The 288358-nt window shown below is 44.9% G+C and overlaps 1 protein-coding gene across 3 annotated transcripts; it reads right to left on the reverse strand.

Moving 5' to 3' along the window:
• Positions 1-24900: 24900 nt before the first annotated feature.
• SIL1 (SIL1 nucleotide exchange factor) lies at positions 24901-241321 on the reverse strand. Of its 3 annotated transcripts, XM_074960713.1 has the most exons (11): positions 241182-241294; positions 238456-238595; positions 185469-185583; positions 173405-173540; positions 111524-111644; positions 110137-110245; positions 98092-98283; positions 88743-88864; positions 35906-36002; positions 29873-30037; positions 24902-25990 (listed from the first exon to the last, which is right to left on the reverse strand). In XM_074960713.1, exons 3-11 carry the CDS (start codon positions 185571-185573, stop codon positions 25625-25627), a joined length of 1413 nt encoding a protein of 470 aa, XP_074816814.1. In that variant the 5' UTR covers positions 185574-185583; positions 238456-238595; positions 241182-241294; the 3' UTR covers positions 24902-25624. The 3 variants fall into 3 exon arrangements, with proteins under 3 accessions (XP_074816812.1, XP_074816814.1, XP_074816815.1); XM_074960711.1 differs by lacking the exon at positions 238456-238595 and having other exon boundaries at positions 24901-25990; positions 241182-241321; XM_074960714.1 differs by lacking the exons at positions 238456-238595; positions 241182-241294 and adding an exon at positions 228516-228534.
• Positions 241322-288358: the final 47037 nt, after the last annotated feature.

Here is a 288358-nt window from a genome sequence, read left to right on the forward strand (position 1 = left end):
GGCTGCTAGTTGCAGCACCCTAACCCTAACCCAGAGCTATGCTGCAACGGCAGAGTGCTGAGCAGCCTGGAGGCTGCTGTAATCTGTGACCTGGGGGGGCCCTTTGAGAATAGCCAGGGTGCAGTGGTGCTTTGGGGCACCAGAGGAGCTCTGTGAGCTGAGGGCTCTCTCACACCTGGGCAATTTTCAGCTGGTGAGATCTGGCCAGCTTCCCGCCCCTTGGTGCTGCTGGAGTGACTCACAGGGGCCGGAGGATCTGACTTGGAGGGGGGGATTTGGCCAGTGTTGTTACATGGCCTAGAACAGTGTTTTCTACATCTCAAAGTACTGTCCCTTCCTTCTCACCCACCCCCATCTCTCTCTCTCTCATTTGTGTGCATCTCTTCAGCCTTTCTCATCGCCTGGGAAAGATGTAAACAAAACTACTTCTAGACCTTTTGCAGACTGCCTCGTGCATAATTTAGAGAGACTTTTTATACTATTGGATTCCTTGGAAAATCAGAACTCTCCCTCCACCACCTTCATTTTCAGTAAACGTCTCCACGGCAGCTGAATCATAACCTCCTTGGTGGGTCAGTGGGACCAGAATCCAGAGGCACTGGAACCTGCTGTCAGTTACATTTCTCCTCACACCCAAGGTACCCCAATTTTGGGATGCACAGGCCACTTGCTAGGCACCTGAGGCATCCATGGGATGGGTATAAAATGGAACAAATGACAAAGGCTTTCCTTTCTAAGGCTGGGTCCCCAGAGACTACTGCTCTCAAGGTACATTGTTCCAGCCCCTTGCCTCATGAAGGCTGCTGGAGTGTTGCATGCTGGGAACTGTCTGTAGTCTCTGCAGGCTGTACCTCTGTAATAAGGGCAAAGAGGGGGCTGCAGCCTGCTTGTAACAACTCCGTGGGTTGCCTCCCTTTGCCCCCGTCAGCCTCGTTTCAAGGAGGCAGTGTTTGGCTGGAGCACTAGTATGGCTAGGTGGAACAGAGACTGCCGGCAAGCTCCTGTGATGGGGGGACAGTCTTGCTTTGCCCCAAGCAGGAGTCACCAGATGCTACCTTGGCTGCGTGGGTTGACCCTGAGCAGCTGCTTTGATACATCAGGGCAAAGCAGAAGTATTATGGGCCAGAGGGATTTTGCTTCTGGGCACCTTGGTAGTGGGCAAAGTTCAGAGAGGAGCATTAAAACCCCTCAGAGGCAGGAGGGACAGGCTCACAAGGAGAGCTGAGAAGAGCTAAATGTCATGTGGTTAAACAGTGACTTATAGGGCTACAGCTGCAGTCTGCAGATACCATGCAAACGCCAAAGAGAGAGGGGGGTCATTTCGAGGAGTGCATGGGGACAGGAGTCCTGGGAGGACGTTAAGGAAGGTAAGATGTAGGGCCTGGTCACAGGAGCCACTGGGGGTGTTTCTATTTAACTCAATGGGCTTGGATCGGACCCCAAATGAGGAAAGCCCAGCTGTGAGTGGTGCTAGGTGCTGGTATAGTTCCCCAGCAGAAGTGGGGGAAGGTCCTTGGCTTGGGGAATGCTGGGTAAGGAACAGCCCTGTACTGGGGAGAGAGGGACTAGATGGGACTCACCAGCCATCTGGAACTCTAGGTGCTGATTCTAGGTGCTCTACAAGTCCAGGTGTTGGGGTTACTGGGGTTGTTCGGGGCATGCCCAGCTCTCTGTCTGCTTGTGCAATGCCATTGATGTGGACGCGTGGATTATTTTAAAGTATGCCTCCCCATATTGGTTCTGGTTTCATTGGCATTCTGAGCTATTAGCCTGCGTGGCCTGCCCAATAAAATCAGGGAGGTGGCTGTGCTGTGGTGACAGGAAAGGGCAGGCTAAAATCAGAAGCAGGGTTTAGGTGATTGGGCCACAGTTCTTTGTGCTCCTGTGGCAGGTGATGAGTTAAGGGCAGAGACAAGAATTGTCTGCTGAGGGAAGAGACCGTTTGACACAGTCAGTGATCCTAACCAGGAGTGAGTACCCAGCCAATGCAACTAGCAGCGTGTGAGGCATGAAGAAAGAAGCCTTATGTTTTAAGGGAGAGTAGCTGGAGGCCAGAGATGGTGCTAGGGTGGCATGTTAGTGCTCTGACTGTTTGCAAGGCAAATGGTGATGCTGAACTGCAAGTCAACTTGCAAACAGTGTTAAGCCTGGGTTTTCTGTGCTCCTTTCTTCCCACTCCCAGCATGGCTGGAGCCTTTGCTTCGGCACAGAGGGAAGACATTGCTCACCATTTCCTCACTTCCCATTCTGTGCTTCGCTGGCTGTAACAACAATGCGTGGTCCTGTGACAACACAAGCCCTGTGTGTGTTTGTGGTGTCTTCTTCTGGGACCTCACAGGGACCCAGGAAGAACCAAGAGCCTGTGCCAGAGAGGGGAAGGAGGGGCTAAGGTGCTGCGTCTCCAGGTTTGGGGAACTCCTCAGATCAAGGCACCAAGACTCAGTAGTTCTGTTCCATTCCATTATAGGTACTTATACCACACTCCTCACCGGAGTCTCTGAGCACCTTCAAGCAGGGCATTAAGTGACAAGTCTAACATCTGTCCTCTGTGTGTTCTCTCATTCTCTCCCCAGAAGAGGAGTGTATGCCGGGGAATGTTGTCTTGTGGATTATATATACCATATATAAATAATATACACACACGCAGAGAGATTGATCTGTATTTGTGTCAGAGAAGGGCTTGCACTTGAAGTGATAGGTGGGGAGGTTTGGGGTGCTCCATAGGTCCTGGAGGAATTAATTCCACAGCCTTGGACCAGCCCCAGAGAAAATTCTGTTTCTCACATAGACAAGTTTTGCTCTTATTGTTGTGAGTTTTGTTGTGACAGAGGAGCAGACCTGTCAATCATGTTCTTTGGCTTGGAGCATTAGATGGCCTTTTAGATACTTTGTGCCCAGGCCATGGAGTGCCTTGAAGATAAAACTGGGACTTCGAGCTTGTAGACAGTGGAGGACAGGTCTGATGTGCTCTCAGTAGCCTTCTTGCTGAGGAGATGCGCTGTGGCGTTCTGTACTAGCTGGGGTTTCCTAAGCAGTGAAGGTAGGTCATGCCCAGGTATATCAAACTGCTGTAGTGCAACTGAGAGGTGACGAAGGCATGTATAACTGAGGCTAGGATGAGACCGAGTCTCCTAGCCAACCGGAGATGATAAAAAGCATTAATTGCAGATGCTGCTACATGAGAACTCTTTGGCAGTGAGGAATCCATGAGTGCTCCTCAACCAGGGGCACCGGAATGGGGGGAGGGCAGGGGGCCATGGCCCATCCACGTTTTGTCAGGGGGCCCGTCTCTCTCCTGCCCCCTCACCAGCCAGGCCAGCAGCTGGAGCCCAAACAGTTGTGGGGCGCCATGTCGTGGACCCTTCACCTGCCTCGGGTGTGGGGGTTGAGAGCAGCACCTGTCCCTTGGCCCTCCCCCCGCCCAGAGCAGGAGGGTCTGCGGTGCCCCACAGCTGCCTGTGCCTGACTCTTACCTGGACCCAGGTCCAGCTTGGGGGCCACAGCCCAGCCAGGGTTAGAGCCGCGCAGGCAGCTGTGGGGAGCTGCGCTTTGGACCCTCCACCTGCCCTGGGCAGGAGTCCAGGGGGCAGGGATACGGGCCGAGGGCTGCTCTCGACCCCTCTCACCCCAGGAAGGTGGAGGGTCTGTGGCTCCCAGCCTGCTCCGGCTTGGCTGGGGGTGGGGCCTCAGGCAGAAGAGGAGGGGCGGGGGCCGTGGTCACTGACCTCCCCACTTTTGGGCAGGCTCCGTCACCCTTGTCCTAAACTACAGCTTGCATTGACCAGCTGTGGATGTGACCCTTCAACCAAAGGAGACTTCACCATGGCTGCAAACACTTCACAATACTTTCCTCGGCCCAGTACCATTCCCTCTCTCTTGCTCAGCTTCAGCCAGCTGTTCTTCAGTCCTGAGCTGATCTCGTCCAAGCACTGGCTGTCTTGGAGTGGTTGACTGTACAGAGAAGTACAGCTGTGTGTCCATCTGCATATTGCTGGCACCTGACTCCATGACATCTGACCAGTTCCCATAGTAAATGTTGAATAGGATCAGAGAGAGGATTCATCCTTGTGGGACTCCACAAGAGGGGACCAAGGGTGCTGGAACAATTTGTACAGTGGGGGTACTGAGAGCCATTGAACCAAACGGTAAACCTCGTATACAATAGAAACCACTTCAAGCCAGGGGGTGCGGCAGCCTCCCCCAGCACTCTAGTTCCAGCACCTCTGGAAGGGAGTAGTGGTGGAGGTGTGGTTTCCCACTACTACTCAGCGGTAGAGTCACCATTTTGGTGCATTCCTCTGGACCCTGACCACCACTCTTTCACAAGGCAGCAGTATCACACAAATGACCATGTCAAATGCTGCAGGAGAGGTCCAGGTGGATGAGAATGGATGTCTGCCCTCTCTTCATTGACAGCCGGAGATCATGATGACGGATATGACTGGCTTATCTCCCTGTATCCTGTCCCATCCTGCCCTGGGCTCCATTTAAAACACGGGATAGAGACCCTGGGTGCTGTTTCAAATCCAAGGGAACAAGGTCAAGCTTGTTTCTCAGCTGAATGACTCCATGATTGGTTAGTGAGGGCTAGACCTGTCCGGATTGTCCAGTCAACACTTTTTTAAATGAAAAACAGTCTTCTTTCAAAATGGGACATTTGTGCCTCTTTGAAATGTTCTGGTTTTGCAATGAGGCAAACGTTTGTCATAAAAAAACTGGATTTCTGCAAAACATTTTTTTAAAATTTTGTTGCTCAAAGTTTTTTGCAGCAAACCCACCATTTCCCCGCCAGCACTTGTGGGGACCCTGTGCGCTGTGCTAAGCCCCATACTTTCAGCTGCATGGCACTTTGCCTTTTATCAAAGTAAATTACTGGAGGGGAAAACTAGGGCACCTTGTGGGAGGAGAAAGAAGGGCACTAAAGCCTGCTCCCAGCTCCAGGGCAGGGATCCAGCTCCCAAGCTCACTGGAGTGTGGGTCTGATGCTGTGATTCGGGCCCATCTCTGATACCAACCCTGTAGCATCGAGACATGTCATCTGAATACTCATGTGGAAAGCCCCAGAGGGAGATGACTATCTGGAGCCCCAAGGGACATGCTGAATGCTGTGGCTCTGCCTGGCCCACTGGAAAAGGCATCAGAGGTGGGCAAATGGATTGAGAGCGAGGGTGACCATATGTCCTGTTTTGGCTGAGTGAGTCCCTTTTTAAAGCCCTGTCCTGGCCATTTCTGGCAAAAGCAGCATTTCTCCCATTGGATCAGTTGCAAGAGCAAGTGGGGCAAATGCCCATTTTTGTAAAAAAGAAGCGGGGTGCAGAGGAGCATGCCGGGGGATGTGTGCACAGGGGGAGACAGGGCTCAGGTGAGCAGTGCCACCAGCCCCAGCCTCACATGGTGGGGCAGGCTGGACTCAAGTGAGCAATGACACCAGCCCTGCGAGGGGGGCAGGGGAGGGAAGCGTGCCCTGGGTGAGTGGCTCGGGCCAGCCCCACATGGGAGAGGTGGTGGCATGGGTGAGCTCGGGCCAGCCCCCTGCAGTGTCCCATTTTCCCTTTGGGAAATATGGTCACCCTATTCAGAGACAATAAGCGGGAGTCTCACTCCTCCCCCTCCCCCCCAACACCATGTGAATCCGACTTGGCCGTGAGTGTCAAAATGCATCCAGCAGCATCCTTATCCCATAGTGTAAGCATTCACCCAGCACTCGGATTTGGCCAGTATAGATGGTACCTCTGACCTGGACCAGGAAGCACTGAGGTCAGTGTCATTTTGGTCAATGGTAGATGGCAGAAGACAGCAGGTATGTGGGTGGTGGTGGTGGGGAAACAGGTGTGTCATGGGTGGCACGGAGCAGGCAGGTATATCCCAGTGTGTGGAGGTCAGAATGGGACCTGCTGATGCAGAGCCAGGGCTCCGTGGCAGGCTGAGCTTGTCTTTCAGGAATCCTCACTCGCAGCTATCTGGTAAAGATGCCGCTGTCAGCCACCCCGTCACTATGCAGCCTCAGGGGCTTTGGCTACAGGTCTTGCAGTGGACGTGGTTAGCTGTTGTGTGTGGGAACTGGGTGAGTGGCGGACGGGATTTCTAGTGGGCCATTGCGCTGCACTCTGTGCAGGGATGCAGCTGTTGAAATGCCTGGTGCGTGTCTTGCATGGGGTACACTGCACCTGTGCTATTTGGTCCTGCCCCCCTGGAATCAAAGGCAGCTTTGTCCTTGGTGTCTGAAGACTGGGGAGAATGGCAGTGTTTATGTTGACATTGCATTGGCTCAGATTTATTTCATGCTGTGTGCTGGGATATTGATTATTCCTGCATCTGGAGTTTTATGGACCGTGCGTAAGATAAATAAAAAAAAAAATACCCTCATGGAAATATGGAAAAAGCCATGTGTTTGGGGAAGTGGATTGTAAGTACAGTGAGATGATGGGGAGCCGGCTGGGCCATACAGAATGTGGGAGCTGATGGAGGCTGCAGAAGCTATTGTACTTAATTCTCTTGAACATTATGCTTTGCGTGAATCCAGCTCATTTTCTCCTCCATGTTAAGCAGTTTGCCTCAGTAAACCAGTTTGAAATGACTCCCCAAATACCTCGTGTGATTGGAATTTGCCTGTTAAATGAGGGTACAAGACTAGCCTAGTTCAATTAGTTAATATTTGTGAAGCACTTAGAATATGTAAAGGGATGTATAACTGTAAAGGGATAATCGTGTTTGCAGCATTGTTGCTTTGTTGGTCCCAGGATATCAGAGAGACAAGGTGGGGGAAGTAATATCTTTTACTGGAGCAGCTTCTGCTGGAGAGAGAGACAAGCTTCTTCAGGTCTGGGAGCTGGTCTTCACTATGGGGAGATCGATGCTGCTGCAGTCGATACAGCAGGGGTCGATTTAGGGGATCTAGTGAAAAATCGATGGCAGAGTGCTCTCTGGTCCACTCCCGTACTCCAGTTCCTTGAGAAGAGTAAGATTAGTTGACCGGACAGCATCTCTCGTCGACGCAGTGCAGTGAAGACATCGGGGTAAGTCGACCTAAGCTACATTGACTCCAGCTACATTATTCACGTAGCTGGAGTATCGTAATTTAGGTCAATTTACCCCAGTAGTGAAGACAAGCCCTGGGAAAGGTACGCCTGTAAGCTAAATACAAGGTGGGACAGATTGTTTAGCATAAGTACTTAACACACATTATGAAAGGCCATTCAGAGTGAAGTGGCTCGTTAATACCTCTGCAGTCATAAGACAAAAAAGGGAGGTTGATGGGTTACAGATTGTTGCAATAAACCATAAATCCAGCATCTTTATTAAGACAATGATTTTTAGTGTCTAGCAAAGTTAGTAATTTAAACTCCAAGGCTCATCTTTTGAATGTGTTGTGCAGGTTTCCTTTGAAGAGGAGTACTCAGAGATGAGATACGGAGTGATTATTTTGTGACAATTGTTTGCCCACAAGTTTGTCTAATCATTTTTCTGTGTGAGCTCATTAGAGACCATAGTGATTGTCTGGTTTCACCCACCTAGTTGTTATTGGGGCATTTAGGGCACTGGTACAGCACATGTTGTGATCGGCATGTGTAGGACCAACAGGTCTTGAAAGGTGTGTTGTGGGGGTGCTGACCATTGCAGCAGTGGAGATATGTCTGCAGGTTTTGTGTCTGTTATTCTGGGAGGGGCTGGTGCTGCTTTGAGTTGGTGTGTGCTGGTTTGTGGGGAGCTTGCTTCTGATGACGAGCTTCGTGAGGTTTGGGGGTTGTTTGAAGCTAGAAGAGAGGGTTCAGGAAAGATTTATTTCAGGATGTGGTCCCAATTGAATCTGGGTTGTAATTGTTTAATGATACCCCATACGGGTTCCAGTGTGGGGTGCAAGGTGACAACTTGGGGTGTGCAGTCGAAGGTTTTTTTCTTCCTGTATGAAGCAGGTCCTCTTAGGGTATTTGAGTGACCAGTTCCATGAGGTGATCTACTTCTCTGGTAGAGCATCCTTGTTTGGTAAAGGTGGTTTTAAGTGTGTGAAGGTGTATATCCTAGACTTTCTCCTCAGAACATATTCTGTGGTATCTGAGTGCCGGGATGTTGAAAACAGATTTCTTGCTGTGTTGGGGTGGTTACTGGATCTGGGAAGGTAGGTGTGGTGATCTATGGGTTTCTTGTATATAGTTGTCTGTCGGGTTCCATTGCTGAAGCTGATCCTAGTGTCCAAGAAGTTAATGCTGGTGCGGGAGTAGTCTAGAGAGAGTTTGATAGATGGGTGGTGGTTGTTGAAGTTGTGGTAGAAATTTATGAGGGAGTTTAGGTCATCTGTCCAGAGGATAAAAATATCATCAATGTATCTCAGGTATAGCATTGGTTTCCTCTCCCAAAAGCAGAGCCTCCCTGTAAATCATTTCAGTCAGAAATATCACCCATCATGTTACCCCACAGTCAAGGCTTAAAAATGTCAGCATGTCTTTTTTCAGAAAGAAAGTTAGCTGTAGCTCTAAATACCCCAGGATCAGAGGACCTCAACAGGGCCTTAGTATCCAGAAATTCTTCCTCAGTGTGGCCCATGAAGAAGTTGGCATATTGGGAAGCCATCATAGTACCCATGGCTGTTTTCATGGTTTGAACAAAGTATTTGTTCTTGAATGTAAAATGGTTATGGGTGAGGATGAAATGGATGAGTGTGGCAATGTCTTTGGGTTGGATATATGAGGGTTGTCCATTGTCTTGTAGATATTTGAGGCAGGCAGCAGTGCCGTCACTGTGAGGAATGCAGGTGTATAAAGAGGTGATATCCATGGTGGCCAGGATGGTGTTCTGAGGGAGGTTGTTAATGTGGTGGAGTTTGTGGAGGAATTCAGTTGTGTGCTGGAGGAAGTTGGCCCTTTCTGTGGTGAGTGGTTTGAGGATGTTTTCTATGAGTTCCAATATTCCTTCAGTAGGTGTCCCATGGCCAGATAGGATGGGTCTGCTTGGTTTCCCTTGTTTGTGTATCTTGGGAAGCATGCAGAAGGTCCCTGGGTGGGTTCATGGTGAATGAGTTTGTAGAGTTTTTCTTAGAGTTGTTTGGAGAGGGAATTGATGATATCCTTAAATCCTGGGTAAATTGTGGGGTGGGGTCTTCTTTGAGTGCTTTATAGTAGGTGGTGCAGGAGAGCTGTCAGTTGGCCTCATTGACATAGTCATCATGCTTGAGAATTACCGTGGCACCCCCTTTGTCTGCTGGTTTGATCACTGTCTAGCGCAGGGGTTGACAACCTTTCAGAAGTAGTGTGCTGAGTCTTCATAATTTAAGGTTTCGCATGCCGGTAATACATTTTAACGTTTTTAGAAGGTCTCTCTCTCTCTAAGTCTATATTATATAACTAAACTATTGTTGTATGTAAAGTAAACAAGGTTTTTAAAATGTTTAAGAAGCTTCATTTAAAATTAAATTAAAATGCAGATCTTATCAGTTTAGTGCAGCGGCTCTTAACCTGGGGTGCATGATGCTCTTTCTGACGACATGCGAGATTTTTTTAGAAGGTAAATCATTGAAAACACAAATTAAGCACAGGCACATAAGTACAACTGCTTTGTTTCATCAAACTTATGTATTAATTAACATTATACATTTTTTAATGATTACTGTAATATACAAAGTTTTTAAGTTTTCAAGTTTTTAAGCTAATTGTAGTGTAATTTTTGATAAGGGCTGCAGAGCGCTGGGCCCAGGCCAGGAGCAGAGCCCTAGGCTGGCTGCTGGTACCCCAAGCTGGCAGGAGGGCTGGACCCTGGTTGGCAGGGGGCCGGGCGGCTGGAACCCCGGACCAGCAGCGAGGTGAGCGGGGCCAGCGCTGGTATCCCAGGCCGGCAGCAGGCTGAGCGGGGCCAATGGCTGGGACCCCGGCTGGCAAGGGGCCAGCGGCTGGAACCCCAGACCGTCAGCGGGCTGAACTGGGTGGTGGACAGAACCCCAGACTGGCAGTGGCGCACCCCGCTGCTGGTCTGGGGTTCCACCAGCTCCTGCCAGCCAGGGTCCTGGCCGCCAGCCCCACTCAGCCGCTGCTGGCCTGGGGTTCCATTCACTCAGGCCGGCAGCGGGCTGAGCGGGGCTGGCGGCAGGGACCCCAGCTGGCAGCAGCGTGCCAGTAAAAATCAGCACACATGCCGCAGGTTGCCAACCCCTGGTCTAGCGATTGGATATCAGGAACTGTATGGCTGTCCTCTTGGCGGTGGAGAGATTGTGGTGGGTGTGATGTTTACTACAGATTTCAGTCAATTTTTTTTCCTGAAGGCAACAATCAATGTAATGATCAACTGTGTGGTTTCATCCACTGTGGTTTGTTCAATCAGATGATTCTTTTTTCTGACGACTGTCGGTGGGGACGTGGCAGTTGTGGGCGTTGTCGACGTGAGAGAATTCTTGCAGGCGGAATCGGAAGAATTCTTCTAGCTCTCCCATGTTAGTACGGTAGCAGGGTCTGTGGTGGGACAGGAGTTCAGTCCTTTGGAGAGTAACGGGCACCGGAGCCTTTCCAAAAGTGGAGGGCCGGGAATCCCACCCTCTGAGGCTTCTCCCCTGCCCTTCCTCTCCCCCCGGAGGCCCCATGCCCGGCCAAGCTGGAAGCCAAAGTGCCCCTCTGCCCGGGGTGGGGTGAGCCGGGCCAAAATCAGCCCCCTGCCCATGTCCCCGAGCCTCCTGCCCAGGGCAGGTGGAAGGTCCATGGCTCCCCACATCTGCCCACAGCGTGGCTCTTACCATGGCTGGGCTGCAGCTCCGAGGCCCCCCCAGCCAGATCCTGGTTGTGGAGAGCTGGCACGGACCCTCCATGTCCACCTGCCCTGGGCCAGCTGGGGAGCCGGGGGGCAGGGACAAGGGCCTGGAGCTGCTTTCAGTGCCCACCCGCCCCTCCTCCAGAGAAGGTGGAGGGTCCGCCACAGCTCCCACAACTGCCCAGGCTCCCCTCCCCAGCCAGGCTCCACACTGGCCTGGCCGGGGGCTGAGGCTTCAGGGTGAAGAGGAGGAGAAGGGGGCAGCAAAAAGTGGTTGGGCCATGGCCCTCTGGCCCCTCCTGTTCTGGCACCACTGAATCCTATCAGTTTGTTTTGGAGTGACCTGTCAATCTGTTAAAGAATTTCTTTAGTAGAGAGGTTTCAGAGCAGCAGCCATGTTAGTCTATATCCACAAAAAGAACAAGGAGTACTTGTGGCACTGTAGAGACTAACAAAATTTATTTGATGCATAGAATGGAACATTTCTCTCTCTCTCTCACTCACTCACTCACTCACTCACTCACACACACACACACACACACACACACACACACACACACACACACACACACACACACACACACACACACACACACACACACACACACACACACGTTGGAAGTTACCATACAAAGTGTGAGAGGCTAATTAGTTAAGATGAGCTATTATCAGCAGGAGAAAAAAACTTTTGTAGTGATAATCAAGATGGCCCATTTAGACAGTTGACAAGAAGGTGTGAGGATACTTAACTTAAGGAAATAGATTCAATATGTGTAATGACCCAGCCACTCCCGGTCTCTGTTCAAACCCAAGTTAATGGTATCTAGTTTGCATATTAATTTAAGCTTAGCAGTTTCTCGTGGGAGTCTGTTTTTGAAGCTTTTCTGTTGCAAAATTGCCACCCTTAAATCTTTTACTGAGTGGCCAGAGAGGTTGAAGTGTTCTCCTACCGGTTTTTGAATTTTATGATTCCCGATGTCAGATTTTTGTCCATTTATTCTTTTGCGTAGCGACTGTCCGGTTTGGCCAATGTACATGGCAGAGGGGCATTGCTGGCACACAATGGCATATATCACATTGGTAGATGTTCAGGTGAACGAGCCCATGATGGTGTGACTAATGTGATTAGGTCCTATGATGGTGTCACTTGAATAAATATGTGGACAGAGTTGGCATCGGGCTTTGTTGCAAGGATAGGTTCCTGGGTTAGTGTTTTTGTCGTATGGTGTGTGGTAGCTGGTGAGTATTTGCTTCAGGTTGGGGGGCTGTCTGTAAGCGAGGACTGGTCTGTCTCCCAAGATCTGTGAGAGTGAGGGATCATTTTTCAGGATAGGTTGTAAATCTTTGATGATGCGCTGGAGAGGTTTTAGTTGGGGGCTGAAGGTGATGGCTAGTGGCGTTCTGTTATTTTCTTTGTTGGGCCTGTCCTGTAGTAGATTTCTGGGTACTCTTCTGGCTCTGTCAATCTCTCTTTTCACTTCAGCAGGTGGGTATTGTAGTTTTAATAATGCTTGATAGAGATCTTGTAGGTGTTTGTCTCTGTCTGAGGGGTTGGAGCAAATGCGGCTGTATCGTAGAGCTTGACTGTAGACAATGGATCATGTGGCATGTCCTGGATGAAAGCTGGAGGCATGTAGGTAAGTATAGCGGTCAATAGGTTTCCGGTATAGGGTGGTGTTTATATGACCATTGCTTATTAGCACAGTAGTGTCCAGGAAATGGACCGGTTGCGTGGATTGGTCTAGGCTGAGGTGGATGGTGGGATGGAAATTGTTGAAATCATGGTGGAATTCCTCAAGGGCTTCTTTTCCATGGGTCCAGATGATGATGATGTCATCAATATAGCGCAAGTAGAGTAGGGGCATTAGAGGATGAGAGCTAAGGAAGCGTTGTTCTAAGTCAGCCATAAAAATGTTGGCATACTGTGGGGCCATGCAGGTACCCATAGCAGTGCCGCTGACTTGAAGGTATATATTGTCCCCAAATGTGAAATAGTTGTGGGTGAGGACAAAGTAGAGAGGTGCTGTCATGTCAAAAGCTACAAACTTTAAAAACACCAGCCCCGCCTTGGGGTGCTCACACCTCAGACTTTAAAAAAGCAGGAATTTTAACCATGGGACTTGCTTTACTCATTGATCTCTGTACCGTTTGTTACATTCTTTCCTTTGTCTTCCCTTTGATTTGAAACCAAGGTGGAAACTGACTAGCCCAAGTCATCCTGAGTATCTCCCACACTAGAACATGCTTCAGTATCTGGGTTGCAAAGGCTGTGGGAAAATGATTTGTCCATGAAATCTGTTTCCAGAGCAATTAAAAATAAAACCATCTCAGATGGACACATGTGAAAGAGAGATTGGGGTTTTGTTAAAATCTGACCCCAAAATGTTAGCTTTATGTAATAAACCAAACTGAAAAAGACACAGGGCCTTGAGTTCCCTTCTTTATTGTGTGGGGGAGGGGAGTTAAGGAGCAGGAGCTGAGACACCTAGGGCTGGATGTGCCAAAGAGCTCAGCACATTGGAAGCATGTTGAGTGAGATTTTTTGAAAATCTGGCTGTATGTGTCAGTATGGGGGATGAGCATGTCTGCACACTTGGCCCCAAGGGCCCTTCCAGAACACTGGTCAGACTCTGAGCTCTCTGACTCCAGAGTTCCTCCAATCCACCTTAACGCCACTTACCTCCATTTACACATGGTTTAACTGAGGTCAGGATCTTGCCCCACAGTCTCTGTGAGCAGCCCCCCTCCCAACCATAACAGACATGGAAAGAGCCTTAAAGACACATTCCAGCCCTCAGTGGATCCAGACAGGGCAGGAACTGACCTGAAAATACACTGAACTCACAAATGACAACAGACAACGACAACTCGCAAATCCCAAGTGAAGATCATGTCGTCTGCTCCAACCAGGCCATCCTCAGATAGTGACATTGCTCCAGCCTGGCAGTGCCCATTGGGACCCTAGTGCAGAGCACGGGTCTCTGTGCAAGAGCACATGCCCTGTTATCCCCCAGATACACATTTGCCCCCATGTTCTGGGGATGACCCTCTCCTCTGGAGACTGGGGCTTGGGGACTGCTGCTCCCAGGGCTCTGAGGGGCTACTTTCACTTTTCTTGGGGGATTGACATGAGGAAGTTAGTCATAACAAGGAAGTGTTGTCTAATGGTTAAAGCAGGCATTGGCAACCAGCAATGTCTGGGTTCCGTTCCCAGCGATGTAAGCCCTGTGAACTGCTCCGTGCCTCAGTTTCCGCATCTGACATGCTGATAATGACTCCCCCCTGTAGAGTGGAGGTGTTAACACTCACCTGATGCCTGTAAAATGCCTTGAGATTTGTATGCAAAGCGCTCTAGAAGGGCAAAGTAAGGAGTGGAAGGGACAGCAAGGACGGACGTCAGCTGCGCTGAATCCTAGGGAGGTGTGGACTCTCCGTCACCTGAGGTCTGTACATCAAGACTGGCTATCTTTCTAAAAGAGAGACTACCGCTCAGCCAACAGGACTGGGCTAGGTGCAGGACTCACAGGGTGAGCTTCTCAGGCCTGTGCTGTGCAGGAGGTCAGACATGATCAGAATGATTCCTTCTGGCCTTGGACTCTGTGAATGAGTGATTGTTACTAGAACTGGTGGGAGACAACAAAGGGTGCAATATTGCAGCTCAGCAGTGATTTTAACTCCCACCCCCAATAGTTAGAAAAGCAGGAAGAAGGGTAGGTGGTGATGCAACATCTCAGCCTGCTGTGGCCGAGGGGAGGCAGAGGAGGGTGAGAGCTTGCTGTTGGGGCGGATGGAACTGGAGCAGTGAGGTGCAATTCTGGACAGGATACCGTAGCACTGGGAATGCTCATTCCCATCGCCACCAGGGAGTGACCAGTGTACCATGGAGTCTGGGGAGCTGCTGGCTGGTTCAGGTGCCAGCGGCAGAGAGAGGCAAGCAGGGTTCTGATTTGAAATAGGCCTGTGAGATCTACTCCTGTTGAATGATTCAGAGTGACCTGCTAATGAGAAGGGCCAGGCTGCATTTAGATAATTGATGGTGTTTGTATCGCCATGGCATCTGGCCCATCATGCATGAAAACAAGCAACAGGAACTTGGGAGCACCAAGAGCAAAGGCAGCGCTGTAGATTGGGCAAAGTGTGGCGCTCTGAAGGCGACCAAGCTGCAGGTCTGATGGGCTTCCAGGTGGGCATTGATTTTCCCCCCACACACGGGCAGACTCTCGCCACAAGCACCAGATCCTCTTAGCTACTGTGAAAGGGGAGAGGCCCTCTCAGGAACCAGGACCTAGCCAGCAAACCCAGCACACGTGCTCACCCCCTACCACTGACCCCCTACCACTAAGCAGTTGGCTTCAGCATGGCTTTCCAGGAGGAGCTCATGGTAGCCAGCCGCGGGAGGGGTTGGGTCCTAGGTCCTCGGTCCTCAAACTCTCTAAATACCTTGGAAGAGTTGGATGAAGGGACTTCAGATATACCCAGGGGCTTGAGACTCTCCTTGGCAAGCACTCTGCCTGTGGATGGCGTGTTCAGTTTATCTAGGGCAATGTTTCTCAGTGGGTCACAACCCCCATCAAGGTCATGGCAGACAATCCTGGAGGGTCCTGAGGCACTGAAGCTGCTATTCCGATTCTAAAGCAAAGCAAACAACATTTGCAGAGTGGCTCAGGGGCAACCAAAAGCTTCAGAGATTGTGAGGCCAAATTTAGTAGTTGTAGCTCTGCTCCTTTCACGTCCATCCGAGCGCCCCTCTCCCACCACCTTGCTCCCCGTTGCCCGCCCACCCTAACCCTTCAAGGTCAGGTATTCCCCATTCCAGAAACACACAGGAGTTCTATCAGCATATCACTGCTAGCACTGGCATACGTGATACTCTGGCTTCTGTAAGGGGGTTGCAAACATTTTTGGCTTTGAATAAGGGGTTGCCAGCATGGAAAGATGGAGAAATGCTGAGCCAGTGGCTTCGTCCCACCAGCCCCAGCACCCCATCTCAGCCAGACTGAGCATTAGCTATCTTGTTCTTGTAGCAGGATGGAGCCTGCAACATCTAGGCCTGAGGGAAAGGAGACTTAGAGCTGAGCATCACACCTGTGCCAACAGCACCGCGGCCCACTCTGTCTCACAGCCTTCCCTTGCAGCCTCCAGCAGGGCACAGGAGGGGCAAGAAAATGGACCCTCTGATGGACCCTGTATGAGGGGAAGAGAACCCCGCTCAAAAAGGGAGGACTTGAGCCACTGAAGAACAACCCCTGCCAGGTCCTGAAGGAGAATTGGGGACGACTTGTCTGCCAACAGAGCTAACACCCTCAGCACCGACACCTGCTCTTACCTCCCTGGCAAAAGGAAAGAAAGTCTCTGGTGCACAAGCAGGCCTGAAAACAGGCTGATAGGGATCCGGAGGAGTTACCTTGAAGTCTCAGCACCCCTTAGCCCTGCTGGCTGGTTATAGCTTGACCTTGTTTTGCAAAAGAACCCCGGCATGGATGAGGGGGTGTATCTTTGTGTCACCAGGAAGACCCTGTGACAGGAGAACCCATCTGGTGGCGGAGTGCCAGCAGCCTCTATAACGGTTTGTCAGTCGTCCAAATGGGCCCCTCCATCTGCTAGGCCTCCTGGGCTCAGGCTTTTGGCCAAGATGTAAATTGAGATTCGACAGGCCTGGACGCGTGGTATTTAACAACGGAAGTTTTAGCAAACAAGGAAGCTGAAAATTCCAGGCTTGCAAAAATGGAGCAACAGGGAAAGACAAAGTGAAAATAGAGGCCTACGCAGGATGTTCCTCAGAAATGACTGTAGTGACCCAGTTTTAGTCAGAACACTCAGAACACTGAGCTGCTAAAGAGAGGATGTTATAAACATAACCTTCTCTACTCACAGGACTGCTTGCATAATCAGTAAGTCCCTGCTTCCTTGATACTCATGATTCCATCACTGGGATTTAAAAATAAACCTAGCACGGACCATAAATATCAACCTGTCTAAAAATATATGGCAATGTAGATGTGATGAAGCTATGTAATGTTGCTGGGGAAAAAGGCTTGCCTCTCAGCCCTCTCGCTCTTTTATAAACTATTAGCAACTATCCACTCTCCTGCTTAGAGTTACCTATGGAACTGGGCGGGTGAGGCAGCAAAGAATGAGTTAAAAACACTGACCACTCTTGCTGTGGAGGGAAGAGCCTGGAAGCATTATGGAGGCAGTACCTTGAATCCCATCTTGCTTTCAGCTGCTTGATCTGCGATGTAAATCCTACCCTTCCAGTCCAGAAAGACGATGGGTCAATCTGCCTTGGAGCTTTAGGAAGGAAGGCAAGACGAGATCCTAGTAAAATGCCCCTCCCCCCCCCCCCCCCCAAAAAAAAAAATCTCCAGTCCAAAGTACCCTTTCAATGTTTACTTCTTCATTTCCTTCCCATCCCCTCATAGCTGCTAGCAGAGGATTTTTTCCTGGAAGCATTTCTCGCACCTTAGACATGATAATACTTTAATCATCCTCTGATCAGCAATCTCCTGCATCATCAGATTTCTGCACATGTCCTCCTCTGCCGGCCCTGACTCTCTGGGCTGTTAGTTACTTTGTAGATGTTCTTCCCTACTTGAGATGTTTGCATCATGATGATGGGCCCTTGAAGGGGCAGCAAGGCGGATTTGCTTCTATCCTCTTGTGTCTACATAGAGTGTGCTTCTGATAGGACCTACCGCTGCTTTTGAGAGATTTGGCTGGAAACCTTTTGCCCCATGACTACGTACTCTGACTGACTGCTCCAGTAACACAGTTTATTCAAAATCCTTTTCAAAGAAGTAGGATTAGCAGCAGATTATAGAATCTCTAGTCTTTAGGTTATTGGTTTAAATCCAGCCCTTTCTTCAGGAGTGGCCAAAAACTGTTGACTGCTCTTGGCTGGGGTGGATGGGCATCCAGACTAACTCCTCTGCTGGCAGAAGTCAGATGGATTGGTCCAGGGAGACTGAGCTACGGTGGTGCCTCAAGGTCCCTACTGGGTGACTGGTGGGGGAAGTTTGCACTGCTACTGTCTGCACTCTTCTTTTTGTAGGGATAAAGAGAGACCTTCATTCTCCAGATCGGTCAGCCCAGCACCTGAATGAGCTCCATTAAAATGTTAGAAGTTCCTCTGGTTCCATACTGTTAAGAGCCATGACTCTGGAGTTTAGAGCCCGGGTTAATAACGAGCCGAGGAATGAGGCAGGAAGACAACGTTTGCCTAAGTGCAGAGTAAGAGGTTAATTTAGCTGAGTGAAACTCAAACTACAGGAGCCCGCAAACGAATTCTGGTTTTGTCTGGCTCTATAGAAACTCTGCCCCAACGGTGCTCAAGTTTTAAACGTTATATCACTAGGCAAACGTGGCTAGTTGGCTCTACCCTGGGGGCATCTGGCAACTCTGGTGAGTGACCCATTCACTACTGTCACAATCTATCTAGATGTGGAAAGCAAAGACCTTTAAACTCTTTTTGAAGGAAAAAAAATGGTAAAAAGCTCTAATTTTGGGGGAGGCACAAAAATTTAAAATTCAGCTGCATCGTGCGTGAGCCGTCAGCCATTCAAACACAGCTTTAGATCGAAGAGTATCTTCATCAGGGTTTCTAAGTGTTTTCTTTTATAAGAAATTCCAGGAATTTTTTTCTCCTTTCCTTTTAAGATTATGCTCTTTCTGTATAGTGTGTTACTCTGAAAGTCTAAGGGAAAAGGCCTGGGAGTGTAATTATCCATCCGATGTTCTGATTTGGTTTCCTGCTGGTTTTCTCTAGCGGTTTTCTGCTACAGTACAAATAACTGGTAGGATTCATTTGCATTTGAACCGTGTGTGTAGCTGGAGTACAATGGGTTGGTATGCACAATCTGAATGGATAAGGCCTTTGCAACAAATTTATATATATATAAAAGTAGACAAATGCAAGGAACAACTTTAGAGTCAATTCTTCTCTCAGACCCACAGAGTGCATCCTGGCTCTGATATTCTGATACATGGAAAGGCAGGTTCTCAAATAGCCAAGCCGAGATCTTGCCATGAGGATGTAAGAGGGGGAATTTTGCCTTTAGTCTTCTCACTTACGAGAGGTGCCAAGTCTGTAACCTGACCAGGCTACTCTATGATGTTCCTTCATTTTTTATTCTCGACAAAGCCATCCAGGGTAGGCAACTCAGGCCGTTGAGCCACAGACCCATCTGCTGCTTGCAGAGCTTGGGGCAGCACTACAGTGTCCTGCAATGCTACTTGCGTTTCTTTGGCTATCATGGACTTTTAAAGCATGCAACAAGTGTCTGAGTCCAGGGAGTCGTCTCCTCTAACTCTAATTTCACATCACAGTTAGCCTTCCACAGAGTTTTGCTTTCCTGCAGTGCTTCCCGACCGCTGACTGCCCAGCCCACCCCAGAACCCTGCAAGACAGGGACAGTCCAGCGTAACAGACAGTGACGTCCTGAGCAACATTTGCAAAGGGGCCTCTGAGTTTGGGCACCTCCATCTTCAGGCCTGATTCTCAGAGGGGCGGAGCTCTAACAACTTCAGCTGACGTCCGTGGGAGACTGGGTATGCAGCAGCTCTGAAAGCCAGGCTCAGGGGATCTCAGGTTGGGGCCCCAGTATTAATGGCTACTTCTGAAAACTTCATACTTGATTTGCCCCAAGTCTCACAATGATTCAGCCATAGATGGAATTGGAACATAAGGCATCCTAGCTCCTGGCCCTGGGCTCTGTCTACTGCCACTCTTCTTTGATCTCCCTGCTGTTACTCGTAACTGTGGAAGGTATCCTTGGTGAGAGAGAGTTGGTATGGTGGGTACAGACAGAGCTGTCTGGCATTGGCACAGGTTGAGGAGGGGAAAACCAAACGGCTCGCACCAGCCTGACTTAAACTGAACACAGCCTTTGGGAAGCTGGCTTGATTTTCATTGCCCTGCTGATTTGCCATGCTCCTGTTTACATCCCTGCCTGTTCCGACAGTAACACCAGCTCGTGAGCTGACGCAGCAGAAAGCGGTAGAAGGGAGTCTTCTGGGTGCGCGGCTCCCGGCTTGACATTTCTTGCTGTGTTTCTGCCGCTTCGAGGAGGGAAAGGGAATGAGCAGATGGCATTTGCTCGCTCGCACTCAGTGCACAAATCACCCTTTCATTTAGCTTGGTACTATACCAGTGGTGTCATGCCATTGGTTTTGCTGGAGGTGCTCCCGCTGTATGCTAGCGCAAGTGGAATCAGGCTGTGTGTGTCCGTGTCCAGCCAATGCAGGTGCACTTGCCAATTGTAGTGATACATGCCAAAGCTTCTGTAGGTGCATAATTAACCTGGGTAGCTGTGCAGGCCAGGTGGCAATTTCCCTCTTGAGCCGTGGGAGCAGGCAGGTCGGTGTTGTCCCACCTTTCAGGGTGGAGCCCTAAAGGGCACTGCTGGGCCAGCCATGGCTATGGCATTGTAACAATGTGGATTGCGCTACGCTGTCTTTTGGAGTGTGCAGGGCAAAGTAATCCTTCCCGATCAAGGACCTGGCAGGCCCCTAAAGTACCCAAACTTGTAGCTCCTTTCTCCCAGGAAAAGGTGAGAGGGGACCCTGGTTCTGTTACATGTTGCCCCTTCACACAGACTGCTAGCCTGGTGATCACTGTCAGATGGTGCTCGTGTACATCCATCCACAGGCCCCAAAGGTTTAATCTGAAGTGGGGAAGCCTGAGCTCTCACCAGGTCTGTCTCTGGTAGAGAGTCGAGGGGCAAAGAGTGCCCCAGTTCAGTATCTATTCATCAAGCTCCATGCTGACTGCCGCTGACTTCACACCACCAGCCGGCGCCTAGGAAAGGCAGCTGAGTAGTGGCTCTGTGGGCGTCCTTTGAAAGTTGGACTAGACTGTTCCATTTAGGAGCATCAGCTTGGACTGAGCAATGAGAATGGACAGGACCCTCCGCTGGTACATCCCCTCCTTCCCCTGTTACCCACCATAGACACAGCTTTGCCTTAACTCTCCTCTGTCCCTATGCTTTGCGGAGCCATGACTCGCACTAAGAGCCTGCTCCTTCGTCCCTCTGGCAGGAGCCCTGCAGCACCTGCCCATGGCTCCTTAGTTGCCCTGGCAGCCTTTTTAGCTTTGCGGAGAAGCAGAGTCCCAGTTCATTATTTTAACTGTAATATTTTGGTTTGATCACTTTTGGCTGCAAAAAGCACCAGCGCCCAGAACAGCACATTCTGCCTCTGCTGAGCCTTTCTGCTCGGTCACAGAGAGGCAGCAGCAGAGAATCAAGGGGCATGGAGCCCGCAGGTACCTATTAGCCTTTCCATTACAGTTTGGGCTTGACACTAAAGCTCCATGCTTAGGGTGGGTCCTGTTTTAAATGCCTCATGCACCAGTGCTTGCGTCACCATTCATGGGCACCTTTTCCATACCCCCAAGAGATCTCATTATCAGGCTATTTCCCCCGCCAGGCTGTCTAAATGTCTCTATGCTTCAGTTCATGGAAATATCTCAACTTTCATTTTAAAAAAACCAAAACACTCTTTTTTTTAGCCCTCTGCAGCATGGAAAAGCTTGAAAAATACAACACCCCACCCATGAACGAGAAGCCAAATAAAAGAACTCGAGATTTATATTTGTACTGAGAATCTTATGCGTTTTTCTAGGCCTGAGTTTTGAATGTTCAGGGCTGCCCACCTTGGGTTTCTGTTCTCCTTATTTTCAGTGTTTTGTAGTTGCAGCACAGGCATTGTTGTAAGACACAAAGAAGGTCACACGAAGACATCTACTAGCTTATCAAACTGCACTGTAAGTAAAATCTGAAAACCCAAGCAGAGCCAAATAAATCTGTGCCCAAGCCCTAGCACCAGTCACTGAGCCATTGCTCAACAGGGATCAGGCACGTGGGCCATTGTTAACTTAATTACCATTGCTTTTAATAAAATTAATTTGGAGCTGCCTTCTGAGCAATGCATAGAAGGCCTGTAAGGGATGGCCCATCTGTGCCTAAGGCTAACACTCCCTTCGATGGGGAGAGCTGCGGGGAACTGGCCAGAGGCGTCTACTGTAGGTTTAAGGAGGCTGGTACATTGTACAATCGAGAAGGATGGCATAGATGTTTCCTACAGCTGGGCCCCAAGGTTGCGCCCACCTACCTCCTGAATGCCAGCCCAGAGGTGCGAGTGGTGCCTTGGTGCTGCGGGGCAGGGGCTTAGGCTGTTTCAACTCACACTTCCTTTTGTAAGATAACACTTCAAACAATCCAACCAAAGCTGTTAACCCTGTAGTTGTGTCACTGGTTGGAGGAGGGATGGTTTGTCCATGTGCCAGAACAGGTGAGCCAGGTCTGCAGAGGGCAATGCTGAGCAATGCGGAATGCTCCTCTCCACTTCTCTGGCTGGAAATCAAATGTCCCTGGGTAAGGGGCTGTGAATTGGATTCAGACTGGCTCAACTGGCAGCAGTCACCTTTGCTTTTGAGGTTTTTTTGCACATCAAAATTGTACACGATACTGGCTGCCCTGTTCTAGATTTACTGCTGTCACGGCTCAGGGCTGGTTTGCTGAGTTTCAGACGGTTAGGATTGCTCATTTCCCTTGCTGAGAAGGGAAGTGTGGAACAGCTGGGGCCTGCTGCTCCAACTTGGGCTGTGCAGAGCACAGCCCCCCTAGAACACAAAGGCTTATTTTACATCACCCAGTGAGCAGTTCCTACCTAAAATAAAAGTTGCTAACTTAAAAACAAACCCAAACCATGATTCCTTCACTGATGTGCCCAGGAGGCAGGTGCGTTCTGGCGCTATCTTATGGATTTCTGTAACTGCATTTAAATATTTTTTCATCCAAACAAAGGTAAATCAATATGCATAAGTACCTGTTATTGAATAGTGACACTTGACAGGATGTAAAAGATAGAAATATTTTAGCATCAAGAAGGAAGGTCTAATGGCTTTGAAACAGCCCAATCAATACAAAGCTCAGTAGGCTTGTGTCACGCATAGAGGGAGATTGTCCATTTTGTGCATGAGAGGTATAAATTGTTTGTCCCTTCTTGACAATACTTTGGGCTTTGCCGCCTATACACATAGGTGAGTGCCAGCCAGCCTGTGATTCCACAGCGTGAACAGCAAGTCAGTTATGGCTTGGTGGAACGGCCCTAGACAGGCACGTCACGTAGCACAGTATTTGTTATGCTGACCTTATAAATACAAGGAGCATAAATTGAAGATGGCTAAGCAGGTCCAAATTTCCAGGTAGTGACTGTAGGTGCTGCAGACTTTTTTGCTATTGTCTCGCTCTTCCAGTGGTAGCGTTCTCCTTGTTGATGCCCAAAGCTGGAGTAACAATTATTGACGTACCTGTGAGTGCTAGACAGCAATTTTGGAACTGATTCCAGAAATGATAAAGAATGGGGCCTGGCTAGCGCTGTGAAACAAGGCTGCTTTAGGTGATGGGCATTTGGGGCCCAATACCCCATTACAGAGACAATCAGCCATCTCATGCCCCAGTTTGCTAAATCCCTTGCTGGCTGCCGGTCTTCGTTTACATGGATCGCCACAAACACAGCTCTCAGGGTTACAATTGCTGGTTTAGTGCCAGAGAGTGACTTTCCCTGGTACAGCAATTCCACAGTAGGCCTCTTCACCAGCAAGCCTGGCTATCTGACACTTGCTCTCTAGGCTGGATGCTGATCGCTGCCTTACCGCTCTTGCCAAGTGCACTGGTATCATTATGAGGGGGCAGGGCTGAAGTAACCTAGCAGCTGTCTGTTAGCAGGTAGAGAGAATATATTGGAGGGTTTAGCTTTGAGTTAGGATCTGGTGAACTCTATGGTTCCACACCTTAGCTGGGGCAGAAACATATATAGAGCAACTCCTGTATGGCATGCATGTGGAAGTGGCTTAAAGCCATATTTGCACATCTCTGAGCCTGGGCAGCTGCCCCCCCCAGCTAACAACCCCTAAGGGCTCTCTGGCATGACAAAGGGAAGTCTTGTTTGGGCGCTTAGCCCCCTATGCCAGTGGCAGGGAAGGTGATGGCATATGGCTAGTTAACCTGAAGGCTCACAGCCTATAATGTAAGCCTGTGTACCATTTCCCCCTTGTGAGGGACTCCTGGGTTGCAGGACTCTGCAGGGGCAAACTAGATCCAGCCTCTAGTTTTTTTGCAGCAACTCTGTGCTGGAGCAAGGGCCTGTCCAGCTGCACAGATTTTTGCCATCTTTAGAAAGGGCTGGAGGACATCTTGTGTTTGGTGCCTCATTTCATTGTAAGCATACAGTTTTGTGTAGTGCCTACAAAGCACGGGCAGATGGCTGCCATATAAATACAACTATTTATGATATCATCAGTAGGGACTTCCGCTGGGGAAACCCTGCAGGAGGCACACGGATTACAAGAGCAGCCCGCCATCCCAAACGGGGGGATCCGCTCAGCTGAGTGCCTAATCCAGACATTAAAGATAACAGGACTCTAAAAGGGCATGGTTAGCCCAAGTCTGCATGGCCCAGGGACCAAACCATCTCTCCCTCCTCCCACCGCTGTATTAGAGAAACTGCCTTTGGGATGACACGGCTTTAGATCAGACACACTTATGTGACTGTACAGAGGTCTCTGTGGCAGGAATGCTGCCGGAAATCCAAGTGTTATTAAAGGGCTTTCTGTGGATACAAATTCTAAACAGAAAATGGAGTGATGGAGGGGGCAGGTGGTACCCTGGGTTAATGTACTGGGCTGTCTCCTGTGTCAGGGTCTGGATGCAGGTCACAGGGGAAATGGAAGTGGTGGCCTCAATCCAGCCTTTAATGGACATTTATCTGAAAAGTAAAAGCATCAGAGAGTACAACTGGCAGCACTGGCTCAGCTGAGTCGAGCCCTGTGCTTGACTAGCCCCTGCTGCCAGTCAGGGAGGATGATATATGGAAGCTACCAGGCCTGATTGCCATGGGCTGGGAACTTCATTGATTGACAGACTGGTGCCATTTTGTTTCTTTGGATGTATAAAGAAAGCCTGAAAGATTTCTCTGCCAATAGCTCCCTTTCAACCCCTCCCCCTCATTGGAAATTCAAGTCTTGGCCAGCCTTCTTTTCTAAGGAGGCTCTATCAAAAACTGGAGGACAAATATGTTTATGACATCACAGTTACCAAGCAAGAGAAACCTGATTAATTGGCAGGAGAAATGATTTCCAATGATTTCTTTTTTGTTTAGAATGCCGGAGTTTTTATTTGGGAGTTGTTAACATCTATTTAACTCAAAACCCTAACAAATAGCTGGAAGAAAGGCTCTTTTTTGTTGAATATTCAACATCTTTCAACAAAGGTCTGAGAAGGCTCCTAATCTGAATCTATGAGTCCTCTATGCAGACCTCCAGCAAACCCAGGGAAGACAAGCGTTGATATTCGTGGTGTTTCTGAGGGAAGACACAAGCAGAAAGCACACTTAAAAATAAAAACCTAACAGCAGCTTTCGATCCTTCTGTATAAATTGTAAAGCAGCAAAAGAAAGGGTCACCATTAAAAAAAGAACAAAGACCGATCACAGTTGTGTGGGAAAGTCTTTTTCCTTTACAAAGCATAGATGTATAGTTGCCTGAATTAGCAAGTACGTGATCAAAAATGCATCCGTTCTTTGGAACCTGAAGAATCTACATTTTACTAAACAGATTTAAACATTCTGTCACTTACATTAAACATATTAGAGGTTGAGGACAAGATGCAATATTCCTTAAACACATATATCCCATTATCTGTATGGACCAAGATGTGAAATGAAAATACTCCCCAAAACGTTTGTATCTTTCTTTAATAATGGAGTTGTTGGCTCACTTGCCTTGTGGAGGGATTTTGCTTAGACCAGCAATTTACTCAATAGTTTGTTTATGCATGTCCGTCAAAATTCACCAGATTGTCATGAATTTTTTTTTTTTTTTTAAAGCTCAGTCAGATTACAGATATCCTGATCTTAACTCCTGAATAATGGTATTTATAGAGCTAAGGAGTTCCTTAAAATAGCCATCTTTGTCCCCTTCCCTTTGTTCTTCTGCTGCCAGTTCTTCGTACTCGGTGCGGAGCATGCTCAGTGTGGTGCTGAGGGCATAGTCCCCTTGGTATCCGTCCCTGCAGGCGGCCATCAGAATGTGCACTGTTTTTAGAACTTTTTCTCGAGTGTCATGCTCTGGCAATGCCAGGAGGTTGGAAATAATCACACACCAGCCCTGTTCCACCACAGCTGGCACCAGGTTCACTTGTTTGTACTGCTGAACTTTCTCTTCCATTTGGTCTTCCTTGTTCTCTGAATCCTCAAGCAGCATCTGCAAGAAACCATGTTAAATTGATTATCTGTATCCAAGAACACCACCTACCCTTAGTACTGTTTCCAGCAGGTTATACAGTATATCAGTGCCCATGGGTGAAGCCAGACATCCCACAACTCCTGGCTTTTGACAGCATCGTACCCTATTTTATTTCTTTATATGGTGCATGAAGTTAGATTTGTTTTGCTTGGTTTTTTTGCATTAGAAATTCAGGTCTTATATACTCTGGAAAGCTCTAGTTGATTGGAGAACGAGTAGAATTATGATATTGCAAGACACTGAAAATCTGATTGAAAGGAGAAGGGAGTGAGGTGAGACTGTTTAAAACATGTTTTTTTATTTATTTTCATGATCACCTATATAACTCTGGCATGCACTAAACAAACACTCAACATCCCCATCCTTAATTTAAGAGTGCTCCCAATTCCCACTGGAGATGCCTCCAGCAAAGCTAGGGAAGACAGTGTTGCCATTCTTGATATTTCTATGATTAAAAAAAAGCAGAGAGAAAACAAGTTTTTTTTTTGAGTTGGGAGAGGGAGATGGGAAACAAAGGGCATAAGCTCAATTTTATAAAATATCCTTTGTGGGGCAACTTTATACCAGAACAGAGCAAGCAAAGCCTCAGGTGAATCCAGTGAGATACCAAAGGGAAGCCAGCACAGCCCTATTGAACTGCATGGTAAATCCTCCTACATACAATATACGGTAGAGCTCCTAGAATCCAGAGCAGGACAGCGAGGTGCGCCGGACACTGGTGGAGCCCTTGTGCTGTTCCACATGAGACCCCCCCCCCCATTTAATAAAGGAGAAAAGGGCAGAAAAAGTCCCTGTCAAGTCAATTCCTTAAACTGTTCTTATTTGAAGCCGTTGCCTGAAGGCTTCACTGCGCCCGTGGCCTCGGTGCTGCTGTCTGCAGCAAATGGCAGAGAGTTGACTTTTTAGCCTGTTGGCATTTCAGGCCTCATTTTTGCTTTCCATTGCCTTTTCTAGGAGGTGGGGGGTCTATCCAGGATCCTCCCCCCACATCTTTCACACTGTGGTTCGCCAGCGGCACCGTGCTCAAGCTCTACATCATCACAATTCTCTCTCTCTAGCTGAACTTAGCTCATTGGTGCTGCTCTGACAACAGCCAGAAGGGGATGCTTGGGCCAAGCCCCAGTGCTCTGTTCCCCACATCCAGAGACCAGGCACGTGGCTTCCACAGTGGTCCCAGCTCCTGCTGGCCCAGGAAGCGAGGGTATAAGCTAGGATCTTGATTGTGCCATGGCCCAACCCAATGCTCACCTTATGCCAGCCCTAAATAAAAGGTGCATCCATTCTGTTCAGTGCAGTTATATGGACATTCAACAGCCTTGCCATGAGTGAGCTGAGACGTGGATTCCCACCCCACAGTCTCAGTTACGACTGGTACATTTAGGGCTTTGCAGCGGGGACTGAGCTGGCTTAGCATACTCCGAGTAAAGATGCTCACAGGGCAGGTGTCACACTGAAGAACCTGCGCATCCTTTTACAGCTGGCTTCAATACTAAACGCTGATGTTAAAGATTTGGCCCCAGCAGAGCTGGTAGGTGAATGTGAGAAGCAGTCGTTGACATATAAAGGAATCCCATGCATGTTTCACGAGCTGGAATGTGACCCTAGATGCATCTCACAGTCTGTGTGCCAGAAGGAGCTGATCATGCCACCATTTCCCAAAGAAGAGCAATATGGGGTCTGTTTCCCTTTAAGAGCTATTCCGCTGGCTTGGCTGGTGGCCTCCTGTGATAATTACTATGTATGCGCTTCATTAATTAGATCTGAAAAGCGCAAGTCTGCTTGCTACCATATCATCATTAAGAGAAGATTAGGGCTTTTACAGGTCTGATAAGAACAAATCCAAATGTGCAGAAGAAAAAGGCTGGAAATCAGCAGAGATACAGTGAAACTAGCCCAAAGGATGAGCCTTGCTAATAAGCAACCCCCTGTCTGGCGGGACCACTCGAGACTGGTTTACAAGGTTTCCTGTAACATTTTATCTGACCTTTAATTAAGGGCCCTCTGCTATCTAACTGACTTTTGTTGATCCCATGGGTGGTGGTTCCTGGCATGTTTCACAGCATTGTATTTATACTTTGATATACCATATGTGGGGAGAAAAGGAACAAAAACTCAGGTGAGATTTCCCTTCCCACAATCCTGCAGGAAAGCCATTTCCACCACCTGGAAAACTTTATTTCCAGTGCACACAGACTGTCCATCCATTCAGGGTTAAACAGAGACAATGAAGCAGAAAAAGCAGTTCAGAACCATCTTCTCTTCTGCTTCATTTCACTGAGCTGCCACCGGCATGGGCTGGAATTAGTTTTGCTTCATTTAGAAAAAAAATAAAAAATAGCAGCCTATTCTTTTCAGTCAATCACCCGGAAGCTAGCACTTTACAGCATGTTGTGACATCACCACTTATTCAGATTGATCCAGCACCTTTCCAGGTGCTGTTTTTTCCCATTTTGTCTGCAGACGTAACAAGAGAGCAGCCTGTGATGTACATCCTAGAAAGTAGTTTTCACACCAAAAGGGCTATAATGTAATTGTTTTTGTATAAAACTTAGAATTTGTAGGGTGTGCAGATTATCTCAAGATAGACTGAATCTGTGAACAGATGGAGTTGCTGAAGGTACAGTATTAAAACATAGAATGTTATTAAAGGGACAATGCTAAGACAAGTCATAGATACAAATTCCTTATTTGTGCCATTGAAGGGACAGGGTTAACTTATATTGGACCCAATATTTATATTTTATAAAACTTCAGAGTAGCAAAAATATTTCCATCTCTTATAAAAAGTCAATTGAAAACAAATTTTAAAGCATATAATTATTTTTCTTCAAGGTCTGAAACCCAAACACTACAGCAATAAAAATCTGCAGGTGAAACTGACTATAAACAGAAGTGAAACTTGACCTAATTGATTTTCATTCTCCAATGTAATAGAAATGCAGAATATAAACAACAAATCAAACAGTGGCTAATAAACAGGATTTTAAACTGACATTTACAGTAATAATCAAAGGTGGTGTTAAGTAAAATAGGTATAGATGTTTGCTTAGTTACAACTTAAGATTTACAAATGTACAGTTCCCCCCAAAAAACTAAAAGAATTACAAAAATCTAGCTAGTTTGCACAGCGATACCCTGGTAACTCTCTTTGCATTTCATTCACTTTGGACAATGAAACCAGAACGATCAGTTTCATTTCCTGGCTCTCCTGCACCCTAGCACACGTTCTTGGTTTTAACACTTCAGGGTAAAAAACCCACCACCAACAGAACAAACACTGATTTTATTGTTAAAAAGATGCCTAAATGACTACACAATATTTTCAAGCTTCAGACACAAGATCAACCCAGGGAGTCCAAACTGCCTATGCAATATGGAACCCAGCTCCACAGGGGCTTCTCTTGTAGTGCTGCAGGGAGGCGTATTGGAGCAGAGCGGGCCCCCCATCCCCTGGAGATAGAGGCGATGCAGGGCGGGGGGAGGGCGAGGGACATGCAGGGTCACATGCCCTTCCAGATTTACTACTTGGCTTGTACTGATCATGCTCAGTAATACTGCTGAAGCCGCTGAACCCAAATCTCCACACCCCAACACACCCCAACCCCAACCCACTATCGGCAGGCACAGGTTGTCTTTGCCTGGGGAGTTCCTTGGTACGATGCCTCTTTGTTTGGCCTTGATAGAACTGCCCTTTAATGAAGATCTTAAGTACTGTCTTGCATTGCTATAACTGTTCCCGATTCACATGCATTTCCTCACTCCCAAGAGTATATATAGCTCACATCTTCACTGCTATCCAGTGAACATGGGCTCCAGCAAACTGCCCCACAGCGCTCTTACCTTTTCCAAAATCAGGTCGTAGAGCAGCGTCACAACGCGTATGTAGAGACTCTCCATGCCTTTTTCTTTGAAGAGATTTCTAAGTACTTGAAGGCCACCAAGCTTGAGGAATTGCAGCTGGGCATAGGGGAAGTGTCTCAGCATCGAAGACAAAGCAAAGAGAGCCTGGCAAGCACAACAGTTAATCAGTCTCCTAGTCCAGCGACAGCTGCCATTTCTGAATGAACTCTTGCTCAGCGATCTGTATTCTGAAGAGTCCTAGCATTCTGGCTTCATTTTCCTTTACGGATTGCCACAAAAGGCAGCTGATTAATGCTACATAATATGGGTGTGATTTAAAAGCCTATTAACAATCTCACTTAATGACTTCTGATCAGGGGAGAAAAACACAACTGTGTTCACTCATGACTTGCTGTTCTGCAAACACTTGCCCTCATTAATTTAAATCTCTCATCACCAGCGAGGTGGTATCTCTGCATGAAACCTGAGTGTAGTGTCTGATCCCCCAGCTATCTTCTTTTCCAGGAACTCGAAGATCATGGGTACGTCCACATTGCGGTCAGAGGTGGGACTGCAGCTTGTGCAGACATACCCACACTAGCTTTAATCTCGCTAGCTCAGGTACCAGAGCAGTGAAGCTGCAGCACCATGTGCTTCGGATGGGGCTGTACAAGCCTGCCCGTAACCCTAGATGTTACTCCTGATGAAGCCTGTGCTACTGCAGTTTCACTGCTCGAGCTCTCTCAGTTAAAGCTAGTGTAGACATACCCCCTGCTTCATCCTGCAACCTCTTCTGACTTCAGGGAGTACTGCAGGTGCTCAACAGCCCTCAGGATCAAGCCCTTTGACTTTTCTCCAGGTTAGATGCTGTCAACACATCAATGCAGCTCTCATAGACTGAGACTGCCCACATCAACTTTATATACTCTTAGACCTTAAGGCCAGAAGGGACCATCATGATCATCTAGTCCAGGGGTTCTCAAACTTCATTGCACCGTGACTCCTTTCTGACAACAAAATTACTACACAACCCCGAGAAGGGGGGCCAAAGCCTGAGGACTTCAGCCCCAGATAGGGAGCGGGGATGGGGGTCTGTAACCTGAGCCCCGCTGCTCAGGGCTGAACACTTCTGGCTTCGGCTTTAGCCCTGGGCCCCAGCATATCTAACACCAGTTCTAGTGACCCCATTAAAATGGGGTCGCGACCCACTCTGGGGTCCTGACCCACAGTTTGAGAATCACTGATCTAGTCTGACCTCTGGGACATCGCAGACCACAGAACCTCACCCAACCACTCCTGTAATAGACCCACAGCCTCTGGCTGAGTTACTGAAGTCCTCAAATCATGATTTAAAGACTTTAAGTTACAGAGAATCCACCATTTCCTCTAGTTCAAACCTGCAAGTGACCCATGCCCCACGCTGCAGAGGAAGGCAAAAAAACCCCCAGGATCTCTGCCAACCTGACCCATGGGAAAATTCCTTCCAAACCCAAAATATGGCTATCGGTTGGACCCTGAGCATTTGGGCAAGACCCACCAGCCAGACACCTTGAGAAGAATTCCCTATAATAACTCACAGCCCTCCCCAGCCATCGGGGACACTTGCTGCTAGCAGTTGCAGATCAGCTACTGTAGGCAGTCTTATCATACCACTCCCTCCATACACTTATCAAGCTCAGTCTTGAAGCCAGTTAGGTTCCCCCCCCGCCATTGCTCTCCTTGGAAGGCTGTTCCAGAACTTCACTCCTCTGATGGTTAGAAACCTTCATCTAATTTCAAGCCTAAACTTGCTGATGGCCAGTTTATATCCATTTGTTCTTGTGTCCACACTGGCACTTAAATAATTCCTCTCCCTCCCTGGCACTTATAACAAGCAATCATATCTCCCCTCAGGCTTCATTTGGTTTGGATAAATACGCCAAGCTCTTTGGAGTCTCCTTTCATAAGGTAGGTTTCCATTCCTCTGATCACCCTAGCAGCCCTTCTCTGAACCTGTTCCAGTCTGAATTCATCTTAAACATGGGAGACCAGAAGTGCACACAGTATTCCAGATGAGGTCTTACCAGTGCCTTGTATAATGGCAATAACACTTCCCTGTCTCCACTGAAAATACCTCCCCGATGCATCCTAGGACTGCATTAGCCTTTTTCACAGCCACATTAAATTGGCGGCTCATAGTCTTCCTGTGATTAACCAATACAACCAGGGATTTCTCCTCCTCTCTCACTCCCAACTGATACATCCCCAGCTTATAGCAAAAATTCTTGTTGTTAGTCCCTAAGTGCATGACTTTGCACTTTTCACTATTAAATTTCATCCCATTTCTAGTTTTCAAGATCATCCAGATCTTCTTGTATGGTATTCTGGTCCTCCTCCATATTGGCAATACCTCCCCCAACTTTGCATCATCCACAAATTTTATTAGCACACTCCCACTTTTTGTGTCAATGTCATGAATGAAAAGCTTAACTTTATTATCTCAGCTGTACAGGATCTTCCAAGAGAAGTTACTTTGGAGCAATTACTTTAAATGGTGTCAGATACAGTATACAGTTCATGGCACTGCCTCCCTATTAAGGCAGGTTCCAAACAGTTTTGTCTAGTGGTTCAATTGTAGGACTGGGAGTCAGGATTTCTGGGTTGTGTTCCTGGCTTTGCTATTGATTCACTGTGTGACACATAGCACATCACTTTACCTTTCTGTGTCCCAGGTTCCCTGTCTGTGAAATGAGGAGATCATCACTGGCCTACCCTACAGGTGTACCGTGAGGCCTAACTGATGTTCAGGAAGAGCCTGAGATCCCTGGGTAAAAGGGTCTAGAAGCACAAAGAATTTATATTCTTTATCTCCCAGGACAATTGACTGAGGCTGCTGCTTACACAAGGGTTACATCTGTCTGTATCTGACGCAAGCAGTCTGCTGTTGCTACAGTTCCCCAAGGAGCGTGATAAACAAATGCAGCGCTAGAGTGTGGAGTTGCACAAGAGGCTCTTTCTAAATATCAGAGCTGAGATAGGGAAATACTCTGTGCTTAAAGCTTGTTGTAGCCAATGCACCTTGCATTCCTCCTGCTATAGTGGGGATAAGCCTGAATATGCAGGAAGGAGCAGGTGACCAGTCCAAATGACTGTGGAAACTAATGGCTAAGACATTGTTCTGAATCTTTCTTGTATTAGATACAAGGTTTGGGATAGGTGTAGGGCCAATGAGATTTTTACTTTGATTTGGTTTAGCTGCCGATATTAATTCAGTCTATGGTATTTATATAGCCTTAATCACCACAATACTGAAGCACTGAAACAGAGTAACATGAGAGAGGCAGGTTGCAGATCAAGATGGGTTCTGCTCTCACTGAGCTTTGTTAACTTGTATTTCAGGCAGTAGGTCTGTTAAACTGGACCTATGTCCATCACTTGAACTGAACCCAAGCCAAAGATTGTCTCCTTCTGGGGTTTTGCAGTCTGGATTCTGGATTCTGCAGTCTGGATTCAGCCCAAATACCCTGACAAAGCCTATGCTCAAATCTCCAGCCCAACCAGCAGAAGTAGTACCAGGATTCTGGTGGATGTCACTTTGGCAGACAACCATCCAGCCCCATCAAAGCTCAGATAGCTTGGATAAATACTGAACTTCTGAGTGTTTCTCTAATCCTTCAGAACTCACTGATGTACACCAGCCACACTCACCTCCCTGTTCACTGCTCTCACTGAGTGCATCTTGTCTTAAACTGGATTATGAACTCTGATTCTGTGTGAGTACAGACCCAATTCTTCTTGGGCTCTTTGGGCGCCACCGCAGCACAGATAACTCATCCTAATATAAAGCATTACTTTGGCTAGGGATGGAGACGTTTAGGTGCTCTCTCCCTTTCAGAGCTGTTACAGACCTGAGGTTAAGGCTGAGGAAGGAGGCAATCTGTGGCTAAATTACTGATTTTTACACCTCTCTGATATTCACAAAAATGGTTACTTGAGGCGATATGTTAAGTGTTAAGAAAGGCACCCAGACTGCCATTCTGCCCCTCAGGAAAGGCTGCTGCTGAAACAAGAACTATTACGGAGATCATCCATCTCAGAGCCTGCCAACAATGGGAATTGACTCCTTAGTGCACAATGGTGGGACACGGTTCCTGCACCCACTGTGGGCAGATCAGAACAGACAGCTATTTTTCCCAGTCCAATATATTTCTATTTTATAATCTCTTAGTTGCCTGCAGTAGTTTAGTGGATGCTTCTGTCTCTTCCTCACCACCAGTCCATAGTAACAGTGTGCTGGCATGTTGCCTCCTCCTCCACCCAAGCATGGCTGGATGGGAAATATGACTCTCCTGCACTCACCATGTTTTCATTCTGATGGGAGTAAAAATCTCTCCCTGTCACGCATGAATGTTACATGCATTGCAGCTGATGCTGAAACCAGAGCCATCCCCTTTGTTCAGAAAAAGGCCTTAAAGATTGTCATACTGGATGGTGGGGTCCTAGATTTGAAGAGAGACTGTCACAACTAGGAGTATTTTGCCTGGAAAGGGGATGGGTTCAGAAGACTAGACAGAAGCATCCAAATTATGACAAGGACAGTGAAAACCTTACCCTACCATAACACAAGAAGAACGGTCACTCAATTAAACTCCATGCCATGCTGAAAGGGCTCTCTGGAGTCCTTTGTTACACCTCAGTCAGTAAATTAAATTAAAGAAAATATTGGGGTGATTTCTCTGCCTCTGGTGAGGTCACCCCGTCTCTGAATGCTGCCAGAGGTCTTTGAAAAAAGAAAAAGTTTTGCTGTTGAAATGAAGCAGACTGCACTTCAGGGCCATGGTTTTCAAACCCTTCCCTAGATACCTCCTCACCGTCCCTGTGAGGTAATCACACGCCCTGCATCACACATGCTGGGCTAGGCCAGCAGGATGCTCAGTGTCGTTTTCAGGAAGATGGTGTAAACATTTCTAGCAAGCGCAACTTTACACAAGCCTGCCTGCCCAGCTTTGACAAGGAGGGAATCTTTTCATGCAAGTGAAATACATGCCTCAGTCTCTCCATACCTCTCTGTGGCCCACACATTCCTTGAGACTCAGGAGTTTATCACAGGCTAGAGGGGAACACTTTCATGGGATCCTCTTTTAAAATACTGACAGCACATCACTGATATTAATAGCAGGTGCATTAAGGTTGAGTAACAGGAGCTACTTTTTCCGCTCCGCCTGTGGAATTCACTGTGCCAGAAGGTCACTGAGTCAAACGCCGGGCCTGGATTTGAAAAGGAGCTAGATAATTTTATGGCCAACAACAACCATTTGTAGCTTTGCATGTTAAGATAAGGGTAATCAGATCTCATGCTTGAGCGAATAAACTGATCGCTGAAGAGGAGAGTGAAGAATCCCGTACCCCAACGTACAGCACTGCACATTTAGCTAGGGGCATTAGGAGAGCTTTTCGCCTTCCTCTGAAGCATCAGATATTGGCTCCTGCTTGAGGCAGGATGCCGAAGTGGATGCAGCAATTATCTTCTCCAGAACGTCGACTCCAATTCATTAACCTGTGATCTTTATGTCGGGATCTGCTCCCTCCCTCCCAGACTATCTAACACACAGCACTGCCTGTCCAACAGTATGAACTCACTGTGTAATCTGAGTTTTCCTTTTAAAGTAGGGCAAGGCCTATCGCTACCATGAGGTGACAACTGTGGGCTGGCTAATGGCTCTGTACACCAGAGAGGCAAGTTTTCCCTGTCAATACACAACTGCAGCTTGTTAACTATAATATGGGTCACCTTGAGTACACTGAAAGAAGAACAGAACCCCATCAGCCTGGATGGAATGGGGCAGGGAAATGCCCATGGACATCAGAGCTGAATCTGACCCTCTGAACATAGCCTGACACCACTTCTGTGAATGTGCCTCATCATAAAGCACCACATATCCATGAACAGGTGACACAGATCACATCACTATGTAATAATGCCAATGCAAGACTATACACCTGAGTGTCATATATAGGAAATGTTAATACACACACACACTTTGGCCAACTTACCTTTTTCTTCACAGCCAATGGTTGTTCCGTAGCCAAAATAACCAGCAGTTTTTGTAGAGCACCACCCTCAATTGCTTCCACCTGAACTTTGGGATTGCTGAGGGAAAAAGCAAAACAAACGTCAGGAACAGACACTAGATCACAGGGAAACTAAACAGGTTAACACACACTTTGCTGCACGCTTGTTTCTAGCTAAGGCGTTTTGGTTTTTTTAATAGTGGGGATGAGTTACTTACAAGATGTACTGCAAGGCGCTAATGAATATAAAGCATCTATTTCAAATTGGATTGTTTAACAACATCTGCCTGAATTCCTCCCTATATGAGGGACTGTCTATGAAGGTGACACCTGCTGGTGAAATTTGTCACTGCATAGCTGATCTAGGAACTGTTTTTGTCATTAGGGCAAGCACGTGTTTTTGTGTACGTAAAACCTCAAGCTAAACAGAAACACTTACTCTTAAAAGCCAACCAGATGTTGACAATTGCCATGTACTTTATTTACTCCAAAGAGAACTATTAGCACAGGCAGGGTCATCTAAATGTGAGTGATTTGGGAGATCCTAGTATCACATTGCAAAACATTTTGCTTCTTTCTCCTGATCAGAATGAATACATCCCTGATAGGAGACTGTTAGGGTGCCTCTGGCATCAGCGCCACCACCACATGACTCTGGGTGTGAGCTTCTGAGGCTACCTGGAGGATGAGAGGGAGGGCCAGTGAGGGAAGCAATATAGTAGCCATTTTTATGCACTCTGAACATGGAGAACAAAGCACCTGGTCTGAAATCAGTGACATGTCCAAAGTCAAACTATGTATGGCAGAATCAACAATGAAACCATCTGAGATCCCAATTTGAAAATTCAATATATGGAAAATTGCAACCACATTTTTACATAAACTGCCATTTATTTTCATTTAGGCGTCATGGCTTCTGTTAATTGCTTTCATTAATAACTAATTAAAGTTGTGTTACTTAATTAGCCAACTAGCACACATTTGAGCAAGGGACAGAATAATAGATATCTTCTCTCTGTAGTTTCTGTTACTTCTTCTTGCAGCCTGCATGGCAAAAGATTGCAGCAGAGAAGGTGCGGTTACTAGACCAGGACAGTTCACAAATGTAGATCTGTGATTTTGGTGAGTCACCTCCTTCATTTACCTGCCCTGGGCTAATGGAAGCTAAGCTGCCACAGGCCTGGCACCACCCAGCTGGGCCGCCATGCTGATCTGAAGAGCGCCTATTTGCATCGCCACCAAACCCTCCCAGTCTGACTCTCAATACCCTCGTCTTGCTGAGGTTGCCAATGCTGGTTGGTGGGGACTACTCCAACAGCTGGATATCAGCAGGTTGCCCAGAAACATCACAGCTTCCTTTGTGTTGATTGGGTGATTCCTGCCGGTGGATCCGTTTACAGAAGCTTCTCTCCTCTTTTGCGTAGGTATGTATTTATTTATTGCAGGATCGTGCTTGTCAAAAGTTAGCCCGCATTTTTAAGTCCAGGACAGATACTCTGGATCTCTTTTCCTTCATACAACCCTTAGGAGGCATGTATGGTACAATACCGTATGTAACATGGGTTAAAGGCCATCATACTCCTTGGTTGGCTGTAAAGTGAAGTCAGTGTCCCAATCAATTTCAAACCGACTGGCCTGGTTGAGGGAGGCATCTAAAATATACCTGCTGAGGGAAATGTGGCTTTGCAAGTTACCTAACCATGCTGGCTACCAAAGTCTGGTCTACACTACTGACCTATATCGGTGTAACTATGTCGCTCAGGGGCTCAAACTCTAGCCTCATCTGGAGGCATAAGAAACGTTTCAGTTTTGGTGCCATGTAACTGACAGACTGGAGCCGAAAAGATCAATATAATCAGTAAAGCAACAGAAAGTGAAATGTGACTGACATAACCTGAAAGTGATGGCAGCACAACACATAAGGGGCATGCTAGGCATTCTGTGCTGTTCCTTCTGGGTGTACTAGATTCTCATTAGTAAATATCTTTTTGTTACCACAGGTGTTAACCTAGCAATGATCTCTCCCATCACCATTTCTCGCCTTTTGTTCACACCAACTGCACCATTAATCCCTTTCACTTTATATTCCAACTGTCCCTTAATGGCCTTTTATTCCAGTTCTCACTTTCCACCGCTCTCTTGTTCCTCAGTTTCTATTAACACGCTGATTTATTTAAACACTTCTCTGTCACTGCCCAGCCTGTACTGTAGGATGCGTCTTTCACCACACCTGCAGAAGGGACATTTGTCCCCATAGCTTGTGAATTATAAATTATGACTAGGGTCTAACTAACACACACACACACACACAATGCAGTTTTCCTTATGGATTATAAATGGCTACAACCTCCGTCCACTGTACAGATGGGCTGGAGCTGTATAATTCCAGTTCTGGACCTGAACTGCCCCATAGTTTGTGGGTCTTGGGTCCAGCTAACACCTTGGCTTCAGGAGTTCTCATACTTCGTGGTGCATGTGCGCATTTCTGGTAAGGCTACTGACACAAGAGAGTATCAAGGAAGGCAACACATTCCTTATGGCCTCTTCCCAGATAACACTGCACAGGAGTGTGGGGGTTTGAATAAAGTGTGCCCATCACACATGGGGTATATGAACCATCCAATGCAGGGCAGACTAGGTCTGGCTAGGCCAGGGAAGATGTGATGTTGGGCACATTTTACTGCCTCTCTGAAACCCTTTGTGGGAATGTGTGTGGCAGCCAGCCAGCTGGGGGCCTGACCAAACAAGCTCGCTGCTTTCCAGGCAATATTTTAGGCACACACTTCATGTGCTCTGATTTGCAGATCAAAATTTACATACAGTAATAACAATATAAAGGCAGGGAGGCTCCAGGGTTAATACAGGAGGCTGGAAATCACTATTTCTGGGCTGTATTCACTATTCTGTCACCAACTAACTGTGCCATCTTGGGAAAGTCACATGGAACCCGCTCCTGCCAGCCTTATTATGGGCTGTTCCCAGGGTATGGTACTGCTCAGCTCGAGTGGCCAAATCCAGCCCTTAACCAGTAGGTGGCTCATTTTACCCAATGGGGTTAGTACCATTAACACAGGGGTGCTGGGAGGGTGATCTCTTTAATGTCTGTGAAGTGCTTGGCCAGCCTGGATGGACAGGGACTTTCAGCGTCCGAGATAAGTTCAGAGTATTGTTGTTAATAAAAAACCCTGGACACCAAAGAGGCCGACATGCATAGAGCGGGTTGCGGAGTCCTGTTTATACCACAGCACATGAAGACATGTTATCTCTCTCTTTTATTGTGAGCAATTCTCTTCAGACTGTACTGAGAGTGCTGAGCTCTCATTGGCTGGGGTGGGGAGAGAGATAAGGGGGTGGTCTCAGCCTTTTTCAATCTGCAAATACTTTACAGAGGTTTAAAGTTAGTGCTGCAGCGTGCTTCTTTGGGGGTGAGCGTGGAAGTGTCTAGATGCTGAAGGGTTCCTCCTTGGTGGGGTTGGCGGTGAGAAATGAATATGCACATTTGGACCAAAATGCGTAGCTGTCTTTGTGCCTGATCCCAAGCGGTGCTCAGCACTCAGTACCCCCAGGCGCTTGCTTTCTGAGGAAAGAATACGTGCATCAGCCTTTCTTGACTTTGAAGCAGCACTTGTGCTGCAGTTAGACTAAGGTCACATGTCTCTGCTACAGCAGAACATTTAGAGTTGTTACGATTACCAGAAAGCTGCTGGAGCAGTCAGTGCCAAGAAACATACAAGAGATAAAGACAGAGACAGGCAAAGGAGGTCATAAAAACAGAAAGATAAATGGGTTGGGGCAGGGAGAATCATCAAATTGAACCAATGGCTTAATATTAGCTCATAAAAATGAAGCAAACATAAAGCTTTCCTGTGTCAATCAGGGTGCGAGGCAATCTATCAGAAACCATTTCTGCAGGGAGATTAGAAGCAGGATCAGTTTGGGTTTTGCTTTTCTTATCATTATAATGACTCCATGTTTCGGAGGCGGCAGATCTGATGTGCGGATTCCAGATTCTAATTACCAGGTTGACCTCAATATAGAAAAAAACAAAGATTGTGAAAGCCACCTACTAATGGCTTCCTTTGATTTTTTTTCCTCACTCAATAGCTGAGATACTGAGAGACTCTATTAATAACAAGCCATATTTTGTGGACTGAACAGCAGAAGCACAATAAAGCAGCAGCCAGTACTATAAAAGGTGTCAAGGAGAGAAAATCCAGCTGCTTCTCTTTCCAGCCTAGCTCTCCACTTGCAAAGCTTTTGAGGAAATAAAGCCTCCATTTGGAGGATTTTGGGGGTGGAGGAGTTGAAGACAGCAAATTTTTCAAAACAAGGAGAGTTCCATCCGCATTCAGGGGGTTGTGGAAAATGAATGGCCAACCAGGATTGAATAATGGCTGAGATGTGGTAATGAAGACTGAAGCTACAGTGTCAAAGCAGAGAAGAGGCAAAGAATAAGTAACCCTGAGGGAATGGTAGTGGAAGATATAACAAATCCCTCCATTCCAAAGATACCACAGCACATTATAAACATCAGTTAAGCCGTTTCATGTGAGGCAAGAGGCCTTACACAATGTATAATTCACCTGTGGGACTCACTGCCTTAAGATATCATTGAGGCAAAAGGCTTAGTAGGATTCAAGAAAGGGATGGGACACTGATGTGGATAATAGGATAAAAATATAAGGAATAAAGGCACATGTTTCAGGGCATAGACCAAGCACTACCTTATAGTGAGTAGGAGGAACCTCCCCCTATGGCAGTGGTTCTCCAACTTTTGTACTGGTGACCCCTTTCATACAATAAGCCACTGAGTACAACCCCCCATATAAATTAAAAACACTTTTTTTTAATGTTTAAAACTATTATAAATGCTGGAGGTGAATCAGGGTTTGGGGTGGAGGCTGATAGCGCGTGACCACCCTGTGTAATAACCTCACAACCCTCTGAAGGGTCACGACCCCCAGTTTGAGAACCCTTGCCCTATGAGAAGACTATTCTTTAATTGTCTATTGTGGCATGCTTTGCACCTTCCTCTGCAGCATATGGTACTGGTCACTCAGAGACATGACACTGGACTTGCTGGACCCTTGATCTAACCTAGTTTAGCAATTGCCATAGTCCCAGGGCTTTGCCAACCACCCCAATGCCAGTTCACACAACAGTCCACAAACTTTCCCACTGGTCCAGCTGGTGCACAAATTACAAGCCATAATGTTTGTGTTCCTGCATTTATAGATGCACAAGTGCTGACTTCCATATCTCTGGTCTGTAAATGCGAAGCACTGCCTGTAAGGTCATGTGAGTTTGTAAAGTTCCTACGCTATGGCTCAAGTCTCACTGAATCTGGCCTCTGCACTACATACAGGTAATCGCCGGCATAAAGATGAGCAGTCCAATGTTTGATTGAGAGATAAGTTCAAGCACCAGAACTAGAACATGGCTTTGCCAACCACAGAAAAAAATGTTTTAGGTATCCTTTGATTTGTGTATCAACAGGCCGTTCAGCAGGGTGTATTTCCTGGGGGCCAGGGCAAACACTTGATGCATACACCAACAGATACATTCAGTTCTTTTATGCAAGCCCCCTCTGTCACCGTTTCAAGAGGCATGCTGAAGTCTCCTGAAAAGTAAACTTCTCACAGGGCCCTGTAGCACATTGGGCTGCTGCAGATGGTTGCAGAGAGGTGTGTCTCAGAATCTCAGAGACACAACTTTTCATCAGTCACAGATTTTCTATGTCCAGCTTCTCCACATGTGTTTCAGACACCACTGTGAATTCAACACAGCAGAGAAGCCTGAGTTCCTTGCCTCTCCTTCACTCTTTAACCTTGGCATCTAAATTAATGAGAACAAGTTCTGCAAAGCTGCCCTACCAAAACAGGGCAGCTACTCTCTGGAATCAATATCTAACAGTGATCGGTCTAAAAGGGCACGTGAGCTGAACTCCATGCAGCTGCTTGACAAATTTTCTCCATCTCAACATACTGGGAAATGCTCTATGGCGTTGCCCCTAGAATTCAGCAGAATGAACCCTGATGCCTTTTGGGAATGGCACAATCCTCCTGCAGGTGACAGCTCACTTAGAGACCTGGTAGGCTATTTGCCCTTGCTTAGCATTTGAAGTTTTTCCACCTATGCGACAAAGTGTAGTGGAGCTTGGGAACGGCAGCTGGGCCACCGAGGGAGTAGCTTAGAGTTCTCTCATCCAGTTTGTGCAGCAAAAACTCATCCTCAGCTGAATGGGGTCCAAGAAAGAACAATGAAAACTTTGTGGGGAAACAGGTCAGTTCTCCTTATGGAGCACCCAGAAGGGAGTCTGTAGCTCACTTACCCTATACAGAGAGGTGATGGACAGAGGAAAAGTCACCTTGAGTGACAAATGTGCAAAGAACAGGCCTTGGAAAGCTCAGAAGGATGATCAATGACATTTTTAGACTCTGGATCAAGATCCAGAATGGTTATCTGGTCAGAGGATATTTGTGCATTAGAGAGGTCTGGCAATAAAGAGATAAGAAAAGAGACTTATTCTGGAATACCATCTGAATGCTGAGATGGCCACCAACCAAAGACTCATTTGGGCCAGAGAGGTAAGTACACTTTGACACAGCCATCCTTCATGGACCAAAGTCTAGCAAGTGACACTCTGCTGCACAAACTGCTCAGAAAAAGAAAATTCAGCTAAGTACTAGATGTGTGGTGAAATCCAGTTCCTGGAGCAAGCCAAAAATAGGCTGTGAATAAGGCAGGGGACTGCAGAGTGCTAATTATATTTTTAAAAGCTTGAGAAAAGCCAGGGGCTGATTTATTTGGTACCCAGTGAAATCCAGTCAGTGCTGTGACCTGGGATTGAGATCTTTAAATGGCTGGATATTTTGTGTGTGGGTTCATCTAACCATCTTCATTTGTTTTCTGTTTTGTGCCTGGAAGGAAACTGTATTTGCTGTTGATCCTGTAAATAAAGTTGACTCACATCTCAAACTGTTCTGGAATCTTAGGGATTGTCTCCATTTGAAATCTGTTGTGGGTTAACTTGAGTTACTTTGCATTAAAATGCCTTCCGTCGACAAACAAAATATTTGCAGTGAATCATCTGGCATTTTAATTTGTGTTTTTCAACCCATTGTGGATCCAGGCTTATGGAGATGCGGGATGAGTTTACCTGGAGCAAAGTAGGTATGGCCACATCCCCCTCCTGAAACAACTGTTGTGCATCTGCCAAGCCGTCCTACTTGTATCCTGCACCACTTTGCTGGCTACTTGGGTCGTCCTCCCTGTCTACCTGCATACCCTCTATGACTCCAGGATCATCCTGACCAGAAGTCACCGTTCCATTTAAATAGTTCCATGCAACCAGGTGCTGTCTTTGGGATTCCATCTCATGTGGAGTTTGTATAATCCTGATAACTGATCAGCCATGCCTTGTGCTTTGCCATGGTCCCATACTGAGATTGTGGACTTTATTGCTCTCTGGGGAGAGGAGCATGATCAGGCTCATCGGAAGAGCAGCCCCTTAGCACAGAACTACAGGTGGCTATCGCCACAAATGCAGGATAGGGCACAACTAGGACACCCTCCAGTGCCACAGTAAGGCAAAGGAGCTTTGGCTGAAGTACAAAACTGCTGAGTACAATAGGATCTGTGGGAGAGCAAGCAGAGTCTGCTGGTACCATAAGAAGCTGGACCGTCTATTTACCAGAGATTACACCACTCAACTCCAGCATTTTGTGGGCTCTGACTGAACCTCAAAACCAGGATCTTGTCAACGCAGTAAACCCAAGGCAGACAGTCTCAGAATCCAGGACCACCACCCAACACAGGCAGAGGATCAACCCGAACCAGAGGCGGAGGCCCAAACTGTAAAGGACCAATTCCAATATGTCTGGAATGATACATTAAAATAGGACTGTATGGGAGATGGAATGGTAGGGAGACACGTGTGTTAACCAGGAGACTCTCTGAAGGAATAGCACTTACTGTAGCAGTGCACACAGAAAAGAAAAAGCAAAAAAGTAGTATTTCTGACTCACAATTTTTCTAATGCCCAGAGCTTTGAGCCAACATGAGCTATTATGAGGTAAATTGCTCAAATCATGCTACGCTTACATTTCAAAAAAGGAAGAGATTTTAAGGCAATTTAAGGACAGCATCATTGTCACAACATCTAAAAAGGTACTGAAATAGAAGCACTGTTTACAAACTACACAAAGTGCACTGAAACGCTACATAAAAGGTGATAACATGCCCACATCAAATATGATTACTTCCTTACACCAGTACATATACACCAGAGACATATTCAGTAATCCTGATAAATGCCTTATACAAAAGCACATACATTTGTCATAAGTGGCCCTTAGACTCAAAGCATGAGCACAATGCATTCCTCACTCGGTGCCAAAGTAGTTGTATCACTTCACCAAGGCCTCCAATCTAATCTGTCTGTTCAAAACAATCACCAAGTCTGCCCACTTCCTGCTCCCATCCATTTGCACAGGCTCTGTCCTGTGCTCGTCTCCCTTGCTCCCACAAAGGTTGTGAAAACCACAGCAAGCAGCTATCACTAGAATACAATTTTTCTCATCAGCCTCATCATCAGGATCCTCCATGCTTTCAATCTTCCAAATAAACATGCCACAGTCATTCTGCAACTACTCCAGGTATAGTTAAACATAACCATTCTATCCAAAAGGGTTCATAAACCAAGTAAGCAGTTAACTGGATTTCCCAGAATGGGTGGTGGAATGGAAACAATATCAATGTCCACAGAAATCATGGGAGCAGAATTTCCATTTGCCACTGCAGAAAACAGTCCATACTTTCTCACAATCTTAGCATTAAGGACCTTTCTAGACCACCCCCACATAAATATTTGTGATTCCATGGTGATCGACCAGGCCTTGCAGTACCATGGAGAAATACCCTTTTCTAAATGATAAGCTCGGAGGCCTGGTGGAGGGGACAAAGAACTGGCACATGGGTTGCATTAATGGCTCCAATACAATTCAGGAACTCCAACAAAGCAAACACATTAAATAACCATCTGTGCATTGACTAGTCTTATGATCCAAGGGGAGAGCACCTTCTTGATATCAGTGCACACCTCTGTGACAACAGGCCCAACAGTTGCTCTACCAACATTAAACTGGTCAGGAATTGACTGGAAGCAATTGGGGATAGTGAGCTGCCAGACAGTGATGGCCATGTGCTTCTCCACGCTGAGGAGAGCTCTCATGTGGGTGTTGCACCGCTGCAGCTCCAGGATGAACTCTGCACAGAGTTCTAGGAAAGTAGCATTTGACATCCTGAAATCCTATCACTGCCGCTGGTCATCTGCAACACTCCCACCTATTAGTGTTAGTTGGCCAAGCCCAAAAGTGGCACTCCACCAAGTGTAGAAGAAGCGTTTGCTTGATTTCAACCTCCTCCTCAGGTGGCTTTATTGCCTTAGTCCTGAAGTCACTGCATAACTTTAAATATGCTAGCAGCAGGCTGTTCATATTCATCACTGTGAAGACTGCAGCAATTGCAAATGTTTCCTCCATGCTGCCTGAGAGTGCTGGCTCACAAAAAAGAGATGGACGATGGGATGAGACAGGAAGAAATGTGGGAATTACTAAATTTGACCCCAAACCTCAGAATTCTGGTGGCTTATGGCAGGTACTACACAATGTGCAGCACAAAAAAAAATCCCAGAACATCTACAGCACTGCAACAGAGAAATGCATCGTGGGATGTCTGACCAGAATACTGAATGCTTACTTCAAGACACTGCTTTGCTGTGTGGCTTCAATGCTATGAGGCAGAAGTACTTTAATTGTGGGATAATACCACCGTGAGAAGGGCATACTCATACAACACTTGTCAAGTGTAGACATGTCATTAGTTGCCTGCTCTAACCCAGAGGGTCAGCCCTGGGACAGAATCAAATCCCTCGGGTTTTCCTGACTAAAGAGGGTATAAAAGGACAGTATTTCATGGTCAAAAGATATCACAAAATCTTGCTCATAGAACATGGCAATGATAGGCTCATCAGTACACAAAGCCTGTCCATTTTCCGTTGTCCAGTCTCAAAGCTTCTCATAGGTAGACCTGGTATAAGTGACCTCGTAGAACTGTAAGGCACAATGCCATGCAACTCAAGATTCTGGAGGATCCAGGGTTTAGATGAAGAATCTTTAAGACATACCCCACTGGATTTAAAGGTAACAGTGTGGGCCCTGCCAGCCAAAGAGCCAGGTACTAGAGGTATCTGCTCATGCAAAACTTCATGCCCTGCATCTCCTCTCTTATTAAGTATTTACAAACCGGATCTAGATATTTAGGATTAGCATGTTTGGACGTATTGGTGAGTCCAGAGACAGTTACAAAGTGAAGAAATATTTTGGAAGGTTTTCTTCTAATAAAATGGTGGGAAGTAATAAAAAAATCCATGGCGTATATTAACCGTGACGTGAAAAATATAAGTGCCCACTCACCAATGGTGTAGTCGGAAACTTTCATAGTGACTGAGGGAGTGCAGGGACCTGTGCTAATGCCACTGTTACTGCTAATATAGCAACAGCATGAAATATACAAGACAAGACACTGGCCAGTGTAAATACTGCCTTCGGACCCACATCATGCTGCTGAAGAATGCTTCTAACAGTTGTAGCAGAGGCACAGACTAAGGGTATGTCTGCACTATGAAATTAGGTCGATTTTATAGAAGTCGATCTTTAGAAATCGATTTTATACAGTCGATTGTGTATGTCCCCACTAAGCTCATTAAGTCGGTGGAGTGTGTCCTCAATGCCGTGGCTAGCATCGACTCACGGAGCGGTGCACTGTGGGTAGCTATCCCACAGTTCCCGCAGTCTCTGCTGCCCATTGGAATTCTGGGTTAAGCTCCCAATACCTGATGGTGCAAAAACATTGTTGCAGGTGGTTTTGGGTACGTCATCAGTCCCGTCCCCCCCATGAAAGCAACAGCAGACAATCGTTTTGCGCCTTTTTTCCTGGGTTACCCATGCAGACGCCATAGCATGGCAAGCATGGAGCCCGCTCAGCTCACCGCGGCTGTTGTGAGCATTGTAAACACCTTGCGCATTATCCTGAAGTATGTGCAGAACCTGGCTAAGAGACGCCAGCACGAGGACAATTGTGAGGAGGACACGGACACAGATGTTCCTGAAAGCATGGGCTGTGGCAACTGGGACATCATGGAGGCAGTGGGGCTGGTTGATGCAATGGAACGCCGATTCTGCGCCTGGCAAACAAGCACAGACTGGTGGGACCACATAGTGTTGCGGGTATGGGATGATTCACAGTGGCTGTGAAACTTTCGCATGCGTAACGCCACTTTCCTTGAACTTTGTGAGTTGCTTTCCCCTGCCCTGAAGCGCAGGAATACCAAGATGAGAGCTGCCCTGACAGTTGAGAAGTGAGTGGCGATAGCCCTGTGGAAGCTTGCAATGCCTGACTGCTACCGGTCAGTCGGGAATCAATTTGGAGTGGGAAAATCTACTGTGGGGACTGCTGTGATCCAAGTAGCCAATGCAATCACTGACCTTCTGTTAACAAGGGTAGTGACTCTGGGAAATGTGCAGGTCATAGTGGATGGCTTTGCTGCAATGGGGTTCCCTAACTGTGGTGGGGCAATAGAACGCATATCCCTATCTTGGCACTGGACCACCTTGCAAACCAGTATGTAAACCACAAGGGGTACTTCCCAATGGTGCTGCAAGCACTGGTGGATCACAAGGGACGTTTCACCGACATCAATGTAGGATGGCCAGGAAAGGTGCATGACACTCGCATCTTTAGGAACTCCGGGCTGTTCGAGCAGTTGCAAGAAGGGACTTACTTCCCAGACCAGAAAATTACCATTGGGATGTTGAAATGCCAATAGTTATCCTTGGGGACCTAGCCTACCCCTTGCTCCCATGGCTCATGAAGCCGTACACAGGCAGCCTGGACAGTAGTAAGGAGCAGTTCAACTACAGGCTGAGCAAGTGCAGAATGGTGGTAGAATGTGCCTTCGGACGTTTAAAAGCTCGCTGGTGCCGCTTGCTGACTAGGTTAGACCGCAGCGCAACCAACATTCCCACTGTTATTGCTGCTTGCTATGTGCTCCATAGTATCTGTGAGAGTAAGGGGGAGACGTTTATGGCAGGGTGGGAGGTTGAGGCGAATTGCCTGGTGGCCGATTTTGAGCAGCCAGACACCAGGATGATTAGAAGAGCACAACTAGGTGTGCTGCGCATCTGAGAGGCTTTGAAAAGCAGTTTCATGACTGACCAGGCTACGGTGTGACAGCTGTGTGCGTTTCTCCTTGCTGCTAACCCGCCCCCTTTGTTGATTTTAATTCCCTGTAAGCCAACCATCCTCCCCCCTGCAATCACAGCTGGCAAAGGAAATAAAGTAACTATTGTTTTGAAACCATGCATTCTTTCTTTATTAATTAAAAAAAAAGTGAGATAACTGACAAGGTGGCCCGGGTGGGTTGGGGGAGGAGGGAAGGACAAGGCCACATTGGTTATTATAGCCACACTACAAATCAAAACTGTTTGAATTACAGCCTTCTGTTGCTTGGGCCATCCTCTGGAGTGGAGTGGCTGGGTGCCCAGAGCCTCCCCCGCCATATTCTTAGGCATCTGGGTGAGGAGGATATGGAACTTGGGGAGGCGGTGCTCCTGTTGGCTTTCTTGCAGCTCCACCAGACGCCTCATCATGTCCATTTGCTCCCTCATTAGCCTCAGCATCGCCTCCTGCCTCTGCTCTTCGCGCTTACTTAATGCTTTCCTGGCCTCTAACACTGAATGTCTCCATGCATTCAGCTGTGCCCTATCAGTGAGGGAGTACTGCATAAGCTCGGAAAACATGTCATCACGAGTGCGTTTTTTTGGCCTTCTAATCTGCGATAACCTCAGGGACGGAGATGATAGGGGACCATAGAAACATTTGCACATGCGGGGGGATAAAAAGGGAGAGTAAAATTTAAGATGACACATTTCTGAGAACAAAAAGGAGACTTTCACAGTGAATCAAGCAATTCACAGCAGACAGCACATGTGCTTTTGGTACAAGGTCACATTTTGCCTTTTATATTGAGCGCCTGCCGGTATGGTGACACATCACACACGGCTGGGCAACAGAATTCGTTTCCCAAGCAGCCATGGTAAGCCAAAGGGTACGTGGAGTTGGCTTCTTACGCCTTCATAACATGTGGGAATGGTTTCAAACTGCAGCATCCTCCTTTCCCATAGCAAGCGCTGCCGGTTGGGTTTCACATGTAAAAGGAGGGGCTGTGGTTTTCAGGTGGATGTGCAGTACACACCTCCCCACACCCCAACACATGGCTATTCTCTGGGATGATCCCTTCACCCCTCCCCCCGCCACGTGACTATTCTCCGGGATGAACCCTTTTAGCCAAGCACAAACAGTCCAGCATGAACGGGGTCCTTTTACTGTTCCCTGACAAAAACTCCCGTATTTCAACCAGGTGACCATGAATAATATCAGTCTCCTGAGGCTAACACAGAAAGATATAGACCGAATGTTGCTGGAATGTGACCAAAACCCAGGACCATTCACTGCCATGCTTTGTGCTGCAATGATTCCAGACTACTTGCTACTGGCTTGGCATGGTAAAGTGTCCTACCATGGAGGACGAAATAAGGCAGCTCTCCCCAGAAACCTTCTGCAAAAGCTTTCAGAGTACCTCCAGGACAGCTTCATGGAGATGTCCCTGGAGGATTCCCGCTCCATCCCCAGACACGTTAACAGACTTTTCCAGTAGCTGTACTGCCCGCAAATGCATTCCAATTCTTCAGGGCAAATCAAACATTAAACACTATTTGTCAAATATAAAGGGAAGGTAGTTAAGGACATTGAAGTCAATGGTAAATGGGACAAAATACAACATGGTTTTACAAAAGGTACATCGTGCCAAACCAACCTGATCTCTTTCTTTGAGAAAGTAACATATTTTTTAGACAAAGGAAACGCAGTGGATCTAATTTACCTAGATTTCAGTAAAGCGTTTGATACCGTGCCACATGGGGAATTATTAGTTAAACTGGAAAAGATGGGGATCAATATGAAGATTGAAAGGTGGATAAGGAATTGGTTAAAGGGGAGACTACGACAGGTCCTACTGAAAGGTGAACTGTCAGACTGGAGGGAGGTTACCAGTGGATACTAGACTAACAGCAAGCTCTCTAGTTATCCACACAACAGTTATTGCACAGGTTCAACCTGTACTGCCCATCAGTGTGCCTTAATCCTGATGAGGCTAACCTCTATGGTGGGGAAGATAATCTGGTTTCTACAGATCACAACTGAGATTGCCAATAAGGCAGTCATGATGATGGTGGTTTTCTGGCAGGGACATCTGTCTATTATGCACTTGCAGACCCGCCAGCTCATTTCACATATGCCACCACGCAGCCTTTGTGTGAACTTTTGGTTCACTTCTGGCCTGGGTCAAATTCAAATTAGTGACTCAGCCACATTTGCTTTTCCTTTGCTATTTTCACTGGCAAAATTGTTTCATGGAAATCAGTAACAATAATCATGAGTCACCTCTTTCCACAATCAGTGCCACTAAGAGAAGGAGTGGTGCTAGTTGTAAATCTAAGGTTATATGTATCCTTGTTTTTTTGAAAGGGAAAAATGGATTTTGACAGCATCGTTAACTTTTATGGCTGTATTCCTAGAATGATCCAAAGTTTAAAATTCAAAATTTAGGATACATTTAGGTAAAGAAACATCAGAACCACACATATTCAATGGAAAGGGGAAGTATGGAAAAGAGTAACACAGAGATCCCTGAGGCAAGAGTTGATCATAAATTAGATATGAGCTTGCAAAGCAATATGGCAGTAAAAAAAAATCAAATTAAATTGAAAAAAGCTACAGTAGTATGATGGGATTTGGGGATGCATACTCAGAGATATGACAAAGAGCAGAGAGGCACTTGCCCTTGTCTATATATACAGCTCTGCTGAGAGCGTACCAAGAATGTTGTGTTCCGTTCTGGGTACCTCAGTACCAGAAAGACAAACTGGAGAGTACTGAGACAAAAGCAAGGGAAAGGAGTAGAGTTGGAGGGACAGCCCTAAGAGGAAAGATTGAAGGCAATAGGTATGTGCATATTAGCTAATGGTGCTGGAGACCATGCGAACTTGGGAAGGGAGAGGAAATGTTTACGGTAGTAGGAGGTAGTTTTATTAGGAGTAATGGGACAGAATTAAAAAAAGAGAAGTTTAGGCTAAGTATCAAGAAAACACCCTGACACTGAGGTCTACTGTAGCAAATTCTGCCCTCAGACCTACTGATCCGAATGGGAGTTATCTGTGAGTGCCTGGGGCTGAGTTTGGCCTTCAGACTGTGGAATAATCTTTCAAAGAAAATGGCAGAAGCTCCATCATTTGAGACTTGTGAAACTAAACTGGAGAGCAGGGCAGACTGCAAAGAGCCATGCTGCGCTGCACTGACGCCCACGGAGTGGAGGAGGTCAGGCTCTCTCAGACTGGGGCCTGAAACTCTTCTCTGTCTTGTTTTATTTACAATGGAAAAATAAAAAAGTGCCAGCAGCTGCCTGGGATGCTGCGAAAGATTCCCTGGGTGCTTGGCTCAGCTCCAAGTACCCCCTCTCTCCCACACCCAGCAGGGCTGCAGGGTTCCCCAGCAGTGACCTCTGATGGCTTCTAGGGGCTGCCTCTCTTCCTGTGCTCTCAATACCTCCTGAAGGGGTCCAGCCAGGGCAGAGCCCCCCGGGGAAGAAGAAGAAGTGGTGTGGGCCTCACTGGCAGGGAGATGAAAACTGGAGAACAGAATGGTGAACTTCCATCTCCTTGACTTGTTGTTCTCTTCTGTCCCCCCAGGCGTATCCCTTTTGAACCCCTATGCCTCCATTGTCTTCCCCTGGAACTCCTACCCTCCATTTGACCCCTTCAACCAGTTACCCCATTCTGATCCCCTGGCAAAATTCACAATCACTCTTTCCCTCTCTGGATAAGCTCTGGGCACAGAAACAAGCTCCTACCTCTCATTCAAATTCATTAGGTAAAGGACTATTATCACTGTATGTACGTTAGTATCCTCATATTTCATTAACAGTTGATCTATATGAATCTTCTGTCTAGTATATGGGAAGGTGGGGCCTAAGCTCATTTGCTTTGATGAAAGCAGGAGCTGCTGGTAAAAAGGCTGATAACTGCTAGACTAGATAGGACTTAATAGGTCTCTTCTATCTTCAGGAGAGATACAATATGTGAAATCAAAAATGTGATCAAATTCTGTGAATCCATGAAACATACTAAAAAAATTAGTACAGGCTATTTAGCTTTTGCTGTAATCTATGTATAAGGAATGGTTATGACTGAGGCACATCTTAAAACAGCAAGAAAAATGTGATGGTAGTGAGAAGATCTATGACTGAAAATGACAACATACAGATGCTCTGCTCTCAGAAATGGAAAGTGGTTTATGCTTTAAGTTTGTCTGGCTGTGCAATATATGAGTCCCTAAAACATATTTACAATTTATTGAGAGTTTAAGTGGTGTGCAGAATCACATATCTGCATAACAGGAATTTGAAAAGATCCTTGCAAGAGGACATTTTTAGAATACTCAAGAGGTTGGAAGCAACACACCAATGAAACTGACAAGAATTTTTGAACAGAGGCTTCCATATTTGGTGAATTTCTGATAGGCCATATAAATGTACTAATGCTATAATTATTCTCACCAATAATAAAGATACAATGATAAAACAGATCATTAAAATGACATTTGAAAGGGATTCAGTCATTCCATTCTTAAACAGCTGTAAATCTATGTGCTTTGAATAGGGCTGGAAACAAGAAGCTGGATGATTGAGCGCTTGTTAATACTTGTGTCACTGAATTTTAGATTGCAGATTTAAGAAAAGCATTAAAATAGTTCAACTGAGAAGTGATATATGCACAGAGTATGCTTTTCTGTGGCATGCAAACAAAGCACAGATACAGCATGAAATATTACTAACATGAATGATTGCTTAGCAGTGCCGTGAGCCCTAGCATAAAAACTAGGCTCCATATTTAGACAGACACTACAAATCTCGAACATGGAACCCAAGTAAAGGTTACATCCATCAAATTGAAGAGGGTGCAAGTAAACACTCAGAGGTCAATTCCATATACAACCATAATAACTTTCCTTCTTGCCTTTTGAATGTGAAAAGTTTCCATTCTTCCAAGTAATCAGGAAATACCCACAACTAATTCAGAGTCAGTGGCTTTCAAGGTGAACTGCACAGGAAATGTGAAAATTATATCTACCTCAGCAGTATGTTCTCAGTGTCCCACTGAATAGACTAAGCAGGACAAGTCAACACAACTAAAAACTGACCATTCCTCCTTGCATTTAGGTCTTGCAAAAACTATCCCCCATCAGACTCCATCTCTGTGTGCGATCCCAGAATGTATCTTCCTGTGATGTGACAATGACCACAGAAGCCTAGGTAAAACAAGGAGTTAGCAAATCCCCTTTAAAAAATATGCCACGTGGCTTTGAAATTACTTTAAGATAAGGTATTAAAAAGAAAAACAGGTGGCTCATACACACAATAAAAAAAGCACTTGGTAAATATAATAGAGCTATTGCTTAAAATAAATAAATAAAAACAAACGTGGCCAACTCCTGCGAATCAGATCTGAAACGGAGAGACGTGAGGGGCACACACCAAGGGCCCACCACAAGGTCAGCATTGCGGCACTGGCCTACAAAAGACTATTCTCTGATCACCTTGCAGAAACCAAGTTTATCACAGACAAAGGTCTTGTGAGCTACAACTAAGAAGATTAAAAACCACCCAATAAAAATGGAGCCCTACGAAGCTGTGCTGATCAAAATACAATAAGGAAGAAATTGGAAAAACCTGACAAAAGGAAAACTAGGTTTCGATGAGCAACAAAATACAACAATTTCATATGAAAGATGTGAAGCATAAAAGAGATGTTAGATGTTCAAAAGGACAGAATGTAGGAGAGACATAAAAAACCCTAGAAGAAAGATAAAATCTCCACATCAATGCAATACTTCCTTCCTGCTTTCCATCAAGCTATGCAACTGATAGCACTAGCAGGGGAGCAGCAGTGCTCCTATGAGAGAAGAAGCACGTCTCAATGTGAAATAATGGATTACATAGATGTAAGTCTGGTTTAAAATGAGCAATTAAGTTATTGAGTATTTGCCGCTAGGAGAAAAGAATTGGGGAGAATAAGTTTGAGCAGAGGAAATGACTGTGCTTTTGATGGGCTAATGTTATACAGAAGGCAATTTAACCATGGAAACACAGTTCACACCATAAATGGACAAATGGCATGAGGATAGACTGGCAAAAAGTAGAGGAACCTTGGATTGATATCAGTTGTACATCTATGTTAGAGAAACCAATGAGGGACAACTCAGCTTGTTACAAGTAGTCCTGAAACATGCCCAACTCAAATCAAGATGGTCCTTGGGGCAGCTGTACACAGCATATATATATCCCCAGTATTCTGGGCTGCTCAAAACCACAAAAATATACTGACATTGACATCTGTGGGGACAAATCCTACCCTCAGATATATATCCCCACCTCCCACTGACTTGACTGGGAATTACCAAGGGCATCATTTGGCCCTTTGACAGTGGTACAGTCTTCTAAAGCAGTGACTGTCAGCCAGGGATACGTGTATCCCTGAGGGTACACAGAGGTCTTCTGGGGGGGGACATCAACTCATGTAGATATTTGCCTATTTTTATAACAGGCTACATAAAAAGCACTTGTTAAGTTGGTACAAACTAAAATTTTATATAGTGAATTGTCTATACTGCTCTATATACTATATACTGACATGAAAGTACAATATTCATTTTCCAATTGATTTATTTTATAATTATATGGTAAAAATGAAAACGTCAGCTATTTTTCAGTAACAGTCTGCTGTGACACTTTTGTATTTTTATGTCTGATTTTGTAAGCAAGTAGTTTTTAAGTAAAGTGAAACTTGAGGGTTACGCAAGACAAAGACTCCTGAAAGGGGAATGGTTACCTGGAAAGGTTTAGAGCCACTGTTCTAAAGCAAGTAGGAGAATCTCCATCACTTGAGACATTTATAACTAAACTGGTAAAAGCACTAGAAAGTACAGGGAGAGGGGAAACTATAGGGTAGAATGCTGCATTGTCTGAGGGGTGGGGGGAAGAGGGGACACATGCTATCACAATGGTGCCAGGACCTTGGATTAAATGCAACCAGAACCCTTTTCCACCTTCAGAGCCTGGTATGCAAGAAGCTGACCTATCCAACAGAAAGGCCAGCTTGCTGTAGAGACAGTATCCCTAATATAGTTCACTGCAGAGGAACTCACTCCTGTGTGATAGGACAAACCTTTCCTAAGTTCAGTGTTCATATCTGGAGTTTGGGTCATGCCACTCCCTAATTTTTAATAGCAAAATATCCAAATACAGTAACCAAACACGGGCAGAGTGACATTTCCTCCACCAGATGCTAGTAGGGCAGCATCCCTCTTACATCTGGTAATCACTAAGGGGCTCTAGAACTATGAGTAATTCCATGACTGCAAAGCAGAGCCACCTTCCCTGGTTCTTCTGTTTGACAGCTTCCAGCTCTTCAAGAGAAAAGTGCAGTTAGTGTATATTCAAGAGGACAAAGTCAAGCTGGCTAGTATTACAGGATGAGAAAGAATGACACAAATTGCAGTGCCATAATGTAGTATAACAGATGGATAATTAGATTTATACTAAGAGCTGTAAAATAAGTAATTAAATAAAAATATGGAACAATGAATCTGTCATAGAAAGACACCTGCCAGAAGCCCCAGGAAGATCCTGCAGCTGGCATCCAACATCTGACTAACAAATGAGTGGACAATAGAGGCAACACAGCACTAATTTAGGTCTGATATAAAGAGGCAAACAATGCCTGTGGCAAGAAAGAGTTGTAGCTAAACAGCAAAAGGGGTTCCCTCCCACCCCACCCCACCGCCGATTAAAATGTTAACACCAGGTCTGGGCAATAAAATCTTAGGTGGTGGAATAAAACCAGCCATGGCAGATTGTCCTGCTAACTGCATGCGAATAGCAAACTGTCAGACTGCATTTATGTCTGCAGATCAAAAAAAATTATTATTATAGTGGACAAAAAATATGGTGGTGACATAAACCAAACAAAGACAGGCAATCCAACCTCTTGGCAAACACTCCAACTTCCGGTAACGTACCTGAGAGTCTTCCCTATTTTGTCTCTAGGTTTTGCATGTTTAGTGAGTTGTGTGTGTGTCCTGTGTGCTAATCAAATGCTAACGCTTAGGAAGAGCCTATATATTCATATACCAGATGGACTGATTTTCAAAGATGTGAGCACTTGCAGCTTCCATTAACTTCAGTGGGAATGGGTGGGCGCTGCCCAGCACCTTTGAAAATGAGGCCTCTAATGTATATCTGCATTTTTAGTTTGTTGTTCCTTGCTGTGATGATTAAAAACTAAGATTCTTTAGATTCTCAGGACCTATAGGCATTGTACTGCCAGGTGAATACAGAGAAAGGGGCAGCATGCAGAAGGAATAAGAAATACTACTGTAAATGTTAGACCAACTTATCTGTCCCCGACAGTGAGAGATTGTTCCCTACAGTCTTTTCTGGAGTGTTTTGCCAACCTGCTATGATTTAAGAGAATGGACTAGATGACTCACGTCCCATCTACAATGATCACAGAAACTGTGTTAGCTCTTTTCTAGCACAACAGTGATTAAATGCAGTTCTTGCTAGAAAGATATGAACAAACACTCCCTGGTCCGTGCAGAAGGACGAACTCCCTTCACAAACAAATCACCAAAAACGGTGCTTTATGTAAAGCTGTAAATCAACCTTAAGACTGTATGTGCCATGCTTATCAAACGTTCAATGTGCATTTCAAAAAGGTGGTTATTCTGCCATAGATCAAATTTATCTCCCTACCTAAAGATGATGTTTGCTTCATCCGATATATGTATTATGAAAATACAAGCCTATCTGTACATTGTACAAAGGCAGAATTAATTTGTTCAGGTGAGGTTTGAGCAAAAGCCCTAATCATTTTGTTGGCCTCTCTCCAAAATGGTGACCCCAACAACCGTAATAATAATACTTAGACTCTGTTGCCCCTTTATGGCACAGTGTCATGATGGGTCCAGTGCAGAGCCCATCAGCACACAGAGGGTGCATTCCTCTAGCCACTCCCCTGTGGCACCTGGCCACCTCCTCCCCACGTCTTTTGGGGTGTCTTATATCCCATAGGGTGCAAGGAGGGAACTATCCCTGCTATAAATAACTAATCCTCACAACACACCTGTGAGGTAAGTAGGCAAATAAGTATTACTCCCATTTCACAGAAGGAGAAACTGAAAGCAGATATTATGCATCTTGCCCCTCACCAGGAAAGAGTCAGTTTCAGAACCAGGACTGGAAGTCAGGAATTCTTGGTTCCCCACCTGTACTCAGACCAATCACTCACGCATAGGAGGGCCTCACTGATCATCTATGGGTATGTCTACACTGCAATAAAAGACCTGTGACTGGCCTGGGTCAACTGACTTAGGCTTGAGCGGTGGGGCTACGAAATTCCAGTGTAGACATTCGGGCTCAGATCTCGCAAGAGGGGTGGGTCGCAGAGCCCAGGCTCCAGCCCGAGCCCAAATGTCTACACTACAATTTTTAGCCCCACAGCCCAAGCCCCCATGGGCTGGAGTCAGCTGACCAGGCCAATCGCAGCTGTGCCGCGGGTCTTATTGCAGTGTAGATGCAACCTAAATGTTTCCCCCTGTACTCATATTCTTACTCTCTTGCTGGACAGCTCATTCTTAATAAATACGCAGTTTGTTCAGCATGCCAGCAACAGGAACCTCTATAGGGTCATGCCAGGCTTCATCACAGCCTGCGGCTAATCTTTTTGCATGGAGAATTTGCAAACACTGAGCACAAGTGTTCAAAGACAGCTTTCTTCTGGCACTGTCCTGATTCTGGTGCTTCTCTGTGCATGCCCACATCCCCCCTGCAGTGTGCTAAAGCAGCCTGAAGATTTCTCTAATTTAGGGCTCGTCCATGCTGGCAATGCTAAAGTGCTGCTGCTGCAGCGCTTTAACGTGGCTCGTGTGGTTGCCTCGCAGCTCTCCCTGCGCTCTAAAAACCCATCCCCAGGAGAGGCGGAGCTCCCAGCGCTGGGGCATGCTCTACACTGGTGCTTTACACGCTGAAACTTGCCGCACTCAGGGGGGTGTTTTTTCACACCCCTGAGCAAGAAAGTTGCAGTGCTGTAAATTGCCAGTGTAGACAAGCCCTTAAACTGGCCTGTAATGGCAACACGGGCCTGAACACATAGGTTAGGATCATCATGAGGCAGGGGTGTCAGGGGTGTCTTTTCTCTAATCACATTCCCTTTTCCCAACTACAAGGTGTGTGTGTGGCATATAAGCCACTTCACTGGCTCTGTGCCACTGCAGAATCCCTCTTGTACTGCCTCTCTGAGGTAGTTAAGCAGGTTTTGCAGCCAACAGCGGTATAAAGTAGCACCACGCCACCCAAGGATACGCGCATTCTGGTTTGGATATATTTATAGACTTTCAAAATTAGTCACCATAATACCTAAAGCACTGTAAAAAGATGGCTATTTGAATATACTGCAAGAGGAATTGAGCTTTAGTGTAGAGTGCTTGAATTCTAGTACTTTGCCTAATACTCTTCAGTGATATTGAATGACTACATAAAGGGTTAAGGCATCACTAATACTCTTGAGAGATGTTAAAAGGTAGCCTAGGGTTGAGACCTTTTTACTTGTCATTCTATCCACTTGTTTGCTTGCTTGTTTGACTTTGTCTTTTTAATACAAGTGCTAATAAAATGAAATCTCTGCTTGAGTCTCTCTGTTTGGAAAGCTAAAAAGAATTCACAGAGACTGTTTGGCTGTTTTGTGACAAACACAACATGGCATGAGAATACGCGTGCCGCTTTTCACTTTTCCAGTGGTGTCTTCAAAATGCAATGTCCTATTTTAACCCTGCCATCTGTTTCTCAACTCTCTCTGCAATCCACTTGTAACTGAGAAAGCTGTTACACTGCATAAAACAAACTGTTCTATCATTTACTACTGATTTTTACGGATGTGCCATATAGCAACTACACATTTTAGAGGAAGGCTGTCTCATAAGCAAATATTCTGTTGACCATGCAGAGCACACAAGTTTCAAATAGTTAAGCATTTGCTTCAATCAATGGCAATTATTTTAAAACTACCCATAGACACTAGTGCTCAAAGAGAACTACATTCAGTGAAAGCTTTGAGTTTGAAACTTTGGCTGTTTCTGCTCTCCCTGTATTTAAAAGAACACGGTGAAAATCTTTTTCAACTGGAAAAGTGTATTTGTTTTCTTTCCTCATAACTAAAAAATTGTATTTTGCTCGATTACAAAAGCAAATAAATATCCTAGAGAGACCAAGCATGGACAATTTCAGTCCCAATAGAGAATATTGCAGAAAGTTATCAGCTAGCAGAAATGGAGCTATAACAAAAACCATTTGCAATACCCACAAAACTGTTTTTAAAACAAGTGCATAGTATGACTATTTTCACCCCAATTTTTGGACAAACAGACAGAAGTACTTCCGGGCCAACAATAATCCTATCCTGTAGTCTGGCTAGGAGAGAGTTGCAGAAGCATTTTTTTTTCCCCAGGTGGAGGGAAGCAGGACTGGGATGTTTGATCCTGCCCGTCATGGGACAATAGGTCTGAATACTTGATGTTTGGCGTACTGACATCTAAAGAGGGCTGGGATAGCCAAATTACCTGAGCCATCTGTAAGCAATTAATATGACCCGGCCCCATCTTCCTTGAACTTCCTGAGAACCTGAGGTAAGAGAGGGACTGGTGGGAAGGAGTAACTTAGGTGCCCCAACCAAGGAACTAGAAATCCATCCCCAATGGAGTCCTAACCAAGGCGCCCTCCCCACCACCACCACCCGGAGCAGCAGACCATCCATTTTTGTCGTCTTCTTGCAAACAGATCCCAAGTCAGAGACCCCCATTGATGAAATATGTTCTCTACCCCAGAATTGTGTAATTCCCATTCGTGGTCCTGGCGGAAGACTCTGCTGAAGTGGTTTGCCAATGTGTGATGCACTGCCAACATGGTAACTTGGTGTCCAATACACCAGTTCCACAGATTGACTGCCTCTACACAGACTGCCTCTACACACTTGCTCCCCCTTATTTTATGATGTAGAAACCTGTTGTCATATTTTCTGACATCACTTGAGCATGCAGGGACCGAAAAGAGTTTGAAGAATCAGCTGCAGGCTTCTCAGACAGCTGCAGTTCTAAGAGGTTTATTTGCATCCTGGACTCCAGGAGAGTCCACATCCCCTGCACTGTATATTCACACAGATGGGCAACCCACTCTAACAAGGAGGCATCTGTGATCAAAGTCTTCTCTGGTGAAGGAGAAGTAAACTGCCACTACTGAAAAAAAAATCATCATCAAGGGAAAACTGCCACTACTGAATCTTTCAATTGTGTAATGAGTTGTCTGTTTTCTTGCTAAACAGGTTGTTCCCTTCGAAAGGAAAATCCTCCACTGTAGATTGGATTTCCCTGGGGAATCGAGAGGAGCAACGCCATGATGCTCAATGCATGACAATAGCTGACACCATCAATTGGAAGGCCATGTCCACTGCCTCGACTGAGGGTTGGAGGGATGACCTGGCAATCAATTTATCCTTCTCAATAAGAGCCTGGAATTGAGCTCTATCCTCCCATGGAACAATATCTGAATTTTGTAAATTTGGGACCGTTAATAAAATCGTATTTGGAGATTGGGACATACGGGGGTACAAGCCAGACCAGTGAATAGCTGTGTCACCCTGCCCTCTACCCTGGAGTGCCCTTTACAATGCCTTGCTGCTGTAGCCACCATCCTGGACTGCTCACAAACAGCCTCCAGCATGTAAGTCACTCACTCTCAGCTACATCTGTGTGTGCTGCAGCCAGCTAGCCACACTTTGGCTCTTACCAGCCTGAGTTATACTGCAGAGTGACCCCAACACACTCTCAGATCTTCCCCCAGAAACGTATGTCCTGTACTGCCCAGCCCTCTCCTGGACAGTACAAGTATATTAAGTCCATTAATTCTTTTAAGAGAATAATATGCCAGTTTATTATTTTAAACAGAGTACCCAGACACTCCAACTCAAGCATACTGGATTAGATAAAAGTTTATTAAATACAAAGAGAGATTTTAAGTGAGTATAAATAATGAGGCATGGTTACAAGAAAAATAAAGATAAAACGTTTACTAGTGCCTAACTTAAACTGCATTAGATACAATTAAAGTTTCTCACCACATACTCCAGCAGATTACTGCCCAAACTCTCAGGTCAGGATCCCCCACCTCTGAATCTAACAGCTGTTTTCCTTTGTCTTTTTAGATACAGAGACATAAAGGGAAAGAGAACAGGGTTATATTTTGTCACAAAGATTAACACTAGGCAGTTAGCTATGTGGAACTGCTAAACAAGTACAAACGTTTAGCAACTCTGTCAGATGGAGTAGATCTTGGTTGATGTTTCCTATGCCTTTCAGCATTTGCTTACATGACCAGCGAGTTCAGGGAAGGAGTTGTAAATAAGAACTCTCCTCCCTTGGCTGCAACATAGAATTTTTTTCTGTCCCTTTTGGAGTGGAGGCACATGTTGATGGTGATGCCAGACAACCTTAGCAGGCCCCAAAACAGCCCCGTGAAGGGGAAGCTCCTCCTTGCTGGGCCCTGTGCTCTACAGAATACCTAAAAGTTTGGGAGGTGTCACTTGTGCCGACTAATGGTAGCGTGTTGGTTACACTCCTTAACAGATCCTGAAATAGCCTGTAATTATCAGGCACAGTAGGCAAGGTGGGTGCAACTGCCTCATGGGGGATGGCAATGACACTCTCACTGGAGCCAACAATTCTCGCAGTTCCAGTTGCTCTTCCTCCTCTGTGAATATACAGATTCTGAGTAGCGCATGCATGGATCCCATGGGTCCCCAGTACAGCCAGTGAGAGGAGTTGAATGATGGTTGGGGCATCCCCCATGGAATAGGGTACCATCAGTCCCAAGGATATCCTGATTTATGAGACTATAAGGGTGGCCAAGAGATGCTGGACCCTCTGTCTGGACTAACCTCTTGTCTTGGTGGGGTTGAAGACTCCCTCACCTTAACATCTGATTTGCCAGAGAAGCAGAAGGTAGCCTCCAACTCTAAGGGTGGTGCCAATGGTACCATGAATCTTGAGATGCCCTGGCTAGCGTAAGATATAGGAGAATGGCTCTCTTACATACCATCCCTGTACCAATGGTGTCAAGATCTCTTTTGTAAAGACTGCTCCAACAAGATAAGAGATCCCAGATTCAGGTGGATAGTGATGTACTCATGGGTAGCATATCTGTTTGCAGAATGAGGAGGGTCTTGTCCATCCATACCGGCAGAGTCAGTCTAGTATGACATTTATCCACTGACTTTTCTTTACTTTAATGCAATTGTCTGTGCAAGAGGCACTTTGTGTTTATTCTTTGTCAGTACTGAGAATGGTGCCAATCTAGAGGCACCCTCGGTCTTCGGAACATGAAGGTCAGTACCACACCCCTTGTGAGATCCTAAGTTTCCTGTACTGAGTTGCAGAATCTCATCCAACTTGGATGGTGCTGGGAAAGAAGCCTTCTTCTTGGAGGATCTAGAGGGGGATCTCTCTTTTTGTTTATGAGAGTGTTTCTCATTCTCCTGTCTTTGTGAGGAGTAGTACTCCCAGACTCTACTTGTCATCCCCTGGATCAGAGATGACCATGCTAGGAGGCACACTTCTTGGTGCCTTTGACCATTTCACAGGGGGGATCTGCACAGCCCACATCTGACTGATGCCTCATAGCATGATCCATAAGAAATTTTTTTTAATATGCACGTGTTTAGTGGGTTCAGCTGGGGAAGGATTGGCAAATACTGCACCTTGAAGGGATATGAACTGACCAAGGCAATAGAGGTACCTTGATGGTTGTCATTAATGGGGAAGGCTTGGGGGCAGGAAGCACAGTTCTTAAATCACAGGATCCTGGGCATAATAGTCACCCTGTATGGAGGGGAGGGGACCCAGAGATCTAACTTACTCTAGCTAACTAGAACTAAGAACAATCTAAAACTAAAAAACTATTTACAATATTTACAGAAAGAATCCTGAAGAAAGCAAACTCAGTGGCCCCTGAAGAGGTTCCATCTCAGATAATGCGGTGGCAGAAAGGAACTGGAGAGGCAACTGGTTCACACCTCCCCTTAGACCTTCAGTTCAGAGCAGGAGAAGGGAGCAGGAGCACATGCACAGAGGCTGCTACCAAAAATCTTCCTTTCTTAGGCGCATGCAGCACATGCACTGGAACACACAGAGACCAGCACTCAAACAAGAAGTGGGTATAACATGCAAGATCAAAGCAGTAAATGGCCACATTAAGATAGTATGTTTTAGCAATACAGTGAATCTGTGTGCAGGTACAAAATATGTAGATTGTCTCTAAGTACCTAAACTCTAGCGATAACCAGACAGTCAATTACTTGTAGGCCTCACAGCAGAGGTGGATATTCAGAAAGAATTTGAATGAGAGAGTAGAACTCTTGTGGATAACTTCAAGAAGGACAAATTGTGCAGAAGAGTGGTGTGGAAGAAGACACAGAAACACAAGAGAAGCTTACATCATTGGCAGGGTGGAGGAAAAGGGATGGAATGAGGGAAAAAGAGACAAGGGCAGTTAAGTAATGTAGGGCCTTGAAGGCCAGGACCACTTCCCACTGAGTTAGTACTGAGTGTCAGCAGACAAGATGGTAGCTGTAGGATGTGACATAAAACCAAGGCCCAAGATACTTTTGATGATTTAAGATACTGTGGCATTCTTATTAAGAGCAGGGTGCTAACCCCAGAGTCTTAGAATATAATTAGGCAAATTCTAACTTTGATATCTACCTAAATCACTTCTGCAGCTTCAATTGCAAAAGATACTCTTCACTTTCTGTGCTGAATTGCTGATAGCATTACTCTGCACTCAAAAATAGAAGCTACATTTCACCCCAACATGGCTTGAGTGTCAGCAATGAACATAGTGATTGCTCTGTATATAGTTTGCACATGAACCCGTTAGGTTTGTGAAGAGCTTTAGGATTTTTAGGATGAAAGGTGCTATAAAATCATTATCCTTTTGGTACACACATTTCTTATCAATGGCACCACACCAACCCCTATAATATAATTATATGGTACATTGCTAAAAAACTGCACCATCTTCCTAGCTGGCAAACACGCCCCTGGCAGCAGAAGTCTGCCAATGTGTGATTCTCAGAGGCCCAGGAGACAACACTGTGCTGGGAGATAATCACTTAGTTCATGAACTGTTTTAAAAATTAGCAGCGGATAAACCATTAACAAATTTTTGAACCTATTTAGCAGCTATCACAAAGCAGGTCTGCAGCCAGGAGTGACTAAGGGCCCCGCAGCAGGAAATAGGTTACTAATCCACTCTTGCCCAGCAAATAGGCAGCAGACAAGAGCTGGTCACTGCATCATCAGTGCAATGTTTGCCCCATCACATTGTTTACTGTTAAGCCTATGTTCTAGTCACGGGTATTTTTAGTAAAAGTAATGGACAATTCATGGGCAGTAAACAAAAATTCACAGCCCATGACCTGTCCATGACTTCGGCTATATATCCCTGACTAAATCTTGGGGGAGGGAGGGATGCCCAGTGGCACTGCGGGTGCTGGGTGGGGGTGGCCTGGGGGTGCCACGGATGCTGGGGGGGGGGGCAGCAGCACGCAGCCCTGCCAGGACCCCCCACTAGTGCTGAGGGTACGGGTGGGCAGGTGGCAACCCTGCTGGTGCCGGGGGTGGGCTGTTGGCGGGGCCAGCAGGCTCCCTACTTGGCTACATGCCTCCCCAGAATTGGAGATGTGGCCAGGCAGCTCTGCGTGCTGGCTCCACCCAGAGCTCTGGCTTCACAGCTCCCATTGGCCAGCAACCACAGCCAATCGGAGCTGTGGGGGTGGTGCCTGCAGGAGGAGGCAGCGCGCAGAGTTGCCTGGCCACACCTCCGCCAAGGAGCTGAGCAAGGGGGATGTTGCCGCTGCCCCACCCCATCCCATGCCCCAACCCTCTGCCCCCTCCCACACCCAAACTCCTGCTGCTGCTGGGGAGGAGGGGCGCAGTGGCCCGAGACTGCCCCACCAGCGGCCAGTGCGACTGGTGCAGGGGCTGCCTAAGCTGCCCCCAGGCCAGGTGTACCAGCCACTGCAGAAGTCACAGAATCCATGACTTCCATGACAAACTTGCAGTCTTATTTATTGTCACTGAAAAGTAGTGCACTGAATCAGCTCACTGGAGAACAAAAGGATCCTACTGCAGACACCATGTCTCTTTGTGGAAGAGGTGTTTGTCTAATTTCAGACTTCTGGCTAGCATCTGGAATGCCTGGGACTGGACAAAAAGGATCCTTCAGAATTTTGTTAGATCTGTGCATATCCCTTTTTGATAATCTCCAGAACCCATTTATCAGAAATGGATTTCACCCACACTAGCATGAATTTGGAGAGAGTGCCACATGTCTGGAAGGTAAGGGTCACTGCTGTTTTGGGAGACTTGTGGCATGCTTTGGACCTCCAGAGTTGGGTGGTGTGGGGTCTCAACTGAACTTTCTGACCACAAATCCTCTATTGCTGTATTTCCCTCCAGCCAGGGCTAGATCTTTTTAAATTCAATCTGGAGGACAGATAAGAAAGGAAGAGGCTCTGGTTCCTACTGTAGAGCTTGTATTCTCTTCTTGGGGTCCTGAAGGAAGAAGGCAGAGACATTCTTCACCTAGCCTGTCTGAGGATCTTCCAAAGGAAACAGCACTCATTGTAACTCCAAAGACAGCTCTTGGACAGATCTCCATATCAGGAAAATTCCTAAGGTGATCTTTTATTCTTACAACAGCGATTTTCAACCTTTTTTCATTTGTAGACCTCAAAAATATTTCAAATGGTGGCGTGGATCCTTTTGAAAATCTTAGACATAGTCTGCGAACCCTCGGGGGTCCTCAGACCACAGATTGAAAACCACTGTCTTACAATTAACAAGGTGACACAGTCTTCACAATACTGGTACATACAGTATTACTATGACAACTGGAATGGGATGCTAGTTACTAGTCTCATCCTGAGAGCTAATGACCAGTTCACAGTTCCCAGTGAAGTCAGAAATCAATGAGAGTTGCTGATACTGCAGCACCTCTCCAGATCAGGCCCTCTATTTGGTGAGTTTTTGAAAAGAAAGAGACATTGTTATGACACAAGCACCATAAACTCAACTTTTGAAGACAGGCACAGACTCCTGTAGAGCATGGATGAATATTCATGAAGGAGCTCAGTTTGGGAGAGGAAATGAATCAAGTATGACAAATGGTGCCAATTAGAAAAAGAGGGTGGTGTCTATTTTTAGAGAGGTTAAAACCAACAAAAAAGCTAGTTCTTTATTAACCCTCCCTCTCCCCCTCCTGCCTCCGAACTATACAGCTTTTGGCTCTGGCTCTTGATGGCTACGGTGCTACCCAAGCTGGCTTCCTCTTGCCTGAAGAGAAGTTTTTGGATTTAACCCTTGTTTGTTTTATAAAAATAAAAGTTTTAGTCCGTAGCTGCAGCAGCAGAAGTGGCGATTTCTACTAGGAGATTTTTCCTCCAGCATCACAAGACTTGAAAGAATCTTTGAAACAGGAAGAAAATGCATTCAAAATCTGCTAAAAAGAGCACTCACATGGAGCAGTAATCACTTCAGATGCACAGAATTATCAGGAGAAGAAAACTCATCTCACTTAAAATCAAGACCCAATTTGAGTCAAAAAGGAAGAGGGGCTGATTTGCAAAGGTTCCAAGCACTCATAACTTCAACTGAAGTCAAAGGAAGATACAAATGAAAATCATGTCCAGAATCTTTAGACACTACAGCAGGCTTGATCAGTATATTGATTGTTTCAAATGGGGTAACATAATTTTATGCTGTTTTAGAGATACTTAAACTGTGCATTATTAGTTAGCAGAGGTGCAGTATTTACAGCCTCTTTCTTGTAAATCAATAAGATTTTTGCTGTTTGGTCCATTGGGATGTTTTTTTCTGGTTAACCATTAAGGGGGTTTTGCTCTTTTTTTAGGAATATGAAATGTGCTAATTAATAACACCTACTAAAAAGAATATTAAGAGCCAAACAATTAAATGACTGACACACAGTCAATTAAAGGACTGAAATCTGCAACCTCAAAAAAGAAATTTAAGACATTCCCTATCTGAAGCCAACACCTGTATAAACAGATAGGCCTCAGATTGTTACCCTATACAATAGGATTCCAATGGACCAGGGGAGGGAGCTGTTCCAGTGATTTGGGCATTCTCAAAGAATGCCCTCCCACCAGCCCCCTTCCAGTATAAATCTCGGTTATGCTAGCTCAACCACTCCTACTATCCTTATGCTGCAGGATCCAACATAGAGAGAAGCAGCTTTTGAGGCAGGTAGGGCGTAAACCTTTAAGGGTTTTCAGATCAAAAGTAGCATCTCTTCCCTTTTTGACTCCTACACCGGCCTTTTGTGCCAATTTTGAATCGTATATTTTTGCTAAGTTTTAATCAGTCTAAAAGGTCTAAAATTAACCAAGCCTGGAATCAGATGGCCGAATATTTATTAATTATTTTTTTACTACAGTAATACCTACAGGCTTCAAACAAGATCAGGGCCCCATTGTCCTAGGCACTGAGTGAATACATAGTAAGACTATTCTTTGCTACATAGGTTCTTATACAGCACTCATCACCAGAGTATCTGAGCACCTTCCAGTCGTACATTAAGCAACATTACTAACATCTGTCAGGTATTTGTTCTCTCAGTCTCTGTTCAGGGGAAGATTTGTTTGGAGGGGACTGATTTGTTCTGGACACTCTCCCCCTCCTTGCTTATCATAGAGAAGGTAAGGTCAAAGAAATGCACCTTGCACTTAGAGTAGAAGGTGGTGAGGTTTCTGCTGACCCTTAGATCCTTTGGGAGTTCATTTCACGGCCTTGGGCTGGTCTGTCCCTACTTCAGACAGCTTACAGTCTAAATCAGGGGTCGGCAATCTATGGCACGTGTGCCAAAGACGGCACACGAGCCAATTTTTAATGGCACGCTGCTGCCTTCCGGGTCCCAGCCGCTGCCGAACCCAGGCCGGCAGCAGGCTGAGCAGGGCCAGGGCCAAGACCCCAGCAGGCAGCAGCGTGCCATTAAAAATCCTGCCCGCCCTAGTCCACTCTTCTCTGCCCCCCCCATGGGGGCAGAGTGAAGAAGCTTGGTCCGCGGCTGCTGCTGCAGGGCAGACAAGGTCCCCTCTCCCCCGCCTCTTCCCCCAGCATGCTGGGTTCCTGCCCCTCCTCCTCCTCTCTGTCCCTGCAGCCGATCAGCTGATGGCCCTTGTGACGGAGGGGAAGAAGCGAAGCCGCAGCACGCTCGCTGCTCTGGGAGCACCCCCATGACCCTAGCCCACACCCCCAGCCCTTTTCCCTGACCCCTACACCCCCACACACATTCCCAGCCCCCTGCCCTGACCCCTGCACCTCGCTCACACACACCCAGCCCTCTGCCCTGACCCCTGCACCCCCCCCGACCCCAGCCCTGACTCCAGCACCCCCCACACATACCCAGCCCCCTCACACCCCATGCCCTGACTCCTGCACCCCCCTCACATGCCCCCAGCCCTCTGCCCTGACTCCTGTACCCCCCACACATACCCAGCCCCCGCACACCCCATGCCCTGACTATTGTACCCCCCACATTCCCACCCCCACACTGAACACCAAATGGGAGCTCCTGCACACCCACATTCCCACCTGCACCCCTTGCACCAAACAGGAGCTGCCCAGGTAAGCACTCCACACCCAAACCTCCTGCCCCAACCCTGAGCCCCCTCCCTCATTCTATCTCTTGGCCAGGCCCTAAACCCCAACCCCCAGCCTGCCCCTTCACCCCCAGCCCTGTGCTCAGTGCACTCCCACCCTCAGCTCAGTGCAGAGAGAGAGAGAGAGGAAGAGAATGGGCTAGAACCAGGGAGAAGGTAGGTACCGACTATGTGGGCAGGGCCGGGATCCCAGACCAGCAGCGGGCTGAGCCGCTCAGCCCACTGCCAGTCTGGGGCTCTGGCTGCTGGCCCCTTGCCAGCTGGGGTCCCAGCCGCAGGCCCCGCTCAGTCTGCTGCCGGCCTAGGTGAACGGTACCCCAGGCTGGCAGCGGGCTGAGCGGGCCGGCAGCATAAGATCAGCATTTTAATTTAATTTTAAATGAAGCTTCTTAAACATTTTGAAAACCTTGTTTACTTTACATACGACAATAGTTTAGTTATATAATATATAGACTTATAGAGAGACCTTCTAAAAAACATTAAAATGTATCACTGGCACGCGAAATCTTAAATTAAAGTGAATAAATGAAGACTTGGCTCACCACTTCTGAAAGGTTGCCGATCCCTGGTCTAAATAGTTTAAAAAAAAAAAAATGGTGGCTAGAACTTATCAGCTCACCAGTTCAGAGTTATTTAAATTTCTGATCTAATCTCTCTCCTATCCTTAAAAATCATGTATGTTCTCTGTGAAAGAAGAAGGGGTAACATTTTCGAAATTACCTAACCTACTTAGAAGTCCCACTGAAAGTCAATGGGACTGACTCACCCTGCTAAGTGCCTTAGGGTATGGATAAACTGCAGTTAGACAACCATGGCTGACCTGAGCCAGCTGACTCGGGCTCAAGCTAAGGGGCTGTTTATTTGCAGTGTAGATGTTTGGGCTCAGGCTGCATCCTGAGTTCTGGGACCCTCTTGCCTTGCATGGAATTAATGAATGGACCCAATCGACAGCCCAGGCCTATGGCAAGAGGGGACGTGGAGTAAATTCAGAACTTTCTCCTTGTACTCTGTCATACGGGGTGTCTGCATTCAGATATGACCTGTGTTTTTGGGATCCCATCATTATATCTGGGGTGGGCAAGGTGGTGATGTACTTTTCCTGTACATCCATCTCACCTTAAAATAAGAAAGGAGAAGCTATTTTTGTGGCCACCATATTTTTATTCTCTCATTAAAAACTTTAAACAGGGTGTTTTCTAACACCACCATTTTTATTGAACAGTTCTGCACACCAAGAATTCTATAAATAAAATCATCGTAATTGAATTTGGCACAATTTTGCAATGGAATCAGGAAGCCTGGCTGGTTGACTGGCTCATCTCAGCATGGACTATCTCCTTGGCATGTTACAATATCATTTGCTAGTAAAGTTGAGTCCATTGTTCTCTATAAAGCACAGCTCTGTCCTTTCCTGTGACCTGCATTCAGTAACTGTTGCCATGGTTATTACATTTCAATGCTTTTCAGCAAGGGGATGATGCGAATGCCGGATTGTCTCTAGCAGCAGTGATTTATGTGGCTGCAGTTAGGAATAATGGGTTCAAATTGCTTATTGAAGCCAACAATTGCTATTATTTTTAGTTTGATCCAATCTCCTTTCCGGTCTATGCCAGGTTCAAGAGTATAGTGGAGGTTAGGAAATATGCACAGAAGAATAAATGTTTCCTAAAGAGAACAAAACATTTCTCACATTAGAGTAGATTAGAGGTCTCTTATACAAAGCCTCCACTTTTCAATCAACCACAGACTGTTATAACGAGGCATGGCAATAAACTAATGAATATGTCCTGCAGTGTAGGATTCAGGTGTAGAAATAGCATGATGAGGCTGTGGAATACATCCTAACGGTCACGACATTATAGGCCAAAAAAAATGCACGACATAAATAATTGGATGTAACTAGTATAATGGTGCACTATACTACAGTCTCTGGGTTGCTTCACACATGTTCTCCTTTGTGATACAAGTGCTGGTGTGAGAGGGCTGTTCCTATCCCTTTGCATGAGCTCTGCTGGAAGGACAGGTATTAGCACTGTTGCTCTGGGTGGGACAGCAGTGATTTATATAGAAAGGAGTAAGGTTTGAGCCACATTTCAGAAAAATTTTCAAGCTTAAAAAATGATCTTAAAGTGAAACTTGTTTTGTTTAGTTCCAATGTAAATTGCAATTCCACTCTGAAAAGTGACTGTGTAAAAATAAGAACATAAGAATGGCCATACTGGGTCAGACCAAAGGTCCATCTAGCCCAGGATCCTGTCTTCCGTCCGTGGCCAATGCCAGGTGCCCCAGATGGAATGAACGGAACAGGTATCAAGTGATCCATCCCCTGCCCATCCTGGCTAATAGCCACTGATGGACCTATCCTTCATGAATTTATCTAGTTCTTTTTTGAACCCGGTTATAGTCTTGGCCTTCACAACATCCTCTGGCAAAGAGTTCCACGGGTTGACTGTGCGTTGGGTAAAGAAATACTTCCTTTTGTTTGTTTTAAACCTGCTGCCTATTAATGTCGTTTGGTGACCCTAGTTCTTGTGTTATGAGGAGTAAATAACACTTACTTATTTACTTTCTCCACACCCATCATGATTTTATAGACCTCTACCTGTCCCTTAGTCATCTCTTCTTGAAGCTGAAAAGTCCCAGGCTTATTACTTTCTCCTCACATGCAAGATGTTCCATACCCCTAATAATTTTTGTTGCCCTTTTCTGAACCTTTTCCAACTCCAACATATCTTTTTGAGATGGGGCAACTACATCTACACGCGGTATTCAAGATGTGGGTGAACCATTGATATAGAGAGGCAATATGATATTTTCTGTCTTATACCCCTTTCCTAATGATTCCTAACATTCGGTTAGCTTTTTTGACTGCCACTGCACAGTCAAACTGTCCACAATAACTCCAAGATCTCTTTCTTGAGTGGTAACAGCTAATTTAGACCCTATCATATTGTATGTATAGTTAGGAATATATTTTGTGCATTACTTTGCATTTATCAACATTGAATTTCATCTGCCATTTTGTTGCCCAGTCACCCAGTTTCATGAAATCCTTTGTAACTCTTTGCAGTCTGCTTTGGACTTAACTATTTTTAGTAGTTTTGGATCATCTGCAAATTTTGCCACCTCATGGTTTACCCCTTGTTCCAGATCATTTATGAATACTGAAAAGTACTGGTCCCAGTATAGACCCCTCGGGGACACCACTATTCACCTCTCCCCATTCTGAAAACTGGCCATTTATTCCTACCCTTTGTTTACTATCTTTTAATTAGTTACTGATCCATGAGAAAACCTTTCCTCTTATCCCATGACAGATTACTTTGCTTAAGAGTCTTTGGTGAGGGACCCTGTCAAAGGCTTTCTGATAATCTGAGTACACTATATCCATTGGATCTCCCTTGTCCACATGCGTGTTGACCCCCTCAAAGAATGCTAGTAGATTGGTGAGGCATGATTTCCCTTTACAAAAACCATGTTGATCAATGTTCCCTTTACAAAAACCATGTTGATCAATGTTCCCTCCAATTTTCTATTTACATGTGCGGAATGAATTTTGTTATGTGCACCAATATGGAGGTGATGTGTGGCGGGGCTGGGACCCAGGGGTTCATAGTTTAGGAGGAGGCTCAGGGCTGGGGCACAGCGTTTGGGTACAGGGGGGTGAGGGCTCTGGATTGGGCTGGGATGAGGGGTTTGGAGTGTGGGAGGGGGCTCAGGGCTGGGGCAGAGGGTTGGGGCCGGGGATGAGGGGTTCAGGGTGTGGGAGGGGGCTCGGTGCTAGGGCAGAGCATTGGGGTGTGGGGGGGTGAGGGCTCCAGGTGGGGGTGCGGGCTCCAGGGTGGGGCAGGGATGAGGAGTTTGGGGTGGGGCTGCCCTGGGGCTGGAGCCAGACGACTCCCCCCAGCCCTCTCCCCGCCAGCAGCAGCTCCGGGGGAGAGGCGCCACTCCCTGCTGGCAGCAGCTCCAGGGCCGGGGAGGAGGCTCACAGCAGCCCTGCACACTCCAACTTGCTCGTCTCACCACCCACGCCCTACCTCTCTCCTCTCAAGGCTCCTGTGGCTACGCGCCTGTTTGGCCACGTGGCCGTGCAGTTTAGAGGGAACTTAGATAGTGACTGCTCCCCAACAAATTATGTTCGTCTATGTGTCTGATAAATTCTGCTCTTTACTATAGCTTTAACCAGTTTGCCTGGTACTAAAGTGAGGCCCACGAGCCTGTAATTGCCCGTATCACCTCTGGAGCCCTTTTTAAAAATTTGCATCACATTGGCTATCCTCCAGTCGTCTGGTACAGAAGCTGACTTAAATGCTAGGTTACAAACCACAGTTCGTAGTTCTGCAATTTAACATTTGAGTTCCCTCAGAACTCTTGGGTAAATACCATCTGGTCCTGGTGACTTATTACTGTTTAATTTATCAATGTGTTCCACAACCTCCTCTAATGATACTTCAATCTGGGACAGTTCCTCAAATTTGTCACCTAAAAAGAATGGCTCGGGTCTGGGAATCTCCCTCACATCCTCAGCCGTGAAGATCGATGCAAAGAATTCATTTAGTTTCTCCACAATGGCCTTATCGTCCTTGAGTGCTCCTTTAGCATCTCGATCATCCAGTGGCCCCACTGGTTGTTTAGCAGCCTTCTGGCTTCTGATGTACTTACAGATTTTTTTGCTATTACTTTTTGAGGTTTTGGCTAGCTGTTTTTCAAATTCTTTTTTTGCCTTCCTAATTATATTTTTACATTTCACCTGCCACAGTTTATGCTCCTTTCTATTTTCCTCACAAGGATTTAACTTCCACTTTTTAAAGGATGCCTTTTTGCCTCTCACTGCTTCTTTTACTTTCTTGTTTAACCAAGGTGGCACTTTTTTGGTTCTCTTATGTTTTTTAATTTGGGTTTTATGTTTAAGTTGAGCCTCTATTATGGTGTCTTTCATTTTTGGCCACTTTTACAGCAGATCTGCTCCCAAAGTGTATTTAGTCAGATATTTAGTATCATAAATAAGCTTTTCTGCTTTTTATTATTATTAACCCTGCTGAGCCAACCCAGCTCAGAGAGAGGGAACTGGAGTCTGTGGATATGTTTACATTATGGAGACCTAAAACTTAGACTGATCTAACTATTCTGCTCAAGAGTATGAAAAATTCACATCCCAAGAGACACGGTTAAGATGACCTAAAACCTGGTGTAGATACCACTAAGTCAATGGCAGAATTCTTTTGTTGACCTAACCACCACCTCTTGAGAGCGTGGATTTACTGCAGTGACTGAAAAACCCTTTCCGTCTCTGTAGCAAGCGTCTACACTACAGCTTATAGCGTAGACTATACCACCATAACTATACCTGCATAGCCCCAAAGTACGGATGTGAATCATCCCAAAATTGTTCACTAAATTCCCATCTGTTACAGCTCAGCAAACTCACTAATGGTCACCAGGCTGCACAAGAGCCACTGAGGCACTAGCTGGCCTACAGTATAGTGCCTTCATTGTTGGTGCTGATGCATAAAATGGAATAAGCCCAGTTTGACTCTCAGAGCCCTACTAGAATTTTTTCAGGGCTGCCAACAATTAAAAAAAAAAAAAGTGTTTTATTTTTAAGCTAAACTCATTTGATCTGGAGGCAGACAAACTTGCAGTGCAACAGTAGCGCTTTTAGAGTCACTCTGCAGAGCAGGACTGCACTTTAAGTTGCCCTAAAAGCATTAAAAATATTTAAAAATTTAAATGGATAAAAATCCTACCTCCATCTATAGAGTATGACAGTAATTACCCAGACTCCAGGCTTGGTAAAATGCCAATTTCTCTGTCCTTCACTCTCCCTGTTCACCCACTGCTGTCTCTCGCTCCCCTGCCAATTATACCAGTTCACCACTAGTAGCATGCTGTGTTTCGTAAGCAAATGCATTGTGCTATCTTCACAGCACAGCCCAATGCTACTTCTGTGATCAGAATGAGTGTGGTGCATACTAACCAACCCTAAGAGAATGTACATGGCCAAGATAATTACACCATATTTTCATGACAGCAATACATTAAATTCTGAACAATTTTATAATAAATAAACCCAAAGAAATCTAGATTCAGCCCTTTCAGAGTTACCAAAATATAGACAAAAAAAGATTTAACTGGTTCTAGTTAAACTACTTAGATCAGCAGTTCTCCAAACTGTGGGTTGGGACCCCAAAGTGGGTCATGACCACATTTTAATGGGGTTGTCAGGGATTTGCTGGGGCCAAAGCCCAAGCCCAAGCCCCACCACCCGGGCCCAGGACGGCTTCAGCCCTGCGTGGTGGGGCTCAGGCTTTGCTCCCGCGCTGGCAGGGCTTGGGCTTTGTCCCCCCGACCTGGGGCAGCAGGGCTCAGGTGGGCTCAGGATTCAGTCCCCCCTCCTGGTGTCGAGTAGTAATTTTTGTTGTCAGAAGGGGGTTGCGGTGCAATGGAGTTTGAAAACCGCTGACCTAGTTTTTTTTTTTTTTTTTTAAAGTGTTAGTTCATTAGTCTATTAAAAATGAATAGAACCTCACTAACTCCTGCTTTGCTAATCCGCAGTCTACTAATCCACAAACCTGATAATTCCCAGAGGGGAAAAAAGAAAACCCACAGTAACCTCATATCATTTCTCAGCAAAAATTTCATGGCAGAATCCTGCAGAGTGCGCTCACATTATGAAGACTTCCTTACTTTTACAATATTCACTACGGCACATTTGCTGCTACGCTAAGGGGTATTATGAATAATGGAAACCAAATTGCATTTGTCAGAAGAAATGAACAATGTGCATTTTGCAAGGCACTAGCCTTGATGTTCAGCATGTTTGTTTGACTACTTGCTAATTTGCAAAAACTGACCATTCACGGCGGCTCTCCTTGTCACTTGTGCAAGTGAGCAAGCTTCTAACCAAGTTCTTAAATTCAGAAAGCTGCTACTGCATTGCCACTGTGACCACATTTCAGAGCATATTGCTATATGGGAAAATCTCATTCCAGCTTCCTCTGCCCCTACTCAGAGAGCAGCAGTGGATCCTCAGCAGATGTATCGGGGATTCCCTATGGCAGCTTCACCCCACCATCTCTGTGCAGGGTGGGTTGGCTGGTCTATCAGCCATATGCCTCCTCTGGGTGGAGGGAACCACCTTTACAGCTCTGTTCTTATTGCCTGGGGATACAGACCTGACCCCAGCCCATGCCGCAGTATCACATTTAACATCTTGCATTGCATATACTTCATTTTAATAAACCAAGGAAAAACCTATGATGGGAGATTATTAAAGGTGTGTCATTATGGACTCAAAAAAAAAATAATCAGGAAATGCCCAAGACAAGAATAACACACTCAATAAATACTACTACTTTGCATGTCACTACTGCCTTCCACCAGAGGATCTCAAAGCACTTGGCAAGCATTTCTGAATGTAGTCACCCTCTATGCAGTACGGAAGGATAATAATCCTCATTCTACAGATGGTAAATTAAAGCACAGAGAAATGAAGAGACTTTTCCAAGATCACATGTAATGTGTGGCTGAGTCAGGAACAAAACCCAGATTGGCTGACTCCCAGTCCCATGCCTTAGCCACACATTCATCTCTCCCTCCTCTGTTTTGGGTTCTGGGTTCTCATAAATGTCCCCTCAAAAGCCACTTATTCTCCACGCTCTGCTCTAAACCTTTGTATTAATTTTAGGTCTGCAAATCTATACACCTGATGAGCTTCAAATTAAAATCAAGCAGCTCATTAACAAAGCCTACCTTTATGTGCAATGGACACAGATATGCCTCCTGATTTTCTTCACATCAACCTGCATCTGCACACTGTACTACTATCCTTATTTACTGCTTTGTGTAACACCTTTCACATGTATGCCCTCAAGGTTCTGTGCTAAATAATATGAAACAACACTTCATGTTACTTTGTTTCTTCCAATTCCATTTTAAAAGCTGGAAGATGATGACACAGTAAGTTGGACCAATTCTATTAAACGACATCTGTATTTTTTGCATTTATGTTTTCAACTTCTACCTTGCGGCAATTCAGGTTACAATAATCTCTTTCACGACACTGATTGAATGGGATCAAGCTTTGAGTCGGTTTGACTCTTGAAGGATTCAATTAATCATAAAACCAATTCTATTTTGGGCTCCATCTGTCTTTATTCCTTTGGGGATTAATAATTGCTCACTGTGTTTTTACACACTAGTTGAACTGAAATTAAGACTGATTTCAGTATGAAGCACTCAAGAAGAAAATGCATTTCTTGAAAGAAAAATTTCAGAGCCATTATAGTTTCCAGTCTGGATAAAGGTAGTATTAAATAAACAGAGCAGCACCATATTAATTCAACATTCTCAAGACTATGAAACAGGCACACAAATGAATTTCTGCTTGCTACAGCTCACACTCACAAACACTCTAAAACCATATTGATGATAATGCAATCTTTTTCTGAAGCCAGGTGAGAAACACAACAAAGGGAGGTTAGAAATCTTAGACTTGTACATAAGCTGACAATACAGGTTCCTGCTTGTTCAGACACCCTGTTTACACTGGGCCTGGACTAGAATTTGGAAATAGTGTTTAAAATATGCTCTGTTACACTAGTCACTATCTGCTTGGGGAAGAAATTTACCCCATTGGCATTTTACTGTATAATTTACCATTACAGGGGTTCTTATACCTTCTTCTGCAGCATCTAGTCAGACAAGATATTGGACTAGCTGGGACCGCTTGCATTATTTGATAAGGCAATTCCTATGTTGATGTGATGGCTCTTTAGTGGCCTAGGTAAAATGAGTTCATGATCCCAGTGAGCATACCAAAACAAAACCACCACTACAACTGCCTCTCAAATGCAAATTTTTTGGTCTCAGCAGGGGAGGCCAAGACCTGGATGGGCCAGGGAGAGTCACTCCCGGAGGAAGTCACTCCAGAACAGGGCTCAGGGCCACAGACATGTTGACAAGCATGGAGGGCGGCAAGCCGGTGTTGTAGCTGTTCTGCAAGTAGTCTCCAGGGCCGACCCACCCACACTTTAAACAATACTGAAGGACCATTTCAGATCGATTGAAGTCAGGACATTCAGAATTCGGGTTAAATTTCACCTCTAACTGAAATGTACCAGAAGGACTATATGTAGAGGCAGAAACAACTGTAAAGAATAGTGAAAAAAAAATATAAGCATTGGTGAATAGGATTTTTTTCAAGCCACATATTCCTATGGCCCAGCCAACACTATCTGACTGCTGTTGGAGTCCCATATCCATCCCTGCCCCTTTATTTTCAGGACACTCAGTAAAGGAGACTCTGGAAAGGACGGCTGCAAAAGATTATACAAATGTACTCAATGTTAAATTCATTAGATACTAAAACAGAGAGAATCTGTGAGAAATTAAATGCACCGGAGGGACAGCTAGACACTTTTGATCGAAGGCTGAGGGCTTAGATGTGAAGACAGAATCCTTTGATGGCTGCTTATGAAACGGACTGCAGTACCCAGGAAACTTCTTTTCTGCTGTATTTAATAAGAATGACATATGGCATGGAGAACCTAGTGAACCAAATTAGTTTTAAAATGTATTCAGATCTCATGTAGTCAGGTGTCAAGGGGCTGAGACACTTATGGGAAGTGGATATGATAAGATTTCCCAGAAATGAGGAGATTACTGTGATCTAATGTGTGTGAGAGAGAATTAGTTACTTATAGATGTTCTCTAGAGATGTGCATCTTAGCACTTCACTTCCCTGGGCCTGTACTCCTAGTGTATGGCCAGCACGGACTCCGGTAGCTCAAAATTCTGAGTCACTGGTCTTGCTGTCAGTAAAGCAAGCTGCCCCCTTCAAAAAATGCAAGGCAGTTCCTAGTGTCTCTGATAATCACTTTCTTTTTAGCGAAAGCAGTATATAGCATAAAAAGTGATCACAATTTGTATCCCAAGAATGGCATAGGCTCTGAACTCCTTAGGGATGGGCTAATGGGGAATGGCTGTGAGAACAACAATTTCAGGTAAGTAATTCTCTCTTCTCTGGCAAGACCCATCACAACAGATCCCACTCGCAGAATACAAAACGCTCAGGAGGTCTCAATGACCCCGTGGCTGCTTAAGCACACTCTTTCCCACAGCTCCACTCTTGTGGGCACTCAGTTTTACTGTTTACCTCCCCAGGTACATAACACACACACACACTTTGTAAATGGTTCCAAAACCAATCACTCATTACTTTAGACAGCCCAAGAAATATACAGATCTAGACAAAACAATAAAACACCCACCCCTCCCTCAGTGCCCCCACCACTCTTGGGCATTCTTTGGGATTTGGTCAGAGTCCACTAGGCTGTCCAGGGTCCCCACGTGAAGATGACTTCTCCTCTGAATCAGAGTCTCCCTCTGTCCTGCAGCTACCTTCCTTCTGAGCTCTCTCCCCCCACAATGGTCAGTAAAATACCCTTTTTTTTAAATAACCACTAGTCCCTTTTGTTAGGTAACATCCCCCACATACACACCATCAGCCTTGTCAGGTGATCACAGTCCCCCACCAGCTGACCCACTGCTTAGTTACCCACCCACCTGGGCAGACTGGTTCTTTTGGATGGTAGCCAACCCTTTGTCCACGGCTGCTTCCATCTGAATAGAGGACCATCACATTTTAACAACCCTGTTGTACTGCTACCCCTTGGAATTTCAGCCCAAGATGGAGGTAAAGAGACAAAATTCATAAGCTGTACACAGATAGAGCCCCCAAATCATCACAATCCCCAATTCAAAATCATATCGATAGAGGGCAAGTGAATTAGGGCACTGCTAGCCTCTGGAAGTGGACTCTGATCGCTGCGCTTGACATTTCTTATCTCTTCCTTTCTTCTCATCAATATAGGCAGGAACCAGCCTTAGACACAACCAAAACAAGCAGCTGTTTAGGATCATGATTTTTTGGGGAACCCTCATCCCAGGCTAGCTCTGCATCTAATAGGCCAGCCCTATCTCCCACTGCAGCAGAGCAACAAGAGGGGAGGAGACAATTCTCTGTCAGAGCCCCACCCCTTAACTCCTGGCAGCAGGATGGACAGGCAACTCATGACCAAATCCTCAGCTCTAAAAACTTGGAACCCCACATATAGCAAGGTCAGAGCTAAATACCTCACTGACAAAATCTGATTGTGGCATTCAAGTTTATACTGAAAAAGCTGGATCAATATAACTTCCAAAACTCACTGCACATAGTTTGTCCAACCATTAAATTCATAAAAGCAGAAATTGGAGGTTGGAAGGGGAACATACACAGAGGGAACTGTCATCTGGATCCTGTACACGTTGAGGTAACTGACTGCAATCTTCTCTAGACCAGCTTTGTCCATGACAAACTCTAATAAGAACTGGTGCATAATTTAGGAAATGTCATGCATTCTGTGTTTTCATTGTTCCGCCTCTTTCCCCCACTATGATCTTCTTTGTCTGTTTAGTTAACTTTTTAAACCTAATCACTAAAATATAATAATGATAGCCCCTCCAGCATTCCATGCAACATGTTTAAAGGGTAGCCCGCTTGCCTCTTATCTGTGGAACATTTTGTACCTACTAGTTTGAAAAATACAGAGAACAAGTGAAACTAAAGAGTCACAGCAGGTTAGGAAAATAATGTAGGTGTTATGGAGAAAAGTCTTTGAAGCCCTCAGCTGAGTGTAGAGGCTGTAGTAAAAAAAGAAAAAACAATATATGAGCGAGAAATAAACACAGGGAGAGAAGACAATGGAATCCACGTTGTTGTTATACTAAACACTGTTTACACCTTTGCTAGACTATGATTCAGGCTCTTACTCTTCATGAAAGATAATTATAACTTAAAGTAACCAGACTGAATACATATTTTAAAGGGAAACAGCAGTAATTAGAATACCTTAGAGCACTGCACACACTACACATATACTAAAGAAAAGAGGGAATAAATAATGAGTTTTCCATACACCACAGCGGTACTTCAGCGGCTGGGTCTCATGGCTCTCCCACTAAATCCTGCATTTTTTGGTGATCCATGGTAGGACTGTATCATACAGGTTTTATCACAGGAAGGGGAGAAAGGTATAGGAAACACTACTGCACAGTTCCCAGAGGAGTGCCTTCCTCAAGGATTGGCGGGTTATGAATGCAATGGGTACAACCTACAAGCCCTGTAGATCTGGACACAAAGGAGGTTTTGAGCCTAGAGAGAGGCGGTCTTCTTCCTCTGACTGTGTGTTCCGTGTTACCTCCCCCTCTATGAAAGCACAGCCTCCTAAGGAGCTACGATCCCATTAGCCACACCTCACCCACACAGAGGGAATGGCACAGAACATATTCTTTCTCAGGATTTGCTGGTGGTAATTCTGCTGGTTGTAGGGGAGCATGCTTGGAAGGAGTGGGTGAGCTGGATGCAAAGACTCTATCCCCCCCAACCTTCTGTCTTCTATAAAAATTTCAGATGACTTCTGCTCACTCTGCTAGAGAATGTCGAGGGGAATATCCAGCCAATTCACTATTTTCCCCAGTGGGATATTCAGACTCATTAAGATTGAGAGAATTCAGGTCCTATTAAAAGCCACAGGAAATCAACAAAGCTGAATATCCTATAAGGTAAATTAGATCTATTTTAAATTTGGTTGTGGAAACATGATCCAAGGGTGAAAGCACACGGTGGAGGGACAGGAGGTCTGGGTTCCATCCCATCAGTTAATGGCCTTGGGCAAGTCACTTAATCTGGGCTCATTTTTCCAGCTACAAAATAGCATCCCCAGTCCCCACTCCCTACAAGTTACATTCATTGGTAGTGGCAAAGTACTTTGAGATCCTTAGTTAAAAGATAGTACAGGAGTGCCAAGTATCATCTTCATTAAAAAGTAATTGGCTCACCTAGTTTTAAATTAATAAAAATTAATAAAAGGCATTTATGAAATACAGAAATTACCTTTAAAACACAGTCAAAAAGTCAAAACTTTGATTTCTAGACATTTCTAATATTCTGAATTTTCTCTGTCCTACTGATTAAACCAGGTCTTATACTGCACTGCAGTTTTTCCTTTAAGGTTATTTGTTATGGGGAAAGGCTAAGCAGACTGAGTTCATTTTCATTACAGAAAACTTTAAGGTGACCCAATAAAATTAATTTGAAATTAAAGTGCAGTGAGGCTGATAATTCCACACTAGTAAGGAGTTTAAACAAAAACAAGAAACACAATCTAAAAACCAAGAAAGTATGAGCAAACGGGGAATCCAGCTAGAATTAATTCATCTGAAAGGTGGTACACATAGAAATAAATTGTCAAACAAGACCACTGAAGCAAATACTGAAAATTAATAAAGAGATAGCGAACAGTTGCAATACATAGAGTGAAGCTGGAGGAAGCAGGGACAAACATGAATATGGATTTGAAATAAATGTATAGTGACACGGCTTGCTAGGTTGAGTAGATTTATTTTCCTGTCCAGAAATTCTTATGTCCTTATGAGTTAAGAATGCACTGGTTTTAATTTTACTGGGTCTTACTGCTTTATGCCAGACCCTTAATGTTATTTAATAGAAGCAACTGTCAACTGGTTTCAGTGCAAAATTTGACTTTATTTCAAATGATTGAAATCTAGTAGAAACTTTTCCCCCTTGACAAGTGAACTTTTCAGATGCAAGCGCTGACTATTCACTTCTTTACCCCAACAAAGACTGAGATTGGATATAATAGGAAAATCATACAATGGAGAACTGACATCACTGAATGACTGATGGACAGTGGTAACAGACCCACCTTTTGCGAGAAAGGAAGGCATAAAGATCTAGGGTCTAGAGATAAGGTGCTCAGATATCATGGTGATGGGCACTGAGCACAGAATAAATATCTACACACAGCAGACAGATTCATTAGACCTTGAGAAAAAGGATTTTATTCTTCTGCGTTGTATTTTTTAGGAAAGTAAATATGCATGTCACTCCCCCCCCCACCACAGTAGCACTGAAGGATCTAAAACCTTCTGTGATGAAAGTGATGTCAGGCTGCTCTGTAATTTATGAATACTGGATGTTGATTTGGTTAGTGGGACATTTACTGTATGATGTTCATTTAGTTTAATAGGGGCGTTGTAAGAAAAACAAACAGGAAGCAAAACAATTGCGTGAGACAAACCATCTTTGTTAAACCCCTGCTATTCCCCTGGCTGCCTTCATTGCTTCTCCTGATGATTCCTCAGCTATTTCTCAATGCAGGAAGAAACAGGAGAAAGCAGCCTAATTAACTGATACCCCATACACCTCCTAGTTCTCATTGTGATAGATGCAGCTTCAGCTACCTTCAGGAGAAGATGCAAGGAAGGAACGAAGGCACACAGAGAAGAGGAAGGAGGAAAACATCCCAGAAAAATACTGGAATGAGGAATACCTCAGGAGAGGGAGAGATTCTCACAAAGCTGGCAGAGAGGAATAAGGCAAAAAAAAAATGTTGGATGTGGGGAGAAGGCCTACTGGGCAAAACACACCGAGAACACTTCATGCCTCCAGCTTCCATCCTGGACACACCACATGATCCACTGTCTACAGCCAAGCGCTGAGGTACAACCGCATTTTCTCCAACCCCTCAGACAGAGACCAACAAGATCTTCACCAAGCATTCTCAAAACTACAATACCCCCAGGAGGAAATAAGGAAACAGATCAACAGAGCCAGACGTGTACCCAGAAGCCTCCTGCTGCAAGACAAGCCCAAGAAAGAAACCAACAGAACTCCACTGGCCATCACATACAGTCCTCAGCTAAAACCTCTCCAACGCATCATCAGTGATCTACAACCCACCCTGGACGACAATCCCTCACTTTCACAGGTCTTGGGAGACAGGCCAGTCCTCGCCCACAGACAACCTGCCAACCTGAAGCATATTCTCACCAGCAACTACACCAGCAACACCATCACAGGACCTAACCAGATCAGCCACACCATCACCGGTTCATTCACCTGCATGTCCACCAAGGTAATATATGCTATCATGTGCCAGCAATGCCCCTCTGCTATGTACATCGGCCAAACTGGACAGTCCCTATGTAAAAGGATAAATGGACACAAATCAGATATTAGGAATGGCAATATACAAAAACCTGTAGGAGAATACTTCAACCTCACTGGACACACAATAGCAGATTTAAAGGTAGCCATCCTGCAGCAAAAAAACTTCAGAACCAGACTTCAAAGAGAAACTGCTGAGCTTCAGTTCATTTGCAAATTTGACACTATCAGCTCAGGATTAAACAAAGACTGTGAATGGCTAGCCAACTACAAAAGCAGTTCTCCTCCCTTGGTGTTCACACCTCAACTGCTGGAAGAGGGCCTCATCCTCCTGGATTGAACTAACCTCGTTATCCCTAGCCTGATTCTTGCTTGCATATTTATACCTGCCTCTGGAAATTTCCACTACATGCATCCGACAAAGTGGGTATTCACCCACGAAAGCTTATGCTCCAATACGTCTGTTAGTCTATAAGGTGCCACAGGACTCTCTGCCGCTTTTACAGATTCAGACTAACATGGCTACCCCTCTGATGCAAGAACACTTTGTGCTTTCCCAAACATAAATGGGTGCATTTGTTTCTAGGTATTTTGGATATGGAGTCAGTGTGTCCCAGAGAACAGAACTGGGAGTCAAGAAATGCGGGTTCTACTCCTGGCTCTCTCAATGCCTTGCTGTGCGGCCTTGGGCCAGTCACTTCTTTGTGTCAGTTTGCTTGTCTGTTAAATGGAGACAAGGACACTTACTTTGAGACTTATGGTGGAAAAGCATTATATAAATATGCTTGGTATTATCACTCCTCTCCTAAACTACTGTGTCAAACTGCTATGCATTGTTAAACATCTGCTGTACTTCATCCCATATGTGGCTGCATTTCAGCAGTGGATCAGCTTGTTAAGTTTGTAAAGCACTTTGGGATCCCTTGGGATGAAATATGCACTGTAAATTGAAAATAGTTTATTTTCCCCTTGTACATGGTTTATGAAAATCCCTTTATTACAAATATTTAATTTTAAAAATTACCAAACGTGAAAAAAATGTTTTCTGATGTAAATCTTTTAAAGACTGAGAGAGTACACAAAAATATTATTGTTGTACTTATATCTGATATCGTGAAACACATACATGCAATTTGCCCATGGGCTTCCCTGTATTTGATTTACACAACGAGGAATTTTACAGGCTGTAAATAGTCTCAGGACATCAGAAGACTCTTCCCTCATTAGAAATATTCTCAGCTTACTATAGCTCCTCTTTGCATAAAACATTAACATTTTTGTGATGTTTAGGACCCAGTGGTGTGAATCTTGATTACCTTCGGGTTTTAACACTCTGTCACTCAGATGGTACTCCAGTGTACAATCAAAAGTATGCAGAAGCTTTTTCCATACAGTAGTTTTACTTGCTTCCAGAATGCTAAATCTTAATATTTTATACTTATATATATTTAAATTTTAGCAATACTGGATAAATGTTAACATGCTTTTATGCTAATGCAATCACTGACAATCCAGATAATGTTGTATATTGGCATATACTGTTAGTGAATTATGGATACCTAAATGTACGATAGCACAAGCCTAACAATTATTTTTGTTAGTGTATTTAACTTTTATTTGCAATCACAACACTTGAGAATTGTTTAAATTAACTTTACTTCTGCAAACTCCTGAACGGAAAACATTTTGTTGAGGTTTTAAAACAGCAAGTTGCAGTAGTTACAATAATGGTACTATTTAAATGGATCTGACCATACTGAACAACACTTGATGTGATCACGGACTAGGTGGCTAAGCCCAGTTTTCCAGAACCTCAAAACTAACGCCTTAATTGAAAAAACAATAGATGAACTCTTGCATTCCTCCACAACACTCTCTCCTCTCAACCACACAACTTGATTAGTACATCAGTAGGATTAGACTTGTAAAAAAAAACAAAACCTTGTCCATATACATAAAAACAACATGAGTGGCAAGAGGAATAGAACCCCCTCTACTTCAGAAACACAAGCCTGTAGCACAAAGCTACTGTAACCCAGACACTAGAGGGCACTCTCTCTCACACACACACACTTTTGACAATACAAAAGTAACAGTCTCCAGTAAAAGATAATAGTAAGCTGAGCGAGAGATCTTCGAGAACTCACTGACAGCAAAATATCACTGGCTCAAAGATATGGAAGTTTGTGGTTTTGCTGCACCTCAGGGGGGAGTGGCGACATCATTCTGAATAAATCTGAATACGTTTGGAAAAAACATACTTTTCTGTGGCCAGAGTTAAAGGCAAACGAAGTTTGAAGAAAATCAGTTGATTCATTTTAAAGCTGAAAGGTCTTCAGTTTGAGATTTGTGCAGAGTCTGAGACAATTTAGTGTTCTAAACCACAATTGGTTTCAATTAATCTAAAATGGAACAAAACTATTTCAACTGGCTACCTTCAAACAAAAGTAAATGAGTTGACAAAAGTCACATAGGAAGTCTGTGGCACAGCCAGAAGTAGAACCTAGAACTTTTGTTTCCTATTATCTCAGGCTTCCTTTTGTTCCCCTCTACCAGTCTGTCTGTACCTACTTATTGTCTCTTGTATTATACTAAGGCCTTGTCTACACACAAAAGTTTTATCATTTACACCACACACACACACACACACACACACACACTACAAGCAGTACAATACACTTAAGTGTGTGCACAGTTACTCCAGGCACTACTGCAATACAAATAAACAAAGAAGAAGATTCTAGGATTGCCACTCTCTCTGTGTGTCACTCAGAAGCCTAGAATGTCCGTTGAGTCAGTGTGAAGTGATGGACAGCTACAAGCATGGTTGAGAGCTCTTTTCATTTAGAATATCACCAGGTTCAATCATCACTGGGATTCAGGGTCTGTTACCACCTAATTTTTAAGTTCTCAGCCATTCTGACTTCATGAATTATAAGAGTCCTAGACCACGGTGATATCAGAGGTAACTCACCCAATCACCACCCTTATTCTACTGCTAATGTGCACACAACAAATTCATTGGTTGTATGAAGGAGACTGCACAGAACGTGGATTATCTTCACCTAACTGCCACACCCATGCAACAACACAGGCTTAATAAACAATAATAGTAATTAATAATCTTGATTTAGAAAAAAACAATGCAAAAAAATGTGCTGAGGAAAGTTTAAAAAGGAAAAAAAAAGTTTAAAAAGAAACACAAAATAAGCACTTAGCAAATAAATTAACCAGATATCACAAACTAAACATGTCAGCATGTAAATGTCTATTTAATAAGAAAGCTTAAGCACAGCCAGGTAAAAAGAATAAAAAGCTCCTCAAATATGGGAACGAAGGAATGAGACAGTACATCATCTGAACCACTGAAGGTTACCATCTGTCAGAAAGCTCTTTTAAAAAAAATTAAATGTTTGCAAGAACAGTACTTTAGTACCATATCTGAAAAAGATATACTTCTTCCCCACAACAGGCATTTGTAATTTAGTGAGAAAAAATATACATGCATTAGTAGCCAATTATATACATTCAGATCACAATATCATTAATTTATTGTGTCATGACTGTGTTGCTTTAGCTCTCTCAGGGAAGATGTGGTTTAAAATTTTCCCCTTTGTATTTCAGATTGACCTTAAATGTTTCCAAATTCCCTGCACTGCATCTATGACAGATGTAAAACTTACAATTAAAGTTCTACGCTTTAGCAGAAAGTCCAATAAAGTCACTAAAGTTGTAGTTTTAAATGGTACTCTAAATTATCAGAATATAGAGAAGGGATTGCATTTCTGTTCTGAGAGAATGTCTGACAAAGAAACCAGTCTATCACATGAATTCGTTTTGAATTTTGAAATTTTTTTTAGCTTACTTGGTAGAGCTCACTGAGACCAAAAATTCAAGCTCAGTCTGAAAACTGTGAGCCAGATTGTGAGCTGGTGTAAATCAGTGTAACTTCACTGAAGTCAGTGGAGTATGCCAATTCACACCAGTTTAGGATCTGTCTCACTGTACATAAGCCTCTAAAAGAAATGCTAGCTTTTATATAATAAAAAATGACAAATAATTCACAATGATGTAAAAAGTGACCATATTTCAAGGCATAAGAACAAACAGGGGTTTTGTTGTTGTTTTTTTTTGGGGGGGGGGGTTAAAAAGGTTTTTGGCTTTCAGCCTTCTTGACTTCTCTGTATTATTCATATTCACCCCTTCCCCACCACACACTTTAAAAGCTTTTTAAAAAAAAACAACATTCAAACCCAAGCTGCCAACATTCCTACAATTTGAAGAACATTAGAACACAGTGTAGCATGAGGAAAAATGGATTCCTTTCTGTGGTAGCCATCTTTCAGTGTGTTATAAACACCTTTCAGATCAGCCTGTCATCTGTTCAGTTTCTTGACACCAATTCCAATGCAAGTTTAGCTTTAATATGGGAATTACACATGTGCATTTCAATGGCAAAATTAGGCCCCTGGATTCATAACCTTGACTTGTGTTCTCCCAGAAGACTAAAGTATATCTGATGTCACAGTCTCACTATTCAAAAATGAACTATTCCCTGGAGAAGTGAAGAAAAGACAAAGGGAAGGAGAAGAGAAGGGAAATTTCTCTGGTGTCACATTTCCACTAGCCTGGGAATTTTTCATGTGTACCAGATAGGATAAAATACCCATCTGTTCAGAAAGGTGAAGAAAAGTATCTCGACTGTCTGATCTCTTAAAAAGCTATTCTTTCCCATTCATCCTCCCCCACCCCCGTTCCCAGTGAGCACACACACACTGCTCACCTAGATAGTGCAGCTCCCAGGACAAAGGCAGCATGTTCCTTTAGCACAGGCTCGGTGCTGTTTACTCCATTAATCACAAGCTGAAGTCCACCCAAGGAAAGAAAGTCTTTTGCATTGTCCACCTATGAATGAATAGATTCCACACTAATGTAAAACTTAACATGCATCACTTGGGTTCCCATCAAGTTTTCAAGCAGAGTACTTTAGAACATCACATAACATCTAAATCAATTTTATCTTTTCCAAATCTATCTGGAATTTTGTTTTGAAAGCTTCTTAAAATTAAAGAAAAAAATCATGGCTCATAAATCATACACTGCTCCCTGTGAGCATCACATTCCACACTTCCAGAAACAATATATGCAGACAGGTGGCTATTACCAAATATATAACACATCACTGAAAATTCAAATAATTTGATTAGCTATCAAAACTTTCCCCTGACACGTGTTGTTAACTCAGGGAACCTGACACTGTCAAAACAAAATAAATTCTCACTTATTCTCACACTAGAAGGCCATTATTGGGAACATAGGGAATTGTGTGCTATACATATATACAAAGTGAGCTGTAATTGGCAGGCTTGAAGTGTTAGAAATAATTGTCAAGCAGCCTGTCAGCAGCAGCAATAATGCACTAACTTCACATTCTAAGCTTCTGGTTAAAGCAAGAGATGGACAAACTATTCCTGACATTCTACATTAATATAGTCCAAGGTACTGTGTTAACTTGAACGGTAGAAGCCAACCTCGAATTAATAGAGGCTAGCAAGAAACTTTCCTTGGATGCAGGTTTCAGACTAACAGCCGTGTTAGTCTGTATTCGCAAAAAGAAAAGGAGTACTTGTGGCACCTTAGACACTAACCAATTTATCTGAGCATGAGCTTTCGTGAGCTACAGCTCACAAGTGAGCTGTAGCTCACGAAAGCTCATGCTCAGATAAATTGGTTAGTCTCTTGGATGCAGGTTATCCCATAAGTGCCTGCTACAGGGTTTCTTGTGTCTTCCTCTGAAGCAGCCAGTACTGGGCTGACCACTCAGACAGGATTCCAGAGTAGATGAACCAGTGGTCTGATCATCTATGGCAATTCCTATGTTCTAATATTCTTACATTCATCTGCTGCACTTTGACTTGAAACAGATTTTGGGCTACCACAGGGGAAAAGGAGGGAAAAATAAATCTGAAACAACACTAGAAAAGTGCCTGCAAGTAGTTTGCAATTGTTACCTAAAGGGAGAGTCTCAAGCAGTTCAGGCTTATTTAGTGCAAAGTTTACTGCTGCTAAATTTAAAAGAAGGATTTTTTCAAAAATCTACTAGAGAGCAGTCTTCAAGGAATTTTCAAAATTGTTTTGTATATTCATGGAACTTTTTGTTTTTAGATTTCCCACCATTCCTGTTTGGTGATGGAGACAGAAACGATGAAAAATAACCAAAAAATGACTGTTGGGTCGACAAGGTAAAACTGACCGGTCCAGGTTCCCTGACTAAACTGACTGAAGTTCTAATAGTAACAAAATACTCCAAATAGAGTACAACAGAGTTAGCAGATTAGTTTCAAATTTAATAATCTAAATTTTTATTAGTAAAATATTTTTATCTTGACAGTGTTCCTTTAACAAAATTGATTATGGGTCAAATACTTCAAGCAAGATCCCAAATCATACAAACACTGATCCATGTGCTTAATATAACTTCATTGACTTCACTGCCATTGACTTCACTGCCTAAATCCTACTGAATCAGGGCTTAGGTTTACATGCATTATCTATAATTCATTATGAGGTGGTTCCCAACATTTCATTTGGCAATTTATTGCTCCTCAGCAAGAATCAATGGTACCTTGGAGTCCAGTTGTGAGATCATTTATCGTTTGCATCAACCATTTTTTCCTCAGTCCTTTTGGATCACATTCTTCTAATTTTTCTATAAACCTGACCTCATGTATCTCCTTTCCTTTCTCTGAGTCAACCCTCCTCTAGAGTGATCTTAACTGCAATATAAATCTAATCTAACCTCCTTGATCATGCTCAATCACCGTAATATTTAAGAATATTTAAAACTAGAAATATCAAGTCTCTCTCAGTCTGTAGGAACAATAAATTGGTTAGTTTACACTTTGCAGATATGTCTATATAAAAAGAGCTTAATGAGGGAAAGCCAAATAAAAAAACATGAGTTTTGCATTTAGTACTGATCACAGTGAGGTCAGTCGTCATTCTACTCTCACCTGGGAGCGAGTCCCATAGTCTACCTCCAGTTCCAGTGAAAGGTGTCCAAGTCACAAGACTGGAGTATAAATTGTAAAAACAATATACAAACTTTTTAAAAAAATGTTTTAACCTTATTTTGTTCCCTGGCATCTGCTGTGAAAACTGCTACTCCTCACATTGTTTTTTCTTTTCTTTCTTTTTTTTTTTTTAAAGCACATAGCATTAACGTACCTGCAGAGCTGGGAATGCATTGCTGAGCAATGTATGCAGTGTTGTTATAGCTAATGCTTAGCCCACTGAAAACAGCAGAGAAGAAAGCCCAAGTTCATAAAAGCACTCCAATAAAGCAAGCATGCGGTGGAGATGGGGGTATGGGAGACAAGTAAATATGACAGTACTCACAGTGGGAGCAACTTTAAATTGGGAGAGATTGAGAGAGAGAGAAAATGGAGATAGAGGAGATATTAGAAACAAGAGAAAAGAAGACTGTCAATAAGACAGAGAGGAGAGGAAATTAACACCGTAAAATGGTGTTGCAGTTCTGAAGTGGGAAGGAAGAAAGACAAGGAAAGAAGAGAAAATAATCTGAGAGAAAAATGAGACTGCAAACTATAAAAAGGGGCCTGGGCTCTGTGTGCGCTGGGGTGTGAACACTCTGGGCTCTGTTCATAAATGAGTTATGCTCTGTTTTCTTTTACTTGCTTTGTTTTTTGCATGTACAGAAAACATCACAACATTCTCTGTCTCTCAAGAGCTACCCAAACACACTAAGCTGAATCCTGATTAGCACAGGGCCAACTGATTCTGGCAAAATAAGAGCTGGAGAAGACCCGTGACACTGGGCTGATTCTCTGTGAAAGATCAAGTTGGGTAAATCTCCCAATCCAGTCCTCCTACCACCCAACCCCAATCCAATCCCTGACCCCTTACCACAGCTTCCTCCCCTGATTACATTGTTAAGGTTGAGCTCAGCACATTCAGTGGATTCTCTGCTACATCCTAAGGACTGATCACTGCTTATCTGCCAGCAATCTGGGACTTCCCCATGACTTGCTCCTCAGAGTAGACAGTAATACTCTGCTAGGAAACCTCACAGTACAAAAGATTTTCCACTCCAGGGCTTCCCATCAACAGTACACTTGGCATTCTAAGGACTGAGGAGCCAGTACAGGGTAGCACACAGGAGCTGGAGTATTAGCATTGGTGGTGCAGTAGGGACTAAGGTTGAAAGACTTTGGAGGTTGAAAGACTTGCTGGGACATCATCTTGTAAAGAAGAAGGAATGGAGCCAATATCTCTCCTCAATAGATCTGTGTAGCCCTGCCTTCTTGCTTTCCACGCTCTTCTGTAATGTCCTGTTAAGGATTGCTACTCAGATCCATCAGCCTGCATTGGTGTAACTGAGTCACAGGACAGAGAACTCCTGACTAATTCTTTTCTGTGTCATGCTCCAAGACCGTATTTGGATGCCCTTCAGTAATTACACTAAGCAAGTGTTGCTAAAGTTAATATTAAATAGAGAGAACATCCTGGGTGCACTCAACTAGCTGGAGGAAGAAAGAGGAGGAAAAGTTATTACCTGCCTCTCAGCCAGCGTATTTCTTAATAGCTGCCTGTGGGACATGGAGGGACTGCCCATAAATCTGCAGCTATCCTCTATTCATATTCCAGCTTCCCCTCCATTTTCTCTCTTCTAGTAGTTCAGAGTCCCACCTGTTTGTGTCTGGGTAAGATTCCCTTCACCACTCTGGTCCTACAGAACAGGAACTTACCATCTACACGAGCATTTCTGAATTGCAGGGTTTGAACTTGGTTCCCCCTGATCCTGGAGTGTATATAACCAGCCGTTAGGGCATTGGCAGTTGTAGCCAGACAGCCAGCCCCCCCCCTCAGACCAGCATTGCTGGAAACACACGGGAGCCAAAACACCAGGGCACTCCAGCACAGCCTTTGAAGCTGTGAGAAGCACAGGTGTGCTGCGACAATGTGCCTTTGGGAACATTTACAACAACTGGGCTCACAGCAGGCAGAGGCGCTGTGACAGACATGGCTCTTAGCCCCTACTAAAACAGCATGATGCACACACACCAACATCCTAGGTGGGAAAATATTTACCCTGATAAAAGAAGTGTCCAGTAGTCGAAACTTATTGTTTCTCCCTTGCAAGTGTGAACTACTCTTGCGAGAGCTGGCGTCACCCCGACAGACCAGCCCCAATTTAGCATAGAAAGGAGAAAGAGAATAAAGGAGTACAGAGGTATAAGTAAAAAGAAAAAAGAAAAGGAGTACTTGTGGCACCTTAGAGACTAACCAGTTTATTTGAGCATGAGCTTTCGTGAGCTACAGCTCACTTCATCGGATGCATAGCATATTGTGGAAACTGCAGAAGACATTATATACACACAGAGACCATGAAACAAAACTTCCTCCCACCCCACTGTCCTGCTCGTAACAGCTTATCTAAAGTGATCATCAAGGGAGGGCCATTTCCAGCACAAATCCAGGTTCTCTCACCCTTCCCCCCGCCCCCTCCACAGACACACATACAAACTCACTCTCCTGCTGGTAATAGCCCATCCCTCTTTGAAACCTCTCTTTATAATGCGCATGATAATCAAGGTGGGTCATTTCCAGCACTAATCCAGGTTTTCTCACCACTGCCACCCCACACACACACACACCCCCCTCCAAAAACCACACACACAAACTCACTCTCCTGCTGGCAATAGCTCATCTTACAATGTGCACAGCAATAATCCAAGTTTAACCAGAACGTCTTGGGGGGGGGGGGGGGTTGTAGGAAAAAAACAAGGGGAGATAGGCTACCTTGCATAATGACTTAGCCACTCCCAGTCTCTATTCAAGCCCAAATTAATAGTATCCAATTTGCAAATGAATTCCAATTCAGCAGTTTCTCGCTGGAGTCTGGATTTGAAGTTTTTTTGCTTTAAGATAGCGACCCTCATGTCTGTGATTGCGTGACCAGAGAGATTGAAGTGTTCTCCGACTGGTTTATGAATGTTATCATTCTTAACATCTGATTTGTGTCCATTTATTCTTTTACGTAGAGACTGTCCAGTTTGACCAATGTACATGGCAGAGGGGCATTGCTGGCACATGATGGCATATATCACATTGGTGGTGGACTATTTTACATTTGGGGACAATGTATACCTTCAGATCAGCGGCACTGCTATGGGTACCCGCATGGCCCCACAGTATGCCAACATTTTTATGGCTGATTTAGAACAACGCTTCCTCAGCTCTCGTCCCCTAACGCCCCTACTTTACTTGCGCTATATTGATGACTTCATCATCTGGACCCATGGAAAAGAAGCCCTTGAGGAATTCCACCATGATTTCAACAATTTCCATCCCACCATCAACCTCAGCCTGGTCCAGTCCACACAAGAGATCCACTTCCTGGACACTACAGTGCTAATAAACGATGGTCACATAAACACCACCCTATACCGGAAACCTACTGACCGCTATTCCTACCTACATGCCTCCAGCTTTCACCCTGACCACACCACACGATCCATCGTCTACAGCCAAGCTCTGCGATACAACCGCATTTGCTCCAACCCCTCAGACAGAGACAAACACCTACAAGATCTCTATCAAGCATTCTTACAACTACAATACCCACCTTCGGAAGTGAAGAAACAGATTGATAGAGCCAGAAGAGTTCCCAGAAGTCACCTACTACAGGACAGGCCTAACAAAGAAAATAACAGAACGCCACTAGCCGTCACCTTCAGCCCCCAACTAAAACCCCTCCAACGCATTATTAAGGATCTACAACCTATCCTGAAGGATGACCCAACACTCTCACAAATCTTGGGAGAAAGGCCAGTCCTTGCCTACAGACAGCCCCCCAACCTGAAGCGAATACTCACCAACAACCACATACCACACAACAGAACCACTAACCCAGGAACCTATCCTTGCAACAAAGCCCGTTGCCAACTGTGCCCACATATCTATTCAGGGAACACCATCACAGGGCCTAACAACATCAGCCACACTATCAGAGGCTCGTTCACCTGCACATCCACCAATGTGATATATGCCATCATGTGCCAGCAATGCCCCTCTGCCATGTACATTGGTCAAACTGGACAGTCTCTACGTAAAAGAATAAATGGACACAAATCAGATGTTAAGAATGATAACATTCATAAACCAGTCGGAGAACACTTCAATCTCTCTGGTCACGCAATCACAGACATGAGGGTCGCTATCTTAAAGCAAAAAAACTTCAAATCCAGACTCCAGCGAGAAACTGCTGAATTGGAAACTATTAATTTGGGCTTGAATAGAGACTGGGAGTGGCTAAGTCATTATGCAAGGTAGCCTATCTCCCCTTGTTTTTTTCCTACAACCCCCCCCCCCCAAGACGTTCTGGTTAAACTTGGATTATTGCTGTGCACATTGTAAGATGAGCTATTGCCAGCAGGAGAGTGAGTTTGTGTGTGTGGTTTTTGGAAGGGGGTGTGTGTGTGTGTGGGGTGGCGGTGGTGAGAAAACCTGGATTAGTGCTGGAAATGACCCACCTTGATTATCATGCGCATTATAAAGAGAGGTTTCAAAGAGGGATGGGCTATTACCAGCAGGAGAGTGAGTTTGTATGTGTGTCTGTGGGGGGGCGGGGGGAAGGGTGAGAAAACCTGGATTTGTGCTGGAAATGGCCCTCCCTTGATGATCACTTTAGATAAGCTGTTACGAGCAGGACAGTGGGGTGGGAGGAAGTTTTGTTTCATGGTCTCTGTGTGTATATAATGTCTTCTGCAGTTTCCACAATATGCTATGCATCCGATGAAGTGAGCTGTAGCTCACGAAAGCTCATGCTCAAATAAACTGGTTAGTCTCTAAGGTGCCACAAGTACTCCTTTTCTTTTTTCTTTTTACGAATACAGACTAACACGGCTGTTACTCTGAAACCAGAGGTATAAGTAGGGGACCTACAGCACCATGATTTTTGAGTGCTTTTCACTATCTATCTGCTGGTCAGATAAGTGACAGCCTCCCAAGGCTTCTGCAGCTAAGAGGGTCCCTAAGCCTTGTCCCTTATTCGTCTTTCCGCGGAATTGAGTGACCGATCCTGGCTTGGCACCGCTGGAATCGAGAGATGCAAGGAGGGTAAGAAGAACCCACACCTGATCTCCTATCTTTAGTGTACACATATTTTGAAATAGAGCTCTATACTTTGTTTTCTTTCTTTGGGATTGTAGCTTCAGTTTTGTAACTTGTTTGTGTGTGTAACATCTCTACACTTAAATAAGTAAGCACTAGCAATTTTGTAACCACATGATTAGAATCTAGTTTAATAAATTTTGGTAACTATTTATGCATAAGCCTGACTTGTTTCTCTGGTTTACTGTAGAGCAGCCAACACAATTAAAGAACCTCAGCCGTTTTGGCTATAAAGCCTGGCCATTAGGTGAGAGTACTAAGAGCCTAGCGTTGAGTTGTGCCGCCTCCACGGGGCAAACTCTTGGGGCACCTGTCAGTCAATCCTGACTGCCCGCTGCGAAGGAGCTCTGAGCTCTAGCAGTTAAAGTCACGGGTGTGGAGAGGCTCTTAGTGCTGCCATTGGGGCACCTGTCAGTCAGTGTTGACTGCCCGCTGCGAAGGAGCTCTGAGCTCTAGCAGTTAAAGTCACGGGTGGTTAGGACCTTGGGGCATACGTCAGCCTAGCCCGGGCTGCCCGCCGTGAAGGGACAGTGCGTCCTAGTGGTTAAAGTCACGGATGGTATAAACGGGCATAGCTGGCACCTCACCAAACATCCCTGGTCATCGGCTAACAGCAGTCCAAGTTTATTCTTTGAGTAAGTCAGGTGCACATGGCAGCAAAAGTACGGCAAGGAAAGAGAGTGACAAGGTTTGCCACTCTGTGAATGTCTGTGAGAAAGATTCAGTATGGGAATAGGAGATGAAAAGCTCTGGAAATAATACTTTGAAGAGATTTTTCTTTTGCAGCTTGGCAGATGGACTTTGCTTCTCATCAGACCTTGCTTCTCCCAAAAACTGTTTTTAAAATGCATTTCATGCTAGTGAAAGGTACCAGATTAACATCTCTAGAGACTGAACTCCCCAGAGAAGGTTCAGCACTGAGAACAGTCGTGGAAGCTTCCCCATATTGCCTCTGTCAATCTGCTTCAAACCAAATGTGTCAGAACCACATCTGCATGTGATATAAGAGGGTACTTTTCTCTACAAGGTCCATTCTGTCCTCGGTCTCTGCACTGAGATTGTACACAAGAAAGCAAACAGGTGCTGAAAATGATTTTTGGGACATGGGTATCTGTTCACTGAGAACTGAAACTCATTTCACATACCATCAGACAGCTATTTGGTGGTCTAACAAATTCTGGTCACCTGTGGGCCCATATTTGAGAGGTTCTACATCCCATTTCTAAGTCGTTCTGAGCTAAAAGAAGGAAGGACTTTCTGTATGTGTGTGAGCATGCGTGGGTTCCCTTTCTTGATATAATGGCTTTCTGTATGGAGACGTATGAGGAGAGATAATCATGAAGGGTTACACATAGGGTGACCAGATAGCAAGTATGAAAAAAATTGGGACACTTCTTTTTTCCATAGTGGAGGGGCATAGTTGTGTGTATAAAAGACAAAGCCCCTCATATCAGGATAATACCAGAACATCTGGTCACCCTAGTCACGCAGGACAACAGATGCCTTTCATGTAATAATAAAAGAATAATAATTTTATTTGTATTTATAAAGTACCCATCCCTGTACCCTGCAAGGCATTCAGGGCACTGACTAATAACTTCAACAGTACAAATATACACACAAATGGCAAATAAAACCCATCTTCATCAACCACATGCAAAAAGATACATACATACAGAGGGCTGAGAACACACCGCAAATTGTGAAAACTTGGCCTCTACAGTGATTATATTTTATCAATTTAGAATAATAATGTATTAGAAATGCAGATATAAAATAAGGCTGCAGTTGTCCTGTGAAATCTCTTATTGTCCTCGGATTGCCATAATTAAGTAATATGTATTATCGGATACTGAAAAGAAGAATAAAACCGCATATATGATACCATATTCCCTGGATTTTACACAACAACTGTTAAAGTTTTTTTGTTACCTCACCTGATGAACATAATATTCAAGGTCGTACAGTGCTGCTACTTTTTCATCCAGAGTAGAAGTAGAGCTATTGAATTTGTTGATTAATTTCACCATAATTTCAAAATCAGTTTCTATCTTCATGTTGAGTTCTTCAAACTCCTTCTTCAGCTCTTCTATGGGACGAAACCTTTGTCTCACCTCTTCCAGATTAGTCTTAGAAATGAGAGAAGTAAAACCAAAAGAAATACAGATGTTAAAATAGTGGATTGGTGGAGTACATCATCCTAAAGGTACACCCCAGCTTACAGATAACTTAGAAGTGGAATTTAACCTTCAGTGAGTTTGAGGCCTTTGATTTAGAGATTTAGAGACAGATCTTCTAAGTATTTAGGCACCTAAAGATGCAAATAGGCACTCAGGTATCTACACACTTTTAAAAATCACACTAACACCCACTGAAACCAGGGAGAATTTGAGCTTTTGAAAATTCCACTAAGCTTCTATATGCATTTTTAGGTGCCTAAATACCTTTAAAATCTTAGGTGCCCTTAGATACTAATATGAAGAGAGAAGAAATTACCTCAGCTTTGTCTGCACCTACCATTCTATATCATCTCTCTATCCCCTTCCTACACACCGTTCAAGATCAACCAAAATAAAAAAGCATTACTCTTGATATGCCATAAGGCTAAAAGTGCCACAATATTTAGTCCATTCAATACTATCATCGTCATCTTCTCACATTTTTATACAGTGTCTTGCATCCCAAAGGCTCCCAAATGACAAATTCCAGAATCACTTCACCAACCACTAAAATGCAGGCACCTAGCATACGCTCAGGAAGGCAGCAGTTATTTAAGAGCATCCAGCAATCTTGCATTACAGTTTAGGATAGGAAATAGAGATTATTGTATCTAACAAACATCAAGGTAGTTCCCTAAACTGAATTGGGGCAGGCTGCTGTGATGAAGGCCCTGACTCCTTAAACTCACTTTTAAAATGGGCAAGAATGTGTCAAATACTCAGTCTGGTGATGTGACAGTGCAGTAGAACTCTATTTTATATAATATCTCTCATACAAACAATACCCTATAAAGTTTTGTAGAGTTCGGTAACAGCAGAGGGTGAGAATATAAGTCACATGTGGAAGGTAAGAAAGAAGATAGATACTTTCAGCTGAGATATGAAAGGAGATGAGAAGTTAATGAGGTGGAGAGACTCAGGTAAGTTGTTCCAAGTAGCAAAAACTGCATAGAAGAAAGTTCTTCCATTAACAGTGATTAAACTGTGTGGAGGGACAGAGTTGAAACTACTGATATATAGAGAAAGCCAGAAAGGAAGCAGAGAAAAAAGACTAAATGTGAGATACGTTGAAGCATGGCCAGGAAGATTATGAAAACAAGGAAGATCATTCCAGGGTCCACTTAAGAATGAACAGACACATCGAAGAATGGAAATGTACTTGTCTTTGTACGGAAGAGAATGGTGTGAGGATCTGAGCCCAAAAGGTTTTCGATTTCATTGCTCATTCCAACCTAACATACTCTAGCATTAAACACACACACACACACACTCACACTCACTTTATGGTTCATGCAAAAGAAATCTGTGGGCTCAAGCTGTCAGAGAGAACAATTTAGGGATGAAAGTTAAATCGCTGTCAATCTCATGGTAGCTGTACAATTTGTGCTACTGTTTGCATTGGTTAAATTGCTATATACGCTGTACGGAAATTCAGAACACTACCCCCATTCCTCCCAACAAAGGAGGATGAGCAATAGGGTTATAAAGCAAAGTTCATCCTTTGTGTTAAGTCAACTGTACTTCAGTGGCATTACCCCAGGGATGAATTTGGTCCTTACAGTAGTAAATGATGCAAAATGGAGTATTTTACATCCATTAGATGTAGCTGTTTTTATCCCAGCTGTTGACATATCTATTAAAATAGTTTTTGAAGGACATGGTGTGACCCTAGGATCCCCTCAATGGCAGAGGGTTCAGTACTCTGTGTGAGCAACTCCTATCAGGCCTGACAAACTCATTACACCCAACACACTGCTTTCATAGTACTTATCAAACAAGTGCTTAGTAAGTTATCAAATGAAAGCCAATGATACACTGGTCATCAATATAAGTAAGAAATGCATGTACTGACACACTATAAGGAAATGTGTACATATATACCCTGAAATTATGTTTAAAATTCTGTTACATGGCAGACAAACAGGGCTTCTGCCAGACAAAAGCATGTCTATTCACCTATCCCTGCTGCTGAAGTAAATGAAGCATTGTAAAACCAACACAATGGAACCTCTATTTGCATGTGAAGTTAACAGGAAAAACAGGTTGAAAAGAGAGATGTGAACCCAAAAGGAAGAGCACAGGGGAGTACAAGTAACAGGGAAGAAGAGTCTGCTGGTGGTGAGGCACCTCAAAAGGGGCATTTCAAGGTTTACTGGACTGTAAGAAGGAAAGTTATAGATATGTATGGTATATGTGTATTTCCAAACTTGTGATGTTTCTGGGTGACACTCCCAGGCAGATTGGCATCAGCACTGCCTAACCTGTTCAATGACCCATCAGGGGTCATCAACTGTACAATGAACCCATTGAAAGGACCAGGGAAGACACCTTATGAGTCAGCAAAGCGTGTGGTATGCCTGTGGACAGAGAACTCAGAGTGTCTAAGGCTTCCGTGCCATGTACTGTGAAGCTTGTGTTTGGGACAAAGGAAGTACAAGCCACATGGCAAAAGAATATAAAAGGCAGATGCATCATCTTCATTTTGTTTTCAATCCTGCTTCTTACCTCTGGAGTAACTTTTCTACAAAAAATGGTTACCTACCTTTTCATAACTATTGTTCTTTGAGGTGTGTTGCTCACGTCCTTTCTGTTCTAGGTGTGTGAGCGCCCACATGCACAGTTGTCTGAGATTTCTGCCTTAGCGGTATCTGTAGGGCTGGCTGTGGCACCCCCTGGAGTGGCATTCCCATGCGGCGGTATATCAGGTGCCGCCGGCCCTGCACCCTCTCAGTTCCTCATGGCTGGCAACTCTGACAGAGGGGTAGAAGGGCAGGAAATGGAATGGATATGAACACATCTGGAAGAACAACATTTACAAAATGGTAGGTAACTGTTTTTTCTTCAAGTGCTTGCTCATGTCAATGCTATTTTAGGGGACTTACAAGCAGCATCCACGGAGGTGGGCTCAGAGTTCATAACTTAGTGGCTTGCAGTACTGCCCTACCAAAACCAGCATTCTCCCAGGCCTGCTGGGTCAGGGCATAGTGGGATGTAAAAGTGTGGACAGATGACCAGGTGGCCGCTCTACAGATGTCCTGGATAAGCACAAAGGCTGCCGAAGAGGCCTGCGCCCTGGTAGAGTGGGCAGTGACAATCGCCAGGGGGTGGCACCTTTGCTTAGTCGTAGCAGAAGCGAATGCAGGCAGTGATCCAAAAGAAATTCCCTGAGTGGATACAGGACCTTTAATTCTGATGGCCAAAGGGACGAATAATTGCGTCAACTTATGGAACGGCTTGATCCTGTCAGTGTAGAAGGCCAGAGCCCTTCTGATGTCCACGGCATGTAGCCAGCACTCCTCCTCCAGTCTATGCGGCATCGGAAAGAAGACCAGTAAGTAAATGTCCTGGCTCGAGTGAATCTGAGAGATTACCTTGGGAAAAAATGCCGGGTGCAGCCTTAGGTGGACCTTGTCTGTGTAGAAGACCGTGTAAGGAGGCTCCAAGATGAGCACCCGAATCTCAGATACCTGGCAGGCCGACATCACCATGACCAGGAGAAGGAGGGAGCAGGAAGTCAGTGGCTTGAAGGGAGGACCCACAAGCTGCGACAGCACCAGATTCAAGTCCCACAGAGGGACAGGGTCCCTGACGTGTGGATAGAGGTGTTCCAGGCCCTTAAGGAATCTGGACGTGATATTCTGAGCAAAAACTGACCTCCCTCAAACAGCGGGTGGAAGGCTGAGATGGCTGCTACATGGACCTTGATCAATGAGAGGGACAAATCACAAAGCTTGAGACTCAGGATGAACACCTTTGTCCGCAATCCAGCAGGTGAACCGTTTCCACCTGGCCATGTAGGTCGCCTGGTGGAGAGCTTCCTACTTCCCAGCAGAACGCGCTGAACCTCAGCCAAGCACTGCTGCTCTTGCACGTTTAGCCACACAGCAGCCAAGCGGTCAGATATGCCAGGTTGGGGTGCAGAAGACTGTCGTGGTTCTGGGACAACAGATCTGACCGGAGCGGTAGCTGGAACGGGGTTGCCACCAAGAGGTCCATCAGAGTGCTGAACCAGTGTTGGTGTGGCCACGCCGGCACTGTGAGGATGACGCTCACCCTGTCCTGTTTGATTTTTGTGAGGACACTGGGGTAGTAACGGCACCAGAGGGAAGGTGTACATCAGAGCCCTGAACCCGGGAGCAGAAAGGCGTCTGACAGGGATCCTCTGACCATGCCTCCAAACGAGCAGAAGATGTGGCATTTCCTGTTCTGCCGGTACGCAAACAGGTCTACCCAGGGAGTTCCCCATCTGTGGAAGATGGAACTGGCCACCTTTGGATGAAGGGACCACTTGTGGTGATATGAGAATGTCCTGCTGAAGCGATCTGGCAAAGCCTTCTTGGTTCCTGGAAGGCTACAAGATGGATGTTGTGCTGCAGACAGAAGTCCCAGAGCCAGAGGGGACAGAGAATAGATGACCTGGCTCCGCCCTGCCTGTTTATATAGAAGACCGCAGCCGTGTTGTCCGTCAGGCCCTGGACTACTCTGCCTTGCATTTGAGGTAGAAAGGCGAGGCAGGTTAGTCAAACAGCCTTGAGCTCCTTGACATTGATATGCAGGAAATGATTGTGACTGGATCAGCGACCTTGAGTATCGAGGGCACCCAGATGCACTCCCTAGCCCAGGTCTGAGGTGTCGGAGACAAGGGTCACTGGCCGTGAAGGGAACTCCTTCCAACACCAACTTGGGATCCTGCCACCAAAGGAGGGATGACAGGACGCTGTCTGGGATCCTGACCACTCGGTCCATGCTGTGCCAGTTGGGGACACAGACTGACAATGCCCTTGCCACTGCCTGGGGTGGGGGGCAGATCCCTGGCAGGGCTGGTGAGTTCGACCGCCACAGTACCCCCATGAAGCCCCATAACGGGTACATGGCCTGACACAGGTCCTTTGCCCGAGGCCCCTCTCTCCTTCAATGCCAAGGGGCTTCTTTTTTTTCAGCCTCTTCTTTGGCGCAGGTGAAATGGAGCGGTGCTGGGCTGACTCCAGTGCAGGAACTATGCTGACCGCCAAGGCCGAAGTGCAAGTGTGGATGCCACAGTTGAGGGTTCCAACGCCGGCCAAAGAGCAGCCTCCATCAATAACACCCTCAAGCAGATATACTGCTCCTTCTTGGATCGCGTATTATGCTATACAAAGCACATGGGATCTTTTATAAGAGAAAAGGCACATACGCCATATTTATTGAAAATACGACAGTTAGCATATGCTTTTCAGTCACACAGCATACACACAAACACACAAGTCCTGCAGATGGTCTTTATAGTTACCAGTCTGTTGTAGCTCAAGTCAATCTAATGCCAGTTAGACTGAGCATGAGTGAGGAGCTAGGCTCTGTCGGTCGCGATCCGATGCTCCGATGCTTTGCAGGACTGAACCCAGAGTTCCATGACAAAACACCCCATCTTTATAGCTGTAAATTCCCATTTGGGTCCATGCATTTTGCAATGTCATCCTGCAATCATTAGTCCTTAAGTGTTGTTAATTTTGGGGTTTTCTGCTGTTATTCGCTGGTTATTGTCGGGCTTCCCATCGTTATCTCCTATTTGTTGTCTCGCCTTCGGGGGTGCCTGCCTCACCTCTGAGGTCGTCAATGCTGCTAATATGTTTAGCCTTGGATACAATGGATATTTTCTGATTGTCTCTTGGTGTTTCCAAGTCTCTCACTTTTTCTTGACCATCTGGACATTTGTGATGGCTTTCACACCTTATCTTTTCCTGATGCATGCATTCCTCATTCACACAAACAGTCTCTCACAGAAACCTTCAAAGGTATACAGAATACACTGTGAATTAAGACAGGTTTCAGAGTAGCAAGTACTCCTTTTCTTATTGTGAATTAAGTTTTGCTAACTCTTATAACTAAAACAATTCACATTGGGGCTTCAGGCCCTCAACATTTCTCTAATCTATTTATCATAGACACAATACAAAATCCTGTCTTTTATTTACTAAACCTTATTGTATATTTAACTAGAGTGCCTAATTTGTAATACATATAGGAAAAGATAGTAGACATTATAACTTATCCTAAAACAAAAGGGTGACCATAATCAGTCATAAGGATTGTTCTGGTCTGTCCCTGCCTTAACATCAGTACAGACACTGGCAGTCTGTCGGATGCATTCCTACCAGTGTCCCAGAGGGTCATTCCTTTCTGCTATTCAAAAAGGGTGGCTGGTAAAATGAAATCAAGACATACATTAGTACCTCTATTCTTACAGTACAATTATAAAATCCTGCTCCTACACACGGGCGAAAGTTCTTACAGATGTGGCACCTGTCTTTGCGATGGCCTTCTCCCAGACACTTAAGACAGCTATCGTGCAGATCACTGATAGGTATCGGACTGCTGCATGACGCACACGGCTTGAAGCCAGGACAGCAGGGCATGCCCTGCTTGGAGCAAAGTTCCAACTGGGACTCTATTGACTAACACACACTGTCAACTAACTATATGTGAAACTCTGTACAGCAACAACGAAACCAGTCAATGGCAAGAAAAGGTGCTTCATGCAACCGTCATGGGCAGTCAGAAGGGAACAGAGGGTGCAGAGCCGGCAGCTTTGGCAGTGCTGAAAAAGATGCAGGCAGTTTTATCGGTACCATAGCTCCTGAAGTCGGCCTGTCTCAGTCTCCAGTGCCAAGAGATGATGCCGAGGGCTATATGGTTAGGGTCCTTAGACTACTGTTTCATACCAGTAGTACTCAAACAGGCCCTGGAGCTATGTCCCATCAGAGGATGTTGAGGCAACTAACCTCACAGGGGATGGTGTTCTGATGGGCTGTGGCTCAGAGTGTAAGGAGGAAGCCTGTTCCTTCTCATCAGAGCAAGAAAGAGACTACTCTCTCTAAAAGCGATGCGGGGAATTTGGATCAGCAGATGACCTGGCTGCATCCCATTTGCTGGGGAGAGTCCAGGCCCAGGTCTAATAATGGACTCAGTGATTTCTCCATGAGAAGTCATAACCCAATGTCCCAGTCTTTTCTGGCTCTAGAAGTCAATTCATGGCAGTGGGAACAATTTTGTGGGCATGTCCCTCTCCTGGACAATAATACACTGCAGGTGACCATCCGTTACATGGAAAGCATTCCGGCAAGAGACACACCATTTAAAGATGGGAAATCCAGCATAAGGATGAGGGAAAAAGCTTCCCAACCTGGAAGCAGGAAAATGAAAACCTAAATTATGAAGTAACAGTAAAGTATTATTACTACTTCTCCTTTCCTCTAAGTACACTAAAAACTGACAGGTAAGGCACTATCTACTGAGGGAAAAGGAGAAGCGGGCTTTGCTGCAGATTCCGTCCCAGACCAAAGGCTGTAGAGATGGAAGTGGGGAGCGGTTGGACTACACAGTGCTATATATACACATGCCACTCACAGCTCAAAGGGGAGATGCACATGTGTGGTCCGACAGGCACTGCTGATGAAGATCTCCGATCCGAGGCACAAGGGGCTCTGCCACACCTACAGTGATGCACTTATAGGGACGTCACTGGAAGAAGAACCTGTTCTTATTATCCTAGCTCTCTCTCTTAAATCTTAATATTTTTGTAAATATATTTGATTTCACTATAAGCAGATTCCAGTGCTGTGTTGTTACAAAAGGACCTGATCTGGAGTTGTGCCAGTCAAGCCGTGTGTACGCTGTCTCTTTGGAGACAGCTTACCAGGCTATTTCTGTGAGCGTTCAGTAATAGGGGCTGGATATTACAGATGGGGATTGTCAAGGTTCCTTCCGCACTCTGAACTCTAGGGTACAGATGTGGGGACCTGCATGAAAGACCCCCTAAGCTTATTCTTACCAGCTTAGGTTAAAAACTTCCCCAAGGTACAAACTTTGCCTTGTCCTTGAACTATATGCTGCCACCACCAAGCGTCTTACACAAAGACCAGGGAAAGAGCCCACTTGGAGACGTCTTCCCCCAAAATATCCCCCCAAGCCCTAGACCCCCTTTCCTGGGGAAGGCTTGATAAGAATTCTCACCAATTTGTACACGTGAACAGAGACCCAAACCCTTGGATCTGAAGAACAATGAAAAATCAATCATGTTTTTAAAAGAAGAATTTTAATTAAAGAAAAGGTAAAAGAATCACCTCTGTAAAATCAGAATGGTAAATACCTTACAGGGTAATCAGATTCAAAACACAGAGAATCCCTCTAGGCAAAACGTTAAATTACAAAAAGACAAAAACAGGAATATACATTCCCTCCAGCACAGCTTATTTTACCAGCCATTAAACAAAAGGAAATTTAACGCATTTCTAGCTAGATTACTTACTAACTAACAGTTGTAAGGCTGCATTCCTGATCTGTTCCTGGCAAAAGCATCACACAGACAGACGAACCCTTTGTTTCCCCCCCGCCCCTCCAGATTTGAAAGTATCTTGTCTCCTCATTGGTCATTTTGGTCAGGTGCCAGCAAGGTTATCTTAGCTTCTTAACCCTTTACAGGTTAAAGGGTTTTTCCTCTGGCCAGGAGGAATTTTATAGCACTGTATACAGAAAGGTGGTTACCCTTCCCTTTATACTTATGACAGGGAGGCTGGCAGAGGGGCTCGGGAATTAGTGTGCATCTGTCACTACCCTGCACAGGAGAGGGTTAGGTCTCTGGAGACCAGAAGTCAGTGCTTGTCTGTGTCCAGAGGCTGTTGGTTTCAGGAAGCTGAGCTACAACAGGCATCACGCAAGACTGCTTCACGCTAAGGGCAGGCGGTGGTGAGGTACCTCACAACTCTGAGCACCTCTGGGGAGTGTCACACATGGCTCATTCTCACAAAATGGGTTATTACTGATTTTTGCATTTAAATGGCATTCATAAAAGAATTCTTCTATCAGTAATATTGGCTAACAGATCAATAATTCTCTGAAAACGGAGATGTCTTGCCCAAAGGATGATAAGAATATTGCTAGAGCAACTGTAACACATTGACTGGACTGAAGGAATAACATTTCTAATCAACCGATAGGCTAAACATCTTGGTGATATATGGGGACTGTGATGGCAGTATAGAGTTTTGGGGGACCCAAAGAGGGGGCATCACAGTCTTCGCTCACTTCTCCTGCCTCAGTTTTCCCATCCAACTCAGGGACTGGACACATACAAGAGTGAAGCTTGGACCCAGAGGAATCCTCTCTGGTGCTCAAGGGAAAAAAGCTACATCCCATTTGCTGAGCCTTATATACTGTGACAGGGTCAGGCCAGATGGCTACAGGAGAGTGATCCTATTAGGATCCAGGAAGTGACAGAAGGTAGATATATTAGACCCAGATTAAGCAGGTCCCTTTTCCCTGAGTAAGATAATGGGCTGTTCCAGAACAATCAGGAAGTTGCTGGAACCAATTAAGGCAGGCTAATTAGGACACCTGGAGTCAATCAAGAAGCTACCAGAATCAATTAGGACAGGCAGGCTAATCACGGCACCAGGTTTTAAAAAGGACCTCACTTCAGTTAGTGAGGAGCTGGGAGCAAGAGGTGCACAAGAAGCTTAGAGTGAGTAGGCGTACTGCTGGAGGACTGAGAAGTACAAGCATTATCCGACATCAGGAGGAAGGTCCTGTGGTGAGGACAAAGAAGGTGTTGGGAGGAGGCCATGGGGAAGTAGCCCCAGGAGTTGTAGCTGTCACGCAGCTGTTACAGAAGACACTACAGACAGCTGTAATCCACAGGGCCTGGGCTGGAACCCGTAATAGAGGACACGCCCGGGTTCCCCCCAACTCCCTATTTGATATAAGAGGAGTTGATCTGGACTGTGGGTCCCACCAGAGGGGAAGGTCTCTGGCCTGTCCCCCGACCCATTACGTGGGCCAGCAGAGGCTGCAAGGATTGTTCTCCTTTTCCCCATGCTGTCCAGTGATGAGGTAAGCCGAGTGAACAGCAGGTTTGTGCCACTAACAAAAGGAGCCAAACTGAGGACTGCCATGAAGCTCTGAGGTGAGCAAATCTGCCAGTAAGCACAGAACCCACCAAGGCAGAGGAGAAATGTAGTTTGTTTTACTTTAAATTGTGGCCTCTATGTGACTGAATAGCCAACAGCTGACAACCTTGGCTGAAACTTTATGTTATGCTGGCAGGCAGAGAAATGAATGAGCAGGTCTCTTTTCAAAAAGAGGGAGTTTTTTTAGCTTTTTTAAGTGTACTGTATTTATTTTGTGTGAAGACATTTTTGAAACTGACTTCTGTCACGGGGCCTTATTCTGTTCCCATTAAAGTTATAGGGATTTTGCAATTGGCTTCAATATGAGCAGGAATGGACCTTCCTGAACTAAATGATCCAAACATAATAATTACAGCTGGTTAATAATTCACTGTCAATAAACCACCTAATGAAGTTGGCCCACTTTTTGTTTGCAAATCATTCAAGAACCAAATCTGATTGCTACCAATGCACTTATTTGGAAGTGCTCACCAAATAGGCTGAAATGTAGTCACATAAACTATGGGGAGTTCACAGATTCTTGTTTGCTTTTCTTTCCCATGGCATGTGATTGGTTACCTAGAGTCAGAGCATATTTTTTCTACTTCCTGATTCTGAGTGAAGGCTGTTAACCAAACCAGCAATCAACCAAATTTACAAAAACAATGAACAACGTGACCACACAAGAAACAGTGGTAAGATGTATTCACAAAAATGTTCACATATTACTCTTCGTATTACTCATTCAGATCTCATAATGATGCCCAACCAAAAAAGCCAGGAAATCAACATCCCACCAGAGGTCTTACTGACGTTACCTACTTCATGATCATGGAAGAGATCTGCCATTTCACTTCTAGCATCACTTGTATGACATGAGCCTCAGTAAGAAATTTAGATCTGGGGCCTGGGGCTTCCAGGGGTTGATTACATGGAGATTCAAACTTTCACACTTGTGGTTCAAATCCCACTCTGGTTGTTAGTTACCACAAGGCCACCTGATGGCTGTTCTGTCACTGAACCAGTTACCTGAGTCCACTTCCGAAATGCACTAGTGTCCACACTGTGATTACCACTAGTGGCACCTTTTCCAGCTATAGTTTATGGTGTACCAATTATCAACAAATATGTTACACTATATGTATAAAAACAACAAGGAGTCCAGTGGCACCTTAAAGACTAACTGATTTATTTGAGCATAAGCTTTCATGGTTAAAAACCCCACTTCTTCAGATGCTAGAAGTGGGGTTTTTAACCATGAAAGCTTATTCTAAAATAAATCAGTTAGTCTTTAAGGTGCCACCGGACTCCTTGTTGTTTTTGTGGATAGAGACTAACACGGCTACCCCCGATACTTGACTAAATGTATAAATATATTAACTACAGCTGTGCAATAAATGGCTTTTTAGAACAAGGCGGCTTAGAATTACCTTTATAAAAGCTTTCAATTTATATAGAAATCCCAGCTTTGGCAACATAGCTGAGGAAATCCTGACATGCCATTGATTTCAATGGGATCAGGATTTTACCCAGAAAATTTATATTTGCCTCATAATCATAGGCAAAGCAGGAAATGGTCTGTTTGGTTCCCCCTACAATGGTGGTTTTCAACATTTTTCCATTTGCAGGTCCCTAAAAAATTTTGAATGGAGCAGCAGACCCCTTTGGAAATCTTAGACATACTCTGCGGACCCCGATGGGTCCATGGACCACAGGTTGAAAGGCCCTACAAGATTGTTCCCCACAGTACATTTTCCAGCACTTGTAGCCATGTTATTTCTAATGCATGCTTCATACAGTGTTACACCAGCCTTTCATGGGGTGCTTTAGAAACAGGAAATACCTTTTGTTCCATTGTGCTTTCTGTCTTTTCTTTTTCCTTCATTTTAGCCAAAGCCTCTTTGAGTTCCTGTGATGTAAATGAGTTTGAGTTGATATGCATCTCGTCCAGCCTTGCAGAAAAACAAAAAAACAAAAAAAGGGGGGGGGGGGAAGAACCACTTTATATGGGTAAACAATTTATCCTTAAAAAAAAAAAATCAACTTTTGTCTGGAGAAAAAGTTGAGTACTAAATTCCCATTTATCTGGCACAGGACATGCAGAAAAATCAATGCTCCAAAGTAAGGTCAGATCTAGTGCTCAGTTTAAGAGTGTGGCTTTAAGACACCACCCTGACAGTATAAAGCTGTGGTTTGAAAATCCTCATGGCAACACAAGTTCTCAATTCCTAATACTATAAAAACTGCTCAGTTTATCTCCCCAATATATCATCTGGGGATGTATAAAACAGGAAGGATTTCATAAGCAAAAAAAAAAGCACAGGTGTGCCCAGAATATTGACAAGGATCTTTTACTTGTATGTCTTGGGATGGGTCCATTCAGTTCCAAAGCTGACATGTTGATGATGATGATGATGATATCAAAACAAGGATTAGGGAGCACGTAGTTTCTACAATCTAAGAAACTAACTCTGCTGTTCTTTTTGTGTTATCCTAACCTGATCCTACGTGAGTATTGTTGCACTGGCAAAAGGAAAACCCAGGGTTGGGACATCTCAATGAGCTTCTGCATGCCTTGGATCATAAATAGAGGTGGGAGGGGGCACAGAATGGTAGTACTCATGTATTTTGAGAAATAGAAGTCCCCAGGGTTACAAAACTTGTCTTTGTAAAGAGAGCACAAGGAGGGAAATGGTTGAGAGTTGTATTTTTTAGGCAATTTTTAAAAAATAGATGTAGTGAAGGCTGGTGACATCTTGAGCGTATGTCAGCAAATACTGACACTTAAATGAATGCTTAGAGCCAATGCACAACAGCAAGTAAAGACCTTGTTGTATCTGACTCAAACCTCTGTGAAAAAAGCCTCCCTAAGCTATCCTGCTGCATTAATTTCTAGAAAATAATTTGCACCCCATTGCTACAGAAAGTTTCAAAAGAACAAGTGACATTCCCAAGAAATCATATTGCAAGTTTAGTTTCAGAATCATGGCTTTACAAAGTATGAAAGTCTCTCCAAAAGCACAGTATAGGCAGTTTTAGCACCCAGGCTAAAAGGAAGTAGGGCAGCTAGGAGTAGTACAGAAGTACTGAGCACGCCAAATGCCAATTAAAGACTCTGGGACCTGTGGATATTCAGTACTTCTGAAAATCTGTCTCCTAACAAAAGAAATGAAATCAAAAGCCCATATACCTCTGTATAGCAGAACAGCAAGTACTTTATATTACTGTACCTTTTCCTTTTCTTCTGGTCTTTCATGTCACTTTTTTCATTTTTGTTATCTGGAAGCCTGGCTTCTCTTTCCCCTGTTTGAAGATTTAATCGCACGTGTAACCCTGCAGGAACAGCCTGACCTACAAACAAAGGTTAGAGTATTTCAGGCCACATTTATTCTTCTCAGGATTTACCATGCTGGGTGTATTTCAGTCAGACACTTCTATTCCAACACCGTACAACAAAGATAGTGAGTCAAACAGAAAAGCCAAGATCTGCAGTGTGACAAAGAACAGGGCATTTGCTGTAGCCTGAGCACTTCCCCAGCCCCCCAAAATTAAGAGGTGGCAGGTTTAAAACAAACAAAAGGAAGTACTTCTTCACATAACACACAGTCAACCCATGAAATGCCTTGCCAGGGGATGTTGTGAAGGCCAAAAGCATAACTTGGTTCAAAAAAGAATTCGACAATTTCATGGAGGATAAGTCTGTCAATGACTATTAGCCAGGATGCTCAGGGATGCAATCCCATGCCGTGGGTGTCCCTAAGCCTCTGACTGCCAGAACCTAGGACTGGATAACAAGGATGGATCACATTGCCCTATTCTGTTCATTCACTCTGAAGCCACTGTCGGAAGACAGGATACTGGGCGAGATGGACCATTGCTCTGACCCAGTATGGCCGTTCTTATGGCACCTTGACACAAGTGCCATTTAACCTCCAGGAAGCCCCATGACACACAAGTGTTAACATGGCTGACACTCCGTTCATTCCCTGACCACCTCACAAACTTAGATGTAGACTGCTGACTCCTCAATGAAATAGTGACACTTGGTTATGCAGAGTTCCCAGTGAGCTAGGGACACTGGTCCTGTTACTGGCACAGTCAGAATTTTATCATAGTGGGTCAGAGCCTTAGAAATCAGACCTCTCTATACTTACTGATATTTAGATTGAGACATGTAACAGCCATAGGTGCCTAGACAAGCTCAGAGCATGCAGCAGAGGATCCTTTCAACTTCAATAGGTATATTCTGGATATTATGTTACTTTGCTGTTCTGTAGGGTACTGAGATGCCAGATTTAAGGAATATTTGATCAACATTAAATGCCAACAAAAAACAGGAAATTCATAGTCAATCATCCACATCCCCCTAAAAATGCTTTTGCCTAGTCACAAGATTGAGGTTACAGCTAACTGAGAACATTTCAGCATGGACCTGTATTCCATGGATGAAGTGAAAATGGCAATATTTCCTGTGAAGTATGATTCCATTTTTTGTGTATTTCCCCTTTTAATACAAGACGTTTGCCTGATAGATGGGGGTGGGCATCTTACTGAATCTCTCTCTCACACACACACACTCTGCTTTTTCTCCTCCACAATATGAAGATTTTGTATTTAGTCTTCCTTTGTCTGTTTTCCTTAATTTAAAAGTCATATAGAGTGAAAGGGTATGTTTGTCTTTTTGAATTTGAGACACATAACATTTTCTATTGAAGGGCACTGGAGGCATAGATAAATTCATTTTATTATAAATATATCTTCTCATAATATGAAAGCCTCTAGTCTGGAGAACTAGTGTGTGGACTCCACCCACATAAAAACACAGAGGTATCTAACTGGTCAAAGCTACTGGTGCCTGAACCGCTCCTCCATCATCAACCTGGAGTGTGTCTCACATCCTTAAACAAGGAACGTCCAAAGTTTATAGTTGTTTTTTATTTTTTTTTAAATGTACAAAGGTAGGGGAAAGTCCAAACTAAAGGCTTTTCTGTTCTAATAAGGTATATTTATGATAAAAATAAGTTGTCTTTTCCTACATCTCCCTTTAGTAGGAAATGCTGCATGTCTCAAAACAAAGACAAACATGTCCTTTCATTCTAGAGCAAGGAAAACAGACAAAAACAGATTAACTATAAAATGTTCATGTGGCATCCTATACCTTGGAGGAGCATCTTGTAAACCCCACATTCTTCATCTGTATATAAATTGTAATATTGCATATAAAGCAGGCCGTGTGAGGTATCAGCGGAAAGGTTATGATTGGCTGAAAGTCATTTTTCTATTCATATATATATAAAGTTATGAAAACTGTGCTGTATGGCTGTCACTGAAACATACTGTAAGCTGGGGAATCAGACAGATATTAGCTCCCCAGAGGCAATAGCAAGGAAAGTAACCAACTCCTGAGCGGGGTCTCAAACAACCTATCAATAGCCATTGTCCAGCAATGGAGCTATAATTCAATGAGTCGCCTGCATGAGGCCACAGCAGGGGAATTGCTCAACCTTGCCTGGAGACCCAGCAATGCCCCCCAGACATGTCTGGACTTGTGTTCCCCAAGCACATGGGACTGAGGGTATAAAACAGAACACATGGGGCCCATGCTTGGCCTTTTGCCTGCACCCACCTATGCTGCAAGCAACAAGGACACTCTGAAGACTCCAACAGAGGGGACTGGCCCAGGTTTCAAGGGTGAAACCTGTGTACTATGAACTGCAATATCCAGTGGGGTAAGAAAAATCTAATCTAGATGTTACCCAGTCTAATAGGGTTGAGAGCTTAGACTGTGTGCTTATAATTTATTTTATTTTGGTAACTAACTGACTTTTTGCTTATCACTTAATATCTATCTTTTGTAGTCAATAAATTTGTTTTACTTTTATCTTTACCAGTGAGTTTGTATGAAGCGTGTGGCAAAGCTGTTCAGGTTTGCAAAGGCTGGTGTACATCCACTTTCCAGTGATGAAGTGCTGAACCAAATGATAAATTTGCACTGCCCATCTTGGAATATCGCTGAGGTACAGTGCTGGGAGCTGGGGGGATTTCACTGGTGCCTTTCCCTGTGTGATTCATGAGTGGCTCTGGAAGCATTCATGCAATCTTGCTGGCTGTGGGGCTCCACATGCTGTTGTGCTGAGTCATAAGAGCACCTGGAGGGGTTTGCTGCTGGTCACTAGCAAGGCATTGTGAAAGACAGCCCAGGCCAGAAAGAGTTAAGGGAGCACAGCAGTCCCATAGTCCCAGGCTGCACCCTGGGGATCCAGTCACAGTTCTCACACACACACACACACACACACACACACACACGAGAGAGAGGTGCGCTCTCAGATACCATATATCTTCCATCATGAGTCTTATGACTCAGATGGGGAAGAGGGACTTCTTTTCCATTTGCAAAAGAGAGAAGTTGCAAAGTGTACATTCTCTCTCTCATTTCTAGAAGATGAACTTTGAAGAAAGATGCAGTGATAGCAAGGACTCTGTGTTCCCCTGTGACAGCAATCTAGTCAGAGGGCAGCTAGAAGATGCTTGTAAAAGGAAGGATTTAGTAAAGTCTTGAGGAAAAAAAGACAAGCCACATCTCCACTCTGTCATTCAAGAGACATCAGACTGAGGATTCTTAAACAACATACTGATTGTACAATGAAAATTATAGAGAGGGATTTTCAGACAATATATTCGCCTCTTAGCCTTCATTAGGTATGGTCATAAGTATAAAGGGAAGGGTAACCACCTTTCTGTATACAGTGCTATAAAATCCCTCCTGGCCAGAGGCAACATCCTGTTACCTGTGAAGGGTTAAGAAGCTCAGCTAACCTGGCTGGCACCTGACCCAAAGGACCAATAAGGGGACAAGATACTTTCAAATCTTGGAGGAAGGAAGGCTTTTGTTTTGTGCTCTTTGTTTACATGTTGTTCTCTCTTGGGACTGAGAGAGGCCAGACAGAAATCCATCTTTTCCAACCCATCCTAATCCAAGTCTCCAATATTGCAACCACTATAGGTAAGCCAGGCAAGGCGGATTAGTTTATCTTTTGTTTTATATGAATTTTCCCTGTGTTAAGAGGGAGGTTTATTCCTGTTTTCTGTAACTTTAAGGTTTTGCCCAGAGGGGGATCCTCTGTTTTGAATCTGAATACCCTGTAAAGTATTTTCCATCCTGATTTTACAGAGATGATTTTTACCTTTCTTTTTTAAATAAAATCCTTCTTTTAAGAACCTGACTGATTTTTCTATTGTTACAAGATCCAGGGGTTTGGATCTTTGATGATTTTGTAAGCAATTGGTTAGGATACGATTCTCAAGCCTCCCCAGGAAAGGGGGTGCGTAGGGCTTGGGGGGGATATTTTGGGGGAAGACGTCTCCAAGTGGTCTCTTTCCCAGTTCTTTGTTTAAAATGCTTGGTGGTGGCAGCATACTGTTCAAGGACACGGGAAAGTTTGTACCCTGGGGAAGTTTTTAACCTAAGCTGGTAAGAATAAGCTTAGGGGGGTCTTTCATGCGGGTCCCCACATCTGTACCCTAGAGTTCAGAGTGGGGAAGGAACCCTGACAGGTATGAATACCATTTAGACTGAGACAAGCATAAGCAGAAAGCAAGGTTCTTCCAGTCTCAAAGTGAACAGGATTACCTCACTAGGTCAAAAGCACCTGGAGATAACGAGGTTACAATGCAGTATTTTCTCAAGTAATTCATGAATTGTCAAGTGTAGCCAGAAATAAATGTCCCCGTTAGAACAGTACAGCATACTCTAGCTTTCACATTCCACATGCACCTGGCCACATTAGTTCACCACGTTGCCAGGGGACACAAACAAGGACGATGTGCTTTTCTTAAAAGAAACAAAAAAAAAAAGGAGGAAGAAGGGCAGCCTATGGTAGAACTGAATGACTTACGTGTTACTTTTATTTACTGGTTGCTGAAAATAGAAACTGAATGTGAATCCCAGGGTATGTGAGCTTGCAAATGCAGCACAACTCAATTAAGGATTCTGCCATCAGAAAAGTGACACAAATATTTCTACTTGTGGGTTTTCACACTTTCTTGAACTAAGTTTGACTAAGCACACCAGGAAAAGCTCTGGTTGCATCTATGTAAAAGATAAATAGTACTCATTCCATCAAGAAGCTTTTCCTATCTTATGAGACAGCAGCAAAGCCTCATGGTTGCAGTAATACAACAAGAATCACTTTAGTAAACTGCCAAAGAGGAGTCTCAGTTTGAACAACAATCTTTATTCATTCACTCTAAAATGTCCCAGATCTTTGGCACAGGGCAAGGACTCTCTTTTTGCTTTGGGGCATATTTAGTGTTATTATTTTATAATGAGTTAAGAGCTGGTGAAAAGCATCAGATACCGCTTTAGCCAAAGAATAGAGACAGCACTGGGAGCAGCAAACCAAGCTCTACCTGCCAACACACTTTGACCCTGATATGGAGGGACTACTTCTAGCATGAAAAGGTACTTCAGCCACCATGCCTATTTAGCCCTTGGCCTCCCTGCTGAGACTGTCAACAAGGAGGTCACACGGTGTTATTTGCTGTGTTGTGGTCATCTGTCCAATACAAACCAGATTAAGAACCCAATTCATTTTACGTAGGCCAACGAAGATCTGCCTGATAGTAATGTATTTCTGGGACCAGATTTGAACCAGTGACCGCAAGGCTCTCCATCCCACTACCAATCCCCTGAACCAACCAGTGCCCAGCCTCTTAGTTGTAAATAGATAAAATCCATTGTACAGAAATATTATCACACAATAAAGGACTCCTGATGCTATTTAAACGCTGAGGCATTTATGGGAAATAAATGTCAAGGCAAAGCGAAGACACATTTTCAAAGCAAGAGACACTGATCCAATGATAATGTTCTGTTAATACGATTTTATACCCATCGTATATTTAATTGCTTTATTTAACGGCTGCTGCTACAATGGAGACAGTAGCTTGCTGCACTATTCCTGACCCGGTGCATTTCAGCATTCAAGCTGGGCTTAGAGAACAACTCTCTTCTGTGCTTCCACCAATTGGAGACCAGCTTATATATGAAAAAATAACATGTCTGCTTTATGACAAACTGCTTTCTCAAACAAAAGCTAACCTGACTGGCTTCCAAAATCTTTTCGGACACGGATATGTTAAATTTATCTGAATGTAAAAGTATTGGCATACTAAAACTACAATATGTGGTGCTTCTAAAGTCTTTCTTGAGAATTAACATCATTTTGTTTAGTCACATTTTGCCTCTCTTGAAAGTCGCTTAAAGTGACATAAAGGAAGAATTTAATTTATAGCCCCATTCTTTTAATTTTGGTCAGCCAGATTTTTTCAGACATCCGTTTATTTCTTCTTATGTATTAGAAAAAATAATAGCCCCAGAATCAGCTTCAAGGCAGCAATTCACTCTCAGGGGTTCCGCTGACATTTATAAACTGATCCTATTTCTCTCTTGTGTTTTATGTTATCAGCTAAACCTGTCAACTTAAATTATTGCCTTGTAACCAAATCATAGTTATCTATTATTCTGTTATGTGTACATTTCTGAAGCTTTGTACCTATATCAAGTTTTTCAGGGGTTGAAAACAAAACTATAAATAAACAACTGGAAAACAGAATAGGTTACCATTACATTGACAACCAAAGTAAAAGTCATAAGCATCATACACAGAGCTACTAAAGCAATGGGACCCTTGCACTGCATATGCCTCATGCAGAAGTTTAATTAACACTTGTAACATTTTTTCTTGACTGGAATCAAGTGACTCCCTTGTGATATTGAACCCCATAATGCTTTATAGAAATATGCTTATGAATGTAAATATGACATAAATGGAATATGTTTTATGCTACATATGCCATGTAACATATCTTTCCAAAGGTTACGTTCTACTGAATGTATTCATCCTATTTGTATGCATGTATCATTTTTATATCTGAAGTTATGAGCGTTGGCTCTGTGCTTGTATTTAAAGCGTTTGCTGTAGAAAGCACCTAAGGCAAATCTGGTCAACATAGTGTGAAGGGTTAGTTAAAATAATTGGGAGTACATGGCTAACAATGGACCTTGATGGACGCCAATCCACATCTGAGCTTTCCTGGGAACATTCAAATAGCATGTGGACAATCGCGTCGGTCTGTAAAGAACTGAGTCATGCATGGACATGTGACTTGCCCATGTGATTCCAAAACTCCATCTTGTAGCTGTAATTCTACATGGGGGAGGAAAGGGTTTCCACCACAAGAGGGAGGCTATATAAGCCCCTCCATTTTGTCTTCAGCTGGCACAAAAGATAGCCTCTCCACCCCAAAGAGATGCCTGAAAGAAACTGGAACAAAAGACAGTAACTAGAGGGGTGTGAGTGATTGCTGGACCCAGACTAGGAGGAAGTCTAGTCTGTAAAAGAGGCTTATTGGAACATCTCTGAGGGTGAGATTTACCTGCATTTAGTTTCTTACTGTATTAGGCTTAGACTTGCATGTTTTATTTTATTTTGCTTGGTAATTCACTTTGTTCTGTCTGTTATTACTTGGAACCACTTAAATCCTACTTTTTGTATTTAATAAAATCACTTTTTACTTATTACTTAACCCAGAGTAAGTATTAATATCGGGGGGGGGGGGGGAGAACAGCTGTGCATATCTCTATCAATCAGTGTTATAGAGGGCGAACAATTTATTTGGGGTTTGGACCCCATTGGGAGCTGGATATCTGAGTGCTGGAGAGGAGCACTTCTTAAGCTGTTTTCAGTTAAGCCTGCAGCTTGTGAGGGACGTGGTTCAGACTTGGGGCTGTGTTTGCAGCAGGCAAGCGTGTCTGGCTCAAACAAGACAAGATACTGAAGTCCCAGGCTGACTGGGAAGACGGACTCAGGTAGTCTAGGTACATCAGGTGGCAGTCCCAAAGGGGTTTCTGTGATCCAACCCGTCACATCCCCGTTGAAGGAAAAGGCCCAGCTATGGACCATCGAATTATGGAAGTAAATGCATGGTTACGCAGGTGGTCTTGGAGAGAGGACTTTGGATTCTTAGACCATGGGATGTTGTTCCAGGAAGCAGGATTGCTAGGAAGAGATGGGATCCACCTAATGAAGAGAGAGAAGAGCATCTTCGCAGGCAGGCTTGCTAACCTAGAGAGGAGGGCTTTAAACTAGGTTCGCCGGGGGATGGAGACCTAAGTCCTGAAGTAAGTGGGATACTGGGAGGAAACACAAGGAGGAGGGTGCAACAGGAGAGGCCTCCTGATTCATGCTGAGAAAGCAGGGCAATCGGTTAGTTATCTTAGATGCCTGTACACGAACTCAAGAAGCATGGGAAACAAGCAGGAAGAATTGGAAGTCCTGGCACAGTCAAGGAACTATGATGTGACTGGAATAACAGAGACTTGGTGGGGTAACTCACATGACTAGAGCACTGTCATGGATGGGTATAAACTGTTCAGGAAGGACAGGTGGGGGAGAAAAGGTTGAGGAGTTGCACTGTATGTAAGAGAGCAGTATGACTGCTCAGAGCTCCAGTATGAAACTGGAGAAAAGCCTGTTGAGAGTCTTTGGGTTAAGTTTAGAGGCGAGAGCAACAACAGTTGTTGTGGTGGGCATCTGCTATAGGCCACCAGACCAGGAGGATGAGGTAGACAAGGCTTTCTTCAGAAAACAGAAGTTTCCAGATCACAGGCACTGGTTCTCATGGGGGACTTCAATCACCCTGACATCCGCTGGGAGAGCAATACAGCAGTGCACAGACAAGCCAGGAAGTTTTTGGAGAGTGCTGGGGACAACCTCCTGGTGCAAGTGCTGGAGGAACCAACTACGGGCCGTGCTCCTCTTGACCTGCTGCTTATAGAGAAGAATTGGTAGGGCAAGTAGAAGTGGGTGGCAACTTGGGCAGCAGTGACCATGAAATGGTTGCATTCAGGATCCTGACAAAAGGAAGAAAGGAGAGAAGGAGAATACAGACCCTGGACTTCAGAAAAGCAGACTTTGACTCCCTCAGGGAACTGATGGGCAGGACCCCCTGGGAGGCTAATCGAAGGGGAAAGGAGTCCAGGAGAGCTGGCTGTATTTCAAAGAAGCCTTATTGAGGGCACAGGAACAAACCATCCCGATGTGCAGAAAGAACAGCAAATATGGCAGGCGACCAGCTTGGCTTAATAGAGAAATCTTCAATGAGCTTAAACACAAAAAGGAAGCTTACAAGAAGTAGAACTTGGACAGATGACTAGGGAGGAGTATAAAAATATTGCTCAAGCATGTGGGGCTGTAATCAGGAAGGCCAAAGCACAATTGGAGTTGCAGCTAGCCAGGGATGTGAAGGGTAACAAGAAGGATTTCTACAGGTATGTTAACAACAAGAAGGTGGTCGGGAAAGTGTGGGCCCCTCACTGAATGGGGGAGGCAACCTAGTGACAGATGATGTGGAAAAAGCTGAAGTACTCAATGCTTTTTTTTGCCTTGGTCTTCACAGCCAATGTCAGCTCCCAGACTGCTGCATTGGGCAGCAAAGTATGCTATGGAGGTGAGCATCCCTCAGTGGTGAAAGAACAGGTTAAGGACTATTTAGAAAAGCTGGATGAGCACAAGTCCATGGGACCGGATGCACTGCATCCGAGGGTGCTGAGAGAGTTTGCTGATGTGATTGCAGAGCCATTGGCCATTATCTTTGAAAACTCGTGGTGATCGGGGGAGGTCCCAGACTATTGGAAGAGGGCAAATATAGTGCCCATCTTTAAAAAACGGAAGGAGGAGAATCCAGGTAACTACAGACCTGTCAGCCTCACCTCAGTCCTTGGAAAAATCACGGAGCAGGTCCTCAAGGAATCCATTTTGAAGCACCTGGAGGAGACGAAGGTGTTCAGGAACAGTCAACATAGATTCACCAAGGGCAAGTCATGCCTAACCAACCTGATTACCTTCTGTGATGAGATAACTGGCTCTGTGGATATGGGGAAAGGGGTGAACATGATAGACCTTGACTTTAGCAAAGCTTTTGATACGGTCTCCCACAGTATTCTTGCCAGCAAGTTAAAAAAGTATGGATTGGATGAATGGACTATAAGGTGGAAAGAAAACTGGCTAGATCGTCAGGCTCAATGGGTAGTGATCAATGGTTCAATGTCTAGTTGGCAGCCGGTATCAAGAAGAGTGCCCCAGGGGTCAGTCCTGGGGCCGGTTTTGTTCAACATCTTCATTAATGATCTGGACAATAGGATGGACTGCACCCTCAGAAAGTTCACAGATGACACTAAGCTAGGGGGAGAGGTAGATATGCTGGAGGATAGGGATAGGGTCCAGAGTGACCAAGACAAATGGGAGGATTGGGCCAAAAAAAAAAAAAAAAATCTGATGAGGTTCAACAAGGACAAGTGCAGAGTCCTGCACTTAGGACAGAAGAATCCCAGGCAGTGCTACAGACTGGGGACCGACTGGCTAAGCAGCCATTCTGCAGAAAAGGACCTGGGGATTACAGTGGACGAGAAGCTGGATATGAGTCAACAGCATGTCCTTCTTACTAAGAAGGCTAACGGCATATTGGGCTGAATTAATAGGAGCACTGCCAGCAGGTCGATGGAAGTGATTATTCCCCTCTATTCAGCACTGGTGAGGCCACATCTGGAGTACTGCGTCCAGTTTTGGGCCCCCCACTACAGAAAGGATGTGGACAAATTGGAGAGAGAGTCCAGCGGAGGGCAATGAAAACGATTAGGGGGCTGGGGCACATGACTTCTGAGGAGAGACTGAGGGAACTGGGCTTATTTAGTCTACAGAAGAGAAGAGTGAGGGGGGATTTGATAGTAGCCTTCAACTACCTGAAGGGAGGTTCCAAAGAGGATGGAGCTAGGCTGTTCTCAGTGTTGGCAGATGCCAGAACAAGGAGCAATGGTCTCAAGTTGCAGTGGGGGGGGGGGGGGGGGTTTCCAGGTTGGATATAAGGAAAAACTATTTCACTAGGAGGGTGGTGAAACACTGGAATGGGTTACCTAGGGAGGTGGTGGAATCTCCATCCTTAGAGGTTTTTAAGGCCCGGCTTGACAAAGCCCTGGCTGGGATGATTTAGTTGGGGTTGGTCCTGTTTTGAGCAGGGGGTTTGACTAGATGACCTCCTGAGGTCTCTTCCAACCCTAACCTCCCATGATTCTATGACTGGTCATGTTGCCATCTTAAACAATAAGAGCTACGTCCTGCCCTGACCCAAAAAAGCCAGTACAGTGAAAGAAGGTACTTGATGTGCTACTGGCCAGGGCTGGCTGCTGATTTTGCAACATGTGCATCGACTGGCTACTGACCCAGTTGTGCCACTTCTCCACCAATCTACACCTCTCCAGGCTGCGGCTTGCACCCTGGCTCATTGCAGAGCCATGTGTGTAAGCACGCCCTTGTGCATCAATGCAGAATGCTGCTTGCCTTTACGCCGAACAGAACATATACCAGATTCTCCTGTGCCCTTCTTTCTCCTTGCATACGTGCATAAGAGGGGCAGGATTGAACCACAAATTTTACAGCAATTTTAAGGCAATAAAGTAGAAGACAGTCAGGCAAATCATATGCACACTCATGTATATCACATATGTGGTATGGTGGGTAATATCCATGTGAAGCAACAGACAGCCAAGTGATAAATGAATTATGCACCTTGGACCATCTCTTCCACCCTCTGGCCATTAACCAGTCTCTTGGCGACAGCATCTAACTTTCTAAATTCCTGAGCAGCTTACAAAATAACAATAACCCAACCCACCAGAGAAACATTGCCATTCTGACCCTTAACTATGGACTCTCCTCACAACAATCACAACACCTGCCTGAGGTCCAAGGCAGCCAAAATTCAGTCCTGCACCAGCATCAACTCTCTACATACAAAATGTAAATGACTTTCAAGTTTGTTATCTTGTGCCCCTACAGGGATAAAAAATGGGAGCTTTATACCACTGGAAAGGGGAGATTCCCAGATTCCCAGTGGGACCCACCATTGATTCCTAGCCATGGAAGAGCCTGAGGTAGTACATAAATGAAGAAAAAAAAATCTATTTTCAGTCATTTGTAGAGGTTTTTCTTATCTCCCTCTTAGCCCTGAAAATGAGTCATGGTAACTAAGGAACCTGGATTTACAGTGGATACAAAAATTAGCTCCAATAAATTTTTTTCCCCAAGCTCCTGTTGCTAAAGCCTTCATATCTCATCATCCCTTCCTACATGCATACACATGTGTACACATACAGAGTAGATAAGTGTGTGGATTTACATTTTATATATATAAAAATAAGGGCTGTCAACGGATTAAAAAAATTAATCATGAGATTAATTGCACTGTTAAACAATAATAGAATACCATTTCTTTAAATATTTTTGGCTGTTTTCTACATTTTCAAATATATTAATATCAATTACAATACAGAATACAAAGTGTACAGTGCTCACTTTATTTTTGATTACAAGCATTTGTACTATAAAAAACCAAAAGAAATAATATTTTTCAATTCACTGAATACAAGTACTGTAGTACAATCTATTTATCATGAAAGTTGAACTTACAAATGTAGAATTATGTACAAAAAATGCATTCAGAAATAAAATGTAAAATTTTAGAGCCGGCAAGTCCACTCAGTCCTACTTCTTGTTCAGCCAATTGCTCAGACAAACACGTTTGTTTACATTTGCAGGAGATAATGCTGACCGCTTCTTGTTTGCAGCGTCACCTGAATGTGAGTACAGGTGTTCTCATGGCACTGTTGTACCAGGTGTCGCAAGATTATTACATGCCAGATATGCTAAAGATTCATGTGTCCCTTCATGCTTCAACCATCATTCCAGGGGACATGGGTCCACGCTGATGATTGGTTCTGCTCGATAACAATCCAAAGCAGTGTGGACTGACGCAGGTTCATTTTCATTATCTGACTCAGATGCCACCAGCAGAAGGTTGATTTTCTTTTTTCGTGGTTTGGGTTCTGTAGTTTCCTCATTGGAGTGTTGCTCTTTTAAGACTTCTGAAAGCATGCTCCACACCTCATCCCTCTCAGATTTTGGAAGGCACTTCAGATTCTTAAAAGTTGAGTCAAGTGCTGTAATAAATGATCTGGAGGATGGTGTGGATTACACCCTCAGCAAGTTTGCAGATGACACTAAACTGGGAGGAGAGGTAGATATGCTGGAGAGTAGGGATAGGATACAGAGGGACCTAGACAAATTAGAGGATTGGACCAAAAGAAATCTGATGAGGTTTAACAAGGACAAGTGCAGAGTCCTGCACTTAGGACGGAAGAATCCAATGCACCGCTACAGACTAGGGACCGAATGGCTCGGCAGCAGTTCTGCAGAAAAGGACCTAGGGGTTATAGTGGATGAGAAGCTGGATATGAGTCAACAGTCTGCCCTTGTTGCCAAGAAGGCCAATGGCATTTTGGGATGTATAGGTAGGGGCACTGCCAGCAGATCGAGGGAGGTGATCGTTCCCCTCTATTAGACATTGGTGAGGCCTCATCTGGAGTACTGTGTCCAGTTTTGGGCCCCACACTACAAGAAGGATGTGGAAAAATTGGAAAGAGTCCAGCGGAGGGCCACCAAAATGATTAGGGGACTGGAACACATGACTTATGAGGAGAGGCTGAAGGAACTGGGATTGTTTAGTCTGCGGAAGAGAAGAATGAGGGGGGATTTGATAGCTGCTTTCAACTACCTGAAAGGGGGTTCCAAAGAGGATGGATCTAGACTGTTCTCAGTGGTAGCTGATGACAGAACAAGGAGTAATGGTCTCAAGTTGCAGTGGGAGAGGTTTAGGTTGGATATTAGGAAAAACTTTTTCACTAGGAGGGTGGAATGCGTTACCTAGGGAGGTGGTGGAATCTCTTTCCTTAGATATTTTTAAGGTCAGGCTTGACAAAGCCCTGGCTAGGATGATTTAGTTGGGGACTGGTTCTGCTTTGAGCAGGGGGTTGGACTAGATGACCTCCTGAGGTCCCTTCCAACCCTGATATTCTATGATTCTAGGATAGGTATCTTTAGAAATCTCACATTCGTACCTTCTTTGCCTTTTGTCAAATCTGCACTGAAAGTGTTCTTAAAATGAACAACGTGCTGGGTCATCAGCCGAGACTGCTATAAAATGAAATTTATGGCAGAATGTGAGTAAAACAGAGCAGGGGACATACAATTCTCCCCCAAGGAGTTCAGTCACAGATTTAATTAACACATTATTTTTTTTAATGAGCATCACCACCGTGGAAGCATGTCCTCTGGAATTGTGGCCGAAGCATGAAGGGGCATACGAATGTTTAGCATAACTGGCATATAAATGCCTTGCAATGCCAGCTACAAAAGTGCCATGCAAATGCCTATTCTGACTTTCTGGTGACATTGTAAATAAGAAGTGGGCAGCATTATCTCCTGTAAATGTAAACAAACTTCTTTGTCTAAGCGATTGGCTGAACAAGAAGTAGGACTGAGTGGACTTGCAGGCACTGAAGTTTTATATTGTTTTGTTTTTGAGTCTAGTTATATAACAAAAAAAACCTCCATTTGTAAGTTGCACTTTCACGACAAAGAGATTGCACTACATTACTTGTATGAGGTGAACTGAAAAATACTACTTTTTATCATTTTTACAGTGCAAATATTTGTAATAAAAAATAATATACACTTTGATTGCAATTACAATGAAGAATACAGTATATATGAAAAGGTAGAAAAACATCCAAAATATTTAATAAATTCCAATTGGTATTCTATTGTTTAACAGTGCGATTAAAACTGCGATTAATTTTTGAGTTAATTGCGTGAGTTAACTGTGATTAATTGACAGCCCTAATATACACACATGTATGAATTCCTTCTAGACTTAGGAGTTAAAGATGATCAAAAAGGTCTGTTGCCCTAGGTTTGCGATAAGATACAGGATATCATCTGTGTCATGTGGTATTAATGGTCTCCATTTATGTTAAGCATGATTTTTTTGTAGATGGTTTAGCCTAAAAACCACTCTAGTCCGATTCAGTAGACCTTATTTCATATGTATAATGTATAGTAAATACATCAGTTCCTTGGAGAGAGAGCTCCACTAGTCCCATACAAGGAACACATGACGTACTATAGGTGGGGGGGAGCCAGTGTCCTACTAAGTTCATTGGCTTTGAGAGACCTTTCCTGCTCCATAAGATTTGCTTTCTACAAATACCTCTTCAACTAGTTTTTTGTTAACAACTTTTTCTTCATTTAACAATGTTCTCCTGCTAATGATAAAAATGTAAATTCACAAGCCCATAAGTCTGTGGAGGCTGAACATCCTCAGCAGCTTATGGAATTATTCTCTCCAGAAATATACTGAGGCCCAAACTTGGTCATATTAAAACAGGTGCAAGATGGATCACTTCCTCCACTGAGAGCGATGAAATTGTGCCCTCCCAACCCCAACATCTCCAGTGAGCTTCCCACACCTATCTTTAAACCAGCTCTCTACTGATGGTAAAGCCAAATCCCAGGGTAAAAGGAAAAGGCATTTGTTTGGCTGATGCTAGGCGGTGGCACTCTCCGCAACCCACACACACAACCTCCCTGATAACCACCAAAACCGTCCCCTTATCCGCCTTTACCTCCTCCTTCACCCTTCTGTTTTCCCCCCAGATTAAGTATCCTGGCTTAACACTTGAAAAATCTATCAATAGTGTGAAAAACACAGCTATGATTCAGTAAATGGCTCTACAGTTCTAGGAAATAATCTTCTTGATACACGAGCAAGTGTCTGATAAAATCTACCTATCTCCTCTCTCTGTTTTCTTTTGAGTGGGCGAATGGGGATAGAGGCATTTTATTTCATACAGGCAACAAAAGAATACACAAGTCAATATGTGTATGTTACCTGCAAAACAAAACAGTAGCACTGTGATATTAAAAAAAACAACCTAAGACTATGTGACAGACAATTTGAGCATCCTGCAAAAGTTATCTGATGCCGGAGTATTTATTAGTTTCATAAGAAAAAAGGATACAGCCTCCTCCCCTGAGCTCTGTTACACACTCCCTGGCTCTATCCAAGGCTCTAGACCAGTGGCCCCAAACTTTTTATGTTGCGTCCCCCCACCCGTAATGTAATCTGTCCACACCCCCTCCCCCATCACCAGGGCCAGGAGTGGAGCCGGAGCCAGGGCCAGGGCCAGGTTGCAGTCAGGGCCAGGAACGGAGCTGGGGGTAGAGCAGAGTGGGTGGCATTCCCTCCCCGCACTCCCTGGGGCCTGGCCCGGGCCTCAACTTGCCCCCACAAATGTTCCTCTATGCCCTCCTAGCGGGATGCACCCCACAATTTGGGGACCACTGTTCTAGACCTATATATTGACTATCCAGATAATGAGGTGCATGCACATTCCCTAGTGGCATAATCCTGTAAAATTACCCTTGTCCCACTGTCAGACTGCCTGTTTCATCTCCAATAGGCCGAAGCTGTTGAAAGGATATGATTTTATGTGAGTGGATTGTTGTGCCCCATGCTACAGATGCACAAAGAGGAAGCTTATTTCCTGTGCTTAATGCTGTGTTAGTAAGAAAGCAAATGGATAGGCTTTATTCTAAAGAGGGTTGACATATACTGTGAGACTGAACTTTCTGCATAGTACATACAGTGGCCAAGAGGTTGTCAAAGCACCAGCAAGTTTTACAAAGGTGAGTCATATACTCCTCAGATTGTTCATTAGTTTAAACTGGAACATTTTTACATACAAAAGCGAGAGAAATGTAAGAGGCACAGGTCGAGAAGAGAAGGATTACTGATAGAAAGAGGAAGCAGAGAGACTGAATCTCATTTTGTTATTCCCTGATCCTTTTCTACTCTCTCTAAGGCCTTTTATATTATTTCATTATCTTCACTAGCATTCACAACTCCTCCTAATTTAGTACCCTCTGAAAATTTAATTAGCATACTATTTACCATCTCTTCCAGATCATTTATGAAAACGTTTAATAAAATCAGACCTATAACTTCACTGCAGAATCCCACCAGACACCTGCTGCTAAATTTATAGGAACTCATTACACCTGGTTTGCAGTGCATCGGCCAATGGCTGGGCTCATATCCAAAGCAACTGGACACTGTATCAAATATTTTACTAAAAACTTCAGATGTAACTTCTACTGCAACCACTAATTTTATAATTGTATCCACAAAGTGACCATGCTTGTCTAGCAAGATTTGTCCTTCATGAAATACATGCCACTCACTGCTCATAGTTCTGTTATTCTGTAGATTTTTATAATTAATTACAGAAGTCACTGATAGCCTATTATAACTAACGCTGAAAATACCTTTTCTTCATAACCTAGTTATTTCAGTTGCTGATAAACTATCTGAAAATTCACTTTGGGAGCTGAAATCTTCCGTGCATAGTTCCTATCTGAGAGTGATTTTATTTTGAAAGTTTAAGAGCTGCTTTTGAATTATGGAAGAGTGGAAAACACAAAATACTTTTGTCGTCATTACAAAAAAATTGTAACCGCCCTTTAAAAAAAAATAAAGGTTGAACTTGGCAGGTAGCTAGCTCTCAGCAAAGCATGTGATTTAAAAAAAAAATCTATTTGATTTAGTAAAGTCTGAAAACTGCAGACCTCCCAACAGTCCTGGGTTTCTTAGGACTGTCCTCTTTGACCCCCAAACCCCGCTGTCCCGGTTGAAGTGGTTCCTCTACTGCAGGGCTAGCTGGGCTCGGCTCCCCACTTCAGGCACTGCAATCCCGTACATTAAGTCGCAATGCCAATCAAATTTGGCCTGTTTGCCCCTTCATCTCCATCTGTGGAGATGTAGACAGGCCAAACAGGAGCAGCACTGTGAACAAGTGAACCATGGGCCAGGTCACAACACCCGGAGAGGTAGTCAAGTCCAGCAAGCCCCTCCGGGACAGGAGTTGCTGTTGTAGGATACGTGAAGGGCAGTATTACTCTGCAACCTCCCACCAGTGTCAGCAGCCAACCCACCCTCCACAAGGGATATCACATAGAAACTAAAAAAGTCAAGTAATGCAAATGTCATTAGCCTCATTTTCAGAAGTGCTCAGCACTGACAAATCCAGGGATGTCAATGAGAGTGGCACCTTTGCATAGCAGACCATATCCTGGCAACAGCAACTAGACCATACTTCACATACACCAGAATAAGAAACGCCACATTGGATCAGACCAACGGTCCATCTAGCCCTTTATCCTGTCTTCTGACAGTTGACAGGGCCAGGTGCTTCAGAGGGAATGAACAGAACAGGGCAACTGAGTGAAACATGCCCCGTTGTCCATTCCGAGCTTCAGGCAGTCAGAGGCTTAGGCCATGTCTACACTACTGTGGAATCAACACTCCAGCAATCAATGCACCGGGGTCGATTTAGCGGGTCTAGTAAAGACCTGCTAAAGCGACAACAGAGCACTCTCCGGTCAACCCCAGTACTCCACCAGGAATGAAAGGAGTAAGGTAAGTCAACAGGAGAGTCTCTCCTGTCAACCCAGCGCAGTGTAGACACTGTAGTAAGTTGAACTAAGCTATGTCGACTCCAGCTATGTTATTCACATAGCTGGAGTTGCATAACTTTGGTCGATTTATCGGTAGACATAGCTTTAGAGACACTCAGAGCCTGGGGTTGCATCCCTGACCATCTCTGACTAATAACCATTAATGGACCTATCCTCCATAACCTTACCTTTTTTTTTTTTTTTAAATCCAGTTATACTTTTGGCCTTCACAACAGTCTCTACCAATAAATTCCACAGATTGACTGCGTGTTGTGTGAAGAAGTATTTCCTTATGTTTGTTTTAAACCTGCTGCTGAATAATTTCATTGTGAGACCCCTGGCTCTTGTGCTATATGAAGGGGTAAATAAAACTTCCTCCGTCACCTTCTCCACACCAGTCATGATTTTATATACCTCAATCATATCCTCTCCCCTTCGTCATCTCTTTTACAAGATGAACAATCCTAGTCTTCATAATCTCTCCTCATACAGAAACTGTTCCATACCCCAACCATTTTGTTGCCCTTTTCTGTATCTTTTCCAATTGTAATATATCGTTTTTGAAATGGGGTGACCAAACCTGCATACAGTATTCAAGGCATGGACGTACCACGAATGTATATAGTGGCATTATGCTATTTTCTGTCTTCTGTCTATCCATTTCCTAATGGTTCCTCACATTCTGTTCCCTTTTTGGGCTGCTGCTGCACATTGAGCAGATGTTTTCAGAGAACAATCCACAATGACTCCAAGATCTCTTTCTTGCATGGTAACAGCTAATTTAGAAACCATGATTTTATATGTATGGCTGGGATTATGTTTTCCACTGTGCATTACTTTGCACTTATCAACACTGAATTTCATCTGCCTTTTTGTTGCCCAGTATTGTGAGATCCCTTTGTAACTCCTTGCTGTGAGCTTTTAACTACCTTGAGTAATTTTGTATCACCTGCAAACTTTGCCATCTCCCGGTTTATCCCCTTTTCCAGATCATTTATGAATACATTGAACAGCACAGAATCTCACTCATTCACACCTGTGATTTCAGTGCATTATTGAACCTGGTGAATTACTAAGAGAACAGTTCAAAAAGCCAAGCATAATGTATCACAAAAGTTGCTTTACTTTGTGCATTTTACAATGTTCTGTAATTTAGTCCATAAAAATAACAACATTTAAGTAAAATGAGACCGTACTACACAGCTATTTTTGCTAAACAGCATTTGCGGCAAAGCAGAGAGAGAAACATTTTAAAGTGTGCAAGTTGGGAAGCATTCGGCATAGCAAAGGGTGATTACATACTTGATCCAACTGCCACTGAAGTCAATGGGAGTCCCTTTACAGACTGCAATGGTAGATAGATCACACCACAGGCACCCTCTGGCACTTTGGAAAGTCGGCGCATGATCCCCAGCTCTACCCCCAAGGCCCCACCCATGCCACACCTCTTCCCCTCCCTGCTCCACCCCCTCCCCCGAACACGCTGCACCCTCGCTCCTCCCCGCTCCCTCCCAGCCTCCTGCATGCCACGAAACATCTGATTGCGACGGGCAGGAGTCGTGGGGATGGAGGGGGAGGTGCTGATTGGTGGGGTCTGCTGGTGGGTAGGAGGCGCTGGGGGAGGAGCTGATTGGGGGGCTACCGGTGGATGCTGAGCACCCACCATTTTTTCCCTGGGGGTGCTCCAGCCCCGGAGCACCAACGGAGTCGGCGCCTATTCACCACACCCTTCACGAGGGTCTACTATAATGCACTATTGTCTTTCTTGTTAAATGAGAAGATTAAAGAGACAGACACAGAGACAGAGAGATATTGTTTACCAGTAACCAGAGCCATGTCTGCACATTCACACTGGTGGAATCCCGCAGTGAAGACAGCTTTAAAGAGGATTCTGTGAACTCCGTGCCAAAGGGGCACTATGCCCCACAAGCAGAAATGCAAAGAGGCCTTTGATCATATGCTCTGCTGGGAAACACATACCATAAAACCTACAGGACATGCAACAAATGATATATGTTATCACTGGGATTTCATCTTTTTGCATTACCTGACTTTTCTGATTGTAACTGTCACTTTAATTGTTGCATTAATGGAGATTTATTTAAATACAGTCCATCAGACTATGCCTCAAATACTTGTTTACCTGGAAAGGTTTTTAAAGTCACCCTTTTGTTCTAGTGGCATCTAAGAGGCCTTCTCCTCTGTAATTTGTTTTCCCCAATAGATATAATGAAAATGTTTTTTAAATGATTTAAAAATCAAATCTACCCGTCAGTAATTTGATCTGCAGCAAACAGAGAACAAAGGATTGCAAGCAAAGTGCTTTTCAATATGGCATACTTAATTACACATGCAAATGCTTCAGCTAAATTTGGGCACTCTGTTGGACGGCTAATTATGTTGAAAACACAACTGCCAGCTTAATAGACCACACTGTTCTCCCAATTCCCCAAGCTGTTTCTGCTTTCTAGACTGGCCTGCAATTGCCGGGGGCAGTTGTTTGTTTAAATATGCACTATACAGGTATTGGCCTCTGTACCTGCTTATGGCTCAGTAAGACCAACATTTATCATCCTTCCTTGCCAAAGCATCTCTGGCTGCTCTTCTTGGCTTGGTCTCTTCTCTTCCTCAGGCAGCCAGTGAAGCCTACAATGATACATGAGGGACCCTTCAAGTGAGAAGAAACTATGAACAAAAACTGCTCTAGCATGTGCCTTGGGTTCTACTTATACCTCCACCACCTTCTCTCTGCTTGTGAGGCCAGCACTGACACTTAATTTGCCCATTTCTCCCACAAGCATCTCCTTCCTCACTTTTCCTGGTCAGTAACACCCACCATGCTCTCATTTAAATCCATAGCACAATAAGCATGGACCCCGCCCAGCTGTATACTGTTGTTGAGAGCATTACAAACACCTCAAGCCTTATCCTACAGTATTTACGGAGCCGATACAGGAGCCACCGCACGAAACGTGATGCTATGCAAGCAGCCCTGCTGGAAGACAGAGTGCAGCAATTCGTAGTTGCTGATGACAGTCACGCATCACCTTGACACGACTGAGCACCACTTCTGGGCCTGGGAAACAAGCAGTGACTGGTGGGACCACATCATTATGCAGCTACGGGATGATGAGCAGTAGCTGCAGAACTTTCGAATACATAAGGCCACTTTCCAGGAACTGTGTGAAGAGTTTTCCCCAGCCCTGAAGTGCAGCAATACTAAAATAAGAGCTGCTCTGACAGTGGAGAAGCGAGTGGTGATAGCTTTATGGAAGCTTGCAACACCAGACTACTGCCGCTTAGTGGGGAATCAATTCAGAGTGGGTAAATCTACCGTGGGATCTGTTGTGATCCAAGTGTGCAGGGCCATCAATAGACTTCTGCTCAGAAGGGTAGTGACTCTGGGCAACGTGCAGGACGTAGTGGATGGTTTTGCTGCGATGGGGTTTCCTAACTGCGGTGGGGCTATAGATGGAACACATATCCCTATCTTGGCACCAGACCACCTTGCCAAAGAGTACGTAAACCAAAAGGGGTACTTCTCAATGCTGTTGCAAGCGCTGGTGGATCACAGGGGCCATTTCACTGACATCAACGGGGAATGGTTGGGAAAGGTGCATGACGCGCGCATCTTTAGGAACTCCAGTCTGTTCAGAAAGCTGCAAGCAGGAACTCTCTTTCCGTTGGTGATGCTGAAATGCCAATTGTGATCCTGGGAAACCCAGCCTACCCCTTGCTCCCATGGCTCATGAAGCTGTACACAGGCAGCCTGGACAGCAGTAAGGAGCAGTTCAACCATAGGCTGAGCAAGTAGCCCCTTTGTTATTGCTGCCTGCTGTGCGCACCATAATATCTGTGAAACAAAGGGAGAAAAGTTTCCAGTGGGGTGGGGGATTGAGGCAGATCACCTGGCAGCCAATTTTGAGCAGCCAGACACCAAGACAATAAGAAGAGCACATCGAGGAGCTCTGCGTCTCCATGAGGCTTTGAAAACCAGTTTCAGCAGTGAGCCAGAGTAATGTGACACTTATCTGTGTTGTTCCTTACTAAACTGTCCCCTTCATTGCATTTTCTCCCCTGTAAACTCCACCCCCACTAACCACCATGGTTGAATCAATAAAGAGCCTTTTCTCCTCAATCCGTTTTTTATTATGCACACAAACACAGAGACAGCAAAGAAAAGTAAGATAACCTGGGGCAAAAGGGCTGATAACAATGGGGGTAGGGAGGAAAAGCAGCATGGATAGCTTGCTTACTGATGCACTGCAACAACAATCAAAGGTGTGGGAATGTGCACCTTCTGGTCCTTGTACCCTCCCCTGGTGTTGAGTGCAAGGGATACTGAACTTTCCCCTCTGTCTCTCCCCTCCCCTCCCGCCTCACAGGACCTTTGGGGGAGGAGGATGTGGAACTTGGCGATGATGGCAGTAGGTTCAGCATAGGCTGCAGAGGGACTCTGGCATCCAGCTGCCTTTCTTGAACCTCAGCCAGATGCCTCAACATGTCTTGCTTCTTCATAATCCGCAGCATCTCTTCCTGCATGCTCTCCTGTCCTCCCTGTCCATGTCCAGGTTCTCAGACAGTGTAATCCTCCATGTTCTTGTCACTCTCCAAGGCACACATTAACTCATTGAACATGTCCTCCCAAGTCTTCTTTTTCTGCCTTCTAATCTGGGAAAGTCTCTGGCCCAGTGTGGAGGATGCCCCAACGGACAAGCTTTCAGTTGCAAGGAATACAAAGCACAAGGGTAGCATTGACAGTGAAAACATTATTTCTGGTGCAACGTTAATTCTTTTTATAAAAAAACACCCCTCAATACACTTCACTGCAAGCCACAACATAACCACAATTGCTGGCTACTGCAAGAGTCGGTTTGTTGCTCCAGCCATGGTGAGTAAGGCCATGAGGCATGGGCAAGAGGTATTGTGCTACACCTTTTATGAACAGTTTCAGAGTAGCAGCCGTGTTAGTCTGTATTCGCAAAAAGGTAAGGAGTACTTGTGACACCTTAGAGACTAACAAATTTATCTGAGCATAAGCTTTCGTGAGCTACAGCTCACTTCACTGGATGCATTCAGTGGAAAATATTTTCCACTGAATGCATCCGATGAAGTGAGCTGTAGCTCACGAAAGCTTATGCTCAGATAAATTTGTTAGTCTCTAAGGTGCCACAAGTACTCCTTACCTTTTATGAAGACATCCTTGGGATCACTGGTTGGAACGTCAGAAAAGCCCTCTTTCCTCCAGCAACCGGGACGGTGCTTGAGGACAGGCACCAATGTAAGGCCCCCAAACAGTTTTTTTTTGTTTGGTTGTTTTTTGGTTTTTTTGTTTTGTTTTGTTCTGTTTTTTTTACACAAAAGTGGCATCGGGTTGGGGGTAGGGAGACAAATAGGAAGCCACCCCCCTCTTTTAAAATGCTGGTTGCAATACACAGTGATCCCTTCCAACCGAAACCCAGCATGTTTGGGAAAGCATGGTTATGTGACCCAGATTTTACCAAAATAGGGGCAGATTACTTGTTGAATTGTTTGCAATTTAAGGCCTAGCCTTGAAAACTTCCCATTTTCCCTAGGTGACCATAAGTGATATCACTATCCCGAGGATAACAGAGGTGGCAAGAAAGCAGATTCTGCAAGCATGTGGGTACAGACCTGGTCCTTATGCTGCAATGCTGTGTGCCGCAATGATGCCAGCAGAGTTAATACTGGAGTGGCATGGGAAAGTGTCCTAACATGGTGGATGAAATAAGGCAGCCCTTTCCAGAAACCTTCTCCAAAGGATTGCAGAGTACCTCCACGAATGCTTCCTAGAGATCTCCATGGAGGATTCCTGGGCCATCCCCGTGCACATAAACAGTCTTTTTTGGAGAGCACCCTCTGCGTAGCTGAAGTGGCCACCAATACCCACTACACCTACTTTTTTGTTCAGATTAAACATTAAAAATAATAGCATGTAATCCCTACAGTTCGATTGGAAATGTGTACTCACCAGAGGTACCTTCCCCAGCATCACGCTCCGCCGCCAACTGGTTCTGTGAAAGGATGGGTTTCAGGGTTAAAAACAGTTCTTGGCTGTTGGAGAGGATGGATCCTCCACTGGCCTGCCTCACATTCTCCTCCTCTTCCTCGTCAACAATGTCCTCCTTGTTGTTGCTTGAGGTCGCCCGGGGCTCCTGGGAGGTATCCACGGAGCACTTTGGGATAGTGGTGGGGTGGCGCCAAGAATCGCATGCAGCTCCTCATAAAAGTGGCATGTCTGTGGAGCAGAAACAGAATGACTGTTCACCTCTCTTGTCTTCTGGTACGCTTGCCAAATCTCCTTTATTTTCACGCGGCACTGCTGCATGTCCCTGGTGTAGTCCTTCTCCCCCATGCCCCATGCAATCTTGGTATAGATGTCAGCATTTCTTCTACTGGATCAGAGTTCTACCTGCACAGACTCTTCTCCCCACACAGCAATAAGATCCACCACCTCCTTTGTGCTTCATGCAGAAGTGTGTTTGTGGCCTTGAGTCTCCATGATCAGCTGTGCTAGCAAACTCTCCATGCTGCTTAAACAGGAAATTAACAGGGAAGCAGCTGTTTCCTGTGCACCTGGCTGACGTACAGTGGAGTTGAAAGTGCTCTCCAGAGCAGTGACAGAGGAGCACTCCTGGAGGCCAGTTAATTCGAATTACACAATGCAGTCTCTTCACTATCCCCATGTCGACCCATGGATGTCAAATCAAGCACTATGTCTCTCACAGAGGCGGAGTACAGAAGTCGACTTTACAGATCACTTAGGTCGGCGGAAGGGACTCAGTAGCGTAGACACATACATTATTAAAATCGACCTAACGTGGCTTATGTCGACCTAACTTTGTAGTGTGTAGACTAGACCTTAGAGTGAAAACAGAAACTATACCAGCAAAAAGGAGCATGGAGAAAGAAAAAGGATCACCCTTTTGTGAAATTCACAAAATATCAGAACTTCAACAACTTATGTTTTAGTCTCATATTAGATTCAATCCTGCAAATTGTTGTGTACCTCCAGTACTCAAGTGAGCCCAATCCTGCAAAGTGTGAGTCACTCCTGAACAAGTGGGAATTGGAGTATTCGGCACCTCAAAAATCAGGACTTAATGCAGCACATCTTTGCATATTTCAACAGCCTATCAAAACATATGCCAGTCTGTGTGGCCCTTTGTATCACTGTTTAGCCAAGTCAACAATAAACTAAATTGCCAGTATTACCAAAGCCAGATATAATTCCTCTTCAGTTCAATAAGTGGTCCTACCTCGTGTCCTAAACGGCTGGATAATGTTGCTGTGACTTGCCAAATGAACTGCCACCCCCGAGATGAATGTTTTTCAGTAGTGCTTATGTATAGTTTGTACACTGGTTTGTTATATTTGTAAAGCACCCTGGGATGAAAGGACTTACAACACAGGTAAATAATATACAATGATGAGAGAAAAACAGACCCCCTTTAAGGTTCCAAATATTGCAGAGAGCATTTCAGGACACACTGTACCTGTTGGAGTCTTTACTGAGAGCACTGAAATCATACAGCTCACTGCCTCAAATTCTAGCTTTGGTAGGTTGTGGTCTGTTGGCTCATTTCAAATGGTTATGTAACGGGTCATGTTAGCATTCCAGCATCAAGATCACCTTGAGCTGTGTCATCTACCGTAGGTATCATAACTAAAAGGCGTCTAGTGACATGGACAAAACCACTGGACAGCTATTTCCCTTTTCATAACAGGTGAGTGATCTGAAAATTCAGGTTGGAGACTAACAGACTGCGTTGAATAAAAGCACTGCCACCCAGGCTGCCAAGCAATAGTGAAAATGAATCTGAATAAAAGCTGGAATAAGAAGATACCTTGAAGAGATAGAGTTGGTGGTGTAGCTCTCTAAATTTCAATTTAAAGCCTCGTTTCTATAGCTAATGCAATCATAAGGGACATTAGCCTAATTTTTGTCAGGACAACCTGTCAACACTGCAGTACTTAAGATGGGCTCTAAGGGGTTATTTCATCTCTAAGATGGATCACAAAGAATGAACTTAGTTATGTTGCATTCTTGGGTCACAGAAAAATAAAGCCCTACTCATTCATGGACTAATCATGGAGTGGGTTTTTGCGTTTTTTTTTTTTTTTTTTTTTAAATAATGTGAGAGTAAGCACAGCAGCTGATTTTACTGATCACACAGTATTAATTACCCTAGTTTCATAGCTGAGGTCTGACTCAAGCTCATGCACTACATATTACAGACTACTTGGAGGTAATTTTCAAATATTGCCTCTTGCAAACAGCTATCAGGGAACACAGAACCTGTTATCATTTATCCTTCTTATACCAGATGCATTACTTCTAAGCAAAATGCTCAATTTCACTACTTGAAGGTTGGAAATTTTTGCTGAATTAGCCACTTACCTCTCATTCTGAAGGTTCCAGGCATATAATACTGCACACACTTCGGTTCAACCATATAGAACTGGTCATTTGTAGGATTTTATGAATGCGAGAAGAATGGGGGACAATCTATGTGTGTGTGACATGATTGGTAGAAGAGTTGGAGGGAAGGGGGTTTGATTATTCTGCTTTCTTGATTGCTAATGTAAAAGACATACCAAAATTGCCTGACTTGTTCTTTTGGGACTTTCCATGAATGAATAGGCAAAAGGGAAGAGATGGGAGACTACAGCCTTGTATCTTGATGAAAGGTGCTCTTCCCCTCCAGGAGATAAGCCCTTTCCTCCCTGCTTCTAGCTGTTTAAATATAAACTTCTTTAGCTTCCACCATGTCTGGATACTTTACAGTGTTAAAAATCAGAAACACATGAACTAAACTAACTGGGTAGCCCGACAAACCACCCACTCTGGAACTCATTAGTTTGGTTTGTATGACACAAAGTCCCATCACCACCTTATTATTAAACAACTGAACCCCTAACTCAACAGGTGAGCTTCCGAACTTTACCAAATCAACAGAGGAAGTGGTGTCTACAGGCAAAATTCTTCTACTGACAGCAACCCTCAACTTGGTCCTCAGTCTGTAGAGCACTTTAGAATGGGAACCTATTTAAATTTTTACACACAAAAACCCTATGGTAAATTATTATTATTAAGGTTGCAAAGTCAAGCACTCAAAAGTTAGGAAATGTCATAGTTGCCTGTGGAACCTTAATTCAGCACCCTTGTGCTTATGCATTATGATACTGTCTTTAATTTATATGATCACATACTATTTTTTTCACAGGACCCCTGCTTCATTCAGCATTCAGGCTGGACAGTACTCACTTAACGAGCAGTTGTTCAAAATTTGATTCCTCCTCGTTGTTCAACGTGCAGCCCCAGGTCTTATTTACTATATACTTTTCAAAACCTGCTCTGAAAACAGGGACTTTTCTACTGCACTCTACTGACTGCTTCACAAATATGAATTTATTTTCCACACACCCCTGTGAGGTGAGGGGGTGGTATTATCCCCATTTTACAGGTGTCAAATTGGGCACCCAGAAAATGAGGAACACACAATTAGCGACCACCTCTGAAAAGTTTGGTTTAAGTGACTTGCCCCGCATCACACAGGAACTCGGAAGCAGAGGCAGGGTTAGAATCTGATTCTCCAGGGAAACATTCATTTGCCCATCCTTTCTCTTCTTGCAATACCCTTTCTCATTGACTACACTTCCAACTACTCCAACAAATGAGGCAGGGAGTCCTATGGCCAACCTCATCCTTTACTAGAGAACCCTGATTCATACCAACAGCAGGTCCATCCTGTGTACTGAATAGAGCAGGGATCCTATAGTTCTGACATTTCTTAACTTTTGAGTCCTTGACTTTGAATCCTTAACAACATTCTTTTAACATATTTTTGTATGCAATTTCCTAGAGTTTTAAAAAAGTAAACTGAAAAAGCAAATTCCATCATGTAGCATCATACTGACATGTCTCCTCAGCAAGGTAGGAACTTTTAGATCCACTTACTGAACAGGCCTCTGCCATTTTAGCTCATGGAGTAACTGACAGCAGCAGTAGGTTGCCATCCTCTATGTCCATCAGCATTAGAGATGGATGAGACACTTTGACAGTGGACTTCACAGATATTTCCTTACAGCAGTGGAATGGTGAGACTCAGGGATTTTGGGTTCCATTCCAGGTTCTGGAGAAGAGCATGCTCCAGTGGGTACAGACTCTATCCTGTCTCCTCCAGCCTGTCCCTTCCCCACCACTGGCCCCTTGTCCCAGTCCCATTCACCTCACCCAAGTAGTCCCAGTTTCCACCCCTCAGGCTTCTCATCCCAGTCCCAGTCTCCTTGCCCAGCCAATGCTAGTCTCACTCCCGGCTCCTCATCCAATTACAGTCTCCCAACACCCACCCCACATTTCTTTCCCCAGCTGCCATGCTCATCACCCCAGTCAGTCTCAGTCTCCACTTCTTGTCTCCCACTCCAGGCTCTTTTTCCCAGTCTACTCTCCCAACCCCATTAGATCCAGTTCTTATCCTCTCTGCATTCGGGACAGGCAACTTCCTTCTCCATACTGCGTTGGCCCCAGCAGAGGGATCACTGAGAACACAAGAGAGGTTCCCTACCCTCAGTTTCAGTGCCCAGCCCCATCACAGAGCAGCTGGGAAAAAATGGTTACTCCCACCTTCTCGTAACTGTTGTTCTTCAAGATGTGTTGTTCCTGTCCATTCCAGTCAGGTGTGTGTGTGCCGCGTGCACAGTCATCAGAAAGTTTTTCCTTAGCAGCTTCCGTCAGGTCGGCTGCGGAGCCCCCTGGAGCAGAGACTTCATGGCGCTGGATATAGGATCCTGCCGACCCTGTGCCTCCTCAGTTCCTTCTTGCCGGCTACTCCAACAGAGGGGAATGCGGGATCAGGGATTGACATGAACAACACATCTTGAAGAACAACAGTTACGAGAAGGTGAGTAACTTTTTTCTTCCAGTGCTCTTTCATGTCAATTCCAATCAGGTGACTCCCAAGCTCCACTCCAGAGGTGGGGTCAGAGTTAAGGAATCGCTGATTGGAGCACCGCTCTGCCAAATGCTGCATCATCTCTGGCATGCTGGGTGGTAGGTAGCATAGTGAGAGGTGAACATGTGAACCGAGGACCAAGTTGCTGCTCTGCAAATTTCCTGTATCAAGACCTGGGCCAGGAACACTGCTGACGAGGCCTGTACTGGGGCTGGGACTTTGGCCAGCTTTTAACATATGCGGATGCATGCTGTGATCCAGGAAGATATTCTCTGAGATGAGACTGGGAGCCCTTTCATCCGGTCTGCTACCGCCACAAACAGCTAGTTTGACTGCCTGAACGGCTTAGTGTGCTCAATGTACAATGCTAGCGCCTGCAAAACATCCAATGAGTGTAGCCTCTGCTTTCGACTACTGGCACGAGGCTTAGGATAAAAAACAGGTAGAAAAAAGTCTTGGCAAGTATGGAGGCGTGACACTACCGTGGGAAGAAAGGCTAGGTGAGGCCTGAGTTGCACCTTATCCTTGTGGAAGACCGGGTAGAGTGGGTCGGAGGTAAGGGCCTTTAACTCCGACACCCTCCTAGCTGATGTGACTATGACCAGGAAGGCCACCTTCCATGACAGGTAGAGGAGTAAGCAAGTCCCCAGTGGTTCAAATGGGAGAGGGCCAGGTTAAGGTCCCACACAGGAACAGACTGTCTAATCCGAGGATGTAGCCATTCCAGACCCTTGAGGAAACATTCAACCATGTTGAACCATGGGCTAGCGAATACAGATCATCCAGATACTCCAGGATGGAAGGCTGAGATAGCAGCGAGATGTACCTCGATGGATGACGCTGCCAGGCCTGGTTGTTTCAGGTGCAGACGATATTCTAGAATGAGTAGTATAGGCGCCTGGATTGGAGGTGTGGGCCGCTGGGCACACCAGCAAGTGAACCTTTTCCACTTAGAGAAGTGGCCCTGGTAGATGGTTTCCTGCTGCCAAGTAGGAGCTCTCTTACTGGTTCCGAGCACAGAAGGTCCATGGGGTTTAACCATGAAGCTTCCTTGCCATGAGATGGAGGGACTGGAGGTCCAGGTGGTGAAGGCAACCGTGGTCCTGAGTGACCAGGTCAGGGTGAAGTGGTAATAGGATCGGGGTATCCACTGACAGCTCCAAGAGCATGGTGTATCACTGTCGTTGAGGCCATGCTGGGGCCACCAGAATTACCTTCCCTCTGTCCCTATGGATCTTGAGATGTACCTTGTGCACACGAGGGATCGGGGGAAAGGCATACAACTTGTGGCCTCCCCAAGGTAGCAGAAATGTGTCCGCAATCAAGCCAGGGCTGTGATTCTGGAAGGAGCAGAACACTGGGCACTTTCTGTTGCTCCGGGTGGCGAACAGATCCATCTGGGGAAACCCCCACCTTTGGAAGATGGAGTGTATGCCATCCGGACAGATGGACCACTTGTGATTCCAGAGGGCTTCTCAACATAAGGGGGAGGAATGGGCTACACCCTGCTTGTTGATGTAAAACATGGCACTTGTGTTGTCCGTCATCACTGCCACGCACTGTCCTTGCAGCCCGGCCTGAAAAGTTTGGCATGCTAGTCGTACTGCCCTGAGTTTCTTGATATTGATATGAAGGGGGAGCTCGATCTGTGACCATAGGCCCTGTGTTTGGGGATCTCCCAAATTCGCACCCCAACCCAGAGCTGACACGTCCGCTGCCAGGGACAAGGAAGGCTAGGGACTATTGAAGGGGACTTCTTTGCACACCGTCCAACGGTCGAGCTGCCATTGGAGGGACTGGAGAACGTGTTCTGGCACCTTAACCACCGAGTCCAGACTGTTGTACCTCAGGCAGTAGACAGACGCAAGCCATGCCTGCAAGGGTCTGAGCCTCAGTCTGGCATGCCGGACCACGTAAGTGCAGACTGCCATGTGGCTGAGGAGACTCAGGCATCTCCTTGCTGTAGTGATCGTGTACTGCCTGAGGCCTTGAATAATATTTGACATGACTTGGAATCGGGTTTCTGGTAAACACACCATTGCCTGTACCAAGTCCAGCACGATTCCAATGAACTCTGTTCTTTGGGTCGGTGATAAGTTTGACTTGTTCACGTTGAGGAGGTCGTCAAGTCTTTCAAAAGTGGATCTGACTAAACGGACCTGAGGTTCCACCTGCTCCCTGGTGCGCTCCAAGCAGCCAATCATCTAAGTAGAGGTATACCTGCACCTGCCTCCTCTGGAGAAAGACTGCTACAACTGACATGCACTTGGTGAACACTCGGGGGGCCATCAATAGACCGAATGGGAGGATCATGAAATGATAATGTTTGTGATCAACCACAAACGGTAGGAATCGTCTGTGCGCAGGACAAATAGCTATGTGAAAGTATGTGTCTTTCATGTCAAGAGCGGTGTACCAGTCTCCCGGATCAAGGGAAGGGATGACTGTGCTCAGGGAGACAATGCAGAACTTCAACTTCACCATGAATTTGTTGAGCCCTCGGACGTTTAGAATGGGTCTGAGACCCACCTTTGCCTTGGGGATTTGGAAATAGCGGGAATAGAATCCCTTGCCCCACAGCTCCTAAAGAACCTCCTCCACCGCTCCTATGGTGAAGAGCACCCATACCTCCTGGATAAGGAGTTGCTTGTGAGAAGGGACCGGGAAGGGGAGTGGGAGGGAGGGGAGGAGCAGAATTGGAGAGAATATTCCACTTCTACTGTGTGAAGAACCCAGAGGTCTGATGTTATTTGGAACCAAGCACAGCAGAAGTTGGACAGACGATTCATAAAACAAGAGGAAGGATCCGGTGTCGTGGCAGGTGTGCCATCTTCAGGCGCACCTTGAAAAGGCCTACTTAGAGGCCAAGGTTTGGTCGGTCCTTGACCCTGCCCAGAAGGGGGACTGGATGGTTTACGCCAGCCGTTCCTGCCCCTGCACTTATAAAAATCCTGCCTCAGCCAAGTAGGATATGGATGCTGCTGTTGCAGTTGGGGCTTGAAATATTTTCGTTGGGTTGCTGGAGTGTGCGTGCCCAACAATATCAGTCACCCAGGAGTCCTTTAAGCTGTGCAGCTTGGAGTCTGTTTGCTCCAAAAATAACCCTGCGCCTTCAAATGATAGGTCACACAGGGTTTGCTGCAGCTCTGGGGGCAACCCGGACACCTGTAGCCATGATCTCCTCCTCATCGCTATTCCTAAGGAAAGGGTGCGGGCGGCCGAGCCCAACAAAGCCTGCAAAGAGGTCCGCACCACTGCCTTCCCTTCATAGCTGAGAACCTGGCTCTGGAGCCTGGTGGAATTAGCTCCTTAACCTTCAACACAGAGTCCCATGAGTGGAAGTTATATCTACTGCGGATAGCTTCCTGGTTAGCTATCCTGAGCTGCAGGCTACCAGTTGTGTAAACCTTCCTGCTGAAAGGGTCCATCCTTTTCGACTCTTTAGATTTAGGGGCCAGCCCCTGCTGCCCCTGTCTCTCTTTCTGACACCACCAGAGAGCATGGTTGCAGGTCGAGAGAACAGCTACTCGTACCCCTTAGAGGGGACCAAGTACTTGCGCTCAACGCCCCTGGCAGTAAGCGGCATTGAAGTAGGGGTCTGCCACAGAGTCTTAATATTGTTCTGGATCGTTTTTATTAGTGACAGAGCTACAAGGGATGCTCATTCTGGTGCAAGGATGTTGACCATGGGGTCCTCAGATTCGACCTCTTCCTGTAACCCCATTTTGCAGGTAATCCTCTGGAGAAGGTCCTGGTGGGCCCTGTGGTCAACTGGAGGTAGGCCCGAGGTTGAAGCTCCTGCCACCGCCTCGACCAAGGATGAAGATGAGGAGGCCATTGGCAGAACGGGGTCCTCCTGGCCCTCTGGCTCCCTGACCTCTCCCGGGTCAGTGTCTGGTACCTCTGTGGCAATCATAGCCATGGTGGCGGTAGCCTGGCCTTGCAATGGGTCTTGCCTCGGTGGCGACCTGGGCCAGTGGTGGGGATTGTGCCAAGGTTGCCTCAGATCCCCAGGGCATAGGCCAGTCCTTGGCTGGCTGGGGTGGTTGGTGCTCAGAGGCCACCGAGCGGGAGCCCTTGGAAAAAGAGCCCTGGGCCTGATGGTAAGCCCAGGGGGTCCAAAAGGGCCATTGTGCTGAAGGCTGCCAGAGGGGGTGCCATGGCATTGGAGTCTACCTTTGTCACCTGTCAGATCCATGGCGGCTGCGATGGGTATAGAAGGAATCACCGTCCGAGTCCGATGAGATGGATCTCAATCGTGATGACCATGCTGGAGCCGAAGGGGACTGCACAGGGGACCGGTGCCAAGCTGATGATGTGGAGGACTGGTGCCAAGGCGCCCATGCCAGGGACTGGTGCAGGGAATCCTGTGCCGTGGATCAGTGCCAGTCCTCTCTCAAAGCCAGGGATCGGTGCGCTCCGTCCTTGGTACCGGGGAAAGGGAGTGATGTCCTACTGGTGTCGAGGAATCCCACATGGAATCTGGTGCCGGTGAGCAGTGCCTTGGCTATGGCGATCTGGAGCAGTACTGAGGTGAATGGTGCCGGGCAGGAGAGGATGATCGCTGCATCATGGCCGGCTTGCCTCTAGATGGCACTGGTCGCGGCGCCTCCGGAAGCTTATCTGTGACCGCCAGGGGCTGAGGAGCCATCATGGCAATTAAATCTCTGGCGGCTTCAAAAGTGTCCGAGGTGGAGGGTAGCTCTTACTCCTCCACCTGGCACTGCCCATCCAGGAAGTCACTGGGCGCTGGACTTGATGGTCCCTTCGGGGGAAGGGAAGTCGACGGCACCGACTCTTGCTGCTTGGGCGCTGGATGCTCCTTCAAGGGATGCACCGGTGCAGCAACTCCAGTTCCGCTGCTTTCGGCACCAGGGAGCGCCCCCTGTCAAATTTTCTGTGCCGCTTGTACGGCACCAGTGAAGCGAGCAGTGCCAGGTTGTCTCCTCAGCGTGTAGTGCCAGAGAGCTCTGGTGCTGAGGGTCTCTTATACTAGAGTCCTTCTCAGCACTGCGTTATGTACCAAAGCTGGGGCACTCTGTATGGACGCGCTTGGTGCCGGGTCCTGGTGTTCCACAGCAGACTGGGGACAAAGAGCAGATTCCATGAGCAATTGCTTAAGTTGGAAATTTCACTCCTTTTTAGTCCTTGGGCAGAAAGCCCTGCAGATCTTGCACCTTTCTGTCTGGTGCGCCTCCCCTGGACACTTCAGACACAAGTCATGGGCTTACTGCAGGTTCTACATGGGCTTACTGCATAGGCTTACTGCAGGTTCTACAGGGTTTAAAGCCTTGGGCTCGTGGCATGCCCTAAAGCCCAAGGGGGGGGGGGGGGTGTGCATGCGTGCGTTAAGGATTGGGGAAACCCCGCTCCCAACCTTACTATATATAAACTATCTACTAACAATAACTACAACTATACTAGACTAACTACACTATGAAAAGAACGCTAAGGGAACCACTTGCTAGGCAAGCGATCGCCATTCCAACGGCCGTCACTGGTGGTAAGAAGGAACTGAGGAGGCATGGGGTCAGCAGAGTCCTATATCCAGTGCCGTGAAGGCGCCACTCCAGGGGGCTCCACAGCTGACCCGATAGGAACAGCTAAGGGAAAACTTTCCGACGACTGTGCACGCAGCACGCACACACCTGACTGGATTTGCACAACTAACTGAATACTCATGAGCACAATTTCACATTTTTCATGCGCCAACAGGAGGTTTACATGTGTAACAGGTGTGTACACACAAATTTTGCATGCACATTACAGATGTCAATCTTTGACTTTAAGCCTCTAAAACTGTAACATTAATAATCCCCCTGTATTTGGAATGGTTGCTCTGAAGTCAGAAATACACCCGCCCCCTGCTTTGGAATGGAATCGAGGGTTAAAGAAAGGGTTGCATCCATGTGCTACTAAGAATTCTGTACTCAAAGCAGAACTAAATCATCATAATGGCCAGTAACTTCCCCCAGGAAGGAAATCCTTTCAGAAGATACATCAGTATCTTGTGTAATTTTAGAATGTATCCAGGACAATTTATAGTGCCAATAATGCCAAGAGCGCTGCCACCGATGCTACTACATCATCAGATGTCCCCCATCACGAATCAAAGGTCAAGCAAAGCATTGTATATGAAAAGGCGTCCTTATACTTCAGGTTCTGTCAAAATATATCTTCCCTCAGTGTGTGTTCTAGCTGCTTTCTCTACTCCAGAGCTGGATAAATATCAGTGGTGTCATATGGACAGAAACAGCAAGTGCTTTAGAAACCTTCGGATGGAAAAGTGCTGTACAAGTGCAAGGTATCATTTAGGACAAGTGCTGAATAATGCAATGCTGGGAAAGTTATAGGGCCAGGTGATGTCAATCAGTATAGCTCCACTGAAATCGATGGAGCTACAGCAGTTCATACTAGCTGAGGATCTGGCATATAGATTTTAACTCTCTCTCAACAAATCAAACAGTGCAAGTAAAATATAAGTGACCCCAGTACAGAGGCAACAATGTTACACTGCAGAACACATTTGTATTGATGAGAGTGAAATTTATGTAAATTTTATTAATGCAAAGTACACTTGAACCAATAAGTTCAAGGAAACTATTTTCTCCTTACAGCCTGGTTCAACTCTCAAAATTAACTGTGGGAAAATGGCACCTTATTATTCAGCAGATTTTTTCCCTGCACATACTTGGAGTCGGGTCTGGGGAAGTGGGCTGGGTTCTATTTTGGCTTACAGATCATCAACAGAATTATTAACTAAGTTCCAATTGCAAGGCCAAATTCTGATCTTAGTTTCAACTGCACTACTCCACTCCGCACCAAAGGTTTACACAGGTGTAAGTGATGGTATAATTTTCCAAGAGCCCAGACTGAGGGAGTCTTGCATCAGCTTGTTACATAAGAACAGCACTATGCTACTGAAGAAATTCCCAGCACCTGCACACAATAGGTGCCTGCTTAGGACCTTGATTCTAGAAAGTTCACAGCACTGATAAAGAACCTGCACAGTAAATTCCTTAGAAGCCAAATTGGCCTCAGCATCAATAAAGTTCAGCACCTTATGTCTATGATTCCTTAAAGCCTAGTGCAGATTGTGGAGCATGGCTTTTATGCCTCTTTAGCACAGACTTCTTTGGTCCCTGATTAATCCATATCTTGCCTCTCAACCTGAAAATATCCTACTCCGTCCCACCACAGTGGGAGGCGCTGATCTGAGGTCAGACCTGTGACTGAACTCATGAGATCTCCTCACTGAGGAAAGCATAGAGCCTCTTCTGCCTACTGAGCAGTGATCAGGGAATAGGCTTCCTCCAGGCAGGACAAACAGCAGGAACATACATATACCTCTGAGGACATATAACTCATGGTGCCCTCTTAGCTGGATTTTTGGAGGCCTGTCCAGGTCTGGCTTTGAGTACACAGAAAAGTTTCTTCTGTGTATTTTTTAGGTTTGTCAGCACACATGGCCTCACATTAACACATAAAATGCTTTTTTACCCCCTCTTTATCTTGAGTCTTATCCTGCTATAATTAATCCACTTAGTATAGCTGATCCACTTAGTATAGCTGTACTTCAGAATGAGTTAAACTGCTACAGGGTTCTTGTGGATGCATTCCCATGTCAAATTAACTATAATGCTTCAGGTAGTCCTCCCAGTGTTTTTGAACACTGCACTGCTTCATATCTGAATTGACCAGTCTGGTTACCCGTGTGCTCTTCACTGTTGTGGGATTATCTAGCTAGATGTCTCTCCTCTGTTTAAATGCTGACACACCCCAAGTGTACTAATTTGTGATGCCTGCTCACATAGTTCACAGTCTCTAAGTCCATTACACCCTATGGTCTGTGCTTCCCTATGGTTTTGTCAGGAGATACTGGATGTCCATGCCTCCTGGGCAGAAGAGAACATTTAGTCTCATCTTTCCAGTAGTCACTGGAATGTCAAGATCTAGCAGAGCAGATGCAGAAGGGGTACTTCCAGAAGACATGCCAATGCTGCACTGAAGAGCAGTGGCAGAATTTAAAAAAAAAAAAAAAGATCAAAAAACAAAACCAACACTCCGGTAATGCTCCCACTACATGTGCAGACTATGAGGAGCTTCCTGAGAAGAAGCAAAGAAACTGGTATACACTGGTCAGTTTAACCATGGCCCACAATGAAGCAGACATACCTTCGGAAACCACACAGGCAAAAATAGACCCTGACCAGAAGTATATTTCTTGAGACAGCCAAAATCTCTTTATATGCACAAACAGCCAGCTAGCAATTCAGCTGGAAATGCCACTAGAGACCTAGTCAGAGCGCCAGAGTGACAATGCTGCTCATCAAGTAAGTATGATTTTGGGTATATCTACGCAGCAGACAGACACCTACTGCTGGCTCATGCCAGCTGACTCGAGCTCACGGGGCTCGGGCTGTGAGGCTGTTTCATTGCTACGTAGACTTAGAGGTTCGGGCTCCAGCCCAAGCCCTAGGACCATCCCACCTCACAGGGTCCTAAAGCCCGTGCTCCAGCCCGAGCCTGGAACTCTCCACAGCAATGAAACAACCTCACAGCCTGAGCCACAGGTCAGCCATAGATTTTTCTTTGCTGTGTAGACATACCCTTAGGGTCCAGAATAAAAAAGTTGGTGTTAGCAGGTTACCACAAGCTAAACAATTATGGTCATAACTAGCTACTGAACTATAAAATACTTTAACAGTAAAAGATAAGGGAGTTTGGGATACCCCTTCAACACCAATAGTGCTGCAGAGAGAGTCCCTGCACCTGCAACCAGTCATGACAAGAAATGTACTGAGGAAGTTAGAGCCACAAAGCCCTTACTCAACCCCATTTCAGAACGTTTGGTACCACAAGACTGTATTCATGGGGCCCCATTGAGCAGTGCTCTCCAGAAGGCTCCCAAGGCTCAACAGCATCAGAAGTTGCATCCTGCAAGTGGAAACATGCAAATGCCAACTCAGAGAAGACAGAGACATTTGTCACACAGCAATTTGTGTGCATCCCAAAAACCCCTGCAATAAAATTAGAAATCAATAGCAAATAGCAGAAAACCTCGACCAGGCACTGAATACAAAAAAACATTTGTACCATTGATTTTAAAAGTCCCTAGCCCAAGGAAGCTTCCAAGGGATGCTGAGAGAGTAAAGCACGCTGCTTGCATTGAAGACATCCTCCCTACTTTTTTTAAAAAAGGGAAAAGATATTAATAGATTTTCAATGCAAGAAGAAAAACTGAAACCCACACCAAATTCTCCTGGTAATAACAGCTTTCTGAAAAAGCCCAACTATTAATATGACAGGGACATCCATCAATCAAACTCAAAGCAAGTATTTTCAGAGCTAAAAACGGAGCAGGCAAACATCTGCTTTTTGCAAGCGATGCACTTAAAGCAAAGAATGTGATAAATTATTGCAAGTCTAGGTCTGAACTAATCATCTTCCCCTCTGGATGATCAAACTGTGTGAGTGTGGGGGTAGCCATCCCAATCCACAAACATATTGCCATAGTACTGTAATTTGTGCTCAACAGATTGCAGGGGAGAGGGACGTACAGGCACGTTTCCTTTAAAAATTGAGGAACACTTGAAAAATTCCTCGGTCACTCTCAGGATCTACCTAACACTGGACAAGCATATGAGAAGATGGTGGTAGGTTTTGATTTTAGTGGTCCTTTAAAACGAGAAGATCTCAACTTTTAAGAATCGGTTCTCATTATTAAAGTTAAAGGTGTTCACATTAACACCTTCCCGCCCTCCACCTTCTCTGAACCAATCTAAGTCCCTGCTTACATTAAAAGTAATATTAGGGTAATATTAAGCAAGATAAAGGTGAATATAAACTTGTACCTTTTTTGTTTTAGTTTCTTCCTCTCCCTGAAGGGCTTTACATTTATTAAGACCAATTCTCCCCTTGTTGTCTGCAATCACTCTCTCATGGCTCTGATCTCTGTAGACCCTTTTCAGTTCAGTTCCCTTCTCCTATATGTGTGCTCTCCCCTCTGATTCTCATGCTGTCAGCAAACAGTTGAGTTTATACCAAAGAAACACCCAACAAAGAAAGTAAGGAAGAATGTAGAAGTGCTTCAGATTTTTCTTTTTTTAAGTTTGTGGTCAAAATAAATTCTAGAGACACTTAAAGTGCTAGACTCAGCTAGTATTAGCTGTAATCATCACCGCTTAAAGCGATTACCTACATTGAAAAGTGACACTGTAAGAGGACATTGTAGGGTTCTGTGTTTTTCATTTCTCAATGATTTCCACATCACGGCACTCTGCTTACAATTAATAAACATGCTTTTTCCAGCTGCCAGCATGGCAAACTCAGCTTGTGATCTGAAACTGGAGTTTCTTCCTCTATCTTCACCAGTTGTAAAGGTTCTGCAGGCTGAATTTTGCCTTTTGTCTTCGCTGAATTTAGTGGGGATTGCACAGGTGTGACTGACTGAAAATTCTGTTGATAATGGTGCACAAGGAGGAATAGAATCAGATCACTCTCGCTGAGCTAGGTTGGCTCTGTAGGGCTAACAGGAGTACAGAATATATTTTTATCACTAATTGCAGATCTGATTCCAATACAGTCAAGAAGCAGAGCTAGTGAGTAAGAAGATGCATTTATATATAGTCATTTTTCAGAGTAGAACTGCATTTTGAAATTGCCAGAAGCTTCATTGTTGTGAGAGAAACAGTTCCATGGAACATCTAGAAGGGCTTGGAGAATCAGTGGTTCGCACATCAACATTTGAGGACTGCTGCTCTAAGCCTTTACCTAAATACAGCAGAACACATCATTCGGTTAATTTCCACTTTTTGGTATACTTCTGTACATGCATTATCTGGACTTGGGAAAGGAGAGAAATAGCCTGAGACTACACTTAATTATTTTTAGATAGCAAGGGCCAAATTCTAATATTGCTTACAGATGATGTAAATCTGGAAGAACTTCATTTCTTTCTCTGGAGTTATCCCAGATTTACACCACTGCTGAGCAGACTCTAGCCCATGCGGTGTGGCATTCACTCCTGCGGGACCTCTGCCATAGCCCAGCCTTACCATTTTTCAAGCAACTGAAATTCTCCTCTTTCAGAACTTTTGTCTGTTTCACTTACCATTGTCCGCTAAGTTTGGTGCCCATGTAATCAGCTTTCAGTCCTTTATCTGGCTTCGACGTGATCCATCTTGCAATGATTTTGTGGTTTATCATGTGACCATTAATTGTTTGTACAATGTTCTGGGTGCCTCCGCTTTATAAAATCATCATTGTTACAATTACCTAATAGAATATACAGCAACAGTTTCCCAATTTCTCCCTCACTTAGTGACACATACTATACCTTGGGGGAGCGTCTTGTAACCCCCATATTCCTCATCTGTATCTAATAGTGACATTGCATACAAAGCATGCTATGTGGGGTATCAGGGAAAAGGTTATGATCATCTGAAAGTCACTGTTCTATCTGAATACGTATATCTTTAGTGCATATGAACTTATGAGATTCTGTTGTATGGTTGTCACTAAAACATGCTGTAAATTGGGGAATCAGCCTGATATTAGCTTCCCAGAGACAAGAGCAAAGAGAGAAACCAACGCCCGGGTATGGTGTCAAACAACCATCAACAGCCATTGTCCAGCAAGGGAGCTACAATTCAATGACTCAACAGGCATAGGCACCGACTTCCCCTCTGCCACGTGGGTGCTTGACCCCCCAACCCCCCTTGGCCCCGCTGCTCCACCGTCCTCACTCCACCCCAATTCCACCCCCTTCCCCAAAGTTCCTGCCCCTACTCCGCCCCTTCTCCACCTCCTCCTCCCTTCCGGAAAGTCCTAAGCACTGCCAAACAGCTGTTAGGCAGTGGGCAGGAAGCACTTGGAGGGAAGGAGAGTAGCGGAGATGCGCCACACTCAGGAAGGGGCAGGGTGGGAGGAGACAAGGTGGCGGCAGGAGGAGCTTGGCTGCCAGTGGGTGCAGAACACCCACTCATTTCTCCCCATGGGTGCTCCAGCCCCGCAGCACCCACAAAGTCGGCGCCTATGACACCTGGGGAATTGCTCAACCTTGCCTGGAGACTCAGCAATGCCCACCAGACATGCCTGGACTTGTGTTCTCCAAGCACATGGGACTGAGGGTATAAAACAGAACACATGGGGCCCATGCTTGGCCTTTCTCCTGCCCCCACCTATGCTGCAAGCAACTAGGATAATGAAAAGACTGAAGACTCCAACTGAGGGGACTCGCCCAGGTTTCAAGGGTGAAACCTGTACACTATGAACTGCAGTATCCAGTGGGGTGAGAAAAATTGCTTAATCTAGATGTTGCCCAGTCTAATAGGGTTCAGGGTTTAGACTGCGTGCTTATGTTTTATTTTCTTTTGCCAACTAACTTGGACTTTTTGCCTATCACTTACAATCTCTTTTGTAGTCAATAAATTTGTTTTACTGTTTATTTTTTCCAGTGATTTTGCCTGAATTGTGTGGTAAATCTGCTCAGGTCTTGCAAAGCCTGGTATATATTCACTTTCCATTGACAAAGTGGTGAACCAATTAATAAATTTGCACTGCCTGTCTTGAGCAATGTGGGTGTGGGGCTACACATGTCGTTGTGCTCAGTGATAACAGCACCTGGAAGGGTTTGCTCCTTGTCACTAGCAAAGCATTGTGAGACACAACCTAGATTAATGAGTTAAGGGGGCACAGCGATCCCACAGTCCCAGGCTGCATCCTGGGGATCCCATCACACTTAGTCCATCAGAGGGATTTGAGCATTTCCTAAAGGATGAGTGAGGCACCTTCCTTTTCCCACCCCTGCTCCACCTAAGCCAAGTTCCCTCCATCTCAAGACTGGGGCCAGGTCTTGGAGAAAGGCAGCACAGCAGTCAAAGAAGGAGGCAACCTGGCACAGGGTGATGCAGCAGGCTGAGGATGGGAGAGCACCAGGCCTCCAATCTCCTGCACTATATCTTTCAGGAAAGGATTTGGTTGCACTAGAGGCTTCATGGTGGCTTTCAGCTCCTGGCCCCAGTCCTGCTGCAGTCACTGCGGACAGCTCCAAGTCTCTCTGTAGCCCATTTCAGTTCCCAGGTTCTGTTGCAGCTCTTCATAATGGCTTCTAGTGGCTGCTTCTGCGCTTGTTCCTCCTAGCTTCTACTAGCTGTAAACAAGAGGGAAGACCCAGCAGCACCATGTGGATTTGCAGCCCTCCATGGAGCACTGCATGAGATTTACTTTCCTAGTAAAATGTACTGTCAGTTTGTAAATTAAGTCTTCACAATATCTCACAACGCTACAGTACTCTCTCTGTTAACTCTTCCTCGAGAGGTGGCCAAATGTTTCTGCACACTATAAAATGCATATTAGTGAGACGGCTGTATTTACTAATGTCATGGCTGACAGATTAAATAATAAGGAAATTAATGAAGATAAGGTGGGTTTCATTTCACATAAGACAAACAGCAGATATTTTCTAAAACCTATTGCATATTATGTAGGCCTTTAAGGATAATGTAAAGCTTCTTGTGGGAATGTCGCTAGACATACAGAAAACCTTTGACTGGGTTGAATGGTGATATGTAGATTAGAAAAACATCTTTAAAATAAATCTGATCTGGGGTTAAACTTCAGATTGTTGATTAGATTAATTTATTCATACCAGTAAGAGACGGTACAGACAAATGACTTAAGATCCTCTCTCTTGCTTCACAGGAGCATAGCAAGGGCTTTAGAATCTTTGGCGATCTCTAGCATTAGAGGGGAAAATATCACTTGCCAGACTGCATAAATTACTTCTGTATGCACATGACATACTGTAAGTAAGTGAAAAGAAAAAGGAAGACTTGTGGCACCTTAGAGGTTAACAAATTTATTTGAGCATAAGCTTTCGTGAGCTACAGCTCACTTCATCGGATGCATTCAGTGGAAAATACAGTGGGGAGATTTATATACACAGAGAACATGAAACAATGGGTGTTACCATACACACTGTAATGAGAGCGATCAGGTAAGGTGAGCTATTACCAGCAGGAGAGCAGGGCGGGGGGGGGGGGACCTTTTGTAGTGATAATCAAGGTGGGGTTCCCCCCTCCCCAGCTCTCCTTCTGGTATTAGCTCATCTTAAGTGATCACTATGGTAACACCCATTGTTTCATGTTCTCTGTGTATATAAATCTCCCCACTGTATTTTCCACTGAATGCATTCGATGAAGTGAGCTGTAGCTCACGAAAGCTTATGCTCAAATAAATTTGTTAGCCTCTAAGGTGCCACAAGTCCTCCTTTTCTTTTTGCGAATACAGACTAACACGGCTGCCACTCTGAAACCTATAAGTAAGCGATCCATGCAAAATTTCTTGCAGTGTTAAATGTCATGGAGAAATTTCGAAAAATATCTGGGTATAAGTTAGTTATTTTAAATCAGAAATCTTATTCTGAATTAGAGTCTACAAACTCCTCCATGTCTACACCTCACAGCATTCAAAGAGGAACAAAGAATTAACTTTGAATATAGGACTGATAATAGTTTGAGAGATAATTGGGATCTTAGCTCTACAAAATGTCAAGACAGACTCATGGGGATTGAACTCCATTCCCCAGCCTACACTTGTGGTGTACAGCTGGTAAACTACAGATGTTTTTCTCCTTCAAAAGCTTCTTGTAGAGGTTAGGAACCTTTATTTCTCATGTCTATTTGGGAAAGAATAAAGACAAAATAAACTTCTAGACCAGGGATCGGCAACGTTTGGCACGTGACCCGTCATAGAAATCCGCTGTTGGGCCGGGACGGTTTGTTTACCCGCAGCGTCCGCAATGTTCGGCTGATTGCAGCTCCCACTGGCCGCAGTTCACCGTTCTAGGCCAATGGAGGCTGCGAGAAGCAGAGGCCAGCACATCCCTCAGCTCATGCCACTTCCCACAGCCCCCATTGGCCTGGAATGGTGAACCGTGGCCAGTGGGAGCTGCGATCGGCCGAACCCTGTGGACGCTGCAGGTAACAAACCATCCCAGCCCGCCAGCAGATTTCCCTAACGGGTTGCATGCCAAAGGTTGCCGATCCCTCTTCTAGACCTCAATAACATTAAAAAAACGTAATTTACATCACAAATTCACTGTGGATTCCAGAGGTGAATTCATTGCCAAGTGCTAAGATTAGGAGAAAGTTTAACAATTCAGGAGAGAGTGATGGATATTTTAGAGTTTCCCTCACAAGAGCAACAAACTTTTTATCATGCAGAAATGGACGACATGGAGCAGAATACACAGAATGGGGTGTGTGCAGGAAGGGATCTGTTGCAAGTTTTAATCAACAACCATGTATTTGGAATAATTGAAAAGTCACAGCTGTAGCCATATATGAACTATGGTATTAATCACAGCCGTGATTTGTGAATCAAAGCTAAGATATTCCTTGCAGAAGACAACATTGGATTGTGAGCTGGACCATGCCACTGAGAAAAATCAGATTTTGTGCTCTCCAAGCATCTAATCTACATCAATTTCTTATACACTAATAGTGACAACTCAATACAACATAAATTTAACATAAATTAAGACTCAGAGATGAGAGTAAGAAACAGTGACTCAGTGGGAAAAGATCCAGTTCTTAATCATGGAATAGTGTGAACAAAAAAAAACGTTAAATTATGTTTTAGAAATTTTTATAATCTGTATTGGACACTACAGAAGATGAAAGATTAGGTCTGAGATCAACACATTTCTGTTACAAGTGTCAAAACCACATAGGAGATTTAATCCACATGCTGTGAGACTGTGTGTGGTCACACATACATCTTGGGAAAAGACAACAGGGAAATTATCATTCTGGACATGGGTTATGTGTCAGGCTAAATGATACTTCTGTTCTGCAGGATACTTAATCAAGGAAGGCAATCGGGATGCAGACTGAATCAATGGTGCCAGAGAGGATAATTTTAGAAGCATTGGTAAGACAGTGCTTCCCCAACAGAAGTAAACGGATGACTAGCCTTAACCAGACAAACTTTGGTGAGAAAATTGGACAAAATAGAGAACATATATTTGAAGATGGCATAGAATTCACTTATTAATTATACTAATGTATGAAATTATGTCATACAACTGCAGTGGTGGAAAAAAATTCTATATACGGCTTGATCCTGCAGAACACAAACGTGAAGTGTTGTGCATATAAACATAGGTTAAATAAGTGATGAGCAGAATACTGAGAACAGGTGCATTTGAGCCTGCATTAACATGAGTAGTAATTCTGTGTAGTCACCAAGTTATTCCTGCCTAGCAGCATGAGCGAGGTCTAAGTGGGCAGCATGAAACTAAATGTTTTATTACATGCTAAGAATTGTACTTAATTCTTGTCTTCTAAGACACCCCCATTCTTCCCCACCCCACCTTTTTTTTAAAACCACTGTGTACTTGGAAACAAGGGAGATGCAGTGGCTGGAGACTTCTTACAGCTCATGGCAAAGGACTGTGCCTGGGGCCTAATCCAAAACTCACTGAAGAAAATGAAGTTAATGGAAAGACTCCCAGTGGGCTTTGGATCAAACTTCATGTGCTCAATCTGATCACACTTTAGAATATAAAGACCTTTTGCCCCCTGCAAGGACCTTCAGGATTGAAGCTGTACTAAAGGTTCTACCGGAAACTATGCAGTGAGATGCTCTGAAGGCTTTCAGATGAGACAAATTCATTTAATCCAGGAAAGAAGTGTTAGGTGCTTTTGAAAATTTTACTCCAAGTAATTTAGAGTCTTTTGAAATTTTTACCCATAATCTCTGCTAAAATACATAATTATAGAAAAATATAACAACCCTGGAAGCAGTGCACTAAATGATTGCTTTGATTTGGAAGGGGGAAGGATGAAGCTCATGCTGCGGTGTGTCCCACAATACCTTCCCCTTTGGTGCAATCTAGTGCATTCCTTTTTCAACGCATCTTAGGGGCAAAGGATAACGGTCATCCCAAACAAAGGCGGCACAGCAATATTTTAAGAGGTTATAAATCAGAAGCAGTGTCAAACCTCCCCAACCACTACCCCACACCTGGCTTCGACTCCAACACTGTCCTCACAGTTTATACAACTGAAAAAAGCAAAAGGTAAACTGAATGATTAAGAATTAAAAAAACACAATCTTTTGGTGCTGAAGAAAATCTATTAGGGGAAAGAATATAATGGGGGCTTTACCTGAGTAAAGGTTTCAGGATTTGATCACAAGTTCACCTTGCAATTGATCAATCTTGTTGCTCCATTCAAACAGGAAAATATTAGTGAAGTATAATAGACAAGTGCAATAATGTACAGTAATACAAACAGGGTGAAGAGAGAATCAGTCAGATGAAGTCACTATTGGTACATAATTGTGCTGAGTGTGTTCCTACAGACTGGTAAACCAATACCATGGTGGTAGTACTGTGCTTAGTAGGCTGATGCTTAGACTTGGCAAAATTAACATAAGTAGGACTTTGCCAATCCCTACTTTGCTAATCCACACTTTTTGGGGCGGGAGGGGGGGCACAGATTTAAAGTTGCTTCAACTACTTCTCAGCAAAGGTTTAATAGCAGAAACAGCACAGTGCTGAGGTCTCACTTTACTGATTCTAAAAAATAAATAAATAAATGGTGCACATTATGAAAAATCATAAATAATTAACACAAAGCTACGCTTGTCAAATTAAATGAACAAAGTACTTTTTATGATGCAGGAACCTTGCTTTTTTATTGTGTGTGTTCAGTTACTAACAAAAAATTCAGTCACTTGCAAAGGTAATTCGCAGTGGGAATCAGTAATGTGCAACTGTAGTTATTTTCGGTTCTGGAAAAGGTCTGTTTGGGGCTTAATTGCCTACTTGTGGTAGATGTTTCAGATAGAATGGCTTCAGTCTAGGCAGATGCCAACCAACGGCCATACTTGTAACTTATCAGAAATCCAAAGGCTGTGCCCAATTTGCAAAAAATGAAGAAGACAGAAGCCACCACTTTTATATATTGGTGCGGCCAACAGAGACTATTAATTCAGTAGCCAAATGCAAGTTTTTGCCAATACCTTGTTTTAGTGTCCACACAGTGGGTTTTTTTGTGGATTCTGACTTTCTAGACTAAATTCAAAGAAACTGCTCGTCACAGTTGAGCATTTTGTAATATGAGTACTTATTACCATTCCCCTCATGATTCACAGGCCAGGTGACACTGAAACCATAAGAACATGCATACTGGGTCAGACCAAAGGTCCATCTAGCCCAGAATCCTGTCTTCCAACAGCGGCCAGTGCCAGGTGCACCAGAGGGAATGAACAGAACAGGTAATCATCAAGTGATCCATCCCATCACCCATTCCCAGATTCTGGCAAACAGAGACTAAGAACACCATCCCTGCCCGTCCTGCCTAACAGCCATTGATGGACCTATCCTCCTCAAATTTATCTACTTCTTTTTTGAACCCTGTTATAGTCTTGGCCTTTACAACGTCCTCTGGCAAGAAGTTCCACAGGTTGACTGTGCATTGTGTGAAAAAATACTTCCTTTTGTTTGTTTTAAACCAGCTGCCTATTAATTTAATTTGATGACCTCTAGTTCTCATGTTATGAGAAACAGTAAACAAACACTTCCTTATTTATTTTCTCCACACCAGTCATGATTTTATAGACCTCTATCATATCCCCTCTCGGTCATCTTTTTTCCAACCTGAAAAGTTCAAGTCTCTCTTCATATGGAAGCCATTCCATACCCCTAACCATTTTTGTTGCCCTTTTCTGAACCTTTCCCAATTCCAATATATATTTTTGAAATGGAACAAACATATCTGCACAGTTCAAGATGTGGGCGCACCATGAATTTATATAGAGGCAATATGATTATTATCTATCCCTTTCCTAATGATTCCCAACATTCTGGTCACTTTTTGACTGCCGCTGCATATTGAATCGATGTTTTCAGAGAACTATCCACAATGACTCCAAGATCTCGTTCTTGAGTGGTAACAGCTAATTAAGACCCCATAATTTTATAGGTATCGGTGGGATTGTTTTCCCATGTGCATTATGCTGCATTTATCAACATTGAATTTCATCTGCCATTTTGTTGACCAGTCACCCAGTTTTGTGAGATGCTTTTGTAGCTCTTCACAGTCTGCTTGGGACTTAACTATCTTGAGTAGTTTTGTATCATCTTCAAATTTTGTCACCTCCCTGTCTACTCCTTTTTCCAGATCATTTATGAATATGTTGAATAGGACTGGACCCAGTTCAGATCCCTGGGGGTAAACAATATTTACCTTACTCCATTCTGAAAATTGACCATTTATTTCTATCCTTTGTTTCCCATCTTTTAATCAGTTACCGATCCACAAGAGGACCTTCCCTCTTATCCCATGACAGATTACTTTGCTTAAGAGCCTTTGGTGAGGAACCTTGTCAAAGGCTTTAAAGAATTCTAGTAGATTGGTGAGACATGATTTCCCTTAAAAAAAAAAACCAACACATGTTGACACTTCCCCAAAAAATTATGTTCATCTATGTGTCTGACAATTTTGTTCTTTACTATGGTTTCAACCAGTTTGCCCTGTACTGAAGTCAGGCTCACCAGCCTGTAATTGCCGGAATCACCTCTGGAGCCTTTTTTAAAAACTGGCGTCACATTAGCTATCTTCCAGTCATCTGGTACAGAAGCTGATTTAAATGATAGGTTACAAACCAGTTAGTAGTTCTGCAATTTCACATTTGAGTTCCCTCAGAACTCTTGGGTGAATACCATCTGCTCCCGGTGACTTATTACTACTTAATTTATCAGTGTGCTCCAAAACCACCTCTAATGACAGCTCAATCTGCAACAGTTCTTCAGATTTGTCATGTAAAAAGAATGGCTCCATTTTCACTGAATTTCAATTATTTTTTAATGAAAACTTCACACTAATAATTTTGTTATGAAACACAATTCGCTAAGAGGTACATATGTTATATCTGTATTAGCAGTATACCTTATTAGTATGCCTCTTCTCCCCTCCCGCACCCTGTCCTGCCAAACCAAGACATAAGACATTCTTTTTGTCCTCTTAAAGCATGCTCACTTAGCAAATTCTTTTCTATCCACTCATGAGAATTAATTTTCAAATATTGGACAATTATAGACATAGAATTGCTGAAGATGCAATGGACAGAGAAGCCACTAGTAAGAAGCTAGAGCTGTGCATCAATCACTAAGCACCCAGAGACAATAGTAAACATCCATTGGGGGTGGTGTTTCACTCTGTCTATGACTATGTAGATGACCCACTTCAAATGGAATTTGCCAAATGCACGTGAGGAAGCCAACAACAAAATAACTTCCTATTTTGGCCTGGGCAAAGGCACTATGTTGAAGTTTCTGTGAGCTGGATACTCCCTGTGTCTGCTGGGCAACATCAGTACACCAAAGCCTGATGTCACTGAACAGGCAACCAAATTCATGGCTGCATGCTATGAATAATCAGAACTATGCTACCATGAGTAAAACATAGAAAAAATCACAGGCAGCAAAAATTGGCAAAAGTACCACATCAACACCAAAGCTCAGCACCTTATCGCTAACAATTGAAGCATTTATAGAGTGTAAAATGAGCACATCATCAGTTGTGTGTGTGGAAAGGTGCTCTGGATCCAGATACATCACCACTTAATCCACTGCAATATGGATGGATACACGATAGTTTTTGTAAACAGAGACCTGGAACTTGCTCCTCCAAACATTCTGAAGTAGTCAAGTGGTCTTGTGAGAATAATGTACCCTATACATTTACGATATGTGGATGTAGTAGTGTCAAACTGCTATGTGCCTTATTTTGTGCTGCAAAGGAGTTGTGTATGTTACAACAGACTGATCAAATCAGCTTTAGCATTTGCAAAGGAAAACTATGATGACAAATGACTGTCCTGATATGAATATACAGGTCACTCAATTGTAGCATGAATAAGAAAGATCACTTAGTAACCCATTATAATGATACCAAAATTAAGTATTTGGTTAAAAAAGTGTTATAATTTTGTAGAATATTTTTCGAATGAAAAGAAGAGTGGTGGTCACTGTATCAAATTAAAACTGCTATACCACAACCCCCTCCTCCTGTACCCCTATTATTCATTGATTGATATGGCAAATGTTAAAGACATAAATTTCACATATTGGAACTCTTATGCTTTGATTTTGTATGCCTCAAATCATACAAACTCTTACTGACTAGGGCAGGGGAGGAGGAGGGAGAGGAAAGAGATATGAAAGGGTGATATTTCAAAAACGCTCAGTAGCGAGGGTCATCAGACAGATTCCTAAAATGTATGGTCTTGAGATACAGAATCCACACAAAAAAAACCTTGTTTGGCCCATAAAGCAAGAGTGGCTGCCGAACTATATGGGTTGTTTTAATCGAGATGTAGTAGCACATGCCTTCATCCGCACTCTCCCCACCTCCATACAAAAGAGAAGGGCAGATGTGGGCTATGTGCAGAACTCCACAGACTGCACTTGGACAGTCCTGTCTGGGCTGCTTGCATTCACAAAGCAGCTTCTGCTATAGAAAAATCAAAGTAAGCAAGCGTGTCACCGAGGACTGATTGGGTGCACAGAAAACTGCATAGCTTTATATCGTTTACTTAGCACAACAGAGTGAACAACACTTTTACAAACAATACCCCTGCGTCAAACAGCTTACAACTTAAGTTAGACGGTTCCAACACTGTTTAGCTATTTGAATTTTTATATACCCACCATCACCATGTTGTGAGTGACTCACAGCAGACAGGAAAGTGTCATCATCCTCATTGTACAGATGGAGACCTGAGGCACAGAGTTTATGTATTTTAGGATTTTATACTGCAGCTCACCACACAAGTCTGTAGCAGAACCAGAAACAGAACCCATATTTCAAAAGACCCCATCTAGTACCTCAGCCACAAGGCCATTCTTCCCCTCTTATCTTTGCACACGTGATAAAGGATTAGACACGAGACCAGGAACAGTCTGCATTAGAGAGATCACCACCAACTCAAGGTTAAGAGAAAAAGGGGAGCTTGGGAAAGGAATGACTGAAGTTGCTTGGTGCACGAAACAAGAGAGCCTGTTCCAAACATAGAAGGTGGCATGAACAGAAGCAGTCACAATTAAAAAAGAGACAGAGTATATAACTTAAGGAGAGATGACTGGATAGAGCCCCAGGCATTAGGGGTCATATGGGGAAATGAAACCACAGATAACAGACAGTGGCCATAACCCTGACTGTCACCCTTCCAAACATTAAACATTTGCAGTCACCCTGGAGACCATTTGAATTTTCATACCCTCTGTAATTAGCCTGAAAGCACTCTCCTGTTGGCCTACCACAACAAATTATGGTAATTCTACAGGACAGATTTTCCTCTGCAGATGTGTAAGCAGGTTTTTTTTTTAAAATACTGTACCTGCAAACGAAGCATGTCATAGAATCATAGAATATCAGGGTTGGAAGGGACCTCAGGAGGTCATCTAGTCCAATCCCCTGCTCAAAGCAGGACCAATCCCCAACTAAATCATCCCAGCCAGGGCTTTGTCAAGCCTGACCTTAAAAATCTAGTATAAATGCGGTTTTTTTAAAAAATTCAGTTTGCTTCCATTGTTCATGCAAATCTGCAATGATCTGACCAGATGGATACAGCTTTCTATTTTCTCGATTGCTCACATCAGGTTTTGTGAAAACTATCCGATGAAGTGAGCGGTAGCTCATGAAAGCTTATGCTCAAACAAATTTGTTAGTCTCTAAGGTGCCACAAGTACTTCTTTTCTTTTAACATATACTTGTTGTTTAACTATGTATTTCATCCATTCCGATTGACAGTGCTAATATACATATTTCAGACACTTGCATAATAATGTTTTACCGTTAGGTTTGGGTCATTAAGAAGCCACAGATTCAGATGGATCATTATTTCAGCTAAAGTAATTACAAAGTCTTAGAGACCTTAACATGCCTGTGCCACCAAGTAGGGCAAGATCCACATTTGACTAATACAATACAAAATCCATGAACAGCACCTAGTGTTGTCTCACTTCAAATCAAATGATCCTGAATGATATGCCCTAACACAGAATTCTTATGCCAAAGCAGAAGCATTTAATCTTTTTGTAACCATACCCTGGAGATCAGGAGGAGGTCACAAGAAAGTTGAAGTGGGACCCTAAGGCCTAAATGCACTCTTGTCTACTACCATCTCATTTTGTTTAAAAATCTTTGATATCTCGTGAGAATAGGATTGGCCCATTTGGCCAGCTAAACATATTCAACGCCATAAAGACTGATGTCTAAATATTGGCACATATGGGGTATTTTATATCCCCAATGAATCATTCTTTCCAATCAAGTCACAGGGAATCAAAAACTTTCAGAAAATGTCTTTGAAAACTGTTCACTACATGAATACATTTTTTCAGATGCAAGCTTTCACCTGTGTAAAACCTCTGGTATGCACAAATCAGATAGCTACTGACCCCTTTTCTGAATGCACAAAAAAATCAGACAAGTATACAAGAATCAGATAGCTATCTACCCAGAGGGCAGGCTGCCCCTTTGAAAATGTAACTATAAACAAGGCATCGTCAATTCCCTCACTGAACAGACAATGGTTTCATTCCTTACAAACAAAGCAGCAGGCTCACGTAAGCCTCCTCCACCTTTCCCCTGCAGTTTAAACAACCACCACCACCGATTTTTTAAAACCTGCAGTAGACATTAAAGAGATTGAGAAAAGCATTCTGGAGTAACTGTAGGTACCAGTACGGGCTTCCACAAGTAGAAAGTCTAACTTCAGCCACAAGTATGAAATTAACTAGTTTCTATCACACATTCCATGATCCATGTAGTGTAGTCAGAGTGCTGATTTCTATTGATACCAGACAGGATTCTGTGATGTGGGACTTTAAACATGAATAGGGGAAAACTGCTGCTGAGTCTGCCAGCAAATTGCTGGACCCTAAAGTAAACTTCACCGATCAGTGGAGATCCCTGTTTGGTTGCTGTGGTCTGTTACCACAGTGGAAAGTCAAGTCAAAAGGGACCCTACTAGTCCGTAGGCAGCCACTTTACCACATAAGCAAAACAAAGTCTTCCTTTGGCCAGCCACTAGAAGCTATGCAAAGTTCCTCTCAAATGGTGCTAGAATTTGGATACAAGTCTGTAGGATCAAGATACTGTTCGGCCTATTTAGATATCACATTGTATTCACAACCCAAAAAGACCAAACTTACACCTTCTCCCCTCCTTAAACTAGCAGCATTTTCTCCTTTCAAGAAATGGCTTCAGCTTGAGACAGCGCATTTGTAAGGAAGAAGTTTCACAAAAAGACCCAGACATACATTATGAATGCACAAGCATATGAACAGAGTCCCAGACAGCAGCCCTGAAAATCTCTGCAAGAGAGACATTTCTCTAGCAAACTGTGGAAGCTGCTTTGGCTATGGCTCAATGTGATCTAAGGACTTCAGCTACTGTGGCATTCCCAAGGTCATAACAAGCTCTGCATACAATTTTCTCTGCTTAGTCTCTGTGCAGAAAGACAGCTCTCTCTCTCTCACCCCTGAATTTATCCACATAAGCCACAGGTAGTTTTTGAGATGCATGGACGGGCTTGCTTTCATCGAAGTAAAGAAATAAAAACTCAACATCTGGACCATAACAAATGAACAAAATCTTTTTTACTTTAAGTTGTAGTATGGATGTATATATGTATACATACATACATACATACATACATACATACTAAGGAAGGACAATAAAAATGACTACCCATTTGAAAGCATGGAAATGAACAGTTAAAGAAAGGAAAATATACACTGAGCTACCACACATTTTTTTCAATAAATGCACATTTTAACTGCTATGTCACTCTGAAGTATTTACATGAACCTAATATACTAGGGCTGTTAATTTTTTTGAGTTAATCGTGTGAGTTAACTGCGATTAATCAACTATGATTAAAAAATTTAATCACCATTAATTGCACTGTTAAACAACAGAATATCAACTGAAATGTATTAAATATTTTTGATTTTTTTTACATTTTCAAATATATTGATTTCTATTACAACACAGAATACAAAGTGTACTGTGCTCACTTTATATTATTTTTATTAAAAATATTTACACTGTAAAAATGATAAGCAAAAGATACAGTATTTTTCAATTCACGTCATACAAGTACTGTAGTGCAATCTCTATTGTGAAAGTGTAACTTACAAATGTAGATTTTTTTATGTTACATAACTGCACTCAAAAACTATGTAAAATTTCAGAGCCTACAAGTCCACTCAGTCCTACTTGTTCAGCCAATCACTAAGACAAACAAGTTTGTTTATATTTACAGGAGATACTGCTGCCTGCTTCTTATTTACAATGTCACAGATTTTGGATGGCACTTCAGATTCTTAAACCTTGGGTTGAGTCCTGGAGCTATTTTTAGAAATCTCACATTGGTACCCCCTCTGTGTTTTGTCAAAACTGCAGTGACAGTGTCCGTAAATCAAATAACATTGGCTAGGTCATCATCAGAGACTGCTATAACATGAAATATATGGCAGAATATGGGTAAAACAGAGCAGGGGACATACAATTCTCCCCCCAAGGAGTTCATCATAAATTTAATTAATGCCCTATTTCTTTAATGAACATTATCCGCATGGATTCATATCCTCTGGAATGGGTGGTTGAAGCATGAAGGGACATATGAATCTTTAGCCCACCTGGCACATAAATATTTTGCGACGCCGGTTACAACAGTGCCATGCAAACGCCTGTTCTCACTTTCAGGTGACACTGTAAACAAGAAGTGGGGAGCATTATCTCCTGCCAACGTAGCCCAATTTGTTTGTATGAGCGATTGGCTGAAGTAGGACTGAGCGGACTTGTAGGCTCTAAAGTTTTAGATTACATTCAAAAATAAAACAGTTTGGGGTTTTTTTGTCCATAATAATTCAACATTTGTAAGTTCAACTTTCATGATAAAGAGATTGCACTACAGTACTTGTATTAGGTGAAGTGAAATATACTATTTCTTTTGTTTTTTAAAGTGCAAATATTTGTTTTCAAAAATAAATAGAAAGTGAGCACTGTACACCTCATATTCTGTGTTGTAACTGAAATCAATATATTTGAAAATGTAGAAAACATCCAAAAATATTTAAATAAATGGTATTCTATTATTGTTTAATCATGATTAATCTTTTTAATTGCTTCCCAGCCCTAAAATATATACATTTGAAGAATTTTGATACTAGAAACATTAGACTCTAGTTTCAGTGTTCAAATGAAAATTTTTACATGTCCAAAAAAAGGAAGTGATGCAAACATTAAGGGTCTTGTTCTACCTATTAGGAAACCTACTGAACAGACTAGAAGCCTAAAAAGAGAAACACACACACACACACACGGAACGCACCAGCTGTAGAATCACAGAGTCTGCAAACAGTTCTCTGTGAGAAGACTCAGCTAAGAAAAATCACCCGTCACTCAAGTGCAGCTCCTCTCTGGAAAGTACACCCAAAATAATATAGTCTTGCGCTGTAGAGAAATCTATACAACGGAAACTCAAATTTGCCCCCTCCCTCAATGTGGAGGAAGGTATGTACAACTTCTTCCCCCTCCCTCCCCCATTAGAAATTGCACAAACTGGGTTTAATAATAAACAAAAATAAGTTTAACAACTATAAAAGGAAGATTTTAAGTGATTATAAGGGATAGCAAATGGAACAAGGCTGATTACTAAGCAAATGAAACAACACACACATACCAAGGCTTAAGATCTTAGAGACTGGTTTCAAGAAGTAATTTCTCACCCTAAATGTTGTATTAGGCAAGTTACAGAGTTTCTGTAGCTTAGAGTTCCAGGTATTTCTATTCACAGACTAGACTCCTCAGTCTCAGTCTGGACTCAGCCCTTGCCTTTCCTACAGCTCAGTTCCTTTGTCTCTTCAGATACTTTCAGCAGTCTTTCTTCTCAATTGCCATTCTGTCCAAGAAGAGTCCTGTTTTCCTTACTCCCCAGCCTTACACAGAATTTACGTAAGGCAGGAAGCCTTTGTTTCCAGTGGAAAAGCACCAGCAGTGTCCAAGGTGGCACTTTTTACCAGGTGACATTATCACCTTACCTTGCAGTGTCAAAGCAGCCAGGAAACCAGATTTATTTGCAATGTCCACAGGAAGGGATCCACATCTTCGAAGACTCGTCTTTTTCCTAATGGCCCATTAAGGCTGATTGCTTATTGTCTGGTGGGCGTCTCCAAGTATAACCACAGTTGTAATTATTACATAGTCAATATTCCTAACTCCAGATACATGCATGATACATGCATACAAATTGGATAATCACAATCAGTAAATTATAACCTTTCCAATGATATCTTACATGAGCCATCTTGCATAAAATATCTTAATTATGCCAAATTCACATCCTAAGCATATTTCTATAAATAATATGGAGCGTCACGTCACAATCCCATCTTATTTTTATCTTCACAGCACTGTATTCACTAGGAAGCTCTTTCTCATTCTAACCGTAGCAAATGTGAAAGCTGCTGATCAATACTGTGAGTGGCTTATGAACCTTGATTTCCAAACATCAATATGAATTTATCACACTCAACATATCAGGCTGAAGGAAACATGTGGTTAAAGGACTGAAATAATAAAAACTGATAATTCTTCTGACATGGAATGTAAATGTAATCCAGAGTTGTTAAGTAGCAAGAGAGAAAGGATCTGTGGTCATTTCTAAAGGTACAGAAAATCAGTTTCTTCAGATTACCCAAGATCTCCAAAGTATGAAACTTTGCCCTCTGAAGTAAAAGAGAAGAAGACTGAGGAGTTTGGTGATCTTGCAAGTGAGACCATTTCTATGCCATCAATGTCATAAAAACACAACCACAATGACATAGTCATTGTTTCAGGCCTTCTAACCAGCTCTTCAGTATCAGCTTCATTCAGCAGTAGCCTCTGTCTCTGATACTCCAAAAACGGTAAAAAAAAATCGATCTGTGATTATGCCATTAACACAATGAAAGGTAAAGACTTGCACACGATGAAAGTTACAGCCTTCTTTTATGCTAACCTCATCATCTTCAAAGTAGCATAAAGTGATCCATTTAAAGAAATGATTGAAGCTCTTCACCTCAGATATACTCCTCATGACAGCTTTAAACTCATAGATCCACTAGTAGATGTTGAAAGTGAATACAGAAAGGAAAAATGAAAGGAAGACCTGAAAGAATTAACATTGACGTTAATAGAATAATGTTAGTTGAATCTGAGAAATGAATAAAGAAAGACAATAAGCATCCATACAGGGAAATGTGTACCTACTTATTAAGTCACAGAATTTGGTGGCCACGTTGCTGAAGACAGCATCCAAGAACGCAGACAGAGGTATGGCAAGGATATTGTCACCATTTGCTCAGAAAACAAAAATAGAAGTGAAAAGATCAAAGATCTCACATGCACATCTCTTAAACTTCTAATTTATGGGTGTCCAGCACACTAAACTTAATTGAGGAAGAAGCAATGACTAGCAGAGTGCTAACCTATTTTACTGGGATTTCAAAAACTTTTCTGCAGCCATTATCAGCTTCATAATTTGTTGACAGAAATGGAAGACTGATGCTCCAGCTTCCCAATGACACTTGATGGAACAGAACTCTCAGGATAACCGTCTCTACATTTACATTCAGCTACCCGAAGCACACTGAAGTTTGTACTCAGCACAAGAAGGACTTGTATAAAATGTGTGCTGTATTTTGATCAAACAAGGGACTGACTCTACAGAGAGGTACTAAATTTACAAAAGCAACTGCAGAAAGATTTTGAGGGATTTAACAGATTACAGCTTGATGACACTGCCACACAGTCTCAACAGAAATCCAGTTTGATCTAATTAGCAACAATGAACTGGAATCACACAAGGACAAAATTGAAAAACAATTCAGAGAAACACTGGTATCTTTCAATTATTTAGTCAACATGACTGACCCCAAGTACTAGAGTCACAGGCTGAGATCAGCACAGAAGACAATGAAATGCTAATATGGCTGATGAAACAATCCCAAATCCCTTTCTCCCCTAGTATTTAAAACTGAAGATCCAGATTTCTAATCAAAGTGTTTGTCAAGGATGTTGTGTCACAGTTTATTTAATCAAAATGATGGAAGACTGGAAGTAAATTCACAGAAAACAGGACAGCACAATGCAGAACTCTGACCATTCTTAAAAGACTGCATTCCTGTATAGCCATCTTAGCATCAACTGAGCAGGTCTTTAACAACGTTAAAACTCAACAGTAGGGAAGGTGCTAGAAAAGCAAATAAATTGGTAAAATGGAATCAGAATCTAAGGGCTGACACAAAAGAGCAGTGTGGCTAGTCAGACTGACAACTTGACTATGTGTTCCGTTTTACTTGCAGAAGTGCAAACTTTTTATTTTAGACAAAGTATGTATTTTTTAAGTTTGAGGAATAAATATGCTAAAAGTGGTCATACAGTGCATATTAAGTGTTTCATTTCAGAAAAATGTTAGGGATAAAGGTGGTGTTGGGGGTGGATGTTAATGGAGCTTTTCAGGTTGGGGAAGTCACAATAATCCTAATGCTTTTTATAAGGTTCAACACCAAAGGCACATAGTCATCTGCAAAGTGAGGCTCTACACGGACAAAACTCGAAGAGCAATCACTGCTTAAGCCATTTACAACTGTATCCTGAAACTCCTTCCTTAAGACATGCAGTGAATGCTGATGAGCTCCCCACTTTATTAAACTCTTTACTGTATTTGCATAATTTGAAGCTGCTAAAAAATAAAGCACAACAAAATGCCCAAGCAATGGAGAAGTCACTTCTAAACAAAAACAGCAATGACATTTATAACAACTGAAAATATATACATATTTTACTTCAACAAAAGGTGGTGATCTGCCAGTTTGAATACTGAATAGGGACACAACAAGACTTCCATACATAATGGTGCAAAAACTGAATATAAATATATACCGCAGCTTTGTGAAGTTTAAGGGCTTTTTGAAGACATTTATGTTATAGAAAGATTTACATATGGGAAAATTGTTCAGCTATAGCAGGCTGAAACCTCAAGAGCATCTGAAAGACACATGGATCCCATAACTATTCTTTTGACAATAATATTGAGTACTGATGCAGCTCTTAAAATTAAAAAACCCTATAAAATTAATTAACACTTACTAAACCCTTGTGAGGTGGGAAAGCATTTTCCCAATGTACATGTGGGGAAACCGAGGCAGGGAGAGGCTAAATAAAATCGAAGACCACAGTGGGAGGCTTCCTATTTCCGCGAACATCCAAAATATGTATGTGTGTGTGTGAGTGTGTGTGTGAGAGAGTGAGTGAGTGAGAGATTATATATATATATATATATATATATATATGAGGGCCAGTCCCCTTCAAAAACACACCTTCCGGGCCTATAGTATGAGATCTTGTCATGAAGTCAAAATTCTGGGGGTATGTCATCTCAGTCAATCCATACCTAGTGGCAAACATCAGGTTATAACTCCACTGCAGAATCAAGCAGAGGAGGCACTGATCTGGGAGTGAGAAAAGTTCACATAAAAATATCTCCAAGAACTGCAAAAGCAATTTGGAGTAAGTTTCCTTTTGGATGGTTTCTCTCTGAAGTCTGCCCCAGCGCTCACCTTTTTCTTGCAGTCATTTGAAAACATGATGTGCCTATAACAACGAGTACAAAAACACTTATACTGTGTTGTGTTGGTCCTTTTCATGACCCAATGCAGTGAGATCTATCTTAGGGAGATCATGGAAAGTAGTTGCTCTTACTTTGGACTTGTGAGAGGAATGAAGAATAGATTTCAGAACTGGATTCCTCACTGCATACTAAAACGTGAAAATTTTATGCAGCGGTGCCCATCATACTATAGTGGGGATCCCTAAGTACTGTCCAGCTGGCAAACATGACCTAACAGACCTTCTTTCCCTTGTAACAGCATGACGAGGATGAAGCTGATCAACAGCAATTTTCTATTAAGAACATAAGAACAGCCATACTCGGTCACACCAAAGGTCCGTCTAGCCTATTGTCCTGTCTTCCAACAGTGGCTAATGCCAGGTGCCCCAGACGGAATGAACAGAACAGGTATCATCAAGTGATCCATCTCCTGTCACCCATTCCCAGCTTCTGGCAAACAGAGGCTAAGGACACTATTCCTGCCCATCCTGGCTAATAGCCATTGATTGATCTATCCTCCACGAACTTATCTAGTTCTTTTTGAACCCCGTTATAGAGTTGGCCTTCACAACATTCTCTGGCAAGGAGTTCCACAGGTTGACTGTGCATTGTGTGGAAAAAATACTTCCTTTTGTTTGTTTTAAACCTGCTGCCTATTACTCTTATTTGGTGACCCCTATTTCTTGTGTTAATGCTTGTAAACTCAAGCAGCCACCTGTTCTACCATGGAATACAGGAGCACAAATCAAATATTATGCCTGCAGGCATTTATGCTGCATACTTGCAAATACACATATATACAAACTGGTGGGACTCTCAGGCTTTTGGGAAGCTGACAATGAAGCCCTCAGTGTTGCATATTTTGGCCATCCCTACTCTAAGGAGTCTAGTCTCCACTTAGTGGATATGCATAGCCATCATTAACAGCATATGAAACAAGGGGAGATTAGATTCCTGAAATAATAAGCATGAGAATCTTTACATGAGGAAGTCCACCTTTCATTTTCTTGATCATAAAGCATTTAAAAACTCTGAAATATGATATAACTTTCAAAAGGTGAACTGTGGGGCAGAAACACGGATTCTAGTCACAGAGATTATAGCCAGGCTGTGAAGGGCATCCAGCACAAAAAGAGAATCATTTATATTTTTAAAAAAATATTTTTATTCTCCGTAGGAGTCCACTGGCTATTGAAGGTTTGCTAGCTATGTCCCATAAGTCTTTGGGCAGCCGCTGATTCTACTGTTGCCTCTGTGCAATGGCCAAGAATCTTACATTCTGGGACAATGCCAGCAACTTAGAAGAGCCAAACTAAATATCGGGGTAATCTTTTAAAAGTTGGATATTAAAGTTAGGTACATTAAGCCAGAATTAAGAAGCACTTTCGAGAAATATGTAACTTTTAGATTTAAAGGAACAAAACTAGACTTGAAACAGCTAAGGATTAGAAAGCTTTTCCTCTTTTAAAAACTGCACAATATTACACTTACTACTCTTAATAGCAAGTCTGCCATCGAACGATATTTACCCAACCCACATGAGACCACAGCAGACCAGAACAGCATGTGCCAATAAACATATAAAATCTGTCTTTTGATAGGCATAGAGAAAAAGAAAGTGCTTCTGAGCTAGTAATGGAGGCACATCATCTGCCATTTGACTGACAGAAAGGTCAGTTAGTTCTACAGTCCTGGAGGTGCACGAGCAGAAGTTCTTGAGACTGACAATGACCACACACCACCAGATTGTGGTAGTCTTGTTTCCTTTCACTGAAGCAGAAAGCTATTCTTCCCACACCAGACACCTCTTTGTTTAACCACCAAAAAATGCAGTTGGATTTGATGGTTATTTTTAGTTTCTATGATGTTTCTGTCAGTGGTGCCAGATGTAGTTTCAAAGGGACACAATAATTCACCATCAATGTGTTACCTGGACGGACTGTTTGCCACTGATATGTTGGGTAAAACACTTCTAAGTCTTCAGGATCAAGATCATCCTCTGCTACTGACTCTTTGTTATTCTCTTCTTTTAAGTCACTTTCTTCTGTTTTTGTGAGGGCAAACTCCTGTTGGATACATGAGATACAGCTCATTAGTAATTGCACCTGGGTTATGTAGTGTCAGCAGAGAATACATTCCTCAGGTTACAAAATTTTCCCCTCTCTAGCAAGTTTGTTTGTTTTTTTGACACATGAGATTCTTTCTACATGGATTTAAAAATATATTATTAAAGATTAAACCAGCATAACTGTTACGACATTTATGTTGAACAAAGCAGTGCATCTTATTTCCTATTCTAGTGCAGGTTGAAAGCTTCAAGCAAGAGTTAACAGAGCCAGATCTATATTATAGCCCAGGCTGGTAGCACTGCCTATTAGGAAGGTTGTGTGACACTTCCCATTGTAAAGACGCTGTTTCCAGTAGCTTATAACTTTGCCAAACTAACTGTTCAACTGAAAGTTTCCATGCTGTGTTTCTGCCTCAAACTGAATGTTTTTTTGGAAAATTTCAGCCAAAACCGTATGGTCATTTCCAAGACCAAGGCTAGGGAAAAGTATGTTGTTTTGCCCATGTTAAAAAAATTCTGGCAACCTTTTCTTTGAGAAGTTTCTAGGGCTCCAACGCTTTGGAGCAGGGACTTGACATTTGGCAAAGGGGTGCCATTTGAGTCAAGAACGTGCCTTTGACTGTCCCTTTGAAAATCCACCCATAATTGGCCAAGTTATAATCCTCTGGAGAGAAAAAAAAAAATCAGAATTTACATATGCTCAGTAGAGACTTGTTAGAGGTCTACAGTTTAATTCCCTGACTATTCCATCCACACTGAGCATTCTCCACCCTGGTGCTGAGCAGGACTTGCCCTGCAATTGCAACTCTGGGCTGCTACATGCAAGGACCTGGACCAGGAGTCTGTCTTTCCTATGCTCCCACCCCACCCCCCCGCCGCTGGGCCCAAACAGTGCGGTGAAGGGAGCTGCCTGATTTGAATGCCGATCGGAAAAGAGCCAGACCTGGGAGGGGAGGGAGTAGATTTGGTCAGGCAGCCAGGGAGGAGAAGGAGAATGGGATCGGTGAGGCAGGGAGCAGAGATTGGGACTGGATGGGGAAGAAGACTAAAACTGGGAATGGGGTGACTGGAGCTGGGACAGGGATTCCAGAGAGGTGAGATTAGGACTTGCTGGACAAAGAGATTGGGACTGGAATGAGAAGCCTGAGGATTGGAGGTTCAGATTAGGCTCAGACTGGTTAGGTGAAGAGAATGAGACTTGGATGAGGACCTGGGGTGGGGAAAGAGACAGGAATGAGACAGGGACAAGTTAGAAGGGGCAGGGCAGAAAGAATCAAGTTTGGAGGGAATTGGCAGAAGAGTCTATGCCCACTAGAACACACTCCTCTGCAGAGCATGTAATGGAACTCAAGATTCCTGAGTCCAAACTTTCCTCTGCTGTCACCAAATATCTGTGAAATCAACTGGCCAAGTATCTCATCCTCCTTTAGTCCTCATCCACATATAAAATGACAGTCCACTACAGCTATTCATCATCACTGTAATCACAAGCAGCACAGTTCTGTGCAGTGGATCTAAAGGTTCCAACCCAAGGTTCCGACCATGTAGGTGTCAATATAATGCTACATGATGGAATTTGTTTCTTCATTTTGCATTTTCAAAAAACCTAGGAAATCACACACACAAAACTTAAAAGAACCTTTTAATAAGGTTGCAAAATCAAGCACTCAGAAGTTAGGCCATGTCAGAATTATGGTTGTTTACACCTTACAAAATGGGAAATGCCAGAGTTAAGGCACAGAGATAAAAGTTAGGAAATGCCAGACTTAAGGTTGAGTGCTTGACTTTGCAACCTTATTGTTCTTTTAACTTGGGGCTGGAGGGTGTGTGCACAGCTGTGCATGTGTATTTATATTCTTTGGGATATTCATAGGGAAGGATCATTTTTGTTACAAAATGGATTACATAGAAAGGAATGGCTATTTTGTAACAATGCAGAGACAGTTTCAGTTGTAGAACCTCTCATCCCTTTTGCACCTCTTTTTAAGATGGCTTTTATTTGTAGCATTTACATTATATTAAGAGCTAAATAGTTACACCTTGATTAAACAATAAGGTGGTGATCTGATCACTGTCTACAGATATCTGAAGTGTGTGAATACCCAGACTAACGGATGACGAGCAGGAAAAGTTTCCAATCAATGAGATCTATTAGTGTGTGGAACAGTCTCCCAAGGAAAGTAGTGGAAGCCCCATTACTTCAGTCATTTAAAACTGCACTGGACAAAAAACGAGTATGCTGTAAGTAACAATCTTGAACTAGGAGGAGATGAGACAGTGAATCAGATGTGACCAAACAGGTCTTTTCATCTCAGATTTCATAGGAATTGTCATAATGGACCAGACCAGTGCTACAACTAATCTAGTAACCTGTGTCAGTGGCCACTTCCAGACACTTCAGAGGAAGGTACAAAAATCTATCAGTGGACAATTTGGAATAACCTGCCTGTAAAGGAAGTTTCTTCCTAATCTCTCTCAAACAGTTTGGCTCATTCCCCAAAACAATAGGCTTTATAGTTGTTACTCTTTTAATCAATATTTTAACCAACCCCCCGCCCCCCCCCAAAAAAATTAAGTAACTAAAAGACAGTTACCTTTTCCATAACTGCTGTTCTTCGAGATGTGTTGCTCATGTCTATTTCACAATAGGTGCACATGCTCGTCATGTGCACCGGTGCCGGAAGTTTTTCCTCTAGCAGTACCCGTGGGGGGGGGGGGTGCCCCAGCAACCCCTGGAGTGGCACCTCCATGGCATGGTATAAGGGGAGCTGTGCACTCCTTCTTGCCAGACAACTCCGACAGAGGGGAAGGAGGGCGGGATGTGGAATGGACATGAGCAACACATCTTGAAGAACACCAGTTACGAAAAAGGTAACTGTCTTTTCTTCTTCGAGTGATTACTCATGTGTATTCCACAGTAGGTGAGTCCAAGCTATATCTGTTGGAGGTGGGTAGGAGTTCACAAATTCTCGGGACGGAGTACAGCCCTGCCGAATCCGGTGTCACCCCGGTTTGGAAGATGATCGCATAGTGCAAGGTGAATGTGTGAATCAAAGACCACGTGGCAACCCTACAAATGTCCTGGATGGGGACATGGGCCAAGAAGGCAGCCGAAGAGGCTTGTGCTCGAGTCGAGTGCGCCGTCACAATCGGTGGCAGGGGGATAGCCGCCAGATCATACCAGATACAGATGCACGAAGTGACCCAGTTGGAGAGCTGCTGAGTGAAGACCGACCGACCCCTCATGTGCTCAGCCAAGGCGATGAACAGTTGCGAAGACTTTCTGAATGGCCTGGTCCGCTCGAGGTAGAAAACCAGAGCCCATCGCACATCAAGCGTGTGGAGATGGCGCTCCTCACTGGATGCGTGGAGCTTGGGGCAGAGGACCGGTAGAAAAATGTCCTGACTCATGTGATAGGTGGAGACCACCTTCGGGAGGAACGCAGGGTGCAGGTGGAGCTGGACCTTGCCCTTATGGAAAACCATGTATGGGGGCTCGGAGGTCAGGGCCCTGAGCTCCGAGACCCACCTGGCCGATGTGATTGCAACCAGGCCACCTTCCACGAGAGGTGGGACCAGTGGCTCAACCAGGGGCCACGTGAGACAGGACAACACCAGGTTTAGATCCCACTGCGGGACCGGGAGGTCGAGCATACGGGAAGAGACGGTCCAACCCCTTGAGGAACCGGCCAGTCATAGCATGGGAGAATACCGTGTGACCCTACACCGGAGGACGAAAGGCAGATATAGCCGCCAGGTACACCTTGACTGAGGAGCGCGCCAGGCCCTGGGCTCTAAGGTGGAGAAGGCAGTCCAGGATAAGCTGGATCGGCATGGCCACTGGGGAAACGCCCCCTCATTCGCCCATCTGGAGAACTGGGACCACTTTGCCAAGCAGGCGCGGCACATGGAGGGCCAGCTGCTTTCTAGGAGGATGCGTTGAACCCCTTCTGAGCACGTCCTTTCCTCCCTACCTAACCATTGAGAAGCCACGCTGTGAGGGGGAGAGCCACTAGGTTGAGGTGGAGGAGGCGGCCCCGGTCCTGGGAGAGCAGGTCCGGGTGGAACAGCAACGGCCAAGCAACCGCCAAGTCCGTGAGGATCCCGCACCAATGTTGCCTGGGCCATGCTGGGGTACTCAGAAGGACCCAGGCCTTGTCCATCTTTATTTTTTTCAGGACCTTGCCGATCAGTGGGAAAGGCATAGAGAAGGCACATTGACCAGGACAGGTGGAAGGCATCAGAGATAGCGCCCCGTCCCAATCCCCCACTGGAACAGAACCGGGGACAGCGCTGGTTCTGTCGAGTCGCGAACAGGTCCACCTGGGGAGTTCCCCACACTTGAAAAAGCCTGTGAGTCACTTCCGGGTGGACAGACCACTCATGCTGAGAGGAGAAGTCCCTGCTCAAGTGATCCGCCCGTGTGTTCCAGGCACCCGGTAGATGGAAGGCCTGTAGGCAGATGTTGTGGGCTGTACAGAAATCCCACAGCCTGAGGGCTTTGAGGCAGAGGACTGGGCCCCGCCTTACCTGCTGATATAGAACATCAAGGCTGTGTTGACCGTGAGGACCCTGACCACTCTGGCCTCCAGGTGCGAGTGGAAGGCCACGCATGCCAGCCGTACCGCCCTGAGCTCCTTGACATTTACGTGTAGGGTCAGATCCTGAGCCGACCACAGACCTTGGGCCTGAACGTTCCCCACTTGGGCTCCCCAACCAAGGTCTGACGCATCAGACACCAGTTCCAGCGACAGGGCCCTGTCCCTGAACGGGACCCCTTGGAGCATGTTGCTTGGGGCAGACCACCGTAGGGAGATGATCACCAAGTCGGGTACAGTGAGGACTTTGTCCATCCTGTCCCTGGCCTGGAAGAACTCCAAGGCCAAACAGAGCTGGAGGGGCCTCATCCCGAGTCTGGCGTGACAGACCACGTACGTGCACACCAACACGTGACCCAAGAGCTGGAGGCAGGCTCTGGCTGTTGTCACCGGGAACCTTGTGACCGTGTCGATGAGCCCCTTCAGGGTCTCGAACCCGTCCAGTGGGAGGGAGACTCTGGCTGATGAGGCATCCAGGAGCGCCCCAATAAACTCTACGCATTGAACTGGGACTAACGTGGACTCGGTACTGTTTACCAACAGGCCCAAAGCAGTGCACATGGACAGGAGGAGCGTCACATGATCCCTCACCTGCAACCGGGAGCTGCCCTTGACCAGCCAATCGTCCAGATAGGGAAAGATCTGGACACACACACACCCCCCATCGCCTTTGGTAGGCTGCCACCACCACCATACATTTTGTAAATACCCTGGGGGCAGTGGACAGGCCAAATGGGAGGACTGTAAATTGGTAGTGATTCTGCCCCACCACAAAACTGAGGAAGCATCTGTGCCCCTCGAATATATGAATGTGGAAGTACGCGTCCTGCAGATCGAGGGCAGTGTACCAGTCCCCAGGATCCAGGGAGGGGATGATGGAGGCCAGGGAGACCTGCGGAACTTGAGCTTCACTATGTACTGGTTCAGACCTCGCAGGTCCAGGATGGGCCTGAGTTCCCCATTTGGCCTTCGGGATAAGGAAATAGCGGGAGTAGTACCCCTTGCCTTTGAACTCCCTGGGCACCACTTCCACCGCTCCTAGGCCCAGGAGCTGCCTCACCTCCTGCTCGACCAGAGCTTCGTGCGAGGGGTTCCCCAGGAGGGACGGGAGAGGGGGATGGTTGGAGAGGGAGGAAGTAAATTGAAGGGTGTAGCCCTGGAAATTGGTATTGAGGACCCATCTATCAGAGGTCAGCTGTGACCACTCTGGGAGGAAAGCATACAACCGACTGGAGAAGGGAAGCTTTATTGAGGGTGGATCCCTGATGAGACCTGGCAGGGAACCCCCGAGTGTCCCCTCAAAATCACCTCTTCCCCGCCTGCTTGCCCTTGGAGGGCCCAAGTTGGGTGGCAGGCCGAGACTGCTTCTGAGGGCGCCTCTTGTAGTTCCGCGACTTCTTATATGTGGCCTCGTATTTCGGGTGAGTGGCCTGAGTGGGAGTCTGCTGCGGCTTGAATTTAGATTTAGCCAGACCAGAACATAGAGACCCAAAGTCTGGAGGGTCGTGTGGGAGTCTTTCATCCCATGCAACCTTGTATCCATTTGTTCCGCAAACAGAGCTTTGCCGTCAAACGGGAGATCTTGCATGGAGGTCTCCACCAGCGCTTTGAACTCCTTCCTATTGCGCTGCTAGAGGGAATCCTCGAACTTGGGCAGGGAGCCCTACAGATTGAACTCATACCTGCCCAGGAGAGCCTGGTGGTTTGCCACTAGTAACTGAAAGCTCGAGGACAAATAATTTTTTCTTCCAAAAGAGTCCAGCCTCCGTGAATCTTTATTTTTCAGGGTAGGGGCTGTCTGGCTCTGCCGTTCCCTGTGGTTGACGGACTCGACCACCAGGGAGTTGGGCGCCGGGTGGGTGTATAAGTACTCGTGTTCCTTGGCGGGTATAAAGTACTTGCATTCCGCCCTCTTGGAGATGGGGGCCAATGAGGCCAGTGTTTGCCAAAGGGCATTTGAAATTTTTGCCACCCCTTCATGGAGAGGCAAGGCTACCCTGTCCGATGCCAAAGAGGACAGCACATTAAACAGCGTCCCAGGGCTCCTCCACCTCCTCTGCCTGGAGGTGGAGGCTTGATGCTACCCTTTTTAAGAGTTCTTGAATCACAGAATCATAGAATATCAGGGTTGGAAGGGACCTCAGGAGGTCATCTAGTCCAACGCCCTGCTCAGAGCAGGACCAATCCCCAATTAAATCATCCCAGCCAGGGCTTTGTCAAGCCTGACCTTAAAAATATCTAAGGAAGGAGATTCTACCACCTCCCTAGGTAACGCATTCCAGTGTTTCACCACCCTCCTACTGAAAAAGTTTTTCCTAATATCCAACCTAAACCTCCCCCACTGCAACTTGAGACCATTACTCCTTGGTCTGTCATCTGCTACCACTGAGAATAGTCTAGAGCCATCCTCTTTGGAACCCCCTTTCAGATAGTTGAAAGCACCTATCAAATCCCCCCTCATTCTTCTCTTCTGCAGACTAAACAATCCCAGTTCCTTCAGCCTCTCCTCATAAGTCATGTGTTCCAGTCCCCTAATCATTTTGGTTGCCCTCCGCTGGACTCTTTCCAATGTTTCCACATCCTTCTTGTAGTGTGGGGCCCAAAACTGGACACAGTACTCCAGATGAGGCCTCACCAATGTCAAAGAGAGGGGAACGATCACCTCCCTCGATCTGCTGGCAATGCCCCTACCTATACATCCCAAAATGCCATTGGCCTTCTTGGCAACAAAGGCACACTGTTGACTCATATCCAGCTTCTCGTCCACTGTCACCCCTAGGTCCTTTTCTGCAGAACTGCTGCCGAGCCATTCGGTCCCTAGTCTGTAGCAGTGCATGGGATTCTTCCGCCCTAAATGCAGGACTCTGCACTTGTCCTTGTTGAACCTCATCAGATTTCTTTTGGCCCAATCCTCCAATTTGTCTAGGTCCCTCCGTATCCTATCCCTACCTGCCACCGTATCTATCACTCCTCCTAGTTTAGTATCATCCGCAAATTTGCTGAGAGTGCAATCCACACCATCCTCCAGATCATTTATGAAGATATTGAACAAAACCGGCCCCAGGACCGACCCTTGGGGCACTCCACTTGATACCGGCTGCCAACTAGACATGGAGCCATTGATCGCTACCCGCTGAGCCCGACAATCTAGCCCTAAAGTCCTCCTGTGGGACGGAGGGAGGCGGGGCCGTAATTGCCTTATCCAGGAAGGGCGAGGAGGCTGGTGCAGTACTCTGGGTGTCTGCCGGCACCGGAAGGTCCACCACCTGGTCGGTCTCCGGGTACGGTGCAGAGGACTGACTCCTTCCTCGGAGGTCTGGAGAAAGAGACCAGTGGTGCTTCTGAGGCTCCGGCCACTGAGCAAGCCCCCACTGGGGGCTGCATCTGAGACCACAGTGCCCACTGGTACCATTGGGCTGGCCACGGGTCCCGGTGCCACTGCACCTGCTGTGGCTCCAGCGGAGCCGGTTGTTCAGCCTGGCTGGCCTGGCCCAGCCCATTGATGGATGACTACGGATGGAGGCTGGGCTGACGTACGACCTGCCGCTGTCCCCGGACCTGGAAGAGCGGCAGTGCCGGAAGTGACGCCGACCACGGGACTGCGATCCCAATGTGGAGGACTGGTACCGTCAGTAATGCCTGCTCTGCGATCAACTCAGGACAGGTGGATCTGCGACTGCAAGACGACTGCAATCAACGCCCGGCTGCGGAGGCGATGCCTTGGCAGGGTCTTGGAGCAGGATTCCAAGCAGGAACAGCATCGATGACCATGCCGTGACCGGCTGCGATAACCCCTCCGAGACGAGGGCCTATGGCGACATCTGCCTCAGTCCCGTCAGTATTCACTCCTTGAGGTGGAGCAGTGCCGAGAGTCTCGGTCAGACGGAACCCAACCAGACAGCCTGCTGTGAGTCGAGGGCAATCCACGTGGACTTTGCCCTGAACGGTCGCTGGGTGGTGAACAGTGTCGGGAACGTTTCCTCGACTGAGACCGGTACCGAGCCGGGGGCGACTGCGGAGATCCCAGCGGTGGCTTGCCTCTGGAGCGTGGAGCCAACATTGGTGGTGCTCCTGGTACCGGCATGGACTAAATGTCCTGGGCCACCTGCAGGGCCTCCAGCATGGAGAGCATCCGGACATCCTGGGAGGCCTGCTCTGAACATGCCGGGCTACTCCGCTCGACTTGAGTCGGAGGCCTAGAGGCCGGTGGGGATTGAGGACTGCCCGACATGGGTCTAGCCTCTGTCCTGGGTTTACTTTGGTGCTGCTGCAAAGAAGGTGTCTTTTTAGCCTTCTTGACGTGCCCTGTGGATGGGGAGCAGTGCTGACTGTTCGATGGTGCTGGAGGGTCGCCACACACCGACACCGCGGTGCCTGGTGTTGACTCGGAGCGGGGCGCTGGAGTCAGCACCGACTCCATCAGAATATCCCGGAACCTAATGTCCCTTTCTCTCTTGGTCTGAGGCTTAAAAGACTTGCAAATTTTGCAACGATTGCTGATATTGGCTTCTCCCAAACAGCAGAGACAGTCCACATGCGGGTCACTCCTTGGCACAGATCGCCTATGAGTGTCATACGACTTAAAACCCAGGGCGCAGGTACTAACACTGAACCAACAAGCAAAGCTGGAGGAGAGTAGTTCCAACGCACCTTCTCTGGCAGCAAGAAGGAACTGAGGTTGGGGGCAGTGTGCAGCTCCCCTTATACCGTGCCATGGAGGCACCATTCCAGGGGTCGCTGGGGCGCTCCCCCCTATGGGTACTGCTAGGGGAAATACTTCCGGCACCAGTGCACGTGGCGAGCACACACACATATTGTGGAATACACGTGAGCAATCACTCGAAGAAGAACTGAAAATTCTGGACCAAATTCTGCATTAGGCCTCTCCTACCCACTTCAGTGGAAGTTGTGTATATATGTTTAATGGAAGAATTTGAATTGTTTGCATTTAAATGTATGTTACACAGTTTCTAAAAAATGTTTCTGAGTGTGGGAAATATCAGTCTGTGGTTCTGAGCAACACGTGTGCAGTTAAAAACTATGGTGATATAATGCTTGAAAAGTTAGAGAATATTTTTATTTTAAATGTCAAAAGGACAGAAATTTGAGAAGTACAAGGAAACTAGAGCTTAATTCCTACTTTTGCTTAGTGCATGATGAGAGGATTAGAATTAAGATTATGACAAATGGTTAAAGCTTAGTTACAATCATAAATATATGAAGTCAGCTTCTATTGATGAAAGTGAGTGTTAACATTTTCTGAGCCAAGATTCAACAAAGCTAATATAAATGAGCCACTAGTTATTACTTTGCTTATTTATGTTGTTAGATTATTATCCAAGAGGGATTTAATGACACACAGTCCCATAATAAATTCACCAAGATGCCTCTTAATTTTATATCTGTTGAAAACACATAATGGAGACAGCTGATGTTTACGAATGGTCTCTGTTCAATAAGAGTTCTGCAATCTAAATGTACTGTAAGGGGTAACAGTACGTGTCTTTCTTCATTTAAACAGTTGCTTCAGCTGTTTGGCCTGTGATCACTTTATAACTATCCCATTTTCACTAACAGTCTAAATACCATTAACATTTGCTGTGGTAATGAAAATTGGCAATTGCACACAAGCAAGTTTATCATATTTTCTACTTACATAAAGTACATAATTAATTGGTAACTACTTTTGTTTTGCTTAGAAAATCAAGAGAGTAGAAACCAAAACAGGTTCTACAAGGAAAGAGGGACATTTCCTTAAAGACAGATAGAATGTTAAATTGGAGTTAAAATTGGGATTATTCCCAGTCCAGGCAACTAGACACACCCAAAATGGGGTTCCCTGTGCCTCACCCTTCCTTAGGCTAGTAGTAGCGGAGACCACCTACATGAGCTATTCTGGGCTGGCAAGGCGGCCTCCACCACCACTCCCGTGGCCAAGCTGAGGCCTTGCCTCTCCTCAAGCCACCACTACCTGTCTGCAGATAAACTGGGATCTGTCTCAGAAAGGGAAGGGACTGAGCAAAGGACTCTGTGTGGTGGGAGCCTTGCAAAGCCATGATAATGTGGTGATAATGAGGGTCATTCCCATCTCAAGGTATGTCTACACTACACACTAAGCCTGAGCTCTGACTCATGTTTGAGCCCACGCCCCCCTTTCATCCACACACAAAACAGTATGACTCAGGTCAGCAAGCAGTCAGGGCCCTGGTCCTAGGACCCTGTTGGGGGGGGAGGTGGTCACAGTCTGAGTCCCGCGTCCTAGCCCTGTCATTTTGTAGTGTGGATACAAGTCAAGCCACATACCTGAGTCACAAGGACTGCATAGTGAAGTACGGACGCATTAACACAGCTGAGACACCCAGATCCAGCAATTGTAAACCCAGATTTACAATGCAGTGCAGACATTCAAGCATGGGCTTGGAAACAAAAAGTCCAATACACTGGCTGACACAGACACAGGCTTACTGTGCAGTGTAGATATACCTTCAGTGTCCTCTGCTAGATTGGTGTTGTCAAGGTCCCAGAGAAGTGGATTTCAGAGCCCATGAAGATGACTGGGGCAGCTCACACCTCTCTGAGCTAGTGTGTCATGCTGTCTGCAAATGCTGGCAGGTGACACTGCATTGATTACACTCAGGGTCACGTATTCAAGCTTTCCTTTGCAACCAAGAGAACTAGATACATTTTTTTTTTTTTTAAATGAAAGCTGATTTTCTGGTTGTTCAGCTTTGCACCCTTACATGGATGCTGAGTACACACAGCTCCCATTTCATTCAACTGAAGTCTGAAAAATCAGGCTCAGGGTGTCTCAAGTTGGGCATCCAAAAAAAACAAAGGGCCCAAAAATCATACGCCCCTTTTGAAAACGTGTGTATAAGTGACTTACCCACAGTTACACAGTGATCAGAAGCACAGCTGGGAACAGAATACTCTTGATTTCCATCTCCTGCTCTCACCGCTAGACCGCACGTTTAGCTTTAGTTTTTATCCTAATGAAATTAAAGTTTTAGGTGCAGCTGCTTAAATAAAACAAGGTGCTGTGACAAAATGTGAACGTTGCCTGAATCGCATGTTTCCTTTTGCCAGGTCCTCTTTATTGCTCAGCACCAAGTGACTCAGATAGGCTTACTTCTTAAAACTTTTCTGAAATTTTATACCACAGAACATTTTAAAAAGACAAAATGCTGCACAGATGAGAGGTGATGCACTGCTATACATAATTTCAGGAGAAATAAATAAGGCTATGCTCACCCCACCAGTACCAAGTAATTCAAATGATTTCAACAACCTCTTATAGCCATCTTTCACTCAGATTAGAAGATACTTACTGGAATTCTGTCACTTAAGCACGAACAGAAGCACAATGCAGAAAGCAGCAAAACCAGCAAGTTCAGTTTAGAGGCAATGGACAGGAGTCCAATGCAATGAGACATTGTAGTCAGTCTAGAATTCAAACAAAAAAAAAATAATTATATGTTAATACACATTCTTCACAGTTTTCAACATTACTATTCCACATTCTGCAGTTGAGTATTATATTTATTAGACACACAAGGTGGGGGAGGCAATATCTTTTACTGGACCAACTTCTATTGGCAAGAGAGACACGCTTTCAAGCTACATAGACTTGGACCTGAAGAAGAGCTCTGGTAGCAAATTTAGGGCCTGTCTTTGGGCCTTTTCACATCCCAGCTATGTTTTTGTTAACATGAGGTAACCAATATTCTACCCCTCCACATGAAGGTGCACCTTTCTGTGAAGTATCATGATATAATCTGCAAGCAAAATCCCACAGCCCTTACTCTGGCAAAACGTCCACAGAGGTCAACAAGAATTTTGCCTGAATTAGCACTGCAGATTTGGTCTATTTCCTGTGGCAACTCCAAAGAAGTGACTGAAGAGCTCAAGTGGAGTTCAAGACTGAGGCATTTCAACCACAACGTAGGGTATGGGAACAAGGCTTTCCTTGGTCATCACCACTGTTGCAAAACAAGAGACTGAAAACCTTTGGTGCCAGTTCAGCTGTGTCAATGGGGAAGGTACAGATTCCGGTTGAAACCCATAACCCAGCCCTAACATGAATAATAATAAATAAAACAGCAGTAAGTCAGTTTTTCAGAAGGAGGGCAAAGAAGATGCTGTTCCTTAGCCAGTGCTTCAGTTTCTGAACTAGGCCACTGTAATATGCGATACATAAGGCTACGATTTAGTCATGGAGGTCATGGAAGTCATGGAATCTATTACTTCCAGCGACCTCTGTGACTTCAGCCTGCAGTGGTTGGGAGCTGCAGGGTCCCCCGCCACCCATGGGGGCGGGGCACTGCGGGGTACCCCTGCTGCCTCTGGCGGCCCCCAGAACTCCCAGCCGTCAAGGGAACCCCCGAGCTCCTGGCCACTGGGGAGGAACCACCAAGCTCCCGGCCGCTGCAGGTTCCCGGAGCTGCGGGTGGTAGGGGTACCCTGCAGCCTCCAGCTGCTGCAGGCAGCTCCTAGCCCCTGTGCAGCTGCCCACTTCAGGCGGTGTGGGGACCCACAGATCCCCATGTTGTCATGGATATCGTTAATAAACATCACGGACAGGTCACAGCTTCCGTTAATTTTTCTTTTTTGCCCATGACCTGTCCGTGACTTTTACTAAAAGTATCTGTGACAAAATCTTAGCCATAGAGATTCACTATGACCAATTGCACTGGTTTCACATCTGGGCCACAGAGTACAGCACTATTGTGGCCTAATTCCTAAATTTCTCAGGAGACACTGTTGTGTGATTTCAGCCAATGCCATCTGCTTCTAAGGGCTTGTCTACACTACCCGCCAGATCGGCGGGCAGCGATCAATTCAGCGGGGATCGATTTATCGCATCCAGTCTAGACACGATAAGTTGACCCCTGAGAGCTCTCCTGTCGACTCCTGTACTCCAGCTCCGCAAGAGGCGCAGGCGGAGTTGACGGGAGAGCGGCAGCAGTCGACTCACCGCGGTGAAGACACCACGGTAAGTTGATCTAAGTACGTCAACTTCATCTACATTATTCATGCAGCTGAAGTTGCATAACTTAGATCGATCCCCCCCTAGTGTAGACTAGGGCTCAGAGGAATGGGCTGAAAGATACAAATGCTGACCAAAAACCACATATAATTTTTCCCCTCCCACAATTCTTAACAGCAATTGCTGTTCACCATACAGGAAACAGATTTTTGTTCTGTTATAAAAGTGAAGACACAAGTGAACATAGAAAAATTAATTTATCCCCAAAACAAAAACTGAAAATCTGATAAGAAGTAAGAAGTTCTCCAAAGCAGTGACAGAGAACTTACAGCTCACTAAAAATAAAACTCAAATGTACTGATAAGACCGGTGACAAATCACAATACAGCTCTCTAAAGGCTACAAGATTGTGCCTGCCTGGAATGCTGCATGCCCCAAAACATTTAACATCTTGTGTAGTTTACAGTTAAGCAGGAAGAGTTAGATGTTAAATGTAAGGTGATCTGTTCATAGAGAGAAGCATCCATATCTTGCCACCTTGTTACAGGACAGAAACATTCAGATGTAGTAAGACATTTTCAGAATACATTTTAAAAGCATAAAAAGTGTGTGTGTGTGTGTGCGTGTATTTGCAAAACAAAACAAACTTTTCCCCTGTCCACAAATATGACTTTGAGACTTCATAAGCTTGCTGCATTTTTAAAACGTTTTAGCTGTTAAATTTGCTTTGTTTCTTATATCTTGTAGCAGCTGAAAATGGAAAGATGGGGATCTATATATGGTTCCAAACAGATGATAGGATTTGTAATAATAAACTTGTTGTTTTCCAATATAAAAAATTAAGGAAATTTGCACAGGTGTAATTACCAATGTAAATTCCCCTAACATAGAAAGGGCCTTTGTTTTAAATTATCCTCTACCTTTTCTCATAAAAAATTAGGTGCTAAAGAGGCTACAGACACCCAGACTCAGAAATACTTTTGTTCCCAAGAAGCAAGTGCTCATGTCATAGCATGCAATGTTTTCAGTGGTGTGGCTCATTACCGGCTGAGAGTTTCCACTACAAGAAAGTTCTGTTCAAGAGCTTCTGAAAACCTCATCTGTATTGGTGACTACAGTAACAGTGCTTCCATTATGCTCTCTATAAGCAGAGACATTTTACTGATGTTACTAGTTGTGCATCAGTAACTGCTGCACAGCTCCGTGAGTGCAGCCAGTAGAGGCCTAGTGACACGATTCAAAAGAATTCAACAACAGGAACATATTTCATGAATTCTTACTGCGGCTGGGTACGCACCATTCTTTTGTGTTTTAACTCTCAACGTGCAGTGTGTATTATGTGCTTCCAATAACTCTATAAGAAACATTATCTGAATTTTGATCAGCCACGCTATAGGAGCACATACCACTGTGCCCTTGTCTTGTGCTTGACTTCTCTTGTGCCCTTGTCATAGACTTAAAGGCCAGAAGGGACCATTGTGATCATATAATCTGACCTCCTGCACATTGCAGCCCACAGAACCTCACCCACCCACTCCTATAATAGACCCATAACCTCTGGCTGAGTTACTGAAGTCCTCAAAACATGATTTAAATACTTCAGATTACAGAGAACCCACCATTTACACTAGTTTAGTGCAAGTGACCCATGCCCCATGCTGCAGAGGAAGGTGAAAAACTCCCAGGGTCTCTGCCAATCTGACCCAGGGGGAAATTTCTTCCTGACCCCAATTATGGCAATCAGCTAGACCCTGAGCATGTGAGCAAGACCCACCAGCCAGACACCTCTACTCTATGTTGCAGCCAACAGAAATAACAGAAAGTATAATAGTCCTATCCCTGTTCTCAGCTAAAGATCAAGGAAGTAATACTGAGATTATAGCAGCCTTGCAAAATTGTTAGGAAAGCTTACCAGCCCAAGCACAAAAATCTATCCCACTGCCCTTCACCAAAATGGCTGGTCATAATTAAAATACTAATGATATTTTACTCACTCATCAGCAAGACTCACTCTTGTCAGGTAGAACTTTGCAAGGCTGCATTATAGAATGATAAAACTTTTAGTGAAATTTGAACATGGATCTTGATTGCCTCATGCAAGCTGCTGAAGCACCTCAACTTGCACTGGCTTCAGTGGAATTTGAGAGCACTCAGACTCTGACAGGATGAGGGCCCTAATATGGTCGGGTTTTGGTTTTTGTTTTTAGTTGTTTTTTTTAAACAGTAAAGGTTTTAAAAGATGAATGCCTAATATGGATACTACTCAGAATGTTACAGGTCACCTATTGTCAACTTGAGATACTACTTTCAATGTAGCTATGATGATCAAAATCAAATATGGTATCATCTTAATGGGGAGTCTCTTTCCGGTCATTCCAGACAAACTAATTTGACATTCTAGAAAGTTTTTACTATCTTTAACTATTATGAACCTATGATATGACCGACAAACATAAAGCTAAACTAATTCAGGAAAACATGGAAGTGATGCCTCCTCACCAAAGCATTCTTTGCATCTGAAAAAGACATGTTTACTTGGGGTGGGGGGAAGGAAGCCATCCAAAGGAATACTGTAAAAAGATTACCGTATAGGTAAAGCACATGCGTTTTGATGAAATAATCAACTGCTTAAGATCCCAGATCAATAACAATATTGCAATGCAAAATTGCAAACATTTTCAATAAATGTTTTTAAAAAACTACTTGAAAATTATTCATGCTATTTTTATACAATAGCACCCAAAAGGCAAACAATCAGGATCAGGCTCCTAATGTGTTTGGTGGTATATAATCACACAGGAAGATTCTAGGAAAACGTATCTGTGCTGTCCTGAAAATTTCTGCTTGGTGCAATAAAGTCCACAGATCTATTACAAACAGTAGGTACTTTACCCTGCTTGCAATTTGGGGGCAGAACCATACCTGTCAGTCACTGGCAGCAAGGGAACACCCTAGCTACCCGAAGTTCCCTCCAGCTGAGAATTTCCACAGCCAAGATAATTCCACTCTACTTTCCTAAATTACAGAATGTGTTAACTCTGCTTTGAAGAAAAGGCATAGCAATTTCTCCTTATGCGGAACCTGGGACTAATCTCCCCCAACATCCCCATTAAACATTAACAGGTTTAATTTGTTAATTTCCATCTCTGTTCTGGATGATACATTTGTACTCAGGGTGGGCCCAATCTGTGAACATTACTACTTGAAGGACATTTCAGGATAAGCACAGATACATTTTCCTGTTCATCATCATGATAAGGTCCACAGATCTGTTACAATGGTATTTGCACAGCAATGGGCCTCCAGGATAGAAAGCAGGATCTCCCTTTAAACACGGACATAGAATCATAGGACTGGAAGGGACTTCGAGAGGTCATCTAGTCCAGTCCCCTGCACTCATGGCAGGACTAAGTATCTAGACTATCCCTGACAGGTGTTTGTCTAACCTGTTCTTAAAAATCTCTAATGGAGAGTCCACAACCTCCTTAGCCAATTTATTCCAGTACTTATCCAACCTGACAGGAAGTTTTTCCTAATGTCCAACTTAGACCTCCCTTGCTGCAAATTAAACCCATTACTTCTTGTCCTATCCTCAGAGGTTAATAACAGCTTTTCTCCCTCCTCCTCGTAACAAACTTTTATGTAGTTGAAAATTGTTATGTCCTCTCTCATTCTTCTCTTTTTCAGACTAAACAAACCCAGTTTTTTCAATCTTCCCTCATAGGTCATGTTTTCTAGACATCCTAAAAACGGAAATTATGTGTCTTCCCCTGGGCACTGAGGCATGAACAAAATACTTCTGCAAAAACTGGCATTGGTCAGAGTTTGGATGACCAATATACAGAATGTGGTGATATTATGTATTGATGGCCACGTGGCCACCTAGCAAATCTCAATGCAAGAGACATGACTTCTCTATCTGAGATGGTCAGCATTCCTACAGATTGGTCTTTGATATCTGAAAGAAGGAAGAATGTTTCTTGAATTTACTTTCAGAATGAATGCTGTGACAGTTGTGAGGACTACTTGGCTGAATTAAAAAGTACAACAGTTGGTCTCATTAGAGAGAGTTCCCATCTTCACCAACTCCTTTAATCGGAGAGGGTTGTTATTAGGACATCTACTTTAAAGGGACAGGAAGTATGACGGCCCCGTCACAGGAGTGCAATTGGGGTAGTGCTATAAGAACCAGAATACATTTCTGAGGCTGAGCTCTGTAACTCTGCAGGGCTGGAATTAGGACAGTTGTCCTAAGAAAGCCTTTAACGTTGGGATTTTTGCACAAAACTTCCATTTCCTTGCTGAGAACACTGTAGTACAGAGACTTGACCTTTTGCTTTGACATTCTCATGCACAGACATTAGAATCCTCCTAGACTCTAGAGGAATTTGAGACAATGTTTCATCCTTTAATGTAGTTAAAACATGGACTCTGCTTCAGCCAGTAGAATAAGTTCTATTTGTTCACTTCTCTCTAGGCTCCATGAGACTGATAATCACTTCATCCAAGTATCTATTCTGAATCAATCTGGTGCTGGATGGAGCACTGGGTTTTGACAATCGCAGACTTCCTCTGCAAGGTAGAGACAGCTAAGGCTCAATGTTACCTTAAATCAAGCCTGAGAACCATAACCTCTTCAGACAGAAAGGCAAACTGCAACATTGTTCCCAATAGGATTCACTAAAAACTGGATTTTTGTTTCTCTGACACCACTTGCTTTCCTTTATGACCAACTTCATCTTTTGTTAACATTCTTCTGAGAGGAGATCTTGTACCTAATGGAATTCATCCTCAACACAGGCTTCTGACTGACTACCCTGGCACCCATAGGTCTGTTTATCATGAATCCAAGATATTCTACAAGCCATGTTGTTCTGTATAGTTGTTTCAGCTCTATCACGCTCTGTAAAGAGCTCTGATTAGCAAAATTTTCCAGGAAGAAGCAAGAGTAAAATTCCTTCTTCTTTCTTAACACCAGTATTAATATTACCATTATCCTGGACGCACTTGTCAGATCAAATGGTAATGATGAGAACTGGAAGGGGAAGGGGGGAAAGCTGCCACCACATGAAAGTTCTGTAGAATGATAAAATGGGAATGGAAAGATGAGTCCTCTTTAGGAACTTCTTCAAATGTTTCAGATGGATCTAGCTGATTTGCTATGGCTAGAAATAGGATGGGGAACAGCCCTTGATGGGAATGGGTTATATCACTCTGATTTGAAGTAAATAATGGATGGTTTCATTCATATTCTAGCATTTCACTGGGTAGCTTCGGCTCCCAAACAAGACACTTATTAAGAGGGAGCAGGAGACATAGTCCTTTCCTTTTTGCCTCTGGCTTTTCTTGGCCTATCTCACTCCCTGAAGCCTGCAGGGGTACCAACCTCCACAAAAACACCACAGAGCTGAGTGAACAATCTTCCCAAAAAGAGAAGTGAAGCCCTAGGACAGGGTGGGTGAACTTTGTGGCCCGAGGGCCACATCGGCATTGCAAAACTGTATGGAGGGCCGGGTAGGGAAGGCTGTGCCTCCCCAAAGAGTCTGTCCCCCGCCCCCTTCCACTTCCTGCCCCCCTCAGAACTCCCGACCCATCCAACGTTCCTTGTCCCCTGACCACCCCCTCCCGGGACCCCAACCCCTAACCACCCCCCAGGTCCAAACCCCCATACCCAATCCCCCCTGCTCCCTGCTGCCCCGACCCCTATTCACACCCCAGGCCCCAGACAGGCCTCCCCCACCCCGGGATTCCCACACCTATCCAAACCCCCCTGCTCCCTGTCCTGACTGCTCCCGCCAAACCTCTGCCCCATTCAACTGCCCCCTGGGACCCGTTGCCCCTTATCCAACCCCTCCCCCCCTTACCATGCTGCTCAGAGCAGCAAAGCCCCACCGCCCGGCCAGAGCCAGCCATGCTGCCGCTGCGCTGCCCAGCAAGAGCGGTGGGCCAGAGCGCTGGCAGCACATTGTGCTGAGGCTGCAGGGGAGGAGGGACAGCAGGGGACAGGCTGGGGGCTAGCCTCCCCGGCCAGGAGCTCAGAGGCCGAGCAGGACAGTCCCTCAGGCCGGATGTGGCCTGCGGGCCGTAGTTTGCCCACCTCTGCCCTAGGATAATGGCTGGGTATGTGAAAGACACATTATTGAGACAAACTGTTAGTCAGAAATTGGAAATACAAGGTTGGAATTTCCTTTAGAAAAGCCCTGCTGCTGGGGGGTGATGGTGGGCATTCCCCTGCAGCCAGTGACTGACAGGTCTGCTTCTGCCCCCAAGCTGCAAGCCAGATGAAGTACTCACTGCAATGAAGCTGTGAAACTTAGCTTGACCAACCCTGCAAACATTTAAGCATGTGCATAATATTATTCTCATAAGCATTTCCCATTGACAACTCACATGAGTAAAATTATGCATGTGCTAAATCTTTTACAACAAGGGTCCTCAACCTTTTTCTTTCTGAGGCCCCCCCAACATGCTATAAAAACTCCACAGCCCACCTATGTCATAATAGCTGGTTTCCTGCATATAAAAGCCAGGGCCGGCGTTAGGGGGTAGCAAGCAGGGGAATTCCCTGAGGCCCCATGCCACAGGGGTCCCCAGGAAGCTACATTGCTCAGGCTTCAGCCTCAGCCCCAGGTGGCGGGGCTCAGGGACCTGGACTTCAGCCCCATGCGGTGGGGGTTCGGCTTTCTGCCCTGGGCCCCTGCAAGTGTAATGCTGGCCCTTCAAGCTGCTGTAAATGTTTTCTCTTTCAGAGACTCCTGGCAAACACATGTCAACAGCACTTACTTTAAAGGCCTGGTGGTGATTGTAACATGAAAAATCTAATTATTTAGATTACGTTTATGCAAACAACCTCACAGTTTAATTTTAAACATCATTTAGTCAATTAATTTACTTAATGAATTCCTTCAGAACCTTAGACAGTCACAGAAAACAGTACTCTCCAGAGAGCACCCACATGGCTTTATTCATTTGTGATCTGTTGTTTGAGCAAGGAAGAGCCAGGCACAGAATAGGAGATGCAGAACCACTGCTATCTATCGTCGCGTCATATTGCAGCTGTCTGTGCCTTGTCTAGTGGCTCACCGGATCCATCTCAGGGGTGCCCAAATCCTGCCCTAATGCAGGTTGCTTTGGAAACTTGAAAGGAGGAAGAGGGCTGCAGCTGATCTGCCCAAAATGGTGCAGGTATCCTATGTCCGCATCTTTAATACCGAGGGGCAGCCCATTAAAACTACAGGTCTCACATTCAGTGTTCCACCTTAAAGAAACCTCCCACTCAGCTCAAGACGGAGTATTTTAAGATGCGTCCTCAAAACTCTGAGGACACTCCTATTGATCTGTACTCATAAGAATGGCCATATGGGGTCAGACCAAAGGTTCATCTAGCCTATTATCTTGTCTTCTGACAGTGGCCAATGCCAAGTGCCCCAGAGGAAGTGAACAGAACAGGTAATCATCAAGCGATTAAACCCTTGTCGTCCATTCCCAGCTTCTGGCAAACGGAGACTAGGGACACCATCCCTGCCAACAGCCAATGGTGGACCTTTTCGCCATAAATTTATCTTGTTCTTTTTTGAATCCTGTTAGTCTTGGCCTTGTCAACATCCTCTGGCAAGGAGTTCCACAGGTTGACTGTGCAATACAATGATCAAATTGTATTCTTGGGGGAATACTGCGTCACTGTGCATGTGAAGAATTTATGTGTCCTGCAGATTTCTTTGCTTCCCTGCAGAAAAATGACTTTCTGACCCAGTCCTCCCACTAAGCCACCCACACCCAAATCACTCCACACCTGGATCTCCCTACACTAAGCCCCTCCCTACTTGCATCCTGCTGGGCTGAGCCTGCCTGCCTACATCTAGTGTGCTTGGCACAGAGGGGCAGGGCCCCAGGGTGTTTCTGGGACAGTCTTGGCCCCTGTGCTGTGTCAGGGTACGGTGCAACTCTACCACCAAGTCCATGTCCAGAGGTGAGGGGGTGCAGGGTGATCTACCTCTGTGCAGTCAGTGGCCTGTGCTCCCCACTGCCATGCTGGAGCCCCCACATTTATTTATTGACAAATAAAATTGGCAGAATTTTGCATAATTTTAAAATATTGTGTGCAAAATTTTAAGTTTTTTGGTGCAGAATACCCTCAGAAGTAAAACTGAGGTCACAAAAGAAATAAATGAAAAGAGCAATGGGTTAACAATGATATAGCTCAAATTATCATCAAATGACTGCAGCAAGTAATCAGATAGATCATGAGGCTGACAATAAAGACCGCTTTTATTAATCCTACATCAGGAAACTGAAGGAGGCAGCTGTTTTGCCTCAGTCTAAACCCACCCTCCCACCCAAAAGGATCTTGCTCATGGCAGTGAGACTGATTCAGCTGGTTAAGGACATAGCAGCCTCTTGTGGTTTGTAACCACTAGCAAAAGATATCACCAGGAGCAGTAAAATCACCTTAGCTATTCTTAAGGAAGTGTAGAGATCAAAGTGGTTTCTGAAGTTCCTCCTCATTGCTACTCCACACTTCCTCCTTAAATCTCACCATTGTTATGGTAACTAATATTCTATTCTTATTTCCCCACCGCCCAGAGCTTGTAAGTTTACCAAGTTATTTCAGAACGAAGAGTTTCACTGAATATGCTCACACCTGATACTCTAGCAGCTTCAAATAGCACTCTTCCTTAACCAAGGAGGCACCTGGAAGGATTCCACAGCAGAATTAGGATTTAGGGAATCATTACGCATGCTGTTCCCAAAAAAGGCCGCAACCTCCCCATCCCCTCCCTCCAACAGAGCAAGGAGGGATCTCTCCCTCCATAATTAAGATGGGGGAGGGGGGGAGGAGGGAGAGATACTTAACAGGACAATGAGTTCCAATGCCTTCATGGTCTTATGATCTCTGACTTGTATGACTGCAGTTGCTGGAACCAGGTGGTGGAGGACCTTGGTGATACCACCTGATGTTGCCAAGGGTCTCTCATGCAGTTTCAGACTGGCCAGGTTGGCAGCCAGCGACCAAAGTCTTCATCTTCTCTTCCCCTAGCCTGACTGCACAGGGGAACTAAGAGGGGTACTTCTTGCAGATGATGATGGCAAACTGAGAAAGCACACCACCATTCTGTATAGTATTGACCATTATAGGGGCAATTCCACCTTACTCCACCACCTTGGGCACTACCTCAATAGTCTAGGGGCCAATCAGGTGGACCATCCGCCCTGGATGTGGTCTACATGGTCCAATCCTGTTGTAATGAGCAGCAAGCAGGCCTAAGGTCACTAATGGAAAATCTCACTCAGGATGAACATTGTCTGGAAAGATCCACTGTTGCAACCCTTGGCATATGTTGCCTCAGATATAAAAATAGGAGTTGTGTGAGGCCAATTCTGAAGACATTACTACAAGCATCCAGGGTGGATAAAAATCAATGATTTTTTAAAAAAAAAAACAATTTTCATTTATTTTTGTTTACAATCGGATTTTTTTGATAAAATGCATAAAATACATCCAGAAATCATCCCTGCATAATACCAACTATAATAAACTTCAGAGCTAAGGGCGAACCATTCAAGAAATATATGTTTGCTGATGAGATTTTAAAGAAAAAGTCACACCAGTGAACCGGTGGAAGTCACTTAAGCACTTGGATTCAGAGACTGATGAAGTGATAATCTCACTTTGAACAGCAGTAGCTTCTTCTGCCGGTGTAGAAAGAATATTTTCCTCCTTTGGACTAATTCATTCCAAACTGAGAAATTGTTTGGGACCTGAAAAAGCAGAAAAGCTTGTTTTTCTTTTCCAGATTCTGAACAAACAGGAAAATGAAGGTGAACACGACTGAGTTAGCTGCAGAAGCAATATTTTATTTTAAGTTTCTCGTGTTGACCTGGCTGACTTTTTTAAAAATATTTCATATAACTATTTTAGTTTAAAACAATTTTAACAAAAACAAACCTGATTTTAAAACACTTGAATGTTTAAAAGAACAGGAGTTCTTAGCATAAGCTCTAATAAATTTGTTAGTCTCTACGGTGCCACAAGTACACAAGTACCCCTGTTCTTTTTGCGGATACAGACTAACACGGCTGCTACTTTGAATGTTTAACTACATTCAAAAATTCATATGCTTGTTTTGTTAAAATATTATGTTTTCTGTTGAAGAAAAAAAATCCAGAATACATAATGTTGTTGTTTTAGTTAAATAAAACAATTTAAATGTCTGTTTCATGATGTTCTCCTCCTAATACAGCATGGCAAGAAAATCCTCCAAATATTAATGATTAACCTGTTGAATTGGAGATATTTATGAAGTGACTGGGAGGTGAACTATCTGCTTCAATTACCTTTGGTAAATGAAATTTTCAGAAAATGAATGATTGTTTGGTTAAGCTGTAAAACTAATCTGAAAAGTTTTCAAAATAAATCACTTAAATATATAGTCTGTACCTTCTAAAAATGAAACCTACATCTATCTCTGAGTTGTGAAGAATATGTATTAAGGTTATAACAACCAACAAGAATGCACTTTTATGTAGAAATCCATGATTAAATAGAGTCTTCCTGACTAGTGATCTAAATCATGATTTAAATCAATTTGATTTAAATCAAATCCACCTTGCAAGCCTCCATCTCACGTAAACTGACATGGGGCCCGCTCTTGGCATTAAATGTCTGTTATAGGCCTAAGCAGTTTCTTAAAAATAGGTAGGGATCTAGTCACATCCATGCTGGCTCTCATACATCCGCTTACATTCTCTCAACATATCTGAAATAAATTTAAGGAATTTATGACAGGCTGTCATCCCTTACAACAAGCAAGAAAATTAGAGTAATAGTTATGAGACCTCAACTAGATACAAGTTTATGACTTGCTCCAGTAACTTGACCTGAAACAAAGAGTTGCTTTTACATCTTAGCAATATAAACTCCATTTAATAAAAAGCTATTAAAAATTTATGCCAACTAAAAATTCTCACTTGGGCTATTCCTCTCACCATGCCTCATCCGCAAGGGTCTGAATCAGTGGGGGTAATTATTATACATTTATATTGCAGTAGCACCTAGAGGCCAACCACCCATTGTGCTAGGTGCTGTACAATCATATGGTAATGGATTCCTTGCCCCAAAGAGCTTACAGCCTGAAAGGGCTGATGTTGTTTCCATTACTGGCTTTTACACCAGCTAACTCCTCTCCCTGGCTGACCCTATGCCGGCACTTTTCTTGAAATCCCCAACACTGGTGTAGCACCAGTCCAGCTCCACCGGATCGAGCAGCAGTTGGAGTGCTAGCATAGACAGAGCACAAGTGTTTTTACCAACATGAAGTCTAACCCCACGCGAAGATCTAAATAGCGGGGGGGGAGGGAACCTACCTACCAGCAGGTAAACTACACTGGTACTCCCACAGATGCTAGCAGTGGTGGATTTGCACTGGTCCTAGACTAGCACTGGTGTTTCACAGCAGTGTAGACAAGGCTTCAGTGCACTCACTGCCTTGGGTCCTCTCTCCACTCCTGCTCTTCAATCAGAAAAGACAGGGGTGCAGTGTTGGAGCAGGGAGCATGGAGACCCATGTGATTACAACAAAGCAAGCTCCTTTGTGATAAACCACAAGTGACATGGCTAGTCAGCACTATTTCTGCGTGTAGCTAATCCTATAACCTTAACTATAAATTCCTTCCAGAAAAAGGGGAGCAGGGGGAGATGCTATCAGCCAGCAAGGGCATGCAGAAGGAAAAGCAATCAGCTACTGGCCATTTGCTGTCCTGAGACCCAGGATACCAAACCCTAGTGTTGGATGGAAGACCAAAGATTTATCTGTTTTTTTAACTTCTTGGCCACTGGCTCAAAAGCCGGAGATGTGGGTGTGATGGGTTCCCTCCCCCAGCCCCAGGGTTCCCCCTGGTCCTGAGGTACCACTGAACCCTCTGACTCACCAGCCTGGGCTCCCTCTCGCACTGTACTGCTGTGACAAGCTGCAGACCCGCTCTCGGTCCTACACTTGTCTTCCACCAGCATTCACACAGGTAAGAACACACCTAGCTGCAGTTACATGCAGGCTGGCCAGCCACTGCATGAATCAACAATAGGCTACAGCCAAAATAACCACCAGCTTCCCAGCCAAGGGCCCCAGAGCTGTACTGTCCTGCCCTGGTCAAAACCCCAACCAGTATGAATTTATTATTCAGTTTGCCTCCCCCTCAATGTGGGGAGGAAATGCAACAGCCTTTTCCCCTTGAGCTAAGATTTCCAAGCACTTCATTCAAACTCACTTGTTTAGATAAAGCAAAAACAAGTTTATTAGCTGCAAAAGATAGATTTTAAGTGATTACAATGGATAGCAAACAGATCAAAGCAGATTACCTAGTAAATAAACAAAAACAGAAACTAAGCTTAACATACTAGGAGGATAGGATTTGATCTAATCTCTCACCCTCACTGATGATGCAAGCAGGCTTGCAGATTCTTAAGGAACAAGCTGCACTTGTCTTGCACCTTGGGATCCCCAGGTTTTCCTACACAGGCTAGAAATCCCTTTAGCCTGGGTCCAACAGTTCCCCCAGTTCAGCCTTTTGTTCCTTTGGTGTTTCCAGGAGTACTCATGTGTGGGGAGTGAAAAACAACAGATGTCACTCCCTGCCTTATATAGCTTTAGCATATGGCGGGAACCCTTTGTTCCCAAACCAGTTCCCAGATCAGTTTGTGGAAAAATACAGACATCCCAAAATGGAGTCCAGAGTCACAGAATCATAGAAGATTAGGGTTGGAAGAGACCTCAGGAGGTCACCTAGTCCAACCCCCTGCTCAAAGCAGGACCAACCCAACTAAATCATCCCAGCCAGAGCTTTGTCAGCCTCTAAGGATGGAGATTCCACCACCTCCCTAGGTAACCCATTCCAGTGTTTCACCACCCTCCTAGTGAAAAAGTTTTTCCTAATATCCAACCTAGACCTCCCCACTGCAACTTGAAACCATTGCTCCTCATTCTGTCATCTGCCACCGCTGAGAACAGCCGAGCTCCATCCTCTTTGGAACCCCCCCTTCAGGTAGTTGAAGGCTGCTATCAAATCCCCCCTCACTCTTCTCTTCTGCAGACTAAAGAAGCCCAGTTCCCTCAGCCTCTCCTCACAAGCCATGTGCCCCAGCCCGCTAATCATTTTCGTTGCCCTCTGCTGGACTCTCTCCAGTTTGTCCACATCCTTTCTGTAGCGGGGGGCCCAAAACTGGACGCAGTACTCCAGATATGGCCTCACTAGTACCAAATAGAGGGAAATAATCACTTCCCTTGATCTGCTGGCAATGCTCCCATTAATGCAGCCCAAGATGCCGTTAACCTGCTTGGCAACAAGGGCACAGCGTTGACTCATATCCAGCTTCTCGTCCACTCCCCAGGTCCTTTTCTGCAGAACTGCTGCTTAGCCAGCCCGTCCCCAGCCTGTTGCGGTCCATGGGATTCTTCTGTCCTAAGTGCAGGACTCTGCACTTGTCCTTGTTGAATCTCATCAGAACCTCATCTTTTGGCCCAATCCTCCTATTTGTCTTGGTCACTCTGGACCCTATCCCTACTCTCCAGCGTATCTACCTCATCCACCAGCTTAGTGTCATCTGCGAACTTGCTGAGGGTGCAATCCATCCCATCATCCATATCATTAATGAAGATGTTGGAAAAAAAACCAGCCCCAGGACTGACCCCTGGGGTACTCCACTTGATACTAGCTGCCAACTAGACATCGAGCCGTTAATCACTACCCGTTGAGCCTGACAATCTAGCGAGCTTTCTATTCACCTGATAGTCCATTCATCCAATCCATACTTTTTTAACTTGCTGGTAAGAATACCAATGGGAGACCGTATCTAAAACTTTGCTAAAGTCAAGATATATCACATCCACCACTTTCCCCGTATCCACAGAGCCAGTTATCTCATCATAGAAGGTAATCAGCTTGGTCAGGCATGACTTGCCCTTGGTGAATCCATGTTGACTGTTGCTGATCACCTTCCTCTCCGCCGAATGCTTCAAAATGGTTTCCTTGAGGACCTGCTCCATGATTTTTCCAGGGGCTGAGGTGAGGCTGACCAGTCTGTAGTTCCCCAGGTTCTCCTCCTTCCCTTTTTTAAAGATGGGCACTATATTTGCCTTTTTCCAATCATCTGGGACCTCCCCCAATCACTACGAGTTTTCAAAGACAATGGCCAATGGCTCTGCAATCACATCAGCCAATTCCCTCAGCACCCTCAGATGCATTAGATCTGGACCCATGGACTTGTGCATATCCAGCTTTTCTAAATAGTTCTTAACTTGTTCTTTCACCACTGAAGACTGCTCCCCATACCGTGTTGCCCAGGACAGCAGTGTGGGAGCTGACCTTGTCTGTGAAGACGGAAGCAGAAAAAGCCTGGTCACAGGCCCTTACATACCTTGCTGAGTCATAGCAGCCATTACTTACAGGCTGGAACATTCTCAGGAAGGCTTACCAGGTGGGGGAGAAGGTTCTCCTAAGGCCTATTGTTTATCCTAATGGCCCATTACCTTGAACAGGCCTTTCACAGCCAGCTATCTGGACTGGAAACATTTTGCCTAGTGGGTGTTGCCCAGGTTCAACTACATTTAAAATACAGATTCATAGTCAATATTCCTGACTTTAAATACAAAAATGATACATGCATACAAATAGGATAATCATATTCAGCAAATCATAACTTTTCCAATGACACCTTACATGACCTGTCTTATACAAAATCCATCATAATTATGCCATAATCACATCATATCATCACTGTGAAGAATATGGGGTACAGTGTCACAGTGGGGACAGAATTAGAGGGTCTGCATTAAGCAGGTATGGAGACAGGACATATGATGCTCAATGTGGTTAGGCAAGTTTGGTGCCAGGAAACAGGACATTGACTGGGATTGGGAAGGTATGGAGCCAGCACACTGACATTTCCCAGTTTCTGAAATTAAGGATGGTCCCAGCCAAACTAGCTATGGTAGATCTGTAGCTCAATTCAGAAGCCCTAGTATGAAAAATGCTACATAACGTTTATTAATCATTAGCATCTACATTGCCCTGAAATGCCACTAGCATGTGTATTCAACTAAGTGTTGTAGCACTTCTATTAGGCTAATGTTCCTTGCTGCAAACAGGATAAAAAGCAGAGAAGATCACAGCTCTCACATATACAATATCAATACAACCTATCTGCTACCCATGCTTAAACACCTACATTTCAGTCTTTCCCAGCTAACACCTCACTGTCAGGACCATATCAGTACCGAGGTTTCTTTTATAAACTGCTATCTCTCTCGAGAGAAAGATTCCTACTGTTTTAACAGAATTGCATGAGTCACCATGAGAACCAACTCAAAGCGCCTGCAAAAGTGGGGAAAGAAAGGACCTCTACAAACAGCTCTATTGATCTGTGAGAAACAGTTAGCTGTGAAGTTTATGAAAAATGCATTCCCTCACTCTACTACAGTACATGAGGCCAAGATGACAGTTCTTATTTAAAGTCAACCCCTGGGCATAACTCTCAGTAGAAGCTAGAATCCAACAAAGGAACTATGCTAACCACATGTTGGAGCTATACAATGCCACCAAAAAGCAGGCCATTGTTTATAGCTATTGATACTGAATTGCAGGATACAAGAACAATAAGAGACATAATTCAAATTCTCCACTATAAGTTACTTCTGTAATGGAGCACAAACTTCCAGAATGGAGCCCGATGAACATTCTCTTAAGACTTGGTTTTGTTTAGTATTAAGGTGTGTTATCCAGGGGTGAGATCAGAGGACTGGGAGCCAAGATTCCTAGGTTCCATTACAGGCTTTGCCACTGACTCAATGTGTGATCTGGGGCAACTCACTTCACCACCCCAAATCTCAGTTTTTCCATCTGTAGAATGGAGATAAATATTTATGTATAAGAGCACAGTAAGGCTTCTCTCAGAGTCTGTAAAAATGCTTTGAGATCCTTGGATAAAAGGTGTTATACATGTAAAGTGGTGTTACTCTTTTATCTCACTAATGAGCAAACTTTCAAGTGAGACCAATACTTTATGTAAATCACGGAAAAAATACATGGGCAGTTATTAGCTTGGAGAGCAAGAAGGGGTGTGTATCTATAAGAACTGGATATCTTTCTTGATCATATGTACTCTTTTAGCTACACCTTTCATTTCGAGATTGAAGACCAAGCCCTGGTCTACACTAAAAAGTTAGGTTGACCCAACTATACTGCTCAAGGGTGTAAAAAAATCCACAGCTGACTGATGCAGGTAACCCAACCTAACCCCGGGGTAAACAGCACTAGATCAACCTAGCTACTGCCTCTTGGGGAGGTGGATTACTTACGCCGATGGGAGAACCCTTCTGTCAGTGTAGACAGCGTCTACACCGAAGGGCTGCAGCTGTGCCACTGTGGCGTATCAAGCGTAGATAAGCCCTGAGCCCTCCCCACCAAGCAGGAGTACTTCTCAAGCTGAAACAAACCAAGGTGAAAACTGTTAGCCAGTAGAAGATACAATTTTTAAACCCTTTTTTAAATTTTAGAACTGCAAAATAAAACAGCGCTAATCACAACTCCAGAATCATGAAATGAGTGGGTTGCATTGGCAGACACATACACCAAAAAAAGGGAGGCAACATTCTTCCCTCTCCTTTATTCCCTCATGTACCAGTTCTACAGTACAGAAATGTCATTTCTGTTTTGTTGCTGTGTAACAGGCCTACACAAAGGAAACTGATTAACTGACTATTAACTATATACTGCCCTAGGTTGGGCCCTAGGCACTACCATAATTAAAATAATATGAGAAAAGAAACAGGGAAATTGACTGTACACAACATACTGACAAATGCACAAAGTAAACAACATGCAAAAGAAAAATATTTCTAATCTCTCTCAATTATAGGTGCTACTTGTAACAACAGTAGGTAACAAAAATTAGAAATGTGATCTGTGCAATGTCCCTTTAGTTACAACTGTCATTACAACACAGCTCATTATGTTTCTTTTGGAAAGTTATTGAAACAATCATTAAGGCACCATAGACTGCAACATTCTTCTCCGAAAAGTTCTAAGTCTACTTTGCATTAACTGAAAAGGTGTGGACCAAGGCCAACAAAAGTAGGTAAGGCTGATGGGTAAATCTCTTAGAAGGCTTGCACTCCTTCCATCCATGAGGTGGCCACTGATCTTGTTGTGTGGGCTGTAACCTTATTAGGTGGGAGTCTCACCTTATGCCTTATCAGCCTCTACTATGAAAAGCTTTGATCCACCTAGTTATTGAAGATTTTTCCTTTTATTGCTTAGAAATAAAGGTTGAATAGGAAGTTTGATTTCCTGAGCGTTTCAGTTCCACATAGGTAGATTTTTTTAATGTACTATGGATATCTAGTCTATGCTATTTTTCTCCTTTCAGATGCTTCAGATAAAATGAAGGTAGAGCAGTGACTTGTGATTAATGGAAAAGCTGTATCAGTTCTCTGCACCACGTGGTCACTGCAGAACATACAGCATTGATAATCTATAGAAAGAGCTTCTCATTCTCAAAACCTGATGGCAGATGAAATCCTTATGTGAAAGGTGACTGTCATGGTGAGGAAACAAATGGGGATTCAAATGGTGAAGCTACTAGAGATGTTAATATGGAGCACAGATTCCATGACAGAAAACCATCCAACAGTTCTGCTGCCTGTAGGAATTTCTTTATGCATGGGTATGAGGATATGAAACCAGGTTTGTCTGTGCCCAAGATAATGCCTAAGTGTCTAAGGGCATGTCTTCACTAGCAACACTAAAGCACTGCTGTGGCAGAACTTTAATGTGGCTGTGTAGTCACGGCACCAGCACTGAGGAAAAACAAACAAACAAACAAAAAAAACTACCACCTCTGTGAGGGGAATGGCTACCAGTGCTGGGAGTGACCTTGGATGGGTAGATGCTGCCACCACCCAAGTGTAAAAAAAAAAAAACCCAAAACAACAAAACACCACCTTTTGAGAATCCAGGAAGGAACACTTAGGAATTCCTTCCTGTGGGGTACCCATAAGGCCTTTCACCCCCACCCCAGGGAAGAGCTGGGGGGGGGGGGGGGAAGGAAAGGAAATCAGGAGTTGCCACCAGCTAATTAAACAACATATGCACAAAGCTCTTAGGGACACAAAAATCCAATCCTGCTCTTAAAAAAAGGTAAAATTTATTAAAAACAAAAAGAAAGGAAATACATTTGGAACTTAGGCTTTTTGCTCAATCTTAAAAGAAAAAAATTACAAAAATTAAACATCAAGATAGATCTCCTGAGGTTCAGCTTAAAGATTATAAGCAAAACAAAGGCATCTGGGGTTAGCACAGAGGAGTCCACAAGGCAACAAATAAAACAGAAATAAACCTAATCACGGTCTTTCTAAACATTCCTAATCTACTTACACATTTGGGAGTTCCAAATGAGTAATTCTAGGTATGATCTGAAGTTTTTTCCTCCATTTTAAAAAGTTCTAGCCCTCCCATTGGCTCTTTTGATCAGGTGCCCACTTCTTTCCTTTTACCTGTGGACTTGTTAACCCTTTACAGGTAAAGCAAGTAGAGAACAGCTGCTAAGAGGAATTTTATAGCTAACTGGCTGGCTGGGTGCCCATAAAAAGGGAGCTACCCTCCCCCCCTTTATTTATCACAGGGCCCCATCAAAAAAAAAAAAAAATATCTAGTACAGGCTTGACAATATCTGCTTTCCACCTGTCAGTGAATGGGAAGCTTTCCCTGGTGCATGACAGGGGAGGGCAATGCCCAAAATCTGAAGAAATTTTTAAATTTTCATTTTAAAAAGTGTAAGTTTCTAGCCTACATACAATGAAAACTTTCCAAGCATCACCAGATGCAGAATAATTTTTGAGTCTGCAGACAGACAGAGCCAGAATTTCTGTTCCTGCTCAGAGCTACCCAAAGTAGCAGAAGAGTGACTGCCATTACAGGGTTCTGAACATGAGCAGTCTCGTTAATTTCACTCTGCGACGGTTCGGAAAAGCTCTGCATCCCAGCCAATCCAGGCACTGGAGCAAAGAGGAGGACCCAAAAACAGGCTGAAAGTAAAGAACACAGAGACACTACCCACAGCAGTTGGTCTCTGTGATTGTCTCATCCTAATAAGTGCTCTGTTCAGAGGCTTGGTAGCCTCTGATTTCGAAAGGGACAAACTGAGGGATGAACCTGAGCTTGATTATGAGTGTTTTTCATCCTCCACTTGGATTTATGGGAGGAGTCTGAGGCACGTAATACAACATTCTTTTGTCAGAAAGAACCTCAGGAGTATCAAAGTCAAGGAGATCTACTTAATTTTAGACTTTGGTTTCTTTGGTCCTGGGATTGTGTCCCCTCTTGGGTTTTTGAGTTCCCTTCATGTTGGAGGTTGAGAGCAGGGGGAGGGAGGAATAGCTCCTCCACACCCAGAGGAGAAGAGTCTCATGAAGTAGACACAATAATAAGCTGGCCTCAAGAGGACAAGAAAGTCTGAGCATTTTCCCTCACAATATACAAAGCTCTGTAGGGTCTTGGTAGAGCAGTGGTTCTCAAACTAGGGCAACCACTTCTTCAGGAAAAGCCCCTGGTGGGCCAGGCCGGTTCGTTTACCTGCTGCGTCCGCAGGTTCAGCCGATCGTGGCTCCCAGTGGCCGCGATTCGCCGCTCCAGACCAATGGGGGCTGCAGGAAGGGCGGCCAGCACATCCCTCGGCCCGCGCCGCTTCCCGCAGCCCACATTGGCCTGGAGAGGCAAACCGTGGCCAGTGGGAGCCACAAATCTGCAGACACGGCAGGTAAACAAACTGGCCCGGCCCACCAGGGGCTTTCCCTGAACAAGCGGCAGCCCTAGTTTGAGAACCACTGTGGTAGAGGAATGGATCAGACTTCAATTCCAGGGTACAAAACCCGATTGCCTTTCTAATGCGAGAGGTAGGCAGGTTAGTACCTTAGTAGAGTGGAAATGAGGAGAAAACAGAGACGTAAGTGTCACTGAATTGATAAGCTGCCCCAATGTTGCTGGAGGACATGGAGTTGGAGTCACTTAACCCCTTGAAAGCAGTCTCTGCTGGCTCCCACAGTGCAGCAATCTGTCACTTGCTGTTCCCTTCCCAGGGGAATGAAGCTGCCAGCTGCTGCATTAAGGAGGACAAACATTAGCAACGAAGGATGAAGCTGCCTTGCTGAAGCTGCTGGGCTAGCTAGGAGCTTTTAGGGGCAACCTGTTCTGTGGATTCTGCAGAGACCTGGCCATCTCAGACTCAGAGATATATTGGGAAGGTCACTTCTCTGGAAGGCCTGCAGTCACTGCTTCTTCTCAGTGTTAGTTCTCCCTCTGTGCAAGGCAGCAGAATGCAGGAGCTAATCTTGCACTTCCTTCTCTGCTTCTTAGCCTTCACTGTGTGTAGCTTCCTGCAGAGCTGGGAGCACTCAGAATCCCCCTTGCTTGACACATTATCTAACAGGAGTCTTTTAGGGAATCAGTTTTATCTTTTTAAAAAGGAGTACTTGTGGCACCTTGGAGACTAACAAATTTATTTGAGCATAAGCTTTTGTGAGCTCACTTCATCGGATGCATTCAGTGGAAAATACAGTGGGGAGATTTATATACACAGCGAATATGAAACAATGGGTGTTACCGTACACACTGTAACCAGAGTGATCACTTAAGGTGAGCTATTACCAGCAGGAGAGTGGGGGGGGGGGGGGGACACAGACCTTTTGTAGTGATAATCAAGGTAGGCCATTTCCAGCAGTTGACAAGAACATCTGAGGAACAGTGGGCGGGTGGCGGGGGGGGGGAGGGGGAATAAACATGGGGAAATAGTTTTACTTTGTGTAATGACCCATCATCTCAGGCACTGGCACCCTGACAGCAGGACTGTCTGGCTATGTAGAGACCCCCTCCTCAGGCCCAACACCACCAGCACTCCCAGCTATCTTCGAGACACCACTGACTTCCTGAGGAAACTACAATCCATTGGTGATCTTCCTGAAAACACCATCCCAGCCACTATGAATGTAGAAGCCCTCTACACCAACATTCCACACAAAGATGGACTACACGCCATCAGGAACAGTATCCCCGATAACGTCATGGCAAACCTGGTGGCTGAACTTTGTGACTTTGTCCTCACCCATAACTATTTCACATTTGGGGACAATGTATACCTTCAAATCAGCGGCACTGCTATGGGTACCCGCATGGCCCCAAAGTATGCCAACATTTTTATGGCTGACTTAGAACAACGCTTCCTCAGCTCTCGTCCCCTAATGCCCCTATTCTACTTGCGCTACATTGATGACATTTTCATCATCTGGACCCATGGTAAAGAAGCCCTTGAGGAATTCCACCATGATTTCAACAATTTCCATCCCACCATCCACCTCAGCCTGGACCAGTCCACACAAGAGATCCACTTCCTGGACACTATGGTGCTAATAAGCGATGGTCACATAAACACCACCCTATACCGGAAACCTACTGACTGCTATTCTTACCTACATGCCTCCAGCTTTCATCCAGACCACACCAAGCGATCCATTGTCTACAGCCAAGCTCTACGATACAACCGCATTTGATCCAACCCCTCAGACAGAGACAAACACCTACAAGATCTCTATCAAGCATTCTTACAACTGCAATACCCACCTGCTGAAGTGAAGAAACAGATTGACAGAGCCAGAAGAGTACACAGAAGTCACCTACTACAGGACAGGCCCAACAAAGAAAATAACAGAACGCCACTAGCCATCACCTTCAGCCCCCAACTAAAACCTCTCCAACGCATCATCAAGGATCTACAACCTATCCTGAAGGACGACCCATCATTCTCACACATCTTGGCAGACAGGCCAATCCTTGCTTACAGACAGCCCCCCAACCTGAAGCAAATACTCACCAGCAACCACACACCACACAACAGAACCACTAACCCAGGAACCTATCCTTGCAACAAAGCCCGTTGCCAACTGTGTTCACATATCTATTCAGGGGACACCTTCATCGGGCCTAATCACATCAGCCACAATATCAGAGGCTCGTTCACCTGCACATCTACCAATGTGATATATGCCATCAGTTGCCAGCAATGCCCCTCTGCCATGTACATTGGTCAGACTGGACAGTCTCTATGTAAAAGAATAAATGGACACAAATCAGACGTCAAGAATTATAACATTCAAAAACCAGTTGGAGAACACTTCAATCTCTTTAGTCACTCGATTACAGACCTAAAAGTTGCAATTCTTCAACAAAAAAACTTCAAAAACAGACTCCAACGAGAGACTGCTGAATTGGAATTAATTTGCAAACTGGATACAATTAACTTAGGCTTGAATAGAGACTGGGAGTGGATGGGTCATTACACAAAGTAAAAGTATTTCCCCATGTTTATTCCCCACTCCTACCCCCCACTGTTCCTCAGATTTTCTTGTCAACTGCTGGAAATGGCCCAACTTGATCATCACTACAAAAGGTTTCTTCCCCCCCACCCCACCCCACCCCACCCTCCTGATGGTAACAGCTCACCTTAAGTGATCACTCTGGTTACAGTGTGTATGGTAACTAACCCATTGTTTCATGTTCTCTATGTATATAAACCTCCCCACTGTATTTTCCACTGAATGCATCCGATGAAGTGAGCTATAGCTCACGAAAGCTTATGTGCAAATAAATTGGTTAGTCTCTAAGGTGCCACAAGTACTCCTTTTCTTTTTGCGAATACAGACTAACACGGCTGCTACTCCGAAACCAGTTTTATCTTTCTCCCTCTCCAAGTTCTGAAGAGCAATGGGCTCCAATGCTGCTTTGTTTCTGGTCTGCAATAGGATCAATCCTCAGCCATGTAGCAACCAGGTCTCAATCTGCCCCTTAACACTAGGGAGATCGTAAGACTGGCCAATACTGAACCAGAAAAGAACAAATCCATGCAAGTCCCCCTCTCAGGAAGGCCACAGGCCTAGTCCTCCCACCGCCAAACACTCTTGACACAGGATAACATTTTATAACATTACCTTAGAATTGCAGGCTAAAGCCACAAAGGCTTTTTTTGCCTCTGTCTTCATGAACAAGGTCAGCTCCCACACTGCTGCGCTGGGCAACACAGCATGGGGAGTAGGTGGCCAGCCCTCTGTGGAGAAAGAAGTGGTTAGGGACTATTTAAAAAAGCTGAACGTGCGCAAGTCCATGGGGCCGGATGCGTTGCATCCGAGAGTGCTAAAGGAGTTGGCGGATGTGATTGCAGAGCCATTGGCCATTATCTTTGAAAACTCATGGCGATCGGGGGAAGTCCCGGACGACTGGAAAAAGGCTAATGTAGTGCCAATCTTTAAAAAAAGGGAAGGAGGAGGATCCTGGGAACTACAGGCCAGTCAGCCTCACCTCAGTCCCCGGAAAAATCATGGAGCAGGTCCTCAAGGAATCAATCCTGAAGCACTTACACGAGAGGAAAGTGATCAGGAACAGTCAGCATGGATTCACCAAGGGAAGGTCATGCCTGACTAATCTAATCGCCTTCTATGATGAGATTACTGGTTCTGTGGATGAAGGGAAAGCAGTGGATGTATTGTTTCTTGACTTTAGCAAAGCTTTTGACATGGTCTCCCACAGTATTCTTGTCAGCAAGTTAAAGAAGTATGGGCTGGATGAATGCACTATAAGGTGGGTAGAAAGTTGGCTAGATTGTCGGGCTCAACGGGTAGTGATCAATGGCTCCATGTCTAGATGGCAGCCGGAATCAAGTGGAGTGCCCCAAGGGTCGGTCCTGGGGCCGGTTTTGTTCAATATCTTCATAAATGATCTGGAGGATGGTGTGGATTGCACTCTCAGCAAATTTGCGGATGATACTAAACTAGGAGAAGTGGTAGATACGGTGGCAGGTAGGGATAGGATACAGAGGGACCTAGACAAATTGGAGGATTGGGCCAAAAAAATCCGATAGGTTCAACAAGGATAAGTGCAGGACCCTGCACTTAGGACGGAAGAATCCAATGCACCGCTACAGACTAGGGACTGAATGGCGAGGCAGCAGTTCTGCGGAAAAGGACCTAGGGGTGACAGTGGACGAGAAGCTGGATATGAGTCAACAGTGTGCCCTTGATGCCAAGAAGGCCAATGGCATGTTGGGATGTATAAGTAGGGGCATAGCCAGCAGATCGAGGGACGTGATCGTTCCCTTCTATTCGACATTGGTGAGGCCTCATCTGGAGTACTGTGTCCAGTTTTGGGCCCCACACTACAAGAAGGATGTGGAAAAATTGGAGAGAGTCCAGCGAAGGGCAACAAAAATGATTAGGGGTCTGGAACACATGAGGAGAGGCTGAGGGAACTGGGATTGTTTAGTCTGCAGAAGAGAAGAATGAGGGGGGATTTGATAGCTGCTTTCAACTACCTGAGAGGTGGTTCCAAAGAGGATGGTTCTAGACTATTCTCAGTGGTAGAAGATGACAGGACAAGGAGTAATGGTCTCAAGTTGCAGTGGGGGAGGTTTAGGTTGGATATTAGGAAAAACTTTTTCACTAGGAGGGTGGTGAAACACTGGAATGCGTTACCTAGGGAGATGGTAGAATCTCCTTCCTTAGAAGTTTTTAAGGTCAGGCTTGACAAAGCCCTGGCTGGGATGATTTAATTGGGGATTGGTCCTGCTTTGAGCAAGGCGTTGGACTAGATGACCTCTTGAGGTCCCTTCCAACCCTGATATTCTATGGTTCACACAACTCAAGGCTATTCCCCTCATCCTCCACTCCAACCCAGGCAGTACGCTTCTGGGAAATTATAGCACACCTCACCCATCAAGTTATGTTGCAGTTTAGGCCCTGACCCTGCAGACACTCAGGGCTTGGTTATACTTACATTTTATAGTGCTCTAACTTGCTGGCTCAGGGGGGTGAGAAATCACCCCCTGAGCGCAACAAGTCAGAACACTTTAAAGCGCGAGTGTAAACAGGCTCCGAGCACTGGGAGCCGTACTCCCAGCGCTTGGAGCTAATCCTCTCGTTGAGATGGATTACCAAGAGTGCTGGGAGAGCTCTCTCCCAGTGCGCGACCACACTAGCACTTCAAAGCGCTCCGGGAACGCTTTGATGTTTCCATGTAGCCATACCCTTAGGGATGTACAAAATCCCATTGAACTCAGTGGCCCCATTCACATGTACAGTTACTCACATGTTTAAGTGATTGTAGAATTGGGGTCAGACTAAGTTTAACAGGGCAAGGACCCTGTAATTTGTGTATTAAGTATGATGCACGTTTATGTTGCTGAATAATAAATAATAATTAGAGTGACCCTTGGTCTCCAACACTTTCAGTCTGCCATAAGACGTTATATTTAAAAGAAATAGCCGGAGAGAGAACATAAGGCATTGCTACAGAAACTCTGAATTGGCTTTTAGTCTCTGGATAAAATAGGACTTTCTGATGAGCTGGTTTTCTTACTGTTATGTATCAATTCCATTTCATAACAGTAGTGAGGCACTGCAGGCAGAGCACTTCAGGATGATTACTGCATTTCTCGGGTAGTTAAGTAGACCTGACCTTCAGCCACATACCTCACCTCAGGCATTGTGATAAGGTATAATTGCCCAAGGATGTACTGCCTGGGGTGCCTTATTGATTAATTATAGGGTTAGGAACATTCTGCCGGTCCAGGCATCTGACTGGCTCCACATGCCAAAGTGCTTTATAATGGGTCTGAAGGAGCCAGTACACTAGTGCAGTGGTTCTCAACTAGGAGTATGCATACCCTTGGGGGTACGCTGAGGTCTTCAGTGGGTACGCCAACTCATCTAGACATTTGCCTAGCTTTACAACAGGCTACATAAAAAGCACTAGTGAAGTCAGTACAAACTAAATTTAATACAATGATTTGTTTATACTCCTCTATACACATAAATATTGTACTTACATTTCAATTTAAATTGATTTTATAATTATATGGTAAAAGTGAGAAAATAAGCAATTTTTCAGTAATAGCGTGCTATGACACTTTTGTATTTTGATGTCTGATTTCGTAAGCAAGTCGTTTTTAAGTGAGGTAAAACTTGGAATACGCAAGACAAATCAGACTACTCAAAGAGACACAGTTGTCTGGAAAGGTTGAGACCAACTGCATTAGAGCATACCTCTGCACATGAGCCAGAAGAGGCTCTCTTGCTCATTGCAGACCCATTTCCAGACCAGCCAGGCTCTCCCTTCAAACAAGCAGTCTGTCTTGTTTTAGCAGAGATTTACTGCGAGATTTTCTCTTGGAAACAATAATATATGGATGGAAAGAAAGAACAGAAATGACTGAACATGGTAATTATCCCCAATGTTGCAAATAAGAGCGATTTCTCATTCTGAGACAAGCCTGAAAAACAAGATTAAAATGCTTGAGGGACATGTTCTTGAAACCGCAGGTAATAGAACAGATAAAATGTATTTAAAATATCTCATAGGGGACATGTACCTTTTAGCTAACAGCTATTAGATACTACAATTGTATTATGAAAATAATATTCTTCCACCCTTCATTATGGGGTTAACATTGTATATATAAAATGAGTAACAGAGCAACGTGTCTTTAAAGGCAATTGCGTCTGGTTTCAAAAAGCCAGACTCACCCCCTTGATATGCCTTGCACACCAAAGCACAACAAGCAACACAAATGGCATCTGCAAGCACAGACAGCATATCAGCAATATTAATAATCCATGCAAAGGACACAATTTAACAAACAGAAAAAAAGAGGGATGTGGTGGGATAAAGCATGAAGCGATAGTATCTCAGCTACCGCTTAAGAGAAGGCGAAGAACGGACTTGCTTCTCCTGACTTCCACAGTGCCCACACCAGGGCTGCCAGCTAACACACTGTGTTAAGTACCCACCACTAGAAACAATTTGTCACGTGTCAGATCAAATAAACTCTTAATAGACCATTGCGCTCCCTTAAGCGGAAGGCAGCCAAACTCCAAAGGAAAAATCCAAGAAGCCTAACTGGCCACATTAAACCCAAGTGCTTACATCAACCAAACACTTTTCACTTTAAAAACACATCATTACAATACAATCTATTCCCATGTAGAAGTTTCTGTGAAAGACAGTCATCAGCAATATTTATTATTAAAAGAAGGTGAGGTTTAAATTATCACTCTTGGGCTGAAGCACGACATAGATAAAGAATGTGACATTTCTGCACTAACAGAATAGTATCTCGCTCATTCTTGGGAGACATTTTAGAAGAGTTTTGAAGATATAAACTGCTTTATAACTGCTAAGGATTATCACCATCTTTCCGCTCCATCTTTTCTTTAAAGAACTATTCATTGTGGAATTAAATAGTTAAATTCTGGTATAGAAGGAACAGCAGAGTCTATCATTTGGGCATGTATGGGACAGGAACTAATTTACAAGATATTTAGATTGAAAACTCTGCAAGGCAGGGTCTGTTATATTTGTTATACGTTATATTTATGTTATATTTGTACAGCAGAGCCCCAATCCCCAGCTAGGCCCTGTAGGCATTGCCACAATACAAATAAACACTGCTACTGCATCTGGGTACAATCTCCTCATCCCCTTCACAGCCCCGCTTCTGTCCATCTCTTGCCACCGCCCTGTCTTCCATGTTTTCAGTATCTCTGTATTTTTGTTCCTCCTGTCCTTTTTCCTGCTTGTACCTGCAGTTATATCACACTGTGCTGGGATCCTGTCACATCTAACAAGCTACAGAACACCTAGCTACTGCACGAAGTGGTGTTAAAAAACCAGTAGGTAACATTCCCCACTAAGTCAGTGTTGAACCTAAATCCCAGCATAGGGTTAGGGGACACTGTTCTGTTCGATGTGCCATGCTACAGGAGTTTCAAAACCAAGATCTTGTGATAATTAAAGATTCTCTAGTATTTTTTGCAAGAATAGGGGATGTTATCCCCAGTTTTCTGGCCAAATTTTAACTCCAGTAATTACATTCTGCCTCCCTATTTACTCCCTGAAGTTTCAACAGGATACTGTATTCTTTGATGCCTTCCCTCTATCATTGTGTATTATTGCTGTGAGCTGTTAAACAAATGTTGCGTCCCACATCAGAGGTGGTTGTCCCAAACACTAATAAAATCATCATTCTAGCTTGGTTTACAAAAGTCTTGTCTACACTAGAAAGGGTTTACCAGTATAGCTATACCAGCAAACCTTCCTAGAGAAGGTGCAGTTTATACCAGCAAAAGCATAGCTTATACCTGTTCCTCGAACAAAATAAGCTACACCAGTTGTGACATTATCTGATTAAAATATGACCATGCAAACCATTATTGCTACCGCTGTTATATAATTGCAACGAATCTTATACAAAGTGTAACACATGGCCAGAAAGGGTTAAGCATCCTGCAGGCTAACTGACCCCGAGTCAACCTATAGAGACATGTTAGAAATGGCAATTAGGGCCATTCCATGCTAGACAGGCTAGAACTTTGAAGTGCAAACCTGTATTGATAGAGAATTAGAGGTGGTACTAATTGTATGTGTTTACTTATATCTTAGATGCTAGCCACGTAAACAAACAGTTCCTGTCTGTCACTATAGCTACTGATTCAGAGATCAAAAGGGAATATTAACATTTATATTAATCTTGGGTGCACTAATGTCATGGTCTATATGGCTCTTTAAAGTTTGAGATAAACTGCTTAATGGATAAATTATCGTATGTTAATCCATGTAGTTAATTACCAGTGAGGATTAGGAAACAGAAGGTTACATCAGAAGCCTACTGTTCACCCAGGCCTGTATGGTCCAGTGGCTGCTAGAAAACTGTACAAAAGACTCTTGGATCCCAATCCTTTTTATCTCAGATCTGCTTCATGCTTTATACAAGGGAAGCTTAAGCCACAAGATTGAGATCCCAGTCCTGACTGGAGCATCCTGAATATATACATTGGACTATTACCTATGAACTAATTCTGAAAGAACTCTTTGCAACTACAAAGCTCACCATCTCTGCTATCTGAATCTGAATCTCAAGAACTGTACTCATGTCTGTATGTATATTGATCTTTTAACCAATACTCACTTTTCTTTTTTAATAAGTTATAGTTTAGTTAATAAGAATTGGCTGTAAGCATGTATTTGGTAAGATCTGGAATATTCATTAACCTGGGAGGTAATGTGTCCGATCCTTTGGGATTGGTAGAACTTTTTTATATGATGAATAAGATTTTCAGTAATCCTCATCATATTTGACTTGGTTGTCTGGGTGGAGGCCTATGGCTGGGTTACTTCAAGGGAAATGTGCTGTTGGCTTCTGGGTAACCAGTGAGGTGATACAGAAGCTGTTTTGTGCTGGCTTGGTAAATCTAAGTATTGGAATATCCATCAGCTTTGGGGATTCCTGCCCCCATTCTTTTCAGTTCACCCTAATTGAATGACCTAAGTTGGCTCCCCTGGGACCCTGGTCACACCAGTAAAAGGATTTTTTCACCAGTTTAACCGTGTCAACACTAGGGCTTTTGCTGGCATAGCTATATCAGTTAAAAGGGTGTTTTTTCACACTCCTAAGCTACACTGCAAAAACCTTTTAAGTAGACCGGAACTTCTGTACACCCATTGTTCCCCAGCAGGAGTCTGGCCAAATCCAGGAATCTTACATAGGAAGGTGCATGTATGCAACCAACCTTCTCCCAGGAAGATGAGAAAAGTAACTGGGGAAAAAACAACAGAAGAAAATACAGTGTTTTGAAAGAGGCACTGGGTTAAAACTAGTTACTGTTTTATTTTATATTACAATGCTCCTTTTCATTTGATAAACAGATTGGAAATCACCTGTTTCACAGGCATTTCTGCAAGATCTGCTGCAATTTCCTGCTGAAATGCAATGTATAACTTTTGGAGTGATACAGAATCCTAAGTATATTACAGAGGGACTGCTTTCCCCTTTCCCCAGCAGCAGAGTCATAAAACAGTTCTAAATCCTTTCAACACAGGTACCAACAGTTTCTAGTCTTAAAATGGAGGGAGGAACCTCATTGGTTAAAGCGCAAGAGTGAGGCTCTCTACACTAGCTCTTTTGTCGGTAAAACTTTTCTCAGTCAGGGTGTGAAAAAAACCCACACCTCTGACCAACCTAAGTTTCACTAACAAAAGCGCCGGTGTGGATAGCGCTATATCGGTGGGAGATGTTCTCCCGCCAACATAGCTACTGCTGATCCTTAAGGGTGGTTTAATTATGCGAGCGGGAGAGCTCTCCCCCATCAGCATAGAGTGGCTACACGGGAGACCTTCCAGAGGCGCGGCTGCAGCGGTACAGCTGTGCCGCTGGAAGGTCTGTGGTGTAGACATCGCCTGAGAGTCAGGAGACCTAGCTCTGCCTCTAAGCAAATCACTTTATCACTCTTCAGTGTCATAATTTACTTAGAGAAAGAGACCATCAAAATTCTCTGGGCATATCTACATAATTAAAATACAAACCATGCTGCCCAAAGTCAATCTTCAGTAAACTCCCTCCCTACCAAGGTAGGCCAGATATATTCCCCCACTGCCAGGCCTCAAGGAAAAGCCAGCGAAATCAGATGAGTTTTAGGCCTAAATAGACTAGGACTTAACTTGACTGGTTTAGCACATGCTAAAGGCAGTGTGTCCTGTCTACACTACATTTTTAAGACACACAGTTAGCAGGTTCTAACATCACACCTTTAAATAAGGCCTAAGGGCTCATGTGCACTATGAGTTCATTACAGGTTTCAGAGAAACAGCCATGTTAGTCTGTATTCGCAAAAAGAGAAGGAGTACTTGTGGCACCTTAGAGACTAACCAATTCATTTGAGCATGAGCTTTCGTGAGCTACAGCTCACTTCATCAGATGCATACTGTGGAAAGTGTAGAAGATCTTTTTATATACACACAAAGCATGAAAAAATACCTCCTCCCACCCCACTCTCCTGCTGGTAATAGCTTATCTAAAGTGACCACTCTCCTTACAATGTGTATGATAATCAAGGTGGGCCATTTCCAGCACAAATCCAGGGTTTAACAAGAACGGCTGAGGAGGGGGGGGCGGGTAGGAAAAAACAAGGGGAAATAGGTTACCTTGCATAATGACTTAGCCACTCCCAGTCTCTATTCAAGCCTAAGTTAATTGTATCAAATTTGCAAATGAATTCCAATTCAACAGTTTCTCGCTCGAGTCTGGATTTGAAGTTTTTTTGTTGTAATATCACAACTTTCATGTCTGTAATCGCGTGACCAGAGAGACTGAAGTGTTCTCCGACTGGTTTATGAATGTTGGACACAAACCAGATGTCAAGAATTATAACATTCATAAACCAGTCGGAGAACACTTCAAATCCAGACTCCAGCGAGAAACTGTTGAATTGGAATTCATTTGCAAATTTGATACAATTAACTTAGGCTTGAATAGAGACTGGGAGTGGCTAAGTCATTATGCAAGGTAACCTATTTCCCCTTGTTTTTTCCTACCCCCCCGCCCACCCTCCTCAGCGTTCTTGTTAAACCCTGGATTTGTGCTGGAAATGGCCCATCTTGATCATCATATACATTGTAAGGAGAGTGGTCACTTTAGATAAGCTATTACCAGCAGGAGACTGGGGTGGGAGGAGGTATTTTTTCATGCTTTGTGTGTATATAAAAAGATCTTCTACACTTTCCACAGTATGCATCCGATGAAGTGAGCTGTAGCTCACGAAAGCTTATGCTCAAATAAATTGGTTAGTCTCTAAGGTGCCACAAGTACTCCTTTTCTTTTTATGAGTTAATTGATTACCACTGAACTCACACATCTGTCCCAAAACACAAATGTCTGCAATTTACCTTAGGCAGAGCCCACAAATTAACTCAAGGTGAAAAATCAAATGTAGCCAAGGCCTTACATGGTGACTTAACATTCAGACTTGAGTTCTGTTGGACCAATGGGGGAAGCTAATTCCAAAGCCTAGGCTCAGATGCCCAAATCTAGGTACTATTAGCAGGAATAATTCAGCTGATCTCAGCTGCCAGGCAGTTTCTCCTTCTCTAAAATCGGAATAAATATCCCCATGAGATTTTAAAGTTTGTAAGTGCTATGAGATCCTCGGAGGAAAAGAATTGCAAAGGACTGGAATATATTAACATTATAGAGCGAGGAAGAGGGGGGAAAAAAAGGGGAGGGGAGAAATGTAAAGGAAGAATGACAGAAGCAGGAAGCAGTGCCTCCTAAAAAACTAAACTGAGCAGGAACCAGCAGAGGAGGCCTGAAAATCACTCCCCCTAAAAAAGCAAAGGGGGGAAAGTAAAATTAACGCCAACAAAGTGGGAGGAACACAAAGAGAAAGGGGGAGGCAAGTGTGTCATCCTGCATTCCATTCAGTGTTCTTAGCACCAGAGCCATGCTCTGCATCTATTTTTCAAATTTTATTTAAAGAGCATTCGATGCCTCATGAAAAACCTATATTTAGACACATTTCAGAGTAACAGCCGTGTTAGTCTGTATTCGTAAAAAGAAAAAAGAAAAGGAGTACTTGTGGCACCTTAGAGACTAACCAGTTTATTTGAGCATGAGCTTTCGTGAGCTACAGCTCACTTCATCGGATGCATAGCATATCGTGGAAACTGCAGAAGACATTATATACACACAGAGACCATGAAACACAACTTCCTCCCACCCCACTGTCCTGCTGCTAACAGCTTATCTAAAGTTATCATCAAGTGATCATCAAGGAAGGCCATTTCCAGCACAAATCAAGGTTTTCTCACTCTTCCCCCCCCACACACACACACAGACACACATACAAACTCACTCTCCTGCTGGTAATAGCCCATCCCTCTTTGAAACCTCTCTTTATAATGCGCATGATAATCAAGGTGGGTCATTTCCAGCACTAATCCAGGTTTTCTCACCACCACCACCCCCCCACACACACCCCCTCCAAAAACCACACACACAAACTCACTCTCCTGCTGGCAATAGCTCATCTTACAATGTGCACAGCAATAATCCAAGTTTAACCAGAACGTCTTGGGGGGGGGGGGTTTGTAGGAAAAAAAACAAGGGGTTTTAGTTGGGGGCTGAAGGTGACGGCTAGTCACCTAGTTGACAGGCCTAACAAAGAAAATAACAGAACGCCACTAGCCGTCACCTTCAGCCCCCAACTAAAACCCCTCCAACGCATTATTAAGGATCTACAACCTATCCTGAAGGATGACCCAACACTCTCACAAATCTTGGGAGAAAGGCCAGTCCTTGCCTACAGACAGCCCCCCAACCTGAAGCGAATACTCACCAACAACCACATACCACACAACAGAACCACTAACCCAGGAACCTATCCTTGCAACAAAGCCCGTTGCCAACTGTGCCCACATATCTATTCAGGGAACACCATCACAGGGCCTAACAACATCAGCCACACTATCAGAGGCTCGTTCACCTGCACATCCACCAATGTGATATATGCCATCATGTGCCAGCAATGCCCCTCTGCCATGTACATTGGTCAAACTGGACAGTCTCTACGTAAAAGAATAAATGGACACAAATCAGATGTTAAGAATGATAACATTCATAAACCAGTCGGAGAACACTTCAATCTCTCTGGTCACGCAATCACAGACATGAGGGTCGCTATCTTAAAGCAAAAAAACTTCAAATCCAGACTCCAGCGAGAAACTGCTGAATTGGAATTCATTTGCAAATTGGATACTATTAATTTGGGCTTGAATAGAGACTGGGAGTGGCTAAGTCATTATGCAAGGTAGCCTATCTCCCCTTGTTTTTTTTCCTACAAACCCCCCCCCCCCCCCCCCCAAGACGTTCTGGTTAAACTTGGATTATTGCTGTGCACATTGTAAGATGAGCTATTGCCAGCAGGAGAGTGAGTTTGTGTGTGTGGTTTTTGGAGGGGGGGTGTGGGGGGGGGGTGGTGAGAAAACCTGGATTAGTGCTGGAAATGACCCACCTTGATTATCATGCGCATTATAAAGAGAGGTTTCAAAGAGGGATGGGCTATTACCAGCAAGAGAGTGAGTTTGTATGTGTGTCTGTGTGTGTGTGGGGGGGGGGGAAGAGTGAGAAAACCTTGATTTGTGCTGGAAATGGCCTTCCTTGATGATCACTTGATGATCACTTTAGATAAGCTGTTAGCAGCAGGACAGTGGGGTGGGAGGAAGTTTTGTTTCATGGTCTCTGTGTGTATATAATGTCTTCTGCAGTTTCCACGATATGCTATGCATCCGATGAAGTGAGCTGTAGCTCACGAAAGCTCATGCTCAAATAAACTGGTTAGTCTCTAAGGTGCCACAAGTACTCCTTTTCTTTTTTCTTTTTATATTTAGACACAGTTTTGTTTGTATCTAGGTTTCTTTTCAACTGTGGTTACTCGCATCAAAGCAGAGGACACAGATGTAGTCCCTGCTCATATAGGATTACAGCTTCCTAAGAACACATTAACTATACCACACTCTACACACACACACACACACACACACACACACAAAATCAGTTAGGTGCATGTGACAGAGGAATTTTAAAGTGTTTAGGGTTTCAGTGTCACATTTCCACCAGGGAGTAAAACAGGCATTTTAAAAAAATATGAGAAATGTTTGATTGTGTCCTCATATCAAAGTTCTTGTCTTCCGGTAAATATCACAAATCATGAAGAACAAAGTAATAGATACAAATCTGTCATTTCTGGGCAGTCTTTGTATACACTTCATGTACATAAATCATGAGCCAAATCCCAAAGTCTTTACTCCGCCCATACTCATAGCTGGTCTGCACTGGAAACTAACCCCTAAAAGATGTAGCTATGCCGGTGTGAAAGATTCCTGAGAGAGAGCTAGTTACTCTCACCTAACCCGTGATGTAGACAGTGCTAGGTTGACAGAAGAATTCTTCCATCAACCCAGTTTCTGCCTCTCAGAGAGGGATTACTTACAGCAACAAGAGAACCCCTCCCATCACTGTAACGAGTGTCTACCCTGAAGCACTACAGTTGTATTGCTGTAGCATTTTAAGTGTAGACATACCCATCAAACTCCCACTGTCATAAGACTTGTCTCAGCAAAATTTTCAGGATTTTACCCCAGATTATGTGAAAATATAACTAATGATTTTGTGCCAACCGATCAACATAATTGCAGCTTAAAGGGAGTCAAAGGAGCCTCTTGTTGCCATATCCTTAGAGGTGGAGAAGGCATTTGACTGTTTCCTGGGATTATTTTTTACTTGCTTGCTAAATTCGCACTTGGTAGTCAATTATCTCATGGATTATACTTTTTATATGAATCCCTCTTCCAGAGTGGTAACAAATGGCATTATTTCAAAACCATTCCCACGTCACAGGGGTACAAAACAGAGTTGCCCCCTCTGACCTCTGCTGTCAGACCAACCCCTAGAAGCTTTAGCTATTGCTATCCATACCCAGAGGTGAAAGTAAGCCAGTACGGGGCTCGGGCGGTGCTTTAAAGGGCCCGGGGCTCCCCGCAGCGGCCAGAGCCCATTTGATTGTAAAATGTCCCCTATAATATTGGCTACCAGAAAAACATGGGCTAGTTTGGCTAGGAAAAAAATTAAATTCCATCCCTTGTCACACACTGATGCTGCACTTTGGGGCAACTCACTGTAGAAAAATCAACAAGAAACCACGAATGTGGAGAGAGTTGTTGGACAAGAGGGCTTGTCAAAACTGGGAGCAGGGCGCACTGATGTAATTCCACCAGCACAGCATTGGCTCAAACCGCTCATGTAGATGCACCATACTGGCGAAACAAGTGACCTGCATGAGTGCAGCTTCTCCCAGATTCAAACTGATGTAAACTGCACCAACGTAAGCCACTATCTGCACAGGGGGTTGGTACAGGGGCAGCTAGAGCGGGGCAAAAAACACAACAGACAACAAACCCAACACCCAGTGTAGACAAACCCTTAGAGCTATACAACACTTTCACTGCTGGATTAAAATTTAACAAATATCTAACAATCACTTCAAAGTTTCATAACCTTCAAGGAGACCTGCCTCCCCTTGAGCCTGTGCCAGCTGTCACTTGAAACTGAGTTAAGGGACCCAGGCAACACCCACACCTTTGGAGTTTTTAAACCCACAATTTACAGCAGGATCTAACTCATACTAGGCTCCTGCTGGATCTTTTTAACAGTAGAGCAATTTATTTTGGAGGACCAAGAAAAGTAACAGCACTAGTAAGTTACCATAAGGAGAAACTATACTAAAGCAGGAATCAAGGATATGAGAAAAACATTTTCAGAGCTGTTTGTTTTTCACTCTTTCATGGTCTTGGAAAAGAAAATGGAGTGAATTTGTTTCATATGGATATTGTCCATCATTTGTTACCATACAGCTATTCAAGCTTACTTGAAAAACAAAAATTTTAGTTAAAAACACACAGTACTGTATAGCATGCCTGTGAAATATGCTTGTAATAACAGATCATTACAGTAAATGCAATACAGCTTTATATTACATTTTTCAAACAGTGTCCCAAAATGTTTACAAATTAAATACTCCAGCAGAGAGTAATTCAGAGGCACAGTGTTAATCAAGGAAGAAAAGAGGTTTACAGATCAGGGTGGATAAAAATCAATTATTTTTAATTAAAAAAAATCAGATTTTTTTATTTAAAATCGGATTTTTTTGATAAAATGCTTTTTGAGGAAAAAAGCTATTTAAAGATAGTTTTAATTAAGATATCTTTGAGCTATAATGTATCCTGGAATAGGGATTATAAATTCTAATTCTATAGTATAAGACAATTTATTCATGTAATGTTTAAGAAAAGTTTTGTAAATGAGTTCCAATAGTTCATGCAGTGGTGAGCTGGAGCCAGAACCAGTTTGCACCAGTTCACTAGAACCGGTTGTTAAATTTAGAAGCCCTTTTAGAACTGGTTGTCCCGCGAGGGAGAACCGGCTCTAAAAGGGCTCCTAAATTTAACAACCGGCCAAAAGTGGCACCTTAGGAGCTGACCCTGTGGGTGCTCTGGGGCTAGAGCACCCCCCAGGAAAATTTGATGGGTGCAGAGCACCCACCGGCAGCTCCCCACCCCCAGCTCACCTCCGCTCCGCCTCCTCCCCTGAACGTTGAGCGGAGGTGAGCTCGGGGGGGGGGGGGGGCGAGGAGGTACCCCAGGGGGGAGCGCAGGGGAACCGCTCCCCGCCCCAGCTCACCTCTGCCTCCCTTGGCCTTAGCGCAAAGCCACCGCCTGATTCTCGGCTCTCCCCGGCTTCCCACGTGAACAGCTGATTCGTGGGAAGCCAGGTGGGGGAGGGAAGAGAAGCAGAATGGGGCGGCGCATTCAGGGGAGGAGGCGGAGCGGAAGTGAGGTGAGCTGGGGCCGGGTGTGGAGCTGCCAGTCAGTGCTCTACACCCACCAAATTTTCCCCGTGGGTGCTCTGGCCCTGGAGCACCCACGGAGTCGGCACCTAAGGAGCCACTTTTGATGTGATCAGTGGGGGGAGCGGCTGCTCCCCCTCAGCTATGCTCCCCCACCCCAGGAGCCAGAGGGACCTGCCGGATGCTTCCTGGGAGCTGCCCCCTGGCAGGTCCCTCTGGCTCTTGGGGGGGGGGGTGGGCACCCACTACGGTGGCCCTTGAGACCCTCCTGCCCAGTTCTGGGGGCAGTCAGAGGACAGGGGAGGGGGGTGGATGGGGCAGGGGTTGGGGGAGGGCCACGACCCCCTCGTGGGGTGAGGAGGGAACCGGTTGTTAAAATTTTGGCAGCTCATCACTGAGTTCATGGATTAGGGACCCAATCTTATGGGGTTCCAGGGGTTTCTGTATAGATTATTTAGGTTAATCTTTCTATCTACCCAATGGGACTCAATAGTCAGTCTAGAAGACACCATCAGCGATGCTTAGTTTTGCAGTTCTCAAACTGTGGATTTGTGTCTCCAGAGACAACAACATGCTTGTTAACAGCAAAAATGTTTTTTAATAAATATATAGAGGTGAGAAATAACAGACCTCAACCCTATTGTCCCTCCGCAAATTTGTGTACACAGTCAATCCTTTACCTCTCCCTAAAAGTGCAAAGTTTCAAAAAGTTCGATGAATACAAGATTGTTGGGGGCGAAATAGATCTGGACAAGGAGAGGAAGTCCAGAGATAAATGTGAGAAGGGAACGACAAGCAGTAGAAACAAAAGTTAAACTGTTTGAGCAGCATATTCCAGAAGTCTTGAACTCTTTCTGAATGTAGCCTTCATTGATTTGAGATCTACCATACCATTCCCTCACTAGAATGGAAAACCTATAATGGCAGCTGGCCGTAAAAGAAACCCAGTTTGGGAATAAAAACCAGTCAAGAAATATAAGTTTGCTAATGATGTTTTAAAGAAAGTATCATAGAATCTCAGGTTTGGAAGGGACCAGGGGGTCTAGTCCAACCCCCTGCTCAAAGCAGGACCAATCCCCAATTTTGCCCCAGATCCCTAAATGGCCCCCTCAAGGATTGAACTCACAATGCGGGGCTTAACAGGCTGGTGCTCAAACCACTGAGCTATTGCACTGGTGGAAGTCACTTAAGCACTTGGATTCAGAGACTGATGAAGTGATAATCTCACTTTGAACAGTAGTAGCTTCTTCTGCCAGTGTAGAAAGAATATTTTCTTCCTTTGGACTAATTCATTCCAAACTGAGTAATTGTTTGGGACCTGAAAAAGCAGGAAAGCTTGTTTTTCTTTTCCAGATTATGAACAAACAGGAAAATGAACGTGAAGACGACTGAGTTAGCTACAGAAGCCAATATTTTAGGTTTCTCATGTTGACCTGGCTGACAGTCAATTTAAAAAAACGTTTAAAAATATTTCATTTAAAATTGTTTTTAACTAAAAACAAACCTGATTTTAAAAAACTTGAATGTTAAGCTAAATTCAAAAATTCATATGCTTGTTTTGTTAAAATATGATATGTTTGCTGTTGAAGGGAAAAAAAATCCAGAATGCGTAAAGTTGTTGTTTTTGTTAAATAAAACAAATTTAAATGTCTGTCTGGTGATACTCTCCTCCTAATACAGCATGGCAAGTAAATCCTCCAAATATTAATGATTAACCTGTTGAATTGGAGATAGTTCACCTCCCAGTGACTTCATAAATATCTGCTTCAATCACCTTTGGTAAATGAAATAACCAATCATTCATTTTCTGACATAGCTGTAAAACTAATCTGAAGAGTTTTCAAAATAAATCACTTTAAAAAAGTATAGTGTGTACCTTCTAAAAATGAAACCTACATCTATCTCTGAGTTGTGAAGACTATGTATTAAGGTTATAACAACCAACAAGAATGCACTTTTATGTAGAAATGCATGATTAAATAGAGTCTTCTTGACTAGTGATTTAAATCAAATCCACCCTGTTAGAGATGAAATCTGAAATGAGATCAAGAACCAGGGAGGCGGAGAGACAGGAAGGCTATTCCAGACAGTAATGGTTGTAAAGGAGAAGGTTCTCTCTCTCTCACCGGTGTTAGAACTACGTGAAGGGACTGAGAGGAAGCCAGGGCCAGACAAGCAGCGGAAGAGAGGAGAGACATAAAGGTCCATGAAGTCAGCTGGCATGAGTCCACACAGAGTATTAAAAAAGTGGAGTTGCTTGATGTTAGGGTGATGCATTTGATCCTCTTTGTAGGTGTGAAAATTCCAGCAGCAGCATTCTGGACATGCTGGAATCTAGCTGGGATTTGGGAAGGGAGCTAAAATAGTCAAGACGAGATGACAATGACGACAGGCCTGATAAGGAAAACCACAATAACCTTCTGCAAATTGGAGAAAATAATCTATTGCCCAGCTGCTTACAAAGCTCACCAGTGCTAATGGTGAAGTACATGAATAAGGCCTATACAGGATAAAAAGCCAAGTATTTATGGGAAATGGATAATAAAATGCAAGGACAGCAAAAGAAAAATTAGAATACTTCAAAAGTATTCAATACCTAAAAGTCCTAAGTGGTTTCACATGGGTTAGTTTTAGACAAGTTGTCATTTATGCAAATACTAAATTAACCAAATGGCAAGTGTATCCCTATGATCTAACCCAGACAGATAAAAAAACCCCCAGAGCTCTCAATCTGCTGAGAAAAGCAAAAAGTTATGCCACAATGAGAAATGTGGTACAAGTACCTGAACAGAACAAAAGATAAAGATGATGCTTACTCTATGGAGTGAATAAAACACAAGCAGTTTAACAAGTTAACTCAGGACATAATTGGAATGCCTAAGAATATAAGAACACAAGAACGGCCATACTGGGTCAGATCAAAGGTCCATCTAGCCCAGTATCCTGTCTTCCGACAGTGACCAATGCCAGATGCCCCAGAGGGAATGAACAGAACAGGTAATCATCAGGTGATCCATCCTCTGTTGCTCATTCCCAGCTTCTGGCAAACAGAGGCTAGGGACACCATCCCTGCCCATCCTGGCTATTAGCCATTGAGGAACTGCTGAGCAAAGGAAAATTAGCATGTTAAATGAGCCTCATAACTTTGAGCCTGAAGAGATCAAAGATTTGTCTTTTTCCTAATAGTATCTGGTATGACAACAAGAGTTCTTTGATTTCTCTAAGCAAATAAACAGTTTGTCATTCTCCCTAAACAGAAGTTGCATGTTACAGCATCTTTCCTTACAAATGTCTTGGAAAAGGTGTGTGCCTTACAGTTCCTGAGGCATGGTATCCATGGTGATACACTGGCCTGCAACCAGAAAGGGTCTAGAAAGGTAACACCTTGAATGAGCATTCAAACCTTCCAAAGTAAAAAAAGTCTAAAGGAAGTGGCAAGTTGAGCAGAGAACACTGAAGTCCTAGCTCATTACAAGCATTAAGCCAAATGTTAAAAATGTTAGATTCTATGTGCCAGGCAAGCATATGGCAAAACTGGCCAATGGCTATGTTAAAACAGAACCCTTTGGGTTCAGAGATGGTTAGGGAAGCAAATGCAGGGAGGGGACTAGTCAAGGCACTGGTAATGGTAAATAGAGCCTTCACTTCTAGGTCACCAGTTCAAATCCAACCCAGTTCAGTAAAGGTGCAAAGGAATAATATATATATGGCTCCTTTCTACCATCTAAAGCATTATGATACAAACTATCACAAGCAGCACCTTCAACCCCAAGGCTATGTGATGGAAAGTGTCCTTCTCATATCCCTTGGGGTAGTACCTACCCATGAAATTTGAGGCACACGTGTGAGGAAGCTTGCACTGCCATTGCCTATGCTGTACCTGCTCTGTGGTGAAACAGAGGACTTCTGTCTCTAGGGCTGTGAATTCAGGACTCTTCACCAGCATTAAATTCACATTAAATGAATAAAACACAAAGTGAAATGAGCAGTAAAGCAAGTACAGCTGTGCCCTCTGATCCATTACGCACTGCCTTGAAAGGAAAAAGGGCTTACAACAACAACAAACTTACCTGTCTGTAGTGAGCTTGGGTGAAAGTCAGGCAAGCAGAGAGGGCCTGGCAGAAGGTTCTTCACACAGGATAAACCCTGTGGTAGGGATATAAGAGCAGACACACAGAGCATCCCTTGTGCACCATGAAAGTGAGCATCCATTCAGCACCACTCTGTCTCCATTTAGCCTGGAGTGGAGTGAAGCTGCTGAAGGTAGGACAAAGGGCAATACGAGTGGATCCACAATTTTGTGGATTTATGGGTAGTGAGCCTCTACGTGTACGTCTACACTGCAATGTAAACCCAGGGTTCAAATTTAGGAGCAAGCCTAATCTTACTTCCATCTACAGACAAGTCATGCTGACCCTGGTCCCAGAACCCCTTCGGGTTCAGTGCATGCCTTAGTCAAGCCAGGACCCAGAGTTCAAGCCCAATGGCTTTTCAGTATAGACACAGGCCCATCAGACTCATGCTCTGGGAGTCCACCAAAAGTATTCCACAATCTCATGGGCTCACTTGCTTTGTCCTCTGGACAGTCAAGTTTTCCCACACTGCACCATAAAGGGCCAAAGTAGCCACATTTTGGGAGGGCAGCAGGAAGTCTGGGATATGGGTGGTTGGATTCAGGCCCGCATAACAAAGATAAGACAGGTTGAGACCAAGGGTTCAATAATTCTTAACGTGGGGTTACAAATGATGCTCAAGCCCTAGGTAAAGAAACCCATGGTCTGCTAACTCAAGTTCTAACCCTGGGCTTACATTGCTGGGTAGACACATGCTACATGAAAAATGCTGCAGTCACTATTCTAGTCCAAATGCTAGAATACTGGCCAATGAGGGTCTGTCCTGCAGTCCAGCATCCTACCCCTGGCTTTGAAGGATGCAGGCAATTCCGTAACACCCATCCCCAAATCCCTGCTTAGCTTCCCTACACCAGGGGCTTGATCCTGAGAAACAATGAACACCCACAACTTCCCTTTATTTCAATGGGAGGTGCAAGAACTCAAGATCAGGCCTAAAGTGGATTTACTGTGTCTTTGTGCAGGGATGGGTGAATTTTATCTGTAATGAATAGCTAACTTCATATAAAAACACATTTCAGCCTGTGTCAGAAAGACTTCCTGGTACTTATAAGCAGCACAATCCACTTACATAAAAGATAGAGGATTCCTGCATTTTCTCTAGTCTTCCCAATGTGGAAGCAATTTATGTGCATTGTTGTAATAATCAAGATACAAGAATTCTTTGAAACCCAAGTGGTCAACTGCCAAATTAGTTTTAAGATGACCAGGCTTCAGTTTTTGGTATGCAAAATCCATTTCAATAAACTTGCTCATCAACAGAGTTTACCAGAGTGGTTCTGCATCTCTGAACATACTGATAATAGGTTTTTACTATAATAACTGATTTAAATGATTTTTACTCCTGGTCCATTTGAGGAAATTAAGGGAATGGGCCACTTTATTAGAGATAGGTGGGTGCATCTGAAACACCTGCAAGTTTAGTACACCTAGAGCAAGATTAAGCGCTCATTTATGCTTCTGTGGTTCAAGGTTAAGCATTCACTCACTCTAATTTCTGAGTCTGCCTTTATCTAAAGCCATGCCAGGTAATTAGAAGCATTACAACTATTATTAGTTTATAATATTATTATAGCATTTTGCTACACTTGGCATCTGTTGGCTGATAGATTGAACAAGTACATAAGAAATAATTATGCAGAGATTTCTTGCAAAAGAACACAATGCAGAGGACACTGAAAAAGTCAATTTTACAGAAACATGCTTGAAATGTAAGTTCTAAAATTAATAGTGAAACCTTTTTAAAACTCCTGTTAAACAAAACATTGTGTTTAAAATAGGCAGTTGTTAAAAATAAATGTATTTTGGAAATTTAAAAGCAGATACCTGGCACAGCCTCTCCCCAGAAACATCACACACATCTGTACAGGGACTCTTCCCTGGCAACCCAGAGGTTTTGAAAGCATCTTCCCTTCTTTTGCAGACACTAGCATCAGACTTTGTGAATTACTGGTAAAGATTCTCATTGTGCAGGCAAACAACATAAACTCATGGTTCAGGACTGCTCTAACCTGCTCACTGAAAATCCTATAGTATTATCAACACATACCTAGAATAAATTATAGATTATTTCATCCCATGAAGCCAAGTGTTTTACAAACTATATTTGGGACCCAAATCATCCAACACCCATATAAGTACATTCATCCAACAGATACAGCCATATCTTTGAGTATCTTAAGCTTCTATGTAGCACTAATTACACTACACAGCCCTTTGAGACAAGACAAATAATCAGAGAAACCATAGAGATAATTTAGGGAAGCAGAATCTAATTGCCTAGACTAATATTTGGTCAAGGCACCCCGTATTTGTGTAAGGGTTATGGGAACCTTAAAGACAAGTGAACAAGAACTTGCTTTTACATCTCATTGGAAATACAGCCCCCTACAGCAGCACAATGCTCCACATAACACCAGACTTTGGCATTGGTTAAGTATTGAATTACAAGGAGGGGGTGCCATTCACTATTCCCCCACCATTTTCCCAACATTCCTCAAGTGCAACTTTGTTAGAGGAAGCAGAGACTTATGGTTAACATACTTAAGCTAACCAGTTTCAGCAGATGAATGTGGTGAAGAACAGGGTCAATCCTGACTGCACTATAGTCAATAGTTTTGCCATGGACTTCAATGAGGCAAGAATTTCACCCCACAACTACAATAAAATGATAGAGCTCAGCCATGCAGTTGCCAGCAAAGAAAGAAGACACAGTGGATGTGTGACCCTAAGAGCATCCCAGTGCCAGAGGGCTCACTGGAATCAGGTAATGAGTTTCAGCTGGCCTGACCAATTTGGTGTACCCCAACTCACTATGGTTATAATCTGTATCTAAAAGGTGTCATGTCATTGGAAAACTAGTAACTCACTGACCATTAATATACTTGTATGATGCATGGGGGGGAGGGGGGATGGGAAAGAAGGGAGAGGTATTAAGAGTTTTGGACATATAATGGAATTTGACTAAAAAAATGTTTAAGCCAGATATGTCTGGGGAGCTGGCAAACAGGTATGCCCTAGACAAATGAATGCGTTTGCTTCTCTGACCAGCCTGCTTCTCAGGAAGAGACAATGAAGGGTCATTTACACATAAGGTAAACAAAGATATCAGGTGGGGAGAACACGGCATGGCATCTACTCCCCTGTAAGAGAGAAATTTTATTTTATTTATAAAGACAGGGGGGCACCTCAAACGATAAGTAATTGAATCCACTGACTGCATACAATATTGCTGTATTATAACAGTGTATCAAGTAAGATACTTTCTGAAAGCTAATGGCACACTGATGATTAATATCACCGTGAAATGTATGTATTAACACTATATAAAGAACTATAGATACTCATTGATATTATGCTTTACAATCTGTGACCAAATAAACGGAAAAACAGGTTTTCACCAGACAGGAAGGAAGACAGCCATCTGTCTCCAAAGAAATTAAGCAAAGTGTGACCTAAAATATGGAAGCCCCATCTATACAAAAATCAGCAGGAGGAATAGGAAGACCACAGGAAGGGAAGACCACCATGAGATTATCCTGCCCTCTTTAAACTAGGTCATTAAACTTTGAAATCTATAAGCAGAGACAGAAAGCCATTTTGGCATCCATCACTAGAGAGGCACAAAGGGCTAGAGCTCTCGCAAGCTGAGAAAGATGGATTCTTCAACCAAGGAGAAAGGAGGTGCTGATGTCTCTGGGACCTGAATACAGGTGAGAAACTTGCTTAAGCAAAGAACTTTCACCTAGGAAGACACAGGAAGCCTGCACCTTGTACTTCTGTGGAAGATTCTGACTGAGGGAAAGTCAGTCATGGCAGGGTAGAAGGAAGACTGGTGAGAAAAAAAAAAAACACCATCTTGAACAAAGCCTGTACCTTGCTAGATTAAATTTTTGACTTTCAGATATGTATTTTCACTTTGATTTGCCAGTAACCCTTTCTATGTTTATTCCTTTTAGTTGACATTACTTATGTCCTATTGTTAATGGAATTTATTTTTCCTATAAGGAACTCAGGGCTATGTTTGAAGGAAAGGGTGTATTTACCCTAGTTAAATAAATAATGTGCTTTTGTCTCTTTAAAAGTAGCAAACCTAATTATTTCTCCAAGTGGTCCAGGAGCACATGGGATGCTTCAGGGAACACAGTTTGGGGAAAATTCGGGACTGGGAGTGTGTTGGAGGTCACCCTGCAAGTGGTAACCAAAGCTGGTAGAAGCCCACAAGCAGCTGTTGAGCCGCTGGGGTCAGAGTTATTGATCCATGGATTTACAGCACACAGACACTCATGGTGTGACCTGCATGCTCACTGGTTGGTTGCTGGTGTCCAGGTTGCAAGCCACAGCAACAGGGCATTTCAGGCATCTAGGATTACAGGTGGTGACACAATCCTTCACTCATCTGGACTGCATCCCAGAATGTGACAAGATGGGACTGTGTTTCAGAAAGGCACTGACCGCTTTAAATTCACGACAGTGGGAAGTGGTGTTGGGGGCATTTAGGACTAGTCAGAGCCAGCCATTGATATTTTCTCCCATTAAATGTATACGGATTAAAGCAGTTACTCTGGATTAAATCAATAAATACACAGAGGCTGAGTCCTAATCTACACAGGGAAATTGACTCACAAGGCTATAGCAGAATATTATTCCAGAATGAAGTCACTTTTGTTCTGGAATACTGTCCATATGTAACCCACAGACCACTTCGTGCCAACTGGCAGAGGGTACAGGGATGCACAGGGATCCCTGGGTCAGATATATGCATATTAGTTCACCAAAGGGTGGCATGTGATCATCATAAACACTGCAAAATGTGTACACAGATAATATTTAAGAAGTTATGTATCTATACTGAAAATTATATTCTTAAGGATTTGGGATTAAGGCAGGTCACCAGGACGTGACATACCTCAAAAACGTTTCTTTCGGCACATGGTAATAGACGATTATCGCTGTCTGGTCATAAGTGTATTGCCCGCCTCACAATCTATATCTGTTTGCATACTGAGCCTGGTGCTAATCAAGGGATTGCAAAATCAACAAGAGAGGAAAGCCGCTTGAAGGAACAGTGAGCAGAGGGTGTCCTGTTTATAAGTAACGGCAAAGGATTGTTCTGCTGTATCTAGGGAGAACCAAGAGACACTTTGGATTCTTCACCAAGGAGACAAGCTAACAGCATATTTGTATTATGAAAGCAGAATCACAGCCAGCCTGGAAGGATGCTGGGTGAGCAATACTCCACAAGACATCAGAGTACCATGTTAATTAAGTCTAGGCTCTGGAATGCATTTTAAGATTTTATTTTATCTGCAACCATTGTTTCCACTACTTCTACCTGATATCACAAACAAAACAAAGCAGAGATTCATTCTTGATTTCACTATAAACATATCTAAATGCTGTGTGTGAAAGCAAAACTGTGATCTGAGATGGAGCTGGTAAACTGGGGTGTACTGTTTCTTTGGAAGCAACAGATCTGTAAATACCGTAACTGCCAAGTGGAACAGTGGCTGGACACTCCAGAGAGCTAAGCAGAGGGCAGAGTGTGCCTTTCCCTAACCTGAAGAAAGGCAGTGAGGCCTGTGCAGGCCTAAAAGGGAGTGCTTGTATTGCCTATGGAGTTGGGGAGCCGATATCTGGGAGATACAGACATGGCTTCCTCATGCGAAGGGCAAGTGGGAGCGAGGTGCCTCACACTACACGGGGAGCTATTCCAGAACAGCTTATTCCAACTCAGCTAGATCAATTTCCCTGTGTGCACAAGACCCAAGTCTCACTTTGTGAGGGTTATAATAGAAGCAATAAAGACAACCAGAATATTAGAGTGCACATTCTCTCTTCTATATGGTAGCAGATGTTATACATTTGTACCAAGTAGAAAAATGGTCCAAACATTAACAGAATGCAGCTCATTCACTTTCCCACTGACCAGAGTTAAAAGTTATTGCACTGGAATTTAGAAACCAACTCACATACTGAACAAGAGTGAGCAGGTTATCAAACTAAAGATAGATTCCTGCACTTAGAGTGCAGATGCTGAAATGAACTACACAGGGGAGCCTGGCTTAAAGCCAGGGAGATGCTCAGGGCTTACCTCTCATTTCAATTCCCCTTCCTCTCTTCTACTGTTTGACAGTTGGAAACAGCACCTGGAAGTTGTTTGTTTGCCATTGTAATGCAGCTCTCCACATGACCTACTCTGAGGACTACAAGCGGATCTTGTAGGTGGAAGGAAGGACTGAACAGTTAGGGTAAGGGCATAGCAGGCTCATACTGGCTGTGGGGTGTCAGATAATACCTTGCCACCTGAGAAGCCACATGATAATGGAAGCAGCTGGACCAAACTTGGGACTGACCACAGAACAAAAATAAAAGTACTCAGAGAGAATTTTCCCAATGGAAAACAGCTTAGCAAGGACTTCACGGGGGGCGGGGGTGCCAGCCATAGCTGTCATGATCTGAGTCCAATGGAGGGTGGCCCTGACGAAGAGATATAGCTGAGATATGCTGCCCATAGGGAATAGCCTCTGACAGATACCAGCCTAGGAAAGGTTTCATAGCAGAGCCCAGGAAGGCACCCTTTCTGCAATAGACAAATCCCAGTTTGTGTTGACTTTTCAAAATGCCAGTGTCCTTTAAAAACAGGAAAGTTTTATCAGTTATACCAATATAACACACATGCCTCAAGTGGACACTCTTATTCCAGTGTAAGAGCGGCTTTTGGCCGGGGGGGTGGGGGGGAGGCATAGATTAAACCCCTTCCCAAGCTAAACAAAAAAAATAGTACTCATATTCCAGTTTAAGAGTGTCTATGCAGGCAGGTTATATCATTATAACCCCATCAGTTTAAATTTACACAGGGTTCTCAAACTTCATTGCACCGCGACCCCCTCTGACAACAAAAATTACCACATGACCCGAGGAGGGGGAACCTAAGTCTGAGCCTGCCCGAGCCCCACCGCCGGGGGCAGGAGGGGAGGGAGAAAGAGAGCAAAGCCCAAGCCCCATCGCCCTGGGCTGGGGGGGCCAAAGCCCAAGGGCTTCAGCATCAGACAGGGGGCCTGTAACCTGAGCCTTGCCACCCAAGGCTGAAGCCCTTAGGATTTGGCCACGGGTGGTAGGGCTCGGTCTCAAGCTTCAGTCCTGGACCCCAGAAAGTCTAATGCCAGTGCTGGTGACCCCATTAAAATGGGATCCCAATCCACTTTGGGGTCCCGACCACAGTTTGAGAATCAGTGAGATAACTAACTCAAATTACAGGTTTCAGAGTGGTAGCCATGTTAGTCTGTATCAGCAAAAAACAACGAGGCATCCTTGTGGCACCTTAGAGACTAACAAATTTATTTGGGCATAAGCTTTCATAGGCTAAAACCCCCTTCATCAGATGCATGGAGAGAAAAATACAGTAAGCAGTGTGTGTGTGTATATATATTACAGCACATGAAAAGATAGGAGTTGCCTCACCAAGTGGGGGGGGGGGGTCAGTGCTAACGAGGCCAATTAAATTAAGGTGGAACTACAGTTGTCAAGAAGGGATGAATATCAACAGCGAGAAAATTACCTTTGTAGTGCTAATGAGGCCAATGCAATCAAGGTGGACGTCACTCATTCTAACAGTTGACAAGAAGGTGTGAGTATCAGCAGAGGGAAAACTACTTTTTGTAGTGACCCATCCACTCCCAGTCTTTATTCAGGCCTAATTTGATGGTGTCCAGCTTGCAAATTAATTCCAGTTCTGCAGTTTCACGCTGAAGTCTGGTTTTGAAGTTTTTTTGTTGAAGAATTGCCACTTTTAAGACCATTATTGAGTGTCCAGGGAGACTGAAATGCTCTCCTACTGGTTTTTGAATGTTACAATTCTTGATGTCTGATTTGTGTCCATTTATTCTTTTGCATAGAGACTGTCCGGTATGGCCAATGTACATGGCAGAGAGGCATTGTTGGCACATGATGGCATATATCATATTGGTAGATGTGCAGGTGAACGAGCCCCTGATGGCGTGACTGATGTGGTTAGGTCTTATGATGGTGTCCCTTGAATAAATATGCGGACAGAGTTGGCAACGGGGTTTGTTGCAGGGATTGATTCCTGGGTTAGTGTTTTTGTAGTGTGGTATGTAATTGCTGGTGAGAATTTACAAACCTGAAACAGGGGGCAAGGTTTGCAAACCTCTGGTGAATCTTGGACTGAATTTCAAGCGATAGCAAACCTATTTAGGGTTTCCAAACAAAACACAGTTAGGGCTCGGCTACACTTGCAGATGTAGAGCGCTGAGACTTAAACCAGCCTTCAGAGACCGCAGCAGAGAAAACGCTGCAGTGTGTTTACGCGGTCAGCTGCACGAGCACTGGAGTAGCCACATTAGCAGCTCTTGCAATGCCACAAAGAGCAGTGCATTGGGGTAGCTATCCCAGTGTGCAAGTGGCTGCGGCATGCTTTTCAAATGGGGGGGGGGGTGGAGTGTGTTGTGTGTTTGTGGGGGGAGAGACTGTGTTTTGGGGGGCAGAGTGTGTCAGCATGCTGTCTTGTGAGTTCAGACAGCAGCAGACCTCCCTCCCCCCAGCCTCTCTCTCTCTCTCTCTCACACACACACACACTCACAGCAGCATTCCACAGTATTGGTTCACTTCGTCCCGGGGCAGATAAGCATGCCAGCTGTCAGAAACAGATCTTTGAAAGGGGATATCCACATGCCTGCAGCTGAGTTCAAAACAATGACAAGAGTGGCCACTTGACTTCAGGGGATTATGGGACATTTCCGGAGGCCAATCACAGCGCAGAAATGCAACACGTCATCCACACTGACACCCAGGCGTTTCAGCCAAGGCGCAGCAAGCTTTATGCTTCTGGTGGAGGTGGATTACCAGCTGCAGAGTCCAGGCGCTCTAAGTGCCTTGCCAGTGTGGACACCTCAAGAGTTAGGGGGCCCGGGGCTGATTTAATGCACTCTAACTTGAAAGTGTAGCCAAGGCCTCAGTTTGGGCTGAGTCTGACTTTGCCTTTGGGGGATTTTTTGAAACAGAAGCTTCGAGAGTGAAAATTCTAATGACGTAAAAGAAGTTTACTCAAAGCTTCACAAACCGGTACTGCCTTATTTTACATGGCGAAATCCCAGCAGAAACTGTGTTTTCTGTCATCACTCATTTCAGGTGCTAAGAATATCTCTGTGTTAATAAATAGCTAGCTTTATATAGCACTCCTGATCTACGAGTGCTTGACAAATATTAAAGTTGACTCACGTACTTCACAAAGGGGAGTTAAGTATTATTTCCCAGATGGGGAAACTGAGTTAGAGAGAGTTTAAGTGATTTGCACAAGGTCAAAGAGGAAGTCAGTGGTGGAGCCAGGATTAGAACTCAGGTGCTCCAGGCTCTCATCCTCAAGTTCAGCCTGCTGACCCACTACCTCACAAAACCTCCACAGACCAATGTTGGCTATATTTAATATGCTATCATTTCTGTCTGTCTATCTTGAGCCACTACCTTTTAAATAAGCCTCATCTTCAACTTCACTGTGACACAAAAACAGTAAGAGGGGATTTTGGGGGAAGGATGAGGATATGCTCCTCGACAGGATTAGTAAAAAGAGGCTTGTTGAGGACATTTTTACTGTTAAATGTAAATAAATTCAGAATTGGACCAATAAGAGAGAGTAGAAGGTAATATAGTAGTAGTATATAAAAAATTAATCATGGTTACCTGTCACTTCCTTATAGCAAGGGTGGAGCCATGCTTTGTACATTCAAGGGGTATGCTGGCAACTTGCCAGGAACCCACACATCACACTTAGTTTCCATAAATAGAGTAGATTTACATCCCCTTCAGCTACAAGTGAGATGTGGGCCTGCATAGACAACAGGACCCAATGTGCAACACTTACTTTTCATAGGAGAAGCTACGCAAGTCTCCACTAGATTCACCTCTATATTAAGGATGGTGGCATTTGCATTGTAGAATTCCCTGGGGCCACTTTCTGGATACCCTTGCCTTGGATGCAGTTATGCAGCCATCATGTTGGGACTGGATAAGAAGAGCAAATGGCAGGGTTCAATACAGCCATTTTATGGTACGATAAACAAGACGTACATTAAAAATTCCACCTCTAACAATGCCACTGTTTCAAAGATGACGTGTTCACAGCAAATATGAGCTGCATGATCTTATATAGCTGAAATAAAGACTTGTAGGATCCATTGTAAAAGGCAGGTCTTGTCACCCACCTCACACTTTAAGACCTTGTGTACACATAAAAGGTTCGTCAGTATAGCTATACTGGCACCAGCCTAACTAGTGTAAATGCAATTATATCAGCAAAAAAGAGCTTGTTCCAGTTCAGCGAGCAAAATAAGTTAAGCCAGCACACACACACACACACACACACACACAAAATGCTTTTGCTGGTGTAACTGTCTACACTAGGGCTTTTGCAACCATAATTATATCTAATAAATTCAATTAATAGATTACACTCTTAACTGACACCTGCAAAACTTTTAAGAGTAGACTTGGCCTAACAGAAAGGATGGGGGTATTGAATGTTTAACAAAGGCTTCCATTATCCAAAATGTTAGTCAAGCGTTGCAGTTAAATGGGAGGGTTAAAAAACAAAAGAAAACAGCTTTTAGTAGGCTTATAATAAAAACCTCTTGGCTTTCACTCTCTTGGCTCATATAATGCCACCATTTCACTAGTTCTCCAGTCACCTAAGGGCTGGTCTGCACACAAAGTAACTGAACTGTCCCAAAATAACTGAATCAATTTTAACCCACACCATTTGTTATTTTAATGGATGTTTTGTGTGTGGACACTCTTAAGAGTGCTCCTGATCAGGTCAGTTTTTAGTGTCTTAGGCTAAATCAAAACAGGACACTTTTATTCTTAAGTAAGAGTGTCCACACTCAGAAATAGTATAATGGTAACAAAAGGTACAGACTACAAGTAATTGAGTTTTTTCAGTGCAAGTTTGTGTGTAAATAAGCCCATAGAATCTTCCAGAAGTGGACCTGGATTTCTAATGTAAAAAACAGATTGGTGGAGGAGCTCTTTTTGAAGCTGCCTTTTATTTCCAGACCTACAATATACAATACAAAAGTAGCTAAAAGGACACAAGGCCAATATTTTTTCATTGTCCGGTCACTTTTAAAAAAAACAATTTTCTTACTTTCCTTACCACTACTCCTTACAACAGATTATAAAATCAAGAACTGTGTTATATGTATTATATTGCTTCCTTTCTTCATGTCATCTCTAACAAAACAGAAAAATTACAAAATTTAGTATAAAAATCTGTTTCTACTGGAATAAAAGCTCATGGAAACATCAGTTTTAAGTTTTGCAAAATCTAAATTTTGAGTCAAATTTGACTTGACTTTACACTAAAGCCATTTTAAAAAGATTAAGCTAATGGATACAAAAAATGAAAGGCATCTCTCCTTGGATGTTTTCAAAGCCACAAAAAACGGCCTCAGCCGAATCCAACATATCCAGAATTTCCATGGAAAGCAACAGTGCAAAACAACTCTATTTTATATTCTCTCTCACACACACTGTATCCCACAAAGCTTCACAGAGTTATCGACAACAGAGGAAGACAAGTAGTAAGAACTAAAAGCAGAAGAGAAAAGAGGAATGCAAGTCAATGAGGCAGAGAGAGATAGGACTGAAACAATTAGTGTTAAAACTGTACCCCAGCCCAGGACATAGAGCAGGGAAGGGGCAGCATATCACCCACCACTGTACCCATAAGCATGAGACTACCACTACTGCCTAGCATCGCCAATTTTGGATGGACATACTCCCGGAGGTTTCATCACATGACAACCTTTAATTAAAGATTAATCTTTAATCCCTGTACACTCCACAACAATCCCAGAGGGCTGGCAACTCCACTGCTACCCCACTACTTCAGGCTGCTCAAATTGCAGCCCAAGGAGTTCAACCGTGTGGCATGTATCTCCCCATTTTTAAATATAAAGGTTCCTATAGCCACATACAGCAGGTCCCAGCCCACAACAAAGCCAGGGGACTCAGCTCAAGGAAGAGCATCACCCACCAGGGCCCCTCACTTCTGCTGCGAGGAAAGCACCGTGAATGCATACTGGGAACCGCCAACACAAAGGGCCAGGCAGGCTAGTCGGGGGCCATGCTGTATGCCAGGCCAACTTGGCCCTGCACCACAGTAGAGTTGCCAATTTTATTTGGGCAAATTCCTGGAGGTTTTATCAAATGACATAATCTTTAACTGAAGATCACTCTTTAATTCCTGGAGACTCCAGGGCAAACCTGAAGGGCTGGCAACCCTACACCAGTCCGCAGGAACACGCTGCCTGCTGCGAGCCCTCGTCTGCAAGGGATAGGGAACGGGTCACACCACACACCCGTCACCTGCTCCCCAGGGCAGGAAAGAGGCAGAGGCCACGCGAGCACAGCAACGGGGCACGTAGGACGCAAGGCACGCCGGGAGCCGGGCACATTGAAGGGGGTAGTAGGGCGCAAGTAATCTGCCCTACGTCACACAGGCCCGGCGCCCCCTCCTGCCGCGGCCCTTGAGCGGCGCCACAACCCCTCATGGACGCGGAAATCCCGGCCACCCCACTAGGCTCCTACCTGAGCCCCCAGCCTAGGCCTCTCACTGCGCACGCTCCGCAAGCCACCCCGCTGGCGCGCACAAACACCTCCTTTCGGCCCCCGCCCACGTGACTGCGGCCACCAATCAGAGATCGGCGCATTGACTGGCTGTGCTCCGCCCACCGGAGGTTTTCGCCGCGCCTCGCTCTCATAAACCTAGCCCTCCGAGACGGTTAGCCCCACCCCTTCTGCAGCTAGGGCACGGCTGACTCTGCACCCACCGGCAGCTCCTCGACCCGCCCCAGCTCGCCTCCGCCTCCTCCCCCTCCCCCTCCCCTGAGCACACCGCTGCGTCCTGCTTCTCCCCCCTCCCTCCGAGCGCTTGCGGCGCGAAACAGCTCTTTTGCGTGGCAAGCGCTGGGAGGGAGGGGGGAGCAACGCACCACGCTCGGGGAAGAGGTGGGGCCGGATTTGGGGAGGGGTCCAATAGCGGTAAGGAGGGGGCGGACTTGGGGCGGGGTGCAAGCACCCACCAGTGCCAACAAAATTTGGCACCTGTGGTCACTAGAGGGCAGGATCAAACTGTGGACCTCAGCGCATGAGCCTCTACCCAGTGAGCTAGAAGCCAATTGACTTTTAGCTAAGGCTGTAGAGCAGACTCATTTTATCTCTCTCTCTAAGTGGTCTCCGTGCCACATGGAACAGAACGTCACACCCAGGAGATGTGTGGGTTACACTGGCACCACCCATTAGGGCCCAGACGCCCATCCTGACATTCCTTCGATACCCATGGACCACAGGCAGCATGAGCGTACAGCATCTGACAGTGCATCTGGCGCTTCCCTTGGCCAGGCTGCCTATGAGATCCCTGACAATATCGTGATGGCTGTGTCCTCGCGGAGGAAGTTTTCTTTGTTACATCCCTGCAAAACCAGCTTAAAAGTAGCCCCACAGGACAGTTTAATTGCTGAAGGGTTCCAGATGGAGAGCACCTGGCATTTCTGCCTAACAGAAGCTTCTCTATTCATAGAATCATAGAATATCAGGGTTGGAAGGGACCTCAGGAGGTCATCTACTCCAACCCCCTGCTCAAAGCAGGGCCAATCCCCAATTTTTGCCCCAGATCCCTAAATGGCCCCCTCAAGGATTGCTTTGCTGTATTCAGCTTTGGGGTGACAGGAAGAGAAATCATAAATAAAGGCTGCAGTGACAGATGGCAGATGGTCTCACTGCTGCTCAGTATTCAATGGTCACTATTGCTTTGGGCAAGAAGCCTATTCCCGACAACAAAAATCAATCCCATTAAAGCAATATTAAACCATAAAAAAACCAATCAGACTAGAAATGATTGACTAATTATATTTCAATATTAATTGAAGTGAAATGGTTAAAATAAATTACTTTTGCAGATGGCAGCTATGGCCTTTTGTGGGGAGGGGTTTGCCTCACACTGAAGTTAGCTGCCTAGCAAGATGTCTTTGCCTATATGTTTAGCACTCCTGGTTTTCTCTTTTTATGATCTCTGTGCTGATTGTAAAAGCTAAGACTTCTGCTACTTCAGTCATCTTGTATGGTCCCTCTGACCATATTAGACCACAGAGATCATTCCCTTTTCATAATCTTTGGGCACCACCTGTACAACAGCCCACACTAAATCTGCTTAACCAGCAGAAGGAGAGGGACGGAGGCAAGCCCTGCTATTTACTCTTTTCAGATATCATTGACACGGTAAGCATCAGTGAACTCAGAATTGTACAGTTTACTGCTAAAAGAACAGCTGAAGGCTTTGCATGTTAACCTTTATATCTATATGGCTGCCAAGCCTTGGAAAGAAAGAAAAGAGTACACAAACATTTTTTTTAAAGTTGCAAGGAAAACTCCCAAATGATAATTAACTTATTTCTTCAGATGATTCCTGCGTCATCTTGCACAATACACACTGCCATGGTGTGCCATTGGTTTTTAAGTCGAGTTCCACATTGATTTCAATATTGAAATTGATGCCACCACATTTAAAACCAATGACACAACATATGGCCCACAGAATGAAGTCCCAGAGTGTCTCTGCATGAAAACAATGATCTTGCTCCTGCTCCCATTGAAGTCAGTGGGAGTTTTGTGGATATATGTCTATCTTGGGTACTTACATAGTCCCCATTATTGTAGTATCTGATCGCCTCACCATCTTTGATGAAAAGAAAAGGAGTACTAGTGGCACCTTAGAGACTAACCAATTTATTTGAGCATAAGCTTTCGTGAGCTACAGCTCACTTCCAAACAACATCTGTGTGAGGTAGAAAAGAGAAGTATTTGTATGAGTAAAGCAAACAGGATGTGGCCTTGATGCCTTTCTTTCTCACAGCACAGGGGCAGTCTAAGAGCTCTGTTACACCACAAAAATATCTGTCTTGGGAACCTGCCCTCCACCTGGGTTACAATCTATAAAATGTTCAGAAGCATTTAAGTACTTTACGCCCATGTCCTGTGGACTTTCAATGAAGCATAGGCTCTGAAGGATTTCAGAGCCCAAGCCAGAATGTCTACATAGCTATTTGGCCCAGGTCTGTAGACCAAAACTCTGAGACTCACAGCAGGGTTTGTTTTTGTTTGTTTGGGGTTTTTTGGTGTATGGATGTACCCTAACTTTTTTGTAACTGAGTCCCCTGCTTTCTGCAGTTCAGGCAGGTCCCATACAACGTTTGAACTGCTGCTTGCACCGTGCGATGCATTGAAACAATTGGGAACTTTCATCCTTTGCTATAAATGCAATCATAATAAAACCAACTCCACTTGCACTGGATCCCACTTGACTAACACTTCCTTGCTCAAAAGTTACAATTCTCTCCAATTACAAGACTTGATCTTGCAGTCCTTGCTCACATGAACAATTTAAATGGCTGAGAAAAGATTACTTGCATGTGTAAGGGTTGGATGATCAAGCCCGTAATGCAGAAGGCCCAGCTCAACCTGATGTGACCCATTTAAATTAATGGAGTTACACCAGAGGAATATGGCCAATCTCATGGATTTAAACAGCATATGTCTGGGGGTGAATTTAGCACAGAATGTCCACCTGAATATTACTTTGCTGAATGCAGGTAACATTTTGCTGTAATTAATATCTTTACATACAGCCATTACTTGGCTTGTGTGTATGAACGATCCTGGATGAATTCTTGTAGCCAAATGCTGTGAGAATGTGGAGAGCTGCATCTGTATTGGTAGTGAAAAGAATCAAGCTGTGTCTTCACTACAACAAAAGGTGTATCTCACCGTGTTGCCTTGGCAGAGCCTTTCTGGAGTCCTGCTGCTTTATACACCGGTGCGCCCCTTAGCAGTCACATGAAGCTCTATGTTCTTTCTTCCCCCACATGGTAGCTTAATAGCTCTTTTTACCTAATATGTAAAAATGGCTCTTCATTGTCTTTGCATGAAGATCGGGTCGGTCAGAGAATCAAATACACATAAATGTCTTTGAGTTATTAGTTTTTGAATGAACTCTCACAAGGCATATTTTGTACAAAGATTATTACAATAGCGTGTTGAGTGTGAATACAGGGGTATTTAGTGTCACACCGTCCAGAGCATTTCAGCCTTGCTTCCAGGTGTTCTGGCTGTTAGTGACAACTATGGCATTCATTTCGTGGCAAACATGAATCATAGACCAGCTTTTTATCTCCAGGCTTAGAGCCTGTACCAGACCGGCCACCTACAAACCTCCCCCTCATGGCCTGGGGTGACTCTGCAGCACTCTGCCTCAGTTTACCCTTTGATTCAGGGCCCCTTAAAAATGCTACATCACAGTCCAGTGGTAATTAAAACACTGCTCTTTTGGGGTCCAATGTATTTAGTTGTTCCACACATTGGACCTCCCTCTTCAGTGTTTCTCCCCTTGAATCAGGAGACCCCAGCCCTCCTTCCCAGAGCTGGTTTCAGTTCAATCTATTCCCTGCAGCTGCTTTCTCAGGCCAGCTGCAGCTTCCAGGACTTCTGTCCTGCTTGGCACTCTCTGCCCTCCTAGCTGGGCCAACACTGGCTGCCATGCATAAGCTCCTTTGAAAAATCCCACACCCAATACGAGTGTAGCAGTTGCATGCTTCAGAGATGCTTCAGAGTAGATGATTGCTTCAGGGATCAGGAGGGAATTCCCTGCCCCATGTACAGGCCAGGTATGTTATAATAACAGCTTCATAACGTGGGTCATTCCTCTGAAGCAGCAGATCAGTGCCACAGAACTGGCTTTTGGCTTGCTGCAGAATGCACAGGGGACAGACCACAAGCTCTTGGGACACAGAGCAGAGGCTCCATTTAATTTCCAGTGAGCAGGCGGGAGTTTAAAAAAAAATCAGAAAATGCAGAATTTAAGGCCCAGTTGAATGGAGCTGGCTGCCTCTTACATGCCACTGACCTTATGGTGATTGCCCATAGGTGATAGACTCCCAGTTCTGAGGGGCTTCACTCCTCCCTTATAGCACTTTCTGTCTGTGCCATGGCATTGAAGCTGGGAGGAAATGGGCCTATACGTTCAAGGTGCCAAAGAGATTTATTTTTGAACAAGTGCTATATCAATGGCCTAATTCATTTTTTTATGTTCCCTGACGTTTGGGGCAGTAGCACGTCAAATCCAGCGTTGTTTGAGAAGGCCCCGTACAAGCAATTCCACAAATTAAAACAAATAATTATGATTAGTTGCAAGTGGCCAACCCAGCCCAGGAGTCAAGCTCTTGTATTGTCAGTGAACATACGGTTTAATAAAGGCTGCAGCAGAGAAAAATAACAGTCAACTTGTCTTTATTATAGGGCTCGGCATTTGCACTGTTACTTTGTTCACCGAGGAAATCCAGCAAATGCACTCTTGGAGCTGGCTGTTTTCGCTCACTGCTATGCAGCCTGAGATAGTGATGATCAATTCTCATGCTTCAGGGTAGAAGATGATTGCTTCAGGGATCAGGAAGGAATTCCCTACCCGATGTGCAGGCCAGGTATGTGATGATAACATCTTCATAAGGTGTGTCATTCCTCTGAAGCAGCAGACAAACATTCACACAGAGTAATGTGGGATGCAGTGGTGGATATTGGAGGATGGAGGGGTGAGGAGGATGGTTTCTGTCAAGGGTTGCTGATGTGGGGTGGGGAGGGATAAAGAGGTCCAGATCCTGCATTGCCCAGGACACCTCTACAAAGAGGAGATTCATCCCTCTCCCTCTGCCAACAGCTTCACCTGCCTCCTGGGTCCCCCAAACCCAAACTGCCACCCAGCAGAGAAAAGCCTGAACTGTCCCAAGAGTACTGCCAAAGCCTCCTTCTTCCCCTTCACAGACTCTGCAGTGCAGCCAGGTGTGTCCGGTGCAACCCAAACAAGCTGTGTGTGTCCAGCATTATATTCTGCAGCAGACTGAAAATCTGCAGCATAACATTTAATGTAATATGACAATAAATAACCCGGGGATTATATACTGATTTTACTCATAGTTGTATCAAATTAACTGAAGTTACTCAGTTAACCAGAGTTCCCACACTGCCACACCAGAGTGCTGCAGAAACCAGGTGTCATTGCCACAGCACTGGCATCTGGCTTGCTGCAGAATACGCAGGGGCCTGACTACAAGCCCTTGGGACACTCTTAATTTCCAGTTTTCAGAGTAACAACCGTGTTAGTCTGTATTCGCAAAAAGAAAAGGAGTACTTGTGGCACCTTAGAGACTAACCAATTTATTTGAGCATAAGCTTTCGTGAGCTACAGCATCCGATGAAGTGAGCTGTAGCTCACGAAAGCTTATGCTCAAATAAATTGGTTAGTCTCTAAGGTGCCACAAGTACTCCTTTAATTTCCAGTGTGCAGCATGTTCAAATCAAAATCAGGAAAAGCAGAAGTTAAGGAGCAAGATTTTCAGAAGTGACTAGTACTTTTGGGTGCCTGACTTGAGACACCTTGTAGGGGCTAGATTTGCAGAAACTGCTGAGCACCTGCCCTCTGATCATCTGGGCTCTTTCAGGTGTCTCACAATGGGCACCCAAAGATTAAGGCATCCCAAATCACTAGTTGCTTTTGAGAATGTTGGCCAAAGTTCATAGAGCATCATCAATTAGCTGCCGCACAGCCTGGATAGTTTAGGGCAGTGGTTCCCAAACTTGTTCTGCTGCTTGTGCAGGGAAAGCCCCTGGCGGGCCAGGCCGGTTGGTTTACCTGCCGTGTCCGCAGGTTCGGCCAATCATGGCTCCCACTGGCTGCAGTTCGCTGCTCCAGGCCAATGGAAGCTGCTGGAAGTGGCAGACAGTACGTCCCTCGGCCCGTGCCGCTTCCAGCAGCTCCCATTAGCCTGGAGCAGTGAACCGCGGCCACTGGGAGCCGCGATCGGCCGAACCTGCGAATGCGGCAGGTAAACAAACCGGCCCGCCAGGGGCTTTCCCTGCACAAGCGGCGGAACAAGTTTGGGAACCGCTGGTTTAGGGTAAATATCTAACAACATAAACTGAAGGCTGCACATTTCACAGGAAAAACAGGGACAGAACTTTACATGTGTGCAAAAGGCTGAGTTAACATTCCTAGAGGAAGCTTAACTTCTTAGGATTTTCTACCCCTTTCTCTGCAACCTTAATGGCATCATTGCATTTAGCTCTAGCTGAGCTATTTTTATTGCTATTCCATCCAGTTCTTTGCTGTCTTAGGGCCAGACTGTGACTGTCTTACTAAAACTGGGGAGCTGAATGGCACTCACTGTGTAGGTAAAAACCCCCCAATGTGAGTAAGGGATCACAATTTGGCCCTTAGTTTTAGTTGCTCGCTTCTGCCTCCCATTTTTCCCTACTCTCCTCTGCTCCTTTTACTCCCTCTTTCTTACATTCTTTCTTGGATGGATACACATAGTAACGTGAGCTGCATGGGCTGATGGCATTGCTTGGTCCTCTGTGGCTTTCCTTTCTGGCGTCTCTTCTGCCTCCGCTTCCACCTTTTCCTTCCAAGTGTCCCTTCCCACAACCCTGTCACTGGCACTGCTTTCCCTTAACCGACCCCACGTGCACTTGTGCTGGCACTGCCTCTTTAGTCGTTTGACACTGGCCAGGGCCTGACCTGCTGCTCACGTGAGAGGCAGAGCTCAGTGTCCTGTCAGCCTCCAGCTGCTATGCAGACATCATTAGCTCCTTTCTCAGCCGTGACACAGGCTGCGGCAGGAGAATAACTTATCCAGTGTCATAGGCCCGTGACTGATGTGGCCAGCCAAGGCCATTCTCACTACTTCATTAGGTGCCAGGAAGGTGTAGCAGCAAAACATATCCCTTCCCTTCATCTGTTTTCTTTCTCTCGCCATCTCCATTCTGGGCTGTGTCGACTCACATCTTGTCTGGTCCTTTCTGCTGTTCACATTCTGTTTTCTCAGTCACCCCTCTCTATTGTTTTGTGCAAAGTGAAATTTAAAAGGATCCTGGAGCCTGATTATCTTTTCACTTGCACCAGTTTTGCTCTGCTGTAAGTCCTTTGATTCCAGTGGACTTATTCTGGATTTGTACTTGCACTAGAGAGGAGAGAACCAGGCCCTTGATCTCTAAAACGTGTTTTAGAGATTACGTTACCAGTGAGTTTCTCTGTTGCTGTGTTCAAGCACAGATTGGAACTAAGGTTCCAAACTGCAAGGAACTCTTGCTTTGTCTCCAGTGGGAACTGAGTGTCAGTACCTCACAGGAGTGGTCCTAAAGCCTTTGTGATGTTGGGAATGTGGAGAACATGGGGACAGGGCGAGAGTTTTATGCAGCCTGATACTGTGGTTCTTCCAGAGTCTGAGTTTTTAGGCTGAGGGTGACATTCTGGTCATTTACAAAGCTGGGCTGAGGCTCTCACTAAAATTAATTATTTTACCTCTTGTGGCAAATAATGGGAAGCCATCTTTGTCTGAACAGTTCTGGGTTGGTTGTTTTTAATAAGTCTGTAGTTTAAATGTCTATTTTCTCTTCATGCATTTGGATGCCGAGGCGAGCTGGCTCTGATTTTATAACTCTGTTTGGGGCACTTACTTCAGTGTCTCACAAATGCTATGCGCATTTGGAAAAAACAGATTAACATTATCAGATTTGTCATGGGATGCTGGTGCTAATCCTGAAGTTATTATGCTGAAATCAGACAGAGGTTTACCAGAGTAAGGGCTGCAGGATTGGACCTTCTGTGTCTATCCTGGACTAGAGCAGAAGTGCTCTGTAAATCTGTCACTGTGGAGCTGCATACCCATTAGGCTACATCGTACTGTGACTCTACAGCATATTCCCTATGGGTGTCTGTGAATGGCAATATCTTAGCATCAGAAAATTCTAAATATATGAAAGATCAAACACTGGCTCCTCATAGGCCATTATTATTTACTATTAGGAGTTGAAGGTCAAGCCATACGTTACTGGAAAATACACTTCACTGAGATTTACCATAGTCCCAGATTTGACCCATGACCTCAATTATACAATAATTTGGGTATTCTTAATAACACACTCCTTGACTGGGTGCAAACTATCTGAGTAGCAATATTTAGGCAGAAAGGAGTAAGTTATCAATAGGATTTTAGCTCTAACTTTGAATTGCTTTGTTGCTGTGGCCTGCATATATGGCAAAAAGAAGAGGTTTATATCTCTCTCTCTCTTAGGTCTAACTTTCTCGCCTCTTTTTCAGCATGGCCCAGGGGATACTAAGTGCAAATATTGCAAGTTAACACTCTTGTATTCATCTGAAACATCTCAGTCTCCCTCAGGTGTGAGAAATAAAAGGAAACAGTCTGAGGAACAAGCAGCTGAAAGTAGGAAAGACCATTTGGACCACATTCACGGAAGCTGATGCATAGATGTGTAAATTACACCTCCTGTCCCAGTGGGTATGTGGTTTTTTGGATTAGAACTGGCCCACTGTAGGGGCTACATCAGCAGAGGCTGCTGCTGAGTGGATGCACAGGCCAGTTGCCTTGGCCACATGCCTCCTTTCTCGGCAGTACCAACTACTTGTTGGGTAGCTCTGGTCCTCTATGCTCCCCCATTAGTAGGGAGGCCATAACTTCCCTCCGCCCCCCACGCCCCAGATTCCTAGCTAAGCAGTGTTTCTGTCCTGGGGTTCCTTCATCACCAGCCTCCTTGTCACCTTCCTTGCAGCTTGAATAAACTTTACTTTGAGGGGTGACCCTCAGAAGAATCCATTCCAAAGATTCACTGGGCTATAAGGACGGGGGGGTTGGAGGGAGCTGAACTTTAGGTAATAAACAGTTGAATCAACCAATTGAATATAATATTACTGTCTTATAAAAGTGTGTAGTGTAAGCTTTTTTCTGAGAGCTAATGGCACGCTGGTGATTAATATCACTGTGAAATGTACGTTCTAACAAGCTGAGAAAGATGGGTCCTTCAACCATGGGAGTTGAAGTATCTGGGAACTGAATATAGGCAAGAAACCATCTTGAACAAGCCTGTACCTTGCTAGATTAAGTTTTAGACTTTTGAATGCGTTTTCACTTTTGTTTGCTTGTGACCCTTTCAAACTTTATTCCTCATAGTTAGGGTGACCAGATGTCCTGATTTTATAGGGACAGTCCCGATATTTGGGGCTTTGTGTTATATAGGCACCAATTACCTCCTACCCCCTGCCCCAATTTTTCATACTTGCTGTCTGGTCACCCTACTCATACTTGAACCCACTTCAAATCCTGTCTTCTTTTGTTAATCAATTTGTTTTACTATTAATCTAACCCACCAGTGCTGTGTTTGAATTAAAGTGAATGTAAACTCCAGTTAATGTGGCAAGCTGGTAGCTTTTGTGTTATTAGAGGAACAAATGAACCATAGTATTTCTCTGAACTGCCCAGAAGAGGGCTGGACATTGCAGAGTACATGGTTTTGAGAAGTTCAGGACTGGGAGTGTGTTGGGGTCACCCTGAAAGTAGTAATCAAGGTTGGTGGGAGCCACAGTAAAGCTGTGGGGCTGAAGACAGGCTGCTGGGGTCAGAGCTGCTGAACCCAGGCTGTCTACCGCACAGACGCTCAGGATGTAACCTGCATGTTTGTAGGGTAGTTAAGCATTCTAAGGCACTCAAGATTGAAAGGGCAAGCAGTGACATAACTCCTCACTGGTCTGAATTGCACCCTGATCCTTGCCAAAGAGGGTAAAACCCTGCCCTTCTCTTAGCAGACATGAAACATCTCAGAGACAGCAGAATATTTGCAGGGTGGGGTGGCTAGGACTGCCAAAGTGCCATGCTTCAGGCATGACACCCACTCTCATGATTTTATCACAAGTCTCACAATACTTGGTGGTTTTCTTCAAGCCCCAGCTTCCGGAGTCAGGTGATTACATGAGAATCTGAGCGTTCATTCAAATAAACACAAAGCAAGTTCCTATCCCTCGTGGTTGAAGATAAAAGCGTGAAAACGTGAACCCTAACAGCTCAAAAACCAGAAGGCAAATAAAGAGCTCCACATTTATTACTTTTTAAATCTTGGGATATTTAAGCCAAGCACAGGATTTTTTGAGACCTGACTTGCGGTTTTTGAATGCTTGGAATTGACAGTGCTGTGACATACATACATTTCCCCCTCACCCATGTATTGCACAAAGCCTTGGAAACAAGCAGGGAGAACTGGAGGTCCTGGTGATGTCAAGGAACTATGACGTGATTGGAATAACAGAGACTTGGTGGGATAACTCACATGACTGGAGTACAGTCATGGATGGTTATAAACTGCTCAGGAAGGACAGGCAGGGCAGAAAAGGTGGGGGAGTAGCACTGTACGTAAGGGAGCAGTATGACTGCTCAGAGCTCCGGTACGAAACTGTGGAAAAACCTGAGTGTCTCTGGATTAAGTTTAGAAGTGTGTGCAACAAGAGTGATGTAGTGGTGGGAGTCTGCTATAGACCACCGGACCAGGGGGATGAGGTGGATGAGGCTTTCTTCCGGCAACTCACGGAAGCTACTAGATCGCATGCCCTGATTCTCATGGGTGACTTTAATTTTCCTGATATCTGCTGGGAGAGCAATACAGCGGTGCATAGACAATCCAGGAAGTTTTTGGAAAGCGTAGGGGACAATTTCCTGGCGCAAGTGCTAGGGGAGCCAACTAGGGGGGGCGCTTTTCTTGACCTGCTGCTCACAAACCGGGTAGAATTAGTGGGGGAAGCAAAAGTGGATGGGAATCTGGGAGGCAGTGACCATGAGTTGGTTGAGTTCAGGATCCTGACGCAGGGAAGAAAGGTAAGCAGCAGGATACGGACCCTGGACTTCAGGAAAGCAGACTTCGACTCCCTCAGGGAACAGATGGCCAGGATCCCCTGGGGGACTAACATGAAGGGGAAGGGAGTCCAGGAGAGCTGGCTGTATTTCAAGGAATCCCTGTTGAGGTTACAGGGACAAACCATCCCGATGAGTCGAAAGAATAGTAAACATGGCAGGCGACCAGCTTGGCTTAATGGTGAAATCCTAGCGGATCTTAAACATAAAAAAGAAGCTTACAAGAAGTGGAAGGTTGGACATATGACCAGGGAAGAGTATAAAAATATTGCTCGGGCATTTGGAAAGATATCAGGAGGGCCAAATCGTACCTGGAGCTGCAGCTAGCAAGAGATGTCAAGAGTAACAAGAAGGGTTTCTTCAGGTATGTTGGCAACAAGAAGAAAGCCAAGGAAAGTGTGGGCCCCTTACTGAATGAGGGAGGCAACCTAGTGACAGAGGATGTGGAAAAAGCTAATGTACTCAATGCTTTTTTTGCCTCTGTCTTCATGAACAAGGTCAGCTCCCAGACTGCTGCGCTGGGCATCACAAAATGGGGAAGAGATGGCCAGCCCTCTGTGGAGATAGAGGTGGTTAGGGACTATTTAGAAAAGCTGGACGTGCACAAGTCCATGGGGCCGGACGAGTTGCATCCGAGAGTGCTGAAGGAATTGGCGGCTGTGATTGCAGAGCCCTTGGCCATTATCTTTGAAAACTCGTGGCGAACGGGGGAAGTCCCGGATGACTGGAAAAAGGCTAATGTAGTGCCAATCTTTAAAAAAGGGAAGACGGAGGATCCTGGGAACTACAGGCCAGTCAGCCTCACCTCAGTCCCTGGAAAAATCATGGAGCAGGTCCTCAAAGAATCAATGCTGAAGCACTTAGATGAGAGGAAAGTGATCAGGAACAGTCAGCATGGATTCACCAAGGGAAGGTCATGCCTGACTAATCTAATCGCCTTTTATGATGAGATTACTGGTTCTGTGGATGAAGGGAAAGCAGTGGATGTATTGTTTCTTGACTTTAGCAAAGCTTTTGACACGGTCTCCCACAGTATTCTTGTCAGCAAGTTAAGGAAGTATGGGCTGGATGAATGCACTATAAGGTGGGTAGAAAGCTGGCTAGATTGTCGGGCTCAACGGGTAGTGATCAATGGCTCCATGTCTAGTTGGCAGCCGGTGTCAAGTGGAGTGCCCCAGGGGTCGGTCCTGGGGCCGGTTTTGTTCAATATCTTCATAAATGATCTGGAGGATGGTGTGGATTGCACTCTCAGCAAATTTGCGGATGATACTAAACTGGGAGGAGTGGTAGATACGCTGGAGGGGAGGGATAGGATACAGAAGGACCTAGACAAATTGGAGGATTGGGCCAAAAGAAATCTGATGCAGTTCAATAAGGATAAGTGCAGGGTCCTACACTTAGGATGGAAGAATCCAATGCACCGCTACAGACTAGGGACCGAATGGCTAGGCAGCAGTTCTGCGGAAAAGGACCTAGGGGTGACAGTGGACGAGAAGCTGGATATGAGTCAGCAGTGTGCCCTTGTTGCCAAGAAGGCCAATGGCATTTTGGGATGTATAACTAGGGGCATAGCGAGCAGATCGAGGGACGTGATCGTTCCCCTCTATTCGACACTGGTGAGGCCTCATCTGGAGTACTGTGTCCAGTTTTGGGCCCCACAATACAAGAAGGATGTGGATAAATTGGAGAGAGTCCAGCGAAGGGCAACAAAAATTATTAGGGGTCTAGAGCACATGACTTATGAGGAGAGGCTGAGGGAGCTGGGATTGTTTAGTCTGCAGAAGAGAAGAATGAGGGGGGATTTGATAGCTGCTTTCAACTACCTGAAAGGGGGTTCCAAAGAGGATGGCTCTAGACTGTTCTCAATGGTAGCAGATGACAGAACGAGGAGTAATGGTCTCAAGTTGCAATGGGGGAGGTTTAGATTGGATATTAGGAAAAACTTTTTCACTAAGAGGGTGGTGAAACACTGGAATGCGTTACCTAGGGAGGTGGTAGAATCTCCTTCCTTAGAGGTTTTTAAGGTCAGGCTTGACAAAGCCCTGGCTGGGATGATTTAACTGGGAATTGGTCCTGCTTCGAGCAGGGGGTTGGACTAGATGACCTTCTGGGGTCCCTTCCAACCCTGATATTCTATGATTCTATGATTCTATGATTCCTGCAGCCTTGCTGTATTCTCAGGCCTAACTTGAGTGGAGCAACACACAGCTGAGGAGCTGGTCATTATTTTTTTACTATATTATTAACATCATCTTAGATTCAGATTGTGAGATTCAGTTGTAATACTCAATTCCCCTTTCTCCAGCCAGGCTCTTGTTTTCCTTGCTTGGGTCCCTTTGGTTGGGCAGGCAAAATGGGCTAGTCAATTTTTCTTTGGGGATCTAAAGACAATCATAAACCTCTGTAAAACAAATGGGTATGCCAAGCACTCTCGTCCAGGCTCAACAGAAAGAGCTGTCTCCTTTATGTAGTAAAAACAGCTGCAGATAATGGTGGTGACCTTCCAGCACACTTGGCCGTACGATAGGTCAAAGCTAGCATATGCAGATTAACAGGGTTTCCTTTGGCTGCAAACCCATGCTGGCGGCAGGCTGTGCACGTTGGAGGCAGAGAAAGCCCAAAAGCAGTTGCGAGCATAGACTTTGAGTGGAAGCAGAGGGACAGAGCTTCTAGGGCACAGAGCTTGGTGGAGTGACAGACATGGGGATTTCTGAGCAAGGAAGATGTCTGCTATTTGTTTCCACTGTGTTCAGGGAAACAGGACTGTGTGTGTATGTTATTTGTAGATAAACATGACTGCACCAAGAATGCACCAAGAATACACCTGATTCATAAAATTTCTCATCCTAATGGAAACGAACGTGCCAGGCCCCAGCTATTGGCTCCCTCCTCAGGCAAAAGGGGCAACAGCTTCTCTTCAGTTTCTAGTCAGTTCAGCTGCCAGGTTCTGATGTACCAGCACACACAGCTGCTGTTGGTATTCACAGCTCTACAAAGGAAGTTTTTTTTTACTTTGAAATTATTTCCATTGCTATTTTGAAAAGATTCTGAAAACATTTCTCTTCAGACTAGATTTTGGGTTTAAAACTGGTTTGAGGTAGAGCGCCTTTCAACGTAGTGGCCCAGATTCCCCTGCTCTGGTCCATGTCACTTAGGCGGCACAATGGGGCAGACACTTATGCTCTAAGTTTTTCCAGCATAATGTAGCCTCCAGTGGCATAGCTGGCTCCTATGCCAACTGGATTCATGTTGGAGGTGGGACAAAACATGCCTGTGTAACACCAACAGACCCCGGTCGTCGGCGGGTAGGATCAAACCTGGGGTCTCTGGAGCTTAAAGCATGAGCCTCTACTGCATGAGCTAAAAGCCAACTGGCTGTCAGCTAAGGCTGTAGAGCAGACTCATTTTATCTTTCTCTCTAAGTGGTCTCAGTGCCACTAGATGGGGCAGAGCACCACACCCAGAAGGTGTGTGGGTTACACCTGCACTTCACCAAATCTCAACAGTCCCATAGCTATTGATCAGTTATCTTACGTTAGCACAGCCCCCAACCTTCTCTAACTTAGCCCAGTGGGTCAGGGTTAGTGCAAATGCACCTGGCTAATGGGGGACACCCCACCCCCTCCTTCACCAAGCATATTTTAGCCCAGGAGTGCCTCTGGGCATATATGGGCAGGAAAGGGTGGTGATGGATGTTCAAAAATGCCTGCAGACCCCCATGGCAATGGGAAACCAGATTTTCTCTTAGAAAGTATTGATGAGCCACGGGTTCCGTGAGCTTTGATTCAAGCAGAATATTTACATGTGGTTATTTCTCTCTCCTTTCCCCTTGTGCAGTATAATTAGCAATCTGCCTGACAACAGGCCCAATCCTGCTCAGATTGAGGCAATAGGATCGCAAGCCAGACCCTCCTCTAGTGCAGTACAGGGAACGCTGTGCTTTATCCCTGGGTAGGAGGGACTCTTGGCCAGGAAAACTAATTGGTCTGCTGCAGATGGGAGATTAAAAACAAAATTCAGGGAGCAGGTGTTGTGGTAACGTAAGCAGGAGGCGAGGAGCTTGTTTGCAAAAGCTCTGCCTCATGCTTTTCTATTTACTGAATTTTATTGGAAATGTTTTCATAGCATTTAGGATTACAAGGGCTCACCAAAATAGGGGTGGGTCTGAAACAAATCTTCCCCTGACCCTTAGGGAAGGGAAGATGCTATACAGATGGGTGCCCTGTGAATATCCAAATACAGTTCTTGAGATTGGCCCCTGGCTAATGCACAGAGCCAAAACCCTGCATTTGTCACCCCACAGTTGCAGTATGAACACCCAGAGTTCTCAAGTAACTGTGTACACAAATTCCCAAGAGATGGTACAGGAACATACCGAATCCTCATAAGATAAGGACGGGATGACTGGATAATGGACGAGGATGCTTTGTTCAAACTAGCAGGTACAAGGTATACAGGTGATAACCAACATCATCTGGAGTGTAACATGTAACTTGTTTGTATCAATGTATAAAAGGAGAAGTCACAGAAGGGGCATCTTTGTATGGGCCTATGGGACAGCATCCTGTTACATTGACTGAGCCTTTACCTTGTCTTAGGCATACATGTGTTAGTGTCCCCATGGCCCATCGGACAGGGCACGAGTACCATGCTTTGCGGACATTAAACTTGGCCAAGCGTCTTTGCCACTGAACCGAGCCTGTGGCCTTTCTTTATGAATAACATCGAGGTCTGCTGACTCAACATGCTGCACGCTCTGCTAGCGCGGCTAGCACCAGCGCTCCAGGAACAGCAGAACTAGCAGCATTAACAACTCGGCAGCCGTAACAACACCCCACAGTGCAACCAACACGTTGTTACAGAGCTACGTCAGGTGCTTTTATAGCCAAACATGCGACTCTGACCCCACATTTCTGCTCTCTGTTGTGTCTTGGAGTCGGATCTGCTTATTCCACCGACACAAACAAGTTAGAGTTCCTGTTGGTCCTACAGAGACAGCTCAGCTTTGCATTCTCTTCTGCTTCACGCTTCCCCAACAGACTGTCCAATGGGAGTCTTTATTACTGGCAACCACATAAGAGGCACAACACAGCTGGTTATTCTGAATGCAGGTGGAATTCACAGCAGCAGCGGTTTTTGCTTGGAACTGCCCAATGTCATTGTCATAGTCACTTTTCTGATTACAACCCCTCTTTGATCCCTACTCTACAGTCTTCCAATGGGAAATGTGCATTAGTTAGGGTTACAAGACTGTGCTTTTTAAGCAAGACAGTACTCAGTCCATGCTGACAGATTATATTGCTCCCCATTTCTCATGATGAGGATCAATGACATGCTCACTGGGAAAGGGCAGGCAGTTCTTTATCGGTCTGGCTCTTTTCTTGCTGAATCAGCCCAAAAGATACAAACTGAGATTTTCAGGAGTGTGGGCCTAAAGTTAAGTTGCTAAATCCATATGGCACCTGAATAAGGGACCTTGCTGTCAAAGCACAGAGCGCCCACCAGCACTCTGAGGTCAACAAAGGTACCCGAGGGATAAATCTGGCCCACAAATTGAGCTCATGGCTCCAGTTCAAAGCCCATCCAGGTCACTAGTGTCTAGACGCTGTTCATGCCTGAGAAGCCGGTCACGATGCCCTACATGAAATGAGTTTGAGTCTCAGCCCACTTCCCGGGGCAAATGTTCCCATCACAGAAAACACCACACCGGTAGCCACTAAGGACAGCCATGTTGTCACTTGCCCCAGGACTGAATGGGCCCTGGATAGGAACTCCCCTTTCACCCCAAGGCCAGCTGACAGGGCCGTGTGGGGAAAGCATGCACAGCATCTGCCAGTGCTATGGATAAGCAGAGCACTTCAACCTCCAGGATAGTGCTGCAGCGACCCTGGCATGTGTGTCCACAAACTGCTGACTAGAGATGATTTGGTGCTTGAACAACCTCCAAATCAATATCAGCACTGAGTAAAAGCATCCAAGGTGCAAACCCTACAAGCCAATGTCATTGGACAGTGAATGTCCTCACCGGCTGTTGTGAACATCCCATCAAAATCTGTGCCCCTTGGCTAACCTGCTTTAACCCCATCTAGAGGGACTGGGCGGTGGAATATTAATGGGTATGTGCGTTTCATAGGGCGTCCCACCTGGAGTGCTCTTCGGTAGCAGGCTGCAGCACGACAAGTGTGCCTGCCTCAGTTTCCCTCCTTCTGAGTCACCAGAAATAGTCTAAATAGCGCAAATGACTCCTGTGGGGTTAATTTTTACAGAAGAAAGCCCTGTGTGCATAAGTCCAAACGCAAGAATCCAGGTAATATGGCCCGGGCGTCCCACCCCACAGCCCGGCTCAGCCCCAGCATCCCTCCCCACACACCAGCATAGCCCCAGCATCCCTCCCCACGGCCCAGCTCTCTGGCATAGGCTGGCAACCCTTCCCGTGCCCCAGCTCAGCCCTGGCACTCCTCCCCTATGCCCCAGCTCAGAGAGCCAGCAAGCATCTCCCTCTGCTGCTCTCAGCCCTCTCTGGCCCTTAACGTAACACATGTCACTTTCCAGCATCTTCCTCCGCACTCAGTCCTTATCTGCCCCTCTGCCAGGTCAGCCACCCCCAGCCCTTCCAGCTGGAGTGCAACCCCCTCCTCCCAGTGGGAACCCTTACAGCATCTCTGATAGGAGGCCACCCTTCCCAGGGGAACATCCCTTACTCCCCCAGCCCTCTCACTGTTCCCCTGGGTTCAGCTCTCCAGCCCTGCAGGTGTCAGCAGGAAAGCCCCTATGCTGCTCCCTGGCCTTCAGCACTCTTCAGCCTTCTGCAGGAAACACCTCTTCTGCTTCCTTCCAGGATGACCTGCTCCAGTGCCCTGGTCTGTGGAAGCTCTCACACACCCCTAACTGAAACAGTCTGCCCTAGTCCACTAAGACTCCCCCTCAGTGGGTCTCTCTCCCTGATCATTTACAGCTCCCAATCCTCTTCATTGGCCAAATTGGGAGCTCCTGTTGTGGCCCAAGGGGGCTGGACCTGCTTCATTTACAGGGGCCAGCCCCCCTCCGACAGGTGTGTGCACGTTCACCTGGTCATTTACCAGAGTTAGACCCCTGTGCTCCAAATTAGCTAGGTAGCATGGGTGGTGTGCAAAAGAGTTTTAAAGGTGTTTAGTGCCTAAAGAGGCAGATAGGCACCAACTGTGATTTTCTAGAGTTCCTGGGCACCTCGGCATTTGTGAAATCCTGCTAAAGTCTAGGGTGAAGAGCAAGGGTGTAACTGGGAGACAAGAATCTTAAAACTATCACATATTAAAAGAACCTCCTGGTCATTTGGCTTTAGGTAGTTAACCTTGTCCACAAAAAAAAAAAAAGAATAAAAACCTTCACTTGTCAGAAATCAGTCCCTTAAAGCAGAGCCCTGGTCCATCTTCATCAAAGTTCCTTTAAACTAAATTCAGGCACAAGACTAGTTTAATATAGAATACATTCTCTGGTGAGGGATTATAATCTCCCCGTGTGGGAGATGGATTTGGAGATCTAATGGATCTTTTCCATCTACAGCTGCTAGGAGCCAATCCCTCCTCTGTCAACAGAAAAGCTGGAATTTTCTTCTCTGAGGCCCAGAGAATGATTACTACTTGATATTCTGTTCTCCCACATGCATGGAACGTTACGTGCGAACAGACTGTCTGAGTCGGCTGCATCTGAGAGCAGAATTTTGCCCTTAATAGGCTGTCAGTTGCAGGGAAAGGTTTTTATTAAAAAATATTAACATCCAATAAACACTGCTCAGATTTGAAGAGTGAAGGCTTTCTTGACATCACAGTGTGCTGGGAGTTACACATGCAGAGCTCTTCTCCCATATGTCTCCAGTCGATGGAGGCATGTGGATGGACAGAAGAGACCATCTAATTTTCTGCCCCTGAGATAAGAACATGCCCCTGTCTCTGACCAAAGCAAGAAAGGGATATTTGTTTCAGAGTAACAAACTGAATGATTCCCCCTGGACTCCTGCAGCTGACAAACAAATACAGGGACTGCACAAAACTGGTGGAGCTGGAATGACACCCCCAGGGCCCAGAGAAAGCTGTGCTTCTCCTAGAGCCAGCTGAAAAACACCAAAAGCAAGACAGACCTCAAAGGATCTGCATGGCCAGGCTCCGCTGCCTGGAAGATGTCTCCCTCTCCCTAGGAGGCTCCTCCCCAGGCCAGAGGGATGGTTTCTTTATGTCTGCATTTCTCTCACTGAGGATATAGTTAGTATTCATTATCTCTGTTGCACTGTGCATGCACACAGCCCTTTGCTGAACAGGCTCACATAGAGCCCTGGGGTAACAGAATGTAATTCTCTTCAGTGGGACATGTGCCCCTTAACGCCAGGGTTGAATCTGGTCCTTAGAACTTGCCCCAAAGAGCTGACCATGTAAGGGTCTGATCCTGCTCCCATCGAAGTCAATGGCAAAAGTCACACTCATTTCAGCAGCAGTGGGTTTGGAGACGTATGCAGCCTGAAAGGATAGCACTGGAGCAGAGCGGAGTGAGGACCCCACTCAAGGGGAGCCCTGGAATGGGTACGAATGAGGAGAGCGAGGATGCTGTGTGGGTGTGTGGGGACCTCAGAAGAGGTGTCAGGCTGAGTTGGAGGGGACAGGATGTGCTTTGGAGAGAGGGCCAGGAGGGAGGAGGAAATAAGAGGAGAGATTCAGGTTCTGGAGTGGGAGTTTCAAAGGCACTGTGTTAGCCTAACTGAAGTCAATGGGAGTTTTTACTGTTGACTTCAATGGGAGCAGAGTTAGGCCAATTACAACACCGATGCAAACCCTTTGGAAAACCCATCCTCTAACCCTGCTCTGACAGGCAGCACAGACACTCTGCTCGTGGCCGAAGCATGCACAAACATATCCGTCCCGGTTACAAAGAGAGACCTCCTCTCTGAGGATGTATGAACAGGAGTCTCAGAAATATCAGCGCCTGCAAATCACCCACACATCAAGAGGAAAGAGAACTACTCCTCTGACTACATTTTATTGTCTGTTATTATCAAGCTCTTTTACAATAACCACCTTGATGTGAAACGATAGCTTTTTATCCCAAGGTATTGAAGAAGACGGGCATGTGATGATAATTTGGAGATGGAAGTAATTTTTCATCAAAGTACTTAAGGACAATCACAGTGCTAGGAGGGAAGACCTAATTGTGGAGCTGCGTGATTAGTTTTTATGTCACTGCAATTATTCTGTTGGCTACATATAAAGAATATGGCAAAATGCAGCACTTAATTTTAAATCAAGACTTAGTTCTCTTTTAGTAGCTAAGCGATGTTGATCACATCACTTAATGGCGACTATAAAATGTGCCATTTAGATGTAAAAGGATGAAGAAAGGGACTAACCAGCTCGGTAATTGATGGATCACAGTCTGGATTTGCGGGAGGCAGCACTAATACATCCGAGTTCAGTCGCCTTGGTTTTAACTACTTCTGGGGAATTGCTACTTGCCCAAAGCCCTAATGGATGTAGAGTCAGTGATCCGTAAGGCCTGAAGCACAGTATGGAGCAAACAGCCACTTTGCCCTGGAGACACAAAAAGCGTGAGATGAATTGCCATTTAATATAATTTGTTACATTTGTTTAAATATTTTCCTTTAAGGCCTTACCTTGCCCTCCACTGCTCCCCTTGGAGCCAGTGAGCATGATTTTGAGCGGAGCAATAGTCCACTCTGTTTTGCATTCACAAATAATTTGCCCACTTTTTTTGCCCTCCCCGTGAATTGCAGGGTGCATGCAATAGGCATTGAACTGTGTGATTTGCAACCACAAGCAAGGAGTTGGATGTCTGACTACTAATATTTGGGCCTGCATTTGTTTGGGGGAGCAATTAATTGCACCCACAAAAATAGAGGTCTCAATCAGTGTCACTGGCCCCAAGCATTCAAAAACCATGACTCTGGTCCCCCAAAATCAGGAGATTAGCTTAAAAATCAGGAGGTTTTAAAAATAATTAATTTGGGATTCTTTTTATTCATCTTCTCTTTTGTGAGTCTTGAGGTTTCACATTTTCAAGCTTCTCCCTGCAACCACAAGAGCCAGAAAAATATCGGGTTTTTTTTAAATGAAAGCTGAGATTCTCACACACTCACCTGACGCCAGGATTCCTGGGGCCTTAAGAAAAACACCCGATCTCATGAGACTTGTGATAAAATCCCAAGAGATTAGGCCTCATTATTCCTGTCCAAGTGTTGCAATGGGAGCTGCCTGTGTGCATCAGAGATAGACATAAACTTCTCCATTGTGAAAATAAAGGGACATCATGCCTAATCTTGAAGGCCTTCCTCAGTCCATCTGTGTCAGGAGATAACAACCTGGCTCATAGCTCCCCTCACGCCACCATCAGATGCTGAGAGGAGCGTATCCCTCTGGGTTGGTGGTAGGGACACTCTCTTACCAAGGGCTTATCCTGAGGGAGTTCTGAGGAGGGCTTGGCTTTATGAAAGAAGCCAGTGATGAGCATGCTGTAATTTCTTGTACGTCTGAATTACCAAGCCATTGGACTCTGTGTAGGGAAAGAGCTTTATTCAAGGGAAGCTTCATTACACTCTGGGAAGCTCTTGTAACCAAGTTACTGTGACCACATCAGGCAACGCCAGTGGCAGTAGGTGGGATCAGCATGGAGCAGGGGAAGGAGGGAAAATGGCAGATGACAGCCATGAAGAGGGTGACATCCAGCATGGAGCCTCAGGAATTAGAAGATGCAGGCCAAAAGGCCTGGTTTTTATGCCTGACCATGTACAGGATGATGGGAGTGCTTGGACTAGACAGTTGGATCAGGCTGCAAGGATGAATTAGAAGTCTGAGGGAGAGAGAAGGTGGATTTTTTGATGTTGCTTTGAAAGGCAGGAATGGCAGCTTTTTATGTGCCTGCCTCCCACTCTCACCCCCCGCCCCCCAATGTACAGGTGGATTACAAAAGTCTGAAAAAGGCATTGGAGCAGCAGTTTGAGACGCCTTCACAGGAAGACTGGGCTCTGCTCTGGGTGCATTTGCAGGCCTGAAAGACCAGGCTAGAGAGACCCTCAGAGATAATGGGAATCAGCTCCAGCTGATAGCAGCAAAATCTACCCAGGCAGGGAGACAACAGTACAGGACGGCCTGGCATGAGACCACTTCATTGCTAATGCAGGCCAAGGAGACGTCCAGAGATAGAACTACAGAGTGCAAAGCTGCAAATGCTCCCTGAAACCATCACCCTAGAAGTGACCTGGAGCAACACCACGAGTTGGACAAGCATCTGAGGATCCAGGGCCAGAGCTCAGGGATGCAGCAATGAAGGGGAAGGAATCAACAATAAAATGACAAGTCTGCAGGAAGCAGTGGAAATACTGACCGGAAAGTCAGACAGCTCCAGATGGGAAGGCAGCTGGTAGCCCCACAGCCACAAAGGGTACTGAGATTGAGACAAGCAGGTTTTCAGTCAAGAGAAATGAGGCAACCCCCTGACTGGGATTCACTGGGGGCATCAAAGTGAATTCCTGAATGCTGTGAAGGATCGGGCCTGCTGGAGACGCGGACAATCTGGACATTTCAAAGAGGATTGTGCATGGACTAAAACTGCTCCTGGACAGACCAGTGCAGGAAATAGCGCCTCAAGCTATCTGTTGGCAAATTCTAGGCCTGAGCATATCTGTGTGCTGCTGTGGGGAGTGGGATCTATCAGCCTGGGAAGGTTGGGAGATCCCCATGTCAGATCCTCTCTCATTCTGGAGCACAAGTGTCTGTGTAATCGGACAGATGATGAAAAGAAACTGCCAGGGAGAGACCACAGAAATCAACTCCTTACTCTGGGGTGGTCAGAAGGCCAAATGGCCAAAAACTGGATGTAATGGGAAATTGGCAAATCACTGTAGAAACCGACAAGCTTAAATTGGTATGGAATATTATTGCGGCACAGGACTCTGATCAAGGGGCACTGGTTGGGACTGATTCTCTGAGGAGGTCTGGAGTTAACCTTATGGGGCGTAAAGCATGCACTATAATTAGAAAACACATGCCTCTAGTTTGCCAGAATGAAGAGGCTTCCTGCTTCTGGCCCATCTCTCAGTAAGAACTACAAGTTCTGTTATCTCTGGACTGTGCCAGTGTTGTCCTTCCAGCAACTCTGCCTGCTAGTGCCAACCCACCACGGAGGAGACCGTAAGGTCACACAACACTCTGGTGTCATTGAGGAATAAAGGGCCTGATCCTGCTCTCATTTGAAGTTAATGGGTGTTTTGCTGGAGACTTCAGTGGAAGCAGGATTGGGCCCAAATGCTCCTTCTATTGTGACAAAAATAACTTTGGTAACAAGGTGTGAAGTGGGCTGAGTCACATGGAGGTGAGTCAGCTGCTGGCGAGGGGCCAGGACTGTTTGAACAGGCTGTCCAAGCTCTGAAACTTCCTGATAGGACACTTGACAGACCCAGCCCCTCTTAGAGGACACAATGACCTACAACTTGACCTTTCAGAGTGACTTTAACAAACTCTATCCCAGAGCACAGCGCAGGGCTACAGACTGGTAGAAGGAGAGAGGAATTTAAGTGCCCATCCCCTCTAATTCCTATCACAACAACATTGTCTCCAATGGGGTACGCTGTGGCTTGCAGTGGAGATGGGACCAAATTATATTTTAGACCGGGGTGGGCAAACTATGGCCCGTGGCCACTTCCAGCCCATCACACATTTTTATCTGGCCCTTGAGCTCCTGCTGGGGAGCAGGGTCGGGGGCTTCCCCTCTGCGCCCGCCCATCGCTCCCCAGTCCCCGACTCACAATTCCCTTTATGAGCACCATCTTCTGGCACCCAGAGCCACACTGCACAGGTATTTCACCGTGCTGTTTCCGGGATCAGAACCCTGGCCCTACACGGCAGCCCCCCCCCACGCGGCAGCACGCCCAATCCCCTCCCGGTCTCCTATGGCCCCACCCTCAAGAGCCTCAACACTACCCAGGGGCCACACCCCTCCCAGCTAGGGTGCCTCTGCCCGTGGCGGTGCCTGGAACAGATGCCTTGGTGTCACTGCCAGCAGGATCCCTAGGAGTCACCAGTACTGCCTCTGTAGAGCCTCCCCTGCGCCACACCCCATGAGTCCCTCCTCCTCCCACCTCGGTAACATCCCTTATAGAGCTCCCGAATGCTACACCCCATAAATTCCCCCTCGCCCACCAGGCATTCATGGCCTGCCATACATTTTCCATACCCAGATACGGCCCTCAGGCCTAAAAGTTTGCCCACCGCTGATCTAAAGGTTTTATACTGCTGTCCATCACCTTCGTACCCGAGGACCCGCCCCATAAAACTAATAGCAGTAGCAAAGTCCCAAGGGAACTTCAGGCAGGCTCTGGCTTTTTCTGGCAGCTACACTCTTTAGGCAGCTAAAACTCTGCCTGCAGTATTTTGTTATTTTTGTTTGTTTGGTTGATTTGTTTGTTTGTTACAGGTTTTTGGGGCTGGGTGGGGGGCTGGCTAGAAGGGGGTGTCGGTGTTGTGAATACTCTCACGATGGTGGACAGGCTTTTCCAAAGAGGAAGGTTTTGCAGTGTTTCCCAAAGATAGACTCTGGTTTTGCTTGATCTCCTCTGTAGTCCAATACCCTCAGCGGAGAATGCTTTGTCCCCAGAACTCCCTCGCTTTCTCCAGGGCTTAGTGATCTGCACTGTCCCAAAGGAGTTGGATCTATTTAGGATTGGGTGCAGAGTTCCGAAATAGTGAGTGCAACCAATTTTCTTTAATATGTGGCTGATACATAAGTTTTCAAGAAGATTTAACTCGGGGGAAAGTTGAAAGGGTTCTTTTTAAACTGGTTTCAGAGTAGCAGCCCTGTTAGTCTGTATTCGCAAAAAGAAAAGGAGTACTTGTGGCACCTTAGAGACTAACCAATTTATTTGAGCATAAGCTTTCGTGAGCTACAGCTCACTTCATTGGATGCATTCAGTGGAAACATCCAATGAAGTGAGCTGTAGCTCACGAAAGCTTATGCTCAAATAAATTGGTTAGTCTCTAAGGTGCCACACGTACTCCTTTTCTTTTTAAACTGGGTAACGTTTTTATTATTTCTTTCCCCTACAACACACATCTGGAAATAAAATATACATCAATCAAGGCCACTCTACAGGAGTACAATTGCCACTGGTGGTTAGTAGTGCTTATACCATGTCCAGACAAAGACGGGCATGCAGAATATTTAAGAATCAGACAGGAAGGGGCAATAGCTAGAAAACAGTTAACCCACTACATACAACGTTCTGTGTTATACATGCACAGCTGGGGGAGGATTACATGCTTAGCTTATGCTCAAATAAATTTGTTAGTCTCTAAGGTGCCTCAAGTACTCCTTTTCTTTTTGTGAATAAGGAAGTGTTATTTACTCCTTTTCATAACACAAGAACTAGGTGTCACCAAATGAAATTAATAGACAGCAGGTTTAAAGCAAACAAAAGGAAGTATTTCTTCACACAGTCAACTTGTGGAATTTTTTGCAAGAGGATGTTGTGAAGGCCAAGACTATAACAGGGTTCAAAAAAGAACTAGATAAATTCATGGAGAAGCTGGAAATGGGTGACAGGGGATGAATCACTTGACGATATCTGTTCTGCTCATTTCCTCTGGGGCACCTGGCATTGGCCACTGTCAGAAGACAGGATAGTGGGCTTGATGGACCTTTAGTCTGAGCCAGTATGGCTGTTCTTATGTTCTGTGTTACAGAGTTTTGGAGAGAGCTTAAATATATTAGCAGCTCATCGACAAAAAGTGAATGTTTTTTCATGGCGGTTGCCAATTTCAATTCTTGTGAGAGGTGAAGATGATCCATGGACAGGGGCAAAGGATTCCCAGACTGATTGCATATAAAAAGGGAGATAAATGGCAGCTTTGTCTGGTCCCTCTTGCCAGCATGGAGGGCTCTGATTGTACGTTATTAATCATGGCTGTTGCAGGTAGAGCTTGATCAAACACATTGATCCACACACAAGATTGAGAATGAAAATTAAATGCTTCTAGGGTTATAAATAAAAATCCCAGGAGACACAGTCAGATGCCTTCTCTGTGTGAAGGCCTCAGAAGAAGGCATCAATTCTGCACCACTGTAGGAAGCAAATAATTTCTACACTTGCCTTACATTGTTGCTAACTGCCACATGTTGTATAAACCCAGACCAGTGTGTATGTATCATAACTGTAAGGAGGAAAGGGCCGGTCAGTTAACAAACACCTTGACAAGAACTGTGCCAAGTGTATTAAAGGGGGAGATGGGGAGTGGGGGAGAGATCCACAGTTCCAAGTGATTATCAGTATTGGGAAGGCAATAATTACAGACTCATTAAGAGTAGGTAAAAAGGTCTTTGTTAGTTTGGAGTAATTATATTTTGTGTTACTCGAGGGTGGTGGTATTAGAAAATTCCTTATAGAAATTGATGGCAAAACCGTCAAGGCCTGTACTTCTACTGGCTCGGTGCTGTTTACTATCTGGATTTCAATCAGAGCAGAGAACCAGCTCAAGTTTGGGATGTATTTTCGGTTAATCTGAGAGCTTTAAATTTAGCAAGGAACTCTGATGTGGGTAGGACAGTTCTTCTCTTCAGGAGGGTGCAGGAGTTCATAGAAATGTTTGTTAACATACTGCGGAGAGATTGTACCAGCTTTACTCACAGTAAAGAAGTACCTCACTCCTCAGCTAGTCCCATGTCTTCCCGGTATGTTACAGAAGCTAAACTGCACTGCTGTAATTACATTACATCCTTCCTGTGCCAGTGTTGGTTCACAGGGCCGGACACCAGTCACTTCCATTCCTTGGTCTTCCAACAGCTCTGCAGTGTTGAGATCAACTGGTCTCCCTTCCCTGCTAAGGTTCTTCTAAAGGTTTCTCTTGGATGCCTCATACCGTGCTGCACCGTAATGGGGCTGTCCATCCCAAACCCAGGTGAAGCAGGGAAGGTTTGAGTTTAAGGTCAGCTCCATCCACCGAACCTTGTAAAAAAACCCACCTCACTGATTATAGAAAGGGAATCAAGCTACTATGCTGGTAAAAATGGCTTCTGCTTTATATCAGTGCAGCATGTCAACATTGGAGATTGGTGACAATTTCTCTAAGACTTGACACTCCAGTGAATTTAATGGGGTTTCTCCTGACCAGAATGAGCCCCCAATTCTCAGTTTCTAACCAAGGGGTTTCTGTCATTGTGAAGTTCTGTTTTATGCAGCATCCTGCTGTTTTAGATGGTGATTTTACTGGCTCCATGGGAAATGCAGCTGCTAGCTTCTGTAGGTCACATGACTCCCCCCCAAGCCTTTGGTGATTAGAAGGAAACAAAGAAAAATTAAAGATGAAAGTAGTTGTGACCAGATGTCCCGATTTATAGGGACAGTCCCAATTTTTGGGTCTTTTTCTTATATAGGCTCCTATTACCCCCCACCCCGTCCAGATTTTTCACATTTGCTGTCTGGTCACCCTAGACGAAAATCAATTTCAAACAAGTATAATTGTGGAAGAACCTGCAACTCAAGAACACTTTGATTAATAGTCTTCAGAATATCCACAAACATTCTCTGTCACTTTCGGAGTACATCAGATGATTTTCAGGGCAAACCACTTTTCCAAGCTCAAGTTATAGAGGGAGGGGAAGAAGCCAGACTAGGGCTTCAACTGGAAGCTTGTTGCAACCCTAACTATGGAGAAACTAAGCTCAGATCTTCTGTATGCCCAGATGTATTGATGATGCTTATTGAACATGACACCCGTGGGTGGATCATTGGTTGCAGGGGTCTCTTGATATGCCTGTGCTATGTTGGTTCCAAGGCTCCAAGTATAGAGTCCTAAACCTTTCTGTGATCCGGCCAGTGGAGGGGGACAGAGAGCCATGGTAGTCTTCACTGCAGCCTTAACTCAGGTGATTGGCCAGTGTGAGCCGCCACACTGCAAAGCGCTACCCAAGCTACTGTGTCCTTGGGTGTGCTGCACTTACCTCTGTCTCTCGCCAGGACTCCTGGGGCACATCCCATGGTTCTTTGAGCTGCAATCAGCTGAGCTGCTCTAGGAGTCTTTTCCGGGGAAGTGTGGGAGAATGTGTCTGTCCTAGGTACAGCGTGGGGAATCAGGGGACGGTGTTGGAGGACTAGCAGCATTTGAGTGGTTTAGCCTGCATCCTCACTGCAGTGGTGGGTTACCAGCCTAAGTGAAAGCAACACCTGGACTCTTAACCACAGCCCCCGCTGAGCTAGCCAGCCTAGGTGTAATGCTCCACTAAGCCTGCGTGAGCTGACTGTACAGGAATGGAGTTGGAGAAACATCAGGTAAGAGCTCAGGCCAACTCTGAAGTGAAGACACAGGCTGAATAAGTATGGGTGTCTATTTTTAGCATCCTCTTGTGGTGGGATAAGGAACTACACCCACCTGGCTCCACCTCCCCTTATGCCTTCACACCCAATTCTGCATGTGGCAAGGACTGACCCCTCCTAGCTGGGTCCTCAGTAGTGTCTGTCCCCTTTTGGATAATGGGGAAGCCGAAGTTCCTGGCTTCCAGTGGAGCTAATCAGTCCTAGATCTCCTGGATTTAGGGTCTTCTTCTCTAAGAGTCCCTGGCTAGGGCCAGTAGGGGTTTTTTTTTGGAACATAAGATTGTTTTTGCACAAAGATTTTTAATAGTTCTTGACCTTAAGTCCTTGCTTCGGTTGCTAACTTGCAACGCATGCATTTATGTTACGCACGCATCATTTATACCAGGCCTCAATGGACTTAACACATTACATGGATATAGGAATTACAATGTATATTGATAGATATATTCCAACATTCCCCCCTTTTGATACAATAATTAATGGCAATAATCATGTATTACTTTATAAATTTTGCAAGCAATTTAATTTTATATATTACTTGCTTTAAAACTTTGTTGCTTTATTTGGCAGTATAAACACAGAATAAAAAGGTTAACAAAATTATTAATGCAAAGAATATTACAATAGGGTGTAGCATTAAATTTAGAAGGGCTGTGACACCGGGAGATAATTTTTTTTAAATATTTGACCATTGTGGATTAAAATGTTTGCTTTTTTGCATATTGCCTGATTTTTTTTTTGCTTTTATTAATTTTTAAATTCTTTAATGTATTTTTAAATTAAAGAACTAGTTTACATTTTGGTTTTTAAACCTTTTTTTTTTAAATAGAGGACCCTAGTAAATAATTTTATTAATAATGACCTTTGTTACATTACATTTACATGACTTAATTGGGCCTTTGTTATTTTTTAAAAAAATAACACTTTTTTTAGTGGTTATTACACAAATACTTATTGCCTAAATTAAACACTTTTATGCCATCAGAGGCTAAATATTGCATGATACTTTGTTTGCTTTAATGGTTTAAATGACTTCTTTTAGGGACCAAGTTAGTTGTGGGCACGCTCATTTGCTTTGTTTTTACGTTTTGTTAATTTTACTAATTTATAATATTTTTAATTAAGTGTGTTTTACTTATTTTTATTTGCCATAACTTAATAATTTTTGCAACACCTGGGTTATTGCTGCTTTTTTCCCCCCCTGCTTTTGTATTATATAACAGCATTTTGCCTTTTAACCTTTTTTTTTTTTTTTTTTTTTTAATAGAGTGGCTTGATTTTAATTAAATTTAATTAATTTTTTTTTATTTTGTAATTTGTTGATTTTATGAATGGGGATTTTTGAATTATTTAAAAGGCCATTGCCCATTACTTAGCAGATTAGCCATTTTGGTATGTATTGTATTTTATAAGTTTGCATTTGTACACATTGTATTGCTAGTATAGTTTGATTGTTAATTTTTAGACACACCAAATAGATTTATATTTAGAGACTTTAAGGCTTGGGCTGGTTTTAATTTGAGTTTTAAACGTTTTATTTTTTGGTTTGACAATACACCAATATTTTGTGTTACATGTGTTTGTATAGCCCCCAAAATTTTACCCAAAGCTGACTTTTTTTTGTAACGTTTTCATATTAAATGAGTTCAAAACTTTATCTTTAGCTTTAATACTACCTAGGATATATTTTTTATACCTCTTATTTTGTATAGTTTTGTTTTTTTTATTGTTGTTGCCACACTTGTAATAGAGGCAAGGCATATGGCATACATTTTGGATGTTGTGCACTTATGTTCACTTGTGGTCTTTTTAAGCAAGATTGATTTATAATAGTTGGGGCTTTGATTACTTTTTTTTTTTTAAATATGGGTGCTTGTTTGCCATGATTTTAGGTGCAATTTTGCTTACTGGTATTTGATTAATAAATAGAAAAAAACAACCAATATATTTTTAAGCAACTTAATTTTATTATTATGGAAGGATTTGCTATTATACCATATTTTTATAATTTAAGAGCCATTGACTTATTTTACACGAGTATTAGCCAATTTTTGTTTATTAGTTACATTTAGGGTGATTACATTAAAATGGTAAAGTTTAGAGAACTTATATTTAGATTGTTTTTATTGTAACTAAATTTAAACTTTAAGTGACTTTTTTTTACTATGTATAAATATTATTGCGTTTTTAAATTTTTTGGCTTTAGGTATTTGTTACATATTTGCCATTTTTTAAACCATATTTTAAATTTTATTGTAAATGTTTTTTTTTTAATTTGGTTTTGGGTTTTTTTAGCTTGTTTTACAAATAGTTCAACTTTTTTTATTTATACGTTCATTTTAGAGGTGCTTTTATATGTATATTTATGTATTTTTCAATATTTTAAAATATTTTAAAACAAAAACCATAAAAGCCAAAACCCTTATTTTTATTTTAATTGTGAGGATTTTTAATATTGAAGCCATGGCATTATTCCATAGGAATAACGTTCGATGCTTTTGGCCCTCTTTTTTGTTTTTGCTTGAGATTTGTTTTTTTGGGTCTTTTTTTAAATATAATGCACAAACACAATTTTTTTTTACCAAGCACAAAATGCAAAGCAAAGCAAGCGTAAGCAATAAACCAAATACAAAAATTGTAGCACCGTATTTACACTTTAAATGTAAAGTTTCTACAGGATAATTTTTGGTGCAATTGGGCTTTTTGCGGGGGGAGGGGAGGGAAGAGGGGGTAAACTAAAAGATATCTTTTAGATAAACTAAAAGAAAAAGAAAGGAACATTATTTAATTTTTAGGCCATAACTTTGTGATGTAACTTTATTTTTTTTGTTAATTTGCACTACAGTAGGTGAAATTTTATTTATGATGGAAAATGGTTTAACCCATTTAGATTTTAGGACATGATTTTTTGAGGTTAATTTTAAATACATTATTTTTGATTTTGTATAATTTATTGTTTTGAGCCACACAAGAATTTACATAGTTCCTTGCTTTTTTAATGGTGTTTGTTTAAATTTTATATTATTAAGTTTTACTGGAAACTGTTACCTATTGGGTAAGTGATATCTTTTTTTGAGGTACAATAAAGGGCTTTACAATTTTATAGGCCTTTTAAAAATAAATTTGATAAGGCTGGTAGCCAGTATTCAATTGATTACTAAAAAAAGCCAGGTAAAACAATTAAAACCCAAAGTACCTTTTGTTAAAGCAATAACATTCAAATAAAAGTGCTTATAAATCATGGTAAAAAACAAACCTCACCCCAAAAAGGTAAAGGGTAAAATAATCAAAATAACCCCCACCGACCCCCAAAAAAGTAAATGTAATTCAAAATATCGCTTAAAGGTATTAAAACTTTAATAAGTAAAATAATTCCACATACAGTAGCTCAATTTGGCCCATATTAAAGTTTTGGTAGTTACTACATTCAACTAAACAAAAAAATTAACACACACTTGGGGCAGTCACTATAAAAAAAAGTTAAATAAAAGTGGGAGCCTAAAACAAACAAAAAAAGCTTTCTGTAAATTTAAAACAAGCCATAATGCAAGCTCCAGCATTAAAATTCCCAAAAATAAACATGTGCTAAACCCACACTGAGTATATAGACCCCATCACAGCTTGTCACAGGGTATTAGGTCGAGGAAATCCTAAACAGTCAATTACAGTTTAAGCAGCCAGAGTGGCCCAGTGGCCAGGGTCCATACAGCTGTCCCTGCTCTCAGGGCAGCAGGGCCTAACAGCTTGGGCAGTCATGCCTGACCCTTAGGGCAGTGCCTGTACCCAGCAGTAGGTGCAGGGCAGGGCAGGAGGACCCAGACTCGCCCTACTCCACCAGATCCTGACCCAAGGCCCTGTGAAACTGGTAGTCCTTGACTCATGCTCAGTTTCCCATTTCAACCATCATGTTCCCTGGGCCACTTCCTATCTTTGATTCCTGTTCTGTCAGTTCTCCTGGGGGAGGTGGCCTTCCATCTCTATCGTCCTCCGTGGTCAGCACAGATTCTGCCTTTGGTTCCACTGGTTCAGCCTCCGCAGTCTGGAGCTCCAACAACTCCCTGGTAGGTGCCTTCCACATCCGCATATTCCAGCTCTCTTCCTCAGCCAACTCAGACTGACTGAGCTGATCCCTTTCATTGCCCATCCCCAGTTGGAGCATGCCCAGCTGGGGCAAGAGAGTGTGGCCTTTTCAGGTCCACAGTGTGTGGTCAATCCCAGCTGGGCTGGTGCAGGGTAGATACACTCTGTCACACAGCTACGCACAGCTGACTTGCAGAAGTTGCTGGGGGATGCTGAAGGTTTTGTCAGCTGGGTAGGAGGTGACTGGGGCTTTGGACCTGCAGTTTGGATACTTGACACTCAAGCTGACATTTTTGGCTCTGGTTAGAGGGAGAATCTCCTCTTTGCCTTGGGGCCTTGAATGCCTAGAGCAGACCCCAGCAAGCAGCCTCCTCCCTGCAGCAGCTCCCAATTCACCCAACAGCCAGGGAGGAGCACATCAGCTGGACGGCTCCAATTGCTATGCTTATCCCTGCTGAGCCATGCAGTTAGCCAATAATCAGGATCTTGTGGGTTGTTTCTGCTGGGAGGAGAAACTGATGATGAAGTTAGGTATTTCTTTGATGCAACCAGGTTTATTTACAGTGTATATAAAATCCCATTTCCCTGAATACAGCAAGAATCACACAGCAGGTGACTGTTTCTTTGCTCACAGCTCTAAACCTTATTCCAGCTAGTACTCTACCCTAGAGCGCCCTCTCAGTTTCTCAGGATCACACTAAAAATTCTTCTCCGGTTGTGTCTGGGGTTTCTTTGCTGCCTGTCTGCTTCTCTTGTGTTTCTGCTGCTGCTTTCTCAGATGCACAGCTGCAATCCAGTCAATCCCCAGCTCCCATGTTTGTTATCAGTCTAGTCTTTGGGTGGCAGCAGTTATCAGTCCCCAGCATGGCACTTTCCATTATTCTGGCTATCACTAAACAGCGGCTTGTAATTGCTCCCTCATTTAGCCTGACTGGAAGGCAGCCAGCACGCCCAACAGCTTCAATGAGGTTTCACCCAACCTCCCTCTAAACAATAAAATAGCCGAGAGCATGAATGTCAATGTTATTGCTTGGGGACAGAGCCAACAGCCTCCATACAGAGGGCTGGAGGCAGTTCTTCATGTGTTAGAACAGCCTCTGCCTGGACACTCAGTGAGAAAAAGGAGACAGTGACGGAAACTTCATTCTTTTTAAGAACATAAAAGCTTGGACTGTGTGTCAACCACTGGGGAGCGCATGACCGATCCGCAGAGGATACTACTCTGTTTCAGCCTCAGAGGGTGCAGCATGGTTCTTTAGCTCAAGTTGTAGCTGTTTATGTTTCTAGCTCTAGAGGACCCTGCTTTGATCCTTAATGGGTCTGCTAAGGTGGCAGCCAAGTCTCCAGCAGCTAGGTAGATTCTGCAGCCAATTCCATGGCCATGGAAAGACAGAAAACAGAGCCCTGACCACCCTCAAAGAGCCCCACTAGTTCCCCAGCCATTTCAGGATCTAGTTCTACAACTGCCCTGTTTGTTCTTAAAGCCTCCTACTACCTCCCCTCACCCAACCTTGCCTTTGCCGCTACAAGGCCCTTCTTTGCTATAGCTGCTGCTGACTGGAACAGCCTCCCTGAGCCATCCATGCAAAAGCTCAGCTGTAGAGATCTCCCCCCCCCCCCCTCTAAATTTCTCTCTGCAGTTTCACTCTGCAAAGCACTTGGGGACAGCAGGTTTTATGAAGGCTGCTCTAGAAACTAAAGTTGTACTATATTTGCCAGGTTAAGCACACATTTGAAATCTCTTTGGGTATCTCTCAGAATACAAATCACTGACACTGAAGGTTTGCACTAGAACTTGTAGCAACTTCTAGTCCAAAGGTGGAAGAATGGCAACACTATTTATAAAGTCGGGCTAATGACATTGGCTGTGGCACTCTGTGGGACAAGACCACCTGCCCTTCTGGGAGCTGAATTGCAAGGAAAGCGCTGGCAGGCCATTTTTGACCTGCTGGCTGCTTTAAGATCCTTCCTCCCTGGTATTTGGTGGGGTTTGCAGGAGCTATGTTAGGCCATTTAAAATTAGCCATGAAAATGGCCATAAAAAAATTAACCAGCCATCTACTTACCCACCTTTATCCTGATGAACAATTAATGTGATTTCACCTGTCAGAAGGTAACTCGCCCAAGGAAAGCGAGCGAATGGAATTTTGCAGAGTCCATTGGAAACGACAAACCAGGAAATGGGATCCACTGAAACAGGATTAGAGAATGTGGTGGTGTTGTGTCAGCTTCTTCACCCAGCTCGCTCAGGCATTGCAAAGGCACATGCCACTCTGGAGCACAGCGCTGTAAGGGAGAGCTGTCTAATGGAGAGGGCATCCCGCTGGGTGGCTGGAGATGGGGGATCTTCTTCCCTGTTCTGCTACTGACTTGCCTTGTAGGGCCCACAACTTCTAGGAAACATGGAGAGTGATACTCACCCACCTTTGCAAAGCACTTGGAGACCCACAGATGAAGAGCGCTAGCTAATGGCTCAGTGTTCTTAATGTATTTGGTGTCTCACGTGGTTGTTTTCTGCATGATAAGAGGAACTCACTGGTCTGCATCTCTTGACTCCCACAGCGAGCAGCTCAGGGTTCCTGACGCCTGGGCTTTTTGTGATTTCCCAGGGTTCTTATGGGACTTAATTGCACTTGGACGTAGATGGACAGAGCAGCCAGCACCCCTTGCTCAACCACCTGTCTGTCCTACTGTTGATTTCCATGGATGGTCCAGTCCTTCTAGCTTGTTGGATGCCCTTTCCACGTGATGTCTACCCCAGAATAGGAGCAGGGCTATGCTGTGTCCATTGCTGTAATATAGGTACCTGTGGTGTTGCATATGGCTATGGAAAAACCCACAGTTGAAGGGGCCAGCTGGGAAGCAGCACATACTGGGTACCGACACAGTGAAGTCAAAGCTAAAGATGATAGCCACGCCTTGGAAATACCTACTGTACTTCCTCACTTAGGCATTGGGACTGGACAAGCTCACTCAACCTCTGCAGAGCCCCCTGCTGATACCAACTGAGGTCTCAGTGGTAACCGGGAAGTAGCCACCGCACAAACAAGAGGTGTCTAGAGCCACCAGGCTCTGCTGCACTGTCCCAGAGAATCACTGTTTTAGAGCATGGCCCCTCTTTGACCGGTGGAATCCCTGCACCCCCTCTGCCAGAGCACAGCACAAAGCTGTGTCCAATCAACCACCACCGAGAAAGAGGTGCCTGTTCCACTAAGCTCCAGGGTGGAATTTCAATCCACTCACCCACCCACCCTCAGAGGTCTGGGGCCTTTAGGTCCAGCTGTCTTCTCTGGTCCTTCTTGGGGACCATTGTGAAACTGACCTGTTTTCATCCAGACACTCCCACTTCCCCAGAGTGTTGAATATTCACATGCACCAGGATATGAAGACGACACTGAGGCTGGCTGCAACCCAGTAGCCATTGCAGGCCCTAGGTAATGTCCCCCACCCCAGGGACAGTGGATGCTAGCTGCACTGCTCAAGCCCCATGCAGTGCAGAGGACAAGCCGCTTTATGCTGACAGGGAGCTCTGGGGAGTTAATAGTCTGAGCCCTTGGGGAATCAGGGCCTCACCCCTCTCTATGCTTGAGGCCAGTTTCCCCATCCTCCTGTTTTATGAGAAACCTCCATCCACTATTCCCTAATTCTCTCCACAAAGACATTCCCCATTCTGGACACATTCCCCATTCCCATCCATGGCACTTGACTTCCCACCTCATCCCCGGCAGAGCAATCTGGGTCATGCTGAACCTTGATCTATGCAACAGGCTGGGTTAATGGCACCCAGACCAGCCCTGTGAGACCCCAGAGAATTATAGGTACCATTGGTTCTCATCAACACATGGGCAGGACAGCCAGAGTGACAGCATAGAAAAGCAATCACCACATCAGGGGCAATTCACCCCTGGGGAACGTGTTTAGATGCAGCAGGGAGGCTCAGTGAATATGTCCACTCTTCTGGTGCCACCCCACTCACACCCAGAGAGCCCCCTCAAACCCTCTAAAATGCCAATGCAAATGCTATGGAATCTAATGTGATTTAATGCCCACAACAGCAAGGCTGTTTGCTCCCTTTCTGTAGCTGGGTAAATGAAGTTGATACAGCTGCAGTTTCTGGCATGTCTCTATAGCCTGATCGTGCTGGATGAGTTCAGTGTTTCGTTATGGGGTTATGATGATGTTATTCATCAAAATGATTTAGTGAGCAGACTATGTATGTTTCAGGAGGCATGGCAGGATTTCCCTTCCTTTAAATAAAATCAGATAACTAATTTCATCAACCATTGACAAAGAAGGCAAAGGTGATCAATTCAAAGCTGATTTCCTATGGAGCTGTATACAAACGATTTACCAAAAGAAATAAGAGTAAAGTTTTATAACAAGAAGAGGGGGAACTAGCTGACACACAATTTCAGTGTGAAGAGAATGAAGTTTTTACTGCAGCAAGTTTTGCTGGAAATAAAGGTTTAGGGTGTGGGTTTCATATTTATATCTATAAGGGCTGACTTCCAGTCGCAATGAAGTCAGCACTTTCAGGGTGTCTGTTTCCAATGTAGCCCCATGTCTTGGCACTGGGAATTTCCCTTCTATATTCTTGGATCAGTATTTGGGAACAAATTGGACATAGTCCCCAGGGAATCCACCCCAGGTTTTACACTGAGCCCAGCGTCGGGGTGAGATTAACTGGGTAGATGCTCAGGGAGTGGAGACCTGGGCTGGGCTTTTCGAAGGAGCCTAAAGGAGTTTGATGCCATTCAGTGGCACTGGAGGGCTCCACTGCTGAATCCCAGTACCTTGGCTTAACAAGTTCCCTGTAACCAGGGGTGAAAGTAACTTAAAGGATTTATAAAAAGAAAAAAGAAAAGGAGTACTTGTGGCACCTTAGAGACTAACCAGTTTATTTGAGCATGAGCTTTCGTGAGCTACAGCTCACTTCATCGGATGCATAGCATATCGTGGAAACTGCAGAAGACATATACACACAGACCATGAAACAAAAACTTCCTCCCACCCCACTATCCTGCTGGTAACAGCTTATCTAAAGTGATCATCAGGGAGGGCCATTTCCAGCACAAATCCAGGTTCTCTCACCCTTCCCCCCCCCCCCCCAGACACACATACAAACTCACTCTCCTGCTGGTAATAGCCCATCCCTCTTTGAAACCTCTCTTTATAATGCACATGATAATCAAGGTGGGTCATTTCCAGCACTAATCCAGGTTTTCTCACCACCACCCCCACACACCCCCCTCCAAAAACCACACACACAAACTCACTCTCCTGCTGGCAATAGCTCATCTTACAATGTGCACAGCATTTACAGGTACTCCAGAGTCCTGATGAGGGGGCGGGGCCTCAACCAGAAGAGGCAGGGCCTTTAAATCAGGATTTAAAGGGCCTGGGGCTAGGGCTGTGGGAGCAGCAGCTGGAAGCCCCAGGCTCTTTAAATCACCCCCTGAGCTCCCAGCTGCAGAGGCAACTGAGAGCCCTGGGGTTTGGGGGTGATTTAAAGGGGGCTATTTAAAGGGCCTGGGGCCACCGCTACCGCCCCAGCGCATTAACTTGCCACCAGAGCCCCACTGCCACTACTCCAGGGCTCTGGCAACAAGGCTCTGGGGACAATTTAAAGGGCCAGATTAACTTTTTGTGGGCCTGGCACCAAACATATTTGAGGGCCCCCCTGGGGAAAGAAGAGACCAGGGGCAAGAGCACAGCAGGGCATGGTGGGGGGGGGGGAAGGATTGGTCCCCAGCTGGAGGGAGGCAGGGGCCAGGGCAAGATGAGCACAGTGAGGCATGGGGGAGAATTAGTCCCTGCTGACTGGAGCAAGGCAGGGGCTGGGGGCAAAAACACAGTGGGGCGGGAGCTAGTGTTGGTCCTTGGAGTAAGGGAGGGGCTGGGGTAAACTGCATCCCCCACACACACCCCTGCCCACATAGGGTGGATACCTACCTTCTCCCTGGTTCTAGCCCATTCTCTTTGTCTCTCTCTGCACCAAGCTGAGGGTGGGGGTGCACTGAGAACAGGGCTGGGGATGCAGGGTCTGGGAGGGAGTTAGGATGCAGGAGCAGGCTGGAGGTTGGAGTGCAGGGTCTGTCCAGGAGCTAGAATGAGGGAGGGGGCTCAGGGTTGGGGCAGGCGGTTGGGGTGTGGAGCACTTACCTGGGGCAGCTCCCATTCGGTGCGAGGGGTGCAGGTGGGTATGTGGGGTGAGAGAGGGTGCAGGAGCTCCCATTTGGTGCTCAGGGTGGGGGTGTGGATGTGGGGGGGGTGCAAGAGTCAGGGCAGAGGGCTGGGATCACTCCCAGCCCTGAGTGGCTCACGGCAGGAGGCTGGAGGGGGTATGCCCTGTTTCCACCCCCTTCCCCAAAGGCCCGCCCCCACCTCTTCTCTGCTTCCTCATGCCAGCAGACAGCTGATTGGCAGCAGGGAGAGAGAGTGAGAGCGGGCGGGGGAACGCAGCACACTGGGGAAGAGGTGGGGGAGGGAGGAGCTGGGCTGCCAGCAGAGCCTGACCTGCAGCAGCAGGACAGAGCCCCGGGAGAAGGCAGCACCAAGCTTCTGCCCCCATAGGAGAGAGTGGGGGCAGAGAAGAGCGGCTAGGGTCCCTTCTGAGCGTGGGCCCTTTAAATAGCTGCTGGAGCCCCACTGCTGCTACCCCAGGGCTCTGGCAGTGGGGCTCTGGTGGAAATTTAAAGGGCCCGGGGCTCCAGCTGCTGCTGGGAGCCCCAGACCCTTTAAACTGCCACCTGGGGAAGCCAGTCCACCCCGCTACAGCGCACCAGCTCTTGCCGGTATGCCATACCGGGGCGTACCAGCTTACTTGCACCTCTGCCTGTAACCCATGACACAAAGCCACGGGGGACCGAACTGGTAGTGGAATGACCCCATCCCTGACCCCCAGATTCCTTCTCCCCATGGTTTTGGAAGAAAAGTTCACTTCAGTTTTAGTTACAGCAAGGACAGCCCTGGAGGCAGAAGTCCTATCTCCCTGAGGCTGGTACAGTGCAGACAGACAGACGCAGTGCATGCTCCTCCCACACGCCAGCTCCAAACTGTGGGTCAGCCCTGCCCTGGAGGGAGCAGCACTCTGGGGTGGAGCAAAGGCAGGACATTTGAGGAGAGGGGAAGTCAGTCTCCACAGACCATTCAGCAGGTCACCCAAGACACTGCTCTTAGTGCAAGGCTGACAGGCCTTGTCTGGGACATGGACACCCCTCCACTGAGAGCTGGACTGAGACCCACTAACTTGTGTCAAGCAGGCCCCCAGACAGTCACCACATTGTACCAGCTCTCAGCCTGGGCTCACTTCCAGTGTCCGAGAGGTGAAGGAGCTCTCCACAAATTACATACCATATTTTTTGGCGATTTTTGAGGCCCACCCTTCTAACACTGAAACAAACATGCAAAATTAAGGCACCCCCCCCCCATATGTTACATCATTTATTGACAGCCCCACAGTCCTCCCTATGCCATTACATTAGACAACAGTGATCTGCAGGGAATTTCAGTCTCCCCACCCAGATCAGAGGCATTTCCTTGCAGTAGGAATGGCCTGATTCTCTTCTTCTGGTGGGATCCAAGATGCAGTGGCAGAAGGTACATGGATGGGGTCCTTCAGGCTGCAGGGGAAGCGCATCATACAAGTGGGAAGGGATGCTGTACATCCCTATGTCCAGGTATGCTTCTTGTGTAGCTACTCTTGAACAGAGATCAGTCCAAGCTGCACAATTCAGACCTGGTTGTGGATTTCAACACCCCGAGGTTAAGGGCACTGGATGCTGAGTTTTGGTCTGACCCCTGGTAAAGACCAGGCCTATTTGCAAACGTCAGGTCTGGGCTCAGACCTCTGTGTGGGTCACTCGGGGTATGTCTACGCTGTTAAACACCTGCAGCCGGCCTGTGCCAGCTGACAGGCTAACAGGGCCGAGACTGACCTGCTGTTTAATTGCAGTGTAGACCTTCTGGCTGGGGCTGCAGCCTGAGCTCTGGAACCCTCCCACCTTGCAGGCTCCAGCCTGAACCCAGATGTCTACACTGCAATTAAAGAGCCCCTGAGCCCAAGCACTAGTCAGTTGGCATGGCCCAGCCATGGGTGTCTAATTGCAGTGCAGATATACCCTTGCTGGCCGGTGCACCTCTTCCTGGCCAAGCATGGCACGGCACCCTCCATGTCAGGTGTCCCTGCCAGCACTCACTCTCCAGGCTCCATGGCGATCTCCCCTTCTTGAGGCATGGCCCTGTGGCCAGGTTGCTCCTAGAGTCTCACCTCTGAACTTACTTGGGCATCCTGGCAAACAGAATCAGAGGTCCAATGGCTTTGGGTTGGGCTTCATCTCCCACCCAGATTTCAGTAGCCATGGCCCCTTTGCATTTGGGGCTTACATCTCTCTTTCTGTGGGGAGTACTAGGGGAACGCAGGCCCACTCTCTCTGGGTTCAAGCCCAGGGACTGTGTTTAGGCAGCCCAGGACTGCTCCTTGCTTCCCTGGGCTGCTCAGGCCCCTGAAGCAGGCAAGAGGTAGGTCACCAAGCTGTCCTCTCTGGCTCCCTCTCCCCGAGTCCTTGGGCAGCTCTCTCCCAGTCCGTTGCTGTCACCTTCACTCTTGACAAACATGAGAAACACCCTCCTCCCCCAGAGACAGCGTGTGTTGCCTCCACAATACTCCCAGCCCTTGCTCACCCAGACATCAAGCTTGTGTTCCCTACACCTATGAAGCGCCAGTCAACTCCAGATCCAGCAGGCCTATTGCTCTGTCACACAACCCAGCCAGCTAGCTGGAACCAGGGAAAAACCAGTCAGGTTTTCACCTGGAATTCCCTTCAGGGGCTTGACAGTGCAGAGAGCTCCAGTGGTGCTGAGCCAGTGGCCTGCAGGACCACCAGCTCCAACTGGCCCAGGAAGCTAAAGACAAGGGGCCATTCATTGCCAGAATTTCCTTTAGCAGCCTTCCTCAGTTCTCCCTTTTCAGGGCCCCTTAGGGTATGTCCCTACTGCAGTTAAACCTCTGCATCTTGCCCAGACCAGCTGACTCAGGCTAAGGGGCTGTTTAATTGTGGTGTAGACATTTGGGCTCAGGCTGGAGCCCAGGCTCTAGGGCCCTGTGAGGAGGTGTAGGTTACAGCTCATGCCAGTCACACTGAGCCTCATGCTACATTACTAAGAATAGCTGTGTAGACATTGCAGCTCAGACTGGAGGTTTGGCTCTGGAGCCTCAGAAAGGAGGTGGCTGGAGCACAATCCCTGCAAGCCCAAGGCTGTAGATCCCAGCTATGAGAAACACTGCTGCAAACTGACACTCACTATACCCATATACCCCTACAGATTCCCCACAGCCTCTCTCATCAGTCCTACCACCCTCTATTTGGGGTGGGTTTAATGCCCACAAACAGTTCCAAACAATCCCACCAATAAAGGCCCTCACTGCCACCCAAAGGTTCATACTTATCTCTGGCTCTTCTACCATCCACATGGAGACCTTCTCCACCTGCCCTTCCCAGGGTTACTACTCACCACTACCTCTGGCTTCCTTCTCATGCCAGTATCTCCCATGTTCTGACAGCCGAAGCAGTCTATATACTGCCCTCCTCCAGAGAGCTGCTCCTGATTGGCTGGAAGAGAGGAGAGCTCTGTCCACACTGGACACTATAGGGCTTTTGATCTCGAGCCCTTAAAGGAACAGTATCCTGGGTTTTCCCCCCCATCCAACTCCTGATTCCCAGGGACCATTTCCTCTCTTCTACTACCAGGCCATTTCCTGAGCTTTCATTTATTCCAGCTCCCTGGAATGGGTCTTTTGGCCCCCTCTACTCTTTATGGACCAGGGGAGAAGGGGGACACCATACCTGTGAGTTATCATCTATATGTTCCCAGCGCTTGCAGTGTACCCACTACCGCCCATGTGACACCATATATCGTGCTAATGTTTATCCCAGGTGAGCTGCCTCCTACCCATCAGAGCTCCCACAGCACCATCAAGGAGACGCCTGTCACCTGCTTCCCTGCCCGTTGTCACAAGAGAACGGCAACCCGTGCAGTAAATTGTCCTCAGCACTTTGGCTCAAGCTGCTAGGGCAAAATAGCTGTCACGTTCAGTACCACGCCAAGCAGGGAGAACCAGGTCCGCCCCCACCCCCACACACACACATGTTGGAATCATCATCGCAGCAAGCAGGGAAGGATGGTGCCTCATAAACAGCTTGCAAGACACATTTCCCTCGCTGGCTCCCCTTTGTGGCTCAGAGCTCTTTGTGCATGGAAATGACGCTAGAAACTGAAGAGGTGTCTCCGAAACATACCAACCCCTCCCTCCCCCCCGCCCCCCCCCCCCCCCGCATTCTGGAATGAAATGCAAATGGAAATTAATGAAACGCTCATCCTAAAGAAGTACCGAGGGGAGTCAAACCCTGTGAATCACCATGTTGCCATGTGCCAAAAGGAGAAGGGATGCTTATGAATGGCTATTCCCAGAAAAAAGGGCTTTAAATCATCAACCAGCACGATTGCTCACAACCTGATGCTTTTAGGTTACCCTGCAGAGACTTTACTACTCTTTCTATCACGAAACAAGCATGTAACCCTGTTGCTTATTACCTGGAGATATTTATTGCAAGTACCTGCTCCCTAAATTCTGCTTCTGCTCACTGGACAATTTTTCACAATGTCAAATATTGGTGACAAATGGTTACCAAATATCAGGCAGTGTTTCCACTGTACTGTGTAACAAAATACAGCCTCAACAGCTTGTTGTGCCCCCCTACGTTACACTAAAGGGCTTTCAGTGCGGCCCATGGCAAACATAAAACACCACTCTCCAAAAGCCATTGCATAGCGGCAATAAGCACATAGGAATTGCCACACAGGAACAGTACAGCAGTCCGTCTATCCCAATATCCTGCCTCAAATGGAGGCCGATATCTGATGCTTCAGAGGAAGGTGTAAGACCCTCCTCACTTGCCTAGCTGTGCAATCCCAGACTCAAAAGAGGAGGGAGGAATTTCTTCCTGACCACAGCTGGTAATGATCTTATGCCTTGAAGCATGAAGCATTACTAGTACAGTGGTGGACAGCTGGTGGAATGTGAACGTCCCAAGAGCTTAGTTTCAAGGCAAAGCAGGTGCGATGCTTAATGACTGTGATAGACTCTCTGTGTTTCAGACCCACATAAAAGGGATGCCGTCACACGCTTTATCAAACGGATGCCTCTCCTTTTGCACCCCATACAGCCCACGTATATTGTATTGCATGGCGGTCTGGCCATTGCAATGTAGTTGGCAATCAACTCCATGATTGCTGACTCTGGCCCAGGACTAAGGCAGCCTGGCTGCTGGCCCTGTGCAACACAAGCTGCATTCCTCTGTCTGTGAGCTAGAGAACCAGGGAGCACCAGGTCTGTGAGGGCTCATCCTCCTCAATAAAGAATCCCTTTGGGTTCACACCACCTGCCTCTTCATGGTCACAAGGGCAAGAAGAATGCCAGTCCTGAGCATGGAGGCCTCTGCAACTCTCCTAGAGAAACAGCATCAGCAACAGCCAACTGCCAGAGCTGCCAGAGGGACAGATGATCCAGCCCCCTGATAATCAGTGTGTGAAAAGATCTCAAACGGAGAGGGAATAAGGATGAAATTTAAAACCTGCCCACTGCAGCAGGGTAAGATCAGTGCAGAAGCCTTGCAGGGAATGCACAAAGCCCCCCGCCCCAGTGCCCGGCTCTCCCCACAGCCAGTCCCACTTTCCCCAATGCCCCTGCAGAGAATGCAGCATTTTAGGGAAGGCCCGGGTGTTCCTGTGGTGGAAGGTGATGGGAGTCCTGTTCCCAGCTCTGCGGCTGATTAGTCTTGTGACCTCACGTAAGTGACATGATCCCTCTGTGTCTGTTTCCCCATCAGTACCTGGGGATAATGCTGCTCACCCACCCTTATAAATCCTGCTCAGAGCTACAGCTGGGTGCTCAGTACTACCATGCTCAGCCTGGTCATCTAGGGTGGTCTGTGATCATGCAGAGAAATAAGAGGCCTCCCATCTTCCAGGATAGCATGAAACAACCCTGGCTGTAAGCCCTGCTTCCAATGAAGGGCCTGTAGAAATTGATGCCCCTCTGTGGGCACAGCACGGCTTGAAGCGGTTAATTCTCTCCTGTCACATTGTAAATTCTAGGTGTCAGCGCCCCACGTTAAACGGTGATGGAACTGAACAGTGGACCATTAGTGATTATTGTTTCTAAAGGAAAATTATATTGATAACCTATTCTCTTTGTCCCCGAATAAAATCATCTCTTAATAAATCAGATGAATTCTCTTAATGAATCCTGCCTGAGCCATCTGCTCTTTACGACTGCCCTAATGCAGGATGGCCGCTGCTTGAATGAGAACAACAGCACCATCTACCTCTCTGCGGATCAGGGATGTAACTTACTGTGCAGAGGGAAGGGTCCCTATTTTTTCCTGCTGCCTTTCCTATGAGATTCATTGTGTCACTCTGAGATAGCATCCCCTTGGGGTGCCAGAGCTGATCAGGGATTACAGCCCTCTGCATCTGTGTGTGTGTGTGTGTGTGTGTGAGAGAGAGAGAGAGAGAGTTTGTGTTACATCATAACAGAGAGGAGTGGACAGGCTTCCTTTACTCAGATCTGCATCAAGGTTGTTGCCAAGGACAGTTCAGATGTGATGAGACAGTGGGGCCAGTTGGCAGTGCTTGGGAGAGAAGGGGAGCAGCGTGCCAAAAACCCGAATACTCTGTTGCAGTAGAAGAAATGGTCTGCAAGAAACCTTGTAGCCATGCCCTCTTGTGCTGTGAGTCTGGCAGTTGTGACAAGCTAAGTTGGGACAGGCCAGAAAGGAGAGATGTCTAGGGACCATCTGCAATGGGTGTGCAGCAGAAAGTGGTACAGCAGGTATCTCTTTCCTTTGATTCAGCACTGAAATACTGACCTAGCATGATGCTAAGGAGCACTAAGCTGCTGGAACAGCTGTCTGTCAGCATGGGAGACAAAACTTCCAGTCCTCCTGATTCCTCAGGGTTGTTAACGACCATGCCGTTAGAGTGCTAAGCCTGCTGTCCCAGAGGAATTCCAGCATGACTACTTGTTTGTAGAGTGGCATACCCATGGTGCTGTTAGTAACTGCAGTCTGGATACCTAAATCCCCCTGGCACTCTGGGTTCAGCACCATAGTCTTTCCTTCCTGTCTTATGTAGTGTTGCTGAATGCTGCTCTCCAGAGGAGGCTGCATTTCAGCGGTGGGCAAAGTTAGGAAAGCACCTTGGGAGCCATTGGGTGGAAGGGGCTACACACAAATGTGCAGTTGTGATCTGTCTTGACTTTCTGGAATTAAGACTCATGGCAAGATTTGCAGGACTGTGTAGAGGGGCTGGGGCTTCCTGCCCTCACCAAGACACCTGTTACACAAGGGTATCTGGACCTCAAGACTGGTATTTTCAAAGAGATTTGAGCACCTAACTCCCATAGGCTCCTTGGAAGCCCCAGCCTAAATGCACGCAGTACTCACCAGAACAACCAAAACAACACATGCCTTTTATTCAGAGCATAGACCCGGGAAGCAAACCAGCTATCAACAGAACTCGCTGTACTGCAGTAGCACTTTCCCAAAAGTGCAGACTAGCAAGTTATATGGTTTGCTGGGTGAAGCAATAGGAAGGGAGAGTGTCAGCAAAGCCACCTGCTTCTTAACTCCCGCAGAACCTATATACATCCCTGGAGTATGGACAAGGGTAATGGTCTTACTATATCCAGGAACAAGCTCGGGGTGGGGCGCTTTGGGGCATTATTTAGGGAATCTTCCTGATGCTACCGAAAGAAAGCCCTAGGCCACCTAAGTCCTCTCGGAGTTTCAGATTGCAGACCTGGCTTCATTTCCCCTGCTTTGCCTAAACTTTCTACTGGGCTAGCACGTGCTTAGTCATTATTTAAGTCTAACTTGCAATACTAAATATGTAAATAAAGAGGCATTTCTTGGCTCTCTTCTGGCTGGTTGCACATATAAATTAGCTGTGCCCACCGCACTTTGTTCTCTGCAGAAAATTTGATTGGGAGTGGAGCATCTGGGAGTGTGAGTCTGAGACAGGATTAGACAGTAACTCAGGCAGGGGAATCATTAATGAGGAAGACAGGGAAAAGCCACAAGTGCAGCAGCAGCCAAGCAAACTTTAGTCAACAACAAACACCCTCCCCTCCCCCAACTTCCGGGGGGGGGGAGCAGGAACAAGTGCTAGGTCTCAGCAATATGGAATAGGAAAATATTTGTCAGTTCTTTCCTTGCAGCTACCAAAGTTAGTGCCTTGATTTTTGACTAACTGGATAAGGTATTCCAGGGATGGCAAACAGCCGGCACACAATGCTTCTCTAGCTGGCACCCTGCCAGCTGGGATTCAGGGGGCATAGGGCAGCCAAAGCCACCCACTGTGTTAGGGATTGTCCCCATTCACTTGTGTGAGAGACAGTGATGTGTCGCAGGGTGACACTTCCAATCCTTCTGAGGGGTTGCTATGGTGCGGTTAAGATGGAACAATTCTTGGCAAAACCAGAA

The sequence above is a fragment of the Natator depressus genome, chromosome 8 (assembly GCF_965152275.1).
Source record: "Natator depressus isolate rNatDep1 chromosome 8, rNatDep2.hap1, whole genome shotgun sequence".
Lineage (NCBI taxonomy): Eukaryota > Metazoa > Chordata > Testudines > Cheloniidae > Natator > Natator depressus.

Bases quoted from the DNA above. Each gene is read 5' to 3' on its own strand.
- SIL1 (XM_074960711.1), bottom strand. From the start codon at position 241,303: ATGCGCCGATCTCTGATTGGTGGCCGCAGTCACGTGGGCGGGGGCCGA. The intron at 36,003-88,742 runs GTGAGCAGTGTG...TTTTTCCCTCAG, and splicing joins CTGGGAGCTGCACTATCTAG to CAATCCCAAAGTTCAGGTGG. The intron at 25,991-29,872 runs GTAAGAGCGCTG...GGTTTCTTGCAG, and splicing joins ACGACCTGATTTTGGAAAAG to ATGCTGCTTGAGGATTCAGA.